The sequence below is a fragment of the Falco punctatus genome (assembly GCF_963210335.1).
Source record: "Falco punctatus genome assembly, chromosome: 9".
In the NCBI taxonomy this organism is placed as follows: Eukaryota; Metazoa; Chordata; class Aves; order Falconiformes; family Falconidae; genus Falco; species Falco punctatus.
In genome coordinates this window covers 2,782,494-3,060,092 of record NC_137589.1, presented here as the reverse complement: position 1 = coordinate 3,060,092, position 277,599 = coordinate 2,782,494, and the positions used below count along the sequence as shown (strand labels likewise).

Here is a 277,599-nt window from a genome sequence, read left to right as displayed (position 1 = left end):
AGGGAATGATTTCGTTAAATAACTGCATGCTGCTACAGTATGGATTCCCAGTGAAACAGGGTCTGGGACTGTATTTTGTACCAACAAGAAGTGAGCAAAGTGCTGAGCACTCCTCCATGTCACCTCCATGCTGTGGGTGGCCCTACTTCTGGCCCTTCAGCCTTCCAGGACACAGAAGGGAATGCTGCGGAAACACAACGGCTGTCTTCCAGGGTGGGAGGTTTTGCGCTGATTTTACAAAACAAAACTTTGGAAAGAAATTTTTGCATTTGGTTTGTCATGTCCCACCTGGGTTGCCCCTTGCACCGAAGGGTTCTTCGCTGTTCTTCTCCCATGATGCTCAGAAAACAGTAAGTCGTTACTCAAATCGTTGCTATTCAAACCTCTTACTTGACATTAAGAAATTACATCTAGATATTCTGCTGAAGTAAATTTTAAATGTCTACATCAGCCCACCTCCTTAGCTGTGAGCCCAGCAGGTCACGTCCCAGGTCAGAGGAGCAGAGGGGGTCAGTGTAGTCTCACCAGAGCATTTTTGTTGCGTTTGTAACACGCTGGGCCCTATTATCCTTATGGGCATTGGTGGGCACATTACGATTCTCAGCAGTTATTAATTTTTATAGGAAGGAGAATGTGTGGAAGAAGGTCAAAGAAGATTAATAAGAGACAAAATGTCTAATAACTACACAATATTAGACAAAAATAGGAGAATGATCACTGCTCATACTGTGCTGCTTGATCTTATTACCCTGCATTAGCAGAATCCATAATTTACAACTTTAATATACTCCCAACCTCTTTGGGCCAAGATATACATTGCCGTTGTTTTTATTAGCTACATAATAGGAAGATGCTTTCTGCAACATAATTACCCTGCATAAGCAAACACCTAATAACTTCGAGGGAAATTTTTATGAGTGACTAAAAGGGACAAATTCAGACAAACTACAACCTTGAGACAATGTGTTTTCACCTTCAGGTTTTCAGTGTCATAGATATTGTTCTCAAGTAGAGGCCACTCTGCCTTGGAACAGATGTTGAAGGGATGGAAGGCTTTAAGTACCAAAGTTCAGATGTTATCCTCTGCAAATTGTATTAACCACAAATTTGTTTTGAAAGCCCGGAAGGATTTTGGAGAGAAAAAAAAAAAAAAAAAAAAAAAGAGATACAGCGCAGCCCCTAAATGCACTAAAATGGGACTCGGAAGACTTTGTGTAATATTCCCAGCTCTGCCTATAAATTCAGAGCATGATTTAAGTACTCACGGAATTTCAGAGAAAACTAAACCTTTACTATACGCTTCCACAGGACAACTTAGAGAATCCCAACATAGGTAGGACTTCATTACCTTACTGGGATTTCTAGGATAATTACATGGAACTAATTACAGCTGTAACTCCTGTTAAACTCTATAAAACTTTCCCTCCAGAGTCACTCCCTCTCTCAGGTGAATGCTTTCAGTCAATCCTCTTTATTTTATGAAGCCAGATTTTCAGCTCGTCTGAGGCTCTCCTTTTCTGTCTCCAGGTGAATGAAACAAAAAACTGCAACAAAATAAAACGTAAACAGGCAGCTTTTGCACTCCCAACCAAATCGTGTGGATAGCTTTCTTGGGGTAAGTATCCAACAGTCGTCTTTGTACCCCCAGTCAGCTGGACTAACATGACCCAAAGATTCTGGGTCACATTTCAGCTGATTTGATACACTTGGATGCTGTTTTGTGGAGGCAGATTATATCCACAATCATAAACCAGCCATTCTGTAGGACATTCTGCAACTTCATATTTTCACCCTTCCCAGCTGTTTCAAATATCTGTAACCTGGTGGTGCTGCTGACTGTTTTTGCAATTCTTAACTGGTGTGAACTCTTAGCATTATAAAATTTAATTAACAAATAGTATCACATTATTTGCTTAAGCAGTGAGCCACTTACAATTCTACTGTTTCTCCTCACTCCTGCACCTTAAGTCTTTTAACTCAGCTCGTCTTAGCACCTTCGTCTAGAAAATGTCAGTGTGCTTCTTTTCAGAGCTAACGTTACAGAAGTAATGGGATGCTAACACATGTCAGGGAGACTTTTGCATGTTGTCCTTGGCTGTTCCACTCCAATCTAGTCTTAATTTCAACCATTTAAGCTCCTACTGCCTTCTTCTTATTTTGCTGGATAGCCTATATCTCACCACTCTGAATATGTGAACTCTTTTTCTCTTGTATACATAGCAAACTTGGATGATATATATTCATTTTAAGGCATTTCTAGCCTAATCCATCCATCTACCTATCGTCTCTTCCACAATGCAGAGCCATAGCACTGGCACTCATCCAGTGAGTGGTGCTGATAGTGGCTGCTGAAGCTTAATATACCTAAACAAGCTTTGTTCTCTGCTGCAAAGTCACCTTGCTGTCCCCTCTCTCTCCCCTTCTTTTTATCTTCTGGGATGCCAACAAATAATTCCTGCTTTTCCATGCTGACCAATATAATTGCATTCTTTCCTTGGTACCTCTGTTTTCTCTTCTGCTGTTCTTAGATTATGTATTTTGAGGGGGTTAGAAGTCACTTGTGTGTGTGGTTAGAGCCCTTCAGCCAGCTGCAAGACAAACACTGCTACTGCCAATAATAACTGTCCTAGAGAACTCCTGTTCCATGTGTTAGATGGGGGGGGGTGTGTGTGTGTAAAGTGGGACAATTTAGGAAAATATGCCAAACTGCAACACATAGACACCCACAACAACCACGTACGTAATTCCATTTGGGCCGCTGTAAATTCTGTAGGTGCTTTGGAACGCGTCGCCCACAGGCACTGATCGACCTTTACCTGTCCGTGCATTTCCAGCACGTATGGTAGGAAGCGTGTGGGAACTGCACCGTTAAATAGACCGAAAACCCTGGGCAGACAGCAGGCAGTCAAAAGCTGGAGAGCCAGGTTACACGTTACCAAACTGCTCTTTTTGTTCCTTTACGCTTCACACAGTTTATTAACTCCTGATTATTGCCTTAAGGTACAGTGGCTTAAGTTATTAGTTAATCTAGGGATATCTGGCAGTTTTCTCTCCTTTTATACAGCCTATACATTTCTTCACATCCTTCCTCCTCTCCCTCAAGCCGTAGCTCAGGTGCTGGATGCACCAGCCACCCCCTCCCCGGCATCGCTGCTGCAGGAGCTGCGCTGGGGGGGTTAGGGCAGGGAGGCAGGGAGCCGCAGCGGGAATGGGTCTGCTGCCTGGCCACCAAGGGCAGCAGCTCTGTCCCTCTTTCCCCTCACAGCCCTATGAGTCTGGGGCTCTTTCTGCCCCAGGCACAGCTCCTTCTCTCCCAGGCAGTGCAGGGTAAGGGGTTAAGCAGCAGCCAGCCTCAGGGCTGCAGCAATCTGCTCAGCACCTGCCGTGGGGTTGGTGTTGGCTCCCTGGCAGCCCAGGGGAAGGGGAGGCGAGTGGGGAAGGGGAGGCGAGCGGTGCTGTAGGCAGGCAGCAGGCATGTGCCGCAGCAAGCCTGGCCCAGGCTGCAGGGCTGGCAGCAGGAGAAGGACGTGGCAGAGGAGCCCAAACCCCAGAGGGCAGGCAGCAGCGGCAGTGCCAACTGGGCTGCGCAGGAAGGCAGAGCTGGAACCGCTGGGCTGGGGGCCAAAGCCGGTGGGCACCTTCACCAGGGGCAGAGGGAGGGAGAAACAACAGGATTTTCTGGTAACTGTGCAAAGCCTCGGCAGGAAAAATCATTCCTTGTTAGCAAAGGCTGGGGGTTGTGTGCGCAGGGGTAACGCTCCGTAGCCTTTGGTGCTGGGTAATGAAGGCTCTGGCTGCTTTGTGCTGGCTGACAAATCAGCCTGGATTTAAGGATAACTAAGGAGGGTCAGCAAAGATTACAAAACAATCATATTATTCAGTTTATGGAAAGAAAAGTACGTGGTAGACGCTAGTCATGTCACTTCATGCTGCTGCCCTGAAATGCATTTAGTAGCAGCTGAAGAGATCAGCACAGGAAAGGTTATGCATAATACGTATAGTTCAATTTCCATGCATTGTTTAACTTACTAAATCTAATTCACTTTTCCACCCACTACTTAATTTAATTTCCGTGCGTATAATGACTGGAATACAGCCTCATCATGCTGGAGGCTAGCAGAAAGACCAGGTAGAGGTCAGGTGAATGTCTGAAAAACAAAACAAATTACAGAGAACACTGATTGCTTTATTACACGTTTTATCATCTTGTTTGTAGAAGGAGTAACTTTTGAAGTGATTGTTGACGATTTCGCATCTTTTCACATTTTTGGAGTGACAGAGCAGGTGTCATGATAGAAGACAACCATAACCCCTGTGTGTCCTTGCCGATTTCAATGTTTAATTAGCGATAAGCAGAGTAATTAAAACTGAGAAAAGAACTGCAGGAAAATCATTTGCACTGAGTCATATCGTGCAAATATTTTCCTTTTGGGGCTTGAGCTAGGCTGAGTTTGGGCTCTGCCAGAAATCTAGTTTGTATGTTTTTGTTATGGTGGTGATGGTTTGGTTTTGTGTGTGTGAGAAAGAAAGCATAAGAGAATCCAGGATGGGCTGGGTTTGGTTCTTTTGGGTGTTTTAGGAGTTGTTTTTTGTTTTGCAAAGTTTGGGGAAGAAATCAATTAAGGCATTTTTAGGTTTTTAGATCTAAAGATGTGCTTTTCCCAGTTCAAAAGGTAGCTGTCAAATTTCTCACCCTGATGTATTCTGACACAACTAGGAAAACCAAAGAATAGGGAATACCACCATGGACCTTTTAACAAAAAATGTAAACTAGTTAATGGTTACTAATATAAAAGTTTGATGTTGGTAATATTCAATAATACATTTGACCAATCCTTGGAGTTAGTGGGTTTGCACCATGGTTTGAATGTCCAGAATATGCACAGTGAGAGATTGTAAAATAAGTATTTGAAGGTTTTGCTTTAGTTCCGTAACTCCCATAAAATGAGAGGGGGGGTTGTTGTTGTTTTTTTTGGCTATGGGTAGTGATTGTATGTATTTGCATAGGTTGTATGTGTGCATAGCAGATTGTCTCTGAGTATCTTGGTGCTTTAAAATGGCATGATAGCATGATGATGAAGGTAACCAAAGACAGGAAGTTTTTTCCCCTTGACTTCATTTTCTGCAGGCACGCAGCACCAGCCACGTCTCCCCTCCCTGGTAGACCTGGTAGATCTGGGGATGCTGCACCAGCCAAAGCTCAGAGGCGCTGGGGGCTGGCCAAGGACCCCGCACGCCTCCCTCATCGGGAGTGTAAAGCAGCCCATAAGCTTTCAGAGCAAATAAACATCATCTCAGGATTGTTCATCGTAGGCCTGCACCGTCTCAGGGGGAATGCATCACCCGAGAGGCTCCCCTCTGTGATACACCATCCCATACATCAGCCCAAGAGCATCATACATTACCCGAGTGAGCTGTAGCTCTCACACTGCATTACACCAATCCATCACCAAAGCAAGCTGTTGCTCTAATGATGTATTAGTGTAATAATCTGAGCGAGGCAGACCAATGATATATTACTCAAAAGATGGCACCATTTATGGAAGCAAGGTTCCAGGAAGATATTCAGTATAATTACAGGCTTCTGGCTGACTTTTACTGGCAAGAAAGTCGGCCAATGTACCCAGCGCGTGATGGGAGCCGTTTCCCTAGCTTGGGTTGGACATGCCAGGACTGAAATAGGGTTTATTTTAGCCTAGCAGTAAATGTTCACTCTTCCTTAGCTGTCGTGGCCAGTTTTTAATTCATCCTGGTCAGTTGGTAGAAAAATCCAGCTATCAGTTCCTGTGGGGACAGTCATTAGTAACTCAGACCAATTCCTTTTTAGGGCTGTGGTTCTATTTCTGCTATTTTCTACATGTAGTTCCTCAGTTTTCTAATTTACATTACAACGATGGTGAATATTACCTGTAACCCATCCTCAGAAACAACCTTCATTTGTTCTGCTTTCGTGCTGGTTGGTGGCACTTTGGTACCCTCCTGGCGCAATGTCATTCGAGTCAGTAAATATGGGCAGAGAGTAATTTTGTTCTCTGCATTTTTCATTGGTTAGAAGTCTTCTCATGATGGGAAGAAAACTGCTTGCCATATATTTCATATTTATAACAAGCACTATACTTGTACAGTTTGCCCTGGTAAATCCCGACTTTCTGAATCTTTACTCGTCTTGACTTTTTATAGCTGCAAATTAACCGTAACTCCTGAGAACAAAACCAAAGCATTCAAATAAAGAAAAAATATAGGTTATAGAAAATTTAGAAATAGAAATTATCAAGTGAACAAGGCTTCTTTTTATCTCTGACTTCTGTGAGTCAGTGAACCACATTTCTGACACAGACATGGGCTTATAGGGGTTCACATACAGCAGTGTGAGGAGAAAAATAGAGCTGGGGCATCACTTCTCTGTTGAAGGGCAACAACATACCTAAAAAGTCTGGGGGTGGGTTTGTTCTTTTGATTCTTAAAGTTTTTTCCAAATAAATGTATGAACTTGTGTTTAACATTATAGCGTCTATAACAATAAATAATACCACTAATGCTTCTAGTCAAGGTCTCAAAGTGACTTTACAGGCAATTAATCCGCTGAGGTTCTAAGTGTTAGTGCCATCCTTTACACAGATGAGATCCAAAGGAAAAAGGGCCTAATTGGCTGATCCAAACCCATTAAAGGAAATGGGACGTGGGATCTGTGACTTTGAGTTGGGTTTCAGTGACTCGTGCAAGATCACGGAGCAAAAGGTGGCCAGCAGAAGGCAGGTCCCCAGCCCACCGCCCTGCGACGCCCCTCTCTGAAGTGCCCAGCCCTTCCCCCAGCCCACCTTTCTGTTGGGCTCTGGCGCAGCACAACAAATTGCTCGTACAAAGATGGGAAGAGCGTAGATTTGTCACTGTGGGGAAGGGCAGGTGGTGTTCTGAAGGAAAAAAATAGCCTTTGGGGAGCTTGGGAGTGAGAACTTGAGCTTTGTGTAACATCAGGAACATATTGCACCTGATGCACAAACATTTTTCTCAGAGGTAATGTCCTTGACTCCTTTTCTGTGAAAAATGCTTTGGTGAACAATTCATCTTGCAGTTTCCTACCAGTTATACTGTATAGAGCAAAACATGATCTAAAATAAATAAATCTGATATGCCACAAAGCACAGATACAGTCTTCCTTTTCAAAGGGAAATCACAGACTTGTTGAGCCATGAATATGATTTCAAGTTGGCTTTTTCCCACTGGATTCTTTGCAGGAATTGCATATTACAATATGCATCAAATCAACGTGCTCTTCCCTCTGGATTGGTCTTTATTATTTTTATTTGTGGTTTTGCACTGCAGTGTATAATAAGATCTCTAGAAAAAAAAGGCTGGAGAGAGAAAAGACTTGGGGTTTTGGCATTATTAGCAAATTCAGAGTTAGGATATACCATAATGAACAGTACAAAGTCTGTCGTTTTGGTCGTTGTGGTTAAGGTGCTGAACCTAGAGCATGCTTTATAATGCCAGTATACGAGAAACACACCAACAGCACAGGAAACTAATGTTGGCTGCAAGGCTTCTCTTTTCTAGACCAATTTTCTGTAAGTATGATACATCTCTGTACTTGTAGAGGAATGAAGCTGGGCTAATTAGCATTGACAATATACAGCTGTGGGGTGGCTGGTGTAGATGAGGTGCCGGTGTGGCTGGTTAAGTTCGGTGGTTGGGAGCCAGTGAAGGGGGAGCAGATGAGGGAGAAGCAAGAGAAGAGAGAACACGCACCCTGGATGAGGTGAGACAAGGAGAAGGCAGCAGAGGGGCTGTATGAAGAGTGTGGTGGTATGAGATGGTAAAAGACCTTGTTGCAGCTTGATAGTTTGGAGAGCGCTGTGACACGTACTGTAAGTGCTTCTAGACTATCAGTTGTATCAGTTGCTTGTTATAATTTTTCTACTTTTGGATTTTCACCCTGTGCATTCCTTAGGTGGTTATAGCTGTTTACAATGTGTAAAACAAGTGCAACATGTTATGCCACAATTCTCCTTTCATTTAGGCTTGGTTCAGCATCAAACACCTTTGCAGAGTAGCAAAGCCAGTTTTGCAGGAAAGCCAATCCCACTTATACTGTATCAAATACAAAGCAGCCACTAGGAGGAAGGTCACGAACATCAATATTGACAATACTCTATCAATGAAATGAGGTTGGATCTTCTTTCAGCTGTTGATTTGTTTTTATAGCAGTTGAAAAATGAAGGGTTAAAGGTGAGTAGTTGAAAGTACACTTTATAGCTGGTTTTTTGTAAGATTTCAGGTGACCAGCAAAATCCTTATGAAATTTGACCCAGTCCGGGCAAAACGGGTTAGTCTGGGCTTGAAACAACTGCCAGAGGTAGTAAATTCAAATGCAATTAATGATACTAATGAAAGTGGACTTCAAAGAACCATAAATAATCAGTAGAAAATGAAACTGTCTCTCCTGTCTTATAGCTCAAGCTGCCCAAGAAGGAAGCCAATGCTCAGCTGTTAACACCTTTTCCTCCAAGAGACCCCAGAAGTGTTCCCAAAGGACAGCTAACAGCCCAAGGAGTGGTGGTAAAGACAGCTCTGCTCCGAGTTTCTCCGTATTGTCCTTCAGCAGATCATGCACACTTCTGGGCAGATCCTGCCCTAGATGGTGAAGGGATCAGCAGGAAAAGATGGAGCACCAAGGATGCTCAAGCCTTGTCTAGTGGGGTAGACAAGGGTAACCATAACCTTTTCCTCCACGTACTCCCTGAGCACCAGCTGCAGGAAGGAGGTTGGTATTGTGTATATAAAATCACCAGGAAGATTTTTTCTTTTATTTTGCTGATATTTGGGTAGAAATCAGAAAGGCGGACAAGCTGGCATCCCTGGCTGAGCAGATGTCCAGCTCTCGGCATTGCCCAGCTCCCAGCTAGCAACCCGCCTCCTTCTTCTACTCTTTGATAGATGGGCTTCTTGGCCAGGGAAACAAATGGGTTTTCTCCTTCGTCCAGCATAGCAAGCTCAGCCAATCTGAAAATAAAGCACAGAGCATGATGCAAACACTCATAAAGACTTTGAAAAGCAAAGCAAGTCCTCAAGGAGACACTCTCTGCAATGTCTTTCCATTAAATGTGCATTTCGCAGTAATGAATAGCCTACTTAATAAGGAATGGAAAAAACCTGCCCTCAATGATCGATAGTAAGTTCCCTTGTGATCTGTTGCAGCATCACGTGATGCTCCTCCAGCACTGCCCCCCTGACACCCCTGCAGCCACCCAGTGTTTGGTGCCACGCCGTGCAGTCCAGGTGAGCAGTGCGAAAGGAGATGCTCCTCGGGAAAGGGAGTAATTAACTTGGTAATCTGTGTAGACCACTTCCTGGCAAAATACCCATAACCATTTCGCTTTACAGTGTTCAAACAAGGCTTTATAGAAGTGTATATATAGACATAGATATGTAGCTATATATCATATATATATATATATGAGCGTACCCTTCTATAAGCATCACAAGCATGATGCTTGCTGTTCTGCGTGGTGTGCAATATTTTCCTTTGGGCAAAGCCACCAAGAGATGGGCACAGTGACACCAGAAGACAGGGTTGGACATTTTGTGAAAAATGGGAGGTGGGGGGTGGGGGTGGGGGGTGTTTTCTAAATGTGGGAAAGAAATCCTTCAGCTTCTCTGTTCTTGCACTCACAAACACATCAAGTGTCCTGTTGCTGCAGCCCCGCAAAACCTACTGCTGAAATCAGTTTTGCATTTAGATGCTAATGTGTGAAAGATTTGTCCTGTTATTTGGGCCACATATTCATAAACAAGCAGCTTCTTTACATATAATTAATGAATTTATTCCCATAAAATTCTTAAAATATTATTTATCTAAATTTTTTCCTCAGTAAAAAGCAGAGGTTACGCTGCCAGAATTCAACAAACCAAAACCAGTTAATATCAACAGGCAAGAACACCAGCAAATCGGAAGGGCCTCTCATACCAGAGCCTTGATGAACTGCAGTAAAATAGGAAATAGAAATACAATATTCAGAACTTTAAAATATTTGTATGTCTTTTTTTATATAACCTTTCCTTTTTACACCACATGTTTTCTAAGTCTGGCAGGTGAGGAAATATGAGAGTTGAAAAATAACATCCTGTTGTGTCTGAAAAAGTTATTTTAGGTCACTTTAGATATTTCTGAAAGGCATAAATTATTTATTTGTTTTTTAGGTCATAGTATTTATGCTGGCTGGAGTTATAGGTGGAAATAGGTAGAACATAGTACCAGTAACATGTCAAAGCAGTCTAGAATGGGTGGTCTGAAAAATATACTGCACAGAAAGAATACCTAACCACAACAGATTTTAATAAAAACCCCAGCTATCTAGGATGGAAGAAAAAGTATTTAACAGGCAAAAGAAGACAAATAATTTAACACATTTTCCACTTCTTTTTCTTAGATAGGTTTGTCTGGCAGGCAGTTCATACACCAGTCACAGGGGAAGGCTGGAGCGTACGGAGAGCTGCCTCCTGGAGCCTTTCTCGTGTTCAAACCACTGGTGAGTGCTTTTGGCTATGTTTGCTCCTTAATGATGCTGCAGGGAATTTGTTTTTCACCACAGTCTCTTCTGAATTTCAGGTCTTGATCACAGGCCATTTTAATGGGAGCAGGGAAATTTTTTTAAAAAAATTACCGAAGTCTGAGTAGTGATGCGGAAGGAAAACTTAACGAAGAAATGTACCATCTTACTATGCTGCGAGGATATCAGTACTACTTTGGGCTTAAGCTTGTCAGGCTAGAATCTTTTACTCAGAAAGGAGAAAACCTGCACTCTTTTATATATAAAAACAACAATTTATATATGCAATACATAAATTTATAAGGGATAGTTTCTATATGCCTTTGGTAAACTCCAGAAATGCTAAACCAAAATATTACTCGTGCCTCTTTCTTTCTTTTTTCCTTAAAAAGGAAAGATTAATCCTTTCTCAGCTTAGAAAAGAAGGAGCTGCCTACTGAGGAATTTAAAAACACTGACGAAGACAGATGTGAGCATGTTATGTGCGGTGTTTGTTGCTACAGGCCATGTCTTTTCCCTACAGCACCCCCCACATGCCCACAGTTTTCTGTAGTTGCAGCTACCGCTTTGTTTTCAAAATTAATTTCACTTCTGCTAGTTTAAGATAAATCTTTGAAGAGTTTTATAGGTATTAAATATGAGCTTAAATGTGAGAAATGCCCTGCAGACAGGTCATGAGCAGTGGGTTGACTTGCTGGGAAAGTTATACGTCCATCCCACTTTGGGGGCTTCACACCGCCTCTGGATTTTGCATCTCCATCCAGGAGCAGCAGAAAAGAAGTGCCTGGTAGCCCAGGAGGTGACAGAAATCTGTGCCCTGCCAGGAGGTACCAGCATCGCAGAACAGGTCTGTGTCTGAACCATGCAGAGCATTCGCAACCGCTCTGCCCCAGAGCTTGTGTCCCCTTGCCCATGGGGTCTCGCGTGGCCAGCGGTGCTGAGCAGCTGCCCAAGGAAGCCAGTGCTGTTTGCTGCTCAGCGCTGGAGTAGTAGGACCCCCGGCACTGGAGAAGCCTGGCAGTGGGCCAGATGATCTGCTTATGACGATTGCTTCAGGCAGGAACTTCAGTCATTCACACGTGTTAAATAACCGAGCTGCTTTGCTGGGCTCTATCATTTGCAGCTGCTGATGCCAAAAACTTCTGTATTTGAGAAGCCTTGGGGGAGAAAGGCTGTGAGAGGCCAGGGGAGAGGCTCATCACCTGGCTCACCTTGACTTCAAGTTAATTGCAGAGCGTGGAGCAGTGCTACAAACCTACCCTCTTATTGGGAAGTATTATAGCAGCTCCCAGCAGCTAAAGAGGCCAACAAGAAAGCTGGAGAGGGGCTTTTAACAAGGACCTGTAGTGACAGGCCAAGGGGGAATGGCCTTAAGCTGGGAGAGGGGAGATGTAGATGAGCTGTGAGGCAGAAATTGTTCCCCGTGAGGGCGGCGAGGCGCTGGCCCAGGCTGCCCAGAGCAGCTGTGGGTGCCCCATCCCTGGCAGTGCTCAAGGCCAGGCTGGATGGGGCTGGGGGCAGCCTGGGCTGGGGGGAGGGGGCCCTGCCCGGGGCACGGGGTGGGACTGGGTGGGCTTCGAGGTCCCTTCCAACATGAACCATTCTGTGATTCTGTGGTACCATCATCCTCATGGCCCCTTGCAGGATCTGCTCATACACCCTCAGCTGACATCCCACATCCTCCCATCAGCTCTTTGCCAGTGGGTTCAGCAAATTGTAGTCCCATTTCCATAAAGTATGAATAGTTAAATACAAATATAACTACACACCTGCATGTCATTACACCAGTGTCTGAAGTGGTCTGGAGATGCTGAGCCTCTTTCCACAGCAGAGACCTCACTTTGCACACCGTAGTGTCTCTTCTCCATCTGGGGTATGCAGGTGCATATGAATTTCAAATCACTTGGAGGGTTGTTTTTTTTAAATGAAAGAGAAAATCTTAGTCTTCATTTTTTTTTTTTTTTTTTAAACTGCAGAAGTTTCTAAAAGAACATTCTGGACTTAAAAACCTTGTCATGAGATAAGAATTGTTCTTACAATTTTTGTTGATAGGTGGGCAGGCAGAAAAGCAACTGATTGTATTAAATATTGAAAGGCAAACTCTGATAAAGGTAGAAAAAATAATGGATGAAATCCAACCAATACATTTTCATGAACAATCAGAAGTGCATATAAATGAAATGATCTAGTCAGGTAATGTGTGTAATTTCAAGTAATCAGGATATGACACCTAAGGAGCTGGATTTGATGCCAGAACCTTTGGTGTATGCAAATTCTGTTATTTTGAGACACAAAAGAGAGAAGAATGCATGTGACATTTCTTGTGCAAAGTCATTCTTACACACATGGTCATGCAAAAGGATTGGCTGATATGTCAGAAGTTAGATATTAAAATAAATTAGAATATAGTGTGTAATTTAAATATGGCAAACTCCAGTGGTTTTGTCTGTCTTATTGGCTGCTTTTGAGGAGACTTTTTTTCAGGATTAAACCATAATTGCTGTGATTATTTGAATTCTAATTTTAGAGTTAATTTAGTTAATTGCCACAGACTAATTGCCTCAAGTTTGATTGACCTGAAAAATGTCCATTTGCTAGGTAATAATTGTCATGCCAAATGAGCGTAGGTGTGTTGAATTCAAAATAATATTTGGATTACTATTCATGATATTTGCTGGATTCCTTTGTTTTGCTCAACTCTGGATACTTCTTAGGTCACTTGCTGTTTGTAATTTCTCACCATGTGTTTATATTTCACTTTCTACCACTTGATTTTTTATTTATTTATTTTAAATGAGGGGAGTTTATTCTAACATCTGGTGTTTTAGGAGGAATCACAGACTGATGTTTTTGGTGCAAACAACCCACATGTCAATCAGCTTTGCCAGAGAAGTATCGAATCCTTTGTTGGAGTGAATTACTGTGTTTAAGCTCCCAACCTTCAGGCTTACTTTAACTATTCTGAGTAGAAGAATAAACAGGGACTTTATTCCCACTTGATGCAGAGAAGTGATTCCCATTGCCATCACCAAAAGCTGTGGGATAACAGCTGGTGCTACAAGGAGGAATCGCATGGCCCCAAATTCCTGACATCCAGGTTGTCAGCGGCAAGCTCTACCACTGGAAACGGGGGGGTCTTCACTGTCACATTTTCAGAAAATGTAAGGGCTCAGCATTGCCTGGTAGTAAAAAATAATCTAAGACCTAATGTATTTTGGGAGTTGCCTTCTCTTCCGCTGTTGTTTTAGAGCGTGGAGTGGTTTTCAAGATACTAATTTTAAGTGGGTTTCAAGATACTAATTTCAAGATACTAATTTTCCAATAAACTTGGAAAAGTCCTGGCACTGGCACAGTCTGTCCTGAGTTCTCAAGCAGTTTGTTTTTCATTGATCCTGATTTCAGAAAGAGTGCTGCTCCTCTTCTGCTTTCTACCCTCTTTGTTTGAAATGGTTGCTGTAACCTGCTGGTCTTGAGATGTCGATTTCTGGCTCTGCCTTTGCACGGTTGTGCCTACTGTGACCTTTTATTTCACCTTGTGCACGGAACAAGGCACCAAAATGCCAATCATCTGCAATGTTAAACAGGCATCATACCCTCTGCAGCTAGAAGACATCCACAGCCTACTACCTACAATTTAAATGCAAAAACAAAAAAAAAAACAAACAAAAAAAATGCAAATGATACCAAGGGACGGTCGGTACACCTTTAGGCAGTATCCTAACGATGACCAAGCATGGGTTTCTGCTTGGACTTCTCCCAGAACAGTTCCCATGTATTGCCACATAGACATACAGGCACGCCACTGCATTTTTAAAAATAAATAAAACATGATAGTTGAAAAACACTTTGCACGAACCACTTCAGGAAGATACAGCAAACCACATATAGCAAGAAATGGGAAAGGAAGCCAGGCCCAAGTGATATCGTCTTGGAAGAGAAATTGAAGCAGTGGTTTGATGCAGTTATAAGGGCGAGGATGAGCAGACTGGACTTGAACAGTTTTTTACCCACCCCACCATCGTGTACACTGACACCTAGGAGCAGGCCAGGCCTGGCAATGCATATGCTGCTGTGTGCATTGCCTTTAGTAGCTGATTAAACGCTGTAATTTGGTGGGAATTCACTATCCAACTTGCAAACATTACTGACAATAGCATAGCATACACTAGAATAGAACAGAATAGAATACAGCACAATAGAACATTTCATTTGGAAGGGATCTACAGTGGTCATCTAGTCCAACTGCCTGACCACTTCATGGTTGACCAAGCTAATGCATATTATTAAGGGCGTTTTCCAAATGCTTCTTAAACATTGGCAGACTTGGGGCACCAGCCACCTTTCCAGGAGGCCTTTTCCAGTGTTTGACCACCCTCTCGGTAAAGTGACGCTTCTTAATGTCCAGTCTGAACCTCTCCTGGCACAACTTTGAACCATTCCCATGCATCCTGTCCCTGGATCCCAGGGAGAAGAGCTCAGCATCCCTTCCCGCGTCCCCTCCTCGGGAAGCGGCAGAGAGCAATGACAGGAAGAAACACTTCTGTCTTTGGTGCTCGCCTGCCAGGGCAGCTCGTTTCTGGGGCTGTAAGGCACGTAGCTGAGGGGTCAGAGCGGCAGCAGCCGGGGGGATGCGGGCAGCCTCCAGCCGCAGCGCGGTGCGGGCAGGGCAGGCAGCAGCGCGGGCGGGTGCCGCTAGGTGGCGCTGCCGCCCCGCAGTTAGCCTGGGCCGCGCGGCTGCCGCTTTCAGCTGAAACCCGTTTTTTGCGAATAACTCGCCCTGTTTGTCATCCCCTGGGAACACGGCGTTGGGTGATGAACCGCTCGGTGATGCCCGGGTGATGGGCGGTGGGCGATGGAGCGCACGATGGTAAGAAAAGAGGCTGGCACGGGTCCTGGCGAGGACCACAGCGTTTTAAACATCTGTCTGGGACCCAACAACACTGCATGGCTGCCCCTTGGTCATGCCATCGCAACACGTTCCTCACGTGTGAGTTCAGGTGGAATAGAAAGTTGTAAAAAGCTCCGCTCTCTAACAAGAAGTATTTCTCCTGCGGGTTAGGATGTCATAAAGGAGTTGTTAGGTTTGGGTGTTTACCAGGGATTGGGGCTTCCTAGTAAAAGGGCTTCTGAGAAGCAAAAAGAAGTCAGCATTACAAATATATTATGCTTAATTTCATGTCCTCAGGCGTCAGCTCAGCTGAGAAGGGGAGAATTTAATGAGCTCTCTGTAGACTTGTAAATTTGTACATTTAGAAAATGCATGAAATAAATTCTCTTGTTTACACGGTAGATGTCTAAAACTTACAGGAAAACTTAGCCAGCCCGCACTGAAGTTTGCCACAAGGCACTAGGCTAGTACAAACACCATCACTCTGCAGGTCTGCTTCAGCCTGATGGATGCAAACACACGTTCCGCCTTTCCCTGGGGTCGCAGCTGTAGCTGGCACACAGGCAGGCAGTGAGCAGACGAGCAGTGCCACGGAAAACAAACCAGCCTTCCTGAGGAACAGCAGCCTCCATGGGCAGCCCCGCCAGTGATACCTGGAGGTCGGTTTGCTGCTGATGTCTCTGGGTAATTAACAAGTGCAAAGAAATAACTTGTCAGTTTAATGTTTGGGGTTGTTTCCTGCACTCATTTCACTGAAATGGAAAGAACATCGTCACTCACACTTCTGAAATTTGAAGACAGATCTGCTAAAAACATGCCTAAAGTAACTGGTATTCAGATTAATACCCTGTCAGTGGTATGAATCAGCTATTTCTAATTTTGCAATGTGCATATAGGAACACTCACTGCACATGTGACATAAGTAAGACAATGCTTTTCAATTCCTTTTTTTCCCACACAGTAAAGATGCAAATGCCTGTGATTCCTGGTGACTGGTTTGCTTTTCTTGAGCATTTTCCAAAAGCTCGGACAAACAAGTGCACCTCGCTGCACAGCCTGAAGTTCAGCGGGTTACTAAACCTTCCCTAGCATGGTATCGTGGCACGGTGAAGGGCCAGGGCAGGGGCTGCTGGCAAAGCCGTGCTGCCACCGTGCTGCCCTGCTGCTGGGTACAGCCTGGGAGCAGCTTCTGGCGCGGCCCCGAGATGGTGGCTAAAGACAAATCCTCAGCATAAGCCTCTGTGCTTGTGTATACATATGTATTTATATACATATATATATGTGTGTGTGTGTGTGCAAAATGGGTCATAACGTTGATGGTCCAGGGCAGAAGCTATCCCACTGCCCGCCTTCCACTAGGCACAAACCCAGCCTCCTCAGTGCTTCTCACATCTCTGCAGCATCTGCTCCGAGGCTCTCCCAGCATACTGCATCAGACCTGCCATGGGAATGCTGATGCCAACCCACAAATAACACAGTTTAGAAAGAAATGGTTGGGCCGTAAGAATGATATTGGAAAGGCAAAGGCCTGGTGATACAGATGTACTTCCACTCCTGCATTCACAGACCCAAAATACAGATCAAGAATTGGAGATTGTTTTGTTTGTGTGAGATGCCACCTGAAGCATTTTCGTTCTCCACCACAGACCAGTGTCCCATTGATATTTGCCTATATATAGCTATAGCTACTCATAAAGCCATGTCTTTTATTTGTATTTCTGAGGAATGGTCTGAAATTTCCAAAGGACAGGCATAGTCTGTAGTACAAGAATATACAGAAAAGCAATTTAAGATCAATTCTCCATCAAATCATGAGGTGTCTTCTCTGAAAAGTGAAAAATTTTAGATTGTTTTCTTCTATGTTAATGCCAATGGAAGAAAACATAACCCAAGACTCTGATTTTACAGGAGAGTAAGAAATGCAGAAGTTTTTATAGGACGTCACACTTAGGTCAAAAAAGTGAAAATCAAGTCATGCCCATGGGTGGGGGTTTTTTTGGGGTGGTTTTTTTTTTTTTTTGCAGCTGCAATATTTCACCAAAGCTGTGTAGGTGCATGGTTTGCCACGGACCAAAGCAGAGTGCGAATTTTAGTTTAACGTCAGTGTCAGCAGTAGCAGAAGCAGCAAATCCTTTCCTTCCCTTGCAGCCCAGCGTGTGGGCAGGGGGCTGAGGAAAGCCCAGCTCCCTCGCTGCTTTATTCCGTGTGGCATGGGGGCAGCAAGGCGCTGAGCACCGGCGGGGCACAGGGCAGCACCATGGCTTTCTGTAAGCGCTGGGAGCGTGTGGTTCGAGTTCAGGAGTTCGGTATTAGGGGTTTATACGTGCATGTAGGATGACACGTGCCTTTAGGAGTTATTTATAAAATACATTCTTATTTCCAAATGATAATTTTTTAATTTTTTTTTTTTTTTTGTAGTTAAGGGAAATGTGGGAGAGCGTATCAATGATGCACTGTCCAGGCATTTAATTGCTGGAAATCAAGGGAAATGTGGGAGAGCGTATCAATGATGCACTGTCCAGGCATTTAATTGCTGGAAATCAAAGCTTGCTGAAGGAAGGGACAGTGGGGCCTGCTGGGCTGCCTTACCACAGCACTATGCATCCCGAGCAGGGCCCCGAGTCAGGGCAAGGATCGCTCGTGTCCATCAACGCTCAGAAATTGTTCGGTGAGGTACCAACCCGGGAGTTCCAGCTTTACCGCTGAAGCTCTGGCATCTCCCTGGCACTGGGATCAGGGCACCCTTAGCCTGCGCACATGCAACAACATCTGGGCACAGCTGGAAACGCCCTCTTTGCCCCAGCCCCCGGGGGCTGGAGGGAGGATTCCGGCACCTTTTCCACTTTTCCCGACCAGCGGGTGGGTTCCCTGCGCCAGGACACGGCTCCCGCGGCCGCTGGGATCCCGCGCTCGGGCTGGGGGCCGAGCAGGAGGTACCGCCGGTGCCTCTCGCCGTCCCGCCGTTCCCGAATTCTCACGGTTTGTCCCGGAGACTTTTCCGGGGCGGGGGAGGGGGGGGGGGGGGGGTAGAGGCGGGGGCGCGGCGGTGCCCCCCGCAGGGCTCGGGGCGGGCTGGCTCCGGGGGGCGCTGCCCGCGGCGGGGCGCGGACACGCGTGGGGCGGGGGCGGCCCGGCCCGGCCGGGGGGTCCCGCCCCGCTCCTCCGCCGGCGGCGGGCGCGGGGCCGCGGGGCCGCGGGCGCTATTTAAGCGGGCGGGCGCGTAGCGGCGCGCTGCCGCCGGGGCTGGCCGCCGGAGCATGCACGCCTTCGGGCCGCCCGCCCAGCCGCCGCCCCACGCCCGGGAGCTGCTGGACGCGGCGGCGTGCCCCGGCATCTACCCGCCGGGCCGGCCCCGGCCGCCGCCCGCCGCCAACCCCTACCTGTGGCTCGGCGGCCCCGCCGCGCCCTGCCTGCCCGCCGCGCCCTGCCCGCCGGGCTCCGCGGGCGCGGAGCGGTGCTGGCCGGCGCTGCCCCCGCCGCAGGAGTGCCCGCGCCCGGCCCGGCCGCCCTACTCGTACTCGGCGCTGATCGCCATGGCCATCCACAGCGCGCCGGGCCGGCGCCGCACGCTCAGCCAGATCTACCAGTACGTGGCCGAGAACTTCCCCTTCTACAGGCGCAGCAAGGCGGGCTGGCAGAACTCCATCCGCCACAACCTCTCCCTCAACGACTGCTTCAAGAAGGTCCCGCGGGGCGAGGACGACCCGGGTAAGGGGCTGGGGGGGGGGGGAGGCGCGGAGGTCCCGCGGGGCGCGGAGGCCAACGCGCGGGCGGTCCCTGTCTCCGCAGGCAAAGGCAGCTACTGGACGCTGGACCCCAACTGCGAGAAGATGTTCGATAACGGCAACTTCAGGCGGCGGAGGAAGCGACGGGCCGAGGCCGGCGCGGCCGAGGGCGCCGGGGGGAGCGGCGGGGGCCCGCGGCCTCCCTGCCCCGCCGCTGCCGCCCCCCTCTACGGTCGCGCCGGGGCCCAGGCGTGAGCGCGGCCCCGGCCCCGCCGGGCTGCACCGGCCTCACCGGAGTGGAGCCCCTTCGCAGCGCCGACGTGTACGTGCTGGTACGGCGCCTGGCGGGACCGAGGGGGGGGCGCGGGGGGCCGGGCGAGGCCGTCGGGGCCACCCGCGGGTGCTGCGCTCCCTCCCCCCTCCGCCGCCGCTTCCCACCGAAACCTCGGAAAGGTCCTACCCGCCAGCCGGGCCGGTGGGCGGCCTGGTCCCCCGCCCCGCGACGGCCCGGCAGAGCGCCCCGCAGCACCCAGCGGGCCCGGGCCGGGTGCGGGGCTCCTGCCCCCCGCGGCCCTGCCGGCTGGGTCGGGGCTGGCGGGGGCCGGGGCCGCAGCCCGCACCCCCCGGAGGTGCCAGGAGCCCGGGATGCAGGGAGGGACAGAGGGATGTCCCCTCACCCCCCAGGACCCGCTCCCAGGGGGTACCGCGCTGGCATGCGGGGCACCCAGCCCCGCCATCCTCTGCAGCGTCTCTAAATAAACCCCCTTCATTTTGTCCAAACACACAAGATCATCTTTGTGTCAGCCTGCAAAGCTGACGATAATTTGTACGAAGAATTTCAGATTTAATCGAGCGTCCAAAATTAAGCCGGATCCCCGCTGAGGAGCTCTTTAATTGCTCACCGCCTTGGCGGTCGCCGGTGGGGAGCTGGTGGCCCGTGGAGCGGGTGTCCCGCTGCAGCCCGGGGTGCTCCATCCAGGCACCTGCCGGCTTCCCGGGGCACCTGCTGCTTCTCCCTTGGTAAGAACTTCGCCGGCTGATCCATGGCAGCCGCACACGTGTGTGGGTTCTACCTGTTTTGTGAAGCTTTGGAAAAGTGCAGCGTGGCACCAGTGGGCTGCAGCCATGGCAGATATGTTCGGGCATTTTATTAAATTCTTTAAATGAGAGGGGTTTGGGCCACCCCTGCTTGCTTAGTAATGCCTGGTGCCCATTCCCTGATTTTTGCTTTCCAGTCGTTTTCTGAAGGTCCGTGAGTTTGAAGAAAATGGAATTGTGAACTATATAATTTGTTGCCTCTCCTTTTGGGCTGTCTCCAGCCAGCTCTTCCTCACTTATGACAAAAATACAGCTTTCTTAAATAAAAACCTGAAAGTGGTGTTTACGAGAAAACAACTCTGAACAGAGTTTTGTGCATTATAATGGAACTATAAAGCAAGGTTGAAAAAAACCCCACATAAAACAAATGAAGAATGTAAAATGTGTCAGAGGTGCAAGTCCCCGATGGAGGGGAAGAATCAGCTGCACAAGCAAAGTTTTCCTGGCCCAAAATGTAATAAATAGCATTATAATGTATCTGTTTTACAAATATACCATTTCAGTAGACCTGGAGTAAAGGAAAGAGCCAAGTGAACTTGTCAGCCAATAACCTGTGTAGGTTTATTTAGACAAATGTCTTTTTTTTATTAATCTCCTATTTCAGAAAAAGCCTCATACAAGAAAAAATCATTTTTTATCTGAGAAAAATCACTGTTCTGAAGTGGCTTTTAAAAATATTTCAGACAGAATCTCTTTGTATTGTTATTTTCCAGGGCTATCGAGCAAGAAGACACTTAAATTGCAACACGTTTCCTTTTTAAAGTGCATAGAAACCTGTTCAAGGTTTCAAGCTCTTGTTTCAGCAGGGCAACTGTTAGCTACAACATTAAAGGGTGCAGGGGAAGTTATTTTTGCAATTAGTTGTGTTTTAAGCTGCTTTTTTTCTAGGTGGCTGAAGGTTGGGGTGAGCAGGGCACGTAGAGAGTGAAGAGGGCGGATAGCCTTGTATTGTTAGCAAAAAAAAAAAAAAAAAAGGGCTTGTTGATTAATTTCTTGGTGAAAATAACTGCATGTTTCAGTTGGCATTCAAATTTTTAAAAGCTGCCTTTGGACTGTTAAATTCATTTGCCCAGGACTGGGCACACACTTTTAAATAGGAAGGATGGAGAAACTCGCCCTGGTGGATCTGGAGGACACTTCCCGAGACACGGTGAAGACCTTGACCTCAGGGCTGGGAAAGAAATTATTTCACTCAACCCACATTTTCTTTTGCTTCAGGATACAAAGTTCTGGATCCAACCATATGGGCTGAGCTCTGTATTTTCACCTTGAGACTGTTTGCCCTGGGGCAGTATGCCATTGTAGGACCCTGAAAATGCAAAAAGGAGAAACTACCCGTGGCTGCAGGTGCTTCAGGCTTTCCCAGCATGGTCTTAGCAGCTCAGCTGGGTCCTGAATTGGGGAAGGCCATGGATAGCTCAGCGAAAGGACCACACTGCATTGCCAGAACTTTTCTTCAGGGACCATTTCAGGTGGTGATTCAATGTGTACTTGGAGGACATCATTTGTATTTCCTTGTGCTTCTGTTGTAATTCTATTTTTGTGTATCGGAAAGGAGCATTTTTTAAAATAAATTGGTCTAATTGGAGCAGAGAAGTTGCAATCCCTCTAAGCAAAAACGCCCTTGATGGAAGAACTGCATCAGGTAATAAGTCTTTGGGCTAACTGGGCAGCTGCAGACTTCAGTGAAAAAGGGGGGTGGGATGCTGGGATGGGATGTGGTCCAGCCTTGCTTGGGCCAGACTCCAATGGAAGCCCAGAAACGGTCTCGTCTAGTCCTTGGAGCGCAAACTCTGGAGACTGGCAACCCACGGCTGCCTTGCTGAGCCATGCCAGCCTCAGCCCTGAGCAGTGTGGGGACACGCCGGGCTGCAGCCTTGCCATTGCGCTGCCCCAAGCTCCACGCTCGTCCCCGCTGGGCATGGCTGCGGGAAGGTGAGACGGGTTGTTCCTGGGGGTTCAGGGTGAGTCACGACGTAGGGAATCAGAGACCACTGAGCAAATGACCTGGCTGCTGCTTTCCAGTCACGTGCTGTCCTTACTGCTGCCAGGAGGGACTGGCTGCAGGGCACCCTGAAGGGGATCCCAGGGCTCCTCGAGCTTCACTGGCTTTCTATAAACTGAACTGATGGAGACTGGTGGCCCCACAGCTGCCTTTCCCAGGCCCCGCTGCTGAATATCGCAGGTCACCTCTGCATGCATCTCCCCGAGTTATTTCTCCTTGCAGCCGCGTTGTGACTGCAGCAGATCTGAGTGTGGCAGAAGATACTTCAAGTGTTTGCATGTAAGCTGAGAGCAGTTTCCCCAAGCTCCTGCCCTAAGCTGTGAGGTAAGGTGGGCTCTTCTCTGGGGGCCCACGGGCAAGGAGCCGACTCAGGAACTTGGACGAGGCTCCTAAGGAACCTGTCCACGTTGGCAATGCAGAAGGGCTGAGGAGCTGAGCTTTTTCACTTGGAAAGTTAACACAGCTGGAGTGTCCCGAGGTGTGTGGTGCCACAGCAGCCTGACACACACCCTGCCGTGACACACAGGCTGATTTCCCACCACACGTTTGTGTGAGCTAAAGCTTCTGACGCCGTTTTCTTATTCTCCCCATCTTCTCAAACTCATTGTATAATCAAAGTGATCCTATGCAATAGCCAAATGACCAGACTTGGTCTGAAAAAAAAAACAACCAAACACCACAGGAGTTCCTCTGGGTCTGGGAAAGAAAATAAGCGCAAATGTGAGCACAGTGGGTCTGGACCTGGTGGTGGGAGCCTGCTTCAGTGTGGAAGGAGGAATGCCAGCCCAGGGAATGGTGAAATGAGAGCAAGGGACTGCTAAATGCAAATAGAGGCCAATGCATGCCCAGTGACCCATCACTGCAGACAAAAAAGCTCAAGGTGCACCTTAGCCGGTAGCCTCAGCTACGTGGTGAGGGTGGTCAAAGTGTGGAATGGCATAAAGTTTGTGCATAAGTGGTGAGAAGTCTAACATGAGTAAGCATACAGGATGCTCTTGCAGTTAGATGCAATTTCTGATATCTCCTGATCTTGGGAATGTCAGAAATCTACCCCTTGCTGAAGTTTAGAGCAACTTGGTGCCCACTGCAGTGTTAATTCTTCAGGGATAGGTGTCACATCAAGGAAACAGCATCTTTTCTCCATTTTCCCCACAACAAACTGGAGGTAGGATGGAAAAGGTTTCACTAGTTGAGGGAGTACCCAGACAGAGCAAGAAATTGTGTTCATGGTTCATTTCAGCCAGGACACACTGGAGAATTGGACTTGGGGTAATACATTATGGAAGAGTTTGGGAAATATGGTACCTCCACTTTCTACACTGTGCTTTTTACACGGGATGTTGTAGTACTGGCAACGAATAACAACAGCCTTGGTTCATTATTCAAGGATAAACCTATGGGAATAAGGAAATAGACTGTTTCTTTATCCACTGAGAGTTCAACAAGATAAAAAAGCCGTGATTCCTTCACCCTAGAGCAATGTGTTTGTCCGTATAAGAAAGAGAAGGGACTGTCATATAATCGTAAATCATCTTTTTGGGTCCAGGCAGTGATGTACTGCTTGCAAGGTTACGCCATGGCTGGTGGGTTAGCAGTTAATGTGCTGAATATTTAATTGTTGGACTGCGGTTTGAGCTCAGCTTCAGGTCTGAAGCCAAGCGAGTTTGGAGGGCTCGCCTCTACTCTTAGCAGACAATAGTTGTCTTCACAAAGAACAACCATGCATCGCTTGCTTATCATCCCTGGCAGTTTTTCCTCACGAAAAGGGTTGGACAAAGCTTGTGGAGTGCATAATGACCTCTGGCTCATAAGGGTGCAGGGGATTTTAGTTGCGTGCAAACAGTGCCTGTGGGGTGTCTGCTGAATTAACTTGGAGGAATGGAAAGGTCTGATGGCGAGTTCCCAAAAACACATGCCGTCTGTCCGTGCGAGTCTCGCTGGCTAAGCAGGGGAAGACAGACAGTAGCTGGAAAGGAGAGATGGAGTTTTCATTTCTTAAGAAATTAGTCTGTGAATTATTTTACTAGGTTTAATTCCGTATGTTTTAGTCCTAGTGATATTTTAATCTAATTGCAAAAGCAATAATTATCGATTTTTAGAGTGATTATTACATTGGAGGAGTCCATAATAAATGCAAACAGGATGTGATAAATCAAACTTCTTTCTATTTTTTATTCAATTTTCCATCAGCTCTGATACTTGCGTGCAGTTCATCCTTGCTAAGCATTATGATTTCCCTCTGCTTTACTCTATTACAGCGTTGCTTCCCAGGGGTTTTATTGGCAGTATAGAGCAGGGATTATCAAATTTTATATAGCTATACTGTATGGGTAAAATCAATACGTAAGCCAAGTTTCCACATTCTAGTCACTGCCTTGGAGTCAATAAGGCAAGGGCTGAAGGGAAAGCAAGGCTTGTGTACTCATTATGTAAAAATAACAAAAGACTCATCCTTTTCAGCTGGTGGTATAGAAATTCACACTGCAGGAGATGGTGCTTCTACTTCTGGTAGCACCAGAGAAAAATTACGTGGGCAAATATATAGTGAAAGCAGGTTAGATGTGAACATCATCTTGTAACCTGTAGCAATTCATCTCTGTCCACTGACTCTGCTTCCCCGGGCTCGTGCTGACTCCGTGTCCTGGGAGGACCCAGGGACCAGACGCTGCTTCTGCTTCTGCACGTACAGATTTGCACACCACCAGCCCCTCTCCCTGCGCTCCCAGGAGACATCCAGTGCAGCAACTGCATCCCAGCCCTGAGCATCTCCCCGATGATGAGCCTGGATTGTACCGCTTTTGCAGGGGGAGTAACGCTCTGCAGGGACAGCAAGAAATGCCTCTTAAACAGTGCAAGGGAACAACCCCCTGCGTGAACGCGGGGTGCTTGTCCCTACTCTGGACACTCAGGGATGGGATTTCGTGTGGGCACCCAAATTTGCCAAGGCCAGCTGTCTGTCCCACCGTTAGGCAGGGGATACTGGAGATGCTGAGTTGCTCTGAATAATACCATGTGCTGACTCAAAAAGAGAGACACTAGTTTTGGAGGGCACCAGTTCCAGTAAGTGCTGCATTAGGTATTGCAAAAGCGGGGGTGGCAGAGGGGAAATGCTGTAATGAAGTAGTGGAAAAACTGAATTATAATAAGAGCGCTGACTGGTATTGGCTTTAGGATCGTATGGCTGTAATAGGGGCTACAGACTCATCCTGCCTGCAGCCGCAGCATTCACAGTGCCCTACTCATACCTACTGAAAAGGATTAATCTGTTCTTTTCACAAGATCAAACTGACTTTTTTTCTTTCAAACTGACAACTTAGCTATGATTTTTTAATATTTTTTTTTTTTAAGGAAAATGCTTCTTTATTACCTGTATAACCAGGCAGAAGAATTTTTTTTTTTTTAATTGTTTTGTGTTAGGGTAATTACTGCTGAGTTTGCTGTAAGATTTCATACTATTTTCTTTGTTAACAGCTTAGTTCATTTATGACGATCAGGGTTTGATAGAACTGATACAATTTATTTTATTTTCATTATGAGCTCAGCTTGCAAGGTGTCGCTGCTCATGCTGAGTCCAAAGACATTTTAGGCTTATGAGTTTTCTATCATTTTGTTAAGATGAACTCATTATTTTTTCTTCAGACTAAGAAAAGCCAATGCACAAAACCATTTCAGCTGCTGGACAGCTGGTCACTAGCATGGCTATCCGATCACTTCACCACAGATGATCAGCATAGACTCTATGCTGTGTTAGTCATGACTTTGTAAAATAAAGTTAGTTGTTTGCTGTTCATGTCTAGATGCTGGTTGGTTTGGTTTTTTTTTTAACTTAAAATGTTTTGTGAAAGATCAGTAACTTTTAACTGATCAGGAATTTTATAAATTGTCTTAAAACTCTACCCTGGAGCTTCTCATTTACATTAAGACCATTTTCTAAGGACTGAATGTAATTAATACCTGTTTAAAGTTCTTTACAGTGCCCAAGTGTGTAGGCGAGCATTCTGCAAAGGGATTTGCTCAGCTGCTATCTTGTAACATGTAAAATAGGAGCAAGAAGAATGGACAGCTCACCTTCACTCACTTTTTCCTTCATAGTTTCTGAAAGAAAAGCACCATCCAAAAAGCAAACAAAAATATACTCAGGAAAGCTGTTTGGGGCAAAAATATCCTTCCTGTAAGTGTCTTTTCTGGCACTGTAATAGCTGTGTTTGGACAAAAATATATGTATCCGTGCTGAGATTCACAGACTATTACCGAGGAGGAGGCTTACTTTCAGGGAGAATTCTCGATAAATTGATTCCTCAGTTCAGCCTGTGTTTGCTTTTTTCTTAGACCCTGTAGGTTTTGGCTTGCACTCAGTTTTTGGACAAAGCCATTTATCATGTCATGTTTGACTTCTGCCTGCTCTCTGCTCAAGTGGCCGGGGCTGCCCAAGGCACCCATTAACTGCACACCTGCCCCAGAGCCGCTCCGGCCGCCGGGAATTACCCCGGGCTGCTGGCTGGGAACCCTTTTGCCCTAATAAGCCTTGGGGCACATCGGTTGGGCTTGCAATGAAGAGGGAAACAGCCTTAAGAAGGAAGAGTTTTAATACTTTAATGGAAGGTTTCAGATTCATATGAGCAATTTTAAACTACAGGCTTGCTTTTTTTCTTTTTTTTTTTCTTTTTTTTTTTTTAATTACATAGCCTGGCCCTCCAGGTTCCCCTTGTAAACTTGCTGGGGCTGATGGCATTCCCTTACATTTCTTTTTCCCACTTTGGTTTCTATAATTAAGCACCTCATGGTTTGTTAAGATACAATACATGAAAAAAAGGGTTTTAAAGCTGTTGATTTATGATGGGAAGCCAGGTAATCAGAGTTTCTTACTACCTGCTACATACAACCTTACAGGAGAGGTTTGGTCCATTTTTTAGAGGAAAAAATTGTTCAGAAAATCATATGTATTAAGAATAGCATGCACTTAATTTAATTCCCACTGAAGCAGTTAGATTTCATTATTTAAAGTCAAGGAGTTGCTTTAAGTGTTTCCCTGACTGAGCTTATATTGTGAGTGGGTGCATTGGACTCATCACAAAAACTGGAACCCATGACAAAAACTCACAGAAGAAAGCTTCAACCCCGCTTCAATGCAAGCAGGTTAACAAGGCATGACCCAAGCAGTGGTCACCTCCATTTCTGCTGGCTTGCTAGAGCGCTCAGCGCTTTCCTTGTGGGTAGTGGCTGTTGCACAATTAATGCTTCCTTTTTTCTTCAGCTCTCAAGTACTAGCCATTGGCAAGACCACAGTAAAGGAGAAGACATTGTCAGGTAATCTCCCCTTCTAAAGAAAAATCTATACAAGCAGAAGTAAAGTCTGCTGACAGTAAAAGGCCAGTATGAGTGTGGGCTCCAGCAAACTGCTTGCCCAGGTCTCCTTAAATTATAACATGATAAAGAAAACTTGCCCTTCATTTGTCAAAATTCATTAATAGAAAGGCACACGCAAGGCAGCAGAAACTCTTTGCCATGAAGGTTAATAGCCTAAACTCTTCTGATTTTAGGTTATTAAACTCTTAATAACCTAAACTCATCTGTTCACCCACAGCTGTGCCTTTGCTCATGGTCCGGCCAAAGCCCTCCATACCTGCACCATGAAGGACATCCCAGGTGAGGGCTGGTGTCAATACTACTATGTCCATTGGCCTTGCAAACAGGTTTGGAGATTTCCTTTCCTTCTGGTCCACAGGCACCATCCAGTTGACCCTGGACCTCAGGTCTCTCTCACACATCAACATCCTCCACATCCCGTCAAGGAACTCGCCGTGTGCCCCTTTCCTCGGAGAGGAGGGCTCCCTCCTGCCCCCCTGCTGCCCTGCACCTCCCCGCACACCGGGCAGGCAGTGTGCTTCCACTTTGCGAGACAAGGTCGTTAACGAAGGTGCTGACAAGGTTGTGCCCTAGACCCAGCCTGAAGCGGTGTTAACGTGTATTCGCCGTGGGAACTGAGTGCTGCGCTGCCCTGCCCTGCCCTGCTAAGCCACCCTGGGAACGCGCCAGTATCACCCCAAACTGTCCGAGTGCCCACTTGCCCATTTGACACCATTTCTTGCCACTGGGTTCTTTTCTTTGGTGACATGGTGCATCCCTCCCCTTCAGCACAGGAGCCGTTGCTCCAGTGAGGAGGCAATACTGAGTTTTCAAGTTCTAAAATGGCAGAATTACCCAGCAGCAAGTGGAAAATGAAGAATTTACCCTGGTACCTTACTGCACCAGTACTGCACCAGGCTAGCGTCTGAAACAGGACAGCTTCCCACACCGTGCAGCTTGCTCCCAGTTTATGACGGCGCGGTGGAGCGCTAATTCTAGTCCTGCCGTGTCAGCAGACTGCAGCCCCTGTCCCTGAGCACAGGGCAAGCACACGCTTAACTTTTCTATATCCTGGCACTAATGTCACCTCGTGGGGACTGCACGTAATACATTAAAGTACTGCTTTGTCTTTAGCTGTGCAAAGGGTTTCTTCGAGACGTCGAGCCCAAGCCATGAGTACAGAGGAAAAGTGGTCAGATTGCCAGGACAGAAAGTGCAATTATTCCAAATAATAGGATATTTTAAACAATCGGATGCAACCTTAATCTTTGCTTTAAACACACAAATCTCTTTTCATAAGGTATGTAACTTTTAATAATTACACATCTTTAAAAACTACATCAGTTGTGGGTTTTATCCATCTAAATTTAAATGGAAAGGTATAAGTGGCTGACGGATGCTAACGTTTCTTTTTAGCTCTCAGAAAAAGAGGTATTAAGGATACAGAAAAAACCGACTTTTTTTCTGTAGCGCTAAGGTATGGCTCATTAACACTGCGAGTCAAGTTTCTGCTTGTACGGTATAAAGCTTTGTTTCATAACGATACATTAGTCACAAATTTTGATACTTTAATACAATATTCCCTTTTTCAACAACTAATTACTACAATTAGCTTCCCGCGTAGTAAATTCCTTCTTCCTCCCATCTCCCAGCCACGAGCCTGTGACAACAAGCATAGAGCTGAAAAAAGACTTTTGTCATTGCCGCTTAGTCCTTGAGAGGGGTCTACAGAGAAACGACACTTAGCTTGTTAATCGGGAGGATTTTTTTAGACACCTGTTACTTAAAATTTGTCTGGGAGCCTCGAGGAGGAAAGCAAAGGCTGAGCAGGCTCTGGGAGAGCCCCTTGTTGTTTGCACGGTCCCTGGCAGTGTGCTGGGCACGAGGGCAAAGCCTCGCTGCTGCAGGGAGGAAAAGCCGGCCCTCGCCCCGCTAAGAGCCGGTGACATGCATCGCCCGGCCGCTGCGCCCGATGGCTCTCTGCAACCCTAACCAGCATCCCTGGCACTGCCCCAGCCCTGCCGCAGGAGGCTGTGGCTCTGGGGGGCGGCGCGGCAGCAGAGGATGGTGCTGCCAGCCTTGGGGGCAATAGCCGTCATTTTCTGGGGGGCAGTGGAGGAGCTGCAGACCCGGACACCTTGGGCCAGACTGGCCAAGTCACTCTACATGCATTTTCAACTGAACTTTTCCCTGCTTTTTCCCATGATGCTTGAGTTTCAGTACTCGTTTGAGATGCAACTCGGCAGATTTTCCGTTCTCTGGGGATAATTCCTGTCTCGCATCTCGATTCCTGCCACATCCTGCTTTGCCCAGTCCTGCAAAGATTTTTAGGCTTATTATGCCTGTCCTACGTGAAGTCACAATAAAGTTATATTCCACTGATGTGTTTGATGAAGGAAGAGGTCCAAAGCCACTTAGGACACAGCAAAGCCAGGATGCGGCCAGGAGCAGGAGCCTCTCAGCTCACTCCAGCCGTGCACGGACAAGGAGAAGAAGCTTCATCCCGGCGTTTGCCTGTAGGATTTCCTCCAAAAACTCTTGGCAGCCCAGGCTTTGTGTTTGAAAGGTCCTTTTTCCCCGATTATGGAGGCAGAATGTGTTTGTTTTGTAGGAGAGGCAGTGCTTTTGGGGTTTAGTCAGATCTTGCCAGGAAGACACAGAAATCGTTAAGCTGATATGTAATTGGGAGTGAGAGGGCGCTTTCTAAAAAATAATGAGTAAGCAAAGTTTAATTGAGGTGAGGAAAAACATAAAAGCTGGAGCTGGTCCTTCAAGTGGTGAGATCAAGTCTCAGCTGCTCTTCCCATGGATGAATTTTTATTTAAGTATAATCTGACTGCATTACAGATAGAAGATGAAACAAAATACTCTGATGAATCCAGTTAGATGGCCAGATCACATCCACTTCATCCCTTCTTCACTCTTCCCTGTGAAGCACTGCAAGAAATTTAAATCAATTAAACCCTTCTGGTTCAGAGTTGTAGTGTTCTTCTGGCACGGCACCTCTTGCCCAGGGACGTGCAGACAGCTACTTCTGGTCACCAGCTCACTAACATCCACCTTAAAACTGGTTCCTTCCTTTCTCACACCCAGTTTCGTTATTTCAGTCCTTCTGATCGTTATAAACATTCCTCCATTTTCTGATGTAAATTCAGTTATAACTATATTGGAACATTTCTTTCTTCTGCTAGGACAAAATTTTCCTTCGGTTAGATAGTTCTCCTCCTCTGGTATTTTGGCTTTCATCAGAATGGAAGTCTTTTCCCCTAAAACAAGCTTGCTGTTCTCCTAGGTGCTGCAGTTGGCATTTTCTGTACAAGTTGATACCCCCCTCCCTTCAGGTTTGGTTACCAAAATAATTGCGCTGTGCTGAATATGAAAACACTGGCTTTGTAAAGTTACATTTCGCCCTTTTTGTGCTTGGTGTTTGGCCCTTCTCCTTCTCGATAACATGGGAACAGCAAATGTCAATAGCTGGCCCCTACGCAGTGCCATGCTGGGGGGGTCCTGGGGTGCCTCCCCCTCCCCTTCAGCGTGATGTGCGCTTTGTGTCCCTTTCAGCCTGAAACATCTTGAAACATTTTCTAATTCTTGTACTCATTTCCCATTTTCTCAATTAATTTTTCATGTTACAACAGAGTGATGAAGCATAGATAGATCTATTGTATTTTTCGAGAAGGAAACAAGTTACCTTAACAAAGATAGATAAATTGTTCTAGTATTATATCCCAGTTTCCATTTATCCTTGCATATTTACTGGAGCACTGGTTATATTCCCATCCACATTGCCCTTCCGACTCACCATCTTCCATGTAATAACTCTTTTGCCTTTAAAATAATACTTGCACAGTCCGGATAATGGAGGAAATGAAAGCAGATAAAACATGGAGCACATTTTGACTATGTCTATAAAGTTAAGTAGTGCCAGCGCACAGCCAGAGACACAGGAAGGGTACTGGTCTATACTGGTGCTTTGGTAGAGCAGTCCCTGGTGCAGAGGCACTGCACAGGGCCCTCCCAGCTGGCAGGATGGAACCCAGACACGGCTGCCAATGGCTTACCTGGGTTGTATTCTATGTGCAGCTAACAATTTGGGCTCATCGTGATGAAACTAATTGGTGTCGTAGCCCAAGTGCCAAAAGCTGCGAGCAGCTGAGTTCATGAGGCATTAGATCATTTCTAACATCGCTCCGTTTCAAACTGGGTGCTTCTCTAGAGATGGCAGAATCTCTTGTGCTGGAAAGAGTAAACTGTACCCACTGTAATTAGTGTTAAAAGCACTTTGGTCCTCATCATCAACATGTCATCTCGACGACAAAGGAGAAACAGATTTGGGATGCTCGACGCTGACCTGCATGGATTCCCCTGCCAGCCAGGGTGGACTTCTGGCTGCTGGGAGAGCAGAGAGGGGTGGATAGGTGGTGGTGGTGCAGCTCCCACCCATCATCAGCGATCCCTGAGTGGGGCAGTCATCTCAGAAGTCTGCTGTATTTCAGATTAAACTGCTGACTGAGACAGAAGTGTGTGTAACTCCAGAAAAACACACAGAGCTGGGGGTGGTGTGGTGTAAAGGCTTAGTAGCAACACCATCACTGAGGAAGTGCAGGTTGTAATCACGGACTGGAGCTTGAAAGGGGCCGTGAACTAAGGACTTCTTGAGGGTTTTGTGGTGGTCCACCTGAGAGGGGCCAAACAGTCTTCAGACCCTAGACAGCAGGCATTTCAAGTTGGTCCGGACTGGAAAGTTGTTTTCCATGCTGGGAATCTACCAAGTATCAGCCACGCGGTGCCCTCGGAGCCCTGGTGATGCCTCTCGGGAGGCTGGAGGGCTCCTCCGAGCAGGAGAGACTTTCCATCAGTATGAGATTTTTCACTCCATATTGAAGTTTGACCCAGACCCTGTAATTCGTGGTTTCCTTTTTTCCAAGCGTAGGAAAAATAATGTGCTTCTCCAGAGTTTCCCACCTATGTCTTGGAAAGTTGAAAATGATTTTGTATTTCCAAATATCCAAAGTGCTGGGGAAGGCTGCAGAGCCTTAACCTCGGCCCCATGCTGGGGTGCCAGGAGCAGCAACCCTGCCTCTCCTCCTGCCCAGGACACCCCACCAGGTACCTGCACTTCTCACAGGCGTGTAACCTTACAGACGGATACTTTTTGAGTCAGAGGTTAGCTAAATGCATCACACATCATTCAGGTTTGACACTTATAATGCTGTATTCTGGAAACAGTTAATAGCCAAGAGTACAATGAGGACTTTTATAAATTCAAAGTGACCCAAATCATTACGATATCTTTTACCAGTAGTCATCAATTTTCAGAGTAAGTTCCAACAGTTTTCTCTTGCTGCCTATAAAATAACCGAACAAAAGGGTTTGCTAAAGGGGTGAGATATTTCATGCTTCTGAAATTTTCTCACACTCTTGAGATCCTGAAAATAATACGCACTCTCCATATTTCTCACTGCAAATGACACCAGAAACTTGTTAATTCACCTCGTAAAGAAATAGAGGTAAAAATTATATTCGCTCCTTCTGCCTTCTGATCAGCAAGATGATGTGATGCAGGAGACTGGAATGCCTCTTGAAATCCTAGATACGTTTCATTGCATTTGTATTTCACTGACACAAGTTGCTCAGATGACTGTCCCTCGCTGCTGTGCCCACAGCAGTGCCAAGCCACTACCACTGAGATTTAGGTCTTCTGTGTCACGTCTCTTAAGGCAAAGCCCTTCTTTCGAGAGACGTGAATGACTATGTCGTGCCCAGAAGATATTTCTGGTAGGTATCAGTGAACTCAAAATTCAGGAACCTAGAAGCAGAGAGTTACATGGGTTTCTTCAAACTTGGAGGCGGGGGGTGGGTGGGGGTGGGGGCAGAGAAAAAAAGAAAGGAAAAAAGAAGGAAAATAGAGCATTGGGAGTAGAGAGGAGGCACGGAAAATAATTCATCTGGCTGTTAAAAAATATAAAGTCAGCCAAAGGCTGATCAGTAGCTGTGGTACAAGGGTGGTCCCATTAGGGGTGTAACATCATTTTGATCTTGATGTATTTTTGTGGAAGAAAAATTATCCAGCAGCAAGGATGGAATTCTTAATGCAATAAGTATTTCATTAAGTCCTCTTAATGAAAGGGATTGGAAAGCAACGAATGAAAAAGCTCTGAAAAAATACAAATATATAATGAGGAGCTGACTCCTTCTGCCCTGGAGATGAAGGCAGGGGACAGCAGAGTCGAGAGGACTGTCGGTGTAAATGAGGCACTAGTGGCTTTGGCTGGCACCTCCAGGGCTTCGGAAAGACACTCTCAAGGTAATACACTGTCAATTAACTTTCCCTTTCCCCAGAGGATGTTAGCGTCCAATTGTTTTTAGACCTAGCTAGAAAATTGGGTTTAATTCTCTTTCCTGAGTTAAGATTTCACATGTGGGAAAGCTGAGGTGAGGGTGAGACCCAGGATTTGTCTCCAGTAATGTCAGCACAAGTAGGTTGTCAGGGAATTTCTGGCAATAGAAATTAAGTTATTAACTTTACCTGTTGTTGGTTTTGAGGGTTTTTTTTGTTTGTTTTGTTTTGTTTTGTTTTTTTAACTGCATGCCTTGCAGTACATATATATAAAATTACTGTGCCTTTAGGAATTGTTTTAATGTGGAGTAAATAATTATTTTGCAAGCGTTTCATACCATGCACGATGCTGCTGTACTCTGCTTGGTGCAAACACAGGGGTGGGATGTGTCTGCCAGAAGAGCTTGTGCATTATGCAGTGATTCAGAACAGAAGTCTAGTGACCCAAAAGACTTGTGTTCATCTTAATGTTATCTTTTTCTTTTCCTCAGCTATAATACTTTGAATTTGTTTTTAACTGATGCTAAAGTCTTGTTTGGGGAACAAACTTTTGGGAATACAACTTTGTGAGAAGAGTGTTCAAGGCTGAGCCTTTGTGGTTACAGGGATTCACAGTTTCACATTTCCTTTTCTGTTGGAAATTTTTTTAAGTATTTAAATGACGTATTTGACATGGATTTTTAAGAAACAGTCCTGCTCTGCCCGTGTTTTGAATAGGGTTCATCTCAACAGCAGAATTATGCTCGTTGTTGAGGTTGAGATGAGATGCTTGGGATTACCTCTGCCCTCTAAACGTCTTGTTCCTGCAGTTTAATATATCTTCCTGATGGGCAGTGCCAGAGAGGCTGAAATCTCAGACTTTCCTGGTGTCTGGCTGAGGATGACAGACTGCTAAAGGACAATTTCTTGTGGCCTTCTGGAGGACAACCATGCTTTTACCTTATTTTCGGAGATCGCTTGCTGGCTTTTGCCTTTCAGAATCATTATTTTCCATCAAGGCAGCAGCTTCTCATTTTAAAACAAATATTGTCCTTGAAAGCATCCCATTGGCACTGATAAAATGATGCTTCATTGAGTTACCTCCATAAGCACATGTCAGCAATTGCTGTGGATAAATTACATACATCAAAGACTTCTAATGACCATACTTGGGAGTAAAATTAGCTTCTTGCCTTTGCACCGTTAATTAAACCCAACACCACCCTTCCACATATGCTGCTTTCTTTAATAGCCTATGCTGTCCGCAAAGGATAAATTACTGCCTGGCTCCTCAGGTTGGATTTTCATACCCTGGGTATAGCGACACAATCTAGTTTGTGTTTACTTGTGCTGGGAGAGATCTGAAGTTGCACTCACCTTAAGTGAACGCTGGAATATTGCATAAATCAGAGCTCAGCACAGCTCACTGTGCCTAGGTTTTGGAAAGCAGGCATCCCCTGCACAAGTTCACTGCTTCTCACAGAACATTATGCACCAGGGCATATTTATTTCTCCAGTCTCAGCACATATAGCTGCCTGTGCAATATTTTACGCTCTCGAAGATATCTCAGGGGTCTTCCACCCCAACGACCCGGTCTGCTTGCCTTTATTTAGGCTCCAGGAGGGGAGGTCTCTTCAGGGAGCCCGTTTTGACAATTTTGGGTTGGACTTGGCACACTACAGTGCAGAAGAGCAGCGGAGGAAGGAGGATCAAGCCCCGTGCCAGCAGCCCGGGCACATTGTGCAGCTGGGCACTGCTGACCCCCAGCTCCCTCCGCCAGAGATCATCTCATGGCAAGAACGTGTAGGGGGATTCAGGTGGGGGAGAGGGGTGAAGAAGTGCCTGTCATCCCTTGTGTAAAGACAGCAGAGTCACAGCCAAGGGGTAAGTTCTATCCATTTCCCTGCAAAGAATCTGTGGGATGAACAATTTGGGCTTGCAATGAGTGTAAAACAAAGAAGTAAAATAGGAGGAAGTGGACTTTACAGATCACAAGTGAAAAATATATACTTTGAAGTAGGAATTTTTATTACAAATATCATACATCACACCTCATTACTTCTTCCTTGCTCAGTAAATGCCTTGTCCTCTACCCTTAAACATGCCAAAGCACTTAACTAGTAAAACTTTTTTTTTTTCTTTTTAATAACTTCATGCTCTTAATAAAATCTTGGCCCTAGACCCTGTGGTTGTAACCTTCCAAACAATGAGATGGGGCCCCGTGTCAGTGTGCTCCAGCTGCTCTCCATCACACCTCGGTCCCCTCCAGCAGCACCTGTGAGCAGAGACAGACACCGGTTGTTCTCAGCTTTGTCTTCCTGATGGCTGGAAGTTTTCTTGGCAGTAAACACTTAGCTACGTCCAGCAAAGCCAACCCCATCCACCAAGCTGCTTCCAAAACTGTATAACCAGAAGGTAATAAGAGCAACTGGTTAGGAAAAAAGAAAAAAAAAAAAGGCGGGGGGGGGGGGGGGCGGGGGGGGAAGCAAGCAAATTCAAAATTAAAAGTAAGTGGGAATTGGCAGGCATCAGCAAGAAGCCAGATTCTGAGCAAATTCAAGTGGAGTGGTACAAAGTATTTATAGAAACAAAAGCCATTCCTGATCCTTTTAGAGCAGGGGCCTGCACAAATTGTTTTGCAACATCCACCCAGGCAAAGATTTATCCTTAAATCAACTGAACTCCAGAGTTACGTATGTGTAACTACATCCACACCTCTTGGACATGTACACAGCATGCCGCGAGTTTAAAGAGGACCGACCAGGTCACCAGTCCCGTTACAGGTAAAGGTTAAAATCTCCTCGGATCTGGTCTAGTACATCTCACTTGTCTTTCTGACACATTTCTTTTATTTTTTAGGTTTCCAGCACTATCAGAATTCTGGAGTAAATGTTCAAAATGAAAAAGTCCTAAAAAGAGGGTGTCTGAGGTCAAACTTCAGCTGAGAAAGTCCTCTCAAAAATCTGCCGGCAGTGAATCCATCCACCCACCGGTGGTGGGGCATGAAGTTTGTGCTTCATGTTTCTTTTTTTGGCAAGAACAACAGTGGCTTGGGTTTGATTTTTTTTATTATTTTATTTGTATTTATTTTTATTTATTAGCTGGTAGAGCCCACAGGATTCACCTAATTATGCACAAGGGTATGCCCTAGCCACAGGGCCAGCTGTGATTCATTCTGCTTTGGTGTCCTTTGCCCTGGTCTAACCAACAGTTACCTGAGCCTGTCACCACCTGCTGGGACACCAGCTCTAATTGCCGTTCCCCCCCTCCCAGATCTGACTTTGTCAATCAAGCAATAAGAGCTGCTAAATAGTCAGATGGTGCCTCCTGCTTCTCCCTCAGCTCCTCACTCGGAGCAATGGCAGCTGTGGCACGTGGCTGGTTTTCTGCTCCTACAGTCCTGGTGGAACAGTCTTGCAAAGAAACCAGCTTATTTTAGAGTGCAGAGCCTTGCTGCAGGAGTCAGAGCTGGAAAAGGGAAGATAAGTATATGCATATTGTATTTAAATTGTCTTTCTTTCCCTGTTTGAAAAGCTTTTCATTAGTGAGTGATGAGCAAAACAACAGTTAAGTGAGTCAATGCACTTTTCTGAATATTCAATGTACAATTCTCGGCACAGAATAAGCAGGGAGTTATGTTTATTTCAACCTTCCAACCAGGACCAAGAATCTAAAATAGTGGCGTCAGAGGTAGGCTTGCTAGCGCACTATTTTATTGTGAATTATTTATTTCTGTTAAACCTTGACTTTGGGTGTCATGTGACTGTGTCTCTCCAAATCATTTTTATATTATGGAAATGTTTGGGTTGTCAGTGAAAGCTGCTATGAGGAATAAGTAAAAGGAAAGTGCTATGAAGTTCTCATTAAAACCTTCCACTGTCTATAAATTAATCCTGTAATTCGTGAAGCCTTTTGGATTAGAAACCCTGTAGAGGCTGGTTTAGAAATGTATTCCTCTGACTGCCCCTTCTCCTTCTGCTTTTCCATCTGGTGTTCTCTTGACCTGTACTCCTGAGGTGAAAACCCACCAAGGCTGCTTGGCTGCTGCAGTGCCCAGCCCTTTTTATGAAGGCTTAACTAAATTATTCTTCCGAGCATAAGAATTTCACTTGCTATGAATATTTCAAAAGGCTTTAAAAGATGTTTGTTGTTTTAACAGCGATTGTAGGATTTTCCAGCTTTATTTCGTAAATAATTTGAAAGCAGGAGTAGGAAGTATTATCAACTTGAAAATGCTCTTCTCGTGCAGTGCTTGAATCTTCTCAAAATCTTAATGAAATTACATGCATTGTTGGGGTTTTATGTGGGTAATTACTCCTGCATTTCTGTTGGCCTTGCTTCAATAGCTGGAAGGGATGTTTTGGACAATGGCGATTTGAACCTGGTTTCTGCTTCACAAAAGGTTTAAAGACATGCACTCTGGATCTGGATCCATCCAAGCTCCGCTAAAGCCAGAAGGTCCCCGATGTGCCCGCAGCCCTGTGCAGTTTCCCCTGCCCCTGGGGGAAGGGTCCAGCGCTCCTGGGCTCTCAATAGCCACCAGCACGTGGGCCCCCCACGTGTTCCTCACTGTGCGTGCCACCAGGGCACGTTGCCTTCTGCCTTCCTGAGCTTCTGCCAACCTGATATTTACTGACAGGTTTTAGCTGTAACCCAGAGCCCGAAGTGAGGTTTTGTGGGCCACTCACAAAAGGTTATTTCTTATGGGGAGCTGGAGAGGAACTGAATAGCTCTCTGCATATAACAGGTGATCTTTGTGTGTAAGACATAAAGATCACAGAGGGTTATGCCTTCACCCCGGTTTCTTCCTGAGCATCCTCATCCTCTCTGGGGTGTAGGTTTTGTCTGAAGAAAGAGCACGTACGTGTGTGGTGCAGCCTCTCCACCTTGCATACCTGGTCTTCTCTTGCAAGGTAATAAATTGGCCTAAAACCAAGTGCAAAGACATCTTGATAAGACTTGAACATGTTTTTGGCAAGACCCAGGGATAAAATGTTAAATATTTAGTGTTCCTCTGTTTCCCTGTGCTTTTTGCTGTATGTGTTATGGTTCTAATGTTGCTTATGAAATGCCTAGAATGCTACGGAGGCTCAGGGCCATAAAAAATTAATTTACTATGTTTTATTTATCATAAAACCTTTTATAATACCGTCTCCAGAAGGATGTTGAAATATATTCTTTTCCACTGGTTAGCTCAGGAGCTCACAGCTGGAGAACTGTGATGGTACACTGCAGGCAGCTGCCTGCCCGTCTGCCTGCGACCTGATTCAGGCTCTGAGTTTGCCCCGCTCTGTAGGGGCAGCCAAATTTGTTTGCTGGGCTTTTAATGAATTCTAATAATACTGCAACTTACCCTGTGAGTAATTCTGCTGGGTGGTTTGCCACTGCCCTAGGAATAAATCAGGATCGTGGTCTTTCTCTGAAAAAGTACTTCTGGGAGGAAAGACCTGAGTATTGTGTGTACGGAATAGTCAAATAACGTATAAAATAGCACCCGCTGGCTGTCAGGGACTAGCTATAAAATGTTGAACTCTAATTTCCACTGGCTGCCAGGGAAGCCCATCTATCACTTAACAGCTTGTGGGGGTGAAGGGATGTGAAGAGATTGCTCTCTGCTTTGCAGGTAGTGCTAAGAGCTGCTTTTGCAACAAGCTGAACATCTTCTAATTCAAGATTTTGTAAGTGGTTTTCACCAAACTTCTTGCCATTGGTCAGTCATGACCGGGCAATACTATCTTTTGCCCAAACAACATGACGGACTGGTATTTCTGTGCTTTTACTGGGGACAGGAGCCTTTTTAGGAGGACCGGAGCAGAAGCTGTTGCTCCTCCCTCCCTGCATGGAAAGGATGCTCCTTTAATTGCATTCCAAAAAACTCCAGCTTGCCTTCAGTCGTAGTGATACTGCTCCAGTTGTCTGTAGGGAGAAGGTTAATTACAAAAAAATAAAAAACCAACTAAAATCCCAACAAAAAAACAAACACACACACCCCCAAAGAAAAAAAAAAAAAAAAAAACAACCCAAAACCAAACCCAACAAAAAAACCCAAACACCACCCACCACTTTGCTTTCCCACTGGTTCATCTCATTCCTGGATTTCTCTTTAAACTTGAGCAAGCTTTTAAAAATTGTTCAGCGAGACAGTCAATAGCACCTCATATTTCAGATTTTAAAAGAAGGTATTTGTGAGTCACCTTAGACTGCATCTGCGTCTCAGTCATTTAAACTGTCAACTGAACAAATGCCAACTTACTGTCACCATGAAAACAATGTGTCAAGGTATACGTTATCACAGATTGTACGGAATAAAAGAAAGCCCTATTAAGAGACTGTGTGCCGCCCATTGCAGAGCCTCTAGCGAGGTCCAGGTTCCCCTAAAAATATCATATAGCTGAATTTTTTTTCGGCAAAATCATGTCATCTTGTCTTACTGCATGGTTCTCTGGAATGATCTAAAGCTTGAAGTCTGTCTTGCCTGATGTATACTGGTATTTGATTAAAAATGTCCTGTGGCACTATTTCCTTATTGATAGTGCGATGTAAACAGTTGTTTGGGTTTTTTCCTCCTTGTCAAAATAAGATGCTGCATTTAAATGTACTTGCGCCAAGGTAATGAAATACTGACACTGATTTCTTATAGCTTAAGACAAAAAAAAGGCTAATAAACAAAAAAGGCTAATAAAAGGGCCCTTCAGGTAACACGTAGCCTTTCTGAAAGACCCTCAAAAAGCAAATCAGGCATAAGAGATATTATTTTAGCACCGTATTTAAATTTTAACAGTCGGACTTTATGGTCTTAAAGTTCTCTTCCAACCTAAAAGGTTCTGTGATTGTTTTTGTTTCACTGTGCTCGAGTGCAGCCCAGCTGCCATGTCCACGCGGCATGTCCGTGGCCAAGTGGCACGGTGCAGCTTTGGCATCTGCTCGTGCCTTCTCTCTCGTGCCACCACTGCTTGCATAGAGTTGTATCTCGCATGCTTTAACTTCTGGACTCTGTAAATCAGTTCTAAGGTTGACAAGTTTTGCCCTGTACCCTCTATTGTGACTGGCTGGTCATAGCAGAAAGCTGGTGGGAGGAACCACAACTGCTGTCTCTGAGGTGCTCCTGCCAGCCCCAAGCAAGAACGGGTTCTACCATTCCATATGCTCTAAAGGCATCACTTGCTGTAAACATGGAGACATAAATTTCTTGTTCGGGTATTTTCCACAGCTGTAAAAGCCATCCAGACACCTGTGTTCCCTCCCTATGTAGCAACTGAAACAGCTTCTGACTCTTTGCTGTCAATAGAATCCATCCAGAGTAACAGTGTGGTGCTGCCATTTCACCTATGGCCCAGGCGTCAAAATGTAGAAACATCACAAACTGCAGGGGAGTTCACAGTGCTGTGCACACCACCAAAATGTTACTTTCCTTTTTCTGCTTCTGAGGTCCTGATTTTCCATGGAAAACAGATCACTGGCTGAGGCTCAGCACCTGAGAGGGAGAATTTGGTTTGTTTTGCTTTACTTCAGCCCAGGTGTGCTGTCAATGTGTGTGTGGGCTCCCAGGGCTCAGCTCGCCCAGCTGAGCATGGATGCCCAGCAGCATTTCACCGTGGTGACCTCCAGTGTGGTCCGGACCCGTGGGTTTCCTTTACATCCTACATCACGTCTGCTATCCCCGGGTGGATGCCCGATACCCAGAGTAAATCAGATGGCATCAGACAGCTACATTTGGTCAACAGAACTGACCTTAATGAAGCTTCAACAGGTAGCACAGTCCTAAAATGAAAACCTGCTTTTCCACAGTGCCGAGCGCTGATTTGGATTTGAAGCTGCCGAACCTCTTCGGCTTACCTGTTGTGGCATGAATTGTTGCAGTTGCTGCTAAGACAAAAAAAACTGGGAAGGAGGTTGGTGGGTTAGCTCTGTGAGCGCCGAAGTCCCCAGACATTTTTGTGTAACCATGAAAAGGACTGGGATGGCTCGGATCCTGAGGGAGGTATGAGATGATAGGGGGGCAGGAGGATTCTGCTGAGAGCCAGAGGTCTGTCTCGGTTGCCATCCAGCGCTGGGCAGGTCTTGCCTGTCCATGGGGTTCTTTGTAGTAGAAAGGAGCGGCGTGCCCACCAGCTGCTGCTCCCAGGGACAACGAGTGGGGAGAGATGGTCTCGGGTACTGACTGCCCCGGAGGCCGTTCCATGCAGCTGGGCATGGAGCTCAGCAAGAGATGGAGGAAAGCCTTCTCCTAAATCCTTTTCTGAACTCTCACACCCATTCCCATGCAATGGAAAACCACCTCTATTCAAGCAAAACATAACTCCTCTATACCTTGTAACTTGTGGGGCATGGAAATAGCAGCAATCGATTGAAACCCTTGAGTAGCTCCAGCAACGCTTCAGTATATCAGTTGTGGTCCTCCTGGACTGAGGTCAACCCGTTGTCCTTCACTGCCTGTGACTAAGATGCTGTTATGAGATGGAATAGCAGAATGGCCTGAAAAGCCTCTGAAGTGCCTCTAATGAGGCACCGAAGAAGGAAAGTGAGGGGAGATCTGGAAAATAATTGGAGATCTGACGACTACTGAGCAAGTGTACCGTGTGCGTGGGTTTCACTCCTCGCTCGCAGCCCCATCTCCATGCTACATCGTTTCTTTGATAGCAGGTGTTCTGAGTGTTTTCTTATCCCATGTCCAGGTTTACACTTGCTGTTTTCGGAAGCCAAACTGGCTGTACAGCCACAAGGACTTCGGTGCTGACCCTGACACGTGGGTACCAACCTCAGCCCAGCTTGGCAAGCAGGCAGCTGCCCCTGCCTTCTCTTGCTCCTACATGTGCACTAGCATGTGATCCCTTGTTGCAGCTCCTTACCTTATTTCTTTTCTGAGACAGGAGTCACTTGATGCTTAAAACTACTGATAACATGGGTAGAGCCAAGGTGAAAGAGCTGGAAAGTGGTCATAAACAGCTGTCATTTATTTACCTCTACTCAGAGACTTACTCTACCTTCTGGTTTTCCAGTTTCCTTAGAAATTAGGAGTTTTGGTACTGATGAGAAAAAAAAAAAAAAAAACAGATTTCTCTGATTGTCTGCCTACTGGAAGTAATGCATTGATACTGAGTTCAGGACCTTACTTCATTCTATCAAAAAATACTACAATGCTCCAAAATAATTTGTTTGATCTTTTAATTCGGCTGCTAAAGTGAGTTTCAGAATAGATGGAGATAATTTCTAGATTGGTAAAGAATCAAATCTGTTTTAGAGGGCTGGAAAGTCCTGTTTGAAACAATTCCCACTTACAGATAGTGATTTAAATGAGATTGTTTTTTTTTCTTTTTCTTTTTTTTTTTATTAATTTCCATTTTGGAAATATTTTTATGGTTACTTCAATAAAGCTTCCACTCCTGGGTAATTCTCTTATAAGTGAATCCAGATTTGTCATGACCCCAGAATTTGTTTTATTTCACAGGTAGAAAGCTGAGAGCAAGTAGCAGTCTGCAGATGTCTGTGGGCTGTGACAGCAGTGTCCTTCCCATGCCCCACCTGAGAGGAGCATGGAAGTAGCTAATCTTGACATAAAATGCTGCACGGAATTAGTTAAAGCCAGAGTGAATGAAAATTTGAAAAGGGGTTTAAATGGCTCAGAGTTTCAAACAAATTAATTGAAATTCACGATACATTCCCATTCTGCTATGAGAGATCTGCCACCTTATATAACTGCAATGAATTTATATGCTGATTTCTTAGAAGTGCTGTGATTTGTCTTGTGCTGTCAGCTATAATAATGTTCTTCATAAAAAGCCCAGTGCTAATCAGGCATGGTTCTGGGCCGGTGTTTCCAGCTCCAGTACTCTCTACTACCCATCCAGAAACGCAGGCAGCCCGGCAGGGACTTCACAGCCTTGGGATGCTAAATCCCACCTTCCCTCCCCAAGACCCAAACGTGCACAAAAGAGAGATGTGAGAAAACACAAACATTGCACACTTAAAGTACAGCTGAAATAAGGGCCAGGAACAATACAAGTGATGTTTTAGCACACTAAATAAAGTTACTGCCTTGCTCCAAAGCATTTCCAGGGTGCGTGAGCCCTGCCTGCCTGGAGAAGATGGCCAGAGCCCTGCTGGAGCAATGCATGTGCCATGCTGTTGGCACAGCTGTACACCTGCATAACTGCAGCCTGCACACATCTGGCAGGCTGCTGTAATGGTCCTGAAATGATTGCCGACACACTGAGCTGCCTCGCCATGCGGGGCACAACATCTGGAACTGGCTCCAGCAATGGAGCACCTGCCTGCAAGGAGGGAGGACCAGACAAACCAAACCCGAGCCTGGCTGGACACGAAGGGCAGGGATGCTGGAGAGTGGGGTAACCCCCCTGGCCTGGCTCCTTGCTCCCAGCACTGATTTCATGCTACAGTGCAGATAGTAACATTCTGGTAAAGAAGTTTGGGGACTTTGTCATTTACTTAACTAAAAGGTTTTTGAGGGACTCTGCTTTCTTCTGTGTGTATAAGTAGACATTTCTTTTGGATGCCAATATGAAGAGAATGGAGTTTGTCTTGGGGAACATGCAGATCCAGCATCTGCAACACCTGAAAGTGTTTATCTGGTGGGAAGGGGCTGAACAGCAACAGCAGATGCGTGTTCCCGCAGAGATGCCACCCCCCCCCCCCCATGTTCCTGCAGAGATGCCCCCTTGCCTCTGGGTATAACCCCATGCCAGGGGCTGTGGCTGGTGTCATCCCCAAAGCCACTTTTCCTCCAAGCGTTGCTCCGTTTTGTTAACACGCTTTGTCACGAGATACCCAAAGTGATCTTTGCTGTATTTCTTAATTGCATCTAATCCAAATCTGCCATTATACTTTGTTATGAAATGTATTCTTTTAAGATTTTAAAAAGATAAGCTGTGAATTGTACCCCATTTTCAGGTAAGAAGCACTTCTTGTCTTTGGTGGGGAGGGGGGAAAGTAGCTGGTCTGGAAGGAACATCTTTGTTCAGCCCCTTACTGCACAGCCATTCAATTACCTGTCATTCCAGGAGAAGAGCAGCCTTTCAGATCTGAAGTCACATAATCGTTGCAAAAATCTGTGGGGAGAAACTAAATACCTTGGGAATAGTTGCTGCTGGCCTCCTGTATGGTTTGAAGTGCTGAGAAGTGTCTGAGAGAGGTGTCAGCGTGAAGATTAAGAGGAAATTTCCCGAGGCAAAATACTTGTGGGTCTTAAAATGTTTTCTTTGCTTTCAGAAAGTACACTTGTCCAAATGTTTCCCACATGGGCTGAAATACTAGTTTCTCCACAGATGGTATAATTTCATACCTGGCACCAGAGGGTAAAACATATCTCAGGAATGGGCAGGAGGAGGGAAGCTAACCTTGGAGTCAGGGGCTCTATAAATCTTGGTGATTTAGCTTAGAAAGTTTTCTGACATCATGCTCCAGTAAGCACTATTTTAAGAACCTTTACTTACTTGTTTTCCTCTTTACCTTGGCTGTTTTGAAGTGCCATTGTAGCTATTCCAGCTTGCAGTGTTATTTCTTTCTCACTATGGTAACATCAAAACGGACGTGCCAATCTCGGAAACATAGAGAACAGGTTATCAGCCAAACTTCTACTACAATGAAACCAATGAAACTCATTTTTATTTCTATTTTTTTTCTGTCACGTGGAGATCATCCGAGGAGAGGCACAACCCCCATCCACAAAGTCAAAGAGAATAAGTCTTAAGATGATGCTATGGATAAATTGTTTTCTCCTTAAGCAAAGTCTATCTTTGCTGCTGTCCCCTCCCTCATGCTGAGGACCTGAAATCCTCCCTGTCCTTGCAGTTCAGTATCTAGAGGTTGTATTGGTGGAGTAATAACTGGAAGAATATCTTTGCCTGATAATTTCTAATGCCATGAGCTGTGGTAGCCCTTCACTTGACCTTTTTTATTGTGGGCCTGACCTATCTCCTGCTTCACAGAAGGAGGACTCAATTTTCCCACCCAACTTGAACATCTACACTCAAAACTTCCAAAGATAATTATTCCTAGCTCTTGAAATGTCATACTTTGATATGCTCTTGTCTTTCTGGGTGCAAACAGGTCATCAGAGCAGCAGTAGGAGCTGCCTGGCTTGGTTTATGGCGCGCTCATCTTACGCTGGCTGCACTGGAACTTCACCACCTCTTCCCCAGCTCTTCCTCCCCAATTTGCAGGCTGGGGTCACTGGGAAAAATCAAAGACTTTGCTAGTTCCCCCCACCGTGGCAATAGCTGTGCCTCTCTCTAGGGCCAGTACGGGCACCTCGGGACGTCTCTGTTGGGCTTTGCTCCTCCTGGTCAGATCCTGACCCAGAACCAGCCATCTCCAGCCTTGGGTAAGCAACATCCTCCATGCTGGACCAGAAAAGTGAAAATTGTCTTTTTCTTCATAGTGGCCTAAAGAATTGCATCTCTTTAATTCCAGTTTCTGCAGATCCATGGTTCTCTTGCAAAGCATTTCAGCGGATTGCTTACCAGGGGAGGAAACAATGCTGTCAACAGCAGGAGGGTCTAAGACCTGCTCCTCTCTGGCCTACAGCACGTGCAAGTTAGAAGCTACCTACTGGTTTGTTGCTCTGTAAAGTCTTTTATGATCTTTTCAGTTTTGTGGCACAAATGTATTGACTTGCTGTCTTGTAGCTAATGAAAAAGCATTTGTTTTGGCCCGCAGTTGCGCTGGGAAGTTCTTACCTGGAAGGACAGTACAACGTACGAGAGGAAGCTTCACATTAGAGGCTGGGAACAAATAGACTTTGCAGCCCTGTCTGCTACCAGTGCAGTAACTCAGTAGCTGGGGTGGCTTAGTTTAAGTTGTGAATCTCACAAAGAAAAGTTGCTTGACACCTGGTTTTACAACTTTAATATTAGCAAGTTGGTTTGCGAATGAATCAATATTGTAAATGGAAGGCTAGTGGCCTATTCCTCCTCCTCCCCGCACTTCCAGTCCTTTTCCTGACTACATAATCCGTTGCCAGGCTGAATTAACACTTTTTTTGGTTTAAGGGTATTAGCAGCCCAGTAATTAGTACCTCGCCGGGGTCACTAGAGGTCAGAGGAACTACCTTATCTCTTTAGAAATCTACTGGTTTTAACACTATTCCTTATGCAGCTGAGCTTGCATGCTCTCTTCATGTGTTGCCTTTTTACAACTGTTTTTTATTTGCTCCCGTTTTCTAATATTAACAGCAATGCTGGAATAATAGAATGGAATATATTAATTTTCCCTGAAATTGCTGTGACTTATTTGGTCTTGTTGAACTGATGATAAGAAGCTCACCCTCTCCTAATGTGCTCGGTCTTTCTTTTCATTGAGATGTTATTAACCAAATGCTAGTGAGTCCTGTTCGAACATCACTTTTTATGGAGAAATGAGATGTTTCATCATTTTCAGTTTCCAAACAGTTCCAACCCGCCCTGCCTCTTGCTTGGCTTGTGATCCTGAGTGCCAGATGAGTGTGTGGCCAGGTTGTTCTTCACTCTTAATCACTCGTGCATAACCTCAGCAGGTTTTTGCTGTGGTAACTTCCACAGCAAGTACTGCATAACTCTGAGTCCTTGAAATAAATACTCAAGAGCTTCAGCATTGGTTTGGTCAAACAAAAAAAACAGACCCACACCCATTTTGTATACAATATGCACTTACTGTTGTTACTTCCGCTCACTACCAACTATTTGTCATTGTACCTCAAATCAATGCAGCTGGAGAGACTTAGCATACAGGGCTATCATTTGCGTGCTTTCTAAAGGGTTTTCAGTGGGGCTATTTCTTTCCATTAAAAAAACATCTAGAAGCATCCTAGTTACAACGACTCTGATGCTAAACTCCAAATGACTGACATTCAGTAACAGCTTTTGGAAGTTTTCCGTTCTCTTTTAATTGAACAAATGGCAAATTTTAATTGGCAGTGCTGGATACCTAACAGTCAAGACAGAAGCACTGATAAAGGCCATACTGTATGTGCCCAAATGAAGACAGAACAATGTAAAATACAAAATTGCTTCAAATAATTATGGTGCAGCCGCAGCCTATGGAGCTGCCTGCCTATGGATGCTACCCAACACTGCAAGTGCACATCAGTGTGCACTTCTCCTCCGAGTACCGAGCAAAATCCCTGCCTGCTATAGGGAACAAAATCGGCAGAGATCTGCCAGTGACTTCTGTACAGCCCTCTGTATCCCTACCACCCTTTTCTTGTAGGAATTAAATGCATCAACATGCAGACCCCTCCTGGGGGTTAACAAAAAGTAAGTCTTGACTCAAGTTCCTCTCCTGCCTGGAGAAAACAGCAAAATAAGGACATAAACTTTCTGCATTGACTTTTATTTATGGACGACAGGCACCATGCATGGTTTACATGCAGTGTAAATCTATGGATTTGAAATGAGCCATTCACGTACTGGATTAAGTCATTTGAATCTGCTTGTCGGGGAAGTGCTTCTGAACTCAGCAGGTCTCTTTAGCAATATGTAGGGGGTTTCAAACCATTTCATTAATGCTTGTGGACATTTGGCTCCAACTCTAAGCAAGGGTACTAAGTATAGAAAATCAAATCAGTGTGTTAACTGCATAAACAAAACAAAGGGCTAAGCCTGAGGCTCAATAATAGATAATTCAAACAAACGACGTGCTTAGTAGTAAATATACATGTGCATGTCCAGGTCGTGATATTTCTACCTGTTTGTAGCTTGAGAGGATTTTTGACCTCTAAAAAGAAGCCATTAGCAGGGCGGAGCTCTGCAGCCTGGACTTCTGGGTTGGTTTTCTAACATGGTTTTGGATCGGGGCTTGAAGTTCGGTTTGCCTGTTTCTACCAGTGACAATTCAAGAGCTTGTGGTAGGACATTGAAACAGTGTGCACTTTAATTATTTACAGCGGAGAAATTAAAGAAAGGCCACAGCCCAATCAAAACTGTAAAGCCTGAATACTTTCAGAAAGAAGTTGAATAATGCAGTTGGCTGGAGAATTGCGGCTCAAAGAACACCCCTTTGCAAGGCAGGAGTGTTCTCTGAGAGCAAGCAGTTATTGCATCCCTTGAATGAGAAGGTCCTAGGGAGAGACAAAATCTTCAATAACATTCTTTGATTTATTTCATATTTTTATGGGTTTTTTTCTCATTCTGATGTAAAACAACTTGAGGCAAGTTGGAGCGTTATGCAAACGGAGGCTGTATCCTGCGACGGTGGAAAAAGCAAGGTTTTTTTTTTCGCATGTAAGCACTGTGCTGGCCTTTGCAACTAGCAGACATGGACAGCAGATGTCAGGTGCAGTCCCTGGGCAGAGGTGTGTGCAGCATGCAGGCTCCCCTTAACCAGAGCTTGCAGCTGCCTGGACAAAATACAACTTGTGTTACTTGCAGAGAAGCTTTTGTTTCCCATCAGACTTGACTTCGTTGTAGGCTTCTTTGTTTTGAGTTAAGGCCAACTGGAGAGTTTTGGGTAGTGTAGCAAGAAAGACTTCTAAAGGAAAATACAGCCTGTGGGTTAATGAAACTTCAAATCCTTGTGACAGCCTCTGGCAGTGCATAGTTAAAATACTTAATCCGGGTTTGCAAGGGATGCTCTGCTGGGCAGTGCTCGCTGCAGTGATCCTCGAGTCTTGACCTTATGGCATTCCTCCATGCTTCTCCTCCCTTTCATAATTTCCTGTGCTCTTTCACCCCTTCCCTAGACCTCAGTGACCTTTGCTATTTCTTTTTTCTTAGTTTCACACTATTGTGTTCATCAGAGGTTCCCGTAGGCACTGGGGAAGAGCTCTCTTGTTTCAGAGTGCTTTTACCTGGATCACATGCCCATTGGTAAATTCTTTATTATATAATTTTCAACACACCGGAGACTGTCTTTAGAAAATTGAGTCACAGCTATTCTGAAGTTTTCAACATACGAGGACACTGACCCAGGTGACACTGCTTCGTTATGCTGCCCTAAAATGAGCCTGCTCTCTGAGAAGCTGCTCTGAAGCAGACTGTGGCTTTTGGGTCAATGCAAGAGCCCGTTTATCCCCTTAAAAGTATGTGGGTGGTTTTTAGAGGCATTCGGTTCCTCTGTGGGTTATGGCCAAGGTGCCTTGGATACTTAGTGAGGTTTTTCAAAGGGTACCGGTGTCCTTCTGAGCACCTTTTAATATTCTGTTGTTTGATATGAACCATTTGGGTTTTGCTCTTCATTTCAGCTGATACCTTAGCTCATAAATTGCGTGTGGTTTTTGTTCGAAACGTTTGTACCATTTACCCATGCACTCAATTTTATAGTAAAGCTGAAGTAGATTTGATCTCTTAACAAGACACCCAGGATGGGAAAGTCAGCTGGAGTTCTCCTTATTTCTCCATGCCTATACAGAGGACCATAAAAGTGGTGTAAAATGCAACAACGGGCTTGTAAAAGCCAACTGTTCAGTTTCTGTGATTCACAAGAGAAACCAGAGCGCTCTTCAGTTCGCTGGAATGTAAAATAAAAGTCAGGTTGTGCAGACCTGGCTTGCGATCTGATCAAATACAGCCCGACCTCGAGGCGTGCAGGGCTCCAAGCACGCCCACCTCCAGGGGAGCACGGACACCCCTGCCGAGCACTGGGCTCCCCCCCGCACCCAGCGGGCTCGGCGTGGGCTCTGAAACAACCCAGCAGCGAAGCCCTGAGGACAGGGGTGAGCATCGCGCGCAACTAGGGATGGTGCCGGCAGGCGTGTTGAGCTCCCAGCTGGAGGTGGGATCGAAGCCTGGCGACGCTTCTGCACCCTGCTTGAAATGAGGCCAAACCAGCAGGGATCAGCTCACCCTTCTCCGGAGGCAAGAAGCTGGCCTCTCTGCTGTGAAGGGGCAGACCCGTGCTGGGTTCAATTGTGCTGCTGGCTGAAGGGATTGACGCTCTCGCTGCTTGCCTGCGATGGAAAGCCACCGCAGCAGCACCAAGCCTGGGAGCGCCACGGGGGCACGTGGCTGGCATGTGGCAAAGGGACCTCCGTGTCATCTCCGCTTCTGGCTGGGAAATCCTCCACGTGTTCTTCCTGGGAGTGCAGCAGCCTCCTTAGAGAAAGGCAGGGCACAAAGCTGTGAGGGAGAAGGGATGCTAAACCGAATTTCCTTCGGATGGAGGACAGGGCTGGATCTCATGAAGACAATCCCAGGTTTCTGGGGAATCTTCAGAACTGCCAGTGGGTGAACATCAGCGCTCGGCATTACCGCGGCTGTACTGGGGAAGGAAAAGCCTTTAGACACTTGATCATCCCCTTAGCTTGCTATGGTTAATGCTCTCCTCCAGCTTTTCTAAGAACCGTGTCAGAATTAAGAATTTCAGAATAGAAGTCCAGGTGTTTAGATATGCAGAGGAGGTAGATATGTGGGAAATCAAATGGAAAACATTGTGTTAGGCAGAATAAATATTTTGCGAGGCTTACAAGCCTTAAGCTTGGGATTGTGGGAAAACCAGAATTAAACCCAAATATTTTTGTTGGAGTTGCATGCTATTTTGTTGTACATCACTTAGTAGTTCATAAGTCTGTTGGAAGTATTTAATACTGCCTATAACTTTATTCATTATATATTTCCCATATCTCAACCTAAACCCACTTTTTTCCCCTTTTTAAAGCAGATCTGTTTTTAATTGATTGAGAAAGTCTTTCCATCAAGTGCTAGGCACTATTAGATACTGGGAGGTTTTTACTGCTTGAAGGAAAAAAGATCACTGCCCCATCCTGACACTGACAAATTGAGTCCTTTTATTTGTTAGACTTTCAACATAAGACTTCCCTGCCATTTCTATGAAGGAATGTACTAGCTTCAATATCTTCCTCTAAAAAGGATTTGGAGGAAGCAGCACCCCTGCAGGCAAATTCCCCTTTGTTGATCAGCAAAGCACCGGCCACTGGGGGAGGAGGAGACCCAGCCACGCTGCCCCTGGACAGAATCAGCCCTTACTGCACCACCTAAGCATGTTTAAATACGTTTGTTGATACGTCCTACATTTATTTATGCATGTCTTAGTTTGGTGTGCTATGAAAACTAACATGTTGAAAATGGGGGGTGTTCAGCCATAATTAAATCAGTTCCACGATACTATCTGATCAGATGGATCGTCTTTGTTTTCAACCTGGGGAGGTAAAACCATCCTCTGGCTTTAAGCTGTTCCACGGATGAGAACAAGAGTGCTCTTGGTCTTAATGAATGCTAACAAGTAGCTACAGCTTTTTGTAGCTGTAGGGCTTTATAGGAGAGGAAAATATCGCAGACTAAATCCTTCAAGATGCTTTGTGACTTTCAGCTGAACATATTTAGTCTTGAAGTTCATCATGGACAACTATCTGATCAGATGGATCGTCTTTGTTTTCAACCTGGGGAGGTAAAACCATCCTCTGGCTTTAAGCTGTTCCACGGATGAGAACAAGAGTGCTCTTGGTCTTAATGAATGCTAACAAGTAGCTACAGCTTTTTGTAGCTGTAGGGCTTTATAGGAGAGGAAAATATCGCAGACTAAATCCTTCAAGATGCTTTGTGACTTTCAGCTGAACATATTTAGTCTTGAAGTTCATCATGGACAACAGTCCTCATACACAAAGTAAGTTTGTCTATACACCAGATGGCTTTGCTTTTCAGAATTACCAGGTAATAGCGTATATGTGAAAGAAGAGGGTTTCTGCATCCTTGCAAGTGCATGGATGGCACTTGCTAGCTTTCTAGAGAAAAATTTGCTCTTTAAATTATTTTGGACACATGTAATAAATCAATATGAATGATGAAATAAAACTCTGGGGTTTATTCTTGCAAGTCCATGCCAGGGAACATTTATTGGAATAAGTGATGACATCTTCTTTTCTCTAAAGAGGGATGAAGAGTATTATCCACAGAAGAGATCAACGCCCTGTTCCTTGACTCTCCTTTGAAAAACTTGTTGAAGAAGAACAGGAGATGCTGCCTTGTCCAACTCTTTTCTTATACCTGACTTCATTTACCTGCTGTACCCCTGATTAAAGGACTTTCATACTCTCTTACATCCTGTAGTTTCCTATCAGCCTTAACTGTTAGGTGTGCTGCTTAGCAATAAGCTGTATAAAAGTGTTTTCAAATAGAGTTTTGTAAAAAAAAAATGTCTGAAATCACCCCAGAACTAACCAGAAGCTACAGATCCTTTTCAGCAAGCTTCTTTTTCTTTGGTTTCAATAATGGAAATTATTTCCAGATTAGAAATAGTCACCCTCTGGCTGCAGCAAAATAATCTGAATGCACACTTGCTTGTAGGATACTTTGACATCTGTCAGCGTATTTCATTCATTATCTCATATTAAACCTAGAGGTGCTATTAAAATCCAATATACTGTGCAACAGGTTTGATCTGCAGGGAACATGGTGATATTTGTAACCAAAGTGACTGCAAGTACCATTTAAAACCAAACTAATGTGTCCATTTAAATATTATTTTGAATGATATACCTTTGTATTGTGTTCTCTCCCGTGCAAAGTTTCATTTCCAGTGAACTGTTGGAAAAATAAACCAACCTTATTTCAAAATGTAGGAACTGTGGTCACTTGAGCATGTCTCAGCTTACAAGGCCAGGGCTGAGTGAAGCAGGGTGAAGGGAGAGATGGTGATAAGTAACCACCAAGATGGTATCAGTGAGAAAAGGCCAGCTCTGTGAAATGAGGGCCCTGCTTATCTTCTCATATTCACAAAAGACAAATGAAGATGGATGAATATGGGTTTGTCAGTTCTTGTCAGGCTCTATAACTATACTGCAGGTAACATGCCATGCCTGGAAAATAGCGATTTATGGGCTGAGAAACCTTCTTTATACATTAGAAACAGCTACTTGAGAGGTGCATGTTGCCCAGCTGCTCTAACTTTACAGGCATCCATAACCAGCAGCAGGTTTATTCTTGTGGATGCTTCAGTGAGTGTGGTTTCGGGGTTTTTTTTTTCCCTTTGCTGGTTGCGGATTTGACCGTAGCGTCAAAGGCAACGTGTAACCTATGGTATATAGAATGACCGCTTTCATTTAGCCTCTCTTGCTGCTGTTTCCTCCCTGCAGACAGACCATTAAATCTGGTAAATACATAGGTTTGTTCTTAAAAGCTCGTTTTTTACTCCCAGCTTGCTGGTAAAAGATCCCCTTGAAATACTGGTGTGAAGGCTGCTGCCCAGCTGGCCCTGGCAAGCGTCACATCCCTTGTGCGTCTCTGCTCCTGCCTGCGCAGGGGACGGGAGCAGCAGTGTCCAAATGACAGAAATATCACTGTCTTCTATTTCACACTGCAAACCCTAAAGCGTTGTCTAACCTATGCTGGAAGGTAGCTGGGTGCAACATGATGAGGGATGGGTGAGAACAGGACCTACAGCTTTCCAGAGTTCAAAGTTCTACTGGCAGAACTCTTCCAGTTCTCCAGAGAAATTGTGGCCTGTAAACCGAGCACCTGAACAGCTCGTTTGGAAATCCAGATGAATTCCTGTGGCTGTAACGTGGTTAAACTGGGGACCGTGGTCTCAAGCAGTCCGAGGCCTGGCAGGCTTGCGCCGCGTGCAGAACAGCGATCACGTCTGCGGTTCTTGAGTCCCCCAGGCCTTGGCCACAGCCTGAACCACGAGCTCTTTGTTGCTGATTTAAACGTAAAAGTAGAGACGTCTCTATCGCATCCCAAAGGGTAGAAATCACACACGTGCAAAATTGGAAGAAAACTAAAGCCCTTGTCTTAATTTCTCCAGTTCAGGGGCGTTTGTGAGGCTCGATTTAGCCACCTACCAGGAAGTGGAGATTTCTTTAAATTGTGACTCGTCTGTGCTTAGAAGAAGATAGGCAGGTTTCAATCTTTCTCATTCCGCACTGAATGACAACCATAATGGGTCATCTTACAATAATTTGATAGTTTGTGGCAACACATTGTCTTTTTTTTTTTTTTTTTTACTTCTGTTACAGTCACATGATGAAGGCCGTGGCATTGCTCGTGTTTCAGTCCTGTCAAAAAACCCCACAGCGTACCCTCTACAAGAAGGAGAGAAAAAATGGCTGATAAATGTTGTTTATGTATTAGTTTCATCATCCTGCATTGGATGCATTAATGTGATTGAGCTGTGGACAAATGAGCACGTTGGGAAATCGGGGAGTAGAGGGCATTTGTTGTTTCTGTTTTTCCTGAGCAGAGGTAAACTGATAGGGATGACTACCCAGTAATAATGCCTGCAGATGTCTCCTGCCCAGATATTCCTGAGCAGAGACAGAATTTTCTATGAGAGCCTGATGACTACATCCGCACTTCACCATATCAACTCTGTCGAGCATGGTTATGCTGTGATCTTCTAAAGAAATAGGTCTTTGTGGGTAGTCCCAATATGCACTTATAATTCAACAGTGATCTAGCTCTGATAATAATGTTATATATATATATATAAAGTATTAGTGAAGATCTTGACTGTGGTTAATTTGCAATGTTTATAATTTGGCTTACAGGTTTTCTGAGGATGGCACTATATATATATTTTAACTGACTATAATTGCTGTCCTTAAGCACTTGCAGTTTTTTATTCAGTACTGCAATAACAGCCTGGTGTGACGTCTATGCAAAGGTGCCTGATTCTCGGTATGGTTACATTAGTTCAATGTAGGTATTCTTGGGTTGGTTTTGATTTTGTTTGCTTCCACCAGAAGATGCAAAAGTGTCTGGAGAACTTGATGCTTGAAGCAAAAATTGCTCTTGGTGCTATCCAATCTGTGTTAACTTATCTTTAAATGAATGTGGGGAAAGCAAGCTGAGATTAGTGAGGATATTTTGATCCCCATCTGTTTCCCCTTACAGGTTAAACATGAAAAGATTCCCATTATTGTCATGCTGATTTGTTCACAACTCGATCCAAAGCCCACTCACCTCAATGAACGTTCCTGTTCTTTCCTATTTCCAATTCCTTTGCGTGAGGGCGTCAGAGCAGCTTCTCCCAACACAGAAAGACACAGCAGCTCACCCACCAGGAAAGGAAGATTTTGGTCACTGCTGTAACGTGCTTCTGTCAGAAAGAATCAAAAGTCATATTAAGGTTTGGGAAGAGGCTTAAAAAGGCAGTTTAAAATGCTGGCAAGTGATTCACTGCTGTGATGGTAGGAGGTTCCCACTGGGACACGTACCTTTAGAGATGTGCACCTACTCCGTGTGTATCCCCTGTGTCTTCCATGTGCTTTGCTAGCTCTGCTATTTGTTCAGTTCCTAGAGTAGCTTTTCTCTTTTTTTGAGAGGTGGGGTTATGGAATCTTTGAAAAGTTCATGTATTGCCTTAGTAACCAAGTTTAAATTGTCTTTTTATTACATTTAATGTATGTGTTGACAGTAAAAAGGAATTTTCTTCTTGATTTGCTCCAGCACAGGTGATTGAAGTCTTTCTAGCACAGGATAATGGTGCGCAGAGACTGACAGAGTTTGCGTGTATTACCCACTTGCATTTATCTTGAATAGGAATTATTATTTATTTATTCAAAAAGAAGAATAAAAATATCCACACTATTGTCTGCATGGATGCTAATTAGAGATATGTATGTGATGGAACATTATTCTTTAGAGTTTTATTAGTCCTGTAAGACAACACCGACTCTATGTGGGTAACTTATTTCTAATGTGCCTTTCTTCAACCTCCTGCTCTGCTGGATTCAACGAGCTTCCCAGTGCAATCAGCTGTCTTCCCAACAACTCCTGAATACTCTGGTCCTGGATTGTACGCTGGTTCTCAATATTTGGCCCTATATTTTACATCCTTTCCTTCAGGCTTGCCATCCTTGCCACAGGCTTACAAAGGTAGGGTCTCAGTGTGGGTGTGGATGTCTGTTTCCAGTCCCAGTTCTCAGCTTGTTCACCTACACTGGTATAAGCTGTGTTGGGTTGCATTGGAGGTCTGGCCAGCCCAGTTGCTTGCCTGCTCTGTTCGTTACTGGTCATGCCAGAGCTCTTTCCTACTCCTGTTCATCTTTGTTGCCTTTCTCTGGACCTTTTCCAGTACTATGTCCTTTTTCTTTTTTTGAGATGGAGCATATCTAACCTGTACAGGCAAGCCATGGATTTATATGTCACAGGATTACATTCTGTCATCTCTGTTCTTTTCCATTATTATTTTTTGATTTGCCCAACATTTAGTTAGCTTTTCTGACAGCTGTTGAGCACTGAGCTGAAAACCCTGAAGCCTCAGCCTGCGTCAGCTCCGTGTACATAATTTCAGATGTGAAATGGGGTCATTTTTTCAGTATGCATCACTTCTTGCTTCAGTATGTGACCATACTGAACCGCGCACACCTCCACGGAACGGGAACAATGACCTCCATCCTCTGCAAGATCCAGCCACTGACTCCTACCATAGGTTCCTGCCTCATATGCGTTATCAGTGCCCATATACGTTACCAGTGCCAGGCCCTCCCTTATGCCACAGCTATGTGGCTGCCTCAAAAGCCGTAGCTGGTGGACTTTGTAAAAAGCTCCTTGGAAATCCAAGAAGACTGCGTGACCTGGACAGCCTGATCTTTGTTAGTCTGAACGCAGATGTAACGAGCTTTGAGGCTTACCCTGCTGCGCTGCAGATGGTGTGCATTGTCTGTCATGCGTGTATATGTCACAGAGATTTAGTGTGCATGGTCAAATGTCTTCCATGGATTGTCTCATGTGACTGCTCCAGACCTCTCCCAAACTCTAGGGCCGGCCCTGTGACACCGCTTCATCTCACAGTGTGATTCGTGGTGCGGTGCAGTGAAACCTTCGGCTAACAGAAGTCCTGGCTCTGCAGGCAGTGTCTAAATGTAAACTCACGGATAGCTAGGTACCATCTTAGGAAACACTTTTGTAGTATAAATCACATAATTCTGTGTTTGCCATGTGATGCTACTGTCCTGTTGCCTCTTCTCTTTGAAGTTGGACTTTTCCCGGCAACAGTGTATTCTACCTGGGGAATTGCTGCCAAAAGCCACTGTTAAAACAGTTTCTGTTGAAGCGTTTGGCAATGGTGCAGTGAAGGAATTCACTAGATTGGCTAATTTTCTTTGTGTGACTGGATATGAACCCACAATATCTTGGCCCTTTACATGAAATGCCTTTTTTTTTTTTTTTCCTTCTCCTTGCCATTAGATCTCTTATATGAAATCCTCAGATTCAGTAGACACCAGAAATACCGTACATACTTAAAGCACAGGCAGATGAAGACAATGTCTAGGCTGAATGCCAAAGTCCTTAGGAAAGTAAACTAGTTTTATTATAATTAGTGATTTTCTTATAATCAGGATATTATCCATCTTTCAGTGGCTTTATTAGCATTGACAGCTTCCTTGGGGCCAAGCACCAGTGTGTTCATCTAGTGCCCTATCCTGCGAAAGTCTGTGTCTTCTCAAATAGTCCCACTTAGCAGATGGGAGCAATGGGGGATGAATCTGATCCTTAATGTGTAAAAACATACATGAAAACAAGCAGTCTAAATAACCCAGAGGTAACTGGGTCACCACTGCAGGATGTCCAGCACAGTGAAGGTCCCTCAGGAGAAGCTGTCACAGCACAGGGTGCTTTGCTGCAGGAGCAATGGTCTGCAGAGAACACTCTAATCCTCAGAGAGCACCTGGGGAACTGCAGGCTTCCCAGAAAGATTTTTTTTTTTTAATATTATTTTCTCTTCAGGGCTTCCCAGGTATTGGGTTGTTTGTGGGGTTTTTTTGTTGTTTGGTTTGTTTGTTTGTTTAATTAAATATTGAAAAATTAAATGTAAGAGAGCTTAAACCACCTCCTTTAAAAATAACAAAACAGTCCTGAAAATATTCCTCCAGTAAATAATGTGGTCTAGGGTAAATTGTTCCTTTCAATATATTATTCAAGACATAATGTATGACATCAGAAGTCTATATATACAGCATGGATAATCATAAGGAAAATCTATCAGACAATCATAGAGCTGGGCAGAAACTTTGGAAACATGGAAAATTGACCTTTTTTTTTTTTTTTTTTTTTTTTAACTTTTTGACCACATGCAAAACCAAAACAAAGAACGGGGACAAGGGGTGGTGATGTTTCCAATTAATAATCTCTTGGTTTGGGGTAGGTTTAGATAATGTTGGAAATTAAATGTCTTTTGATTATTTTTTTTTTTCCTAATCTCTTTCTAAGAAAAGCAGTCATTTCTTCATTGGAAAAGATTGCTTTAGCATTGGAAGGTGCATACCAATGGCAGAGTAATACAACTCCATTGTACATCTATATCTTCCTATACTGATGTTGTTGAATTAAGTTCACTTTTAATTATGTACAGCTTTCTTCTGCACTGCTGACTTTAAGAATTCCTCTTTTTCCTAGAAGCTTAAATCTGAAAGTACTAATATTCATTGTAAAATGTCTATGCTTATTCTGAGGCTTTAGTATGTAGAACTAGATGAAAAATACTTCTTAAAGAGGGCCATTAATCTCCGCAGTCACCCTGTATTTTCCTAGGATTTATTCTTAATCTATTTCTTTCATCATACAAAAATATGGAGTCTGAAAATACTGTTCATTCTGGAGTATTTATTTCCCCTCTATAAAATACAGGTTTCTGTCAAAGCCTATCTGAAGCTGAAAAACCTGCTTTCCTTGCATATGGAGTTGGTGATCAGGTTAAACATACCAGCCTTTGACATGGAAGGAGGACTTGTCTGGATTTGGCTTCTGAGGGAGCATCCTTTTCTTTAAAGTTTTGGGTGAGGAATGGGAGAAAAGCTGCCTTTCCCATGGTCACAGATGTATTCTCTCTTTCCTATATCCAGGAGATAATTAACCATGTTTGCAAAAGAATTTTGAACCATACTGTTTTATTCTTATTTGGGATGATGTTTTTGTTCATACTTTATTGATCAACAAATATAAGTGAACGTTGTCTTGGTAACCTTTGCAAAACACAGTATTTCTACCCTTAACCTGAAGACTGGGACTGTATGAAAATCCCCTTTTCTCTTTGAATCTGTATTTCTAACCATTATCAATCTCAATAGATTTGGTGGGTTTTTAGCATTCACACCGGCCGTTCTGATTAAGTCCTTTGAACATCCTGTAGCCTTGCAAGCTTCTGTTTTTTGGGGGGCTTCTTGTGGTTTCTTTGGCAATTTACCTCTTCTAATATTGGGAACTAGCCAAGAAACCTTTTCCAGTGTCTGTATTAGCAACCCACCACTCTGTGCTGTACCACTTGTGCTGGTTTCCAGGATGCCCACAGAGTTCGGGTGTCCATCAGAGCACCTAAAATTAACGTGCCATTTGGGCGATGCTTTTTCTTGGAGGTTTTTGTTTGGTTGTTTGCTTGTTTTGTGCCTCGGAGGAGGTGAAATATAGTATTGTCTTTGCATGTAGAGTGAAGACAATTCTCTCTCTCCCTCTGTTTTTCACTCTCCCCTTCAAAGGAAAACAGAAAAGGAAAACCCATTGTTTTTTCCTTCCTATGAGCAGCCTGGGAAGGTGGCTGCTGCCCTCTCATGGCTCCCCAGGCAAACAGGCAGCAGCAAAGTGGCTAACAGCGGCTGAGCATCCCCCTTTTTTTTCTAGCAAAATTCTTTTGCAAGGCACAGGAGCAGAACCCAGCTGTCTGAATAGGCTGAGCAGGAAAGGGTAACTCTGAATTATTGCAGAGAATTCTGTTTTGTGGGATTTTATTTCCTCTTTTTTTTTTTTTTTTTTTTTTGGTTCCTTTTCTTCTAAGAGGCTTGACGACCACAGGTAACTGCTGCTCCAGCAGCAGAAGCCCTTTAATGCCTGGAGTTCATTGCCCTGAGATAACTGGGTGCATCGGGATTGCTTATAGAAATACCTGTCAGCACCACCTATATCCTGTTGCCTACAAAGATGAGTTTAAAGTCATCTCTTCAATGTTCAAGCATTTGCTGCTGATTTATTAAAAAAAAACCCCACACTAAACTAAACTAAAAGACAACCAGGCTGTGATCTGTCAACCTAGATGCTCGTGCAACCCTGCACATCTGAGCAGAGCCATTGCCCTTGGTGGTAAGCAGTTTGCCTGGCAGTGTTGAAGCTCCTGCCACTCCGTGCCCACAGCCAGCGCTTCTCTGCCCTTCGGCGGGATGGGGTAAAGCTTTAGCCTTAGCAAAATGTGTGGGGAGAAGAGCTGTAGGTGTTTTCAATCACTGGGCTCAGGTTGGAGCTGCGCCTCTAGGGGGAACGCTGCAGAGAGCAGGAAGGTCTCTCTCACTGCCTCTTTGGACTCTTTTATAAGCAGACTTCTTTTCTTTGAATTAAGTTTTGACAGTGATCTGTTCTCCTTTTGAAAAGGCCTCTGTCCCTATTACCCAGCTAAGGCAATGTGCACATACCTGATCCTTCCTTCTGGCTCTCCTCTGGGAAGGTGCTCCCCCCTTCCCCAGTACTGCTTTGCAGCGATAACACCAGGAGGTACTGCAACACCCTCTCCCAAAGATGCCTTTAAAGAGATCCTCATTGAACTTTGTTGCAATTCTTGTCTAGATTAGTTTGAAAAGGTAGATGAGTAGACAGGAGAGAGATGAGATGATCCCTGAAATGTGCCCATTCTTCAGAGGACTGAACGAGAAGCTCACCTAGGAGCAGTGCTGACAAAAATTATCCCAAAAAGAAGGGAGATGTAAACTGAGGAGAAAAGCTTTGTTTCTGTCCTTGCAATAAATTTTTCCAAGTGGGGATTCCTTTGGGATGGTTAAGCACCAGCGCTCCCTTCCAGGCTAACTTCACACCCCCGAGGCACTGCATGAAGCCCAGCGTGCACCCCGTGCCATGCCCTGTGTGCTCCTCAGGGGGAGGTAGGAAGTCCTTATCTGGTGGAAATGCTGCCAGCAAAACAACTTGATGAAACTCCGTTCCAAGTGTGGGACAGAAGATGCCTGTGGTAAAGCCTCACAAAATCACAAGTGCTCAGGACAACGTTGGGAGTGGGTTTTAAGAGCTCCTCGTGCATGGGGTTGACCTGAGCTCCACATGGGACTTGCCACTGTCTGAGAAGTGGGAAATTCATCGGAGATTTGACTGCTGGGGGCTGTTACTCATACTGGAGCAGCATTAACGTGGGCTTCACCAGCTGTGCTAAAATTGTTGAAATACTTTACCTAAGAACCCCACATTTTAGCTCAGGTGAACAAATGCAGCGGCAGGAACGCAGCCGTGGCGGTGGGGGGCATGGCTGCAGCCTGCACCGCTGTGACAGGCACGCCGAGCTGCCTCCTTTGAAAACTTTTGAAAACTAAGTCACAGCTTTAAAGCAAAGGTCTGAACGGGTGAGAGGTGGAAGGGGAGGGAGGAGCTGCTGATGGGCTCATTTCAAAGGTGCTGGCAGCGTGTGTGCCTTCCCGGCTTCCATCACAGCGCTGCATCTTCCCTACTGTGTGACAAAACAGGTAACGCCATTTCATGCAATCGTAGAATCATTTAGGTTTGAAAAGACCTTTAAGATCATAAAGTCCAACTGTTAACCCAGCACTGCCAAGCCCTCCACTAAACCATGTCCCCAGGCACCGCATCTACAAGTTTTTTAGACACCTCCAGGGCTGGTGACCCCACCAGCTCCCTGGGCAGCCTGTGCCAGGGCTTGCCCACCCTTTTGGTGAAGAAGAACTTTCCCTGGCACCCAACCTAACCCTCCCCTGGCGCAACTCGAGGCCGTTCCCTCTTGTCCTGTGGCTGGTTCCCTGGGAGCAGAGACCGACCCCCCCTGCCCACAGCCCCTGCCAGGGAGCTGAGAGCGATCAGGGCCCCCCGAGCCCCCTTTTCTGCAGGCTGAGCCCCCCCAGCTCCCCCAGCCGCTGCCCACCAGCCCTGTGCCCCAGCCCCCTCCCCAGCCCCCTGCCCGGCTCTGGACACGCTGCGGCCCCTCAGGGTCTGTCTGGGAGTGAGGGGCCCAGAGCTGAGCCCGGCTTCGAGGGGCGGCCTGGCCAGTGCCCAGCGCAGGGGGACGGGCGCTGCCCTGGCCCTGCTGGCCACGCTGCTTCGGCTACCAGCCAGGGTGCTGCTGGCCTTCTCGGCCCCCTGGGCAATGTAGCTTCTACACAGGCAGGAGCGTTAGGCAGGCTTGTGCAGGGAAGGTACTTGAGTAGAAAAATAGAGCTGCTAAGTCAATGAATATTGAAAACCCGGTACAACATGTTATGAGAATAAAATGCTCACGTGTAGCCAGTCTAAACCTCCCCGGTACGTTTTCATGCCACCATTCCTTGAGCAGCCGTATGTTTGAGTAGCAGTCCCAGAGGCTTTACTTAGAGAAGGGACTCAGAGGAAAAGCTGCAGTCGTGCTTTCTGCAGGGTCAATGTGACAACATCAGTTGTCAGGGACGGTGACAGCGTCCCCCACTGCTGTGTTGTCCCATGGTGAACCTGGTTTCCTGCTCTCCTCCCTTCCATCCACTGTCTGAACCTGCTACAGGGCTGCAAGAGTAATATTTATTTTTAATTCTCTGATACTTCTATAGTAATCATTACTGTGTCGGCGATACTGCGCTTGATTTAGAACATCGATTGTTAATTCTGGCAGTTCTCCTACCAGCAGAGATTTTTAAATAGCAGGAGCTGGATGACTCTTTAGCAGAATAGCTCCTGGGGGACAGGGATTGGTTTTATTGACTGAGTCTCTTTGCCTGTGGGTAACAGCAAAGCTGCACTGACTCTTTTTTCTATAATTGTGAAGTTAACTAGCTTCTGCCGTGCTGTCAAGTAGATATGCCTACATCAAGAATTATTGCATTTGCCTGCTGTGAGGTTTGCAATGTGTCTTATTAAATGCTTTCAGCTGCTGCTAAACATTAAGGTAACTGATAATTTACCGGGTATTAAGGATCTTCTGTGTTTTCAAAGAAAAAGCTGCCTCTATTCAGCATTTCTACAGCTGTTGATTAGGTGTAACTTTTATCCAGTGTAAAACTTTTTGAGTGAACCATAAATATAAAATAGAACTTGCATAAATAGGAAGCAGAACTTCAGAGGTGCAGAACTTCTGAGGTGGGAATGTATTGAGTAATGCTCTATGATTATTTAAAAATCCATTAGTTCAATCATGACCACTTTATTAGAAACATCTAAGTGACTTAGCAAGAGTGAAATAAGTCACCTACTTAGTTGGAGCAACTGTTATAAATAGGCCAGCTTGGATTAAGAGTGAGGGGCTGCCTTGGATTTCTCCAAGGGGAGAAAAAGAAGGAAAAGAGATGTTTTAGTCCCATCAGAGTGGGGAGCAGAGGGGAGCTGCTGGCTGCCTTGCTGGATAATCCTCCTCTCATTCTTCTCCAGCTGTCAAACTCCTGGCAGCGTTTCGCAATAGCTGTAGTGAGTCATGGTTTCCCAAGCGTGTTGCATATGGAGCGTGTGGAGCATGCAGGATTTGTCCCGCTCAGCTCTGTGTGTGCAGTGCCAGGGGTGCTGGAAACACTTGGCCGGAGGGCTCAGCCTTTCACCACACTGCATGGCAGGTGCTGCTGCCCAAAGTCACACATGAACACCACGGCCACTGACCATCCTGCTTGCTTGCCCCTGGTGCTGGCTCCACCAGCAGGAGCCAAAATCACTCCTGGCCCTGTTTGGACCAGACCTCATGTTTTCCCACAGCAAGTCCTGCTGAGGTTATTAACAGCGAGCCAGGCAGGCAGCAGAAGCTGTCCATGGAGATACAGGACTTGAGCTCAGTTTTTAGCATTTCCTAGCCACCTTCGGATCTGAGGTGCAAGGCAAAGGAGCACATCGCACACATCCCTGGGGAGCTCAGAGCTGGGACCTTGGATGCTGGGGTGAGGATTCATTTTTCAGCTGGTTTCAGCCTGTATCCTTCCCTTGACCTGAGCAGACACGGCTCCTGGTGAAAAGCAATGCGCTTCAACTGCTGGCAAGTGATGAATGTGTAAAATTACCCCAGGTTTAGATAAGACGGGAGCTTGATTTTTCTTTCAAGAGTGCATCAAGCTGACAGTGCAAGCTTTTTGCCTTTTTACCTAAGGGTAAACTGCCAGAATTTGTCCTCATTAAGAGGATAAGTGTACTGAACACAGCTCCATTCATTTCAAAGGCTGCCTGGTTGGCAAGAGCCAGGCCAATTCCTTTTTGATATCCTAAAACTTAAATGCAAGGTTGGATTATGTTGCACCTTTTTTTTTTTTTTTTTCCCTCTCTTTTTTTTTTCCTCCCCTCCTCTTTTTTTCTTTTCTTCCTCTGATAGAAGTGACTGTAACCCAGATGCACAATCCCTTCTTACTGAGCTTTTGAATCAGCAAACGCATACCTGAACAGTTTGGCTTCTTGTTTGTTCATCCCATGTATTTGTCTCCCAGGGCCAGCCCGGTCCTGGAAGGCTGCTGCGCCGTCTGCTCTCTTCTTGGGAGACAGGTGATTCCAGAGTTCTCATATTTTGTAATTTAACTTGGAGGAGGTGCTTCTAAATCAGGCAAGGTACCTGATTGCAGACCTTTTGGTGGCCTCTCTAGAAAATATAACAATCCCCATGGCAGCCGGTGCTTTGCTACCACTTTACAAGGCTGTTGTGGCATTTTGAGGGAAAGATAGGGAGAAAAGTTTGCGACAGTTTTCTGCCTTCGCTTCCCCTCCTTGCAATGCCCTGCCTGCCTCTCACAGTTGTTCTCACTGTGCTTCCACCGCAGCTTGGCCGAGGCTGCAGGACTTCATCTGGGCAGGGACGCACGGCCACTCCTTGGGGCACCGGGGTCTCGGTGCCATGGGAAGCTGCCACCTTCCTTGGCCCCAGCGTAGCCTGATAATTCTCCATCAGCAACGTGTGCCAAGCTGACACCATTGTGTTAAGCAGAAAGTATGTAACGTAGGACAGAGATCATCATTTTGAGCTTGAGAAGGAAAGTCCTGCCTTTAATTTGAAATAAAACATACAGACTAAGGTTATCAAGATAGCCTCGTTAGCCACCTACAACTTTACTATTAAAATTTGACTTTTTTTAGTCTTGTAATGATTTCAGTCTGTAGTTCACATCAAAGCAGGTGAGCTCTCACTACCTAATGACTTTCTGGTGACACGTGTCTTGGCCACCTCACAGCCATACGTGTCAGCAGGTGAGCGTAAGCTCTCTTCAGGCTTCCGGACCGACTTTTAACACAGCCACGTGGTTCAAACAGGCACACAAAAGTGGGAATGTTTTTTTCTTTCCAGCTCTTGTATGGCAATTAGTACTTCAGAGAGGCAGAAATGTCCAAGCAATGGTAAGCCACTGCTTTTCAAAGCAGGAACTCTTGCTCCTCTGGTATTATTCTATTAAAACAACTTTACTTCTCTGCAAGCGAGTGCCCAATATAAGTGTAATTGTATTGTGTGATGGATGCTGGCTGAGTACAACAGTGACAGATGCATGCTGAAACTGTGTGAAAATTTTTGCAGCCAAAGCAAAACTGGCAAATGTTTGGCTTTCCTCCAGCTTAGCTCGCGGGTGCACGGTATCTGACGATTTAACTGCAATGTTTACAGCACTGAAAAGCAGTTCTAGGCATGGTTCTTGTCAGCAGTGCAGAGCAGAAAGCATCTCTTATTTTGTTGACCTGTGCTGCCCCTCAAGTCTTAGAAACCCTCTTTTATTTTTATTTTTCCCCACTCTGCCCTCGTCATACTTTTAGTCAAATGCTTAAGCAGGATGGAAAAGCCCTCTGCTTTGATCCCTTTGAAAGAGCACAGCTGTATAAAGTATTGGGCACTTTAATCCCAGAACTTTATTTTTGCACATAAATAGTGAGAAGTCACCTCTTGTATCTTCTCATCACCTCTTCAGAAATGCTTTTTTTTCTCCACAAACATTCACTTGCATCACAGGACAGCTATCAAGCATGACTGAAAAACATATTGTAAAGGAAAATGATGTGATAAAAAAAAAATTCTCTCCTAGCTGCAAAGATGAGGAGCAAAGGAGCAGAAGGTTCTGACCACCCTTTTGCATGGTGCCCTTCTCCTGCGGCACGTGCGGTAAGCGTGACTTCACACAATGGCATCTGTCCCAAGGTCACCTTCATCTGCTTGCTTTCCCTTGGGGGGGGCAGGAAGGGAGCTTCCCACTTCTGTGCAGTTCTGCAGTTGTGTGTCTTTGTCTGCATATTAAATACTAATTAAACCAGGCATAGGGAGGGTACTGGCCATAAATCATCGCTAATACAGCCCGCTCTCTGGCTTTTGTGGGGGGCACAATGATGGTCTGGCATAGCGGGTGGGTGGCCACACCTGCTCCAGGTGCGGCTTTGCCATTTGCTGTCAAGAGTAATCAAAGGTCTATAAACAGCCTGAACTAGAATTTTGCTAATGTTTATACAAATTAAAATCTTGCAGATACTGGGCTCCTATGCTGTCTTCTGCTGCCCATGGCCCTTCCTCTTGCTCCTGCTGCCCTGTCTGGCACCCCAGCCATGGATGGAAGCAGGGGCAGTGCTGTTGGGAGGTTTGATGTGAAGGTGACTGACCAAAAGCAATTTTGCCCAAGTGCTCACTTTCCTGCCCATGAACAGGAGCCTGCGAGCCTGCCCACAGTCACCACCAGGGCAGTGCCGCAGGGACCTGGGGGAGAAAACCTCTAAACAGGGAAAGAACAGTAGTAGGAATGGCAGGACAAACCAAAGCATCAATACCTTCATGACCATTTCTCACCATCCCCACCGTTCCTGGTGTTTGCACTATTTCTGCCCTTAAGATCACAAATGACATACGCAACCAAAACAGTGTCTCCAGTCTTCCCATTCTGACCCAGAAGGTGAAGCAGAAGTGCATTCATGCTGTGCCAATGTTGGTGCACCCCTGCAGAGAGCTGAGGCAGCCACCATGGGTCTGTCCTGTGGTCCAGAAATAACCAGAAAGCAGGGATGCAAACCAGCCTCTCCATGCTGCATGGGCAAGAGGGTGACAGTCCTCTTGGAAAGGCAGGCAGAGGTGGTACAGACACCAGGAACCCTCCTAGGAGCATGTTTTCATAGCGATCCCTCTGGGAATTACGGAGCCACAAGGTGCATGAGGTTCATTCCTATGGGACGGCCCTGGGATATCATGCACTTTGGGCCATACCTACCCTGAGGTGCTTAGGCAGTATGTTTATGGAAGCTTATAAGTGTTATACTAATACCCAGCATGAAGATAAAATGAAGACACGATAGGTGATTTTGTTAATTGAACTATATACACAAGTCAACTTCAATGGAAATGATCAGCCAGAATTGGCCACATTAAATAGTCATTTTCCTTTACATCCTTTTTTCGGTGGCATCCTTAGAACAGAATGACGTCTTTTGGTGCATTTTCAATGGGTCTTTCCTGTTCTTTCTTCTTAGAATATCTTGCGTGGTCATAGAAATATATGATGATGATGGAAGCAATGTTCAGAAAAATGATGAGCAGCATGATCCAATATGAATATCCATAAGTGTGTACAGATTTGGTATGCGTCTGCAGAAAAGAAAAACATCCATTGGCCAGTTCTACAGACAGGCCGTTTTCCTCTATGCTCACGGGAAAAAGTATCATGACTGTAAGAATGAAGATTCCTAGAAAACATAAATACAAATGTTAGAGGTTAAAGTGTAGTACTGGTTACGTAGCTACTTGTAAATAGTCAAATTGTTTAGAATAGCTGGACTAAGACAAGGATTAATCTAATATTTTCCATTAGCAAAATGCGAGGGCATTTAAAGAGCTTTTGTCCCGTCCAATAGTATCTGCCAGGTGTTTTGACATTGGCAGCTTTATCTTCTGCTAAAATTAATGGATTCTGACTGTGTGTTCTTAGAGCAGGCCATTTAATATAATTTTTCTCCCTGAATTTAGTGTTGATGAGTATAATATATTTGCCCATTGGTTCATTTGCAGAATGCTTATTTGATATGAGCCCAAATTCCTGGGGTGTGCAGTATCACAACTGGATAAAAACCTGAGCAACATGGTCTGCATTCAGGGCTAGCCCAGCTTTCTTCAAGAGCTTAGACTTAGAAACCTTGTGTCCTTTCCAGCACAAATTATTCAATGACTCTGTGATGAGCCAAAATGAGATGTCTTATTAGATTTGTATCTGTTTCCTATAGCCTGAATGGAAGTGGAGTCTGGTTACTTTGACATTTAGCTAAATAATGCTTTTACATCTCTTCTTTCACAGTGCTAATGGAGGTATAACCTCTAAACACCAGTGAAAGTATTTCTATTCCTTCCCTCTAGGTACACCATCCTACACAGGTCCACGCTGAAACAGGTTCAGGTTTTTCTTTTCAGGACACTGGTAGGAGAATTAGGAACCCTCAAGATAGACTCAAACATCAAATCATGCATGATTTTTCATAAAAACATGCCCATGGCAAACTAGACTTCCAGGTCATAGCACTTACAGGGCTGTAAAAAGTAATCGCGATCATCACTGAACATGAGGGTTGACTTTCTCACTAGTATTTATCTTGGCAAGCCCATGGTCCTTTCATTTCAGGTCAAAGCTTGCAGATTCAGTGGGTGCTGGGCTCAGGAAATGAACAACTTTGTCATGTGATGAGACAACGATCTCCTTGTCTCCGAAGCTGAATAATTGTCTAACCTAGGCTTTTGCTCACTTTTGTTACCATGTTTCAGGGCATCCGCAGCTGTTCTGGCATCTGTCTTTGTGGGGGGATCTTAGCTATGGCTGGAGAAAAGGGGGATGGGTTCACCCCCCCACACCTGTTCTCGCTGTGATTAAGACTACATTCGTCTACAGGATGCCCTTTCCACCAAGGTCCAATTTTGGTAAAGCTTGCAGTGTGTGTCCCCAGGAAAGCAGGATGCTGCTGGGGACACGGCTGAAGGGAGAGCAAGCTGCCGAGGGAGATCTGAAAACCTTTTGAAGGACAAAACGTCTATGCTGAAGTACTCTGTAATCAGATGCCTTTAAAGAAAAATTTCCAAGTACAAACCTATTATTAGAGGCGTGCACAATCCCCTTAAGACAGACAGAGTGTGAGAGCTGCAGTCCTTACCGGAGCAGGACGAGGAGGGTAGGACGGTGCGCTGGGAGCGCACAGCTCAAGCCTGCCAGGTAAACCAGGGGTTACATCTCCAGGGAGCTGCTGGACACAGTTCAGGTCTCTAACGACTCAGCCTCTCTACCATGATTTATTTTTTTTTCTGCTTAGGGAATGTTAAAAATATATTTTGATCTGTGAAAGGGTTTTTTGAGGAGGAAATAAATTTTGCTGTGACTCAGTCCTCCTAACTGCTGCCTCCCCATGCTCATGCTGTTGTGCATGTATTTGATTCAACACATTTTTTGGAGATCAACTAGAGTCTATCGTACAGATTAGACCTTAGAGGCCTAATTTGGTAAGTAGGTAACCTAGCAACAAATATGCTACAAATACCATAAAATAGTAACGTAAAGTCTTAAAGAGGTTACAAATGGCACTGAATCATACCCAGTGCATACTTATCTGTTACAGTTTCATTCTGTATTTGTCAGCTTACCCCCTGCTTCTCAATATGCATCACGCATAAAACGATGCTACACCTTTGGGGGCTTTTTCATTTCCATTTTTGCACCAGTGAATCCAGACTCCCACTAATTGATGGTATTGCTTCAAGTAAATAATATTATTTTACTGGTACTTAAAAGATAGTTTTCAGGTATCCCAGCAGTTAAAAACCAAAACCAACTGCACAGAATATTTTTCCAAGTGTTTCCTTTTACACTTATACATTCCTTAATCTTGGAATTAATGAGAATACATAGTATTCATCTGTATGCTGGTCAGCATGCGACACATTACTCACCGCACAAGGAATTCCAGGTGTAGATTCCAGTGGCTCCCAAAAACGTCTGGTAGGGATTACTGACAGCATTAGTGCAGGTAAATCCAGAACTCAGAAGGGAACTCAGTAAACCGAGAACCAGAATCACAATAATCGCAGTGATCATGCTTTTTGCCTTGGTGTTGCTCAGGTTATCTGCAACTGAAATACAGTGGCTCAGCATCAATAATCAACCTTCCCACCTCAGTCTGGTGGCCTTGGACCACCTCATGACTTACTGACATGGCTGTAATTAAGAGCTAATAACCAGAGATTTGGCTGATCTGTAGAGGTCAGGATGTAGAAGGTACAGTAGGTTTCGACACAGCACACGAACCCAAATCCAAAATGCGGTGACAGTACATTAGGCTGAAATAAGTGCATAAGTAAACTTCTCTTCCTTAATAATTCTGTAAATATTTCCTCTCAACATGGCCAGGCACAAATTTTATGCCTAAATCAGATCAGAAAACGAGGCGTTCCTCTGCCCGTTGTTTCTGAGATGTCTGGTAACTTCCACAGGTGCCTATTTAAAACTTGGCTCCAATTGTAGATGAGTTCCTCTTAATATAGCAGCAACCCCCCTCATCTGGAATAAATTCCACAGAGGGAACAGCTTCCAAAAGTCCAGCAAAGCCATTAGCCTGGCAGGGGCAGGTGCAGGTAGGACTGCCGTAGCGGAGCACAGGCACTCACGCACGGCCAAGGCATGGTTGTGCTGTTCTTCATATCCTGACTAGACCTATCTCCACATCCCACAGAAAAAAAAAAAAATTGGCGGAGGCAGTACTTGCTCCCTTCTTTTAAAAGAAAGGAGCAACTCCTGCTTTGTTTTCACCGGGAGGACGGGGTGCCTGGGGTGCTGTGACTCCCGAGGAGCTGCGCTTCATGCTCCGCGCTGCTGGCCCTGGGCTCGGGGAGGGGACGAACGCGGGCTCCCGAGCTGCCGGCTCGGCTCTCGGGCTCTGCTCCCCAGGTCTCCACTCCTAAGGCCGTGTGACAAGTTGCTGAGCATCCTGGCACCTCTCCTTTTCGCTCCAGCTTACTACGGTTGGTACCCAGATTGTTGCTTGCTGTGCTTTCTGCAGCTATGTGTGCGGCTGGCCATGTAGGCATGGCACATATACTCAACCCCTTCAGGACTGTTGTAAATTTTATTGTTTTTGCCTAAATCCTTCTAGTTATTTGATATCTTGTTTATAATAAAAGACAAACATTTGAATGCAATATACTCCAAGTGTAACTGCAGTATAGCTGTGTTGAAACACAGTATTTTCCTCCTTTCAATTTAAAGATTGAAAAGGCAGCTATAATGTGCCTGTGGGTGCCTTACCCTATAACAAATACAACAAAAATGTTTTCAAGCTCTGTTGAAATGGGTGTTGTGATAGACAGCCATCTGTAGGAAAACTTCCTTTCTGTGCTGCTTTTAATACAGAGCCATTACTGCAAAGTATTCAGTTAGTGCATAAATTGGAGAAACCATAGCAGAAAAAATAGTAAAAAACCTCATAAAAAGAAAATAAATGTAATAAAAACAGCTATTGGAAATAAATGAAAAGGAGAGCTTCTCTCGCATTTTATATAAGATTCCTGGTAGAACTTAATTTCTGTTTGAGGAAATGGCAGGTAAGGATGTGTTACAGAAATCAGTTGTAAATTCTTAAGTAAATCTCCTGGAAGAATAGGAAAGACAGGCATTCTGGAGCCATCACTCCGTTAAGTGGAAGTGAGCACGCTGCCGTTGTACTGTGCACTTGTGCTGAAGCAGCCTGGCTGCTGGGGCATTTCTTATTTCAAGAAATAAGTCTGCAGCTGAATCAGACAGGTTTGTGTAATTTCCCTCTGGCAGCCTCACCTAATTTTATCCCTTGAAACATCTCCATAATTGACTGGCTACACCTATTGCACCCTCTAATTGATCTTGTTTATCTCTGACAGTGATCCACAGTTTAGGGGATGTAATTTTGTAAGACTCTACCTGTTGTAAGCATGCCTGCAACAGCACAAGACTAAAGGTTTTAAATCAAATGCTGCTTTCATGGCAGTATTATTTTTTTCTCAATAAAGCAGCCTGCAAACTGAAGGAATCTATAGTAGCTGATCTATTTGAATGGGATCGATAGTAATCCACAGCTGGATAACCTGTGCATCAGCGTAAAATAACCTAATTCCAGAATGAAAGCAGATGTTTTTGTCTTTGCCAGGTCTCTCCTTAATTTCCTGTATCTTTTTTTTTTTTTTTTTTTTTCATCTTTAGCTCTTGTATGGTTGGATAGAATTTCTCAGACTTTTACTGACCTGCACATGAATGACGTCCAGCTGCCAGCCTGGAGGTCTTCCCTAAGCAGTGCTGAGCTGGCACTCAAGCACTTTTACAAGGTCTACGATTACTTACAACACATGCTGAATTATTCATTACAAAATCCAGTCAAATGAAAAAACTACAGTAGAGTTCAACTTAGCTTTCTACTTTTCAGAAGATTCCATAACACATCTGGAAACTGATGATCAAGGAGTTCCGGCAATTTTCAAGCATTTGTCATGTATTTTAAAAGTTAGAACGTTAATGGATTCCTCTCTGCTATAGCAAATTTCAAAGGCTTCCTTGCGTGCCACTGCCCGTGCTGGCTGCCAGCAGCCCGGTGAACCCTGACGTTACGGGACTCTGGGCATGCCTCTTCCTGCACCTTGCTCATAGTCTTTTACGTGTTTGACTTGGAAACAAGCAAAGCTGTAAACAAAGTTTTGTTGCTTTTTTTTTTTTTTTTAAAAAAAAGCTCTTTTACAAACTATTATGTTCATAGGTGGTTCCCTTCAAAGACAAATCATTAAAAAAGCTAGTGAAGACTCTAAGAACTTAAGTTATTTAGTAACTTTTACATTCTACCAGGTCATACAGCTCATCCCCAGAGCTTCCCAAGTAGCTGTGTTGATTTATTGCTCTATTCAGGTTGCCCTGACTAGGCAGTTCACACACTGTGCACTTGCAGAAACCATATTTCTTTGTTTATCTCTCATCTTTAAACTCAGAAATTTCTTTTAATGTTGGGGTTTCCAAAAGAGTAAGTTACGGGGTTTGTAAAGGCTTTTGATAATCGGCTTTTGTATGGCCATTAATAGAAGCCAACCTGGGCTATTGCTGACAAGTAATTTAGATCATCTTTGATTTACTCTTTCATTATTTCCATTCGCCTTTTCTCACACCCAAACATAATGATACCATTTGAGAAACACACTCAGGGTGTGCGGCAGAGATCCCCAGCCAGGGCACACTTGCTCAACAGCAGTGATTTAAAAGGATGCTTATAACTCTTCTTACTGGTGTCTGAAATATTGGAGTGGAGGAAAGCACAGAACTTCATTTCTCCATAGCACAAGCAATCCATTTACTTAAGTATATCATCGAAGGAAAGACATCTACTATCTTAGAAAGACCTGACTATTTGAATTTAAAACTAGTATGTATGAAATTCTGATGAAGTATTTTTCCTATTTCAAGCATGTACGGAATCATACTTCATATAAAATGTGACAATCATGCTTACTATAGAGCTTAAGATTTAATTTAAAATCAGTTCACTTCACCCTGGATATATGCCCCACTGAACTAGTGAGGGATGTGGGCAAACCCATAGTCAGACTATTCATAAAGCACATTTTTTAGCAGCTGTTGAAAGTAACTAGCAACTCCTGGAGCTCACTTGTTCATCCCTGGATGGCTGGTACGTGAGAATTGAGATAAGATACTGTAAATGGTAAGCACAAAAACCTAAATCAGGTGGGGGTAAACCACTACCTCTACTGCCACCGAAATACATGTAGATCACGCAAAGAACTGAAATCCTTTACTGAAGCAAGAGTTTTGGGAACACTTGTCATTAGTTCTAATTAAGATCTATCTGATGGTAGTGCCCAGGCCCTGGGACTGGGTTGTGTCAGTTGCTGTGCAGACAAAGGCAAGGCACATGCCCCAGATTCCTGCCAGACTGCCTCCTTGCCCTGCAATCAGCGCCCCGTGGGTGGGCTTCTGGTTTCTCACAAATCAGCAAAAGTCTGCCCACATGGCGCAAGGTTTGGGGCTTGAGCCAACTGGCATGGAGAGATAGAACCATATATCAACTCCTTCTATAAATGCATACTTACTCTTCTGAAAATTACTTTGGTTATTCTGATAGGACTGTCAATAAATTGGCTTCAATAACTTGTGATTTTGCATTTGTTATGCAATGATCTCAATATATGCGGTACGTTTTGCTGGGAAAGCTGCTGTCTTCAGGTTTTTCATTACGGTGTGGATATTTTAACTGGTTTGCGTGATAGAGCTTAGCCACCCTGGGAATTTGGGTGCCTGTTTGCACAGATAGAATTTCTGTATTAAATTAAGCCGGGAAAGAGCTAGGAGATGGGAGCTATGTGCAGCCTTAGGTTTGCTGTGCTCTACCCTGATAGCTTCTGCGTGATGGGACATCTTACAACAGCCTATGGAAAAAAAAAGTACATTTCATGTTTCAAAATGTTTTCACCTACTCTTCCAAATTTTCATTACTTTTCTCTTGACCGGCTTTTTTCACTTTCACGTGTATATCAGCATTATTGCTTTGAACTTGGTGAGACAGCAAGATACATAAAATGAGGGCAAATCCTTGATCCTTGCCACAGCTTTCAGGCTTATCTACCTTTGGGCTTTGTAAATGCTTTTCTTCACATTGGTAGAGCTACTTGGGCACAGAGTGAAGTAAATCTTTTGCTGAACTGTGTGAAACTGGTATCGAGTCTGTGGTTTGTACTCAGTACGCATTATTTCTGTTTCTGTTTTGCTTCCCATAGTAGGATTTGTCATGCTTAACTTTCTCCAAGGTTGCTCTCAGTAAAACCCCTTCTGCTTTTTTCCTTGTTTTTTAAGTTTGTATTTTTCCCGTGTAGCATCTCTCCTCCCTTATCTCTCCATTTTCTGTCCTTAATTATTTAACAATTTTTATTCTTTTTCTTCTGTCGTAATTCTACGATTGAGGGTAAATAGCAAGAATTGAAGATGCACAAAAAGTAAGATCTGTTGCAAATCCACCTAAGAGACAGTTTAGTTGTAATCTACTGGATGGTTGCTGAAATGTTATTCTAATAATCTTGTTTCCAAATCTCATCCCAGGGTATTTTTGAAAAGTCGTGATGATAATGAGTCAGCTGAAAACTGTATGTTAGGTGGAGGAATAAAGTCCTTATAAAAAGACAACAAGCTACACTGTAAATCCATACTTCACAGTCTAGCATAAGGAAAAAAGACATAAGCAAGCATAAGTTTTGCAAATACTAATCAAATGGTTAAGTTTGATAATATAATACTTCAAGCTGGAATGAGGTGCTTTCAGAGGAAGAAATAAAAGGAATAATGCGTAGGTCCAGCACACATATAAGCACCGTATCTATCTAAATTATCGTTTTACGTGTTTTGTTCTTTTCCCTTCAGCAGCCTCATAAAGCCTTCTATAAAAATGATGCTAGTTTGATAGTGGGTGGCAAAATGTTTTAAGTCAAATAACTTTAAATCAAATGATGAAGTTAAAAAAAATATCCTAGAAGGTGACTAAGCTTTTTACTCCTTTAATAAAATGGTGAGCATTCCTTTTCTGTTCCTCACTGAAACCTCATGAAAATTAAAATCAATTTTACATAAAGTTCTTATTTTGTATTTTCCCCTCGTTCCAAGGCATAGGCTGAGATCACTGGTAATTAGAAGTTGCTGTTGGCAAGAATGCTGCAGCATTTCTGTGCTTTCTGGGGGTTTTATTTTATACCACTTAAATCCCCAGACTGGTTTATAGTTATTCCTGTTCCCTCTATAAGTATTACAGTCAGGGATGGACAGAAGAATGAGCCGTGGTTCCTACTTCCATCACCTACAGGAGCAAGAAGACTCCATCCATTTCCAGGCATAACACCACTCACCTTGGAAAGTCTTTTCTGAAATCTGGAGTCCCACATCAACGAACTGTTCGCAGGTACCACTAAAAAGTCCGTAGGTGAGGCTTATGGTCACGCTGGAGTTTGTGCCAGAAAAGCGAATCTCGCTACTCATCCAGTGCTGGGTTGCCAGCACAACACAAATCATCACAAAAGAGCAAAGGCAGGTAAAAAAAGCGGATGTAAATGTGGCTGTTTTTCTTCTGGATGGCATTTTGTCAGACAGAGACTTTCCACAGTTTCAGGGTATTTTCTCTTTAGTCCAGCTTTGCATGAGGTTGTTTCCTCCTCCTCGCTACGTGGAATCTGCTCCCCGTGCTAGCAGGTCACCCTGGTAAACAGCAGCGGTAATAAAAATGTAAAACAACTGAACTTTGGTCTGGTGAAAAGGTATTGCCACAGTTACAACCAAACTAGCCTGGCACAGGCCGGTAGGGACCGTCAGCAGATGATTTACGATTGCCTTGCCAGGCCATAGCTCTTCACAGCTCTGGAGACATCTAGACACGGGTTGCCAGCTCGCCTTATGGCGCTCTGGGAGATTTTTTTTACTCCCTGACAAAATTTTCTGGCCTGTTCTTGCTTTTCTTCTCAAAAGGCTGATAACCAGGCTGGAATCTCTCTCATCTATATCTGATGTGTAAAGAATAATGAAATGCTCCTTCTCTGTTCAAATTCCCAGCTTGCTCAACAGCTACCCAACCATCTCTTTTGTGACCTCTTCTGAATTCTTCATGCTCTTTGTGAAAACGCTGGGTTGGTCTTGGGTTGTGGGAGGTGGTGGTAAGGAGGTTCTATCTACTGTCAATAGATTATTTTCTAAGGAAGAGCCATAATTCTTAATGAAACTTCACATATCATCACACAATAACGCCTTCCCTTTTTCTGACCTTTTTTTTTAGAAAATGAGGAAACAAATACCTTGAATAGAGATTTGTTTCAAGGAAGTAGTGGGTATGTAAAGGGAGCAATACTGAAGAAAATCTGTTCTGGACTATAAAGCAAGAGAATATATTATTTTTTTCTGCCCAGATTGACCTAAACAAAGACAAAACCCAGTTACAACATGATATCAAACACAACATACATTGTTTAGTAATCACACTGAAGCCAAATTTTTAGAATTTGAGGTAAACTAGGCAGCAGGGTCCCCATTTTGTTTGTGTGAAATCTAAGATGTAAATTAATAATCTATTGTCAGGATAAAGTAACATTGATTCTATTTGCTTTTATTTCTGTTAATTATAATGTCATTATTCCATGTTACACTGAACCTATGCTTCTGGGTCATCCAGAGGTTTTTTTATTAACATTGAGAAAGCAGCCTGTTTTAACAGTGCTGCTAAATAAACCTGTTGCCGGCTTCTTAAAGCTTGGCTGGTTTGTACTGTAAAGACATTGAGAGATTAGTCTTATGAATTTGAAATGACAAAGAATTACTTGGGAGGAGAAAACACCTGTTCTGTAATGCAGTGTTATTATACTGTGATTCTTCCAGTGTTATGATTTCTTGAATCAAAACTTTAAAGCAACAATCACATTTGAAATCAATGTATTTTATTTCCAGTCTTTTATGCAATGTGGTCTTGTATTATTATTATTTTTTAATTATATGGGACTTTAATGATACTTTTGAAGTCATTGCTTTTAAGAATTTATACATTTTATTCATAAAGAATTTATGCACTTCATACATGTAATTAACATAAGTAATATAGTGGAAATCAGTCAGTATACGATTGAAGCACTGAAAAGCAAAGGTGCTTCAGCTCTTTTAAAGAAGTAAGAAACAAGAGACCTGCCACTCATTTTCTGTCCAGTATTCCAGTTACATTTTAACCACAGCAATACAGGTAAGCTTTATTAGACTGATCCAGCTCTACAGGTTTATTAATCCAGCAGTTCTATTCCCCATTTAGTTGCACAGAAAGAACATAGTCCAAGTATTTACAGCCCAAGGATATTTTTTAATAAACTTTGGTAAAAATCTGCCTGTCATCAGCCCTGTGCTGTCAGCTGTGCCACATGTACCCTGCAAAATACATTTAAAAATATATATATTTCACACTTGATACTTGTCTTGGTATTAATTTTGAGGGAATAAATTTTCAGCTGCTGCTAAGTGGTCCTCCTTTGGTAGGCTTGAGAGAACCAAATTTAAATGAACTGAGGATCCACACTTTTATAAACGCCAAGTAACAGAGACTCAGAGCTGCAGCAGATAGCCTGTAGTTCCTTTCTAAGCAATCTTATTCAATTATATACCGTTTTCAGTGACTCAGCTCAAATTTTTGTGGCTGCAATCATTGAAACTCTCTCAAGGCCAGGGGAATTGCCCTGTAAATGAGACTGTAATTTGCCGTTTTCTTCCCTGTCACCTTGAAGTTATTCTGTTCTCTGCTGATGGTACAATTCCTTGTGTGTTTTTTTCTTACAGCTACCTAAAAAAGCATGATATAACTTGTAATGAAAACTGTAGTTTGGCATGACACACCTCATCACCTGAGAGGAAAAAAAAAAACCCAAACAAAAAATTGGTTTCCTTCGACTCAGAAAATATTTCCCCATCAGCAGCTTACTGACTCTGTTCTGCTAATAGACTCAGCCCTGCACAAGTCAAACAGAAAAATCAGAGTAATTCATTATGACTCAGATGGACAGCAAAGCAAGTTGGAATTCTTTGCTACATAAAATTATGTATCACGATGTATTTTTAAAGGTCGAGTTATGTGAGTATTTCTCTTCTGTTTATGTACAAGTTAGTTTGCTTTAAGTAGTTAGATATGTAAAATTATAAAATGAAAGCTTTTAATTGCAAACATTTCATATACATGTATTTTTCTTTCATGTGGAAAAAAAAAAGATCATATAGGGTTTATTGCTTTGTCCATAGCTCCAGACAGATGCCTTCGCCCAAGGGCTGCCATTGCCCAAGGGCTGCCATTGCCCAAGGGGTGCCATCGCCCAAAGGGATGCCTTCACCCAAGGGGTGCCATTGCCCAAGGAGTGCCATCGCCCAAGGGATGCCATCGCCCAAGGGGTGCCATCTCGCAGCCGCAGCAGGCAGGGTCCGGGGGCTTGCTCCCAGCTGGCTCACCGGTATGTGTGCTCAACTGCACTCAGCAGCAACTGGGAAAGTTCAAGGTGAAGCCACTGCAAATTATCTTCTGTTCTGCTGCCACTGCAATGTTTAGTAACAGCTACTGGTCTTTTTAAAAAATCCATATTTAGTTAAAATCTTTCATTTAAAAAACAACTGACAGGTGCCCAGGTGATTTAGCAGTGTGGTTGGCAGGCAGCTGCGCTGGTATTTGTGATTTTCCTTGGACACTGCCTTTGTGGTACACAGTTGTATTTCACACGAGGCTTTCACAACCTTTTTATTTTTTATTTTACATTTTTCATGGCTAATTGCGTAGGAGCTCAGCATCAAGATCCTCGAGCTCCACTTCATCCCAAATGGAGTTGATAAGGCAGACTTATGCATAGCATTGCAGGATCGGGCCACACATTACCAGTGTTGCCTTGACCTCTTCTAAGATGGATAAAACGTAATTGAAACAAATTATTATAAATGTACTGTAGAATACTAAGAATGGGATTGATTTTTTTTTCCCCTCTGGTATCTTGGCCGCCAGCATTCTGAGAGGTGACAGAAAGAGGCATTTGTTTATGCCTTTTGGATTGGGTGGGGGAAGTCAGATAAAGCATCATGAATTTCATTGTAGCTGGAGATGAAAAATTTGAAGCTCAACTGAACGGCAAAATTATTGCAAGAACTTTTTGGAAAACTGAGAGGGAATGTGATCACAATTTTTGTGTATCCATACCCAGTGCTGCTGTGGGGTGGAATTGTACTATTCCATTGTCTGCTTTCATTCTTCTCTTGCTCTGACCTTTCTTACAGCACTATTGAAAGAAAAACCAAACATGTTTTAAGTGTTGTTTGGATTTCTTCCCAGAAAATGACTAAATCTTCTCAGCTGAGAACTCCATCACTAGATAGTTATTGATTTCTGAGCTCTGAGGCTGGAGTGTATTGGTTGGTATCGGAGTGACAGCCACCAGCCCCTCCCGAGCAGCATCCCATCAGCAGGAACAGTGACTGCTGGTTTCCATCTAAAAGAAAAAAAAGCAGAAGATGCCAGTGCCACCACACTGGTATCAATGCAAACGCGATGAGCAAACCCCTGTTTTAAAATGATTGCCTGCTGCAAGAGCATCCCTCAGTTCTACCATCTGAGTAAGCCAGCTGGTGTCTGTTCTGGTATCGTGAGGCACAACCTGTGCTACTCTAGAATATATTTACAGTACAACTGTGTTTTCTACGCAGTCATCATGGCCAAATATGCCTGGTCTTGGTAGCAGAGGAAAAGCCACGTTCAGCATCTCCTCTGCTTGCTATGAGTGCCCCTTGCCCCAATGGGAACACCACTGGCCTTGCGTAGTGGCTGCAGGGGCAGCTCCCTGGAACTGCCTTTTCTCGAAGATTTTGAGGTTCTGAAATTAGCCAGCATTGGTATTTTTTATTCTTTTTTTATTATTATTTTTTATTCTTGGTAAGAAATTAATCCTTCCAATGGAACGTTTATCTTCTAAAACTTCTCAGGCCACACATGCCAAGGCAGGTGAAGGAGAGCTCACAGCTCACGGAATGTCTGACTTCTCGCTCATCCTGCTTCTCTCCATTTCCAAGCTGTAAAATACTTGTGTGTGGGGGAGCTGAACAGAACAGCATAGGCCATTCTGGTAAAAATAAGTAGTTTTAAAATAAACTTTTGAAATTAGAGAAGTTTACCATTTTTCTTTAAACCCGAATGCCAGTGACTGCAGTTACCAAAACAGCTGAGCACCACTGAAGCCTCTAAGATGTCCAAGGGTATCTTTTCTCCATACCCCAAAATATGACTTGCAAAACTTTAAAGGAATGTGTTTAGGTGCTAAAAAGCTGCTGCCATTCATGGCTTGAATAGTGCAAGTTGAGCGGTCAAGTACAGTTTGTTGAAGAGTGTGTGTGGGGGAAAAGCCTTCTGGCACTGTGAGAAGCAGAAAATACAGCTTTTGCAGTATTTTCAATTTAATAAAACTGGCTTTGAAGCTGCTTGAAAGTTTGTAATGTTTAGAACAAACCCTGGAGGTGGAGGTGGAGAGAAGAGCTGGCAAGGCAGGCTTTCATTTATTGCAGTTTCTGTAACAAGTATAAAGATATGTAGTCTTGAATACTTAAATATATTCCTAGATACTCATAATTTTTGATCCCAAATGTAAAAATCTAAGAGAAATACCTCTTTGAAGTCATTAAGTTAGCTACTGCTACGATGCTATGTACTCTCATGCTTTTGCCCAATTATCTGTACTTTAAAGAGCTTGTCTATATTTTTAAGCTGAGATATATTTGTAGTTACAGAAATCACGCACCTGTATCTGTTATTTGCTGCACTGCCTCTGATTTTCTAATTTCTTAAGTACGTTTGTGATTTGTGTTCCAGTGAACCAGTAAAAAGACAGACCCACCACGCTGCTACCAAGGGCATAGGGGCCATTTGTCAGTCAATGTGGAAGCCTTGTAAATATTTGGGGAGCTTTTGTCTAAGGGAAGTGGTAGGTTATACTTGGTATTGTATGCTTTAAAATACATTTTCAGTGTTCTAATGTTGCCTATCCTTTCATATATATCTTGAGCTTGAAGCAGAGAAGACACTTTTTGTAGCAGAGCGTAGCCAAGCGACTGTAACTGTTCATGAGGAAGTTTCCACCACTTCTACTGGAACAGTGTTACTTCCCCAGTGCGAAACAAGGGATGCAGGTGTCAGGTCCTGCCAGAAGCTGTCGGCGGTCCTGCAGCATCTCCAGCAAACTGGAAGCAAGGGTGAAATGGTTGCCAAAGAGCTGACATTTCTGAGAATGTATTTGATTTGTGATGGAAAGAGAAGGAAAGACAGATGACCAGTGGACTGTGAGACGGACAAAGAAAAGCCACTGTTGGAGCTCTACTGGGCTAAACACGCAGACATCTACCCATTATTATTTTTGCTACAGCATTTCAGTCTTCCAATTTCTTACATTTATTTTCTGATGAAGCAAGTAAGCTCTGTTAATGTGACTTAATTGCTTCAAATCCCATAGCAGCTTCAGTTTTCCACCCCCTCCCCTTTCTTACCAGCATAAATTCTATTCAGACCTTGTCTGGAAAACACTGAAAATGGGTTTAAAACCGCTTCATTCTTCAGCTCCCCAGCTCCTAGTCTCTGTGGAGTACTATTCTAGTTTTCTGAATAAAGCACTATATCAGAGAACATCATACCACGTTGTTTTTCTCTAGCCAACAACTGAAGATAAAATCAGCCTTGGGCTTCCTCGCTCCTGTTGGCGCCAGCTCATTGCTGTATCCTGAAACACACCAGCGGCATAAACCCGGGCTTAGAAGTATCCTGGACACGACTGCAAGGAAGCAGGGCTAGGAGCACTGACATGCATTAGCAAGGCTAAATGTTCGTCATCCTGTATCAATAGTTGTATTTAGGACTCGAGTATAGCATGCTGGGGCAGGAAAGACTGCCTGAAGCTTCTTTCACAACTATACTTTGGCATTGTACAATTTATTTAGATATTCCCTTTACCTACAGAAAATCTTGTTCTCCCAGATAACTTTATTAATAGCTACAATGTGCATTTTCTTTGGTTATTGTACAACTTGGCTTCACATTTCTTTCTTGTGACTAACTAATTTTGGAAACACGGTATACTAGTACTCTTAATTTCTGCACTCATAGAAAAAGTGGTAGTTTTATCTGACATGTATAATAATGCCATTTTTTTTTATTGCTTGGATATAAGCAGTCATTTAAATTAATACACAATTTCTTGCAAATGGTTACTAGCAAGAAAACTGCTGACTTGCAGTCATTTGATCTACAAACATGTTCATTAAAACCAAACGCCTTCCTGGTACCATGCCCATTTGCACTGCCATATCTGCTGAAAAATTTTAGCAGTCTACGAAAGTGCTGTTTCCTAGTCAACACGATGCCAAAGGGATGTAATTAGGCTCTGATTAAGTTTTCCGCAGAAGACACAAATATTCACAGATGTTCTAATATTTTGTTTCAATGGTCTTTTCATACAATCCCTAATTGTCTGACGTCCTTGGGTGCACTTAACACGGTGTGCGCGGCCATGGGTCTGACAGTAACATATGGTGGGATCCCTCCTGGAGGGGAGATGTCATCTGCAGGGAGACTTTCCTTGCTTGGCGAGAGGTGCCATCCTGGGGCTGGAGACAAAAGATAGGAAGACGTGCCTTCAGACTCCCTGATTCTTGCCTTTCTTTCGGTAATCCCCTCGTCCCTGTCCTACTTTCCAGCCTGACAGTTTCTGTTCTGGGTTTCACTGGCCTGATTCACCGGCCCCGCGGCCTGGGCTGCCGCGGCGGCTTCCCCGGAGGGGCAGGCGAGGCCCCAGCGCCCGCACCTTGCCGGTGGGTTGAGCAGCCAGGGGCAGGGTCCCGGGGGACAGGGTCCCGGGGGGCCGGCTGGTCCCGACAGGAGGCCTGGCAGATCGCTCCCGGCTGCGCCAGGCCGGTGATCCGGGGACGGGAGGCCGCCAGCCTCCGCTTGCTGCCCCGGGCGGGTGGGCACCCGGCGCCCGGCCCTCACGCCCGGCCCCAGCGCTGCCTCGGCCGAGCGAGGGAAGGGGCAGGCGCTGCCGCCACGCACGGGTAGCAGCGCGGCTGGCTCGCGGGCTTTGGCGGGGTCGCCGCCACCGCCGGGGCAGGCAGCGCAGCCCAAGTCCCGTTTGAAACTTCGGTGTGAAGCGCCCGCCGGCCGACCGGCACGCTCCCGGCCCGAGGGGCCCCGCCGGCGGCAGGGCCCGGGGGACCGACCCCGCCTCAGCCGCGGTTGGGCGCGGGGGTCCCCTCCGGAGCCTGGCCCCGGCCCCGCTGCCGATGCGGGCGTTGTCCGCCAGGCGGCTCCGCGCCCGCCGCCGCGGCGCCCGGAGGAGGAGGCGGCGGCGGCGGCGGAGGGAAATTTCCTGCCTGGCTGCCGCCGCCTCTGCCCGCCGCCTCGGGCCGCAGCGCGCCTGGGCGTCCCGCGGCCGCCGCCGCTGCGCGGGGGCGCCGAGGGGCCCGCCGAGCCGGGGAGGGGAGCGGAGCGGAGCCGCGGAGGTGAGCGGAGCCGGGTCCCGGCGCGGCGGAGGGCGGGAGGACGGGAGCCGCCGGCCGCGGGGCAGCGGGCAGGGGCGGCGGGCGGGGGCCGCCGCGGACGTCGGCAGGTGCCGGCGGCGGGGGACGGGGCGGGCAGGTGCGGCGGCAGCCCGGTGCCCGGCGGCGGGGGGCGGCCAGGCCGTCCCTGGGTGCGCGCCAGGAAGCGGCCGGGGCTTGCGTGCGCCTTGCCGCGGGGCTTCGGGCCGGCCCTGGCCGCCCGCGCTGCCGCCCGGCGCTGCGCTCGCCCTACGGGGGTGTCGCTGAGGCGGGAGGCGACGCGGCTGTCCTTTCCTCCGTGGGGTGCCCGTCCTCGGGGATTACCGCCGTGCTGGGGAGGCCGGAGGGATGGGCGCGCTCCCGAGGGAGCCGAGAGGCCGGTGCGCACCCCGGGGTTGAGGCGCGGGGGCCGGGGGCCGCCGTGCCGAGGGGCTGTGACGCCGGCCGGCGTGTCGGGGCGATGCGGGACGCAGAGGCGCTGGCGGGGGCTGGGGCCGGCCCCGCGCTGCCCCGCTGACAGGCACCCCGGGTAACTCGCCCCACGCCGGCCGGGGAGCGGCGTGTCTGGGCTGCCCGGCGCCCCCCCAGCCCCCAGGATGGGGCGGCAGGTGAACCTGAGCGTTACGAAGCCATTTAACTGCCGCCCGCACAGCCGCGCCGCGGCCCTTCGGCTCCCCTGCCGTGAGCGGGGCTGTGGGCGCACGCAGCGCTCGGGTGCGGGACCCGCCGGCTGAGGGGCTGGCGGGGCCCGGGACGAACTGTTTTCCTCTCCCCTGGGCAAGGCCAGCGTTGTTAAACCCTGCGTGTGCCCGCTGTGCTCGTTAATGGTTGGCGGTCACGCCGCTGGCAGCGCGGCGCCCCGCGGAGCCGCTGTGGGTGCTGCTGCCCGGGCAGCCCCGTCTCGGGGGGCCGCGCTCCCGGCTCCCCCGGCCCCCGCCGGGCGAAGCGCCTGGTAATTGGAGGTAGGTGTAAATCCTGCAGCTGGTGAAAAACTTTGTATTTGCTTGTACAGGCTGGTGGGGAGAAAGCAAATAAGGCTTTCACAGAAAAAAAAAATAATCCAATTTATTACCTCCAAAAATAAAGGTCTTGTGGTTTTTCCCCTCCCTGCTTATGGTTGAGTTTAAAATCCTGGGAAAAATAATGGCAAACCTCACAGAGATACTGTCAAAACACCTTTTAATTGTTTCCCATCATTAGAGGTTTTTTTTCACTTTAATCGTGAGTTGTAGAAAGGGTTAATGGATATCTGCTGTGAGATAAAGCAGTGTTTTTTAATTAGAAAAGGGTGTCTCAATATTTTTATTTTTTTTTTTTACTTTTGTGTGAGGTTCCTCTCCTTCTGGCTTATTTCCATAGAGTGAGGTGCTTTGCTGTGTGTTCAGCTTCTAAATCACCACCTGTGTCTGATCTGTGTGGGGTAGAGCCTGCGGAGTCAGGACATGACATTGCTTATTGAGCTTTTTTCCTAAGATGTTGTAAGCTCTATGAGAAGACCTGGAAAGTAGGAATAAAGAGGCAGAGAATTGAAAATTATATCTTATGCGCAGGGTAATCTTGGTTTCTGTGCATGTTGTGGGTTAGGGCTTATTTAAAAAAAAAAAAACAAAAAAACATTTGATGAAAATTAATGACATTCAGCTGGAAACTCAGTGTCATTTAAAAGAGATTTCTACATGGATATAATGTACTCTCCTTGTCCAGGAGGCTCAGGAAGTTCCCAGTTAGCTGTGCTGGGCAGCAGATGAAACCATTTAAGTCATGATGTGGGGAGATGCAGGTGGTCTGGTGGCACCCGCCCTACCTTGTTCTTGCCTGAGGTGGAAGTTGGGCCTTGAGGAGAAGAGTCCCTAAGGCAGGTGACGATCTCTAATTGCTGTTGATGGCACTGGGGGGGCTTGTGGGGCAGCCTGCTTCTGCCTTGTGCTTGGGGGTGGCGCTTGAGGGAAGTGTGGGGGTAAGGGTGGAGGTGGGACAAGCAGAGACCATCTGGCTGAGGTCTCCAAGAGCAGCAGGACTGTGCTGGTGTGGATGCAGACATCGTGGGGCTGGGGGGCCTCTCCATTAGGGGCAGTGAAGGCACTTAAGCTAAAAACGTTTTTCTCCAGTGACCAAATCAGTTGTTTTAGAAATGTTGAGAAGAACGGAAAGAAAATTATGTGAGAAACAAGATGGTGTGAGTGTAGTGTTTGATTCTTTTAATTTGCTCAGTCTTTGCTCACAAATAAAATAATTACATAGGAGCTGTGTTACACCAGCCATCATTGCTGTGCTTTGCCTAACATACTCTGTATTCCTTAAATACATTTAATATATTCTTCCAAGTAAAAGATAAAAATGGAACTTCTAGTTTAAAAGCTTCCTATGCCCCTAACACCTTTAATGAAAGCAGACATCTTATATACCTCAAATCAGTGTGATGATGCTGGTTGGACTACAGTAATTTAACCTCAGCCTGCGAGGTGCAGGTGCGAAGCTGGAAATTTTAGCCCATTTTGCTCCTAGTGCACTTTTGTATCTTGCTGTGCCTCCTCTTTTCCACTTCATATGTTTATCTGTCGTCTTGCTCAATCGAGGTTTTTTATCTGTAGGAGTTAAGGGTTGACCTCTGTCAGGAGAGCTGTCTTGAATACCTGTTTTCCTTGGTCTTATTTTTATGGAATCACAGAATCGTTTAGGTTGGAAAAGACCTTTAAGATCAAGTCCAGCTGTTAACACAGCACTGCCAAGTCCACCACTAAACCATGCCTCTAAGCACCACATCTACTTGTTTTTTAAACACTTCCAGGGATGGTGATTCCACCATGGTTTTTTTCCCTCACCCTTCACTGCATTCTCAGCTCCTGGGCCATATGGCCCTGGGTGATGTCAGAATTGCACCATGTGGACTGAAATTATGGGAAGCTAGAAGATGGTGGTTCGAGGTCAGTGTAAGACCTTCCTCTTCTGCACAGGTTTTCAAGAAGCTGAAGTGGAGCACAGAGCTGTGGTGCACGTGTTGCACAGGTTAAGTGGGCTCATGCATATTCCCAGCTGGAAGGTGACAGCGGTGGCTTATGGGGATTTGAAGTTTGTGTTTTCTTGCTGGTTTTCAGGATGGAGTGCTTCATTGTGGCAAAAGTTGCACTTGTTAAAGTTGTTTGTTGATGGCAAAACACCTGCCTTGCACTGTGCCCAACATCTGCCTTTTCATTCTTCTGTCAGACAGGTTGTGCTGTAAGTTGGTTTTTTGGAGCTGTTCGTTTTTTGGGCCAAAGCTGCTGAGCTGGGTTATTAACTGAACTAGTTTTAGAGCATGTTATAGGAATACTTTGACCAGTGTACTTGGTGACCTTTTTCTCTTTTGTTTAAGAGGTTATATGAAGAAAAATGGGTGGACAGGGCCTGACAAACTGCAAAGTGAAAAAGAGCTGTAGGGAGTCAGTGGCGCAATCCTGCCTTGTCACGGATGCCCTTGGTGTTTTCTGAGAAGTCAGCTACACGTGTTATTGGTAAAGTGTTTATGTATAATTTTTTCATGTTTGATGATGTCATGTAAACCTGTTCAAGATTTCAGAGCAAGTCAGTCATACCGTAGTGAAGAACAAAAAAGAGCTGAGGCAAGTGCCCAGCGCTACATAGAATGAAAAACAGGAAGATAAAAAGGAATACTGAACGTCTGCACTACTGATGTGAGCAGAGTCCACCCTGCTTGCTGAAGGAGTGGGAGGTTCTGCAGGAGAAATTGTTCAATATATAGGGAATCTGAGGATTGCATTTTTACCTCAATTGCACAATATTGTTGCTTTGCATATGTGATACTGTGTTTCAGTCTCTATTTCCAAAATACTCTTCAGCACAGATTTCTGACAGGGCTCAACACCAGGTGGAGGTCCTGTGTCTGAAGGTAGTATCGGAGCACTTGAAGGCCGTAAGCAATGAATGAAGAGGCTTTAGTGGAGAAAAACTTGCTTTTACATAGAAACATTAAGGTGAGTGACTCTATATCTGGAAGTACCCTGAAAATTTCTCAGCAAAAGCAGTTGGCAAGAAAACACATGCTTTTGCTGTTTGATCGGTGTCAGGGGGGTCAGTAGGGAGGGACTGGCTGAGCAGTGGTGGCAGATCTCTGTGTGGAGCAGAGATGGGGGCAAGCTGGGATCTTATTCCTGCCCAGAGGAGGAGGAAGGTGGCTGTGACCTGTGCTCCACCAGACAAACCCGCAAGCCTGCAGTCAAACCTCTTGTCTTGGGAGAGTGATGATGTCGGTTTAATTGTTATGTAAAACATAGCCATCAGGGGCAAGGTGAAGAGATTGCTGGGTAGACAGTTACATGTCGGTTTCCTGAAAGGTGTGAGGGGCTCTTGGGAGCTGTGTCAGGGTTAGCCAGAGTAGTGCATTCAAAGCAGATGGAGAGCTGCCTGAGAAATTGCTGCTTGTTTAAAATGGAAGGCCTGTTATTGGAACCACCACGTTTGAGTTTAGGGATAACCATCTGGTCTACCTGATCGTGGAATGTAAGCAGTGTGCTGTATTTCAAGGAAATACTTGTGGTTTTTTTAAATTAACGTATAAATAAGAACAGTGCAACGTGGTCTCAGTGAATAATGTACTCGCACTGCAACTTGGTTACTTGCTCCACATCCAGTGCGTGCTGGGATGCTGCGGCTTTCCAGTGCCACATCCCTGTGCCCTGGAAGCAGCAGCGAAGGAGCCAGGCCCGAGGGCTGCGGTTGTGATGCCTGCGGCGAGCATTCTTGATAGGCATTTCATTATTGATTTCTTGATACAGTAGTAGTGACAGCAGAATCCCTCTGTAACCTAAAATATAATTTGATGCCCTGTAATCGAAAGTATTGTAAATTGCATTGATACATTATTAAAGAGTTCTGAATTATCTTATTCTTCGTGGAGCAGCATTTATGGGTCCCCGTATGTGATGCTCGTTTTATGAGTTGAGAACTGTCTTAAGGAATGATTCAGGTGTCACTTTAACTGATTTGTGATGTGGTGCAGCAGAATTCAGGCTGAACGGAAAGTGGCTGTAGTCACCAGGCTGCTCTGTGGAGGCTTTCTGCAACCTTTTTAACTGTGATTGTATCTTTTTATTTATTTATTCCCCTCCCCCCCCCCCCCCCCCCCTTGCCTGTGCCCTTCTGTAGAAGGTTCCATCCAGCTGTAGGCTTTGTCCTGTCTGATAACAATATATGTTGTGTAATTCCAAGTGCTGTAAGGGTTAATATTTAAAACAAAAGGGAAAAAAAAAAAAAGGTGCCTGTATTTGTTCCAGAGATTTTGCTGAAATGTAGATGTCTTTTAAATATATGTGTACAACAGGCCAGAAGACGTGTAAGCCAGAGCATGAATGAGCTACTGATAAGACAGAGATTAGGAGAAGCTCAGCACCAGCGATTTGTTGAAGTATTTGTACAGGATTTATTTTTGCATTGTTCACAACATGGAACATATTTTTAAGGCCTGTACACAGTGTTGCGCTTTTTAATTCAGTTGATTTACTGCAGGTATAATAATTCATAAATGGTATCCTATTGCCTGCCAGAATCCTCTTGTATGATGCCTCTGGGAAGTGGGAGGATAGATGGGAGATTTTTTTGCTGATGGGAGAGGGTGATGCCGTTGAACTGTATCTTGATTGCAGTGTGCTCAGATTTTTCTTCCTAAGTAAGCCAGCCAGCTGATTATCTCCAGCGAAACAGCTCCCTGAAGAAGTGTAGCATTAAAGGCTGCTGTTTGCTGTCCTCCTGGCCCTGGCAGTGAGCGAGGGGACAAGTGGCCTCGCTGACAGGCTGTCCTGGCCCTCTTCCCACTTGGTGCTGTGGCTGTCAGGCACGGGGGGGAACTGCCTCTGCTGAGCCCTATCCGCTGCTGGCCACGTACATCCCCTGTCCAACAGCAGTGCCCTAAAACCACCCTTTTTACTTTGACTCCTGGCTGGTGACTCACTGTTGAAGTGGCAAAGCAAAAACCTGGTCGCAGAGATTGAGGTTTGCCCATGCAGCAGTGATGTAACTGTGTTCAAAGGTGTTTCCTGGCTGAGGGAAGAAATAAAACTGGAAAAAAAAATAATTGTTGGGGTAGTTGGTTGCTTGCAGTGATGGCTTATTGTCACTGGAAAACGTGGCACAACTCAGTTGTGGGTTTTTCTGATCCTTTTATCCCCGCTGTAAAAAGTTCTCAGTCCTAGAAACTTAGGCTATCAGAGATACATTTATTTTTTTTCTTCTAACGTGAAGTAATAATTTTCGGTAAAAGTGAGAGATCTGAGCAGGTAAAACTAAAAAACAAAACTGTAAATCAGGTAGAGGTAAGATGAGATACAGACTGAAAACGTTACATGAGTGATGGAAGTGACAGGGTTTGGGTTATTGCTGTTGAGAAGAGGCAGCTGTTCCCTGCGGGAGAGTCAGGGTGCCTCTGCAGCTGGAAGGAGCTATGCCAGTCGCCTTGCTGTCCTCTGAGGATAACACACAAACAAAGATACGGCAACGTCCAGAATCACCGGGAAGAATGCAGTCTCAAAAAGGCTTTAGGTTACTAGTACTACAAATTTTTAAGAAAAAGCAAATAAGCAAATAGCAGATTTACAAGGGAAGCAAGTCAAATGAGTGTTACACATCACTTCAAAAAGATCAGGGCAAAATAATTAGATAAGCTGGAGGATAAACTTTTCTACCACAGCAAGGGAGTTTGGTGAACTAGGAGGTCTCCTCCCACTTCTAGGTTTTACTGCTCTGGAGGCACAATTCAGAATGAAATACACAGCTCCATATGGATGACAAGATACTGCTCTAAGACCAGTCGGTTTCAGATTTCCTGATGGTTGGGTGTTTCTTTGATTGTGGATCTTGTCCTTTCTTCCTCTTCAGTAAAATCAATCTCTCTTTCATCTGAAATAACTTTTAAAGAAAGCTTAGCTGCAATGGAGTGCTGCTGTGGCGATGGTGCCCCTTGCGAGGGACTGAAGACTGGCAGAGTGACCTTGGTTATCAGCCAGCATAACCACACTGAGATGAACTGTGGGACCATGATGCTTCTAAACATCGCTTTCCTGTGGATGTGGTGTAATGTGGATTGTAAAGAGGACAGAATAATTTGGTTGTTTATATCGAGCTAGTACTTCCCTGGCCACCCAAAGGGCATGGTTCCTCACGGTCTGCTGGTGCTCTGTCTATGCGTTCCCAAGGGTAGGACTGCACTCTGTGAGGTCCATGCTATCTCTTCTTTTATCATGGCATTTTCTCCCATAATTTGTTACCTCCCTTGGTTCTTTTGATGGATGTTTTTATCGCAAACAAAAGATAACTCTTTGGTGTGTGAGAGAAGGCCTGTGTAATCATGACTTGAAGCCAACGACGACAATTTGCGGTTAAAGACTCTCTTGTGTTGGGTATATTCGATGAGGGATCTGTAAATATTTCCTTACCAACAGTTCTAATTCTGTAGCTTCAGAGCAGTTTTCACTACTGCATGGGATGCATTTCAGTGTGTTTCTTAGAGGGGGCAATTCACTTCGCGACCAACCTTTCTGTCTTCTAATTTATTTGTAGCATAATGTGGCAATTTGTAAACATATCTGTGTGTAAAATCTGCAGAGAATGCACCAGAACTTACCAGGATACTTTCTTGTCTCGCTTGCCCGAGCAGTGCTAGGTCTGCGCTTGCTCCTAGTGTGCATCAGTTGCGACTTCCAGTGCTGCAAGACTCTGGGTTAGAAGAGTGTGAACCTTTCAGAACATACTTAAAATTATTTTTTTCCTAACAGGTTTTATTGCTAAGCATGCTGATTTCTTTACTTGTAGCTGTTTCTCAGCTTAATTCCAAACTAAGTGCAAATCAAAAAATAAACAAGTAAACAAACCCAGTCTTGTCCAATACAAATATATTAACCTTTCCTTCACCTTGCTTACTGTTTCTTTTAGTAAATTCCATGCTTATTTTCTTTTGCCCTTTAATCTTGTTACCTTTGCTGTTTGTCCTTTGATGTTTATTTTTCTTTGTATTCCTAGGGTTAGTTTCTGCTGTGATACGCTGTATGTTGTTTGAGCTACAGTGCTGTGCTTTGTCAGAAGTAGTAGGCTACTCATTTCAACAAGCAATGAGTAACACGTGTATCCCATGTTCGGTGGGTTTAGATGTCTCAGGTACTTTCTAGTTTTTTTAACTTCGGTTTGGGTTTCATGAGCATATTCAATCATACTGCACAATGAAACTTAAAGCATTTAATTAAGCAAAAATGTTAATTTATCTGCTGCCTGTTTTCTACTAATCTGGTACAAATGGGCGGTTTGCAAATTGCTACTGAGAACAAGATTGTGGTGAAATAGCTTTCATATTGCAGAAGAAAAGCCTTTGTATAACCAAGTTAAAATGATATATGCTTTTCCTTTTAAATATAGGGATGAATTTAAATGGGTACACATTATTATTTTGTTTGCAGTTGTCAAAAGCTCATTCATTTGAAGTCAAACTACCTAGCTTGCTGCTTCAAATTGCTTTTAAATTACACATGTGCTGATCAGTCTTGAAAAGCCAAATTAAAAACTCAGCTGAGGGCACGTTTTAAGGCCACAGATACAACACTTAATTCTAATCTGTTTTTCACAGGCTCACCTCCCACCTCCAGTACCTTTCTGGTTCCTGGCAGAACTGGGGGGAGAGGAAGTTTCAGTGACTTAAATATTTCTAGGAAGGCGGGGAGGACAGGAAAAGGTGGAAACGTTTACATAATGACCTATTTGCATTCCTTAGTTTAAACTCTTAGAAACAAACTTAAGAACATGTGATGTTGAGATAATTGGTACTATCACAATTTGTGATTTATTTTATTTTTTTCCCCCGAGGGGACTTGCTCCCATTCCACTGTAAGTCATTCTCGGTTTCACCTGAGGACACCATGGCTTGATCTGGGTTACACAGTGATCTGCAGGAGAGCTCTTGGCAGTCAGGTTCTTCACTTTTTTTTTTTTTTTTTTAAATATTTTTGACTAGTAAGCTGCAGAAGTTATTTAGAGGTTATGTGTACATGTAATTTGCTTGAGTTGTAATTTGTACTGAAAAAGTTTGAGAATTCCTGTACTCAGTCAAATGGTTTACCCTTGAAATGACCTCATTCACCAGGATCTTCAGAGGAAGGAACTTGAATAATTTTCTTGAAAAATCACTGAACCCTCAAAACTCTCTGTAAACAGTGCTTTACAATTTCTAAAGGCCCTTGGTTAGTTTATTCTCTAAAATGCAAGCTTAATGCCTTGCAAAAAAGATTACTTATTTTGTCTAGCGTAGCTCTGTGTGCAGTTAACATCTTCAGGTTCAGTTCTGCCAGTCTGCTGCTGCCCCACTAGCCGGTCTGCGTGCTGCTTTTTCCTCTAGTAATGTATTCAAATGTAATACATTTTAACAGGTTAATTGTGCACAATGTATTTTAGAATATTATTTTTTTTCTGGTACTCAGTCCTTTCTCATCTACCAGGCTCTTTCACATCAATTTTAGCAGCTGTAATGTCTACGCTCCTGATGTTGGTTTTGCTTTAAAAAAGTGGCAAGAAAAGATCCTGCAGTGACTGAGCCTCCATGACATCTTCTGCATCTTGGAGGGAAAACCGGTGTGGAAGTACGGCTGGCAAAGCTGGAAGCAGCTTGCCCTGTACTGTTCCCGGATAACATACCGACTTCTTTGGGGCATTGTGCTTTCTAACTGATATTTGACTGCAGCTGATATTTTCATAGCTGTCAGACTGTGGGAAATAGAGGTACCTTCTGCTCCTCGTTGGGGATTGTATAAAAGGGGACTGAAACACAGGGACCGTCAGAAGGAAGAGAGCACGGAGCCTGGGAATCGCTGCTGGTTTATCTCCAGCCTGCCCCTGCAATCCCTGCAGCACTAATATTGTAAGTAATGAATACTGTGCAGGATGCTTTGGTGCTGAAGACTTTCTTTAAGGACAGTTTTGCGCTGTGTACTTCTATTGAAATTGCATCTAAAGATGGACAGGCCATCCCAGAGCGTTTGTCCCCAGGGCACCAAGAGCTGGGCTGCGGCCGCCTGCCCCGCGGGACGTGGACGCTGCCATCGCTGGGAGCTGTAATCGGAACCAGCTCGGAGCGTGGGAAAGGAAGGAACTATCCTGCCGGACGGCAGTTTGCAGAAATATGCCCAGCTGTCAAGGGGCCGGGGAGGGGGGAGCGCTGTTTTGTCCATTTTCCACCTAGAAATGCGATCACAGCTGTGCACACCGGTTTTAAGAGGTGTTACATGCCTTTTTTTTTTTTTTTTTTTTCCCCTTCATACCTGAACTTATATATATTTCAGACTCTTAAATTTAATGGCTTTTACTAAACGTAGTCTCCTTCAGAACATCTGGGCTCTCCTGTTCTCATACAACTGAGAGTAAACTGTGCTGTTGTCCTGTGCTGTTACGCAGCCCCATCTCTATCCAACAGTGCTTTGAGCAGCTTTTACCATCTTAAATGATGATGTCATTATGCAAAGACATGTTGAAAAGTTGGTGGATTTCTGGTCATTTAACAATATTGTTCAATGTGTGGTAAAATTTTTCACGGTGCTGATGCATGGCTGTCCTGCAGGAGCTCTGCCAGTGCTCCGTCCCGCTGCTCCCAACCCTTGTTGCATCCAAGTGATTAATATCCTCTTCACTGATTGAATGCGCTGGGTTTGATTTTTTTATTAAGCTGCTTGCAAAATGTGTTTCTGAAACTGTTGGTGACTCAGATGCATGACAGTTACTTCCCCAAAGCACATGCCCTTTGCCTGGAAGTGAGTAGCAGTGTTCTTGCCCTCGTTTCTGGGCTTTCACCTGCAGCACCAAGCCCTGTAATAACCGTTGCATGACTGATAACGGAAACGTTGTCTTTGTAGCAAACAGAAAGTGAGGGCCTGACGTGGTTGAAGTGGTTTTCAAGTCTCTGAGCTGTGTTACAGAAAATTGCATATCCTCATGTATTGCTTTTTGGAAGTGTGTTTCGTTATGGCCAAGAAAGAGAGGCTGAAGATTCAAGGCCAGTGGGGCAGCAGATTGGTGGGATGTGTTAATAGATATCTGTTAGTAAAATTTGTGGTAGGATCACTTTGAAGACATTTATTTTATAAAAGTACATTTATGGAAAATGTTTATATTGTATTTACTTTATTAAAGAGAACAACCAACCAACCAAACCAAACCTAAAAGGCTTGTCCTGCAAAGGATGGTGTGCTCTTTTGATGGTACTTTAAAATGCTTAGGCTCATATGCTCCCTTATTAATTAGATGGACAAATTGAAGTTTGGTGGAGAATAGGTGCTGTATCACAGTCGCTTGCACGTGAGGCATCAGAGTTAAAATTGGAGCTGGCGTATGCTGCCTTCCTCCCTAGCTGGATTATTCTCATAACAAGGAGAATGAAATATGCTCTGCAGCCCCTCAGAGAAATAGTCCTCTTACAAGTGTGTAGGTGTGAACTTGTATTATTTTTCTGTGTTTTGGACATATTTATGTATATAAGAAATGTGTGTTCACACTGACTGTATCTTAACACTACTGCTTTTGCCATAAGAAGAATGAAAACTTGACGGTCAGGTAAATTTTCAAATTCTTGGATGTGTTTATGAGGCATGCTACTCCTTAATAGACTTACAAGCCTCAAATGTCCTGTTTAATAGTGTGCTTTTCCCAGGTTAATTTAATGTAGTCATGTGTTTTCAAAGGCAAATTATTTGTGAACATCACGTAATTAAAGCTTCTAGGAACCTAGATGCATTGCTATTTTAATATTGCTGGAAATTTGAAATTGTGCATTTCCCAGTTTATAAGCTTGGGGATGTGCGCTCCCCAGCACTGTACCCCTAAACCAGCAGCCTGGTTTACCTAACGACTCTGTCTTTAGTCATTAGAGAGAATCTTCTGCAGGGATAATTCAGATAACCTGCCCTGTGCTGAGAGCTCTTCTGGTCTCAAGACACTTGTCCCTTCGTTGAGGGAAGGGAGCATGGGGAGATCAACTGGTCAGGTCCTAGTGTTGGGTAATGGACCTTTCCTGTGTCTGCTTGTGTCTGTCCGTATACAGAGATTGATTCATACTGCTAAAAGACACTTACCAGAGCCAACAGAACAAGACAAAATAGACTGAAGTATTTTTGATGCATTATTTCTAGTATATGAATAACTATGATCAGGTGATAAAACATTGGTAGACAAAGGACGTGGGCAGTTTGAATGGGAATAAAGCACGGTGTGATTTTTAGGTTTGATTTGAAGTGAAACTCCAGCCTTTTGATGTTTACTTCCCAGGGGTGGAAGTGGCTTGTGTCAGGAAACGGAGCTCTTTGGGGAAGGGCAAGGCGAAGAGAACTGGTAAGTGTGAATTCAAGTGAGAGCTTGAATGGTGGTAGTGGTGAGTAGTGGTGATGCCCGGGTCGGGCGAGGTTATGAAAACCCAGAAAAGGGCAGGGTTTGAAAGGCTGAACTGGGCTTGCAGGTTCTGTCTCTGGTCATCGCCTTCTCAGTGTAGCCAGGTACAGGGCAGAAGTTGCAGCTGGTGTGAGTGATGTGCTTCCCTGTTTCTGCTTTGAATGAGAACCTGAATCCAAAGAACATCTTGCAAATATATCTTTATGTGCATTGAAGTCTTTGTTGTAAAAATGATTTTTATAGCAAGATCTCCTCTTATTTTTCAATAAATTGAATCCAGCTGTGCTGTAGCTTTCACTTAGGGAATCAGGAAATGTGCTTACCTTTAATTTTATAGAATCATGGAGTTGTTCAGGTTGAGAAAGACCTTTAAGATCATAGAGTACGACTGCTGCATGAGATTGCACCCATCCATTTCGAGGCATTCCATGACTTTGATGGTAGTTATTGAGAGTTGCTTCAGGATGCAAGAATGAAATGAAAAAGCTGAAATTTTAAAGAAAATACTGTATTTCTTTTGATAAATTTTCACGGGAGGTGATACGGGCACATCTGTTGATGTCTAGTGGGCTGCTGCTCAATCCTGACTTGAGGAACCACAAATACCCATTGTGTTGGGCAACATGACTGGCTCCGGAGCTCGCTCGTCCTCCAGCGCGAACACTGCAGCTATTCATGCCGTCTGCTTCAAGGGGCTGACAGCAATCTTTATCTCTGCATGGAAACTAGAATTTTCTTCAGGGACAAAAACAACAAAGCTTGAGGGGGGAAAATGACAGTGTTCAGCACCAATTTATTTCACCCCATCAAGGGCAAGGCAGGAGTGTAGGGAAGTGCCCCCTTCCCTGAGCCAAAGGTGATACAAACTTTTTATTTTCTGGGGCTTGTGGTTGTGTTTTATATATGTCCATCTTTCTCACAAATGAGGTATTTCTATTTTTTTAAATCTCATTCGGTCAGAAGGGCATAATGCTTTTCTTAAAGATTCCTCATCGTATCGGGTTTTTTAGTATTATTCCATTTTTTTAAGACTATAGTATTCATTGTGTATCAATCAATTGTATCTATGAAATATAAATGCAGTTTCAAATTATTGTTGCGATCTCAGTTAGAAGGAAAGAGGAACTTTTTTGGCTCGTTTCAGCATCCAAAAATCAATAGTTAGAGCGATAAGGCCTATGAATGTCAGAAGTACTGCATTGGTGGAGTTGGTGGCATGTCGGAATCTGCCACTTAGGGGGTTGCAGCAGTTAAGCCGTAGCTAATACATTTTCAAAAGTACGAAAGAGATTCTGTTAATTTTCAGGGCCAAAAAGAAACAAAACTCAGAAACCGCAGAGGCATTTGTGTAATTTCTAACTCTGTGTTTAAGAACTCCCATGGGAACCTCTTCAAACCAACAGGTGTTTTCTAGCTTTTTAGGTCTCTGTTAGTTTCTAGGTTTTTAGGTTTCCTTGGAAACATATAAACAATTGCATCACATGGCTGCACTTTGATCAGAATCTTTAAATACTGAGACTCGTTTAATTGCAACACAGGCTGTTTGGTAATACGAGTTTGTGAAATAGTGTGTCGTTACGATAGCTTTGTACCTAAGTTGTGGTATATATACAAATTCAAGCTGTACCAGGATAGTAAGTGTGGCAATTGGTAATTGTAGTAAAATTAATTTTGGGTTTGCTGGGACAGCAGTGTCGGGGTGTTTCTTTGGTTTGTTGTTTGGTTTGGGTGTCATCATCCCCCTCCCTCCTCAAGTTTATTTTAATTATGACCAAAGTTAAATAATTGAGCAAGGATGGTATTTATGGCAGCAGTTCCCTGGTGTTGCTGGGCCTTAAAATAGGCGGTTTCCAAATCCCTATAGCCCATGTTGCTTCTGGATTGTTTGAAGCTGTTAATTTTCTTTTTATTTTTTCCCAAGGCATGCAAGCAGGTATCGGATACATTTACACCGTTGTGTCTTTTGTAGGAAGAATGGGCAAAGAAGCCATTGCCTGTTTATAAAGTTTCTGGAATGCTAGAATCATTTGGGCGCTTTGTTTCCAAGCAAACAAAGTCAGGACAATGGGGAAAGGATATTGTGATTGGGCCTCTGGGACTCTACTACTGCATTTTATTTTGAAATAGCCTTTAATATTTCTGATCTGATATCCTGAGCAATATAAGAAAATTCCAAGTGGACGGCTAGCTTTCCTTATTTTGAAAATGTCTCTGCTTCCCCCCATTATTATTACTTTTTTTTTTCCAAACTTAAGATGCAGGTTATTTTCTTAATGCCAGAACAGCTTATCTTCTGGTGGTGCACCAGTGTATCTGAAAAGATCAGCAAAAATTAACTCTCGGCACAAATCATACCAGCTAACGTAGTTCAGTGTCCTGCCTGAAGGTAAAGCAGAAAATAAAACAGTGAAATAAATTATGGAAATAAATAACATTGCAAGAGGGAGCGTTGTGTATGAGGGTTAGATGATGGATGTTGTCTGAGACTGTCTTAAGTGTGTGTCCATGAGCTTTTGGGCAGATAGGATCAAGTCTTTAAAAATTCAGATCTTCCACGTGTGTCTGAATGAACGAGGAACCTTTATAGTGTTGGATCCTAGAGGGGACTAAAATTATGACATGGCCTTGTGGTCTGGAGATCTGAATCCAAACTGCTTCTCCTTCCACCCTTGAATAATATGAGCAGGCATTATTCTGTAGATGTCTGTTAAAACTTTATTATAAAATATTGGTTCATGTTAACTGAATGCCCTGGGGCAGGCAGGGATCCCTCACTTCCAGCCTGAAGGAAAGCACCTGAATGGCACTTCAGCACAACAGTCCAGTTTGATGCTGTCTGGGTTGAATTTAGCAGATTTGGAGCATTTTCTGGGGTTATTTTTACAAGGGAAGGAACAACTTTCTTGCTGGCGATGCTTAGCAGTTGTTACTGTGTGTGGGCTGGCTGTGTCTGGGTGATATTATGCTTCATTGTGGTTCATCTCTTGGGGGATACCTTCTCTCCATTTATGTCTTCCACAACATGTTTACTGTTAGGATTTAAAAAAAAAAATCTGCCAGTTTTCATTTTCCTTTTGCAATGTTTTTTCATAACAAATGAAACAAATTTATTGCATATTCCTGCTGAGTTAACCCCAGTTGCTGGTAGCCCATGAGGACCAGCCAGGAGCCAACTTAGTCTGTGCAGATGCTATTTCAGCGACAATTCTGCTCCCCTTGAAATGAAAAGTGTACTGATAATGTGAAATAATGCATGGTATTGTGAACATGCAGAGTGTATTATTGCACGGTATTAAGGCAGTAACACGGATAGCTGGGCTAATGTTGTGGCATTCTGTGCTGTTTCCTTTTGAGGCTTAGGCTATGTCATTTTGAGAGTGCCTCTGATGCCAGCCTGGTGGGGGATGGTTTGTGCAGGAGCTTTCTTAAATTTTTGATGGAGGCATAAAGTCGTCATCCCAGGTAACAAAAAGATATTTCTGTTTTTCATGCCTGTTAGAGCGACGAGGATAGTTGTCAGATAGGAAATGACCATTAAAACCAGAGGTAAGTGTTGCTGTAAAAATTCTTTTTCATGATCATGTATAGAATTTTCCATGTGTCTGAAGAAGTTTTATTGGCAAATGTAGGTTTTGGAGGAAAGTTGCTACTCCTTAAGAGTAAGTGCAGGAGGAATGAAGAGAGAAAAATCCTTCCTTAAAAGCACAGATGTATTTGCTGCTATCAGTAAAAGTAATTCAGATGTTTTGCATATTGTCTCAAAAAGTTCAAAAAAGAATTTGTAATAGAGGGGATTATGACAACTTGGTAGTAATCCTCACCTTCCAGCATTCATGCCGTAGAATCGTTTAGGTTGGGAAAGACCTGCACATCATTTCTGAAGACTCTGGGTTGGGCTGTGGAAGAGCCACTCTTTGGGTTCCCTGCCAGCTGTGGTTTAGCTGGTGAGCAGCTGTTGAACTGGTTGTAGCTTGGCGGTCACAGCTTCCTGGGGGCCCTGCATTTTAGGTTGAAGGATGAGAACAGAGAGATTTAAAACTAGATGCCTTCAGTTTCTGTCCCCCTGAAACAGATCTCCCTGGGAGCTGTGGATGCAGTAGGAGCACTTTACACCTCCCAGGGAGATGTAGCAGAGGAATATGCATGACCTGAGAGATTGCATGTTGGTTTTCCGCCACATCCCTGGAGTACGGACAGTCATTCTTGGTGTGGCCTTAGTCTCTTGAGCGATTTATCTAATTATTGCTGGTTTGTGGACCTGCCTGCCAGGTCTCGTCACCACCTCTGTTCCTCCTGTTGCTTTAGCCTTGGGACAAGTGGGAGAGAAGAGCTTGTGGGTAGCAGAGGCCTTTCTGAGCTGGTTGACTTCTAGCTCTGTGCTGTTTATAGTGGAATTCACCAGTGTAGGCCCGTCCAGCCACCGGTGTTGGAGGGAAAGGTTCACCTGAAAGACTGTCTCTGTTATTTGAGCCTTTTGAAGGCAACCAAGACACGGCGGGTGTTTTCTTCATGGAAAATCTGACAGACTGTGCCAAAAGCTGGGCATAACTCTCCACTGTTTAAGGCGTGCAAGAGACTGGGGCAGCAGAAGAGCCAACAGACAGTCAAGTTTGCCTTTTGACTTTAAAACCCTGTCGTAGCGGACTTCACTCTGAAAAAAAACCTGTGTGTAATCTATACACTGAAAGTTACGGGAGTCTGGGGGTGGCAGGTGTCACTGGCCATCATCCTCAGCCCTGAGCAGCTCCTGGAGATCTCGGAAAACGTGTCGGTGTTCGTTATGTGTTTCAGCTTGGAGTTGTGAGAGTTCATATGAAATGCCTTATTTTTGAAAGGAGATTGTTTTGCATCTGGATTTCTGGTTGTTTATCCAGCCTTCAGACATGAACATCTGATATGCTCCTGGAGCCAGTAGTAATAGTGACTTGAGAAAGAATAAAGTTCACAATCTCTTCAGCTAATCATATGGAAGAATAGCTGAAATAAGCAAAAACTGATGCGAGTTTGAGTTTTCATCTTCCATGTTAGGCAAATGGTTCTGAGTTTCCACAGGAAGGTCTTAGGATAAATGTCCAAGCAAAAAGGTCAAGTTCCTGTACAACATATCCAGTATGTTCAAATGAAGGAGACTTTGTATAAATGCAAACATTAAATGCTCCCTGAGGGCTATAGCTTTTATTTATCTCCTCAGTGTTACAGAAAACAAATTTGCAACCAATTTCTGCTCTGTAAAGCATCCCTGCGAGTCTCTGGCAGATGCCATCCTCCTTCCTGTGCATTTGCAGGTCTCTGAGGAAGAGCCCTCTCCAGTCGGCTCAGTATGTAAAGCTGGAAGTTTCTTTTGCAGCTAAGGCAGAGAAACTCCTTATTTGCATCACATTTGTTCTTAAACAGAAAGGACAAAAAGGCTATAGGTTAATTTGGCATCAGAGCACGTTTATAATGAAAATCGGGAATTGTAAGGGGGGAAAGTCATGTCTCCCGTACGGCAGCGTTAGATGACAAAATAGTTACTTGAATCTTACTGATGGATCGGGGAGTGGTTATGGCTAAGGCAAGGCTGTGCTAGAATGGAGGCAATACTTAAATATTTGCTGTTATTGAGGTATCTTATTGTGAGAATCCCATTGTGGTAAAACTTAATGCCTCAGAAACAGGAGATTGTATGTGCTTACCTGGAAGTTACCTTTCTTTCAAGCTGATAAAATTCTGAGAGAGTAAATACAGAAATGGCCATCCACTGACTTGTGTCATCTCATTTGGAACAGGTTTTTTAGGCACTCTAGTTGATGGAAAAAAAAATCCTTTAAATAATACTTAATGCAGTGTATCATTTTTTGTGAAGTAGAGTTGCATTACATGGGCTGTGGAATTGGAGAAATAACTTGTTAACTCTTTTCCCAGTGATCTGACTGCATAGATCCTGCTCCCAGGCCACAGGCAAGCATCCAGTGCAGCAGATCTGACCTGGCAGCACCAGTCTCTGGGATGGGAAGGGGGTTAATGACCCTGCTTGCAGTGTGCTGGAAAAAACGATTCTGAAGTCTATGCAAATGCCTTGCTCTTTACTTGAGCGCTAGGCAGAGGTGACTGCAAGACCTGCCAGCAGAGCCTGCGTTTCCCTGGCTCCCCAGAGGAGCTGCTTCGCTCATCCCAGTTGGTCTTTCTGGTCTGTTTATCTTCACTTTTGCCCACAGGGAGCCATTATGTGGAGGAGATTTTTGGACAGGAAAAGTTACCAACTAAACAGAGAAGACAAAGGCTGAAATAAATGAACTAACAGTGTTCTCGTTTTGTCGATTTGAATGAAGGCTGTTGTGGTTATGTGAATGTCTTCTTCCAGCAAAAATTTGTTAATAGGTTTCTGCCTGTCCTCAGTTACTTATTCATGCCCCTGAGCCGCCACTTACTGAAGATGTATAATGTTGTTATTTGCAGGCTGGAAATCAGACCAGGGAACTGTTTCCTTTTGGAGGGCTCTTGCTTTTGTATTTTAAAAAATTATTTATTTCTTTTAACCTGGATAGTTTCTTGGGCTGGCTTACAGCAAACAGTTGTGCCAGTGGCAGCGTGGTGTGGAGCGGCTGAGGTGGTCCTCAGCTATGGATCGAGGGGAGAAAAGAAGGAAGGAGTGAAGAGCCTCTGATCTTAGATGTTGTTTTTATTGCTGCTTGTATTCATGCACATGCTGCACTCTTGTTTTTCTGATGCTGTGAGCTGTGCTTCCTTTCAGTGCAATGTTGAAAAGAAGATCCCTTATGGCTATACAGTGTTTTAGATGGCTACATCACAACTGATGGTCATAGAATCATTTAGGTTGGAAAAGACCTTTAAGATCATTGAGTCTGCCTGTTAACCCAGCACTGCCAAGCCCACCGCTGACCCGTGTCCCTGACTCAGCTTACATGTCTTTTTAAATACCCCCCGGGATGGTCACTCTACCGCTTCCCTCGGGAGCCTGTTCCAAAGCTTGACAACCCTTTTGGTAAAGAATTTTTTCTGAAGACAAAAGGAAAGAAATTAAACAGGAAGAAAAATAACCTAGTTATTATGAACTCAATATGAAACTGCTCTGAGGAGCACTGTGTTTCTGTGAAAGCGTAGATGGCTGCGAAGGAGCTGCCCTTTCCTCGGGAAGTAGCAGGAGGTGCTGTAGCCGGTGCTGCCCTTAGGGCAGAGGGAATTGGCATTGCCCAGTAACCCAGGATTCTGACTTCAGTTTGCTGCTTCCCCTGGGTATCCCGTGGCACAGGAGTGTGCTCTCGAACAGGAGCTTGTCATGTTTGTGCTTCATGTGACACTTCTGACTGTCCTAGAAGGAAACTGCCTTGGTCTCAGTAATACTTTCAGATGAGCGTGTTATCAAACCCCAACGTTATTTCCGGATGTTACAAAATAAAGTTGCTTTCAAGACACACATTGCCACATATTGATGCAGACATTAGTCATCAAGTTTTTCTCCTGTTAATTTGTGAAATAACTAAAACTCTTCAATAACAAATATATCTTGGCTATTTAAAAAAGAAAGGAGTCTCCTATGTCCTCTGTGTGTATCTCCTATTATCTTCAGAACAATTTCTCCTCCAACACAGAAGGTGAATCCAGAGCTTCTAAAGGAGAACCCTAAAATGTTTGCTGCAAACATACATCCCTTGTTAACTAGTATTTACATAAAACATGCTGACACCACTTGGGGGAGATTGAGTAGGATGCTTTCTCAGCTGTTGAAATTTGCACATGAGATGGAAGATGTTTTGATTAAAAAAAGGTTAGCTGAATATTTTTTCCATTTATTCCCATGTGTCAAAATCAAAGCAGCGTTTCTCCAGGCGTTTTGCCCATTTTCTTTTTTTGTTCCTCTTGTTCAGTTGTTTGGATTTTTTCCCTCTAGGTTAGGATTTGTTTTGTTGGTTTTTTTTTCTCATGGAGGAATTGAATTGCTTAATGAGATAAATACATGTAAAAATGCCTTTTCAACAGAATATTACTCAGTTTAGATTTCTGATAATTTTAAGTAGTATTTGTAAATTCATTCTTTTATTTATTGGTATAGGCAATGGTGAACTAGGGACAGCCAATGGGAGACCTGTGAGACTTCATCAGTAATGTCCTCCTGCTGTAAGAGCAGTAATGAAAAAATTACAGTAATATTATCTATTTTACTTCCACACATTTTTCTAACTTTACAAGTTTTCTTGTAAGAAGTCATTTTTGTGATAGCATTTTAGTGTGTGGTTGCTTAGTTTATTTTTGAGCTGTATTTCAAAAGCCTCCTGTCAAGGAGGAGAACTCCAACTTTCTTAATCAGTGTTGAAATGACTTCTTAAAAGCATAAAACAGAATCTTATCTTTTTTCCCTGCAGTGAGAAAAAGCATTCCCATTCTCATTTCTTTGTTTTTATTTGCTTCGTATGGATGCTAGTGCTTCTGGCCACTCTGAAACTAGACCAAAATCTTTTTTTAGGAACTAGAGCAGAATTTTCATAATAAACCTGATCCCGTGCAGATTCGGAGCCTCCTTTGGGGGGAAATGGGGGAAGGAAGCTGGAATTAGGGAGGGTTATAAGCAATGTAACTTCAAGGATCCGTATTCTAAAAAGTCTCCACGGATTTGCTACTTCTGCCTGGATTAGAAGACCCCTTAATTTGATTTTAATTAAAGTGATTTTCATTTATTCAGTGCCTTCTTTCAGAGGTCCCAAGGCACCTTAAAAACTTGTGATTATATATGTGAAATGCAAAATGCATATTCATGTGATGCTGAGGTTTCACATTGAAGTTAAAGCTGAAAACCAGTTTTACCCTCCTTTTTTCTATTAGTATTTTTAAAACCTCAGTTCCCCATTACAATGCAACTTTTAAAGTACTGTAGTTGTACATGTGTGATCTCAATGAGATTGCAGTCCAAAGTGTAAAAATTGACCTTCCATAAATATCTTAATAATGGATTTAAATAGCCAAGGCTTTGTTTTTGAAACCTCATTAAGCTGGAGAAAAAACGTCATGTAAATACCTTTATTTTTTCAAAAAAGGAAATGTACCTATTACAGAAAATTCTGAAACAAAATGCTATGAAAATGACAAATTAAAATGGAAACTGTTACATAGCTCATAAGTAGTTAGGTTATGCTAATTTTCTTTTAAACACCTGTCCTTGATACAATATAAATACTCAGAAATTAAGAAAAAGATTTCCTAGGGACGTTTGTACTGTACTACATTTTACTTGTGTACTCCGCAATAGCTACTAAAAAATAGAAGAATAGGGTGGTCAGCTGGGAAATAACCAGAAAGAAAAATAAAAACCACCAAAGTAATTTAAAATATGGGTATTTGCTGTGGAATTAAATCTGATGATCAGCATGTAAACCTGAAAGAAGTCCAAGGAGTAGTATGGGTAATGCAGTCTCAGAGATGAATTTGATGCCCCGGCTAAAGTGATGGTGATGGAGCCAGTGCTGGGGGAGAGGAGCAGCAGAGAGGGGGAGGCTGGCAGGAGCAAAGACGCACAAATGCTGAATTTTTCCAAAGCCTGGAAAAGTTCTTTTAGTTTTGGAACAAGTGCAAGCGGTAGTGGCAGAGATGCTAAAATTTCTTTTCATGCTCATTGGTTTAGACAGCTCTGAACTAATGCTGGGACATTTTGTAAGGACCCACAATCTGCTGGAGGCAGAAGTTCTCTGAGTGCTTTTGCACAATGTAGGCAGTTGTACAAATTCAGTAACTGTACCATGAGTTTTTAATGCACGATAATTAAAATAGAAAACCAGAACAGAATCCTTAAAAACAACTTAGACATATTTATTTTATAATAAAATCATGTCTTGAAAAAAATGGGTCTTCTACTGTAGAAAACCTGAAACTTTTGCTTGTTTATAGAGAGCCAGAAATCTCACTGTTCAAGTTAGGGTAAGCAAAATGCCATTTTTGACATTACACTGTTTTTTGAGGATATTACACCAGAATTGCAAGCAGCATATTTTCTTATAATACCATTTTTGTTTTCTAAATGAATGCGGCAGTGTTCATTTCTATGGAGGGGTTATTCACAAGGAGTTCACAGAACTTGCTCAGGATCTGGGAGGAGGGTAGATGGCTGTACTCAGCAGTTTGACAGAGGATGGGATTTTTTTAAGGGTTTTGAGGGTTAACTTTTGAAAGGTTGAGGTCTTAGTGTGGATATCTAATGTACAATTAAAAAAAAAATGATGTAATTGTTTACAGCAGCTACAATTCTGTAGCCAGTTGACAGACATCTGCCAAAGCTGTCCAGGTAGGGTAGAGATGGTGCTGGTGGAGGCTGCAGCTGAGTAGCAAGAACAGTGATCCCGCTGCATGGATGGCTTTGATTTGCAGGATTTCCCTCTGTAACACTGGAATGATTCCATTTCAGGTTTACGAATTTCTTTTGTTAGTTTTTCTTCCACCAAAATTTCCCAGACCTGTTCCCATTCTCATGCTCTCTGCAGTCAAACCTGTAAAGTCTCAGTCTTATTTTCTGGTACAACCGGTCAGTAAAGGTGGGTGAAGACATGAAGGCTGGCATTTGCTGACGCGTTAGTGAAACACGTTGTAAGGTAAAGTGTCTCGTAAGGGCAGGTATAAGCCTTCTTCTGCCTGCTGTGTCCTCTTCTGTCCTCTGTGGTTTATGGTGGTAGCAGATTTCTGGTGGTTGAGTCTTTAGACCTGAAGTGGCTTGCTTCCAATGAAAAGTTGCTTGCAAACTTTGACCTGAGAATCCATGGATTTCTGTTTTCTGGAAACATGTTTAGGCAGTAGGAAGACTGTATTTTAAAGTACAAATGACAGTTGCAAAGTAAAGCTGGAAACTTTCTCCCCCCACACACACACACCTTGTTTTTAGTTGACTCCTACCTTGATTAACAAGTCTGAATTAGAAAGGTGGTTGTAACTGTCTTATGAAACCACTGTGTCGTGTTGCTCTGTAAATGGATTATAATGCAGGACTGGTTTGGGATTGTGTTCATCTGAGACCAAGGAACATGCTGCTGCAGGGTGATTTCTTGTGAAATTGTGGGCTGTTAAGATGATGGACTTAGCGGGAGCAATCCACATACAGCTTTATTAAGGTCTAGTTTATGCATTTGTGGTGAAAACCATAGCAGTTGTCTATTTTAAATGACTTTGTAAGCCATCTGTATTGCATCTACTGTGCTTCATTGTTCATTTAGGCACAGATGTTAGAAAAAAATGACTGAATGGAGTTATGTAAAACTCCAGTGTGAATTGTTATTCTCTTTGAAATGAGGATGGTGTCCTCTTGTTTTGGCTCTGGGGAGGTTAGATGAAATGAGCTTCCTAGAGGAACATCAAATACCACAATTTGCAGCTGACTCTGACCCCAAATGCTTTGTGAGAGCTCGCTGTTCTCCATCCCTTTAGTAGTGCTACCACCGTGTGGCATCATCATGAATTATGATCCCCAGGAAAATGGCATTTACATTGTGTGTCACTGCCCATGGGAGGACATTGACATCAAATAAAGTGCCATCGGGTTGGAAATCCAGTTGAAGATCTGTATCCTGCTGTCCTGATGAGCTGCTTCAGGGCAAAAGGGTGTAGAGAAGTGCCTGGAAGTTATACAGACGTCATGAACAGCCGTGCAGGCTTCCCACAAAGCAGTGTTGACTGTAGTTTAGGCAGTGCCATTGTATTTTGCAGATGAGGGGAAGGTATGCGGAGGGGAGATTCCCGAGATAACCCATGTAACAGCTGAGGGGTTTGGCTAGTGTCTGCTCTGGAGAAACTTCACACCTCTGCTACAATCAGGAGCTCATCTGGGAGTTTAAAGCTGGATATGCAGTGAATGCTTCAAAGCTGCTGTCATCTCACCCGTGCATGAAAGCAAGCTCCTTAACGAGCACAGGGTAAAAGTAGTTCTGATAGTTACTGTTCTAAAATATATTTAGGAAATACTCCTGACTTTGCTTGACAGTCCCTGGAAAACTTTATCTAAGGTCCAGCTTTCCACAGAAGATTGAACGAGGTGGTCTCCCGAGCTTCTTGCCAACTTCAGCTTTCCTATGATCAATTTTAAAATCACTTGGCATGTTTCTTTCAGGACTTGCAGCCTTCTCAGTAGATGCAATTAAATTAATTTCGGGTGGAAAACAGTGCTTAAAAGAAGCCTTTGGAGGGCACATGCAAACTGATTTCAGGTATATTATTTATTTATTTTTGTTTTGGTGGGGGAGGGGCTGGGGGGGCAGACCCCTTTTAATGTATACATTAATGCAGGGTGAGTAACCAGCATATTAGAATTAAATGCAGTTGCACACCCATCAGTGAGTATCCCACTTGAGTTGCTTGTATTTCTGCTGCATTGAGGTGTAGTGACATTTGCAAGTTCGTCTCTCTTGAGTGCTTGTGGCAAATGGTCAAAGCATTGGTAATTGAAGTCTGCTGAAATAACTGCAGGTCTTGAAGCATTTTATATTAATCAAGAAGCAATTTTTTTTTTGCTTTTTTTTATGATGCGGTACAAGAGTGGGATGTTAGTGTAGTCCTGATCTTGTATTCTGTATACTTCTAAAACATCGTAACAAACATCCTTTGTACATCAAAAGGATAGAAGGCATGCAAAGCATGACCTCCGAACAGTGGGTTTTTCCTGTTTACATTGGCCAGGACCCTTTAAAAAAAGAAAAATTATTTTGTCATGAAGAAGACTACCAAATAAGTTCACGTCTGTGGAAGCTTGTGTAAGGTGGATAGTGAAACTTAGCATGTTCTGCGTGTTCTTGGCCTTCCAGGAGATTATTAAGGACTTTTTGCGGTATCGTCATCTTAGCAATGTAGACGCATAGAATCAAAATGAAATGACTGCTACCGTGCTCTAGCAGGGAGCAAGATGAAGTCAGATTTGCCCAGCAGCTGTTTCTCATTTAATCTGAACAAACACAAGAGCAAAGGTCTTTATCCATCACTTTCCAGCGGGTGCTGTTCAGCCGTGCGACGTCTCTGGCAGTGACCTGGATGATGGGTTGAGGTGTCAGCTCAGCAGGCTGGCAGGTGGCTTCACTTTGGGAGGAGCAGATGCTGTGCTGGAGGGCAGGGATGCTGTGCAGAGGGGCATCAGAAAGCCTCCTGCTGTTGGCCAAAGCCAAATGCAAGGGCACGAGGACATGAAGTACGAACTCGGAGAAGAGGGCTTGCAGGGTGGGGGCTGAACTGTAGGCTTCAGCTGCCTGGAGGAAGGTAATGGAGAAGACTGAGCCAAGGTCCACCCCAAGCGCAGAGCGCAAGGGCAGGAGGCAGTGGGCACAAGCAACCAGTTATATGGGGGGAAATTGCAACTGGTTATATGGGGAGAAGAAAATTCCCCATGGGGGTGGGGCAGGAGGCCGGGGGGCTGCAGCATCCCCTCTTTGGAGCCCCACCAGCATAAGCACATATCCCAGCAGCCTGGAGCTCGGCTCTACTCTCAGCAGGAGGTTGGGCAGGGTGACCACAAAGGTCCTTCTCAACCTAAATTTTTCTGTCTCGTTCAGCATTGCTGCCCACCTAAACTCCTTGCCAGGCTGTGTGCTGTTAAGTGACTTGCTGTTGTTAATTGTGAATTTAGGAAAAAAACATAAAAAAATTAATCCTCTGAATGACTTATGAAAGGGAATTCACATTTGTGTGCAATTCCAGCTGCACTTGGGTATATACAGCGTTATTCCAAAATGCTGGAGGTCCTGATGCTTTTTAACATCCAATCTGGTTAATTTGTTCATTATTATTAATGATTACTAGTTTAAGAAAACCTGTTTAGGGTCCATATTGACAGAATAGCATTGCTTATCCCAACAGGTGTTTGTGCTGTTCTGTGGGACTGCATCGCTCTAAACCATCCTCTGGTTATAGTCGTTCATTGAATTGTATTTTACATTAATTTTCATGAAGTAGGTGTACTGTTATGCTTGTGATTTTTGCCATGCTGTTAGCTGGTGTAATACTGGAAATCAAAAACAATTCTATTGATTCAGAGGAGAGTAAAATTTTACATTTATGAAACACTTAAATTATCAATGCTACTACAGACTATAGGGCAAAGTGAGAGCTCAGCTTAAATGTGGAAGGGTTGCTTTCCTGTAGGGTAAACCTGATCAGTATATTCGACTTAGTGAAGCAGAAGCATCATTACAGTCCGTAGTTTATGGTTTTGAAGAAACTAAGAAGTGAACCTGTGTTTCGGTGATCAAAGGTAACATGTTTCAATAGTGGTCTCTCGCCACCATGCATCCTCTGGAAAGAGAATATATACCTGGCCATTCCACTGTGGTAGTATTTATATCAAAAATAAGGCCGTTCCTAGTCCATTAAACCGGGATGTGTAACACCAGAAGCGGTTTGTAAAGGAAATTTTATCTATGTACCTTTGTGTGGTATACATGTGTGAAAGCTACCGCAAAGTTCTACCGTGTTTTGAATTTTCAGTGTTGGAAAAATAAGTCAATTTTGGTCAAGTTGGAACATTTTATAATACATCTACTTTTGTGTTTTTAGTGATGTATTTTGCATATGAGGATGAGCATGCACTATTTAAGTCAGAGTGGTAGAAGTCTTGGGTCTGTGATTATTTCCTTCAGATATTTTTGTTGAAGCAGGGAAGGGTTCCTTTCCACAGAACAGAAGAAGGAACCTCTGCAGGTATCAAGTATCAACAGAAAATGTGTTTAGATTTAGATCATTATAGAAGGATAAGGTTGGGAAGCTGCACGGAAAGATAAGCAGATAAGTTTTGAATTTAATTCTGCTGGGGGAACCATGCTGGTTTACAAAGGCTGCTGCTGAAGGAATCACTAGAAGAGCTCCTGTGGCTTCTTTTGGGCAATATTGAGAAAAGTGCTTAATTCTCGATGCTGGGAGGTGGAGGGACACAGTTAGTGGGCTACAGCTGTCGCTTTTGGTAAAGGCAGCTGGTGCCTGTGGGTAACAGGACATGGCTTACCTGAGCACAAAACTGCATTTCGCTCAGAAATTACTCCCTGGTCTAGACACTGGCAGCAGCCCTGCCTGGGGACCTCCCTGCTGCCGTGGGTGCTGGTGCAGGTAACTTTGCAGGCTGGTTGGGTTTCTGGCAGCACCGTGAGCCATCGGTGCCCCTGGGTGCAGGGGGATGGGTAGAAAGCTGGGGATCTTTTCAGAGCTAGCAAGATCTTTTAAAGATCTCCTTGGCTACTGAGATTACAGATGACCAGCTGCATGTAGAGTCAGCATTTCCCTCTATTTTACCAGTGTGCATCGCTCGTGATTGAGCGGTGTGGTATCTTTCCCTAAAATCTGATCAGGACATGTAAACCAAACTGAATGACTAAAGACCTGCAGGTCCTTTCACCTCCCTGTTTATCCTTTTTCCAGATTACTGAAAAATGGCATTTATTTTGTTTATGTTGTCCAGGTGCCAGTGCAGCTCTTCGTGAAACACCATTGTGAAAATCAGCATGTAGTTAGAGCAGAAAGACTAAAGGGCAGAACGAGTGATTCACCTGCTAGCCAGTCTTCACCTGTGTCCCGTGGTTAAAATGCAATGAAGTCAAGAACTTCAGTTTTATATTTTCCAAAAATGATCTTTTGGATGTGCCCTCCATCACAACATTCTTCTTGGTGATCACTGTTTGTGAAATGAGGAAAAAACCCAGTGGCTTGCTGTTCCACCTAACTTCAGTGGGTTTTGTCATTACTCATGAAGCAAATATTTTGCTTTATTACTGAAGAATTAAATTGTACATTGCTTAGAAAATATTTCCTGCAGGTTCATCTTTCACTGGCTCAAAGGCACTTTGAAGAAGGCATTGTCTTATCACAGTAAGGCATCTTGGAAAGTCATTCAGTGAGCAAATTGCCAGATAATTGCATCGATCTGCTGTTGAGGAAAAATGCTGAAAATGAACTGTTCTTAATCATGATATCAAGGCATTGGTTCTGTTCTCTTAATTAGCATGCTGTGAAATAGGATTCTCTTTTTTTTTTTTTTTTTTTAAGGAAGCAACTTAAGGTGATCTGATTGGCTTTTTATTTTTAGTTACTGCCTTTAGTGGGTTCTGTGAAAGAATCAAAGCTGTGTGCCTCTGTGTGTGAGAGGAAGAACAAAGTCTCCAGGATGTTGATGAATGAAAGTACTAAAGGTTTTTCCATAAGAGAAATGTTGAGGTATATCTCAGGTTTTTGTGTAGCTTTGCTGAAAGTTTTTTTTTCTCTTTGCTTCGACACTGTTGTTCTCCTAAGCGCTGCCCCCTGGCACAGACAGCATGCGCTTTGCTGCTGGACCTCCTGTTAGCAGGAACGCATCTGTGTTAGTGTTCTGTTGTACATTTGCATCTTCTTTCGCTGACCTGGGCAGAGAAGGTGATGTCTGAGTGGGCAGAAGATGCAGAAAGACAAGGAGTTTGGCTCTTCTAGTGCAGTTTTAAAGCTTTTTTGGTGGTTTTGGTGACGGCTGGAAAGCTTCTATTCAGACATGAGGGCGTTCATGTCATACGACGTTTATGACTTAATTTGCTCTTCTCTCACAAATACACTTTCCTGCATAGGCTTTACTTGACCTGTGGACAGCAGGTCTCTTGGAAGTCAGTGTGTTTTGATTTTTTTATATTGTTGGGGTTTGCTCTTGTTTTGAAGTGCTTTTTTGCTGAGTGGTATTAACTTAATATTGACCTAAGTTTAGCTACCATCATTTTTGTTGATTATTAGACTTGGTGTTCTACTTTCCAGCAACTTTTTTTTCTTTTTCTTTTTTTACATATCTTTATGTAGCTTTGTTCCGTGATCGGGCGAAAAATCTAAGACTGAAGTAGGTGCAAAACTGGTTGAAGCTTGGAAATGAGTTAACATCCCATTATTTTGTCTCATTTGTTTTTCAGTAACATGGCTATGGTTCTTTGGTGGCCTTTTAGGAAAGGTATGCAGTACACTTGAGTATGAAGAGAGAAAAACTGAGGATACAATTTCTTTTAAGAACTGCTCTGGTGCTATTTCTGATAAGGCTAAGATAAGTTTTATGAGACAGCTAACTTGCACAAATTGTACATTAATGACTTCAGCTGGAAAAGCAAATCCTAAGCACAAAATATGCATGCCGCAGGGCAGGCTTTTGTAGCTAATGCCTGATGTGATGGGAAAGGAATGGGTATGTTTCAGACACAGGCTGCAGAGCTGCTTGTAAATGTAGCTTGGTTCCATTTCACCCCGTCACTGCAGTATGCCAGATACAGGATATATATATACTGGGATTTTATGCTGTTGAAAAGTGTGTGAGCTGGGGAGAAGCCCTTGGCACCCCAGCAGTGCCTGCTGCAGTTGAGGTCTCTGGGATAATCCTTACCACGCTGCAGGAGTGAGCAGTTCTGCCAGGCATATACTGCACTCGGAGAGCTATAAGAGCAAATTATCCTCATTTCTTCTCTTGATGGAAAGAGGTTGACTTGAATCTAGCAAAATCAGAGCTACCCGTTATTGGTTTTGCAACTGCCAGAAAGATTTCTCGCCAGAAAATTGGTTCAGGTCCTCAATCTAATGAGGCTTCAAGTTATTTATGAGTCTTTCTGAGGCTTCATTAACTCAGGTTTATCTGCTGCCTTTCTGATTTTTCGACAATTAGTAATTGGTAATCTTGACTAAGAAAAAGACCTCACTGTTTTTATGTGAAATGCACAGTCCTACAGAGCGCATGAGTGAACTCTTACCTCTCCTCTTCCTACCCCCTACTCAAGATGAGTGTGAGTTGCACTGGCAGTTGGTGTGGCTTCCCAGAAAGTGATTTCTTTGCTTTTGGAACATATAATAGGCTCTAAATTAGCTTTGCCATCTCACAGAGTGCAACTCTTGGTTCTTTCAAATTCCTGTGAAAAAGACAGTCCTCCAGAGCCTGCTGAACTCCAAAAACAGAATATGGTAAAAATTACCCTGACTGGGAGATAAAAACCTGGTTACTTTTTCCAAAGGTACTGCTAGCCTGGGTTTGTGCTTCTTTTTCAAGCACAAAATTTCTATTTTGTTTTCCTTCTTGTGAGATGTTTCCCCATACACATGAAAAAATGAAATAGCTGAGGATGGGATTTTGAATTTAATCTCATGCATAATAGGTTTCAGGAGCCCACTTTTGAGAGCAGGGGCACCTGAGTGATGTGAGTAGTGCATCAAAGGCAGCTGTTAACCAGGTTTAAAGAAGTTGAGACCCAGTTTCCCAAGCTGGGTTTTCCCATGCCAGGGCATGGAGTATGCTAACGGTGCACTTGTAGGAAAGAGGGGGAAAATGCAGAAAAAAAATATTCCTGTAACTTCCCCTTCCCTCCTTCCTCAGTATTTGTAAGCAGGGTGTGATGAGTCTGAGAACTGTATATTAAATATTTTGTTCACCTTTTCCACAAACAGATTTTCTCTTATTATTCCCTGGGATAGAAATATATGGCCAGGTTCTCAGTAGCTGCTCTGTTGGGGGGGGGGGGAAAGTGACTTCACTCTGTTGAAGCTTCAGCCACTCATGGATCAGCCTGAGCGTTTACTTTTCCAGTCACAGGAGGAAAATGTTGATGTTATAACATGGTCAGAGTCTCTCAGGTTATTCCATTGAATCTGTGGGATGAGCACTTATCACATGCTACAGCTGCAAGCAAAATATTCAGCAGTCAGGGTTTCCATCACCAGGGTGGGACTATACAAACAGACTTAATTTATGCTATAAAAAAGCTCACCGTTTTTATTTTGGCTGATATATTCTGAAAGACAAGTTTGGCAGACAGCAGCGTTCAACTGATCCGAAAAAATGGATCCCATGGGCCAGTGGCGTTTGTTCTTGGGCATCTCTGCATCAGTTGGAAAGCAGGTAAATAACAGGAAAATAAAAATGATGTTTGTATAATGCAGTTTAATGAAGTGTAGCTGTATTTCTAGGTGTGTGTCATCTTTGGGAGCACAGAGGGGACATACAGGGGATGTTGTGTGTCTCCTATGTTGTCATGCAGGGGTAGATCTGCCAGGGACACGGCTGGAGGGGCAGGGGGGCAGCAAGGGACTGGCAGGGATGGGAGACAGGACTGGAGTAGGGGAAACATGTCTAATGTGCAGGTCTTGCTTGAAATGTAATTCAACTAGTGGATAGACATTGAAGACTGAAAACGATTTTAAATTACTTTTAGTAGGTTGTCCATTGATTGATCTGAAATAATCTCTCCAGGAGTATTAAATAAAAAATAAAATTTTAGGGGGAGGACAGCAAAATATCAATTACTTGGGTGAAAAGAGAAATAGAAATATGGAAGAATGGAAATAGAATGTGAAGGGTGTCCTTCGTTAGTCTCTTGGGCCTATATATATTTTATTTTTTTTCCTTACCCTAAAATACACATGTGTGCGTCTTGTCTCTATGAAGCTGGTACAATGGCTTGGGCTTAAATGAATGGGTGTGTATTTGTGGTTTGAGTGATTGTGGGTCCAGAACGTACACAGGATAGAAACCAAGATAATGTTCCCTGGACCAGGAAACACAGACAACTAGGAGGGTGTTTTAAGTGTTCGCTGCTTTGAAAGATTCCTTGTTTTGGAGAAATTAATCTGTTACTTAACGGTAACTGATTACTCAAAATATAAGCAGAAAATGCAAAACAAACAAAAGAAGTAAAAATCATAGTACCTGTGAATCTGTAAATTACACTGGTGATTTCAGTGATGCTATTTTAAACCTGTTTCATCAGAAAGGGTTATTAAAAGGAAGTAGGGTGTACTGGTTTAGTTTCATATCCTCTAGGGCTAAAAGCATCATATAAGTAATTTTAGGGTCTTTCTGTGTCTGACAGAAACTAAAATTAAGTGTTTATGTTTCTGTAGCCTAAGGCAATCTGAGCTCATCTGAAAGGTTTATAGTTGTCTTATTAGGAAGTTACTGTTTAATTAGCTATATCATACTGGCAGCATATTTTTAGTACATCAGAAGAAGTAATAGGAATATACTGTGATGCATAATAATCTTGTCTTCATACTTGTAAAACTGCAGTTCTGGTAAAAATGTCACATTCTTTTCCATATGAAAATAAAATTCATCTTCTGAAATGGCCCTCAAGGCATACGGTATCTATGTGCAGGTGCTCCCTTGTTCTGCAGGTAAGTGGCAGTATGGGTGTGTGTGTGTGAATTTTGGAATAACAAATGTTTTGTGTAATATTCCCTGGTAAAAGCCTGAAAGCAGCCATGCACTGTGCAAGCATCAAAGTATGTATGTACACACTGTGTCTGGGACCTCAGGACCCCTCAGTGTCCCCGTAATCCCTGGGTGGGGGACGGAGCCATTCCTGGGAACCTCGTGATGCCTTGGCTTATGCCTCTGCTGCAGTGTGAAATGTGCTTTTCACCTGTCCTTGCATTCTCCCCGCAAACACACCCCTGCTTGTGTTTTATCCTCAATGTATAATGTGAAACAAGTGACCTAAACATCATGTAAGTGAATAACGCGATGCCAGGCTTGTCTGAAGTGCAGGGGAGTGTGTGTTTGTGCATCCTCCATGTGAGTCTGGGCTACCAGCAGGTTTCCCGTAAGCAGAAACAGATGGCTCGGGCAGCTGCAGAGCTCTTGCCAGCTTCCTTTTTTTCAGAGGATGCCGTAAAAAACACTGGGGGAGAAAAGAAGTCCCTTTTTTGGGAGGGGGGGTGGGGGTGGGTATCTGCCTTTTCAGAAAACAGCTGGTTTTATAACAGGAGGAATTTTCCTACCCCGTTACTTCAGCGGATGCTGCTGGTGCTTGGCACTGAAGGGGAGCAAGGGCAGGACATGAGCCTGCCAGACAGTGCCGGGCTGGGGGCTGTGCTCTTGCTGTTGTCTGCTGTTGTGGTTGTGAAAACAAAGCTCGCAGATATGGAATGAAGTGTCCTGTATAGACGCTGGATTTTGTTCTTTTAAGTCAGCCTACTTCTTTACTTCCAAAAATAGAAATATATTTCTCTTTGATCTTAGGTCCAGGATACAGTCTCAGTCCAAAAAGTTATTCTCATGGTAACACAACCACATTTGACTGAGGGGTATTTTCCACCAAAAAAATATTTTTGGATGGAATAGGCCAGCATTGCTAAACACAATGGTCAAATCTACAACTTTTGTTATGCATTTCACTCTGAGGAGCTTCCAAATGGGACTGTCCTTTGTATTTTCTGCACATGGTGTCTTTGAGACAGCTGTCAAGGGCTGGTGGGAAAACACTCGGTCTTTTTTTATCCCAGTCCTCAAAGGAAAACATTCCTTTATGCAAAAATCCAACTTGCAGAATAAGGAAGAGAAATCCTTGCAAAATTATGTTTGGGAGCTATAACTAAATCTGCTGAAATACCCTGAGCAGCACTCAAAATTTACTTGTGCTAAATATTTCCTAAGAGTATACTTCTATTTTATTGTGTTATTATTGTACTATTAATCATACTTCTATTCCTTAGTAAATATGTTCAAGAGTAACAATTCTTTTTAATACCATGTCTTGAAAAGAATTGATAAGGATATGAATGCTGACTGGCTGTGGATGTTAAGTGCTTTGCCAGGGATTTGAGATACATGTACATTTTATCAACAGTAATGCCATCAGGAATTCCAGTGATGATTTTAAAACACATGAAATAATAAAATATCAATTTATTCTGGAGAAAGTATGACAGTAAATGCATACTGTTGTTGACACCAGATGTCATTGGAAAGCAAATATTCTTTAGGTTGTTTATTTGTCAGCAACAGAAATGATGACAGCAACCTATAGGAAAATCAATAGCTGGATTTTCCATCAGTCACTGCCTCTTGCCAAACTGCTATTCCTGAATGATACTGCTTCAGATTAGCATATGTTTGCATGCTTCTTTGTTAATTAATGTTGTTGATATTTGAGGGGGAAAAAAAGGGGGGGATTGCGTATTAGTAGCGGATGGGACAAACAGCAACTACGAGAGTGAGGTCTGCTGCGCTGCTGACGGCTGCGTTGGGAGCATCAGTGTTTCCTGCCCCAGCACGATGCAGGCACGGGTATCCAGGCAGGGTTGCCTTCCTCAGTGTCATCGTCACTTGTGCTTTGGGGAGGAAGCCTCATCGCCTCTTGATTTATTTCTCATTGTATTTTCCCAGTTACGGTATATCTGCCAGTTCCTCTTCCTTCCCCCTGAGTGATGCTTTCAACCTTTTATTGCTTGAAATTTCCTGCTTGAAATTATCTGCTAATTAATCACTATGTTGCCATTTTTTGATTGAAGCCCAGCTCCTACCAAACTCTTTGTCTCCTTCCAAAACGAAAAAAAAAAGGAAGAAAAAAATTGAGACGTACTTAAGAGGACTTTATTCATGAATGAGCAATGGCAGACTGTAGTCTTTTGGCTCCATCTGCTAATGCTGCCGTGGGGAGTTCTTGTACAGGCTGTAATTTCTCTTCCAACTCAAGCTGCAAACTGACTTTATACATCTGATGCAACGTACTGTTCATACCTGGTGAGGTCCCAGAGGAGCCACCAGTCTTTCTGCTGGTACCAGAGTTGGCCAGTTTTCTATACTGGATTTTACCTTCAGTGGGTCTTCCTGATTTTCCTTAAATACATGCAGTTACAGCTGTATCTCAGAAATTGGCTGGCATCCATCTGCTCCCGTCCTCCTCCTCTTAGTCTTGTTTACCTGTAGTTGGAAGTGCATTTTTCTCTCTTCTTTCACCCACTTACTCCCTTCAAACCTCGTTTGAAACTAGTAAGACAGTTATTTACTGCGCTAAGGGTCAGGCAAAAAGAGAAACTATAGCAAAAGGAAGGAAGAAGTGTCGTTAATTGCAGAAAACAAGTACTTCTTGAAGTTAATTGAGGTCTGAAAGAACCTATGCTGGACACATTAACATCAGTGAAACTGAATATGCTATTTGCTAATTGCAGTGAGGGTAAGCAGCTCTCTAGATCCAGACTACTTCAGATATTTTTAGTTGTTCCTTTAGTCATCAGCTTCCACTTCTCTCTGTTCCAGGCACCGGTGGGAAAATGCAGCAGCCCTTTTCTCCAGAAGGGTCACGCTGTGCTGAGAAGACGGGATTTTTTTCACTTCTTTTTTGCATAGAGGGCAAACGCAGGGTTTTGAGCTCTTTGAATTATTCTGGCTAATACTTACTCCCATCACAAAACTGTAATGTTTCTCAACTTTTCGAGGATTACTAGGCAAGTGTTAAGCAGGTCTGAGTTTGAGTTGAAATAACGAACCGTTGCTCATGATAAGCAGCTGAACATGTTCTCTAATTAATTATGTTCTGTCTGAACTGCAACACTGGGCAGAACATGAAGCAGCAGACCTGGAAATGTGTCTCCATCTTCCAGCAGTCTGCTGGGTTTTGTACTGAATTGGGTAGCTAGCAAAAGTCCGAGCAATTTCCAGGGAACGATGGAATTGCTTTGAAATGACTTTTAACACTTGCCCTCACCCAGCCAAGCTTTTCATCCGAGAACGGCCTGCTTTATGGGTCTCCCAAGTGGTTCTGCGTTCTTGTGTATCTCTTAAATGCGCTAAACCAAATGCAGTTGGATTATGGTGAAGAAGTATACCGTGAAAATGTATATAAAGGTTGTAAAACTCTTAGTTAACTGTTTTGTTTCCAGAAAGATGTTCTGCTAATTCTTGAGGAGGCTTGTTAACTGGAGGCAGGGATGTGGTGCTTTCCTGGAGATGAGGATGTTGATGTGAGCGTAGAGGGGAGTATCCAGGGGTTGCTGAGAGCACCCACAGATGTGAGGGATGGTTGGGTTGAACTTCTTCCTTTCCCTCTGTTGGTGGCCTAGGCTATGCTCACATGATCACGTTGGCAGCGGTAAAAGCTATGGTGGTGGTGGTCTGAGCAAATTGCTACAGTGAACTCTGCTCATGAGAAGAGTTTGATTCTAAAAGCAGTTGTATGCTACAGCTTTTTGTAACTCCTTAAATCTACAGGTTAAGGTGATGAAGAGGAAATTCAGTATTTTAGCAGAAAGTCTTGGGAGTTTGGACTTTGATGGGGTCAACGTATCAGGGCTGGAGCTCTTCCTAGCTGAAGACTATGGCTCATCCACAGTACAACGATCTTTTCTGTTTTTAAAGAACTTGGCTGTTTTTCTCCATGTAAAATTTCTCAAAATAGTTTGAGGTTACTATACTGGTTAATAAAGCCACACTGACTGTAATAGAAATGATTGGGAGCAACCATCAGTCAGAGCTGAATTTGAACTGGGAGGGAGCAAAAAAGTGGCAGCAACAGGAACTCCCTGTTTCCCGTGTCGAGCTGCAGCAGTCACTGCGTTTGGTCAACTGCAGTCCAAGATCTGAGCAAACTTTACAGCTGGCAGGCACAGTTGGGATGAAAAGGGGAATGTCACGCACAGAACGATGTGTGTGGTGTGTTGAAATGGTGTAAACAAGGTCTGGAGGAAGCAGACCCTTCGTTTTCATTTGCTTTTAGTCTATGGGGTCAGAAAAGACCTTGATATTATAAATTGGGGAATAATTATTTTTCAGGTGGTTATTCACGACGATAATCTTCTACAATATTTGTGTCCTTCAGAAAAGCAACTGTATTATGGATGTGGTGTTCTTTGATGTGGACACCGACTAACTCAATCTGTGCACAACTGAAATACAAAATAAAAAAAAGAAAATACAGTTATTACAAGATAACCAGGCTTCACTGTCTGGATTGGCAGTACTTGAACATATGTTTGCTGTCAGCTTGGCTTGCAGATGAAAACCTTAACGTTTCGAACACGGTGGCTCTTTGGGCTCTGTGTGTTAAGGGGGGGTGTAGCAGCCCCAAGAGCCTTGTCTGCGGGCAGGCTCGGCAGTGGCGTTCTTGTTTCAGTGCTGACGATTCCTTTTCCTTTAACTGCTTTAGTGTTTTCCCAGTAACATTTGTTATACCCCATGATTATCAGTGTATACTTACTTAGTAAGTTTATATATTATCATTTAATTATTTCTATTACTACTGTGTTACCAGGTTTGCTAGGCAGGCTGTTTAGTTGTCATTCTAAGGTGCAGAAGTCACTTTGCTCAGCAAGGTAAGGGGGGATTTATGCCGTAGCCCAGCTGGGCATCTGCTCACCATGCTGACGGTGCTGGATGTGCAGGATAACCTACATACACAGTTCTAACCAGCTTCAGCTGAATTGCTTTGACCTCCTTTTTCTTTAACCGTGAGCAGCAAAAGGAAAGGAGGCAGCTTTTTTTTTGTTAATTTTTATTTTCGGTCTGTTAAGCCCCCTCACGTTTATATTTGAAGGGCATTACGTGAAACAGCCTGGTTTGTTGTTATGTGGCAGATTGGTACAAGGGACATGTTGCTGCGAGGTGGTGTACATGCAAACCAGTTCATTAAGAATATATAATCAGGTTTAAAATCATTAGATATTCTCCCGATGACTCCACTGGTGGTGTGTGATTTCTCATGATTGTGAAAGGAAGAGAACAAAATGAAAATCACATCTTGTTGGGGGCTTTTTGTTTTGTGGGGTTATATTTGAACTTGTAAATCTCTAAGTATGTCTTGGCACACGATTATTTTAAGTTTGGCATCAGGAATTGTTGGAGAAGCTAGCACTGACTCTGACTTTCCTTAATTTAATAAAATATTTTCTATTGCAAAAGGTATGACTCTAGGATGTAAACTAGTTTGCACTTTATTTTAATTTTGGAGTTTAATAGTCTAAAAGAGGAATGATTTGTAAATATTGGAAATATTTAATTAAAAATTTGTAAATATTTGGATGTGTATATGTATGTATATACAGACCACAGATCTCAACACAGTTGTGCTTGCAGGATGAGAAGAGGCCATTGCAGCCTCATTATTTGTTGTCCCCCATAGATCCATCTTCTGCCCGGCACTAGCTCCTTCAGGAAATGACAGACCTTGTGCTCGGGGACGGGGGGCTGTTGCAGAAGGGGTGCAGCCCTCTCCTCTGTAGAAGCAAGCCTCTGTCGGGATGCTGTGGAGGTTTGCCCCAGTGGTAATGTGTAACCTGCAGTTCCTGCTCTCACCAGATACTCCCTTTGAAGAGTGGATAAACCTGTCAGTAAATCAGACCGTGGTCTGCTCATCTCTTTTTCATGGGGGATAGATAGAGCATGTTTTGAGAGTGCCAGCCTCTGCTTTAGTCTTCCAGAAGCAAAGACAAGTATAGCAGCCAGCTCTGTGGCAGGTGAACTAGACAATCGTGGTAGGTCCCTTCCAGCTGAGGTATTTTGTTCTGTTTCCCCAGAGTAAAACACTGTGGGTGATGGGACTTTGCACCTTTGCCTGAATTTATGAGTTGCAGCCTGTTGTCCTATGTGGGACCTTAGTAATGGCATGGTCCAAAGTCTTACCTTTTCTGAAAGAAGAAAACGTGCTGCTCAGGGTGTGTCGGAAGCAAGCCTGGGTGGAGGTTAATGTGATGTGACTAGTATGAATAAATGCATCTCTTGTTCTGATTCAGCAGTAACTTGGCTGGAATAAATGGAGAATGTTCTCAAGTCAATATTTTAGTACGTCCAAGTTGTGCACAACAACAGGAGCGATGCAGATGTTGACTTGTTGGTAGGAAACTAGAGGGTAAGAATCTCTTTAGCAGTTTGGGGAAGTTTTCCCACTTGGAGTCTGCAGGAAGCTGCTGGAGAGACCCCTCCAGTTAGCCCAGCTGCAGGGTCAGAGGTTCCTGCTGGGCGGCACTTCCCCTGCCACTTCATGTGTTGGCTCCTGGCAGCACCCCTAACACCAGCTGGCTGTAGCTCTGTCATCCTGCCCCCACCGCCCCAGCAGAAGGCAGTGGGTCGCTTTGACGTGGAGTGGACAGGCCTGTGTGAGGGAGCTTCAGCCTGCAGCCAAAGGGCTCCTCTCCCCAGCTTGTACCGTGACCAGGTGGGAAGCTACAGAAAGCCATAGAAGCTATACTGCAACATCACCATGGCAACCAGCGAAAATAAGAGACCCTTCTGGAAAAAAAACCAAACCAAAACAAAAAAAGATTTCAAATTTTATTGCATCCAAGAATTAATCAGTGTCTGATTGCAGCGCTAGCACATCCATGTTTCAAAGTTTCTTGTCAACAAAACCAAATGGTGATGGATATTTATCTAACGCTCAGGGGAGAGTACTTGCAAGCCTGTCCCATTGCTTCAAGAAAAAGAAATGGGATTAAGCCAAACAATCTAGAAGAAATACTGCATTGATTACATTTATAAAGCTACCAAGTGCAAGATTAAAAATAAAAAAAAATCTGTTACTATCATCAATTGGATGAGTGTAGCCCCCATGAAAAAATCAGAACACCTTCATTCTGTAAGTGAATGTTAAAGTCTAGGTTTTGGGGTTTATTTTAAGACATTTGAAGAAGTAGCCATGTATCCAGTCATTTTCTGAATGCAAGAACCCTGTTTTTAACATAGGAATCCTTTACCAGTCCTCAAGATACCAGTTTGCTCTAGTTCTTTATGCATAAGTCTCTGAAATTGTTGGGGTTTGGGGTTTTGGGGGGTTTCTTTGGGTTTTGATATTTTTTTAATCAGGAAGTTACTAAATTATTTAAACTGTTTCACAAAACTCAGAACCATGTAAATAAAAATGGGGAGTTTGATAATTACAAGAGCAGTGTGCTGTTGAGTCAGAGCTTATTTTGCATAGAATTACCATTTCATGTCCTCTTTAGCTAAGAAACTGAACTGTGTAGGAAAATACCATATGATATTACATATGGCATTTTAATAACACTTATTTTACATAGCTTCTGCTTAGCCTAACCAATAAATGTGAAATGTAAAATTTCAAGATGTCTTACCATTTCCAATGGAAAGTCAAGTTCACTTGGCAAGCTAGACTGTGCTGCTTTATTTTTTTTTTTAAATTATTTTATTTTATTTTTTTTCTTTGAGCAGAGGAGTGAGTCTTGTGCCTGTGGGGGACTGTTGCCCTGTGGTTATTTGTCCATCAGCTCACCTTCAGCCAGGGTGCCGTGCCGTGCATGCCAGCAGCGGGGCTGTGCTGGGTGACCTCCTTCCTTCTCTTCCTCCTCTAATCGCAGTTAGTGACAGCTTCTTCTGAAACATGAGTTCAGGTGAAGATTAGGGATCCTTTCATGTTATTTCTGGCTCCTGCATTTTAACTGTTGATCTGTGTTGGTGAGAGAGGGGAGAAAGACGCAGAGTAGATGAGAGCCTGCAGCCAGCAAATGGAGAAGGCATAGGAGACTGGAGTGAGATCTGAAGACACTACTCTGCTTGGATTTCTGTGTGTCTGTTATAAATGAAGGCTGTAGGTGTTTTAACAGGTAAGAGTTGATTTTTGTTCTAGCTCATGACGTTGGTGTGGGGAAATACATGAATCTCCCAATACTTCTATGCACTGGTCTGAATGGTTGGAGTCTTGGGTTTATCTTCTGGCTTTACACAAGGTACTTGTATGTTTTAGTTTAAAAGCCTACATCCATACATTTGTAGGTACTTAAAGGCACTCAGAGTTGCCTGGTGAAACTTGCCAAAGTATTGAGGTACCAGACTTCAGATCTAAGATACAGGATATTTACCCTTCCACAAGTACCTTTATACCAAATTTGAAGACTTGATGTGGTGTCTCACACCTATGATATTTAGAAGTAAATATGAACTGTTTTTAAATTATAGCTATGGATACTGTGAATTTATTTATGCTTTTGTCTAGAAACATTAGACCTTGAGGGAACTTGCTGAAATATTTTTAGCCTTCTGCATAATTTGGGAAGTACTACTTCTACTGTAGTGTATAAAATGAGTTTCCAAGATGTACTGTGAATTCAAGAAGATAACGAGCAATCATTACTCAGAAAAACATACTCACTTTTTTTTCATAAGTGTAATCTTAGCATTAGGTTATTTTCAAGAAAAATATTTTGGTCTGTTAAATCTGCCTTTCCTAAGGTGGAGAAGTTGAAGCTGGTGATAAAGACCTGACCTCTACCCCTTTATTCCCATTATTAACATTTGAAGCCTGTGATGGTTTTCCTCTGTTTGTTTATGCATGGGGAAAAAAAATGACAGTGGGATTGATCAGCTCCATATGCCGTTTCCTTCCCGAGAAAGTAGAATGATTGGGTTTTTTTCTGAATGTGTAGATAGGACAAGTATTGGATATATATCATGTTGATTATTCAAACCTGTTATTTTTAAAAAACCATCGTAGCCACTGTGATATAAGAACCAGGGATTAAGTTGTCTTCATTGCAAAGTAAACAGTCACTTAAAATACTGACAATTAAAGAATATTTAAAAACACAGATTTGAGAGTTCTCAAGTTTCATAAAACAGTGATTAGACTGAATGATACATAATTTGTACTCATGCTTAGCTGCAGAGATACAGCCTTGGATATTACTTGGGCAAGTAATACCCAAGTAAACAAAACCTTTTCATTTTTTTTAATCAAAAGTCATTACGGTTGAACCCTGCCCAGCATTCCCATTTGTAGTCCAATACAGTTCTGTGTCATTCAGAGATGGAGAAAAATCTCTGGCCATGCTTCTAAAAAAAAAAAAAAAACCAACACAAAAAACCAACACACCCACCCACCCCCCACCCCCAAAACAACATTATTTAATGATTACTGTAATCTTAGGTTGTACTGCATTTGAACAAGCAAGTCTTCAAGGACACTTTACAAGTACGGTAGTGGTAGATGTTAGGCTTTGGTCGAGCGTTTGAAGTTATATTTTATTCAAAGAACTGTTCCCAAGTTAACATCAAAATGGAACAATTTCTGGTGATCTTGAACATTTCTGAGATTGCTCTGTGAATTTGCAGTTGAGTCCTCAGAATTATTCTAGATAACCACATTACTGATGAGACTATATAAAATACATGTCTAAAACAGCCCCAAAGAAGACTTAAAGGTAATTCTAATGCTTTTGGCTTAAATTTGAACAGCTTTGCTGGGTTTGCATGAAGAATTTCAATAAATATGTATTGGCTCTATTAGCTTAAGTGGTTAGAAGAACACAGTGATGGGAATGGATCATAATCCTTTGGTTAACAAGAATGGAATAGGGAAGTATTATAGGCTTACTGCAGCCGTTGTCAGGAGTATATGCTATTAGGCTGCTTTCCACAATGTGATATAGTCTTTCCCCTAAGTTGATGTATGTGTTGCATATCGGGAAACCCTATTTTTTGGGTATATCTAAGTGCATTCCAGCAGATGCATTCAAAAGTTCTGCACAGCTGCCGTTTTCCTGAAGTTATTCACAATTAAAATAATGTAATTAAGTAACTTAAATATGGTCATAATGAAAATAATTTTTGTACCCTATGTTTACTCTCCAGTTGTGACTTTAGCGTGGGCTGCAGAGCTATTCTGCAGTGCAAATGAGTAGTAATAATGAGTAGTAATGTCTTTCCTGTTCAGACTACCTGCAGATAGCCACATACATTTGCCTTCCTTGAAAAGCAACATGCTGCCTGTATCAAAATTTTTTGTCCTCATTTAAAACGTAATCTTTTACCTTTTCCTCAGCCTTATTTGGTGCCTTGCTTTTCTCATACATATGATGTGGCCTTACTACTGAATCAAAATTGTCGTACTTCCAGATAAACAATGTATTTCATGTTGATTAAAAGGAATTAAAGATTATAGGTGTATAAAATAAAAATCCTGAAAATGTCTTAGAAATGAGCATTCGTGCATCACGAAAGTATTATTTGACAGTTATTTATATATAAAGACTCATTGTCTTCCAGGTAGTTTTCATGTTGATGAATACATGAGCCATAAAGCTGTACTTTCAGATCCATGTATGCATTTCAGAAATGGCATGTGAGTGTTCTCCTTTTCCAGGGGTCATCGCAAAGCTGAGTCAAGCACATTGCAGTTTAAAACACTGATGCATTAGATTGTGCAGCTGTTAGTTAAGGGTCTGCGATTTCTTCTGGGATTAATTTTGTTTGCGTATTTGAAATACTAATCCTTGCCTTTTGAGGCAATATCTTGGAATTGTTGAAGTGATAAATTTTGCTTAGAGTCATCTATTTAGCTGGCTCGAGTGCCGAGAGAGCTAAACTGAAGATTTGTCATTTATCACTCTAGTTACTGTTGAAAAAAAATTTAGAACCAAGTGCCGTAGATACACTTTTAGGAGAAGGATCTAAGCTTCGCTTTAGCAGGTCATTATGTGTATTCTACTGTTCAGTTTTCTGAGCCAACAGGATATAAATATCTGGGAAGGAAAACAGAAGGTCAAGTGTAAACCTCTCGCATCAAAGGATGTCATCCAGCATCTTTCAATCTTCATTCTGCTCATCTCTGATGAGAGAAACATACTTTTTTTTTCTTTCTTAATGCAAACACAAAAAAAGAGTCTCTGAATTTACTGGGGCTAGGAATAGTAAATGGTGGGAGTTAGGAAATGTGTAGATTGAGGAGTGTCAGGGATGCAGGGGTGGTACAGCCCAGGGGTGAGAGCAGTGACTGACACCGAATCCTTATGCCAGGTTTTCCTGGGAAAGGTTTTCAAGCTATACTCTGATACAGCTGTGCATGTTTAAATGTTGGGGTGTTTTGCTGCCGGTAATACTTCCAAGGAAGCTCAAAATGTTATGGCAGACGCATAATTATAACTGCAGTGGAAAAAGCTTATTTTCTAAATATAGTGATGATATTTCATTGTATAATTCTCTCCTCGTCTTTGGGGCAAGAAAAGCTCACTCCCTTGCTCAAATTTCCAAGTTGGTGAATATGACTACTGAGTGTGTAGGCAGCAGTGGAAGTAATTTGTAGACATGGAGGCTATACATGAATTTTATGAGCTGTTCTGCTACCCTACTAAAATGCTGTGTGATTCTGAGGCTGGATGATGGAGCAGGACACACCCTTGCCCAGTTTGCCAACAGCACCCAACTGGGAGAGGGGCTGGTAGACCTGATAGCGATGTTGCCACCCAGAGGGATGTGGACCAGCAGGAACATGGTGAACCTCCATGGAGACACACCAAGTCCTGCCCCTGGGAGGAGCTTGTGCTGCAGGGAAGCAGCTGGAGGGATGCCACCACATATTTAAATCTACTTTAGGATCTAATTTTTGAAAGCTGTCCTTTGGTTGACCAACATTTATGCATACTTGGCCTTAGCCCCGTGTTGTGTGTTAGCGTTTTAAACCTGTTTTTTTAAACAGGAGCTCTTGCAAAAAGGCAGACTGTTTAAAGTTTGGCCATGTGTATGCAAATATTCATTGTGGCTTAATGATTTTGCTCATTTTGAATAAAGCAGGTTGTCATTTTTCAGTGATATTTAAACCCGGCAAGCAGAACATTTGTGCAGCATGCTGCTTTGTGTTTGAGTTGGAGGTAAAACCTGTGGTCAGTGCTAATAAGCTGCAGGGTCTGCTGTTGTGCAGGGCGAACCTTCTATGCCCCCCAGCCAACTCCTTTTCTTTTCTTGACATCTCTTGGGATTGCGTGGTCCAGCGGTGCTGTAGGATGGCAGTCACACAAAGGTGAATGTAAATGTTGAAATGTCTGTAGGTGCTATAGGTTGGCTTTGCTGTCAATGCTCATGATTGCTCTTCCTGGCTTTCTTGTTGATAGATTCATGTGTTTCAGAGAGTTTGCACCCTTTGGCACAATTTTGTCCTTTATGGAAGCATAACATGATAGGCTGAAACACTGGATAGTCCAAAGTGAGAGATAACATAGCAATCAACGTTTGGGAAGCAGGTCTAGAAGAGATGAAGTGTGCTCTTTGCTGGATGTTCAGACAATATAAGCCTCGTGAAGGTTGTGCAGTTATCTTGCATATTCATGAGAAGATAGTCTGCCCTTGCTAAAGGAATGTACCGTGGGACTGCTACAGCTGTGAGGTCTCTGGCACTTAATCAGATCTCACAAACACAGAATTCATAGCACAAATGTGTTGCCTTAAGCAGTAGTGAGTAACGTGGATTATTTTTCTTAAGGTTTTCAAGAACCATCTTCATACAGAAGCTGTAGTATTATTAGTTCACAATAAACATCACAGTTGACCGGGAAACCTATTTCTGTATTGAAGGTTGCTATTTATATTTAGGTGGCTTTGAAGAAAGAAAAATCCTGATGTAATTATTTAGCAAAGTCATCAGAACAAAATAAATAATGTGCCCTTGGTTGCCCGGTCTAATGATACATTTTCTCAAAAGATGCAGCAGCTCCACTGCAGACAGATTCCTGTATTTTGGGTAAGTAGCACAGGTTTAGGAGAAGGCAGGGAATCATTGACCTAAATACGTATTTATCTGAGAACTATTCCATTACAGGGAGGTTTTTAAATAAAAGCGATCTCAGTCTTAGTCCTCTAAGTCAGTAGGGGTTTGAGCATCTTTAAGTTTACAGGATCCAATAAATTTGCATGGACTTTTCTTGCGTTATTCTGTTTGTTACACAGTTTCTTTAATAATCTTGCAGTTTATCATTGGTTTGGATGTTTGTGTATCAGTAATATGATCTTAGCATGAAGGTATAGGACAGATCTAAAGTGCGCCGTGTCAGACTGAACTACCTACTTTTCATTATTTTTTTTTTTTTTTTTTTTGAATGGCTATTTCAGAGGAGATGATTTTCTGGCTGTAACAATTCAAATTTCTGTAAGGCTCAGAAGCAGCAGGTACAGAAACATGTTTTTCTTTAGCCATGAGATGCTGTCTGTAATTTTGTATGCTATGAACAGTGATACTTTTGTGAGGTTTTTTTTCCTCCTGACATTCTCACATTTGTAAGGGGCATCCTTAAGGCACCAAAGAGGCTGCAAATGTACCTTCTCGTGTGTATTTTATCTTTCTTCCACTTCAACTCACTCACTGCTGCCTGCCAGCCGCTCGCTCTGGTAGGAGCTCCCCTACCTTTCCCAGGGGTCGCTGCTGGCTTCTGGTTTGGAGAAGCAGTGGTCATCAGAGAGGCAGGGGGGCTGGAAGGCAAGGGGCAGAGCAACGATGGATGCCTTTGCAAAGGCCTTGTTTCTCCTGCAAAATTACAATACAGAAAGAAATAAGAATATCAGCTGGGGATTGTGTCATTGCCTACTCCTCCCCTGAGCATGAAGAACCATTCCTCATACAGGGCGTGGCTGTAGGATGCTGTTAATAAAATATCTGTAAGAAAATAAAATTAAATAATAATGTCAGCAAATTGTACTGCCTGTGAAGAATTTTCCAGTTATCAGGGATGAAGAGAGAGAGAGATACCTTGGAGAGAGGGTAACTTTTTTTTTTTTCCCTTTAAGAGCAAACTGAGTGGAAAGGAGCAGAGGTCTGTGTAAGGCAGAAACTTTGACCTGCCACAAGGCATCCTGTCATCCTGCAGGTGTATGGAGAAGAGGTATATACTTGGGGATGGAAGTTTTGTCATGTCACTTCAAGGATTAAAAATAATGCATCTGTCAGCCCTTATTTAAGGAAAACTTTCTGTTGACTTGCATAAGAAATGATGGATGTGGGCTGTACTCTGTCGTGCAGACACCAAGAGCTGCTCACAGATACCAAGAGTCATAACCCTAATTTTTGAAAATATAATAATTATAGCACACTATTTGTGTTTTTCTACTCAGCTGTGTTTCTGATTAATTACTAAGTGGTTAAGTTCTTGCAGATCAGAGCTTAAGGCTGTTGTCATTGTCAGCTGAAATGCTTGGATGATGATACTGGTTTTCCAGTGGCGGGGGGGGGGTGGGGGGTGGGGTGGGGCGGAGGGGAGGAAGAGTTTAGTAATGTTCCAGTAATTAAATTTTTATTTTGATTCGGAAGAAAAAAGTAGAAGTCATCCAACATTAGACAGAAGAAGTTAGGGAAGAAGAATTCTCTGTATGCTTCCTGATGCATAAAGGCTTCAGCCTAAAGTTTTCTGCCTGATGTGCACAGCTGTGGAGTAATTTAATTATAGAAAGGGAAATGGACTTAGAATTCTGAGTCTGTCCGTATATTTGAGTTAGTTGCAAGTGTAAATAATTTTTCCAATTAACTGATTTCCAGTCTTCAGTTAAGGTAGGTGCTCCTACTGGGCAGGGACATTATTACAGGCTGACTTTTTGCATCTGGGAGAGTCCATGATTTCTAGGAAATTTGAGATGAAAAGCTCAAAAAATTGTTGCTGTGGCCGACCTATATGTGCTCTGTAACGGCAGGGGGTTAGCATCATTTGAGAGCGTGTGTTATACTGGAGATACTGCAGGTGCTTTTTAAACAAGATTGGAGGCAGCTGCTGCTTGAGTAGCAGTGCTGGTGCTGTGCTGGTGCCATGCTGGTGCCAGCTCTGGCACACAGGGCAGGGGGCACCAGCCCACCCTGCAGAGCAGTGGCTCTAGTGGAAGAATTGAGGGCAGATTCTGTTGTCTTTCCTACATTTAAATTACTGTTAAATCAGTGAGAGAAGTAACAGACCTGTGGATTTGAAATGGAAGTAGGGAAAATTATTATCCTTTATGCATACAAAAAAACTTCTGGTTAGATTTCTTGGACTAGGGATGTTAGGAAAGGGCACTGTGCATGTGGAAAAAGGGGAGTGGGTGCTTTGCTGCTGCTCCTTAGGGGCTTTGTGCCTCTGCCAATGCAACGGGATGCTCTGGAGGGAAGTGGCATGAGCATTAAACTCCAATAATGGTTTTCTTTGTAAGAATTCCTTGCTTATGGTTACCCCTATGTATGGCCTCATAGACCAGAAACACAGGATATTTTCGGTGGTTATTTTCCCAAAAAATACATTTTTAAAAGGCGGTTAAAGTGCTGTAAGTCAATACGTATTGATCCGTTACATCTTGCGTATCTTCCTTGTGAACAGTAGCACAAAAGCATTGGTCTATACCAGCTTTTTTTGTATTATTAGGAAAATAAGTTTGGGTTAGTATTTAGTCTTTTGATAGCACCTGAAATATGCTTAGAGCTTCAGTGTAAAATGTGGTTCTGGTTGTGTTTCATTGCCTTGATGTTATGATCCTGCTTTTATTTACAGCTAGCAGAATAATGAAAATGCCATCACAGTCTCAAGGTAAATTATTCTTTTCCCCAACCTAGTCTTTGAACAGGATTCCTTTATGTCTGCCAAGAGTGGATGTGCAACACCAGTCTCCTCGGCAGGGTACTCAGACATGGAAGTTAAAGAATTTTGTTCAGTGTACCCCTGTCAGATAGCTCAACAAGCTATTGCTGCAGCAGCTCCTTGGATTCATAAAAAGAACTGGATGTCTGTCTTATATTTGATACCAAGATAAGTACAACAATGTAGTGATTTTTTTAAATAGAAAAAAGGCAATCTTGTAGCGTTTTAGTAGCTTCTGACCAATATTATGACAACTATTACTCAGCCAAAGCAGCCATGTGCTTGGTGGTGAATGAAACAAAACAAAACAAAAAAATAATGGAAACTTTCAGTTCTGTTTTGAGCTATTTCCTGTATCAGAATAACAAAAATGCATACAATTGAAAGGATTGTTTCTGAGAAAACAGATGTTTTGCAAGGCTGGAGGCATAGAGGGTGCAGCTGGAGAGCGGCTGGGTAGGCGGATCAGCGGCAGGCTGAGGAGGATTGCAGGGGCTGCTTGGGGGGGGAAGAGTCAAGACAGGAGAAATGGAGAGGACTAAAAAAACCAACAAACCCACACTGAAAGAACACTGTTACTTGTTCTTGTTTTCCAAATCTCCTTTTGATACTTTTTAACATGTTTCTCAGACTGTTTCACTTTTGCCATGTATATTGGTCATTTTACTGTTCTTATTTATTGTATTTCTGTGTAGATTTGGTTTGTGTGCAGTTCCAAAGCGTAGCCCAAACACCAATAACAAGGGAGATGGTTACCTGCCTTGTTGTTTGGGGCAGTGGTGTTTATCGGGTTTTTTTAACTTTGTTCTGTGTTTCCCCGCCCTGTTCTTTTCCCCAGTTTCTTATCGTTTGATCAGAGCATCTTCAAGCTGAAGGTCAGTCAGGTTTCTCACAGGAGGCGCACAGTCACTAGGACAGGGAACAGAGTGGCCTTGTATGAGAGATGCTTTTGCTTTTTCCTTCACTACAGAGACACCCAAGTAGGCTGCGGTGGTAATCATGGACAAGAGCCCGTACTTCCAGCTGTAATTTGAAGGAGCGACAAATCATCTTTTGTAGCTTATCAGGAGCCTGGATTTGCAATATGAATGTCATTGCCTCGAGGAACTAACATGAATCCATCAATTTGTAGGGCTGTAAAAGTGAGATGATGATGAATGGGAGGTGGTTTAGGTACATGGCAAGGACGTCTCCAGTGGTGTAGCTGTCGATAGTTCATGGAGCTCTATGTCTGTTATCAGCGCAGCCATCAGAGATCATAATCTTCCTTGGAAGATTTTGTCCCAGCTCTTTGTATCTTTGATTTCAGAATCATTTATCTGAAATGGTGTTCAGCTGTGATATGTTTTGAAGGGGATGCGTAGCATCATTATATAGTGTATACAGACTTACAGCTCAGTTTTAAAGCTTAACTGTGCAAGTAGTGGCATGAAGAAAAACTTGTGCAAAGCTCTTATCCTTTTTTTTTTTTAAGCTTAATGTAATATTTTTTTTTCTTTTAAGTTTCCACTCTGTATCACGCAGCTGATAGTAAAGAGTGCCTGTATCCTTTAGTAACCAGTAAGTACAGGGGAAAAGATCTGTAACAGTGGAGGATGTTTCTAGACCCAAAGACTTGCTTATTATTTTCTTAGTTTTTCACCTCCTCCCAGCTACCTATTTCTTGGTTCCATTGCAAGGAGACTTGGCTAATAGGGTAAAAAGCTATGCTTCCCTATGTCTGTTAGTTAATTCAAGAATATTTTAAAGCCAATTAGATAACACAGCAAAACTTGTGGCATGTTTAATTCCGGGGCACTGGGAATATGTTGTAAACTATGGGAAAAGGGTGAGTGATTTGTTTGTTTGAATACAGCCCAGGTTGGTCACCTGCTAAGCTGGGCTTGTAAATCCAACTCATACCAAACGAGATACTCCATTGAGTGAAGACTTCTCTTCAAAGCTAATGCAACTTATACAACAGAGCAGGGAGGAGGAAAACAGGCTGGGGAGTACGTGTGTGTACTGTGAGTGAAATGCCGTTGTGTGAGAAGAGCAGAGTTTCGACACACGAAGGTTTTGAGATCCCAGGGACTGCAAAACAAGTGCTGTTTCCTTCCCTCCTGGGCGAAGCTGCATGAGGAATCTCTGTACATGTATACTTGAGGTGGGGGTGTGGGGTCTGTCCTTTCCTAGTGACAATTATATACCTGTAAAAGTTATGCTGTAATCCTGGGTCAGCTAGAGAAAAGGGAAGATATTTTTTTTTCCCTAGTAATAAAGGCATTGGATGACTATTTCAGGCATTGCAACAAAATTTCCAAGTTCTCATTCCTTTTTCTTATGTTAATTCTATATAAAAAACACCAACAACTTTTAAAATCCGTTTTGTAGGAAGATTGCTGCCAGTGTGCAGTGCTTAAACTATAGTTTTTAGATTACCTGTACAGAGCTGAAAAACCTCACCCCTTTTGTTGCAATTTGGTATCATTTTATAGAATCCTAGAATGGTTTGGACTGAAAGGGACCTCAAAGCCCACCCAGTCCCACCCCCCTGCCCTGTGCAGGGCCCCCTCCCCCCAGCCCAGGCTGCTCCCAGCCCCATCCAGCCTGGCCTTGAGCACTGCCAGGGATGGGGCACCCACAGCTGCTCTGGGCAGCCTGGGCCAGCGCCTCGCCGCCCTCACGGGGAACAATTTCTTCCCTAATAGCTGATGTAAACCTGCCCTCCAAGGGTAGATGCTCCAAGGACTTACTTCAGCCCACTGCTGTTTTATTGGGTTTTCTCAAGTTTTCTCAGTCCAGTGCTGATCTGAGCTGAAATAATGGAAAATTCACTGAATTCCTGCAGTGATGGTTTCAGTGGCAAATTGCCCTCACAATCTAGCACCGGTATTTTGCTGTCAGAGACAGTATTACGGGGTGAGGTAGGAGTTCTTGCTGCTTTTGACCTCCCCCAACTGCTGCAGAGCACAGGGCGTTAGAGAGCTTATGACTAACATAGTTTTTATATCTGGTGGCTTTCTCAGCCTGGATCAGCGTTTTCCTCTTGGGTTTAATTTTTGTTGTTGTTGTTCCTCTTTTATGATACTAATTCTTCAATTTCAGACTTGAGCAAAGAAAAATCTTCTCCACCCTGCCAAGGAACCTTAATCCTCTGTTATGTGTGACAAGTTGCAGGTAGCTTATTCAGGAGGGATTTGATTTTCTCGGTGCAGGAGAAGGGCATGTGTTAACACATTTGTGGAGATGCTGAAGCTGTGCCCAGGGCAGTGACCTGCCCTCCTGCAGTGGCTCTTTGGGGTGTGGGGGGAACGCAGGCACTCGGCATCCCAGGGATGCTGGCCACGGTTTCTGTAGACAGGCTTGAGTGCCCGCATCCCTGGGACTCGACGCAGGCTCTGATTGCTCCCTTCAAAAAACATGCTGTAGGCTTGGATTTTACATCTCTAATAACTCAGAGGCTGGCGAGTTTTATTTTAATAGTAAATGCAGCTTCTATTTATTTCTTCAGATTCTAGGTTGTAAAGAACTTTACTCTTTCTAGAAATTTGCATTGGTAATTAATTTTTTTTTTGAGATAAATGGCTTATTAGCAGGCCTAGAACTTAATAATGAATGAGAAAATCAGATTCATTTCATGTCCCAAAGCCTTATTTCGAATTAAAGCTGCTGCTGGTGATACCATAAATTTATTTATATAAAGTAAATATATCTGCTAACTTTAGTGAATGTCACAGGAGAAGAGAAATACTGACCACTGGTGACAGATGCTACCGTATATGTGTAACGCAGGCCCTGCTGTTGCTTTAGTTCTTAGTGCAGGGGAGCTGGAAGAGCTGCTGTCTGTTCCCAAGACAGCAATGACTTGCAAATAAATAATTGAAGTATCAGGCTTTTGATGAATGCTCAGCAAGCAACTAATACAAAAACAGATGTTACCCTTGAATCTCCGTGCATGTTCCCGCACACTGTTACTACGATACGACACCAGTCGCAAAACAGATGTTACATGAAATTATCTGGGGTGCAAGTTCAACATCTGGCATAACTTGCTTCATTAGTTTGGTAATTGTTTCTTACAACATATTTAATTTACTGCATTGTCTGGCTGGTCTATGGGAAGTGCTTCTGGTTGGAAGGGGCAGGTTTTCACAAGTAGCACGTGGCCATCTATTTAATCAACCTTTGGTTTGGTTGCTCTTTTGCTGTGTCTCCTGCCAGTCTGAGGAGACTGTTTGATTGCATGAAGGATAAATATTCTGGGGTAACTTGTAGTAGTTAAAGTTTTAATGCTTCTTTGTAAGAAAATTGGATACGTGTATATATAGAGACCGACCCACACACGTTTCCTAAGTGGAAGCTGCAGAGGGAGAAAGGCTACAAAGATTTGTGTCTGATGTGAGCTTCAAGGTGTGCTGTTTTGAGGCTGGTGCTTTCTGTGAGCCCCTGGGATGTACAAAGTGAGCATGATCCTCTGCTCGCCTCTCGCGATGAGTGGTTTAGTTTAAACATCAAGTCCTGTTGCTTTAGCTCTAACAATAGTTCGCCAAGTCACATTGATTGCGTTGCTGTCTTGTGTTTTGGGAAATTCTGGGTCATGCTTTGCTCAGACCAGAGGGCTGTTCTCCTGGGACAGTTTGTGTTCTTGGCCACGGGGAGTGCCTGTGGCTCGGTGGCAGTTGCTCTTGCCTGACTGGCAGCTCAGGGTGCGGGTGGTGCATCCTCGCTGCAGGCACAAGGGTCCACGTTGGCCAGGTCAGAGATATGGATCTAGGTCACTACAGGAGTTGAGAGGAGGGTTGGACGTGGTTGTAAAAAATACTCTGCCCTTAAAGAAAGGGGAGAGCTTGGGGTGGTGAGGACCTTGTGAAATAATGTCTGTTAAGACATTATTTTGGCTTGAAGAGCAGGTACCTGTCTGTAGGACATCAGCAAGGTGCAGAGCTGCGTGAGCTCTCCCAAGGAGGCTGCAAAGAAACAGTCCTTGTAAGCAAAGAGATGTGGAAACCTGCCTGCAGAGAGTGTCAGCAGCAGGCACGGCCAAGCCATGTCAGATACCATCCCCGGTGTGAGATGCCCTGCCCTGTATTTACTGCTGCTGCTCTGCAGTCCCTCACCTGTGTCTGCTCTGCAGTACATAGGCACCTCGGTTTCTCTGGCTCAGCTGTAGGTTGGGCTGTGTTTGTGGATTTGATCATGAAACTGGTTCAGAGTTAAGAAGAAAACAAGCTTCTCCCCCTCATTTTAACCTGATGGGTTGGCAGTATGATGTAGGGTTGTGTTGGAGTAAGTAGGAACAAGTGGGGCGGTAGGGAGACAAGAGGTATAAGGATGTGTAAAGCTCTGAGCTGTCAAAGCCTTTGTATTTTAGAGCAGCAGCCAGCCAGAGGCTGATACAGCCCCTCTAGCATTGCCTGCAAGCCATGCCTGTGTGTGCTGGAAAGAGGGTTTCATGGAATCATAGAATGGTTGGGTTGGAAGGGACCTTTCAAGGCCATCTAGGTCACCCCCTGCTGCAATGAGCAGGGACACCTTCAACTGGAGCAGGTTGCTTAGAGCCCTGTCTAACCTGGCCTCGAATATTTCCAGGGATGGGGCATCTCCTGCCTCGCTGGGCGCCCTGTACCAGTGTGTCATCACACTCAGCATAAAAAGTTTCTTCCTTTTGGTCTTGGCAGCTCTGTGCCCCAGTGAAAGGGCTGGAGGAGGGAGTTTGCCATGTGCAGAGGTGATGAGGGTCCTTATAAGCCTTGAAACACATTGGTACCGTTACTGTTTCTCCAGTTACACAATTGCTGAAAATTTGTATCGCTGTACGTGGGAAGCAGCTGAAGGCTTAAGTCCAGTAATTTATGTTACTCAGAGTACACAGTGGACATGTTATCTGCAGAGCGGGGGAATCCTGTGGAGGACACCGAGCAGGGAGGAGAGCAGGATGAGGGGGTTCCCTGGAGCAGCTGGTCTGAGCAGCTCGGGAGTGATCTCAAGCAGTCAGTCAGGGGAAGGAGCCGTCCTGAGCGCTCTCGAACCGTGCCAGCTTTGTGGTGGGGCTGGAACTCCTGACCTGTCTCACCAGTAAGCTGACCTCCCACGCCAGCCAAGGAGAACCTTTACTATTAACTTTTATCATTGATGGTGACCGTTTCAATCTTCAGCTTCGAAAAAATACTACTATCTTTAAATTTTGCCAAGTGATGAAGTTTGCCCTGAAAAATACGCCCAAGGCTTGGCTGCATACTTTTTCACAGATAACAACTGGTGTACCAGATCAGCTCTGGAGTGCCTCTGGCACTGCCTCCTGCCTGGAGGGGCTGTGGGCTTCCCAGTGGGATGCAGAGCACTCTGCCACCAAGCTCCAAGGGCCTGGTGCGGAGGGAGCTCGGGTCACGGTGGAGGTAAATAAGCAGAAGAAGGATCAGGAGTGAGCTAGCACGCTATCGTGTGTTATGGCCAAGGCCAGTGCCAGCATTGAAAGCAGTGTCTGAGTTCCCCATCTCTGGGCGCACCATGAAATCCGCATTTTGACTTGGGAGCCTGAGTGTTGCTTTAGCTGCAGGGACGCTGTCTGGGTTTGAATTTCTGTGGTGCAAAGCCGGGCTAGGCTTCGGATAGACCCGTAAGGTTCCCAAGCCCTGCTAGGCTGAACGGCTTTGAGCTGTAACGCTGTTACCTTCCTTTCTGTATTACATTTTCTTGATGTGTTACGAATGAATTCTCAAACATCCAGGTGTCGTGTTCTCCTTTTTCTGCTTTGGCTGAATATGCAGACAGGACACACACTTGTGCTTTTGTTTTTTCCCTTCCTCCCCTTCTCTCCTCCAAGACGAAATGCTTTGCTGCTGAAACAGAAGCATTGAATCTGGCCGTTATGCTGTATATAATTCTTCTGTATGTATTTTCCATCATGTATAATTAGCTTTCGTTTTTCAAGAAGCAATTTTAAATATTCATATAGATCTATTATAAGGGAGCATCTGTATGATGATAGGTTTTCTGCAACTGAAGAATAAAAGGACCACTGGGACAGAACAAAAGGCAACTTCTCAAGGTAATTGTAAGATTTTATTGCTGTTTCACTCCGCTGCTTGAGGGTTTCTCCTGCGAATCAATCGCAGGCTGCCTAATTTATGTATGAGTCCTGGTTGAAAGGCATTGCAGATTGATTTGCTGACAATGCACGGGGAAAGGTGACCCTAATTTGTGACTTCACTCTCCAGCACAGGTCTGTTGGGAGAGTGGGGTGCTGGAAACTTACAAAAACGTAAATGCAAATTTTTGTGTTTGCTTGAAAGGTTCTCTCTATGTATTTGGTAAAACATAATTAATTTGGGATATGAGTAGCAATTGTTTAGTATTCTAGAAGATATTAATGAGCTTGTAAAACAAGTTGAGGTGTTTTTCCTGAAATGTTGGCTCCTATAAGATTTTATAGAGAAGTCCTGGAACTTTTTTGTTGGCCAACCTTGAATTGTTCAATTAGTGCCCTGAAAATACTCTGATAAGTAGTATTTCATATAGTAGAAAAGAGCCTTATCAGACTATTTATTTCTTCATGTTTCTGTGTTAATGAACTCTCTCCTTTGGTGAGCTTGCAGGAAAAATAGTAAATAATTCAAAATGGAGCCTTGCTGAGGAGATCTTTATTTATCTAAAATGAGGCCAAGAAGGATAACAATGAATATTTATGCAGCAGGAGATGTATTTGGATATGAAATAGGGATGCAAAATGGCTGTGGCATAGACCTAATGGTAGACAACATGTACTTTTAAAGTAATCCAATGTTAGTTTTTTCTTTCATTTTTACCATAATTTCTGTGCTTCAATTTCAGCTTAGTCTTTCAGGCTTGATCCTCCGCTTGGGTGTTGGCAGCTCTTAATGCTGGGGCTGCTGTGAACACCCCCGGGGACTGTGGCCACGGTGGGGTGGGCTGCGGCATGGCTGTGCGGTTGTGGCACTGGTGGGCAGGAGTCCCAGCTGCCCTGCAGGGTGGGCCACCACCAGCCCAGGGGTCACAACTGCTTCCTTTGTGTGCTGCTGGGGGCCGCCGTGCCATGGGGACGGTGACAGTGGCCGCAGCATGGGCTTTCTGCTGACTCAGCACCGGCATCCTGCCTGCGCTCCCCGTGCCACCGCTGTCCCTCTCATTAACGGTGTTACTGAGCTCGTCCTCGCAACAGATTTGCCAAGGGCTTTTCACTTTAAAGTTGTCACTTATTATCTGGATGTAATTCCGTCTATGCTGAGTATCTGTTCCTAAACTTTAAAGCCTCTTCCAGGATTTAGCCTCTGATCTAGAATTTCTAGTGATTCAGCGGAGGAAAGGGATTGATGGGTCGAGCTGAGGTTAGCAGAGAGAGCCCAGGCAATTTATAAACCTCCTCCGCCAAAAATAAGATGAGACCTTTTCTCCCACACTGTCTTTGAACAGGTCGTCCCCTCTGTCTGCTCCAAAAGCTGGGGTTACTCGAATGTTCATCAAAGCGCCGATATAACGGCCCCCGGTGCCGGGGAGCGGGGGCCAGGGGAGGGCTGGCTTCTCGCTGGTTATCAGCTTTTCCATATGTAAATTGCATGAGTGGCTTGTGCCGCCATGAATGCGATATGCAGCCTTCTTTTAACTATTCCATAAACTCAGCAGTAGTTACAGCAGGCACCACTCGCTTTCCATAAGTTGTTTGGCTAATGACTGAGAGCAAGGCGTAGTTCTTAATTTTCACGCACCCAGCCCTGCATTGCAGAAACCGCTGCTGCAACTGGGTACATTAGCAAAAAGGAAATGGTGAAGGTGGTCGTAAAAAAAGGGAATTAAGTCCAAGCTGAGCTGCACGGTATAAGTGAGAAAACGGCAATAAACTGAAAATATTTTGCTCTTCCTGTAAAGATGTCACATGGTGGAGATTCATGTTAGAGGATTATCTGACAAGCCTGCGGAAATATTGCAATTGAAATAATACAGACAACTAATTCAGCTCTTCCTTTAGCTCAGGAAATATCCTTTAGCTCAAGAAATACTAATACGGCAGCTTTTGTGCGTTGCGTGGAAGCAGTTGGTTGGGAATCATGCCAGCATGTGAAGTCACCCAGCAGCCGCTGGCGGGTGAGGCTGAGCACCGGTGGTAGGTGGGCTGAGGTGGTCGGGGTGGTGACGCCAGGACGTACAGGTGGAGTGATGGTGGCCTCGAGCTCCAGGACTTGCTGTTCTGGGTTCCAGTTTCTGCCTCTTCTGCTCTGACTGAAGCTGTTGCCTAGTGAAGCTGGGGCTGAGACCTGGCATTTCAGGTCAAGGTTGTGACTGCAGCAAGGAGCGATCTGCCCTGGGCTGCTGCTGGGGGCAGGACTGGGCATTGCAGTTGAGACATGAAGGAAAGCATCTCTCCCTGGGACCAAAACAAGAAGAACGAACTTCTTGTGAATTTTCTGGTTTTTGAAAAGACTTCTGTTTTTGCGGAGTTGATGTCATTCTGCTTTACAGCTGTGCCTTCACAAGATGACTGAGTGATTTGGCTTAAGCGTCACTGAAAGAAATGGTCTTTCAGGGTCTGCATATTTGAATGCTAAAGGTAGGTGAAAGAACATAAGAGCGGTGGTTAGCTCTCCTCCCTGGCAGAGGACGCTCAGCACATCAGGCTCCTGCCTGGCATGGGGCGAGCAGGGAACAGGCAACCAAAGCCACCAGGCAGGTGGCACCGGTGCAGGGGTGGGAACTCAGGCTGCAGCAAGGGAGGGACAAGTTAAAACTGAGGCCAAGTTAGGTATTTTCAAACTAGATGGCCTGTGTGAGTCTCATCTGTGAACAGGCCGGAGCGATATCTGGGTTTGTGTTCGGGAGCCTCGGGGGCCAGGAGCTGTTGTGTGAGCAGGCAGAGGGCATCACGTGGGTCCGCTTTGGGAAGGAGACAGGGAGGACCTGGAGGTTTCACAGTTTAACTCCATTTCCAGAAAATTCCATTTCCAGTTTGAAACAACTAAATATCAGTACTGGAAACTGTTGGGAAGATCTGTAGGGCGTGACATGTCCTGTCACATCAGGCTTCTTCCCGTGACAGTGTAGCGTGCCTTATGGATTTGAGCAGGACCTGTAGATGTTGTAGTGGGGCTTTGCCTCTGTCTCAGAAAGGTGATGCTTTCTCAGAAGCATGTTAGGAAGTTATGGATGTGATGAAACAGATGCTTTCAGAGCAGCTGGGAATTGGAAAAACTCAACCCTGAAGAGTGCAGGTGTGTGGCCTTCACAGCCGCCTGGGTGGTGGTACGCATTGTGTCTATTAATGGCTCGGCTTGCATGGGAAGTGTTGTGTTAATGGCACTGAAAGTAATCTTGGCTAATTAGACAGCGTGGAGAGGACAGCAGGCAGGTGCAGAGCAGTTGCAGAGGCTGAAGGAGGAGTCGTAAGCTGCACCGTGCGAGTTGGTAGCTCTCATCCGTAGGAGAACCTGGGGAGGGACCTGTCTGATCCTTCCCGTGTCACGGTGCGTAAAATGTATGAACCTACAAGAGAGGCACTGGTGGGGCTCTGCACCTGGGGCTGGTGACCCCCTACCCGGAGCACCGGGGCTTTGGGAGGGGTCTGGGGCTAACAGAGTCCAGGAAGCAGTAATGAGAATTACCGGGATTTACAAGGGATCTGTTTGGAGAGGCGAGAAGAATTGCTGCTGTGAATGAGTTTACCGAGGAGATGGTTAGAAGGGGATGCCTGTCTTCAAGCGTAGGCAGCGCAAATGGGAATAGTTTGTAATCTGTGTTTCTGGGTGGGGGGAGAGGGAGCAGTGGGCTGAATCTACGAGAGGAAAATAAATTCAACAGTAAAAATAAAAAGAAAATGTGAAGGACCGGGATACAGAACTGAGGGATGCTGAAGAAGGGGCGATCTGAAGGCACGCTTCGGACTCCACATGTCAGGAGTGGGCTGGGCGTAGGTGGTCCAGCCTGGGAAGCCGGGGGGAATGGCCCCCGTGACTTGTCAGGGACCTTTTGCAGAGGTGGCCCATCGTGCTCCGCCGTATTACGGAGCACTTTGCAGCGATATCCGTTGTATTTAGAATGAATCCTCTCGCACTTGTGTAAATGCCTAAATAAAGCATGACTCATTTAATTACACTGAAATTATGTGACTTTACACTTCACTTTAGGAGTTGTTTTAACTTCCTTCTTAATGATTAATGTCTCTGTTCATGACAACAGGTATGAATCTTTTAAAAATATATTAGTAGGGTGTTTTCTTTAATTCACATAGTTATCTATGTTGAGGTTTTCTTGTGGCTTTTTTTTTTTTTAATGGCAGGAACTACAGGAAATGTGTTTAAATTTTCGGGAATATTTAAGCACTTTAAATCAGGTGAGAAAATTGTGAAATAGCGTCCTTGGTGCATTGACTTTGGAACTATAGATCCTGGTTACAGCAGTCTGGGCTTGAAAGACAGGCATCTGTCATGGTACTCGTCGCATCTGAAAATAATGCTGCATCTACAAGTAGTGTTAGTCATTGCATCATCAGGTGGGGGACTATTTTATAAGTTATAATTTGCTTGCTGGTTTCATCCTGATTAATTGTGTTTCATTTGTTCTGGTTAGTGTGGACTGGCTTACCCTTTGCTTAGTTTAAATCAGTATTGGTCTTGGTGCGAGCCAGTGGAGGTGGGTTATGGCTACTTCAGAAATGCACTGGCTGAGGCTGCTGTTCCCTGCAAGTCTGGCCAGACATCTGCAAAAACTGGCAAAAGAGTTCTTTAAAAAGTGTTTGAGAGTGAATTTATGTCTGTGAGAGAGAGGATGTATTAATCATTTTAACCTTTTTTACTACAGCATGGAAATACCGTTTTGAATTTGAAAATAATTTTCATCTCTCGCTTTTTCTCTGAAGTTGTAGTTCCTTCTCTTTTTTGTGTGCTCTTCTCCTAATTTTGAATTTTTGTGATGTGAAAGCTGACTATTCCAAGTCTGACCTGTGTAGTTTTAGATACGATGTCTGAACATCTTCAGAGCCTTTGTATGGCTTCATTGAGAGCCACTCAGCACGGCATGAAAAATAAAAAAGAAATCTCTTTTTTTTAAAAAAAAAAAAACATTTCTGGAAGTATGGGGCTGTAGGTAAGCCATACATATAATACATCAGTGGGAAACGTGTACCTTCCAAAATTCAGGCTGCAGTCAAAGTTTGTTATGACCCTGTTTTTTAACATGTCTAAATCAACCCTGGTTTTAATGCAATTTGTCACGCAGCCCATCTTCATAACTGTTTTGAATCTAATCCTGGCGAGCAATAGTGTGAAAGAACCCAAGCAAGTAAAGGAACGGATCATCATCATACTCAACGCTGCTGCCTCCTCATCTTGGATGCATTTGTAGAATCAGATTGATTGAAAAATTCCTCACTATTTTAATGTGGTAAATGTCACTCTGTAATGGTGGCACATCAACCCCACTGTCAACAATGTCATTTAATCCTTTTCAGAGCAGACCTGCTAATGCAGTGCTTAATCTGCCGGTGACAACCAGTGATTTATTTTCACTGGAGATCCCAGCGTTGCTAATTGAAATGGATTTGAACTAGTGTTAGCCATGGTAGACTGGGTTTTGGGACTTGCTTATGATACTGAGAAAGACAGATAGGACCAGCTATACCAGGTTAGTAAAATTTAAAAATTAGCATTACAGAAGTGGTAATTTATGTCTGTATTCATGTATGTATCTTTAAACGTACCTTTTTTGAACAGATAACGTATTTTCTCTCTAAATCCTTGTTAAGCTGCGTGCAGTCCATGAATGCCTGTGCCATGCAGATTGCCAGTGTGCTTACCTGAGAAACCGGCTTCTGGCGCGTCAGCAGTCGTCACTTCTCGACTGTCTGCTATAAATTTTTATCACATGCATACTCTGCCGTATATGATGACCTCTTATGTGAAAGCGAAAGCAAATGTAATAATTGGCCTACTTAAATTAGAGACAAAATGACTAAGCAAGTGAGACAGTCTATCAAGCTTGATTACTCTAAATTGAAATTAATTTTATTCAGTTAATTGCTACTTTGCCTCTCTCTCTTATGTGTAAGTGATTATTCTAATTTGTATTTTTTAATTGAATTATTTCCATCTCCTTTAAATGATCTTTATTGCAGGTATTTGTCTAGAATACGTGAAGAATTGCTATTCTCAGATATAATTTTGTGAGCAGTTAAATTTAACATGATTTTAAAATTAGATATCTATCCCTTAAGTTCTCTTGCTATTCCCGAAGTGGTCAGAAGCAAAGCTTGTCTGTATGTGTACAACAAAACTCAGCAGGGAGTGTGCTGTAGACAATTCCATAAAATACATTTCTATGATAAAATTAAACTTTTAATTGCGGGTTGTTTTCTAACTTGCCTCTGAGGAATGGCTGTGCAGCAGACCGTGTGGCTGAATTTCAAGGGATGTTTCCCGGGCAGGGAGGTCCCAGCCTGAGTTTCTTGCTGCTTGTGTGAACGCACTGAATGCATGCGCAAACATCTCAGCAAATGTCTAAAGTCTTTTTTTTTTTTTTTTCTTTTTTTTTTCCCCCTGGATTTTAGGACATTCTAGGTCTTTGAGGCAGAATTACAGGGATTCAAAACAAGAAAAGGGAAAGATAGCAGATATATTATTTTTTTTTTCTAAAGCTCCTAAATTTTAAAGCAGGATAAATCATGGGACTTTTACCAAACTTCTGGAAATTTGGTTTGGGTCTTAATGTCTAACTCCCGGTAACAAATGGCTACTGAATGGTTGCCCTGAACAGGAGAGATGCTGGCCAGCTGTTCCCAGCAGATGCCCCGTGGAGTGGTGGGGCACCAGGTGGGACACGCTCAGCCGCTGAGCAGAGTGTGAGAGCCCGGGGTCCCGCTGCTCCGCGGGCTTCGATGCCGACTGCCCATGGTGGGGGCAGCAGGGGGGAGCCTGGCCATTCCGTCAGCCGGGACCACCGGGACTCGGCGCTAACCTCTGCCTTTATTCCATTTTCTTGAAGCCAGGTGTCTTGAATTCATCTTTACCACTTACGTTCTGTTCCTTTGGAACAGAAAGGAGCACGTTAATTCTAGTTATTTTGTAAAAACTTAAATTCAAATAAAAAAATAATTTTCTTTGAAATGCTGCAGTAATGTTTTCATACCTGCCTTATGACTTAACGGTGCAATAAAGTCCTAACCGAAAACGAAGGCATGCAAGAGCTAGTCCAGTTGAGCTGTAACTGGGAGCTGCCTGGCGTGCCGCGGTGGCACAGCAGAGGTGCAGCGGGGATGCCAGAGCTTCGGGAAGGAGAAAGCAGCCGCAGTCAGCCTGGCTGGAGATGAGAGCTGCTCCCGGTCCCGGCGATGCCGCAGTGCCGGCTTCCCAGCTCCAGGTAGGGAGGGAACCCTCCAGCCGGCTGGAGAAAACAGACACTGGGGCTTAGGACTGAAGACCTACTGCGTTTGTGGGTGAAAAGCAGGAAGAGCAAAAGGAGAAAAAGCAGGGCAAGGAGAGAGGGTGGCTTTCCCCCCCTTCCCTTTTCAGAGTGAGTTTGTTATTTTTTTCTTTTTAAGCTATCCGTTTTTTGGGTTGACACTTGCTGTTAGTGTGGCAAACATCCCAGGTGCCAACACATTTGTCAGCCTGCCGTGACAGTGTTTTCATGTCTCTCATTTTTAATTATATTATTTGAATTGATGGTGCTTATGCTTTGGAATATGACATTTTTAGCACTAAAAATCTGGGGCACGACCTGAGCTGCTTGATATTAAAGCCTGGGGGGAAAAACCAAAACACAACCATCTTCTGTGTTAGATGAGATGTCTCATGGGTTTATTCCTGATTTAGGAGGATGCAGGGAGTGGCCACCCCTTTAACCCGCTCTGAAGTAGTTGGTACATCAGACTCCTTGAAAAAAGTCACACAGCTGTAGCAGTGCCATAAAGCATGACTGGGGGGGGGGGAAGAAAAATTAAAAAAAAAAAAAAAAAGAAAAGAAAAAAGATTAGTGTATTTTCTAAAAAGCCAGGTTTTATTCTTGAGCTGTCCAGTCAGAGGAGGATTCAGTTCTGTGGCCAAAATAGAAATTAAGCATGTGTAGTAATATGGTAATCCCTGAAAATAATGCTGTTTTCTCACGTTTTGGGGAGCTGGGATCCCCCGTGGCACCCCCTTGAGCTGTGCAAGGAGCGGGGCAGGGATCCCCATGCTGGGAAGAGCTGTACAGGGGCTTCGCGTGGTGCCCTGATTTCTGAGCTCATCTTTACTGGATTGCATTTAGGTATCTGTTGCTCTGCCTCCTTGGCAGGATTTCAGTTAGCTGCGTGATTTTACAGTAATGTGGTGGTTTTCTGGGTGTTTGTTGGGTCTTTTTTTTGTTGGTGTTAAGTTCTCTGCTGGACACGGAAGCATTTCTCTGTAACGGTGAAGACTGTAAAACTGTGATTATAACAGGAATCTCTGGCAACATTTTAAAGCTTCAGATAATCAGAACTAGCTAAGAATCCTTCACTACAAAAAATATTAGTCCATGGAGTTAAAGCTTAAGCGCCTGAGCCGCTTACCCATGCATATCCAGGAAATAAAGGCTGGAGGTAGTAGAATATAAGTAGATAAAAATGCCTTGTATCCTCATACGGTTACAAAAGCAGTTCCTATTTCTTTTTTCAGGCAGGGCAGCTGATACCTTACAGCCACGTTGTGATAAGGGCAGTGAATGTCTCTGCCTGGATCTTTTCCTTTCCGATTTTATCAATGTGGGGCTTGATTTGCAGTATACAGTTGTCGGTTCTTGTTCAGGAGTGCTTTTTGGGAGAGCAGAGAGCTCTCTCTGGAGGGTTGTTTTGGTGTGTGGTGTGGTTTTTTTTGTGGGTTTGTTTTTTGTTTTTTTTTTAACAGGCTGTATCATGATATACCTTCTTGAGGATGGAAAAAGCTGCTGTATCTATGCCGGTGTTGGGGGTGGTGGTGGTACAAAAGATTTTATCACTGCGGTCCCATATGAGAAGTACATAAATATACATATGCAGTAAAGCTTTAGTGTTTTTATGTTATTACAACTTGCTCACCTCCCTGTGCACCTCAGTCAGAAGAGGAGTACCTACTACTTGGCTGTATGCAGTGCTTGGCTGCGTGAAGCGCAGCCTCTTGCGTTTGCCTCCATGCTGCAGCACCTAAATTTAGTTTAAGTTTTAACCCTTCTTTCTTTGGCAAGCAGAAATGCAAAGTGCTTTGGACAAAAATGAGATCTTAGAATTTGCATCACCTTTGTAGACGTGTTTATTTCTGATAAATTGTGGGGCATCAAATCTGAGGTTATACTTCATCCCATTCGAAAGGACAGATACAAGAGTCTGGCATGGTATTTGTATCTGTAAAACCCTCCTAACAGTAATTTTGGGAGAAACCTTGATGTTCCTTACACCTTCCAGTGTCTTGGAAGCCTGCCAGCAACTTCAGGTTTCTTTGTTTTTGTGGGGGGGTTTTTTGGTTGGGTTTTTTTTTGTTTGTTTGTTTTTGTTTTTTTAAAGAAAACAAAGAGCTGGATGTATTTTCAAAGGGAGCCAGCCGGCTCTGTGCTGCAGTGTGGAACCCGTCACAAATCAGCTGCCGTAACCGCTGGCACTGGTGACCGGAGGGCAGTGGATGTAGCCAGCCTGTGCTGAGGGTGTAAGGCAGCACAGTCCAAGCACAGCATTCAGCGCCTCGGTCCTGCCCACGCCAGCCGTTTCCCTATCGATTCCACTTTTATTCTGGCTTTATTCCAGATTTCCAAATCCTCCTCCTTCCTTTCCCCTCCCTACAGTTTACATAAACTGCTGGTGCGTATTTTCAGTTTCCAGCATATATTATAAATTGTTACATTCTGGAAGGTTGTATATAATGCTACAGAAAGTGTAGGCAATGTAAATACAGTTTGTAGCAAGCTCTTACACTTAATGTAATCCCAAGAATGGCTAGTTCATGGTTAACCTGGCTGTTGACTGAGTGTGTTAGTCTAAGACATCTAGTCTGCTTGAATTATAAACAGTAATGAAAAAAACCCCAGAAACTGAATGAGTAAATCTGTCAGTAGGAAGCTGGGCTGGGACACACACACACACACATTTTAAAAAAATAAAGTTTGATGCTAATAATACATTTTATTATTCTCCACTCATGTTAGAGAAGATATTCAGCTAGGTCCTTTGAGCTTCAACACTAAGAAGAGGAGCAAGAATAAAAAAATGTTAAGTGTGTGCTCCTGTGTGGAGGAAAAAAAAAGTTTCTATTTTTTTCTCAAAAAATGTTTTGCCTTTTTCCTTTCATGTTTTTTTTTATTTTTCCTTACCCCTGTATTCACATAACACTTGGAAGAATTTGAAACAGCAAACTGAAACAACAGCAAAAAAAAAAAAAAAAAAGAAAAATAGGGGCAATGGATAGAAAACATCCTGCAATCCCTGCTGTAAGGGGTTACCCCGGTAATCTGCCTGTGCTCTGGAGCGCTTTCAGCAGGCAGAAGGGCTTCAGGAGCAGTGGAAAAGGAAACAAATAACGAACTGTAATATCAGAGGAGGTTACTGGGTGCCCTTCCTCGGAGGGTCTGTGTGCTCCCCGAGCAGCGCAGAGTCCGGAGCCCCCTGCTGACATCCCTTCGAAGCCGGAGAGAATTCATTTTTTGGTCTGTTTCTTTTTTTTTTTTTTTTTTTTTTTTTTCTAATAAAGAATACCAGGTGTGTGCTGAGTTTGAATTTAGTCCTAGGTGTAGCGCAGAGGCTGGGAGTAAGGTTCACTTCCGAGTAACTCACAGAAAGTAATGAAAAGGTGGTGTGAAAGTTGTTGTTATGTAAGTTTTTTATACATTCAAGCTTATCTAGAGATTATTTCTGGAGGATTATCCCATTTTACATTGAAAGGAAGGATTTTCTAATGGTTATTCTTATGACTTCCAAGTTCCTGGATATTTTTGCCTGTTGTCAGACGGTACTCTATAATATCCTGTGGAAATTGTAATAATACGTATGTTATACTGAAACATCAGGGAGCTTTGTTGTGCGGTATTGTACTGGTTACAGTTTTAGCCGTGGCTGTAGAGCCACCATCTGGATGTGTTCTGCCATTTGCAAAATACAGAAAGTTAAGTTTGTGTGTTATGCCAAAGAAAATACATTTAAATCACACAAGAGTGGCTAATGGCTGCGATGGCAGCCTCTTATAAATAATACATTCATTAGGGACTGGATGAATGTACAGTAAATTAATAACAACATACATTTTTTCCACATGAACCTCGGTTTATAGGAGCTAGAGTATTTCTAGACCAGCTCATTTATCTACCACTATTAATTTCCTTATAGTCTTCAAAGCAGCAGCAGCACATCCTCATCGCACGTTTTCTCTGACCTTCTCTACACTGGAAATTATTTTCTGTCTCGTCTCACGAAACCTGAAAGACTCTGTGTTTGGTAATGCTTTGGTGAAATGCTTTATAGCTCACAGTCGCAGCTGTGGCACACGTTCTCCAGAAGAACGTGTCTATGAAGCATCATATATATGTCTATAGGAAATCAAGGTGGCATAAGGAAACTCAGAAAAGCTCTTGTTGCAGGTACTTTAAACTTTATGGTTCTTAACCGGTCGGCTTGGTGCTACAAGCTTTTCCTCTTTGTTTTGGTCTCCAGGCATCTGTGATGCCAGTATAGGGCGTCAGTTACACAAAAGGGGGAGTATTGGTCCAGCAGAGGAATGTCACCCAGAGCCTTCGGGCAGGGCCTGGCCACGCTGGGCGTCGGGGCAGTGTCCCCTCCCTGCAGCCCACGCTGCTCCACGTTACAGAAGGCCTAACACATGCAATTCTGGCAGGAACCGCTAAAAATAGGTGATCTTTGCATTTACTCTGAAGACTTGCATTTATTCTTAAGATTGCAGCTGCTGGTACTTCAGTTTTCTTCTTACCTATGGAAATGACTTCCAGGCTCCTTGCTTCCGTGCCCTCAGCTGCTGTGTTCTGCTGGTGTAGGGTAGCTTTTCTGGCCTGATTTCTGTTGTCTTTGAACGATGGCTGAGTGTTATCTTCCCGTTCTTGGATTTAAAACTTTTTCAATGAATTCGTAGTGTGCAGAACTGCTATTTTGCTTTTCCTTCTGCATCAAAACCAAAGGTTAAGTGATGAGGCAATGGGAGAGGATAAAACAAGTTTTATACTTGTAAGTATAGCACTGTATACTTACATATATATACTCATAACATTGTATACAAGTACAAAGTAAACATTGCTTTTTATTTTAGCTTTGTTATGACGTGAGGAAAAAATGCAATAGTAACCTGACCTGAAAAATTTATCTTTTGCTTTCATTTTCTTTTAGGTCCAGGATGGAACATTCCTGCTCGCTCCCGCTGCTCTGTGCTAGCTTTCTGTTTGTGCAAGCTTTACCACCCAATGGAACTGAATTGCCAAAACCAACAATAACAACAAGTAAGGACATCACTTAATTTGCAGGGATGGGAGTGGGTGTGGAAAAAAGGGACTTTCGTGAGGTCCCCCTGGTGCTATATGGGTATGTTTCCGTGACTTTGACCCCACTGATGTGCTTGTAATCTTGCCAGATGACCTCTGTATTTGATCTCCATGTGGCTGGTGCTCTACACTTTACTTCCAGTTTCCCACGTACGGGAAATCACAGGATAGCGTTGGGAAAGGTGGAGAAGCTCAGAATGTCTCCTCCTGCCTGGGCTGCAAGCTCTCCGTGCCCCAGGAGCTGTCAGTGTGGATCTCTTAACATAATGGGACCTGGACACGGATAATATGAAAAAAAAAATATTATCTGTTAGATAACAGGATGAACATACTTAAACAACATGAGGAACGATGGCCTTTATATGCTTGCTGTTTTCTAACAATACAAGCCGTCTAAGGCAAGACTTGAGGGGAAGGATAATAGTGCAGGTGTTCTGCATAAGATTAGGTCAGGTGAAAAATAAAAAAGCCTTTTTCAAAGACCTGAGAGCAATCTTCTACCCACTGGTCCACCGCAGCATCTTTTATTCATCCTCATTTCTATTTTCAGAATTTCTTCCGCTTGCTTCAAGTCCTCCTACAACTACATCCTAACACCTTACAGTCCTGGAGAGGGGCTTGTTCAAGTCAAATAAGGGTTTGCTGGGGGTTTTTTAATTAAGATACTGACTCTGCTATTATGTCCTGTAATGGGATGGTGTATTTTACTTGCACCTTGTCCTTCGTAAACCTGGGCAGCTATCCTTCAGACCCCCCGTGCTGGTGAGCAGCGTTTGCCAGGCAGTGGTCCGCTGTGTGAGTGCTGGCAGTGCGTGACACTGTGCTCGCCTCAGAGGGGGATTTCCAAAGGGATAGCTGCTCTGTGGACTTGATTGAAGGGAAATAAAGCTGATGATGTTCCATATAATCAGTGTGGTGCAATCTTGATAAGCTTTCAGGTGACTGCTGTTGACACCCAGTCTTTACAGGAGGGTGTTCTTGTGGGTGAGTCGGTTGGTTGATTTGTTCTTAATCTGCCTGTGAGCTTTACACCTGTATGGAAGGAGAGCCGAGTGAGAATGATGTGCCAGGCGTAGCTGATGGCCATTTTGAATGTTCTGGTCCTTAGTTGTAGTAAGTTAGCTGTAAGGGATTTGCTTTCACCGAGATGTGTGGCTGGAGCACAGTGGAGGGGCGCTGATCCCGGCTGTGCCTGGGCAGCAGCAGACCTCCGCCAGGGAAGCGGAGGGTTAGGGGGGGAGCAAGGGGCTCTGCCGTTAGTAGTGACAGTCTTAGTGCTGTTTTGCTTAGGGGTTTCCACATAAATAAATCGCTGGTATAAATAAAAATTTAGCTAAGTGTAAAATTACTAATAAATGCCTCTGCGAAATATTGTTGAGTAGTTGTCAGTGCCCTGCTTCTTCTCTGACACCTGGAGCAGTAGAAGAACAAGTTACTAATATTGGTCTGAATATGTGAGAATATAGGAATTGGGAAAGGGAAGTAACCTATCATTTGTATCACTTCCCAGAATTTTAATAAAATTAGTCAAAAGGGAGTTTCTCCACAGATGCAGTTTATCGTCAAGGCTTAATTCAAAATCATATTGAATTTAAGTATGAAAATACGGATAAGAATTATCTTATCATCTGTGTTTTAATTAAAATTTTATTTCAGTGATATGATTAGATTCAGAAATTATTAGTACGACTTAATTGTTTTTTCCTAAATATCAAAGCCTTAATTGTTTTGCAGTGAGAAGCGAAGAAGAATTTTGTCTGGTAGATAAGTACACGCACATGTATATTGCTGTTCCAAGATAACAGGATTGTGTTATTCATTTGGTAGCCATTGAACTAATACGAAAGAAATATTTTAATTTTTTTTGATTGAAGTGTCAAGAAAACTCTGTTTAAAAGAGTATGGAAAGAACTGAAGGATACTAAAAAGAAATAGAGCTTTCCTTTTGCATGCTAATTTGATGAATGATCCAAAAAGATAAGATGCTTCTGATTCTGAAAGGAATAGCTGTAATTTGTTGCGTGTTATCATTTTAGCTGACTTAATTCAACAAATGTTTTAAAATTTAAAATGCTGCTTTTATCCTTATTTGAAACCTGGATACCTGGGGTGTGTGGCTCAATTTTTCAGTACTAATGCCGTTTTACTTCCTATAAGAGTACCGTGAAATCGCTACCATGAAAATTTGCTTTCATAAAATCAGAATATTCTGAGTTTATTGCACTGCTGTTTACTGGAGAAATTGGACAGCCATTTACTCAAAGTATTCAACTGTATTAAATAAATATAAACCAGTATTTATTTATTTGGATTTTCATAAAGAAATGTATATTTCAAGTAGATAAAACTTTATGCTGTCAAGTATGTGTGACAGACTATTTGTACATGATACTGTCAGTGTAGTTCCTGGTTACTCAAATATTAATTATTTCTTCGGTATTAATCATAGTCAGGCTTCTTTTACTGCCTCTTGTATTTTTACTTGTTACATAGTTTAAATGTGAAAGCAGCCTGGGAGTCATAGTAATAAAGCTTTTAAGTCCTTTTCAAATGTTTAATTTCCTTTAGTGTTTACTCCATGAATATTTCATGGGTTTCGTACCTATATTTACAATTTCTTTCTGGTAACAATGTATTAACATGCAGGGGTAATGAATTTATAACTGAAGCAATGTATAGAAAGAATGAAACCTTGCTGTACGATAGCCAGGGCGCAACCCAGAGGGGGGGCTTTCACGCTAGACTCGTGGTGGTGCTTTCCTGGAGAAAATGAGGCGTCCGCAGAAAAATGAGTTTTGAAGCAGGAATCTGGCTCATTTTACTTCGTATTTAAAGGCCAAAGGGATGCTTTGTTGGCAGAGAGTCAATTTCAGGAATTAGTTTGAAAAGCAGAACTTCAGAAATCAGTGGGTTTGGGCTGGGGGTTGGCCTGGATGAAGGTTCCTTCCAACCCCAGCTGCTCCGCGGTTCCTGGCTGCGGTGGCAGGCAGGGCTGCGCTCTGCGGCAGGCGGCTCCAGGGTGGCAAATGCAGGCACGGGTCTTGCATTTGCTGCCGCTTGCCTTCTGCTGTGCGGATACTGCTGGCTGTGGATACTGGTTTGTCTTCCCTACCTGTCTTTTCCCCTTGTCTTTATTATTTTTTTTAATTGGGTTTGTTTTTCATACATATCAAACCTATCTCCTGGTTATCAGCTGCATATCTGCTTGTTCTCCGCAGTCGAAGCACAGTGCGGAACAGCAATTCTCTGCAGGGCTGGGGTTTTCTTTTCCAAGAACTGCATGAGGGCGCTTGGTCTGCACGATGGCCACCCATGCCAACCAGGATTTCTGTTGCCCAGTCATCACAGCACAAGTTCAGCCAGACCTCAAGGAGACGGGGTGGATAGATGAAAACTGAGAAAGGAGGAGAGTTCTCCTTTTATAATCAGAGAATCATGGGCTGCTTTGGGCTGGAAGGGACCTCAAGGCCCACCCAGTCCCACCCCCCTGCCCTGTGCAGGGCCCCCTCCCCCCAGCCCAGGCTGCTCCCAGCCCCATCCAGCCTGGCCTTGAACATGGCCAGGGATGGAACACCCACAACTTCTGAGTAAACTTTTCAGTTTATGAAAGTTTATAGGTTTTCAGCATATAGAAAGCACATACTGATATGCAAGAGGCTTAATTATAATAAATCAGTCACTGCTAAATCTGAACAGAAGGTTCAGCGAAATGAAGGTAATCACCAGAAGTTTTTAAAGCAATAAAATCTAATGTAAAAGCTCTGCTCCTCACCCAATCCAGACGTTTAAAATATGCCTCTGTGCACAAAAAGTACTAAGGACCACCCGAAATACGTCACTTGAGTGTGTATTCACCTCTGCATGAGTCTGAAGGGTGACATGAGGACAGCCTGTGCCAGACGCGCGTCTGTGCTGAGTAGCATCCCCGTGCCCCAGCAAGGTGGTCCACGAAAGGGTTTCTGTCTCGGGGCTGTGCGTGCTTTGGTGAGCTCTGCTGCTCTGTGCAGTTGTTCTCGGTGAATTTTGAGAGTTACCTGCTCTGTGGGGCATGGGAGGAGCATTGAAAGACTACAATAAAAACCAAAGATGCTTTGTTGCGCTTTGACACGTGAACCGGTGAAGGAGCAATATGGAAGATACTCAGCACTCTCATGCATGATAGATTATCCAGTCTGAAGTATCCCCTAAATCAGCGTGGGAGGTCTTGCAGGGCCACCAGGCAAGCTGGCTGCAGAAGCTGATGCAAGCTGGACCGAGCTCTTCAGCAGCGACATGTCTAAGAGCTCCTGTATCCCGCATGTTGGGGATGCGTTTACTTTGGTAGATGTTATATGCAAGTACCAACGTTGTGGTAAACTGGGAAGCATCGGGTTTTGTGCCTGCAGGTGACAAAACACCTCTATTATAATTTGACCAGAATTTTATTAATAATCCTGTATTTTATAATGTGGCACTATTTAAGATTGTGTGCAGTGGGTTTGCCATGGGACAGATGTCTGTGTCAAGATGTTGTGACAGACACTCTTCGTGTGAAATAAATGTCAGAGGAGGTCAGGGTCCGTTGCAGGGTTGGATGTCTGAAACAACAGTTTTGACCCAAAACAGAGGTGCAAAAAGCCCCAAAGCCCCTGTGGTGGGAGGTTGAGCACTGTTCAAAGGACGTTTATGTGTCTGTTGAAGGCACAGCAGAGATGAAGCACGCACCCGGAAAGAAAACCGCTTCACATCTAACCCAAGTAATGGGTGAGAGCAGTTGAGTTTTAGTTTTGGAGAGGTAGAGGATTAACTTATCTGTTCTTTGAAAAGAAGTTCAGACTTGTGAATAATTAAAGCCTGTTGTTGTGGGATTTCTCCTGTGCTCAGATAAACGATATCTGTTCTGGTTTTTATCAGTCACCAAGATAATTTCCGGCACCTGAATTGCTGTCTAGGGCAAACCATGCACCTTGCCTTGTCAGCTTGTTTTTGTGAAGGGAGGAAAAAAGTGGTTTAATCACATTTTTATTTATGGGCTATTTTACTGTTCGGGTCCTACTTGCAAAGGAACCCATCCAGGGATGAAGAAATTCAGTGTTTGGGAGAGTGTGGAGGGAGGATTGCGAGGCAGTTACTGATGTGCCTGCACTGCTGGTAGTTCCCTTTTTTTCTTGTGGGTGGTTCTGGTTTTGACACATAGGGAAAATGGGAACATCATAACCCTGAAGGAAATCGTGATACGTTTCCAGGAAGAGCCATTCAGATGGCTGGGCCGGCAGCACCGGGAATGGAGCTGGGAAGAACCTGTGAGTCAGCCTTGGTGGGTGTCAGGGGAAGCACGAGGGGTTGCCACCATCCTCCTGGTGATAATCCTCTTGTCAACATGAAAGTCACTATTTCATTGTATGTCTTTAAAAAAACACCCGCAGGATGATCTTTTTTGTGTGGCCACGAACAGAAAGCCCTGTGCTTTTGGGCGGCAGCTCTCTTCGTGCTGGAGCAGAGGAAAATTTTCCCTGGTGGTGGCTGCAGTAGAGATCTGCTGTAGAGGGCATCTGCCTCTTCTGTGTGCCTTTCCTCAGATGTTTCGGTTGCCAATTTTTGAAGCCACACCGATTGAAAAAAAAAAAATTAGGTCTGTCCTTTAGGCTCCCATCAAGATCCCACTTAATAAATAGAAAAGTTGTGTTGGCCAAAGATCTTGCAGCCTCTGAGGCTACAATGGCCTAAGCCTGGTTGTAACTTTCTCACAATTTTTGGGCTGCATTTAAAAAAATTATTGATGCAGATAATGAAGAAAAGATATGCAATAACTGTAACATTTTAAAACCACACCGTGCCTTACACACAGGCTCTGCAGAGATGAAGCCATTGATATGCCACTGCAAGGCTTTGAAAATAGACGTGCCCCTGTACAAGCAAGAAGGGACTCTGTGGGTTTTGACCTAAATTCCTTGTGAAATGGTAGGAGGAGAGGTGAGATCCTGATGCAGAGAATTGCATCAGTCATTGCAGGGGTGCTGTGTCCTTAACGAAAGAAATATAGACAGTAGTCTGACAGGAGGTTGAACTTCCCTTCTTGGTTGGATTGAGGCGTTCTGTGTTTGTCTGGAAACCAGTTTTCCAAAGACACCACAAAAATGTGGGTGAAGTACATCAGTTCTTCTGAAAGGAAGAGACGGGTGATTTTTGAAGGAAATTTTAAATCCCTCGTGACTCAAACTTGTTTTTCCCCCTTTGTGTCACAGGTCTTGACACAGCCAATGATGAGAACTAACGCAAACCCCCTAAATCCTGGAGGATGCAGAGATACCGATTCTGAAATTTCTAAGCTTCTGAAGTGGCTCATTTTTGCCTGTGAGGGGCAAAAGTAGATTTTTATTTTTTTCTCTTTGTTTCTTTGTCAGACTTTGGTTTCTACACTGAGCACAGGATTGTTAAGCACCACACCAACATTGCTAAGCTGTTCTGGTGCTGCACGTTCACCCAGACACTCCTTCCAACAGAGATTCTTCTGAAAACCTGTCAAGTGGTGGTTTCCGATTGCAGCTTCATCATGCCTGTCACTTTTACATACCACTTAAATGTCAAGTTTCACACATTTTATGGCCTTCCCTTTCTTTGTACTATTATGTTGACTTGAGATCCCTTCTTTCCTTGTATGCCCCTGGTGCACCTGTGCCTCTGAAGGAAGATTTTCTGTGCCCTAATACCCTGCTTGAGCATCCAGACAGTTTCCAGCTGCTCACAAGATACAAATCAACACTCAAATGGTTTCGCAGCAATCAGTTTTGGACAGTCAATTTATGCATAGAGCTCTTTTCTGTAATATTGCAGGCATTATATACTCCTATATATTTACTGGACTGTTATGCTTTCATGATATTTTATGTCGAGGCTTGTGGCAAGATCTCTTCAAAAAGCCTTTGCTGCAAGTAAACACAGAGTTTAGGGAGGTGAGAATGCAAGAGGTGTTAGCAGAGTCACTGCTGTAGTTCTCGGAAACTGCTGTAGGAATGGTGAAGAACTCATTAAAAGTGTTTAAATCTATTTAAAAAAAAAAACAAAACAAAAAAAAGAAAAACCACACCACCAGCAACAAAAATTGTCTTAATTTCGGAATTGTGTACGTTGGTAAGATTTATGAACAGTGCAGATGAAGGAGGCTGAGGAAGGCTGGTGTAACGATGGAGAAACTGGGGGTCCAGACCCCCAGGGAACCATCCAGGCAGATGCCCTAAGCATGGGCTCCTGCCATGGGGGCTCCTGCCATGGGGGCTCCTGCCATGGGGGCTCCTGCCATGGGGGCTCCCTTGGCTGTAACTGGGGGAAGATCAATCTCTTCCCTGTGCTGTGGCGCCAGGTGTGGAGGCCTCATCCTTCCCACTCCGCAAGGTCTCCACCACTGCTGTTACACTGACTTGGAGTTACTCGTCCAGTTGGAAAGAAAAACAGGTAGCAGGGTTTTGTTTTGCTTGCTGAAGGGTGAGGCTGAGAGTGTTGCTTTCTTAAATGAAACATGGTGGGTTTTTAATGATTTTAATGTGCTATATATTGAACTGTTTGGTGGAATTGATACAGGAACATAATGAAACAAACGTAAAGTTTCACATACATAAACCCACTATTAACAGAAGAATGAGACTTGCAATTTATGCTAGATATAACAAAGAAGTATTTTTTAATCTCCATTGTGATTTGTTAAGGCTTCTCTTTCCTACTTTTTCTTATATATAATATATTCTATAGCATCTTATAAATAATGTAACATATATATATAAGACAACATGTAATATAAGCCATAGAAGACACTGCAATTTGCGCAGTCCCCTCCTGGCTTCCCCCTCCATCATGCTCGGCGCGTGCTTTGCAGGGTGGTGCAGCCAGCAGCAGTGTTTGTGCCTGCTCAGTGAGATGTGTGTGGAACACACTGTACCTCTGGGGTCACCAAATCCGTGCCGAGGGCAGAGGGGGCCATTCCTGGGTCATGCCCGCTAGCTGAGAAACAGCGGATGCGCATAAGGGTGCTGTGGCAGACCTTTGGAATGTGCTTCGAATTGAGCGTACTACCTTGTACCCACTAAACCTGCTCTAACTGCAAGTAAATTCGTTGCTGAATCAGTCATTCCAAAAAGCATCCTTGATACGCTCAGTAGCCGCTAACATGGTTCTGCTTTTGAAGGGGGCAGGGGGAAAGAAAAAGAAAACAACTGAACTTCCAGTTTCAGCTTTGCATGTATTTAGTAATTTGTGATGCTTTTAGTAAGTACGAGGAGATTATTGTGGAGAACCACAGAGGTTTGATACACCAAGCAGAGTTTCTATAGCAGATTAGACAATCCGTGTCTGTAATGTTTCATGTTTGTTGTGTTCAATCCACGTAGACTCTACAGAGGAGAACAATTTACACAAGGACCTACTGACTTCGATGCTGATTCTGCTCCTGGTCTTCATCATTTTCATTCTGTTGGCTGGCTATTTTTTCAGGTAGGTCTGTGTGGAGCTCTGTATGCAGAACTAGCTCAGTTTTGTTTCGATATGATCTAACAAGGAAATGAAATGTGTACTTATGGTGAGGCGGGAGACTCCGTCACAGCGTAGTGGAGGGTGCTGTGGCGGTGGTGGCTCTCTTCACTGTGAAGATGAACAGAAAGAGTTTCTCCAGAATTACATGGTTAGTAAAGACTGATTTGGGAACATGGTTGTTACCTTTCAACATAGTTCCTCAGATTCATGTGCTGTGTGTATTTCAGGTTCAGAAGGCATAGGAAAGCTGTTGTGAACTCTGGGGACAAAAAGATGCCAAATGGGATCTTAGAAGAGCAAGGTATGGGCAGATTTGCTTTCCTTCTCAGTCTGAATTTTGTTTTTGAGTTTTGTTTGTGTATGTACACACTTGTTTGCTGATGAGGAATTCAGTTACTGTTATGTTTGCTTTTTGTTTATAATATAAGTGATAGGATTGCTGTTAAAGAGAAAATAGTGTAAAAAAAGAACAACCAGACGTCCATATTTAAGTATGTATATATATATAATCTTAACTTTCAGTTGTTAGTTTTAAATAATTTTCAATTCAAGATGTGATACAGAAAATGCTTCTTTGTAAATGTTTATCATGCTCTTTGTATATGTTTTATTAGGATGCCAGCTGAGATCCAGGTGTCTAGCACTGTGATGTTTGTATTTAGAGAAAGAATTGTAGTATTTCTTCTTAAAAGGGGGAAAAGAGATTCTTAACTCTGTGAAATTACTGGCTGGTTCCTGAACATAAAGAGAATAAAGTAAGGGGATAAGATAGAGCAGTAATGTAAGCCGGTGGCACTAAAATAAAACACACGCAGGAGTTAAAATGTGTTGCCCTGGCTTTCTCAGCATGCTGGGTTTATTTCTGTTAGCGGGGAACCCTTCAGGTGGGCTACTCTGTGGGGCGCGGTTCCAACCTAGCAAATGTGGAGGGGCTCTTTGTTTCTTGCTTACAAATTATTTTAGCCATAACAAAGAGAAACACTTAATGATAAAAAGAAGGATGTGTGTGCTTTGTGCCAGTTCCACATTGCCACGTGTGAACTGAAGAGGGGGTTAACAAACACGGTGGCAGTCGTTAGAGAAAGTCAAACCTCTAAATATACCCCTCAGCTTCCTCTTGGGTCAGTGCTTGTGCACAGGAGCCCCGCGGCTTGGCGATCCCTGCCACGGGTAGTGCCCTCGGGAGATGGAGGGTAGTGCAGCAAGCAGTGAGTTTTGCTTTGCCAGTGCAGCTGCTGGAAGTAGCCCCATCGTTACTGGCGTGCAGGGAGGCGGTCCGCCTTTCTCTTTGCCTCTGCTTGTAAGTAAAACTTGTCTTCACCAAACAGGGGGTTTAATCCCTCCGCTTCTTCCAGCCGCCCATGGGGATACACGTTTCGGTTTCCAGGTGGCCAGTCATGCTGGGGAAGGCAGCAGGTGAAGGGGTCCTGGGGCTTTATTTCCCAATGCGAGTCGAGGTCCCGGTGGCTGGAAGCGCCCGCAGCAATCCCCGTCCCAAACCGTGCTGCTGCAGAGCCATGGCAGGCTGGGCTGGGCTGGGGCAGCTGAGAGCAACAGCTCATCGTGGTGCAGGGTTTCTGTGGACTGTCAAGTTAAAGATATTTTTTTATTATTGCCCCTTCACAAGTGAAATAATCTGGCAGCATCCCTTTGGTGGTGGGCGGGAAGAGCTGTCCCTGCAGCCCCAGCCCTGTGGCAGAGCAGCTCTGGGCTGGTCCGCTCTTTGTCAGCAGAAGGAACCTACTTTTCTACATAAAACTTGGCCACGTTTTAATCTGGTGTCGATACAGAAATCATTCATTTTACCAGTGGTTGTTCTTTAAGCAACTACTTAGCCTGTGGTTTGGGGGTTTTATTTCATTCAAATCAGCTTTATCACTGATGGAAGTCTTGTGTGAGAAGTATGTTTTGGCATCTTCCAGCACAAAAATTAATTTATAGTTGGTAATAGCTTGTTACCTGTTGCTCTGGACATGCCTGTAACACGTACTTTCCTTGTCCTGACAGAACAGCAACGGGTCATGCTGCTCAGTAGGTCTCCCTCGGGCCCAAAGAAGTATTTCCCTATTCCAGTAGAAAATCTTGAAGAGGAAATACGGATGCGATCAGCAGACGAAGGGAAGCTCTTCAGGGAGGAGTTTAATGTAAGCGCTCATGCTGGAGCGGATGGCTGCGTGGCGAGAAGTGGGGGGGGGGGCAAACCAAAACACCGCAAGTATGAACAGTTTTTGTAAGAGTGGTGCATGATGCTGGTGTCTCAGAGCCTGAGCACTCGTGTGAGTGTGCTGGTGCTGTCCATCCGCGCTTTGTCACGCTTGGTAAGCCTTGATCCGGACAAAATCTGCACCGTGAATGACTGCTATGATACGGGGATGCCAAACTGGTAATATATAAGCTGTGCGACACTTGCTAACATTTAAAGAAGCTCTTTAGTTTTGCCTGAAAGCTGGAGGAGAGGAAAACTGAATGTAAATCTCCTTAGCACTGATTTTCTTGAAGGTGGTGGTGGGTTTTTTTGGGAGTCTTGAGTGTTTCACCTCTACAGGAAGAAGCTCTTAAGGAGAAGACACAGCGTGACCTTTAATATTGCCCTAGTGAGGTTTGACTTTTTTTTTTTTTTCCCATAATTTGACCTTTTGCTCTTTATTATCATCCCTTTGCTTCCCTATTTGCAGCGCCCTGTGCCCCAGCACGTACGTTTCTTTGAAGTATCTCAACTTTAAAAGTTTTTCTTTAAAGTGTTGCCTTGGTCAGAAAGCAGATCTTCTTTTCTGCCCATAACCGAAGCTTCCATCGCATGTGGTCATACTCATGAGTCTTCACTGGGATCTGTGACGAGCTGCTGCAGGGCCAGTTTCTATGGAGAAGTGTGGCGCAATGAGTCTGCTCTCACACGTCTGCGTTTGGGGGCCTTTTCCATACTTTTAATTATTTCTTTTCACTTCACAGCAGAAGCAAGTTGCACAGAGCAGTAGCTTAAATGTCAAATATGGAGTTGTTAAAGCCTAGGCACGCATTGATTACGCAGTCTGTTAAGTTACCTTCTTAATTGGTATCATATTTATATCTGCAATTTGTTTGATGATATATTTAAAACACATAATTTCCTTGCCCTTATCAGAGAGGGAGCATTGTGGAGATATTTATCAAAGTCAACAAAATGAATGTGAAAACTAATTTGACAAGATGTGCACTTGTGAATTTTGACTCTCCTGATTAATTTGTTCTCCAGTTAGGAGCGAAAACAAGCCATCTATTTTTATTTTTAAAACCTGCTTTGCTTGGATCATTTTCTGTACCGTGCTGTGAGCATGTGAGTTTCTGTCTGCACATAAGCGCTGAGTCTGAAAACTGGGGTCCAGTTCCCATAAACAAGCAGTCTGAGCAGAGATGGGGGGTGGCAGTACGTGAAGTCTGCTTGATCCTTTATGTGGGTTTTTGTTGGTTGGGCTTTTTTGTTCCCACTGTATCTCCTGTGGCTGCTTGAGTGGACATGTGACTGGTTTGCTCAAGCCTGAGGTGGAAAGGGTGAAAGGCAGTTAGAAATCCTCATGATTGATACTGGAGCATAAAGCAGGAAAGCGGACAAACAGAAGCCTGTCACTGCAGCGCTGGAAGGAAAGGGGCTGAGAAATCCAGAACCTTCAGCACAGGCATCTCTGTGGTGACCTCTCCTCCAAAGCATCCCCAGCATGTGTAAGCCCTGAACTCGGCTCCATCCTCCCACCAGCTGAGGTTAGAGCCGCATCTGCCCCTCGAAGCAGTAGCTGCCAAGTCCTGCGGGTTTTGGAAGGGTCCAAAGCTGTCCCCTTTGTAGAAGCTGTTGGGCGGGAGGTGCTGAGCTGCGGTGGACCCTGACTGCAGCCCTGGGCTGGGGATGCTGGGCTGATGGGGATGGACCAGGGGGTCTCTGCCCGCTGTGGTGTTTGCTTCACGCAGCTGGATCTAACATGTCAGAGGGCCAGGCATCCCTGGGAACACAGATCCAGGGGCTCCGCTGTGAATCTGAAACAGATTGAGGCCGAAAATGGTGTGTGGGGTGAGGCAGCACTGGCCAGGCACGTGCACCAGCCAGAGAAGTTTGGTCCCATGGGGTTTTTTTCTGGTGAAAAGTAAAACAAAGCAAGTGCTGATAGGTGATGACACACAGTCAGTGGAAAGGATTTTTGAGGACAGTTCTCTTAGATTTATGTACCTAGTGGTGTTCTTCAATACTTGTGTTTTTATCCTTAAAGCCTAAATTACTCTTAAGAAGTATGTTGCACTTATTGTATTTATACGCTGAGGATAGCAGAGGCTCCCTCTGCTCTCAGTTGCTTCATTTTTTATGATTTGATGCCTTTGTGAACATAGGGCACTAGGAAGAGTGTGTTCTTTCTTCACAGGAAAAAAAAAAAAAAAGAGGGAAAAAAATTGAAAACCACGTATTCCTACCTGTATAGGCCCTTACATGTATTTATCATCCACAATACAAGATGAGCTGGATGTTGGAAGTTTGTGATGGGTAGCTTATTGCCTTGATTTTCAGATTAATGTCTGAAAACCTTCCTGTATGAATTTGCTTTGGAAGTTTTAATTTTGACTTGATTAAGATGTCCCTGTGGCTCATTCAGTTTAAAAAAAGGAGAAAAATTGCTGATGCTGGCGTAGATCGAGCCCCTCCGGAGCTTCAGAGGGATTTTAGGATTCCTGCAAAGCGGGAGCAGATGAGATGGCAGATTCCTGTGAAGCGGTGGCAGCAGATGACCCGACGCCGCCAAGACTCATTATCTCCTCGTGATTCGTGGTGTGATGGAGAGGACATGATGAAGCGTGTCCTCGATGAATCACATCCTGCGCTCGGAGGATGGGTGGGAGCAGTGGAACAGGCTGTGGCCTTGCACTGGGGCGCAGGTCCCGCTCGGGGCCACGCAGTGTGACACGGGGAGGTACCTAGGGAGGGTCGGGGCCTTGCAGCAGTAAGGAGCGGGGAACGGGGAGGTGGTGTGCCAGAGATCATTACTTTTCATGAGTTTTTGAAATGAAGATGCTGAACTTCTGTTGCTCTTTATTGGGAATTTGTTGCCTGACTTTTGAAGTTCAAAGAAATCATGTTTTGAAGTGCTAATTATTTCTTTTAATGTAAAACGGAAATTAAGCTTCTGTGTTTTATAAATTGTATTTTAATTAGGAAAACCATGGGGTTCATTCAAATAAGGAATTAAGCAGGTTGCTAAAAGCAGCTTTGGTTTTCAACCCTTTTTTTAAGCTTCACTTTCTGTTCTTTTACTTACTTTGACAAGTTTAAGCGATATTAAAAAAAAGAATAAGCAAAAAACCCCAAACAACCAAACCCACAAGCGCACATTGCTGTTTCCTCTGTGGTGGTGGAGAAGTCTTCCCCAAACTGCCGCTTTTATCCTGTATCACCCTGACAACACAGACTGTTGCTTTTGAGGGGGAAACCCAAGTGCTGCTCTCCGCCAGGCGAGCAGGGATAGCTGCTTTAAGCTGTACAGTCACTTTACCCTTTTTTTTTTCCTTTCCCCTACGTGATTCAGACTGGGCAGTGGGAGGTAGAAGAAGGGTGGGAGAAGGTGGCTGCGCGTTCCCAAACTGCTGGGATTTTACCTTGGTGGGATCCAACGTGCCAACACGGGGCTTTTTAGGAGTTCAATGCAAGAAACGTAAACAAGAACCGAGTTTCATTACACCATTTGCAGTGAGGGGGCAGGTGAAAGCACAGGGCAGGAGCCTCGTGCCATGTCTCTGATGAACGGTGCCTTTTCTGACTCTCCCCTTGCCCTGGGCTCCGCTGCAGCCTGGGCTCGGCGGCTTGGCCCCGGTGGTGGCATCTCAGCAGCTTCTGCTGTGGTGGTGGAGGGGCTCCACCTTGGGCACCTCCTTGTTTTCATCTTCACCCTCTTCCTCTCCGTTTCTTCCTTTCAGTTGATTGCTCTGCAAGGCTGGGTTTTTTTTTTTAAGCCTGACTAAATTTATCCGCAGTCTTAGATCTTGCTGATTACTTGCAGAATTTGACTTGTGCTCATACAGCGACTTTCAACAGGAAAGAATTGCCATTTATTTTTTTCTTCTTCCCTTTCTGCCAGAGTTGAGCCCTCACCTGTGGGTCTCAGCAAGATGTTTGGTATTTAATGTTCTTAGCAGACAGCTATTAACAATCAAACCCTATTTATATTATTTAACCAACTGTTATTGCTAAAAGTGGCTGTTGGAGCCAAGCTTGACGGAGCGGCGCATCCATGCGACTGGGTCACGGCGCGCTGAATCACCACGGCAGATGGCAGCTTAAAGCAGCAGCTCAGAGTGTAACAATTTTCTAAATAACTGAGATCTCTGGTGGAAAAATTACTTATTTTTCCAAAACTGCTGAACTCATTTTCTGTAGTGAAATCTGGCAGGACGTAGTTTCCTGTTACAGAGTAATGAAAGTTATTGGGAAAAAAAAAAAAGAGTAAAATATGTTTAATTCTGTTAGGTCCAAGGCAACATGTATAAATGCAGATTTTCTCTAAGTCATGTACAGTCAAGAGTCAGGGGGTTTCTAACATATTGACTTCTCTATCCTTTTTTTTTTTTTTTCCCCCAGTCGTTAACACCTGGATATGTGCAGGGAACATTTGAAATGGCAAATAAGGAAGAAAACAGGGAGAAAAACAGATACCCTAACATCCTGCCATGTAAGACATTACCTTTTCTTTTCAATCAGACAGTTAACTCTGGTACTGAGCAGGCTTGTAGCAGTGTTCATTTGCTGAAAATACTCAAGTAATAAAATTACTTTGGTCCAAAAGTTCTTTATACGTTGTATGTATGAAACCTGTCTGGTTTATGGCATATCTCTAGTATTGATCTTCTCCTGGTAGGTTTTCATGCAGTGCTTTTCAGGTGCAGCGCTATGAAGCCTTAGTTCTTGTGGGGTAGAGAATTACACTGTCAAGTGGATATTTTAGGATCTCAGGTTAGTTTGGGGCAAGAAAATATGGAGAAGTTTGGGCTTCCATAGTGTAGAGCTACAGTCCTGGTGGCCTCCAGGTGTTGGGAGCAAAGCAAGACGTTTGTGGAGAAAGTTTCTTGGTGAGAACTAGGGACAATATGGGAGAGAGCTGTTTTGGGAAGTGTGTGCTTAGCTTGGCCTCCTGCTTCCTTTTGCAGATTGATTAACATGCAAATGTGTTTGCAATATGTTTTCTTCTAGATGATCATTCCAGAGTGATTTTGACCCAAATCGATGGAGTCCCACCTTCAGACTACATTAATGCATCATATATAGATGTAAGTTGTCAGTTGTCCGCTGTTGGCCAAACTGCAAACTTTGTCTGTGAGTTAAATAAGTATTTTTCTGCTAGCATATGTTGACATTTCATCTTTTAACTGCTATGATATTTATTTCCATAGGGTTATAAAGAGAAGAATAAATTTATAGCAGCACAAGGTAATTTATTTTCATTTCTTCAGTCTGTACATCTTTTGGCTGAACATATTTAATTTTAGACCTGGTTTAAAGGTTATTTTCAGCTGCATATGGTGGCCAAATGTGAGGTGTGATTTAGAGGCTACAGTTGAAATGAAATTAAACTGAGCATGAGGTATAACCCACTGCCTTTAGAGCTGCAGGTGCTGCTCGGAGTGCAGAGGCTCGCCTTCCTCCCCCCACCCTCGCCTTGTTCTCTTGCAAATTGATGTCTACTGATAATACATTCTCTCTGAACAATCCTGATACAGAAATTAGCGTTTTCACATCAATTCTTGTGCTGTATTGAGTCACAAATTTGGGGAGCTTTGTCACCACAGTCCCAGGCACAAAGCAATAGCTGCCCCTGCCCTTCAAAAACACTCCTGCCCTGCCCAGCATGACAAGGAGCTCTCAGGCAGTGGTTCATTGTGGTCACAGGTAATGCTGGACCTTGGTGTCGGGGAGAGCTACAACGTAGAAATCCTAAATGATGCTTCTGCCTCAGTCCACTTAAAGGAGTTTAATAATATTTCAAGAGAGGCGATATCTGCAAGAAATGTAGATTTGAGCACATATGGCTGTGTAAAAAAGTGGTTTGGGATTTTGTTTTGGGGTTTTTTTGTGTTGTTTGGTTTTTTGGTTTTATTTTTGTTTTGTTTGTTTGGTTGTTTTGTTTTTAAAGAAACCTGTGTTATAATCAAAACCTGAGCACTCTGTAGTAAACAGAGGTCTGCATGGGCACCCAGTGCCAGGGGCTGTTTGTTGACACTGTGATTCGCTGGTCTCCATCACCCCTCTTGAGCAGAGCTGTGTTCTGCCTGCAGGACCAAAGCAAGAAACAGTTAATGATTTCTGGAGGATGATATGGGAGCAGAAGTCGGCTGTTATCGTCATGTTAACCAACCTGAAAGAAAGAAAAGAGGTAAAGAGCTTTCAGTTTGCTTTGGGATGTCTCGAGGAGAGCGTGCTCCAAAAGCAGTCCTGACCGCTGTGTCTGGTCAGTCACGTTTTTGACCACTTCCTTCTCCAGTCCCTGTTAGCACATCTGAGTTTCTACTCATAAACGTAGAGGTTTCACTTCCAAAATACAAATTTCTGTAAGCCGATCTTGAGTGAAAAAATTCTGATAGCTGATTTTGTCCTCCATAGCCAAAGGCAAATTCTTGTGCCTGTGTTTTTATCACACTCTTAAGGCTGTGCTTATGGGTGGGTTTGGTTACAAATGAAGATAAAAACTGTATTCATTTCTCTGAGTATTAGGTTTCAAAATTCTTTCTGGCACATGCACAAAACAATTAGAAAACCAAAGCTGCTGCTTTGTGAGAGTGATGTTGTTCCTTCCTGCCCCCCCATTCCTCCTCATGTGTCTCACTCCTCCCATCGTGCGAGACTTTCTACACGTACTGGCTGCATGCTGAGATGCACATTACAAACGCGAAACATTTAGCTTCATTCCTGCTTTGCAGACTTGAGAAGCCAAGTTAAAACATTAAGGAAATGTACCATCAGAAACATAAAAGATACTTTTAAATTATTTTCTTTTCCCCTGGGGGACAGTTTGTCACACTAGGCATTGCTACATTCTTGTTTGAAATATGTATAAAGTCCTCACAGATTTATGCCTGAGAAAAAAACCAACCTGTGTTTCCGTGGTGATTGTGGGAGCAAGGAGAGGGAGTGCTGGCGAGCTGGGCTTGTCTTACCCTCCAAGGGCAACCTCTCCTGCGAATGGGGAAGTACGGGGATAAGCAGCAGTAGCTGGCCTTGGGAAGGAGATGAGGGTGCACTCGTGAGACACGATGTGCCGTATCGCTGTGTGACAGCTGGCCTTCGTACCTGTTTTGTGCCTTTTTTACAATAACGAAAAAGTAATTCAGGCACTGTCAGCTCACCGCGGTTGGGAGGGTGGGCATTCCTTGTCTTCCTGTTCGCGGTGGTGCTTCTGCTTTATTCTGCTGCAGTTATACTATTGCTTGGTGAAGCTCAAACAGCAAAGGCCGTCCATAAGAAGAGCCCATTCCCAATATGAGAGGCCAGAACGGCTACATCTGGATGTTGCTGATGACTCCAAATGAGAACTGCCTCGCACTTCTCACTGACTACACTTAAACGTAGAGTCAAGGCGTCACGGCTCCCACAATTAGGCACCACCTAACAAAAACACCAAAGCAAACCAAAAGCTGTTTAGGTCTGGCTAGGTTAAAAAACAACTTCAAAGCTGTTCTCACCCTCCCTGCATAAATTTAAGCATCGATAGTGCTAACAAAGTGTCAAAGCTGTATTGTGCCAGATGAGAAACTCTGCATGCTCTTATACGTTAACATACACTGTTTTCAAATAACATTGTTATTTGATGGGTGACCAACAATGAAAGCAGGCTCGTTTTATAAAACTCACCGTACCTTTGTACAGGAAAAATGTTATCAGTATTGGCCGGACCAAGGGTGCTGGACTTACGGAAATATCCGCGTGTCCGTGGAGGATTGCATAGTTCTGGTGGACTACACCATCCGCAAGTTCTGCGTTCAGTCAGTAAGTAACAATAATGCTCTAGCTGGGTCTTCATTTCAGTTTTTAAAGCAAATTGTTACAACGTCGAATATTTGCATAAAAAAGTCAGGAAATTAGTTAAACGTATTTGCAAATGGAGAAAGGTGCAGCAGCTCGCCTACGCAGAGGCAAGCTCTGCGGGTCAGCAGGCATAGCATCAGCGGCGGTGTAAGGGATTGCTAGAGGTTCTGCTCAGTTTCTTCTTGCCTGTAGCCCAGGGCCACAGAACGTCATGCCCTGTGACTGTCAGTGAGGGAGCACAGGAGCAGTGTCTTGACCTTTTTTGGGACAAGTTGTTTTGATAAATAAATGAGTGGATTCGGATATGTTTGGGTATTTGGAGTAATCTGTGGATATTAGTCGGCCAACGTCAGCTAGTATTACAGCTTGATTTCTGTTTGATAAATAAATGAGTGGATATGGATGTGTTTGGGCATCTGGTTGGCCAATGTCAGCCAGTGTTACAGCTTGATTTCTGGTGTGTCCTTGGTCGCTGGCATGAGTTAAAGCTTTAGATCACAAGGGAGCTGGTGGGGATGACTTTGCTCTTGTCTACAGTGTGTAGCCTTGTATGGGAGCAAACTGCTGGAGATCTCACCCTCTGAATGAAGGGCTGCTCTGTTGGTAATTTAGATTGGTCATCTAATTTAGATTGAAGACAATATGGGCTGGTGAGAGGTGATGAACCACGTCTAGCTGCGTAGAACTACACAGACAGCTTGGAAGCCTTCAAAATAGGGGTGGATTCATTCCGCATTAATTACAAGTATTGAACCGTAAAGCGAACTCTGCAGATTCAGCATGGAGATCGCTTTGGTGCGACTAGTCATCACTGACAAAAATGCTCAGAGAAACTGCTCAGGAAGCAGAATGGGAAAGAAGGAACGGTGCAGAGACATACGTGCTGGATGAGCCAAAGGGCTGGAAACTTTATGAATGGACCTGGCTGCCTTTCCCTTGTTGATCTCGGCAGAATGCATTTCTCAGGCTTGGTTTATCCCTTGATGGAGGCAAGGCATCTTACAAAACCAGTTGGCTTTCTCCAGGCCTTGACCCTGGCTAACAGGCTGGAAGCTTGGGAGACAGACAGGCTTTCTAACCTGAGAGATAGGCTGTGTGTAGTGCATGCAGGTGAAACGATGCTGAACTCTGCTGTTGTTGCTTCGGTAACATCTTCTCGTTTACTCTTGAAGAGTAGGTCCGATCATGAACCTGTCGGTCGTTGTCCGTTAGAGGCACAGCCCTTCTTTCAATTTTCATACGTGATACGGCAAGAGCTGGCATTTGGCTTCTCATAGCAACGCAGGTCCTGAACGTTTAGACTGGCTGTTCTGAGTTTCACCTGAGGCTGCTAAAAGAAGCGTTGTGAGGATTTTATAAATGAAATAGGCCAGGTTGGATGGGTCTTTGATCAACCTGGTCTAGTGGAAGGTGTCCCTGCTTGTGGCAGGGGGTTGGAACTAGGTGGTCTTTAAGGTCCCTTCCAGCCCAGGCCATTCTATGATTCTGTTATAAAAAGGACTTAAAATTTGATCCATTATTAACATAAATTGCGAGTCTTACTCTTTGCAATCCTATCCTGGGATTATTCCAGTTTTCACTGCAAAGATGCATTTTAAGAATGCATGGTAGCTTTGCTCAGTGCTTGTATTTTACATATACTGTAAATTTCCAATTCTTGTGTTAGGCTCCAAATGTTCCAGGAATTAAAGGCAGAAATAACCCAGCAGTTTATTTAGAAATCTTTGAATGAAAAATGAAATGTCAAACTCTGAGTCTGTGTGTTCCCTGCAGCTTCATGACGGCTGTAAAGCTCCGAGGCTTGTTACACAGCTTCACTTTACCAGCTGGCCTGATTTTGGGGTGCCTTTCACACCTATTGGGATGCTGAAATTCCTGAAGAAAGTCAAAACATTGAATCCTGCCCATGCTGGACCAATTGTGGTTCACTGTAGGTATGTATGTGCTCGTCAAGCCATTCTCTTAGCTTGGCCTGGAGTTACGTGTATAATATTAAAGCTAAATTTTAATCTTCTGTTCATAGGCTACAAAGTTTGTGTGTATATATATTTACTTACTTATTTGTAATTATCTATGTAAAGGGCAATAATATGCTGAGCCTTTTGAGAGCCCAGGGTAAAAGTGATTTCAAAAGATCTGTCTTTGCTGTCACTTTAATACTTGAAACAGAAGTTGTTGGTTTGGGTTATTCTTTTTTTATCTGAGTGATGTCCAGTGTTTGGTATAAATACGTTCTTTGTCAGAAAAACAGACTCGTAATACAAATATGTGACCTTTGCCACTAAATGCTCCTCTGAGAATTCATCCCCCACTTCTCCCACAATAAAATTGCGGTTTGCTATGTAAATTATCCATTAAGTGCCTAGAAAGTTTTGAATAAAGACTTGCATTTAAGAGACTGAAATGCTGCAGTTTCAAAAATGTGCTACATACCAATACAGAACATATTCCCACTCATTCAGTCACACACACATGAACGTCCTTCTATTAAAGGCTTGTGCTAAACTGTTTGAGATCTTATGTTAATGAAACCACAAACAAACTCCAAATCAGTTTTCAGAGAATAATTGCAGTCTCTATAGCAACTGTAAGCTCACAACTGAGTGAGAAGTGTCTTTTCAGGAGCAATTATCGTAGCGAGGTTAGAATAAAAATAAAAGAATAGCAGCTTTGTCTTTCTGGATCTTGTTTTTAAGGAAATGGTTGTAGATTGCTGTACATGTTTCTTTTTCTCTTGCTTCTGTCAGATGTCTAGAAACACTCTCCGAGAGTCCTTGAAGTGTTCACTGTCAAAAAAAGAGCGTGTTTGTCCCAACCAAGCTAGCCTTTTTGTTTCTTCATTTCCATCCAGATCTTGCCTTGCTAGGATTCATCTTCTCTCCCAGGTGGCATATATAAGAGACTTAAAGAAAAGCATTAAATTAAAGAAGAAGATTTTAGTAGTCTCACATAGTCTTACCTTTGAGAAACCCACAATATTTTTATAGCCTTTTGTCATGATGTTCGGTGGAGACTCATACTGGGCTTCAGCTTTATTTTGCACTACCAAGAGATGCTGTACTTAGTTTAATGAGCAAAAGTAGAGACAAAATAAAGGAAAACAGAAAATATCTTAATAAAAATCTGCAGAGGTTTAAATATCATGGTCCAAAGGGACACAGTGACACTGTTATGTGTCAGTGCTAGGGGCTAGTGCCGTACTTCAGCCTGCATTAGAAATCAAGAACGAGAGAGGTGACACTTAATTTCCACTACGGTTCAGGATATGACACTATTGAATTGTTGAAAAAAGGAAAGGGAAACTCATTGATAGTGAGTAACCATCCATTTTTAGTGAGCTTTTATGAGAGTATCACCCAGTCATTCTGACAAAAACTGCTCGATCGGAATCTTTTGGAAGTTGATGAAACACTAATTTAGTATTTGGAAGTAAAGAAGAGCAGATAAAAGGGCAGGGGGTGGGGAGCAGGATTTTCTGCCAATTCTTTTTTTTTCCAGAAGTTTTCAGAAATCTAATTTTTCAGTGAGCAGATTGCTACATTGAGGAATAGCTGAGTAAGGGATACTTTTGAGTAGGTTAAAGATGGATAAAGTCAGGGAACTTCCAAGGCAAATGTCAAGGCTGGTGAAATTACCAGCTGTAGCAGGAACATGCAAGGATTGAAGTAGGTGCTGATCGGAAGCCAGGTAACCTTGGGGCAGGGGCATGGGGCAGCAACAAGGATGTGCAAAAGGGATCAGATCTGTAATGGGAAGGGAACTGACGAAGCTGAGCGTGGGTTGCAGTGGGTAAAAGCTCACAGGACTGAGCTATGAAGGACAAGTGTGAACTGGCGATAAGCGACCCATGCTCAGAGGTGGTTTCCAGGGCACGCAGGAAGAGGAAAATCTCTGGAAGCAGCAAGTCAAGACAGGGGGACTCGAGGTGGACTCATCTGTGGTGGCAGAGGTCAAACGAGACCGAAAGGAAGCGAGAGTTTGATTTGAATGCAAAGGAATTTGGAGGCAGAAGGTTATAGTGGGCTTGTTCACCGTGAAGAAGTTCCGTGAAATTTTGGTGGAGGTCCGTGGTACTCCATGGTTCCGCTAGTCTCCATCGTCCCTCTGGACTGGTGGAACAGGAGGGCTTCGGGGCTTTGGTTTCACGTGGCATTTGCTGTTGGAAGTATGTGCACGTGGGTATGAACTAAGTCATATTAGGCAGGCAAATTTTCTTTTTTCTGGTGTTATTTAAAAACCTAACGTTTCCTTGCTGGAAGTTGATCTGTATCTTTGAGCGTGCTAGGACATAGGGCGTTTTTGTCGTGTTTCAGAAGGTGTTTGTGGATATGACAGCGGTTGCTGTACAAAGTAAGCTAAGAGCAGGTTAGAGGAGAGCGGTGAATGCCTAGCACAGGATGCCATGCCCTTTTCCTCTGACAGGAAGGGCTGAACGTGCTGGAGTAATGTCATTTGTAATGGTCGTGCTCCCTCTCGTGGTGCTCAAGGATGTTAAAAAAAATAATAATTTGGGATAGCCGTGCTGGGAAGCGTAGAACTTGTAGCAAGACCAAGTAACTAGTATCTAAGCAGCATGCAACAGCAACCAAGCAGAAAAGAATGAAAAGGTAAGAAAAAATATTTAAAATTTCATCTCGGACTGAATTATTCTAGCTGGTCAGGCAGCATTTTTTTCCAAAGTTCTTTTCTAATAGAATTCTGAAGTTGTAATTTCCAAGCTGTTAAGAGGTGACTTTTTATGCTAAAGACTTACACACCTTGGGTTTTTTACTGTCATTAAAATAAATCAAATTTTATTTTTCACAGTGATATTTCCATCTAGTATAAACAGTGTAAGCTCTCCCTGTGTCATTGCTGTAGCAATTCCTGCAGACTTGGTAATTCCAGAGAGGTTTTTGTTTGGTTTTGTTTCCTTTTCAAGCGCTGGCGTGGGTCGCACAGGCACATTTATCGTTATAGATGCCATCATAGACATGATGCACACGGAGCAGAAAGTTGATGTTTTTGAGTTTGTTTCAAGAATCCGTAATCAGCGTCCGCAGATGGTTCAGACTGATGTAAGTGGACCTTAATCAGTTGAAATTACAACTTTCAGAGGTCAAAAGAAGAATATGCTTCCGTATTTCCCCTCTGATGTGTATTCCCAGTATGTCCTGTCCTGTTGCATAGCTAGATAATTGGAAAATGAACAAAGCCTGGTAGGAGGGTGGGGCTGGGGAAGAAGATAAAGGCGTGTTAGGGCTGTGAAGACCACCATAAGGCATGTTATCTTTAAGTATCACGTCCAGGTTTCCCCATGCATGTAAAAGGAATTTTAGAGAATGTGACCGATGTGACAGGAAAACTCTGGTTTAGCTTAAAGTATATTTTGATAATTAGTAGCTTGTAGACCAGATTAGGTGGATGAAAGTGCCAGAATTGGCAGTTTCACTTCCTTGTTTTGCAGTATGCTTATTTGCCTCTGTGTTCATTCCAGATGCAATACTCCTTCATTTATCAAGCCTTACTTGAATACTACCTCTACGGTGACACGGAACTAGATGTGTCATCCTTAGAAAAACATCTACAAACATCACAGAATGCAGCGCCAAACCTTGTCAAAATAGGGCTAGAAGAAGAGTTTAAAGTAAGTATGCAAGTCTTTTGCCATAGGATATCTAAGTGTGGAAACATTTAAGCCAGAAAGACACCTCAAAAGCAGGAAAAGTGTAACCTTCGAAGAAAAGGTCCATCAAAATGGAGCAACTTCTTTTATTTTGTGATTGCTGTGAATGGGTCATGTGGAGTCAGTGAGTGGAGCCTTGCTTAACATCCTGTTCTGCAAATGCTCGTTCAAAGCTGCGTTGGTGTATGGACCTTTTCCTATATGCTTTTTGTTTGTTTATAAAAGAAAAATGGAACTATTCTTTCAGTCTTGCACTAGATGCCAGATCAGATAATGCTGGAAGAGGGAGCTGGATTATGTGCACCTAATTTGCATCTCAGCAGGACCGTTAACTTTGTGATGACTGAGGGCAGAGAGAGTTGCAGGGAATGTACACATCTCGTGCTGGGTATCCAGACCTGTGAGGAAAGAAAAAAGAAAAGCATTTCTGTTTAGTGGAGAAACCTCAAATGCAGAAAGCAACCACACTGGCAGTTTGCAATCTTGTTTAAAATAGACTTTATTGTCCTGAGGAAATAGCTAGAACTTTTTTATGACTTTTGCTATGCTAAAGTATTTATTCTATATACAGGTCTAAAGCCTTAAATGACATATAGGAGTTACCCAGAATGCTCTCTTTCCTTTAAAAGATTAATTTAATCAGAGATTGGGAACTGGGAAAAGAAAATGCTACATCACCAGACTTATTTTTGATCAACAAGTCTAAAAATCAAAACTATTGAGCTGCCTGAGGGGAGGAAGCAAGCAAAAACATCAAGTATTCTGCTTTTTCCAGAATTCCTAAGTTTGTTTTGGCTGCCCACTGTGCCAGCAAGGCTGCATTAAAGTGCGAAGAACAACGTTTAGTTCTGCCTTGTATTCTGAAAAGCACTTAGTTGGCCCAGGAGCAATGAGCCCACCCACACCAGAAAAAGAGTAGAGCAATGTTGTAACTGGTATGGGAGTCTCTGACGTAAAATCTATTGAACGCAGTATTACAGAGTAGCTGAAAAGTAATTTCTCAGAGGCTAGGGGTTTATTTTCTAGAATGTATTGCCAGTACTAGAGATTTTACTGGAATTGAGATATGCTCCTGCAGCTCAGTACCTGGCAAATACAGGCCTGAAAATCTGCTTGCCGTTTGAAAATTAAATTAATTTTCATTGAAGTTGAATGTGTATTAAATAGTTTCTGAAATGCAGCTGTCTAACCGTAATTATTTTCTGGTAAGTCCCACCCCAGCAGAAGCAGCCTATTGTTGTTTTGTTATCGTGCCCAAACTCACGGGTGAGTAATCTCTGCTATAAAAAAATTGTTGAGGCAAAAGAGCAGCGTTTGTCTTCCGTGTCCTGGGAATGCTGTCAGCACAAACTGAATAAATAATAAAGGATATTGGTCCCTTCACTCGCAAAATCTTGGAAGTGTGTAGAGCCAAGCTGCAGGACTTGGTGGCCGGCAGTCCATGATGAAGTCGTGCAACCTGGTTGTGCCAGGAACAGGGTGATGTACGGCAGGGAGAGCACAGCCCGGTGGAGAGAGATGCAGGAAGGAAGGAGCGGAGTGTTAATACTCTGAACAGGGTTGCAATAATAGTAATATGAATGAAATTAATATGACTATGAATTCAGTCAATGTTTTGACTGTAAAGGAAGTGAAGGCTGTACAAGAGAATTTTTTTCTAGTACTTGGAAACAACGTGGAAATGCAAAGCCAGTTACTGAGTGCCCGGCTGGCTGGAGTGCCTGTTGGCAAAGCTCCTGGTTGGGGCTGCTGCTGCTGGAGGGAAATGGCAGGCGGTGTGCTGGTCAGTCTGCCTCTGCTGGTGTAAAGGCTGCAAAGAACAAAATGAAATAATTCGCTAAAATGGTCGGCAGACCTTTTCATTAAAAGGTATTTTCAAAAGTGGCTACTTTGTTGAAACTAAATATCTAAATGCCAGATTTAAGAAACTGAGACCTGGTCAAAGGGAATGGGCACTCTGTGCTTCTGAAACAATGCTCACATAGTCCAAAAGTGTCTTAGAAAAAACTCCAAACAACACACAGACCCAAGATGTTAAAATCTGTTATCATTGCACAACCTTTAAACTCGATTGCTATGCCTTGGGAGTACGTTCAGATTCTTAAATATTTATCAGTACGCAAAAATTACATGACTGTTTCTCTTAATTCATTCTTATGGACAGGACAATGAAGTGGCTTTTGTGAGAAGTCAGTCTGGTTTTGACCGTGTTAATAAAGACCCTTGGGAACCCCCTCTGAGTACAGGACGTGGTGGGCGAGAGCCACTTCTGTTCCAATGAACCCTTATCCTCATTTGTGTGTTTTATTACAGAAATTAACAAATGTTCGAATAATGAAAGAAAACATGCGAACTGGCAATCTTCCAGCCAATATGAAGAAAGCTAGAGTCATCCAGATTATCCCATGTAAGAGATCAACTTGTAAAATGTAGAAACAAGTGCTATAAATACCTGGTTTTCCTAAGGTTGTGGTGAGTACGTGCTGGGTCTGTAAGTTGACAACGGTACAGCTGGTATCAGAATCCAGCTGTTGGGAGAACTCCAGAGTAGATGTCCTGCCTGAAGTTGGAAGCTGGAATTCTGCAAATAATTTCTGCATATGTTTTACGTTTTAACTTCTCTGCCTGTAAAATACAAATGCTTTCAAAGCCTGCTGTACTGTCCAGAGAGGTAGGTTTTGGGTTTCCTTCATTTTTAGCTAGAACACATGGTTTTGGGTGTTCCATTAGCCGTCCCCTTGGTTTTGTTGTCCTCTCTGCAGGCACATCTGCTGTGAAGTTTAGAGAACTTCCTGACACGAACAGCACTATCCTCTCCTTCTGAAGTGTCATATCCTTACAAAAGTGTCTGCAAACAATTTAATGAGTTGGGTTTTACTTGTATCAGTGTAAAATCTACTGTGATCAGGTGTTTTTCAGGACTGAATTAAATAATTCAGCCGTTTCACCTTTTAAACCGATGTGTTTTCTGTGTGATTCCTCGCATAGCCTGGAGCAGCACTGTAATGTCTGCACCTGCAAAACAGAGACTCAGACCTTGGTGGCCATAGCCTGTGTGAATGGAAAAAACAAGAGCACAAAAACTAGCATCCTCCTCCACACACTTACTGAATCCTGGATAAGGTCTTTGAGACACACTTTGACGTTAAATGATTTTGTTGGGTTGGTTCTTTCACAAATTTAACAGTCAAGCAGTCAACATACAGTTAGTAAAAGTAAGACTATACTTTTTCTTTTCCCCAGATGATTTTAATAGAGTGATTCTGTCGATGAAAAGAGGGCAAGAGTATACAGACTACATCAATGCTTCCTTCATAGATGTACGTATAAAAATATTTTCATGTATTTAAACTGCAAGTCAGGTATTTTGCTGTTGCTGAGAAGTGTTTTTAAAGAAACAAAATCAACTTGGCTTATGAAGAACATTAGCTTTTTTGTTTGGGTTTGACTTACGAGAGTTTCCAAATACATTTCTTATTTGGTGTTTTCAATTTCAGTTTAACCGGTTGTGTAATTTAAGCATTTTTGTGGTTATTAGATTTATAAACTAAGGCTTTGATTAAATTCTAGCAATCAGGCAGTGAAACAAATTAGCTGTACAACTGACATCCAGCAGCCGCATTATGTGCAATCAGGTTAACAGTTGTAAATATGTGCTTTTCCGAGGAAAGGAAAAAGAAAAGTCCACGTTTAGCTCAGGGAAAGGCTATCACAGTGTTTGGGAGCCAGGGTTTACCTGGGCAGACCTGCCCTAATCCCTGACTTTCTTCCTGGCTTCCTGTTGGAACCTGGGCAACACCTTCCGCTGTGTCTTGTTATTTAAATATGAGAATTAATTATATCCTTAAGCAGTGAAACCCCATTAGTGATTGAGGATTGTGGATACTACAGCTGTGAAGATCGCATCAGTATGTAGGTAGAAGTGTAGCCCAAAAATTGAGTTCAGTGTTAATTCTGTGCTACAGCTAATAGCTGCAGTTTGTTATAATCTTGTTGCGAAATCTTTTCAGTTACTGCAGAATTCCATCCCTTCAACCGTGACTGTAAAAATCATAAAATACAACTCGGGATTGTGAATTTGGTTTGGGTTTTTTTTCCCCTGCATTTCTGGCAACGAGCAAGAACCGGGTGGGCTCAGTGTCACCAGATTTGCAGTAACTGTCATGTTGTCGAGCAGCGTGGCTCCTGGGAAGCATCGGTTGTAGTGGTCATCTTCTCTCTGAGCATCAGCTCCGTCCCTCTTCACTGGTACCCGTGTGTCACGACACAAGCGTCTTTCTCCGCAGGGCTATCGCCAGAAGGATTACTTCATTGCCACCCAGGGACCGCTTCCACACACGGTGGAGGATTTCTGGCGGATGGTGTGGGAGTGGAAGTGCCACACCATCGTTATGCTCACAGAAGTTCAGGAGAGGGAGCAGGTATGCGTCCTGCAGCTGCCAGCTCCAGAGCAAAGCAGTTGCTGTGAACAGCTGTAAAATACGAGCATTGATATTAGATGAACTATTTGTTGCCTACAAATTCTAGCGATACGAGATTTTTTTTTTTTTTTTTTTTTTTTTTTTTTGCCTCTCCTAAAATTCCTAAAATGGGCAAATGCTTCACTATTTGGTGTGGGCCAATGTTGCTGCTTTTGCTTGAATTGTCAGAAAACCCACCAAAGCTTCAGAAAACTATGATTTGTGAAAGGTCCCAGTTCACATTAAACACACACAATTTATGGGGGGGCCTGACATGGAACAGCAGTTTGGGATTTGGGAACAGCTGGACAAAGTTTTTGTGAGAAATTCTCTCCTGGCTCTGCCAGCACAAGCTCCAGTGGCTTATTCCGAATCTCTCCTAATACATCATTAGTTAATGGGGTCCTGTGTACCTCTGTGTGCTGCAGGTTGAAGATTCAGGGTTCAGCGCTGCAACAGGGTGTTTTACTGCTGTGAAATGTTTTTCACTGTTGGTTTTGGGAGGCTTTTTTAACAACATCGCATTGCTTCCTGGAGTCGCCTTTTTTATTCTAATCTGTTTTAAAGCTGTACTTTCCATATGATTCCTAAATCCTTTTCATTTTAATGGTCTACATTTCAGAAATATTTTATTACTGTATTCTTGGTTATTAGCCTTTTCATTACAAACTGTTCAGAACACATTATGTTGTACATCACCTCCTATATCAGAGATTCATGACAACGTAGATAACTGGAAAAAAATTCAAGGAACATCTACAATTCTCTCTCAATTTTCCAGGAAAAATGCTGCCAGTACTGGCCATCAGAGGGCTCTGTAACTCACGGAGGAATAACCGTAGAAATAAAGAATGACAGTCTGATAGATGCCATAAGTATAAGGGACTTCGTAGTTACGTACAATCAGGTAATGGGTTTTTTTTGCACTTGAAGGTATTTACCAATAGGATTATGTAACTCCAATTCTGGGATTTCTGTCTAAAAATATATGTGGTTAATCAACATCCGACACTGTACCAGTCCAGAGGAAGCTTGTATGAAACATTTTTGCTTAAGAGAAAGATTACTTGCATTTGAGAATGTCATTCATGTAGCTACTTAATGCACCACATACAATTTAAGTACATGTAAAGCAAAAGGACTTTAAAGTACTCTTATTTCCTTACGAAGGAGGGCGGTGGATTAGGCGTGGGTACACACTGTCCTTTGTTAAAGCACAGAGTCCTTGTCAATACGTGTCACATTGGGAAGTATTTTTGGAAAGTATTTAAAACTCAAGTAACAGCATTTTAGATAATATCCCAGCAGCAATGTGTTTGCACTACAGTCCTGCATTGTTAGAAATGTCTTCTGCTGCAGATGTAAGAAATTTGGGGAACTTTAGTATTGTGCCTGAGTTCAGCTAGAGTACGTCAGTGACACTTGAAGTAATATTATGTTGAAAGTTCTCCTGAAGAGTTGGGAGGAAGAGGGACTGACCAAGCCTTTTTCTTCATAATGGTGACATCTTCCAGGATTCCAGTACAAAAAAGTCCTGATACTTCCCACCAAATTCATACATCAGATGTCCCATGTGGTGGACATCTTGAAAGCACCTAGCATCAGCAGAGACGTCATGTTTTCAGCTGGCTGTGACCTGCAAGATTTGATGATATATAGTAAAATTGCCAGACTATTAACGTTGCATCCATACGACGTTATAATGCCATCATGGGAAGTAGTAAACAAAAATTTCAGGGTAGTTAAAAGAGCCTTTGTGCATCCAAACCTGTCTAGAGCTAACTACATAAGCATGGTATATTAATACCTATTTGAACTTTTAGCATTTTTTTAAATCAGCAAGCATAAAGGCAAAGCAAATAATTGTTAAGTTTCCAAGTAGCAGGTAGTGTACAACGAAGAGTGCATTTCATGAACTGGGTTGTTTCAGTGCCACTTCGGATTTGGCCTGTGCATGATGAAAGCTCTCAAACATTGGTACTCAGGATGAATAAACTTTAAGTGTCTCCTTAGTACTACCCAGATGAAACAGCTGTGCAAATCAAAAGGAAAATTATAGGGGTAAATTATCAGCTTAGTAGATGGGGAATTTAGAAACAGAACTATCAGGTTTGCATCACCAATATATTACGGAGCAGGTTGCAAATAGCCCCCTCTACGATAGCAGTGCAATATTTATGCTACAAATGTTTCAGGTAAGTATGTTTTCCATTTTGGAGTAACAACTGGATAAATCTGGTGTTCTCCTGTGCGCAGGGTAACCAGGAGAAGCAAAGCAGGCTCGTTCGGCAGTTCCATTTTCACGGGTGGCCAGAAATCGGGATTCCTGCAGAAGGAAAAGGGATGATTGACCTGATTGCGGCTGTCCAAAAGCAGCAGCAGCAAACAGGCAATCACCCGATTACTGTGCACTGCAGGTAAGAGTTGCCTCTTCCCACTGTTAGCTAAGGAGCTGGCTTGCTTTTTATCCAGGCTGGTTGTTTTTACAGCAGTTTTTCTTCATGAGGGAGTAAACGGTGTCCTTTTAAAAAAATAGTAATTAAGAAATGCAAGAAAAAGATAGGAAAAAAAATAGTATTACATAAAGGAATTCTTACTCGTCTTTTGCTAAATTAGCAAAATGGATACTTCAATGGCTGTGCGTAAATCAATGCATTACTAACTTGGAGTGTTGCACTCTTGCACCCGAGTTTTGCTAAATGCTCTGATTAGGAAAGTAAAGCTGTAGGTTTATTATAGGGATGTGCAATACACCCCACCAATACAGTGCTTGAATGTTTGATCAAAATCAAAATGATGTTGCTTTTTACAAGCTATCAGGAAAATAAAATATATCCCTAATCTAAACTGAAGGCAAAACATAGTCCTGTTGAAAGCATGGAGAAAACAGTATTTACATTGATGATAAGAGGTAGCTTGTATGACTTGATACATGTCAAGAGTATGACTTGATACGTGATAGCTAGAAAATATTCTCCTGTGCGAGGTTTACACTTTGTGGTTTTTTGGTTGGTTTTGGTTCTTTTTTCTGAATTTTAAATTTTTATTGCAGCATCTTTTTTTGTCTCCTTTATCTTTTTTTCATCTCCTTTTTTTTTTTTTTTAAAGGTGTACATTGGGCTTTTCCTCTGTTTTTTCAAATTATATTTTTCAGAGGGTAGGATTTTTAATCAGTCTTTTGAATTTGTCTTTTTCTGTACTACATCTACTGGTTTAAAAAAAAAAATTAAAAGCAGTAGTAAAACTAGTATTCTGCCTTTTCTTAATTCAGAAATCATATGTTGCTTTTAAAATATTTTCAATGTGATAACTGAATAAAGCTTTTTCTGTTTTGTGGTCAGTATGAAATCCAGCTCACAGTACACAGGGATGGGGTCAGTAGGGTTTCAGAGCCCCCAGAAGAGAAGTTCCTATGCTTTGTTTTGTTATTTTTTTTAAGAAGGTATTAACTGAAGCAGTGACTCTTTGACATGAACCCGTTTTCTGCCATGAGCTGCTTGGAGCTGCTCTGGGAGATGCACTGACTGACTCCAGCTGCTCTTACCCAGCGTGAGGGTTCTCCAAGGCCACATCCCTCCGTACCATGTTCGTGTAAGACCTCGTGCAGTAGAGTCTCTCTTGCGGCTGAAGCTTGCAGGCTCAACCACAACATAAAAAGCAATCATTGTTTTGTCTCTGATTGCCTGGAAAATAGATTATTTAATTCATTCTAATTAGTGGCCTTCTAAATCTTTTCCACTTGGGCATGTTGTACAAGATAAACAGGTTTTGCTGGACCATTGGTCATCTTCCACCAATATGTGAAGTTCCTGGCATATTTATACCTAAAAACATCTGTTACATGAATTGTGATATTTTCTCTACGTGTCTGTGATCCCACTACTGAGAAACGCCTGGCACCTACTCTGTGATAGAAGCCCCTTATGACTACTCACGGATAAGCTTCTCCATTTTGTCAGTGAGCTAGACCATACCATGCTGCTTCTGGATTTTGCCTGCATTTCTGAGAATACCCATTGGATTTTGAATGAGTTATTGATTGTTTTTTCTTCAGAAAAAAACCCCAACCAACCCTGTATTGATTTATGTGACACCCAAATCATTCTTGTAGCATTATCTATAGGGAAGTAGGCTCACTGACCATTTGGAAGTATTTTGGTAGAAGAACCTGTCTGCTTGTTACTAGAGTTAGGAATAGGCATATCACAGCTGCTCTCCACAGTGTACACCAACTTTTAGTTTGCTCGGATCTGAGCTTCAGAGGCGCTGTCTGTCTGGTTTGTGTTTGGCTGTCTGCAGCGTCACCTGAGTCTTCATGCACTGTTGAAGGGAATTGATCCTGGGAGCTTGAGCCAGGACTTGGAGTTGTTGCTGGTTTGGGAGATGATCTTGTACCGACCCCTATCCATTGCTAAAACTTTCTCCTCCTTGCTTTGGAAGTGTTTTGCTTTCTGCTGTTTTCATATTTACCCTAGGGGCCTGCAGGTTCCCCCACCCCATGGTGGCTGCACTCGACGGTGATGATGACATTTTGTTTTCAATTCTGCCAATCAACAGATTTTAACAGCTCCTTCTTTTGAAACGCTAGGGAGTTCACATTCTGAATGATACTTAAAAGTCAGTAAAATATCAAGGAATTCTAGCTAGTAAAATAAGAGATAAAAACTCACCTGTTTGATGTGCACAGATCAGATACTTAAGAACTATCCAGAGTATATTTTGCTTCTACTTTTTCAAGCTTTTAGTCCTGTAGCCTCTCTGAAGCCTTTGCTTAATCATTTGGCATGCATTTTTCCTAGATTTTTTTTTTAAATCTACTGCAATCATTTTAAAATGGATTAAACAAGAAAATAAAACCCAAACCACACAATGTATTCTAGGGTTTTTAATGCTGAGAATTCTCTCCTGACCCTACTTGGACAGCCTGTACATCACAGCTTTCGAGTTACTTGAACTTCTCCGTGAAATCATACTTGAGTCTTCAAATATAAATGAATGTAACTTTATGAATAAGTAAACACATTTTAATTCTAAGACTGTGTTTACATGAACTTGTGAAAAGTTCTGTTCATTTTTTCCAGCTATGAACAGTTGAAGGAGCTGCTAAAAAAGATAAATCTTAAGTAGAACCAAGACAGAACCCTAAACAGTTTGGAATGGTTTTGCTAGCCGAGTTGCCAACAGGATTGAAAGCCATTCTCTTCCCGTGAGTGTCTGCAGCTGTCTGCTGTTTAGTTCACGGCTGCCTACACTGTTTCTCTCTTCCCCATCTCCTCCTTTCAGCGCTCTAATGAACGATGCGAGGCTGCTGTGTTGTTTAGACATCCCTTCCTTCTGTCTCTTGCCCAGTCTTTGCTCATTCTGCTTGTCCCTTGCTTTTGGACTTTCTGTCTCAAGAAATGAAGTTTGAGTCAAATTTAGAAGTTACCTTTCTTTTTTTTTTTTTTTTGTTTCAAGGGAATTGCAGAAAGAGAAGCAAGTATGCAAAAAGGTGCACTGCATTCCTGTGAGACAATACATATTTTCTCCCACATTTCAAATGCAGTTTAGTTTTCTGTACACCCATACTAAAAATTCTTAAATTCATTTTAAAAGCCCAACATGTTTTTTTTTTAAAAAAAAAAAAAAGCCGGGCTGTATGGGCTTTAAGGATTTGCTAAAAGCATGTTTTTGGAAGAAAAGGAGAGTGACCCCTAGCAGAAGGAGTATTAAAAATGGAGTGCAAAGCAATGCATAGCCACCTCTTCTAGGCATAAATGAATAAGCAGCACGTGTGATGACGTGTGTTTACTTTATGTTCCTGTCCTTATCTTTGGATAGTTGTAGACCTATTCTGAAATGCATCACTTACTGGTTACACAGATGGCTACTGGCGATTAGCTAATTACAAATAAATCTGAACCCTTTTAGATTTTGTATTTGTTCTTAATCTGATACAAGTAATTGTCTAAAGGGAATAACACATCTAATACATTATACCTGATCATTTTTCTTCCAAGACTTTTAATGTATCCAGCTGAGGATACACACATTTGCACTTAATCTTTTCATAAGGCTTATGCTTATCAGATTTTTTTGGTATTTGATAGAAATAAGGTAGAAGCAATGACATGTGATTACACTCCACCCATTTATGGTTAAAACACATGAAAATTTTAAATGTAATAAATGTTGTGTTGATCCTTATTCAGGAATCCAGTGAACCTTCTATTCCATCTTACCACTGATTGTCGCTTTCCCAATCCCATCCTGGTTTTAGTAACTATTCCCTCTCAAAGCTGTTGGCCTTCCAGTGCACAGCCACTGTTTTGTTGGTGTCAAATCATCCCTAATTAGTGTGATTAGGAGAGAGAAAGAAATCTTTTTAATGCTATTTTCCTCTAGAGTTAGGCATAATACATCAGGTAATGATTACTGAATTATATTTGGGTGCCACAGAATTGTGATCTGAAAGATATATAAGGATATAAAAGGACAAAAATACCCTCGGTCAAACATACTGAAACAGAAGAAACTGCAGTTACTGTGGTGTACATGAGGTTGCTTATTGTAGTCAAGACAGAGGCAGAACAGGTGATTTTTAGTTTCTTTTATGTACTATAGCCGCATATGTAACCTTGCTTTAGTTTGTCCTTGTATTAATACATCTGTTTAAGAAATGGCTTAAATCCTAACATTCATTAAAATAATAAGAGTTGGATAGGACACTTTCCATCAAATTGCTTTGGAGTAAGAATAATAAAGATAATAATGCTTTCATGTCTGTCTGCCATGCAGAAGTATAAATTGCAACCTAACAGAAAAATGTGGGTTTGATCACACAGTGCTTCCTTGCATTATAACCAAGTTTTTCACCTGAAAGTCTAAAGGTCATGTTCTCCCCCATCAAGAATAAAACCATAAACAGAGCATGGGAGCCCTGAAAATTGTCTTTGTTGAAGATGAATGCGGATTTCAGTAAGCAGCTTTGCCAGCTCACTGTTTGAGTCTCAGACTTTGACTAAGGGTGTCCGTGTGCTGCCACAGCCAGCTCGGGATCTCCCACCTTCGTACAGAAGCTGTCAGTAACGAGCCTTTATGGGTTCCGGCCTGGCTCAGAGTTAATTTCCATTAATTCTCTCTCCCTCTTAGCATAGCTGTGGTGACAAAATAAGCACACAAAAAAAATGAGTAGAAGTTGGCTAATAGTAATGTTTAGCTCTTCTACATCACTTTTTTTTTTTTTTTTTTTTTTTACATTTTTATATTACTGTATGTCAAGTAAATGTGTTTATGTTGCAGTGCTGGCGCTGGAAGAACAGGTACATTCATAGCACTCAGCAATATTCTGGAACGAGTGAAGGCTGAAGGGCTCTTAGATGTATTTCAAGCTGTGAAGAGCTTAAGACTGCAAAGGCCACATATGGTGCAAACACTGGTATGATATTTAGCAATCCAGATCTTTGTCAAAGGATGTATGTTTGTAAATATTCTTGTGGGAGGAGAACAAAGGATTTTCTTGCAGGTTGATATAAATAATGTATGATGGCTGTGTATGTACAAGGTATTATCAGAAATCTGTATTTTTACAGATTTTTTTTTTATAGCATTTCTAAAAATGTAATTTGGCTCAACATTCTGTGTCTTGCAGCAGCTGGAGACAGTCAAACCAAAATCTTTTGAGTGTTGCAGGTGACAAAACATATGAAGTAAATGCCTTTTAACCCTATGTATCAGTTGTTCCTCCTTACCTTTAAAATGTGTGAGCTTACATTGGCTTGAGGTTGGTCACTTAAAGGGAGAAGTATCTTTGACTTCTTCACAGTAATCTACAAGTACTATGTGAAGTTGTGTCCAGACACTTTTCCCTATTGAATAAACATCTAAAAGTTGGGAGGGGGGGGTTTAGGCTTATATTTTTGGAAAATATATAAAAATGCCGGTATTTTGTATTTTGATAGCAGCTTTCAATCAGTAATTTGAAACTGCTTTAGAAACAATAATCTCAAAACACCTTTTTCAGGTAGATGTGTTCTCCATATTACAGGTAGGAAGAAAGGGGCTAAAGAAGTAGAATTGGATTATCTGTAGTCATGCTGAGACAGGGATGAAATATTTCTTTTGGGGTTCTGGCTCCGTGATTTAATAATGTTAGTCGAGGGTGCAATTGCCCCAGACATTCCCAGCTGAGCCTGCAGAAAGGTTTCTGCTAAACTCTGCTTTCCAGCATGAGTGAATTCAGATGCCAGTTCTGTTTATTATCAGTGCTGTTCCAGGTTTTGTAATCCAGCAAATCATGTTGAAGGCATATCAGTATGCCAGGAAGATCAGGATGCATCCCGTCTTTAGGATGCAGAGGACTGGCCCGGCAGGCTAACATATAGGCAGTGGCTAAATAGACAGCCTTTGCAAGGGGAACTCTGTTTCAGAAAAATAAACGTAGGGCTTTTTTAATGATCTATGCATTTCATGTTAATTTGTCAGAAGTTATATTGTCGCTTGGTTTCTGCTGTAAAGCTCAGAAGATGAAGCCCAAAGTTGAAGAGCCAGGCTTCCTGGGGAATGCACAGGAGGAGTGACCCGCTTTAGTGTGAGCCGGGCAGCAGCCAGGCACAGTGAGCTGCTTCATTTAAATGAGAAGACAGGTCTAATAATTGGTTCAGTTTAAGAACTATCACCTAGAAAGATTAAAGAAATCATTTTAACTGAAAAGCAGCAGTCCGCCTGTATCGGACAAAAGAGCGAGGTACCATTGCTTTTTTTTTAAAAAAAAAATAAATACGTAAGTAGAAATCAGAACAGAACGGTCCTCAGCTACTGGTCCAAGTAACGGTCCAAGGTAGAACATGTTACGTTTATCACTAGGATTTGCATAAGTATGATATTTTTTTCCAGTGTTAATTGTATGATGCAACCAAAGCACTTTTTTTTTTTATTATTGTTTTTCAGGAACAGTATGAATTCTGCTACAGAGTGGTACAAGATTTCATTGACATATTTTCTGATTATGCTAATTTCAAATGAAAATTCCTGCCTTATTTTTTAATTTGTCTGTATAAATAGTTGTATATTCTGTTAATTTATTCCGTGTCATTTTGATTGACTGTACTGTAAATATGACCTTGTGTTTGCTCTAAAAGTTGTATTTGCTGTATAAAGTTATTTCTTAAATATAAATACCTTCTAAGCAAAGTATAATGTTCATATACAGTATATCACTATAAAATGGTATAGAAATCTTTATTCTAAATAACATTAAATTAATTCTTGAGGGGTTATTTCTTTGAATTTTTCCACTTATAAATACTTGTCGATAACGTTATCTCCCAGTTCTTGAACCTTTACACAGGTGATTTACATTTCATACTAAAAAAGTGAATTGTGGTACATATGTTTAAACATGTTTTGACCATAAACCTTTCTTTGTGATTAAAATGGATGTTTATTTGGGGACGCATTCTGATAACCTGCTTATGCTAGTAATTTGTTTCACAAAGGGTCTCATTGGAGGCAAACAGACTGTTCTAGTGAAGTGCTATTAATGATAAAGGTATCAGAATATGGCCTTTCATCTGTAATACTGTACAGTCCAACTGAAAAAATAGAACTGCTCTTAAAGTCTGTTTTTAAGAACCTCCAGGTTGATGGCAGTTCTATTTTGAGTCTTACTGTCAATAAGATTATCATCAGTAAAAATAGAGATTTAAATTTTTTATTTAATAGAACTTTCAAAGTCCATTTATTTTGTTTTCCTAAATATTACACCAGCTTAGATCAATTTAGAAAGACAATAATGTGAGTTTACCACTATTTTGAGAATATTTTGCATATCAGAAGAGTATATTTTGCAGCACCTGAACTTGTCTACTTGAAGAGGCTTTATAGCCATTGTCAGAAATGGATTTAAAGCTTCTCTACATAAAACTGCATAATTTCCCACTTCTTTAAGGAAAATCAAGAGATGAACTCTTATTCTTTGATTTGACTTAATAGAATAATTAACAGTGGTTGCTAAAATCGTGAAAAAACATTTTACTAACAGTGTAATGCTAGCAACTTCAAGCATTGTAGCAAAAAGCTCCTCTACATTCTTACCCTCACATATATATTATCAAAAAAGGAATACTTCCTTTATCTAGAAGGGGTATATGATCGTGTATATAGATATATTTTTAATGAAAGTACTACTGATAATATAATTGGTGAAATAAAGTTTAAAAGTCTTATCGTAGCCCTGCCCACGGTATGCTTGTGGGTTGTAGGTTAGAAATTCCAAAAATCACAGGGCATCCGAATGTTGAATAATTAAAAAGTATATGTTTTTACTCTTTAAAATGCATATATGAATTAATGAGCACAAAATATGCTAATATGTACTTTACATAACTAATATGCAATAGTTCTGTCTTGTCCAGTTGGTTGGTTTTTTTGCAATGCAAACATAGAAGCCTTATTTAAAATAAGCAGCTTACATCGATCATTTCACTATTGTTCTTGCACTTTTTTATCGCATGACCATTTTTCATTTCTGATAACAAATAGCATTACACTTTGTAACAATGCAAGGAAATAGGAAGGTGTTCACACCTCTCATTTTGTACTGGATGGAAAAGGTGTGGTTCAGAAATTTCTAAGCACGCTGTTCTGAACACTGCCATTTACTGCTTCTTGTCTTCCCGTCAATGCATTTCTGTATTTATTTGTACAGTAAATTATGCACTTAAAAAAGATTGTTTAAAGACTAAACCTTTGTTGTGAGTTGCTATGAGAAGATGCACTCAAGCCAAGAAAGTGTTGAGTAACAAAACTGAATGCTAAGTAAGTTTACATTACTACTGCATGCCGAAATTTTACCTAATTTTAAAAAGCCATCAAATAAATTCAGTATGGAAACCAATACAGTGGGGTTTTCAGTATGATCATTGGTAGCACAGGGAGACTCAGAGAGGTTAAATGATGATAGAAAGTAATGCAAAGGAATTTCCACCGTTTTCCAAAGAAGTGTATTTTCTGGTCGCATTAGATTCCAATGTCAGGATCTTTCCGAACATTTAGTTTAAATTTGAAAAATAATTTGTCTGTTTGGGTCCTTTAATAAAAGTTTGGATTAAGAGTTGCTGCATCAAGCAAACTTCATGACGCAGCAGCAATGTGGCGCGCTGTTAGCGGGGACCTGTGCCTCCCCACCCCTGCAGGGGTTTACTGCAGCGGGGCACAGGCAGCTCTGTCCTTACAGCAAGTAGTAGGATGGAGTTAAGCTGAAACATCAAATACTCAGTGGGTACTCAGATTTGAGTTGCTAACTCTATTAAGATATCTAGGAGGAAACAAATACCTAGAATATATTTCAGAAGTCACAAATGTAGCTACTCAATGACTTTGTTTAATTTGAAAAGCTTGCTTTCCAGTTCTTGTCTTTAGTCAATAGACTGCTTATCACAGCAGCCTAGTAACTGGGGAGCTGTATTTCGATATAATATATATGACCTTTCTTTTAAATTTTCCTCTGTTGCATGGAATTACTTTAAAATGCCAAATAGTTGATTAGAAATTGTACATTCTGATCTGTTTGTGGTTTTGGTCACTATGTGACTTGACTGTCTGTTTTCATGTGTTAAGATAGGTTCCAGTTCACCTAAGCATTTGAGCGTTCGCTTTATGACATCTCTATTCCACAAAACATTTAAGTACCATAGGTTCTTTGTTCCTGAAGCAATCCCTTAAGTGCTTTGCTGAATTGGGCCTTAACGAAGAATGCATACTGTAATTACCAGTGTTTTTTAGGGTATTTTTACGTATCAGTTTTTTAAACTTTTAAAATGAGCCTGATCACCCGTGTATTTTGAAATGTTTTCCTTTCCCTAGTACCATTTTTAATGTAAAGTTATGGAAACTTTTCTGTATAACCACATTGTATTTAATTTGTCAAATCTTTATAATATATGTATGTATTATACAGTTTCAGCTATTATTATTTTCTTTTATTACATTTATAATTTGATCTTGCTGTGTTTTTAATGCCAGTGAATGTTGCTGAATTATTTGTATATGCAAATTGCAAGATCTAATACATTCTGATGCAAGAACAAAGCTTCGTTTTTATTCTCAAACTGTATTACTTTCTTTAAATCTTTTAATTTCATTCCTCTACTGTGTGTTCATTTAAATTAAGTATTCTAAAAGAGTTGAAATCCATTATCTAGATAAATAATTTTTCGGTACTTATCTGCAGCTATTTGGAAGGAATATTCAGACTGATGTCAGAACTGAAGCATTGTGCATATAAAGTGCATATAAACTCATGATAGCAGTTGGAAGGCCAGGTCTTCCCAAACTGTGTTAATAAGTAAGACCTGACCATATAGAGCTTTGACATGACTAGCCCCATCGCAGCCTTCCCTTTTGAGTGTAAATGTGACGATTCAAGGCCTGCCCCTGCAATATCTGCGTGACTGTCGTTCCTCTGGGAACTTGGTGCAGCACCAAGCGTGGTGGCTCTTTGGTTGAGCCCTTCTAGCCCGTCCTCCCAGCGAGGCGGCAGAGCTGCGGGAAGCTGCGAGTTTTGCTCCCTTCGAGAGAGGTGAGGAGGAGCGGGGGGCACCAGCGTCATTTTGCATTGCAGGCTGCTCCATGGGATGGGAGTTGTGCCCATGGCAGGGGGTTGGAACTAGGATGACCTTAAAGGTCCCTTCCAACTCTGGCCACTCTGTGGTTCTGTGTAGGAGCAGGTTTCGGTCTGTGGGGGAGATGGGATTTCACCTTAACGGGGAGGTTAGTGATGGGGGGAGCTCACTCGCAGCACACAGAATCTTTCAGTTCTTTTATCTGTAAGTTTTAATAATATTGTGGTACACTACTGTGGTATCATACCACGATAAAAATAGTAGCTTAACGTTCAACTATACGTCACCCATCGTTAACTGAAACCCACTCTATTTAACAGCAGTTTCTTCGTTAATTTCAACAGGCTTGATATCAGACTTCATGCCAAAAATAATCAAGATGGCCTGCTGTTGTAACAAGTGCTAGGGTAGATTTATGTGAACTGGGAGTAACTACACTAAAAGGTTACAAACCTGATGTCAAGCTACTATCACTGAGATTTGAAAAGATTGAATGTCATTTGCCAAGTTATCGTTCAATGAAGCAATATTTCTGTTTTGCCTCTTTAGGCCCGTTTCATCGGGTACACCAGACACCTAACGTTTGGGAAGTACTCTCAAATTAATGACAATTTTCTGATTATTTTTTCCAAGCATGTTTGGAAGAACTTTTAGATTATGCATCGTTCTTGTGTGCTGTTCCAACATTTAAGTCCTTGCGTTTGGTAATCGTGCTGCTTTCAACACAAACTGAACCATCCAGGAATAACTGGAACAACATGTTTGCCAGTAGTAACTTCAGTATTGCTCTCTAAATAGTAAGCGCATGCAACCTGAAGAGATGTCTTTGCTTCATCGGAAAGATGGATTTACTGATCAATAATTTGCCTGCAGAGTTTTAAATACAGGGATACATGACACTGAAATGTTGAGCCTTTAGGAAATTAGCGTTCAGGGAAATATTACTGTTTCTTACTGTGACACTAAATAGTACCAAGTTAAAATATTTTTCATTACATGCAAAAGCTACTAATAAGCTGTTGGAGCATTTTGTGTGATTGGATTGTATACTTCTTAGCAGGTATCAAGATGCACAGCTTGTGAGCCCACTGAAAGTTAACTGTGTGTGAGACCAGACAGATGCCTTTGTGTCGTTTCAGAAAATAGAAGCATCTGAAGTATTAATCATGTATTAATTAATCATTGGTTAATTTAAACTATTATTGACAATCATAATTATTGATTACTACAGATCTGCATGATTTCTAGTGTTATAAGGTCTGTTTAGCAGTAGTCGCCACTTTTAGATTATTCAAGCTAAACTATGAGACGGAGTGACTTTCTTCCTGTGTTCACCTTAGTGCACTTCTGTAGGTCTGTTTCTGTATTAAAGATCTACAGTGAAAAGCATCTTTGTTAACATACAGCCAGGTATGGTGGTTTGTTTAACAAGAAATCCAAAGTTGTAGAAAGGACTTGGGATAGCTTTGTCCTCACCTCCTTAGAGCAGCTAAAATATGGCTGTTTAGATACTGTATTGATGACAAAGTTCTCATATTTGCCTCTGATATTTCATAAAAGAGATTTCAGTGAGGTGACAGCGTAAGATCCAATGTGTGGAAGTTTTTCTCACAACAGATGCCCTCTGTTCTCTACTATGTCCCACTTTAATGACGAATCTGTGACAGCAGGTGGATCGTAAGACTTCACTAGAATACAAAAATAACAAAACTATACAGAAGGTATGAAGCCTGTATCTTTTGTGATCTTGTTTATATATACAGTTCTATTTAATTACATGTCAGAACTAAATGTTATCATTGTGCACTTCTCCAGAGTTTAATTTTTCTTGGCTCACCTGATGAGAATGTGCACGGGTTTTTTTACAAGGACATACTATAAAGACCTTGTGCTGCTTTATCAAGTTTTTATGCATTTTACACCTTGTGATGCTGAAGATTATGTTTTTAGAAACTCAGCTTTTAGAAAAAACACACTTTCATTGTGAACTGTTCATGAAATACATTTATTTTTATAGGTTATTTAAACAATATAAACTAAGCAATATCAGAGACATGTTTGTTCTGTATAGGGCATATATGTCAAGTCTAAGCTATGCTTTCCTTAATACAGAAATTGTTCAATGCGTCTGAGAATTTTTCAGGCAATTGAACTTCACTGTGGATGTTCTCCATCTTAGGTATTAAAGGATTATGTTGTAATTTAGATAGTTCCATAAGAGCTTTCTTATAATGACTTTTATACGTTTTCTGTGCTACTTCGCACAGAGTAGGAGAATTAATAAATTATTAATCAAATTGAGACTTTGCCAGGGAAGTTCTTTTCACAAATAATCATATTTTTTTTTCACCTGTTCCCATTGCATTAAAAATTGTTCCAGCATTTTCCTGAATGTCACACTCCCAAGTATTTTTAAACATTGAACAAAAGATCTGTCATGACTTCATGGCAGTTGGGTAGACACAAAGAAAGCAAAACTGTACCAGTCTGGAAGAGCCTGAGAAAGAATTATTTAGCACACTTGCAGCTGTATCAGATTATGAAGCTCAGTTTGTGCTCGTGGTGGCAGCGATACCAGCAGGCACGGGGCAGCAGAACAGTTCGAGTTTAGCACAACAGGCAGCAAGTGAGCAGCCAGGGGTGTGTGTCTGTCCTGCTCATGGTCTCTGTGAGATCTGAAGACTAGGTTCTGCCTCCTTGGGGGCACCAGTATTGTTTTAGTCTCTGTGAAGACTTTTTAGTAGCGCCTGTAGTGACGGGCCAAGGGGGAATGGCCTTAAGCTGGGAGAGGGGAGATGTAGATGAGCTGTGAGGCAGAAATTGTTCCCCGTGAGGGCGGCGAGGCGCTGGCCCAGGCTGCCCAGAGCAGCTGTGGGTGCCCCATCCCTGGCAGTGCTCAAGGCCAGGCTGGATGGGGCTGGGGGCAGCCTGGGCTGGGGGGAGGGGGCCCTGCACAGGGCACGGGGGTGGAATGAGACGATTGTTAAGGTCCCTTCCAACCCAAACCATCCTATGATTCTATGATTATTTTTTTCTTTCATGTTATTTTGCCTCAGAATTATATACTAGCATTTTCTAGTTGAGATTTTTATGGTAACCATGTGGTTGCCTATGGATCAAGTACAAGCTGTTTCCAAGGAGGCAGCGTGTGGAATAGCTTTCCTTCCCGCATGGAGTACAGCATGCTTAAGTAGATGTTGATGTAATTTGCTGAATACAGTGGAATCTCGCCCCGGTCATAATAAAAAGGTGTACAAATCGCCAACTCTTACCCAAATAGCAGATATGCAAAAGGACTGAAAGGGCAGTGCAAAATCCATTTTATGGTTGCCTTTAGGATTACAAGCAATCTGTTGAAGTTAATGGCAAAACTTCCTGGAGTTTTGTTCCCATATTAGGGGGTGTTCACTGTTTTAGTATCCAGAGTTGTCAATAATACATTTTTGGTAAGCAGTACGCTTAGATATTACATGAGCAGTTCTGTAACTTTGTAATTTGCAAGTCTGTTGTAATAGACACAAAGACATGCCCGGTCCCAGGTATGAACTATAAAGTATTAATTTACATTTAAAAAATTATATATTTCACCATGACATTGTGTAGTTTGCTTTCCAGTCATCTTTCGTGGCTTTGAAGGCTTTATGTGAAAACAGCCTATTAGAAAGCTACTTTTCAAGATGAACTTTGATTTTGGAAACACAGAAATTTTTGTTTAAAAATATTAGGGCTTCACATCATATATGGAAGTTTGATCTTTTGCAGTTTCCTTCTCTTAGTTTGTCATGCTGGTTCTTTCAACATTTGAAAGAAAAATCTATTATTTCAAAGTGTTTATTAAATGTGAATAGAAGCCATTTTGGAAAACATATCCCATTTGTTCATAAACTCATGGAGATTCCTCACACATGAAATAATCCATCAAAATTAGCTTCTGTGTATGAATAGAAGCATTAAGAAAATCTTAGGTGCAATAATGTGTCATTGTAATAAACCATTGTTTTAAGAGAAGTCTATTGCAAAACAATAAATGTTCAGATTAATCACACAATAGCTTGCTGATCTCTAGACTTTGCTTTACGCTGTGTGAGTAGCCTGAAGTAGATATATTTTTTCAGTGCCCAACAAAAAATCTGTAAATTAAATCAAATTCAGAACTCATCTGTGATGACAGTGCAACTGAATTCATGCTAATCATGGCTACATTAACACTTTTTTTGTTGTAATTAGCCATGTAATCAATACTTACCAGGTATAATTCCATCTGAACTTTTTTAGTTTTGGCAATTCTAGAAGCAAGGCTTATCACTGTTTTGTTTGTGCCTCTTTTCCATTTCCCTGCTTCTGTCGTGTGCATCTGCTGGGCAAATAGCAGCTGCAGTGAGAGCACGCTACTGTATTCAAAGGTAACTGTGTCCTAAAAACGGGGGCTGGGTAGTGGTGATGGCCTTTCACTAATATTGAAGTTTCTGCCTGAATTTACTGCCTTATTTACTTAACACCTATATACATTACAAAAGCATTAATCCAGTAAAAAAACAACAACCACCCCCCTACCCCCCCCAAACAAAAACTGTAACTTGTGCTTTCTTAGACTTCCAGTTAAAAAACTGCAGTAGTACAAATCTGTGAGAAATGAGCTTCATTCATTCAAGCGCTTCCAGATCAACCTGTTCAGAAATTAGAACAAATGGCCTTGTATAAGAGTCTTCATATGAGGAATTAAGATGCTGATTTTTGTAATTAATTCTCTTTGTTGTTGTTCTTCTGCTCTTGGCTCAAGACTTCAGCCCCAGTATGCTTTAGTGATCAGGAGCCTTTCTGGGCCACCTTCTTGCACTAATAAGCCTGGTCATTAAGTCCTGAGAAAGATCACAGATCCATAAGGGTGGCTCTTAGTGAAATAGTGGTTTTCCTAATTACCTTTTGATTGGTTGAATAAGCTAAAAATCTCTAAAAAACTGGCAAGGAGATGCAAGCACTGATTTAAAATAAACTACTTTTCAACACATTTTTGAAAGTTGACAGTTTTACTTCAACTTATGTAGATGTAATTGTCAGCTTATACTACTAGTAAATTAAATACAGATAAAAACTGACCTAACAGAAAATGTAACCTTTGAGAAAATGTTGGGTTTTTTTGTTTTTTTGTTTCCACCTATAGATCTACTCTTGCAAATAATTGTATATATGCTATTCAAGAACGCACTGCTGCTCTTGAAAAGAGATTTAAAGATTTAAAGGCATGCTTAAAACTTTTATTATAATTTGTGTTGTCCTGGAAGTGTTGCTGTGTTTGCAGAGACATATATCACAAAGGGTGTGGCAGGATTCTGTGCGGTAAGTGCACTAATAAACCACTGTATATCACGCCAGAATATACAATTATTGGCATACTGCAGATTTATTATTTTTTTTTAAATCACCAAAGCCCTTGTCAACATGACAATGCCATATAACGATAGCAGCAAAATTGCTTTTTTGCTCTCCAGCTCAGTTTGATCAGATGTGGGCTATGGGAGACTGTAATCGATTAGGCTTTCAAAGAGTTTTACTGGTATAAACTGTTTTAGAAGCATTGTTCAGGAAAACTGCACTTGTAAAGACCCCCAGGAAGGATCTAACTTTACTAATCTGTTTATTGGCAGTGATATCCAGTGGTGAGAATTCTAATTTTGTCTGAATGTTTTACATCTAAATACTAAAGATTTTCTAGTAGCATCAAGCTATCATGACAAGCTGAAGGTATAATAATAAGGTCATGACTTAATATGCTGAACTAAATTAAAACCCCATCAAAGCTCATAAAATAGACTTCAGAGTAATTTAACTCAAAGGAAAAAAAATTAAAAAGCTGCTTACATCTTAGCTGTATCGCATCTAAAGTACCCTAAAGTCATCATACCACATAAAATAATAGTATTTGAGGCAAACTAGATAATTACATAAAATAGTAGTAATATCAAAAGGTGTTTGGCTTTGTGAAATATCTCAATAGCAGAATTTTATCGCCTGAAGCACAAAATACTGGATGACCTTGTAAAAGGCCTGTCTCCCTTTGTGTCTCTTTCCCCCATGCATGCATAGACCTTTAACTTGGAATTAAGGTCACCAGATTCCGTAACTCAGTGATGCATATTTATTATAGAAATGAAAAATGAGGCATCACTCGACAACCTGTCTATTTTCCCTTGGAGATCCCCCAGCTATCTGGGGCTGGGGTGGGAATGGGGAACTGTAGAAGTGTGACGTTGGGTAGAAAGAAATGAATTGAGCGAGTCTGTCTTTGCTGAAATTAGTTATGATAAATATCAGGTTTGCTTCATGAAGGAGTCTGGTAATGGAGATGTTTTGGTTTTATATGACTTTGATATTATGGTGTGTATCAAAAATACTGTGGAAGTTGGAACCTACACTGCTCCTTCTGGATGTCAGGATGTTTTTCCAGTGGTCATCTTAAAAGATAAAAACTGGGTTCAAATGTTAGTTTCCAGTTTATGTTTGGTGGCTAGCAAATAGAACGGAAAAAATACCAGAAATTCAAACTTCATGTATGTTATGCAGGGTATATTTTGAATGAAATCTGTGAGAGGAAACTGGTCCCCCCCCCCGCCCCCCCCCCCAATTATTCAGAATTCCTGGAAGTAATTTGGTTTTGTGCCTCTTTTAAATTCCTTTTCTATTTACATCTCTGACAACAGAGGTTCATTTGGCTTAGATTTTTGTGGAACCACAGCCTGAAAATGGGGTTTCAGATGGTCTGAGGAGACATGCCAACAGTCTTGCTCCCTGACCCACCTCAGTACTGGCTGAGTATTGTCACCAGAACCTTCACACGCTGTGTGGCAGATCTCTGTCCACTCAGGTTTTGAGCACTTTCCTATACTTTTTCACAGAGATGAAAACGGCACCTTCCAGTCTCTTTTCTAGAAGTCTAAAAGCTTTTGTGACTCCCTTGGATATCAAAAAGAATGCAAAACCCACACAAGTAGCTTGCTTTTAAAATGTAATATTGTGCATCGCGTAGAAGATGGTATTCCAGAGAATAAAATTAGTTGGTTGGGGCCTGTATTTTGTAATTCCAGACCACTGCTGCAAATATTCAAATCAGAGGAAGAATGGAATATAATGATGGAAGTTCCATAGTCTCAGCATAATCTGAATTTTTCTGCACAGATTTTTAAAAGCATTTTTTAAAGATATCTTGTGTATTCTGGAGAGGGCTATGGTTAGAAAGCCTTTCTAGTCTGAAAAATGTTTATGTTCTGAAGTCATATTCACAGAACTCCACTCCTTGGCTATTTTCAGATAAAGGCTTCTTCTCATTTTTGGTACCTGGAGATTATCAAATTGATTAGAGATTAATTTTTAAGCTTATACAAACATAACAGCAATATCAAAAAACATAAGCTTCATCAAGGGTAAGGATGGACACGATTCTGGATTTGTCTAGGAAAAGCTTGTTCTACCTTATGTGACTGAACTAAAACTTGCCCATTTTTGGGGGGTTGGGTTTTTTTCTGTCGACAACCACAGGGCAGCAGTGTTCATCTTGATTCTTAACTTGTGATACAGGTTTTCATAGCTCTTAGGAATGGACTGCTATCAGGGAGTGGTGATGGGAACCACTTTTTGTAGATAAATGAAGGTAATTAAATGGCTGATTGAAATGGATTTTTATTTTTTACTGCTGTTTTCTCCCTCCCATCCTTGCTCTCCACCCCAGCTCCTTTAAAGGTGGAGAGCACCTAAATTAAAACCTAATTTGTATAGTTAACACTATTTGAATTACGGAAAGCCCAGGGCAGAAAGAAGATACAGATCCTTAAATTAGTTTAGCAAGCCTAAGTTAAGCGATATAAACTGATTCTGGACGTTCCCGTGGGGTTTAAACAACACCAGCAGCTAAAAGGTGCGTAGCCGGGACCCGGCGGAGCCCCCTGCGAACTCCTTTCCCTCAGCGTGGCGCTGCCCGGCGGGGCCGGGGGCCGAGGGGCGCGCTGCCCGGCGGGGCCGGGGGCTGAGGGGAGCGCTGCCCGCCACCCTGAAGCGGGGAACGGCTGCAGGGCGGGGCCACACCCCTGCGTCTCCGTTTGAAAACAAACAGCACGGCGCCCCCCATTGGCTCCGCCGTTCGCTCACGTGACCGCCCTTCTTCCAATCGAGGGCTGCCGCGCGCTTTTTCGAAAATTGTTTCATGAGATCGGTTTGGCACTTTTTCTCCTTCCGCCAAGGCGGCATCAGGTAAGGCTAAAAGAGTCCGGCCGGCGAGGTGCGCCTGTCCTAGCTAGTCGGGCTGGGGGTGTGTGTGTCCCCTCAGCCATGGCGGCTGCTAGCAGGTGAGGCCGGCGGCGGTTCTGGGGCCGCCTGCACGGCTCCCGTTCTGTGCTTGTGCGCGGCGCAGGGATACACCGGCGGGCGGCGGCGGCGCGAGGGTCCGGAGGGCGGGAAGTTCAGTTGGCTCCGCGCGCTGACAGGAGGGGCCGCGCGGGTGGGGGGCAGCGTCGCCGCCGCCACACCGGCCCCTCGGCGGGCCGCGCACCGCTGCTGCAGGTAGGGGGCGGCCGGGCCGGGGCGGGGCTGCGGGGGGCCCCGGGCGGGCGCGACTTGGGGGGAAGGAAGGGTGAACTCGGGGGTGAGGCGGCGGCGGGGTTCGGGGGGGATCGGGCCGGCCGGCCGCGGCGCTGGGGCTCGGGGCGCTGCCCGCGGTGGCCGCCTGCTTCCCGTCCTGCCGGCGGGAGCTGCGACGCGGCGGCCCCGGCCGCGCCGGTGGCTGTGGCCGCCCCGCTTGCAGAGGCGGCCACACGGAGCGTGGGCTCGTAACGGTGGCGTGAACTTCGCTTTCTGCAGCTCGTGTGGCGTCTTTCCGTGGTAGGAGTTGGTGGAAGATGTGAATAGTGCTGCGGGTACGGAAAACCTGAAGACTGACGTTTCTTGTAACATACCGGTAAAGGCTTTTTAGGCGTAATGTCAAATTGGCCCTGAGGTGTGTTTTCTTGGGGCTTCTTTTTTTTTTTTTTTTTTTCCCAACAATTATTTTCTCGTATGAAACCGAGCAAAAAATCTCAGAAGGATGACACTTCACCGCATTAGTTCTCCTGGTTTAGCTTGCTACTTTCAAATATATGATGCTTGCTAGTCCATTTTATATATGCTTTTTTGAGGATTGCTCGTACTTCGTGCTACAGTCATACATGAAAAGAATTGGGTACCTTGTTGTGCAAACGCTGCTGGTTTGCGTTTGGTTTTTGTTTTGCAAGTTACTGTTCTTTCAGCTTTCTTTGTACATGTGCACCGAGGTGCACCTGCCATCCTCTCAGCTGTATCAGCAGCCTGTCACAAAAGCCTAGAAACGCTGAACTTGCCTCCTTTTGAGCTGCCCTCCTGCGAATGCACCTTCTCAGTAATGTCACTATTTCTTCCTTTTTCATGAGGATACAACTATAATTAGTCGGTCCTTGCTTTAAAATCTAGTCAAAGAATTTCCACATATGTAAGAGAATGCATAATATTTAGATTTAGATGAGGAGGGGTGACTTTACATGGAAATAGTTTTAAGTTGTTTATGGGATGAAATATTGTGTTGCCCCTGAATCTTTGCAAAGGCTCTGATGGGTAACAAATACCTATTGCACACATAAAAGTAGTATAAGCAAATTTACGCGAACAAGTGATGATTGCCTTTGCGACCCTGTGTAAGCATTAATTTCTTCACTTACGTAGTGTCTTCATCATCCCATTTATGCTCACCATAAGTAGTTTCCAGTTTTTTATACAGACAACCACATGTTAATGGCACCAAGGTTCTGCTGTAAGTTGGAAAATGTCTCTTGAACAGAAGTAAGAAAAAAAAATTATTATATTGATTTACTTTCATAAACATGTAAAATGTTGTTTGGATTTGGTTGAGTTATTTTTTTTGTTCTTTTACAGGCAGGATTCCTTATATTTGAAGATGCCACTCTTTGGGAATATTATTGTAATTAAACGGAACGGGACTGATGGAATTAGTTTTCCACTCACTGCGAGTTCTTGTTTATTTGGAAGGTGGGGATTAGTTGAGTACTTGCATAATCAAGATAAAAATATTGATATTTTCCCTGTAATTTTCTTTTAATACTTACTTGCAAAAATAAATGTTTATTTATTTGTGAATGATGTACAGGGAAGGGAAGCCCATATTGGACTGGGGTTAATTGTAAGACTAGAAAGCTGAACTTAGTTTTTGTTGTTGCTTTTTGTCTTTTCCTTGCCAGAAGTACCTTTGGTTTGTGGTTGGTTTTTTTGTTTGTTTGTTTAATGTTTCTGGCCAAAGCAAATCTGGGGAAGGGATTAAAAGTAATACACAGTTGATGAGCAAGTGATGATATTCTTCTATTTGGAGACAGTTTCCAGATAATTGGCTCGAGAAGAGAAGAAAGGTACATTGCTTATATTTGACTATCTTCATTATATCAGTGCTCATCTCAATTTTAAGTTCTCCAGAAACTCAGTTTGAATATGTGAAACAATATCTAGAATTAATATTAAAAAATAATTGGCACTTATACCAAATAGTTAGAACTTGAACCTTCTCCTCCAGTCTAGTCTTGAAACTCGCTTTGACTTACACAATTGAGTAATAGCGGTTTTTGAGCTTGATCCAGCTATTTTACATTAAAGGATAAATTCAATGTCCCTGAACAGTGTATGTAAAGACGTGACTAGATGATCCTAACATAAATTGGCTTCAAATAAAATGTTTTTAGTTCTCTTAAACTAGATCTGTTCAGCACTTTAGTGACTGATAGGTAACTCCTCTAACTGTAATTATTCATTCCGGAACCCGATTCCATAGTGAAAGTCTATGGGAAGCAATCCAGTGCCAATAATACTGTACTTTGGCTTCAGCAGAGCTGCCCAGGTGTTACTTAATGGTACAAATATGAATTTCTGCCACCTGCATCAGTGAGGTGTCAGGTACTTCAGTGAACAGTACCTCTGGTATGATAGCTGGTGTGTTTGACGCCTAAGACCTATCTCATGTCAAAAAGATTAGAGATTAGCTTAAAAGAAAGAATAAAAGAAAAAGCGTACACTTTGAAACACAACTTTCACTTACTGATAACTTCTAAGAAGGTAGAAATAGCTGTCCAGGTGAGACCAAAAGTCCATCTGCATGACACTCTTGTCTCTGAGAGCGATCACTAATGAATGCTTAAAAGCGTGTGCTGGCATTTTCTAAAAATACCCACAAGTCTTTGGCGACTTGCAAGCCAGGAAGCGAGTAATCTCAAGCCACCAGACATCTGTCATAGATGCGTCTCTTTTTGCTTGTTGCAAACCGCTTTTTTCAGAGTGTGGGTATTTCACATATTTTTTGTGTTAGGGATTCTCTGATGTTGTAGAAGTGTAAGCTTCTGCTATTTTTTGCTGCAGCTGAAAGACTTAGCTAGTTCATTTTCTTCATGTTACCAGATTTAAGGAAGTGTCATGCTGCTGTACAGTTATTAGCTGAAAAGTTGGGAAATCGCCTAACTCCACAGTAGGCAAATTTTTCTGGTTTTTGTTTGTCTTGTAACTCAAACTGTATTTTCACCCACAGGAGAACAGAATGTGATATTCGCATCCAGTTACCTCAGGTCTCAAAAGAACATTGTAAAATTGAAGTAAATGAAAACAAGGAGGTAAAGACACACATATCACATATTTTAATGATATGTACCTTGTATCATTGCATCTTTTCAGGCTACTGAAATATTTGTTTTATTTTTAGGCAATATTGACTAATTTAAGTACAGTAAATCCTACGCAGCTGAATGGTGGTTGTTTTCAGCAGCCTGTACCTCTGAAACATGGAGATGTGTTAACTATTATTGATCGTTCTTTCAGGTAAGTACCAATGACAAACTGCTGATGTCTCAATCCTAGAATGTGTTCTGTGGGCAAACAATGTGGAGAGCTTTGTGGACACAGGCCTTCATTGCTGGATAAAGATACAGAAAGTGGCTGTAGATAAATGGGAAAAATTAAAACGTCCAATTACCATCTTCAGAAACAGAAGTTAATCTTGTTTACTTTGTATTTTGTACTTTGTGTTAGTCTTACAAATCTTCAGGAGGCAGGATTGCTTAAAGATTTTGTTTTTTAATCACTTTTATATTACATTAGGCTAAAGCAATAAAGATAGTGCTGTCTGGAGAGATCATTTTTATCTTGTTACAAGGTTAGTCAGTTTTAGGGCAAAATTTAGAAATATTTTGGTGTAGTTAAAGCCTTTAAAATTTATATGTGTGTATTGTTGGGAGTGGGTAACTATTGCTGGGTTGTTTATCTTAATAATGGGATTTTAGTCATGAGCTGTTTGACAAAAAATGGTTGTCTTTTGAAATATTTCTTCCAGATTTGAATATCCTCTGCAGTCAACACCAAGAAAGGGGCGTTCTAGGTCTCCAAAAGATGAAACACTGCAGGTAATTCTGTGGCTGTAGGCTTATGTGTTACAAGTATATAGGTATTAGCAGTGATACTGTATTCTAATTCCTTGTTTTCTTATTAGGAATAATTTTTCAGCCATTGACTGCCCTTCTGTTTGAAAATACAAATGAACTCCTTCAGATAAATACCTTCTTTTATTAAAAACAAAAATTAATAATTTATTACTTATCAGTTTCTGGTAATAGGTCCTTGATAATCTATGATGTTACTAATAAAGGTAAGCTATTAAATATTAATCCTTAGCGTCCTCGAAGAGAGGATGGAAACAGGAAATGCCGAGTGTGAGTGCTGGAAATCCTTGTACTTCAAATGAGGAAGTTTGCCTTGGAGAATAGCATTCTTTTTTTTTTTCTTTTTTAAATAATCTATTGTTGTTCTATGTGCTAGTACACTAACACTGGAATTTATAAATATAAAACTAAGCCTATCTTTTAATAATTTATTGTCATTAGTTGCTTCTTTTGTTCTTGGTAAAGTTTTCTCCCTTCAAGAGCATAGTGTTAGTTTCAGAGTACTGTAGCTGTTGATACATTTTTTTTTAATGTCATAATTCTCTTATTTAAATTAAAGTCTTCCACTAGGTCTGGTAAGGAAGTAAAATTCAAGTGTGCTTGTATGTGTTCTTATGCTACAGCTGCTTTTAGAGCTTAATGATGTTAATGATAAAACAAGACTTAAACTCTTGCTATATAGGGCTTCAAGTGTGTGTCAGTCAATGTTCTTATAGTTTGAAATATTCTAGGATTTCATCTGAATACTTCTAAGACTTCAGTAAACAATGCATGTATTTTTATAAATCTAGTGTTTTTCAATGTATAGTTGAAAGCTAAGCTTTAATTATTTGTTGCTCTGCTGTAATATTGTACAAATTTACAGGTTCTTCATGTTCAGCAGGTGGCAGAAATGGAGTTACTACACCAACAGACTCCAGGATCTAAAAGTCTTCATGTGTCAGGTTGGTACCTGTTTTATGGGGGCTTTGTTTTCTTCTTCCCCCTTCACTGTGTTTATTCATAGTGTAAGAGGAAAAACAAGGTCGAAAAGAGCAAAAGAAGTGCATTTTAAGACTTGTCAATCTGAGTACTATACACCTTGCTGTGTCAGCGTACTATCTCATCATACTTAAACGTTGTGATTTACCAAAACGAAGTACTGCTGAGAGAAATCAGTTTAATTGCATCCTGTCAAAGGCGCAGTAGCAGCCTGGAATTGGCAAAATCCATATATCTTGCTTCGTGATTTGTGCAAATTCAGTTTATGAAGTTTATAGGCAAGAAAAGAGTTCAGTACACCAGCTTTGCAAATGCAATGCAAATGTCAGTTGAAACTGATATGTGAAATAAATGCCTATTAGATTTAATTCTAAGTGTCATTAAACAAGGATAATGTGGTACATTCACCTTTGTGATTAAAATTTACTTGTAGTTCTCTGCTGACCCAGAATACAGCTAGACCCCTTTTGAGCAAATACTGCATTATCTTATGTATTCTTTCCTAATAAATTGAAATGGGTATAATTTTGGAAACATATAGAAAGGGTTTATTTTGCTGATTAAAATAATCATTTACAATAGCTGTTTCATGTAGACCCAGTAAAATCTTCTAGAGGTACTAAATCTGGGTAGTTATAGATCATAGGCTGGTTAAATGCCCCAAATTCACCTTCCCATCCTTCTTGTCTTAAGTAACACTAATATCCATGGGAAGATACAAGGTTGGTTAGATGGAGGCTATTTGTCTAAAACCAGGTTTGATTTTTGTGACAAAGGTTAGTTCCGGTGCAAAAAACCCCACACTGTTTCAAAGCATTCCATTTCAACAGGTTGCTGTGAGTGCATCTGTATTGACAGGATTTGGGTAATAGGTTCCCCAACACTGTGCTACGATACAACAGCCTTTGCTTTTTGTTGTTCTGTGAATTTTAAGGGAACAACTTGTCAGCTCAGTAAAAAAACTATCCATGTGCTTGTCTGCAGTTGGGTAAAAAGTGTTCACAAAAAGATCTAATTTCCTGTTCTTTCCCATGTCTCTTTTTCTCCCCACTCGCTCCTTTTCCTGGAAGATAATTGTCAAGCTTTTCTTTGTATGTCAGAGTCTCTGCCTTCATCTTTGCTTGGATTAGTTCCCTTCACAATTAAGAAAAATCAACGTGTGTCACCATTTGTTCCATCAGGTATTCATGCTGACGTACTGTCGAGAAATAGACCTTGTAGATGTATAGGTATACATAAGGCCTCAGCCCGTGGCTGAAAAAGGCACCTGTTCTCAGATGTACTCTTGTCAGCTTGCCTATACCCCTTGCTCTTGGAAAACACAAAGTGAAGCTTGCTGCCTCAAACTTCCTTGGATGCAGTTTACAGATGGCGCACGTGCAGTCACTTGCTATGTCTCATCTGGGAAGCGACAGCTGTCCTTTATTGCCTAGCTTTATGCTAAAGAAGCATTGCCAAATGTTCAAACAATGTAGCACACCCATGTAAATGCAGGACAAAAACTGGATTGGATTGTGGGAAGCTAATCTATATGGTTCAGTTCTGTGCTCATAGATCTGTATTGTGGCATCCCTGAAAGTTGTGTATGAGCTATTGATTCCAAAGAAAAAAGCATGAAATGCCAAGTGCCTTACCTGAATGAATATGGGATAAATTCCAGATTACAAGGTAAAATTATGTTAAACATACTAATGCTTCTACTTTGAGAGAAATTGTTATTGTCAACAGAGCTTTATTTACAGTACTGTATCCTGGAGCCTGGTCTACTGCCTTGGGAGAGGAAAGGAATGGATTTTTATCTGTGTTTATGGAACTTAGATTTGTAATTCTACAATTTTTAAGTAACTTTGCATCTGTATTACTTTGTTTTGCTTTGCTTGCTTTGTAGATGATGCTGAGTTTGAAGAAAAAAATGCCAATGAAATTAAACAAAGTACAGAGGAAAATACTTCCAAAGCTTTACCCATCAAACTGCAAACACCCAAATCTTCATGCAGAATACATCAAATCATTACAAAGAAAAATGAAAAGTCTCCCTTCACTAAACTCTATGAGAAACTGAAATATGAGATTCAGGTGAAAAATTTCCTGTACAATGGAAATGCATCTCAAGAAGCTGCAAAAGAAGATGGTAAGAGTGTTCCGCTAGAACCAAGTGCTCAAATTTTATCATCCAGCTGTGTTCATGATCTGGGAAACCTGACTGAAGAAAAAGGAATAGGCAGAAGTGAAAAGATTGAAGAATGCAAAATAAAGCAAAAAGTTAACCGTTTAATGTTTAATGAGATCTCAGCTGCTGGATGCGCTACCAATAAGAGTTTTACCAGAAGTCCTCAAACTTCTGTTTCAGAGGAGATATCAAGAGATACTGGTAAAAGTCACTTGCAGGGTCATAAGGAACTAAGTCCAGCAGAGAAACCTAACGGTACTGAAGTTACGAGCAAACCCAGTAAGGAAAATGATGGAAATGCAGCATTTCCACTGGAGCTATGCTCTGTAGAATGCTTGGATCATACAGATACAATTAAAACACACAGCTCTGCAATAGCATTAGATGAACAAGCACAAACAGCTAACATGACTAATGTTTCTGAAGTAGATAAATATCTTCTGTCTACACCAACACCCAGAAGGAAGAGTTCCCAGTCTCATTTCATATCGCCTACCAGAGAAACTAGTGGAATGAATCCTGTAAATAATGGTACTCCAACAACTCGACGACGTGTGTCATCGAAACATAAGTCTCTTTCAGAAATTTCAGCTGAAACTGAAAGAGAAGATTCAGTGAGCCGAAATGATAGCCTCAAACAACTGCCTTTGGCGGAAGATAAGTGCTTAAAACAAAGACAAAATAGTAAACAACATACACCAGGAAAACCTGTAGAAGAAGTAGTGCTGAAAGAAATTTGTGATCAGGCAAACTCTGTTAACTCAAAAGAGGGGCATTCTGAAACTCCTGCCTCTCTTTCTAAATCCAGGAGTCCCAGAAGAAATAACAGACAAAATGACAAATTATCAAACAAAAGTGTCCATTCGGAGACACTAGCTTCCGAAGAGTTAATGTCAGAGCTGACATCTCCTGCTAGTCAGAAACCTGACTCTGGAAGAAGAAGGAGTAGGTGGAGGACCTCTGTACTGCTAACTGAAAAAGTACTGGAGGCAGATGCCGTTCGAGAACATCATAAGACTGCAGACGGAAAAGACAAGGCAACTGAAGAAGAGCTGGTCACGAAGGAGTATCACCAGAAACAAGATTTGGAAGATGCCAGTGTTATAAGACCTCGTAGATTGCCATCAATGAGAAGGTCTTCTGGAAGTGTTACTGTACTGAAAGACAATGAGGCTGTCTCAGAAGTGAATATTTCTGGCCTGTTGCCTGGAGAAGAATCAGGTAAATATGTTCAATCCCCTGCCTTGGTTTTGTGTGTGAGAAATTCTCGTAGCATTTTCATGAGAATTTTCTACTTGCATAAAATGTAGAAGGCATCACTGACATCAGCTCGAAAATATGTATCATGTATTTGACCATAATATTGTCATATTTGACCATAAAAATACACGATGATGTGTATATATGTTTTCTCAATTGGATCTATTTTTTCTTTAAGTTACTTTCTGATATGTTTCCAACTTTAAAATGTACAAGTAAGCACTGTTTTCTATGTGGGTTAAAATGTTGATCTGGATTCTTATATAGAAATATTTTCAATTGTTATTTTTAGGCAAGACAAAAAGGGTATCTCGGAAGAGGAAAAGTGGTGACTTGTTACTTCAGCCTTTAGGAAACAGAAAGAGAGTGTCTTTTGGTGGTCAGCTAAGTCCAGAACTTTTTGATAAAAGTTTGCCTGCCAACTCGCCACTTAAGAAAGGTGCAACTCCTGCCAGACTGAGTTTACCGATGGGAAACTCGCCACGAGCTGTTCTGAAGAAGGCTCAGGGACTGAAGTGCTTTGCAGCCCAGGTAAACTTTAAGACTAATCAACTTGCTAGGACAATTAATGTGAACAGAATTTATATTTTCTAAGACTTCTAAAAAAATAATTACAAATTAGAAGCAAACCTTGTTGGATGTATGTTGGGAAGTGGAAATTTTAAGTACGAATAAAAAGGGTGTTAGAAATCTGCAAATTTTAATCAGCCTTTTTTTTTTTTAACTTCTCCATTGTAAAAAAGGGTTCAGGTTACCTCCTACCTATATCTGCCTGTCTATACAGGAGGTGTGTTTTTATTCACATCACACACTATTGCTCATTCTCATGCATATGCAGGAGTATATTTCTGTATGTTTGTGCTTAGCAGCAGCGTCTACAAGCTCCAGTTTACCATAAATAACAGAAAACAGAACAGTAGGTTTTGGCAGACTGCAAGCTACTGCCACGTGGGTTGACTAGAAGCTTGAAAACATTTGCTGTTGATTTAAACCAGTTAAAATCTGCGTAGTTTACTTGATGCGAACAAAAATTTATTCGAGAGTAGAATGATAAATTCAGTTAACTTATTCAATTGAATTTGCATGTATCTTTTGAGACTGTTTTGAAATTTAAAACTTGTAACAAGTTTATTTTCAGAGAATAAAATTTAAGGCCTTTTCAAATGACCTGATGATATTTCACACTACTGTTCACTTACCAGAGATGTAAACCAGCATTTGTTGTTTGGCTATGTACTGTAACATTTTATCTTTATGTATTTTTTTTCTACTAGGAACTGTCTGAACATTGGCAGAAAGAAAAAATGTCACCAAAAAATTTGCCAGCCCAAAAGTCCCCAGCTGCCTCATCCCCTGCCTCAGGGAAGGCAACATCTAGATTTACTTCAGGCTCTCCAGAACCTTACACAAAAGGACGTTTCTCTGTTTCTCACATCACAGCACTGTTACCAATTGCAGAAGAGAAGGATGCTGTTGCAGAAGACATGAATACAAAGGAGAAAACTGGTGCCTGGGTGAAAACATCTAAGTCTTCTGACGTTAACCAAGATGATAAAACCTTTTTAACAGCTACACCTGAGAAATTAACAAGTGCACAATTTGCTTCGAAGATCACTCCCATGAAGAGCAGAAGCGGAGCTCTAGCAGTTATCAATGCAAAAAGAAGAAGCGGTGCCTCTACTGCCAATTTATTAGGTGTATTTTAGCAGTTAATTTTTAATATTAATTTCAATGCTTTTAAATATTGTCACAAAACTGAAATAAGCTTATTTTGTTATTCAGAGGCTAACAAATGATTGGCATGTCTTCTGACAGTTGTTGGAAACAACTGGAAATTGCAGTGCTACATTCTTTCGTATTCATAAAGCAAATTACTAAAGCATATAAACCCATATATAGAACACAAATTTTAATGTTCAGAATTTGAAAAATGGTAGAATTAAGGTTCTGTGTGCAAGGTTAGTTGCAACAGTGATCCTTCAACTCCTTCCAAGTGCAAGTAGTATTGAACTAAATCAGATTATATCAGTTATATCCACTTTCATTTCAAACAGTGCAGTTTATAGCAATCTAGCTTCAGTTTGTTTTCCTTGTGCCTTTTTTATACAGAGTTCATAACCATTGTCCATGGACTGGTCTGCACTTAACTGCTGACAATGGTATATAACAGATATAGTTAAACAGGATGATAACTGGGTGTTAATTTGAATATTTTGAAGTTGAATATATGAATTTGAATGTTGAGCACTGGTTTGAAACAGTTGCATTGGAAACATTATAATAGGGGAGCTCTGGTTCTTAAAACTTTTCTTTGAAGACTCTTACAAATGAAGTGTCTTTGTCATCAGTTTTCATAAGTTAAATAAATGTAACTCTTTGAAAGTCAAATTTAAAGCTTCCCATCAACACCACCATTGACCCAGGAATTTTTATTGCACTCTTTTTTTTTTTTTTTTATTGGAATTTTAAAATTTTGGCCATCGTACAACATACAATGTCCCAATGATGATCTAATCATCATTATTATTACATGATGAGATAAAATCACAGACCTTTATGATACTTCCTGGTTAATACAGCTGAAAGTGGTATTAGTCTTCTAGGGAAGTGTGTGTGTGGGGTTCAGTGGCTTTGGTTGTTCTATTCATTTTAATAGAAGCAGTGTGCTTCACAAATATTAATGACATACCATTTTTCACCATCTCTCTGTAATGTATAAATGTTTTTTTAATATTGGTGCATGATTTTCTTCTGCAATATGAAAAGAACATCATGATTCTTAAAAATTTTGGATGTCTACTGTGTTTCCAATACTTTATCAGATAATCTGCTGCCTTGGCATTTTTCTACATATCCTGAACACCCTAGCAATGACAGCTTTAGGAAGTTGTTTTTATTTACAGACTTTCCCCAACTTGCACAGCAGTTCTGACAAGAGAATAATATCTTTTTCCTCAGGAATGGCATATTCCCCTTTTTAATCTCTACTAAAAATAATAATTTCTTTTATATGATTGCTGTCTTCTCATAGCCGATTTCTGAAGTAAACAAGGCTGATGTCCTAGCAACTTACAGCTTTGTTTATTACACAGCTGTAACTAAATCCCTGGTTTCTGTGCTGTGTATGGAGTGATGTTGTGATAGAGGTAACTTTGGGAATTTTCAGAGTATGTCATAAGCAGTTACATAAAAAGAATTATGGAAAGTCTGTGTTGATTTAAGTGCTGAGAGCAGTATAAATAAATAGTTTACTGACTGAAATTTCTTGGGAAGGAGGTGAAAGAAAAGCTGGATATGTTTCACTTAGCAGCCATTCCTCTAATGTTAAATCTTGGGTCCCACCAAGTTTAAGAAAGAATGAGACTGAAAGGCTTCATGGTGAGTTTCTATTAGGAAAAATTGTTTCTTTACAAAAAGCGTGAGAGTGCAGTTGGGTCAGCATTCAGGTCTAGGATCTAACACCTATTTGACACTGTATGAAGCTTTTTGTTGTTTTGATGTGAAAAGCCATACTGGGTACTTGAATTCTTGTGAAACTTCAGCTGAAATTGGGTCTTCCTACAGAAGGCATTTCACAAAGCGTTTCAGTAAAGGTATTGTCAGATGATACAACAACCACTTACCTATGCCTGCAAATCCATTAGAATCTTAAAGAAATAGCTGTAAACTTCCATTTATACAGCCGAGAATTGAAATGGTTATTTCTCTTTTGCTTTCTAGTTGCAAAATCTTGGGCAGAAGTGGTAAAACTAGGTGTCGTAAGACCACAGTCAAAGACTCGTAAAAAAAGTGTCCGTAAAGGAAGACCCCTGAAGAAGAAAACCCAGTCACCAAAGGTAGTATTTCTCTTTTTTCACATTTCTTTGGGATTTTTGCATAACCACAAAATAGCTTGTGTTTTGCTACAGAAGCTGGAAGCTTTCGAATTTCTAGCATCATGTTAAATGGGTGTTGACGTGTTTGTTACAATTTTTAAGGAAAGTAGATTTTATGTAAAAAGAATCTTTGTTTACTAACCTTTTTTTCCCTTTTTTTTTTTTTTTTCTGTTGATTTTTTTTATTCTTTCCCTTCTACAGACTCCAGAAAGAAAAATAAAAGATCATTTTAGTACAGGTCATGCAGAGTCACCTGCTACAATAGTTGTAGGTAGAGCTTATTGTACCACAGTCAGAGCAGCTGGACAGGTCCCTAAAGTTGTAAAAAATCCTATCTTGAAGCCAAACATGAATATGGACGAAAGCTTCACAGGTAAGTTTAAGTCTGTTGCCTACTCTGCCAACTATGTGATTCCTTATCAAAGCATATGCTCATTTCTCTGAATGTAATTTACAGGAATGACTGAAATGTTTCAAACTCCAGAAAATAAGAGTGGGAAAATGTTACCTTTGGCCACTGTTCAGAAGACTGATTTTACACCAACATGTACTGCAGTGGATACTTCTGAACTGCACACTCCTGAAGAATCTGGTATGTTTGTTATTTGAAAAGAAAGGGAATGTTTAGATAAATTTAGGGGTAGCAGTGTGGTGGTGTGTCTACTGCTTGAGACAGTGAGTAGTTTCAGCCTAGGCAGGCAGACTTGATGTATTGCGATGAAGCATCTGGCAACCTATAAAAGAAATAATTTATTTTTATCATGTATTAAAAGACGGTTTTGTAGTTTCAGTTAATTTTTGAGTAGGTGTTATTTGTTGTATTTGGTGTGAAACTAAAATGTCAAAATACTGTTTCAGGCAAATCTTGTGCTGAAGCATGCGTTTTCTTAATCAGTTCTCTGGGTACATATAAATCCAGTGACAAGGGTTTCATGGTAGGGAGATCTTATTATGTAAACTTGCAGAAAAAAGTCTACTTACAATTTTTTTTTTAAAGTGTCAGGTTAGAAAGATTTATATGAAGATGCATCTTTTGCTAATAACCTTGCATGCCAGTCATTGTGTCCCTGTATAAATCAGAATTCTTTAAATTAAAACTGTTTTCTTGAGAATTTAGCAAAAATAAGCATCTACTGAAACACCAACAAAGATCAAGAGTAAATCCTTCAATATTTAAAATAATAATGGTTGAAATATATTTTGGTTTATTTCGGATGTGGTAGAAGATAAGCTTAGGGATAACGAACCTTGTTGCAACTTCAGAAGAGAGTTCAGTAAAAAGTCTTTTATTTGAAAGGGGCTAGCAGAGTGATCTTTGCCTATGTGAAGATGTCCATTATCAGCTGCTATTTATACTGTTATTTAGAGCTTTCCTTAAATTAGTGGGCCAGCCCTTAATCTTAGATTCTATACACGTCAATCCTTTTGTACATCGTGGATGCTTTAAGTCATAATTTAGGGAATATGGGTTGAAAAAAACAGTGTACTTCCTAATTCTGCTCGTCCAGGAATTTGGAAGGACTTGAATATCTTATGGTTAGTTAGGACTTGACACGATAGGGACTACAAAGACAAGCCATTGTTAGATCCTACAAGCCTTGATTAAAAACACACCAGCAAACATGCCTACTTTAGTTTTAAGATGATGGTTTATGCTGTTAAAATCAACAGAGAGATTGTTTTAAGACTGAGATTATAACTGCAGTTAAGGATAAGGGACTCCTACAGTAAGCCTGTTCCTCCAGGCTGCAGTACTCCTACTTGTTACTGGCCTGCTGGTAGAGACTCATTAACTGCAAGTCTCTGAACCTGATCGTCCAACCAGTTCTTTACTCTCAACCAGTTAGCCGTTCATCTAGCCTGTGATGTTCTTGTTTGGGTACCAAAATACTGTGGAGACAGTGTTGAAAACCTTGTTAAAGTTGCATTACATAAGAGATTTGTGGATGAAAAGAGAGCAGTGCCTATTCTTTTTATCATAGAAAGTAAGTGGATTGGTCAGGTATGATTTTTCCTCTGGTAAATTGGTGCTGACTGTTCCCAATCACCCTGTTCTTCCTGTGCCCAGAAGTGTGTTTCAAGGACCTGCTCCACTATTTTTCCTGGGACCAAAGTGAGGGTAGACTTTCAATATTAAAATCTTAGTTTTTAGTATATTATTCCAGAAATAGCATTCTGGCATTATAGATTTAATCTAAATTGTGTTTCAGGAAGAAAATACAAATTCCTCTAAATGCTTCCGTGACTTCTTCTGACCAGGCTTTCTTTCATAACCTTTCTTTTGTTTCAGTACTTTTTTACTAGCCAAAGGAATGATAGCTGCTTCTATTGAGCAACAGCACAATTATGCTTGTTCTAATGCTCATGCTTACTGCAGTAGGAAATACCACAAGAAAATGCATAGTTGGCACTAAACAGCCAAGGATAAGCACTTTGCTTTTTTCAAAGCTTTCCTTTTGATTATCCTTTTCTGCTATCCCAAGCAAGCAGGATACAAAAGAATCCAAGAAGTACAAAAGTCAGTGCCTCTATAAGGACCATAATGAGTATTTGTGAAAAGTGTTGTTCCAAGTAGAAGCTACATGCAAACTGTGAGTGTAGGTGGCCAATATTATTGCAGGACCTGTCTCCGTTATTTTTTCAGCGTTCTTGGGAGTCTGGAGAGGTCACAGTCAACTGGAAGCTGGCAAATGTCCCAATTTTCAAGATGGATAGGAAGGAAGACCTTGGTAATTATAGGTCTGCCAGTCTCACTTCAGTGCCTGGTAAAATTGTGGACATGGTTATTCTGGGAGTTCTCAAAAAACACTTGAGAGACAATGCAGTCATTGATTATAGCCAGCATAGATTCATGAGAGTAAACTCCCACTTAAGCCAAATTAATTTCCTTTTATGACAAGGTCACCCATCTAGTTGACCAAGGGAAGCCAAGAGATGTGATGGTTTGGGATTTTAGTAAAGCTTTTGATACTGCCTGTCACAGTATCCTGAATGAAACATCCAGCACACAGCTAAACAAGCCCATAATATGCTGGGTGAGTAATTGGCTGATGGGTCGAGCTCAAAGAGTTGAAGTACATGGGGTTACATCAGGCTGGCAGCCAGTCACCAGTGGTCGTCCCCCAGGGCTCAATTTTAGGGCTGGTGCTCTTTAATGTGTTTATAAATGAACTGGACACAAGAACTGAGTGTACATTAAGTTTGTTGATGATACTAAACTAGGAGGAGCCGTGGACTTCCTTTGGGGTAGACAGACCTTACAGTGAGATCTCAACAGACGAGAGAGCTGAGCAATCACCAAATGTATGAAATTTAACGAGCAAATGCCAGATTCTCTACCTGGGATGGGCTAATCCTGGTTATACATACAAATGGGGGACAACAGGCTGGAAAGTAGCCCCTTGGAAAGAGATCTGGAGGTTTGTGTTGATGGCAAGAGTCAACAGTGTGCTCTGTCAGCCAAAAGGGCCAACCGTGTCCTGGGATGCATCAAGGGAGGTTGTCCTACTCCGCACCACACTGGTGTGGCCCCACCTTGACTTCTGTGTGTAGTTTTGGGCGCCTCAGTATACAAAAGACATTGAACCATTGAGAATGTGTCCAGAGAAGAGCAACCAAGATGGTGAAAGGCCTTGAGGGCAAGACTTACAAGGAGGAGCTGAGGTGGATTGGGTTGTTCAGCTTGGAGAAGAGGAGTCTGAGGGGTGCCCTGGTTGCAGCCTACAACTTCCTTGAGTTGGGGGCAACAGAGGGGAAGGTGTTGATCTCTTCTCTCTGGTGATCAGCGATAGGACATGAGGAAATGGAATATGGGTGTGTTGGGGGAAGTTCAGGTTGGACATTATTAAAAGGCTCTTTCCTGAGAGGGTGGTTGGTCACTGAAACAGGCCCTCCAGGGAAGTGGCCACGCACCAAGTCTATCAGAGTTCAAGGAGCATCTGGATGACAGTTTTAGTATATGGTTTATTTTTAGGTGGTCCTGTGAGGAGCAGGCAGTTGGACTCAATGATCTTTACATGGGTCCCTTCTAACTTGAGATATTTCATGATACAAATTTTACAAATATATCTTGTATTTTTTTCTTCCTTGGTGTTGGAACGATCAAACATACTTTAATGTGAAAGTTTCTGATTTATGTCTGGTATTGCTTCAAAACAATGGAAATTGCAATAAAAACCTGACACCACTAGAAATCTTAAGGACAACAGAAACCAGGGGTTTTATATCAAATTAAATAAGAAAAAATGATCAAAATTTTTATAGTCAGTTTTTAAAATGTATGCTGTGCTTTGTAGAAGCTAATTACCAACTCAATTGCTGATGTACAAATTTGGTTTGTAGAAGGCTCTGACTGTTTGAATTAGTTATACAGCAATTAGAATTCTTGGATTTTTTGCTTAATTCTTTTTTCAAATTATGTAAATCTACTACTTTTTTTCAGGAGAGATGATGGTGTCACCGTTAAATAGTTCAGATGGTTCAGAACAGAAACAAGATAGTCCAGGCATTTCTAGCTTTCTGAGAGGAGAGTCTCTAAAGTCCATGTTTGATGCAATATCTACAAAAACTGAAAAAAGAAAATCTATGCTGGAAGAAAGTGTTAGTGTGGATAATTTGTCAATAATTCCAGAAAAAGAAGCATCTCGGGTGAAATCAGGAGGTAAAAGGAGGACCTCAAAGCAGAAGCTGAAGCCAATTGAGGCCATGTCAGACATCAAGCAGCTTTTAAGGACCCCAGAGCAAAGTTCTGAACCCGTAGAGGCTTTGTCAGGCATCAGGCAGCTCATGGAGACCCCAAAGCGGAAGTTGGAGCCTGTAGAGGCTTTGTCAGGCATCAAGCAGCTCATGAGGACCCCGAAGCGGAAGTCGGAGCCCGTAGAGGCTTTGTCAGGCATCAAGCAGCTCATGAGGACCCCGAAGCAGAAGTCGGAGCCCGTAGAGGCTTTGTCAGGCATCAAGCAGCTCATGAGGACCCCGAAGCAGAAGTCGGAGCCCGTAGAGGCTTTGTCAGGCATCAAGCAGCTCATGAGGACCCCGAAGCAGAAGTCGGAGCCCGTAGAGGCTTTGTCAGGCATCAAGCAGCTCATGAGGACCCCGAAGCAGAAGTCGGAGCCTGTAGAGGCTTTGTCAGGAATCAAGCAGCTCATGAGGACCCCGAAGCAGAAGTCGGAGCCCGTAGAGGCTTTGTCAGGCATCAAGCAGCTCATGAGGACCCCGAAGCAGAAGTCGGAGCCCGTAGAGGCTTTGTCAGGCATCAAGCAGCTCATGAGGACCCCGAAGCAGAAGTCGGAGCCCGTAGAGGCTTTGTCAGGCATCAAGCAGCTCATGAGGACCCCGAAGCAAGAGCTGGAGACTGTTACAGATAAAATTACTGAAGAAAGGTTGCTGAAGGCACCAGTACAAGAAAGGGGTGCAGTAAAAGATGTGGCAGGTGTTACTTTAATCAAGAAAAGTCCAAAGGTGAAATATCAACCAGTAGAAGACATGATTGGGGTCAGCCGTATTTTCAAGACACCAAAGGAAAAAGTTGAACCTGTAGAAGATATGTTTGGTATTAGCAGATTATTGAAGACTCCAAGAGAGAAGCATCAACCAGTTGCTGATTTTGTGGGTCTCCAAAGGCTTATGGCAGAACCCAGGGGAAGATGTTCTGATTCTGAATTGGACTATGTTGGAGTTACAGAAATGTTTGATATACCAGAGGAAATTAAGGTAAAATACTTTATTTAGCTTTTGGAAGGAATGTATTTAGACTTTAAAGCCTGTGGTTGAAATGGATTCTTTGGCCTCCTAGTATGACATCTTGTATGTTACAGCACTTCAAGTATGTCATGCCCATAACCTCCAGAGGAAGAGATACTTTCTAGAAAAGCACCTCATGTTGAACCTGTAAACCTGTAAAGATGGCAATTTTTTTTTTTTTTTCTTGGTAGCTTTGTCCCAGTGAATACTTCCCACTAGAAGACCTAAGTTATTACAAATTTGAATCTTGGCACTTTAGGTTTTTCTGGTCATTTGTTCCTGTTATGTTTAAAGCACCCTTTAAGGTGCTTACAGACTACAATCAGATTCTTTCTCAGCCTTCCTTTTCATAAGCAAGACTTTTTATTTTTTTGTACAGCTGCTTCCTACTCTACAGATTAAATTTTAACCTCTCTTTTTCTTTGCACATCCAAAACTGTTGAGCTTTTGACAAAACGTGTTTCCATATGGTTAGTTGATTGCTCTCTATGCCCCTAAGTCTTTCCTTCATTGCTTCCTGAATGGATGCCTATTTTATAGAGATAGCTCTATCACTGTACATTTGCCTGTGTTAACGGTTTTGGTTTTTTTTAAGGAATCCTGTCTAAGTAGTTACTGAGGTTGCTCTGGGTTGCCTTTCTGACCTTATAATTCACAGTTCCATCACACTTGCAATTGTGAATTTTATTAATATTTACCCTTATGTTCATTCCCACATCCATAAGTAAAATGCCGAATATCACTGGGCTTAGTACTTGTCAGTGCAGAACTAGGATAAAACACTACAAAACACTCAAATAATTCAGCTTCAATACCCCAAATTCCTTTTGAGCACTCATTTAGACACTTTTCAGCCAATGTAATTAATACTTTTTTAACTGTGCAGTGTTTGTTATCTCACTTTAAAAACTGCTACAGCAGCTTAAATGGCAAGTATCAAGTTTGGTATATTTGTGTGCTAATTTCAAATACATGGGTGCAGTTATAAAACTAAGTTAATTTCATTTTTAGAGAACAGTATTTGACAATTTTTTTTTCAAATATTACTATGTATTTTTGTATTGGTTGGTTCCATTATTTCTTGTCCTGTCCTGTCAGACGTGTATTTATTGATTATTGTTTATTGTTTATTCCCTTAGACCAAGTCAGTAAGTGTTACGGATTCTAAGCAAGAAGATACTGCACCTCTTTGTACTAATTCCAGTCATAAATACGGTAAGTATAAATACTCTTAACTAGAGGAACTACAAATATATAAGGTAATATATGGCATTATGAAGTTTTCACATGTTCAAAAAATTCTGAAATATACAGTTCGAAGCATGCATAGCCCATGGAATTTGTGCAGTCATCTCTAATGAACACCAGCTGCTGGGATTCTATTGGTGTATAGAAGTAACAGTAACAGTGTAGTAGTTTGTTGGTGCAGCAATATGGGCATCTCCAAACATACCAGTGTAAAAAAACCCACCATGCTGATGTTAACATCTCAGCTTAAAACTAACTTGCTTTGCAAAGTCTTTCAAGAACATAGCTTAAACCTGCCTACCAAATAAACCAAACATCTTTGGTCAGAAACCTGGCCCTTAATCTAGGACTTGGTTAAAGTCTTAATTTATTTATTTTTAAATTAAGAATATTAAGTGTGATTTATTTGAGAAAGATGATTGTTAGGAAAATCAAAACTCATAGATATTACTTTGATCAGACATAGTAATATTTAACTTCTGTTTGTGCTCTTTTCCATGTAAAAACTTTGAATGGGGGGGAAAAAAAACCCAGATGTTTTAGACAATGAAAGAAATATTCCACAAGGTAAAGATTCTCGACAGAAGGAATCAACTTGTGAAGACCAGACCACCCAGATACTAACAAGGGGCAGATCAAGGAAGACAACACAGCCTACTTCAGCAAAGCAGTGTGAAAAGGATTCGAATTTAAAAGAACTGCAAAGTTTGGGGAAAAAGAATACCCAAGAAGAGATGGGAGAGATCAGTAATTCGACTTCAGGAGCAAAAAATGAAGGAAGAAGAACAAGAACAAACAGTCTAATACAAGAAGAAATTGTTTCAAAGCACCCTCTTCAGGAAAAAGTTGTGGTTGTTCAATTTGTGGAATCACATGGAGCTACTCAAGGACCAGGAAAAGGTAAAAAGGAAAACCCGAAGGAGATAAGACATCCAAGTGAGAATCTTGAATCTTGTAGCAAAGATTCTTCAGTGCTACAAAAAGAACCTGATAATATGAAACAGGCATTGCAGGAGTGTAGTATCAATGACGTATTATCAACTGAAGATGATCCAGCCATAAAGACAGCAGATGTATCCAGGAACATTCAAAATGAAAGTTGTCAACTGCAAACAGGTTTAATAAAAGGTGAAAACAAATCTAGTGAAGGTGGTGTAGAAGACAGTGAAGGAATGTTTCTGTTGCCTGGGAAGAGGTCTAAAAGAGTAAAAGAAAAAGAAAACACAGAACCAGTGGTTCTACCTAAAAGAGGAAGAGCTAAAAATAGTGAAGTTAAACAAGCTTTTTCGGAGGACCTTCATGAGACAGCAAGGAAGCTTCGTAGTGATCTATCAGTGAAGATGATAAAAACAGATGAACAGGCTTTTGACAAAGATACTGAGACTGCTACAGCAGAAGAATCTGAAAATGGAAGTAAACATGAAATAAAGATAACAGGGAAAAGGGTAAAGTCTTTACGCAGTGCTAGAAAACACTCAGTTGAAGTAAAAGCAGATGTTTGTGGGATGGCACTTGAAAATATACAAAATATTCAGAAAAACGAGGAAACTGAAACTGATACTGAGATACAATCACATGTCAAAAATAAGATTAAAGTATCTCAGGGAGACGAAACAGATAATGCTCAGGAAAGCACAACAGAGGCATCTCAAAGATTAAAGGCAGAGTCACCTGGAGAGATAAACAAAATGCCAGTTACTGCTCTCAACTTGGAAGCAAACAGAAGTGCAGTACAGGGAACAAATAGAACTAGAAACAGGAGAGGCAAAAAAGACTCTTTGGAGAAAAAGGCTGATGAATTTGCCAAAGATGTAAACAACCTAGAAATAATGACTCCCATCTTGAAGTCAGAAATGGAAATGGACAAATCTCTCAAAGACTCTTTGGGCTTTGTTTGTGGCAAGAATACATGCCAAGTCATGAAGGATCAGAACAGCCCAGCTGCCACATCAGTACCTGCTGCAAACAGTGACAGTCTTGCTCTTAGCCCTGAAAAGCGGACAAGAAATGAACACAGAATACTTGAAGCAAAGCAAACTGAAATCCTGCAAGAGAATCAAGCACAAAAAAATGGAATGGCATGTAGAAGAGGTAGAAGTAGAAAAGTAAATTTTGAACTTGAAGTCAGTTCCAGAGCAGTTGGAGGAAAAAAGAGTTTGCCTGGGAATGACAAAGGAAAGACTTACAAAGGTGGTCAACATGAGACTTCAGAATGTCCTTCTTCACAAGTAAGGAGGAGCAGAAGAAAGCAAGTTGATTCCGTTCCACAAATAACTTGTTCTGGCTTTGTGGAAAAACAAACATTAATTGCAGATCATAGTAAAGTTGAGGCTTTTGTAAAGGAGCAAGATTCAGCTTTGGAAGCTACTCCCTCTTCAATGGAAGATAATCCACTGAGACGAGGGAAAAGACGAGAGGTTGCTGCAGCATCACAGACATCTAGATCTCTTTCTATCAGAAAAAGACATGGGTTGCTAGAAGGTGATGATAAAAAGATGACTGTGAGAGAAGATCAAAATCCAGCTTTGGGAAATAAAACTTCACAGACAAAAGCAAATGCATCAGCAAGGGGCAAAAGGAAAACAATTGATCCAGCAACAGAGGAAAAACGTTCATCTCTCCGGAGAAAACGTGGCTTGTCAGAAACAGAGAGTAAAGAGGAGGGTGCTAATGAAGCACAAAATATGTCTTTGGAAACAGTGTCCTGTGCAAAAGAGAAGCCATTAGGAAGGGGCAGAAGGAAAGAAACTGCTCTGACATCACATACAACTAATTACATTTCTCTTCGAGGAAAACGTGGTTTGCCAACAGATAATGGTAGAGTAGAAGTTTCTAAAGAAGGTGTTCCATTAGAAAATTTAAGTTCATCTGTAAAAGAAAATCGACTGAGAACAGGCAGAAGGAATGAAATTGCTCTCTTGTTAGAAGCCTCAAATTGTACTGTTCAGGGGAAACAGGACTTATCAAAAGAAAGTGGTAGAAATAATAATTACAGGAAAGCAAAAAATCTGGTTTTGGGAAGTTCTGCTTCCCAAGAAAAAAATGATCTGTCAAAAAGGAACTCAAGGCAAGCAACTACTTCGCTGGCTGTTAGTTCCATCTCACTTCGAGGTTTGCCAGAAGATGGTAAGAATGAAACTCCTGAAGAACAAGAGAATGTACTTTTGGAAGGAGCTCCATGTGCAAGAGTAAATCCATCAAGAGCAGACAAAAAGAAAACAATTTCTTCCAAATCTGAAGAAACTAGTTCTGCTTTTCTCAGGGAAAAACCTGGCTTGCTGGAAGGTAGAGGTCAAAGGAAAATTCTTGAAGATGAAAATACATCTCTAGAAAATAATTCATCCCAGGGAAAAACAAGGCAATTGAGGAATAGAAGGGAAAAGGTAGAATTCAAATCAGAGGCAGCTACTTCTGCTTCTGTCTGTAAAGAGGGTGACTTGCCAGAAAACAGTAACACTTTGGAAACTCAAAATGTGTGTTTGACATCCACTGGTTCCGAAAAAAATAATCAGTCTGGAAAAGGAAAAGAGGTTAACCCTATACAACAGGCAACTTCCACCTCTCGCAGAAGAAAGTGTCAGTTGCCAGAAGATGACTTAGCATCCAAAAAACTAAAATCAGGTGAGGCAAAAATTTGCTTTTTATTTTCTAAGTATAGCTAAGTTATGTATAGATACAACAATAATGTGTACAAAATTCTAATATTACTGTGGGCTGCCATGCTTTTAATGTAGATGGAGTAGGTCTTCAGTGTGGCAAGAATACTTTAAGTAAATAAGGTTTATGTTATCTTATATAAACAAGATATTTTTTTCCCTAAGTAGAAGGGACTGGTTTTATGGGATATGACACATACTCGTCCTCTGGGGTATTCAAATGTCTTCATAATCTTCTATAATACATTTTTTTTCCTCAATCAATACCAATAAATCATAGTTCAGAGTAAATATAGCAGCTAGCTTACATGCAGAAGGTGGTAATGACAGGACATGATAATCACGTGTTCGTAGCACCCGTTGTTCATCTTGTATTCTCCTAAATACAGTCCAAGGTCTTGTTTTCCAGATCTCCAGGTTTTGGAGAACCTTTACTTAGTTATCAGCTGTTTTTTGAAGTTGATGTTAGAAGACCCTGAAGCTGTATTTGAGCTAAAAAAGACAGCAAAAGTTGCATGCGTCCCCCACTTCTTCCTTTATTTTGCTTTCCCCAAGCCAATAGAACTCTTGCTGCAGACATCTAGAATATTCCCTGGAATTTTCAGCTTGATATGATGTAACTTAAAAACTACCATTATGCACTTAGAAAGTATTATCAAATAAATGTATGTGAATGGAAATAACAATGATTCTTTAGAGCTACATATTGAGGGATTTCCTGCCAGATTGTGTTAAAAACCTTATTATGATTTGACACATGCCTTTCGTTTAATTTCTCTTTGGCTCTTTCTCTTTTCTATAGCTTGTGCTTATCCTCATACAAGATGCATGTCTCTTTGCCATATATCTATCTTGGTTTATTAAGTTGTCTTGTTTTCCTTTGCACACTTGCTAGTTCCTGCTTCCTGATACAGTTATATTTACTTGCAAATGATTGATCTCTTCTGATGCTTTACTACCTGCCTGGATAGTTTCTCTTCCAGGCAGGTTGTCTTTCCCTGGATCTTAGAGTCTGTTTATATGTCTGATGGTTGGGTTGATGCTTACCTCTTAGAGCAGCTTAACTTTTCTGTGCTATCTAGATGCTTACATAGGTGTCTAGTCATTTCTTTACAGGTAAAAGCCTGACTTTCCAGCTTTATCTGGACCATAAAACAGTTACTATATATTAATTTTTGCAGGATTTTTCTTTGGTGTTGCATATGTTTTAGTTTTACATATCAGTAGAAGGAATTTTAGCTAAAATGGTAGCTAATTGGTTTTTCTGCTCTCATTAATGTTAACCTACTTTCAGAAATAGCTGTAAGTCCTTAGGGATCTATCTTAAAGGATATTGGATGTGCAGAAGTATGGGGTTTGTATCTTGTTTGTTGAATTCATAGAAATAAGTTTTGGAATGTAGTCGTTAAGGACATTTCCTTTAAAAATGTAACTGAAGATTGAATTTGGTTTAAAATGTTTGATTTGTGACACAAATTTACAGTTAATTTTTTTTTGTGTACAAATAGAGAATGATGAAGATAGACCGCTACAAACAGGAAAAAGGAACAAAACTAAAGAAGATGTAAGGGTGACTCAGGCTGCTGGAGGCACGGACAGGAAGACAAGATCAAGTGCAAGAACAAGAAAATAGTCTTAACAGTCACAGACTGTTTTTAAATTTTTAAATCAATTCAGTAATTGAAATTCCAGGTTTTTTTGATGTGAACTGATTTGCATTCAGATTTTAAGCTCAGATTTTGTAAAATAAAGAATTATAGTATTATAAAAGTATATTTCGTAACATGTTTACAGATACAGCATAGGTATCTGTTTTAATAGATCTGTCTTATGTGTAGCAGTTCCTAAACTGTGGGGTGCTTGTGCAAAGCTGCAAACAAATCTATTTATCCCCCTTTCTCTTTTAGTCAGTACAGCAGTCAGGAAGCCATATTAATTTACTGTCAGTTTAGTCAAGCTATTTTCTGCTTAAATTTTCTGGTGCTTAAGCCTTATTTTTCATTACAGTTCTGTAAATATTATCTTGAAGTATAGATATATTAGCAGAACTATTATATTGACATTTAGATTATTATTTTTTTAAAAAAATAAGTTCATTGTACTGAAAAGTGCAGATTTGTAAGTCATTAAATTTGTAAACTGTCTGGGACTTGTGTGTTTTGTGTTCTTAAGAACAGTTAAGAATGTGTAATTACTACAGTGTATTTCAGAGATTCATTCTTTCTAGCCATGTGGCACACTTTTGAAAGTGTTTCATGGCTCTTGCGCAGCACAGGCGCTTCCCTTATAAATATGGCCGGACTGTGCAGCACTTCGTGTGTAAGTGTCAATAAGAGAGACAGGAGTAGTGTGTGAAGTTGTGATGTTGCCCCTTTCACAGAGTTGCAATTAACGTGGAGTAGCTAGTGTGGTTTGGAGACGGTTTTGAGATCAGTGCATGGATAATAGCAGTGTGCATCTGTCTGTAAGACCGGTGGCTTCCTGTTACTGTATTAAATGCAGAAAGGGAGAAGATTAATCTCTGGCATCTAACTTCTGTGCACTCTTAAGGCCAGATTTAAAAGTCTACATTTTTATGTAGTCTGAGGGGGCTACATGTTTCTACAGAAGGGCAGTTGAATGCTATGTTCAGATGTTCTTGTCAGCAATTTTAGGGAATGATCGTGAAAGGTCCTTTCTTCAGGTGAGTTCATGCTTCTAAAGTCTGTTATTTTTCTTCAGAATTCAAAACTGATTAAGTAAGGAATGCATTGGATGCTGTCCAGATGTTCAGTGCTCAGATCTAATATGATATTAAGATTTATTTTTTAATTTAGGTGGGGTTGGGTTTTTTAATATGTGGAATGTGCCATGTCCATATCCATATTTTTTTTAATGCTTTGGACATTTAATCCTGTTATGCACTTATTTTTTTCTATACTTCAATTCTAGTGTGTAGGTTTTAAGTGTAAGATACTGTAGATCCAGTCATTTTCAAATTAGGTCTATTGCTTCCTGCATTGTTTGCTCTACCATAGTTACATGCTTTCCACTGAGCAGCACCAGGATGGTCTGTTCCTCTTGAAATAGTAGCAACTCCACAAGCCGTTTTTGTGATTAGAGGCAGCACTTGGTGATGGTTATTGCTTTAGGATTGAGGAGTCTTGGTTTTATTTCAGCCTTCCAGATGCAAGGAACATGTATACCCAAAATGTTTAATTGGTCTATGGCACAGGATTTGCGATCGTCCCAACTTTCCAGTCATTAAGCCTCACACGTTTTATCACAGCAACAACTGAAGTAGTAGGTCTGGTGTTAAGAGTTTTTCAGAACCATACCTGTTTTATTGGATCTCTACTCATAAGTCTCAGCATGCTAAGCAACTTCTCCAGTTTCCTCTTGCCCTACAAAAGTGGGGTCTTTTTCTCCTCATGCTTGGTTCATGGCTCTAAGTCTGTCTAACCGCTAAACACTCCAAAACACTCCCCTTCACGAAGCTATTTCTTTATCGGCCTCTACTGGCTGCTTGCTAGAAGTATCCCCTGTTGTTTTCAGAGAAGCCCAGACTAACCATTGACTGACAGAAGGGAAACAGGACAAAGTAACTCTGCATTTGTAACTCCTTGAAGTTACTGTACAGGGGATCGCTTTGCCACCACCATGGTGCACATTAGGATATTAAAAAAAGCCTGCAACGCCTAAGTGTTGCAGACACTGCGGTAGGTTTAAATCTCTGAGCTGTGCTATTGCTTGAAAGCTATGCTAAAAGGAAGATTTTTATTGTTAGCATTGATGTTCCTATCCTTTCTTACCCAGTTTTTCCTAGCATCTGAGATTCTAATCGAAAAGAGGGTCACTGTTGTCTACTAGCTGAAATTTTTGCAGAAGATGGCTACATCTCAGCAGAGAACAAAGGGAAGAATTAGTGATGTGCAGTAATAAATGGCAACATGCAGAGAAATTGAAATGCTGAAGGTAAATGGATTCTGTGTGATGCTTATGTATTTGCCATTGTATTAATCTGTCCATCTGTTCAAGAGGATATTTCTATCTGGAGTATTCTCATTTTCGTTGGCATTCATCTCCTCAATAAATCATTTATGCATTTGTTGTATCCTGTTCACTGATGCATCTGAACAAAGGTTTCTTCTCAGAACTTGGTGTTTCTGCTCAACTGCAGCTCAGCTTTCACATTTATGTATCACCAAGCCATAAGGAGGTTTTCCTGCTGCATATCCTGGTTGCATATATACAGCAAGCTTCCTTATTTTGGCTTGGTAGCCTTCGCTATGAAATGTGGATATAAAAAGGAAACGCAGTAATGCTTTAACTTCTTCAGGCTTTTGATGTAAATACCCTTCTTCCAGGTGAGCTCTACAGGCTTGCTGGGTTTTGAGCCCACATCTGTAAATTTTCTTCTCTGTTCCCATGGTTATGTAAGAGAAGCAAGTGTCTAAGTGCCGTACCTCCCTTATCTTGTCAGTCTTAATATCATTCTGTAGTTACTCAAGGCATTAATTTCTGGCCTAATGATAAAGTCTTAAGGTAGAGGCCAGGGCTGTTTTTCCAGAACAACAGAAAACAGCGCTGAAAGCTATTGCTCTGTGAGAAAACACCCCGTTTTTAGTTGCATAACATACAACTGTTTCCTAAATTTAATGGGTCACACCATCATCTCTAATTTAGATAGTAAGCATTCAGCGGCAGAGTTTCCTCCCTACCACAGGAGAACTAAGCCTTGTGCAGGTACATAGAAGTATGCTGGTGGAGGAAGAGTACTGGGGAAGTTTCTACTATGGTCAAGAAGTAGTTGCATCATTTTTTGTTTCACGTAAACTCTGAATATCAAGGTAGCTATTGCACATTCAGTGTAAAAAACTAGCTGTGGTTAGAGAGTGATGCCTGAGCAGCTCTGGTACGGTGGGTTAAAGCACAGAGAGTACCTGAGTGCTTTGCAATTTACTTTTGCCTGTTTTTGAACTCGGCTGCAAGTAAGATATAAGGGCGTGTTGGCCTTTTTGTGAAGAATTGTGCATAGCGGATAGATGTCGGTGAGATGAGCAGACCAGTGTATTCACAGAGTAGCCTGATAGGTTTTGCAGAAATAAATCATACCTGCATATGGAGATACATCCAATGCGCAGGGAGATAAAGGCCAGAAACTTGCTGTTGCAGTAGATACTTTACAGCAATGTCAGAATATGTTCAGACTCAACTGCATTTTGATTTAAGCCTGCATTGGTACTCAACTTTTCAGAGAGGTTGATGAGGAATGGCTATAATGCTCTTGATTAGCTACAGCTACTAGATGCAATGTTTCCCTTCAGAGGCAACTTGTAATCAGCTCCCCATTACTGGGGTAACAGAAGTTGGGGATATTTTAGGTAATGGAATAGTTTGTACATTGAGGCCTGCTTAGTCATAGCTGGCTTTTGCAGATCCATTCGGAGGACCACATCTGGTGCGTTGTAGGTGTTGCTCAGAGCCGAGCTGGCGCTCTGCATTCCTTCTCCAGTCTGCAGGCTTCCAATCAGCAGTTTTAAGTCCAACGATACTTATCTGATCAGTTCAGTTGCAGTCAGCACATGTCTGCTGATGAGTTTAGGGCTAACAAACCGTGCTAGAATCCAGCCTGTCACTGTGCACGTGCTTATCAGCGCAGTGATGCGGTGTTCAAGCATGCTATGTGTGCAGCTAATTGGGTTTATTAGTTTGAACTCCAATCTGCAAGAAAGTAACTGCTCTATGTTTGTTTTCTGTTGAGCAGTGATACCCAGTCTAAGTAAATGGACATTAAATACATAAGTAATCACTAAAAAATAGTCTATAATTTAACAGCTGGCTGTGTCTGCTAAGACAGTAGAGAAGGCAATGTCTCTCTTAACAAAATGGGTCCTAATGGCCTATTTAGACAGTCCAAGAAATTCCCTCCGAAGGTGATAGCTGGTTTTCTCCTGCTACTCTAATAACTAACCTAGTCCTAATTAATAGTAATAGAAAGAGCCATACTCTTTTGAGGCTTCTCTGTTTCTGAACAGATTTAAGACAATATCTGTTACTGTCTCATGTCACAAAACCAGTGATTCTACATGTTACAGTAAAAGCTTTAAAGATTTTAAACAAGTGTTTTGTGGGTCTGATTTGACTAGTAAACTGAAAAATATTTTGGTTTTTGAATAGGATTTGAAGATCAGCAGTCTATACACTTCATTCTCAGAAGGGACAGAGAAGTGATTTGGAGTAAATCGTATCTATATATTTATTTAATACAGCGGAAAGTAAAAAAAAAAAATAATTACCTGAACAATATAAACAATGGAAGAAATTGAATATGTTTTAGTTTCTGTTTGTTTGTTTGTTTTTTTAAACTCTGTTCCCCAGTCATGGCATCCCTAAAATTTTAGCTGTAGAATCTCAGAGGAAAGCAAAGTCCTACCATCTCACCTAAAATGAAAAAGATCTCCTCCGCTTAAGCGCATACACAAACTACATAGCATGGTTGGAAAATACAGGTACACAGTAAGGTATATTTTTCTGATACTAATGAGGGGCTTTTTTGGTTGGGTATTTTTTATTTTCTTTCATTCAGTAACTGTTTGATATGGGTTTTTTTGTGTTTGGTCCTAGTCTGAAATCTAAAAGGAGCCAGATCAAATTGAATTCTCCTCAATGGCTGATGTTTCTCCCCTTGTAGCCAAAACTGTCTTTCAGGAATTGTTTTATTTTCTTATTCCTACTTTCACAGGCTACCTCACTGTTACAGGGATTTGGTCTAAAGACTAATAAGGAATACTAATCACAGTCTTATCTAAGGTGGACGGCACAGTCTCTCCTTAAGGAGTGAACCCCCACTACTTTTCAGAAAAGAGGAGAGATCTCAAAAGTTAGATCATGGTGTAAGACTAACTTCTTACTTGTTTGTAGTGCTAGGAACACATGTATCCTTATGAAGATCTGTGGAGCTCCAGATCTGTTTCATGAAGACATGAATAAGGTAGGATGGGAAATCCCTAAAGTAAAAAATACTAATCTGTATAAGCCTCTTAGTAAGTGATGTTGTTACATCAGTTGTGGAAATGTTCTCAGCAAACCAGGAAAACTAATCAGAGAATAAAATAACTGGCTGATGTGTTCTATTGCACAAATCTATGTGTGATTGTGAGAGCATATACACGCACAGACTACTGCTTTGCTTGCTATTCAGAACATTTCCAAAGCAGATTTATGTAGTGCTTTTTTTGTAGAAATTCATGTTGATTCAAGTTCTATGGAATTGTATTATATTGGCAACTACATTTCCACTTGAATAATTTGAAATTGCAAGTCTACCTCAAACACAGCTCCAAAGTTTTGGTGATGAACTTCCCAGGAAGAACTGAGGCAAAGCTTTTAACTGAGGGGTTAGCTGAAGAACCAAGTGTTCTCTTTCCTCTAGAAAATCTTCAAATTACCTTATCTCTCTGTATTCTATAGTGACACTTCATTGTTGGTAGTTAAAAAAAAGAAACATGGTAGAAGTAGTTCATTGCTAATTTTTCTGCATCATCGATCTTTTTGATTTTCTTATGAAATAAAGAAAAGAATGGGACATGAAATAAAGTCAGGAAGCAGTGAATGTATGTGCTTAGCAACAAGCTTTCAAAGGCAGTCACTTTTCTGGCCATTTCTGGCCATTTCTTTTGTTTCTCTGAAGACTGCTGTCAGTGTAAGTTGAAGCTACTTCACTGCAAAGATGTGTATTTTTGAAGTTGAGTGATTAAGAAAAAGGGAGTTTAAGATTGGTGATTACCTCCCGTCATTCTTCAGTGTCCGCTGCCAGAATTCTAAATGATCAAAGCAACCATTGTCACTTTCCTACATACTCAGTATCTATCTTATTAATGTTCTTTTTAATGGAAATAGTGAGCTATTGTGGCGTGACTGGTATTTAAATATGTTGGATTTCATCCTTATGTGCAGTGCACTTCATTGGTTCTACAGATGGTTCGAACGGCCTTTTTGAATGGAGGATGTGTGACTGCTGCAGTATGATCCATCCATCCATCCCAAGCCTACTGTCAACCTCAGCTCCCTTAAAGCCTTTCTATTTTCTATGCATATGCAAGGTATGATTATCAAAGTTATGTATTTAATATAAATATTTTTTTCAGTGTAGAAAGAAGTTCAGTTTCTTACTTGCTGATATATAGATAACATTTTCTTCATAGTACTTTAATTATTTATATTTAGTTAAGTAATAGGCCAGTTATTAGCAGGAGGAAAGGTTGCTTTCTGACCAAATTCTGCCTGGAAGCATGCAGCGACCAGCAGAATTTCTCAAGTCAGATAGAGGCATTGCACTTCTCCCAGAGGTTTGTGTCAGAACCTGCTACCTACATTGTGGGTTGAGTTTATGAATCTTCTAAATCCTTGGAGAATTGCTTGGAGTTGATTTGTATGTGACCTTAGGGAGAAAATAGTTAAATAAGGTTTTACATTCCCATGTCAAGATCTCCTTCAATGAAAGCAATACTCAAAATTAAATACAAATTTACATAGATTTTATCTGTGGATTAGATTCTAAGGTATGAGCTAGTTAAATATTTTAGCTGGTTTCTAGCTGAATGAAATGCAGCTGAATTTAAGTTCACATTTCAGAGCAGAGTTACAGTGCAAGTAATAGTAACTATTGTTTTCTGTTACTTCAGTTTATCTGTTTCTAAACCCACTGTGTAATTAATACCTGATAAACATTTAAAATCTGTGTGACAGTGAACTCATTTACTACTTTTACTGTAATATTTATTGGGGGTTAAGCATCAGTAAAGAAGAACTGGTATTCTGTTCCTAACTGAATGGTAATCCATGGACCAAGACTACTATACTCATCTCCTGGCTGCTAGCACTCCAGTACAACATGCAAGGATACTAAGAGATAACACAGCATTGCTTTACAAATGTTTGCAGGACGGTTTGAGAGCTAGCAAAAAATAAATAAATAAATAAAAAGAAAGTGTTAGTTTTGAAGAACCACCTTGTAATGACAAATATTAGCTGTAGCATCGTAGTAATTCAGGTGGACAGAAAGAAAATGCCCTCATCTCATAAGCCTCAGTTCATAACAAGGGACAATACAAAAGTTAGAATTATTTTCTGTAAGAAAGCACACAAAAATTATCTTGCAATTTGTTCTTGAGTACAGATATGTGTCTTAAGTTAGTTTTTCCTCAAACACTTTACAGTCAAATATGATTGTGTGGTTATTGTCCCATGCCATATGTCATTTGTTGTCTCTTGAATTTACAACTATACTCACTTCCTTTCAGGAAACCTTTGATATTTCCAAAATATATACTCTGTAGGTTATAAATGCTACTAGCAGCCAGATATTCTTGCTTATTCAGGAAACTGAATGCATTGTTTAAAAAAAAAAAACACCTGTAGAGCTGCAAAACAGCTGACAAAAGTATTCCCAAAATTACTGTTTCACTCTTTTAAATTTGTTTATGGTAGGGCTTTTGCATTTTCTGAAAGATCTGCTTTTGATCATCCTGAGACACCATTAAATCAGCTGGGCAGACACAGAAATCAGGTAAAGCACTTGTGACTTTTTCTTTTCTGTGAAACTGGGAATCAGAAAATGAACCCAAATACGTGGTGGAGTCCTTAAAGAATGCAAATTGTGATTGCTTTACTATGCCAAAATGTCTTCTAAAAAGTGAGCTGTGATTCTAAGTCTTATGAGAAGTAGATATTCCAGGGAAAAACAAGGGTCCCTGTGCAGAAGTTTGGGACACAGAATTGAATTAAAGTAAAAGTTAAACTATTTTTAAAAAGTTCAAAGACGTTGTAATGTTCATACTTGATATAAATTATAAAATATTGGGGGGGGAGATATTTATGACTCTATCAACTACTTCAATTTATTTACCTTTGGGATGTGAGTTTATAGTGTCATTTTCTATCCCAAAATATGAGCTATAAGGGATTACAGCAAAGATGCAACTAAATTTTTAGTGTACTGTTGGAAGAACACGGTTTGTATTTCATTTAAAGAAACATTTGTATAATTATTAAGGGGCATAATTTGAAAATTAAACATGGATAAACAGCTGACCTCTAGTATCAGAAGATTTTTTGCGGTTCTTAAGATCAGGAGGGAGCAAAGTCTCAGGTGTTGCCGTAATGTATTTGTCTGCAGTAAAGTGTTGCTGTCCTGGATAGTGGAATGTGGATTGCTTCTCCACCTAACTAGGATGTTCTGATTGTGTATTTTGAAAGAATATAATTCATGTTCTGTGTATGCCTCCCTGCTTTTAATGCCTTGGTCCTAGAAAGCTTGTGTTTGAGAATGGTAAAAAAATATTAGTTTTCATATTTTTTTTATAATGACTTTGGGTTTCAGGGATGCATAAAAATGTGTTTAGTTAGCCATGGCTATGTTTGCGTTTACATGTTTCTATGTATTTATATCTAGATTTTTGTATCTACAAGTCTATTTAAAAGATTATTATACATCAGAAAAGACTAGAGAATAGATAGTAAATAATCATGGTGAACATCCATGGTCAGGTAACAAAGAACCCCAAAACCATAACTGCTAGCCTTTTCATCATCAGTGTGCTTTCTTTAGACCAAAGAGAGGGGAAAACAAGAACAGTGTAAGAAACTAAGTGGTGCCAAACAGTACACAGGATTTCTTTTTTTTTCCTTTTTTTTTCTAGTTTAATATATTTGAATATTACTTTATGAAAGACTAAACCAAATGGTTTTTTTATGTCTAAAAGATACAATAATATACCAGAAATACCAGCAATTATATTAATATTAGATCAACATTTTTTTTTTCAGGAATGGGATAATATTTAAAAGCTGTTATTTTGTATTAATTTTAAATAAAATGTTACATGGATATAGTAAGATAGTGAATATACAGACAGAATATTTCTTGTCTTTTGTGTTTAGGAGTGTGGTCACACCTTATGAAATCTGGTCACAAAACCTTCTAAGGCGGGGCTTTTAGTCAACTCAGTATTCCAATTGGTTAAGTGATCTTGAACCAGCAGAAATATGTATTTTAAACCTTGTTTTCAATAAAGAAAGGTGACCTTTGATGGTATTTAGAAACATAGAATTATTTAGGTTGGAAAAGACCTTTAGGATCACGGAGTCCAACCATAAACTTAACACTGCTAAGTCCACCACTAAATCATGTCCCTAAGCGCCACACCTACACATCTTGGAAATACCTCCAGGGTATTTATTATTTAAGCAGGAGACATTATTTCACTAGGAGTGTTAGTATGAACATCCTTTTGATGGCATTTTAGCGTCTGTACTATTGATTGTCACTGGTCTACATCAATTCACTGTGGAATCCTGTATATACTCTAATCTTCACGCTTGTTAAAAATATATGGGCTTTCTACTTCCATTATATAAACAAGGTTGAAAAAGCAACTTGGTTGTCTTGGAGGGTTTAAAAACCTCAAAAAAATTCCTGACAACGAAACTGGATTTTAATATTTCAAACTTGCAAAGTTATCAATGCCACAGTTCTGTCTGTTCTTGACACTCTTTCATATCCAATATCCTTTCAGAGTACTGTAAGTTCTTGGCTTGAAAGAGTTTTTTGACAGCAAGATCAGCTGTTTAATTTCATGAGGTGTGGAAAGAAAACTTGTATTGGTTTGAATTTTCCACCTTTTAATTTGTATCTTTCCATGGCATTCCTCTCCTGACTTGACACTAAGGTGCAATGCTATTTTGAGAGAACAGTATGATTGTAGTTGTTAACCTTGAAGCCGAGTTGTAAACATTATCAGGTTTGATAATTTCCCAAAGGCTGAGATCTGATGGAGGCAATTCTCAAAGATTAAAAGATATCAGGTAATTGATGATCTTTGAGGATGTTGTCTCCATAGATTCCCACTTCATCTTCCTTTCCTGTTTCTTTAAAATATAATTTATGACTGGTACTCAGAGGAGGTCACAAAAAAAAAAAAAAAACAACACCGGAGACAGGTGGGACTTGCACCCTTTTAAAAATTGCATGTGAGGTTACATGCAACTCCAAAAGTCATAATTAGTGAATATTATCAGGCTTGTAACTAGAGATACATGCACTTCAAAGGCTTACGTTTGTGGGGGCAAGAAACTTGAGAAACATCTCATGAAGTAACCTTTCCTTTGATAGTACTAAAAAAGGTAACGAAAATCCAACTAGAATTTTTACTGTCAGGTGTATTGGGTCATCTGCTAGCTTTTTATGTTACTCAAGACAGATGTTACTAGTACTGTTTTATGGTTCACACGAGTAACTATGCCTAGCAGGTGTATTAGTACCTGTCTATCTGTGACTAGCACCATCAGCATTACTTTTCCTCGCTAAGTTGTCTGTATGATAAACAGCAGTAGGTATTAATACCAAAAATTGGAAAACATCAGTGTACTGGAAAACCCAAGAAAAAGTAGGGATCTGATCTTTAGTATTATAAATTTACCTTTTTTCAAATGAGTTTAAGCAAGTTCTCCGTATTAATGTAGTACAGGTGGGTTTTTTTTTTCAAGAAGGACTTGTTATGTTCCATTAGAATGCAGGGTAGTGCATAGTTAAAGTTCAGCCTTGTAGTCCAAGACTAATGTTTGGTAGCCATAGCTTCTACAGTGTAGAAGGCAGAAGTGGTAATGAATAAAACCCTCTGCAATCTTTCACCACAAACTATCAGTTTTAACAAGATGTGCATACAAACCGTTTCAATATATAACTAGTTCTAATAGCAGAATTTTCAACCTGTTGCAAATGCAACCATAAGTTATTACAAAACACAATTCTTTACGTGTTTTTCATGCGTAAGCATACAGGTTAGGGCAACCTCATTAGAGCTGGAACACCGTTTGCACCACCACGCGTTTTACCAGCTGGGGAAAGAACCCAGTAAAAACTGTGAGGGAGCTGTGGAAAGCCGTGCACTTGCTGGGCTGGGCTGGTTGTCACTCTTGTACGTGGTGTCCTCTCTACTGGCCACTTGGGAAAAGGTGGGCAGATCCTCATGTCAAAACTGGTCTATGTTATGTGATACTTAAAGGCAGGCCTGTATTGTTTCAAGAGTCACACCCCGCATATTTTACACTTAGAAAAAAATAAATTGTACTATTTAGGAGCATAGAAAGTAAATTGAAAATTATATTTCCTGCTAGATGCCTTATGAACTTGGAGAACTATAGTCAGAGTTTAGAATTAAGTGTAAGCGTCCCAAATAAACACAGGGAGGGAAAAAACGTACTTCAGTATCCAGTGACATCTGATTTTGAGCATCATAATGCAGGATCACATTGTCCAGATCACTCTAGATTATATGGAAATATTTTAGCCAAAGCCAGAAGAAACTTAAGTACTTTGAGACAAATATTCCCGTGTCTTTATATATTAAGAAAGAAGCACTGGCAACAAACCAGCATTTTTAACACTACTTTTAATGCTTCTCTTAGAATCACATGAATAAAATTGCTACATTTTAAAACTTATAGTATGATGCTAAGATCAAGTAATCAAAATTAAAATCTTGGCAAAAAAATATACCTCATGGCTTGTTTTACCTCCTTAAGATGTATGGATATTTAAAGCAAAACCTATGTGAAAGAAGTCTCATAAGTGTTCATTTAGAAATAAAAACCCCTATTTTGACTTCAGGACAGCAGTTTAAAACATGCTGCAGATACAAATCCTTCAACACAAATGTCTAAGCATTAGGAGGTGTCTGGGCTCACTGAACTGCAATAGTTCGAAAAAGAAGTGGAATCAAGTTTGAATGCTTGAACAGACACGGTATTTTGTTGGATTGTTATTTTAGTGTACACACACTTTTTTTTTTTTTGCACTGCAAGAGAAACTTCTTAATAAAGGTGCAACAAAGAAACTTCTTCATTAAACAAAAAATTTGTACATGATTTCCAGTAATAAACTGGGTTTTGCCATTGATAGTAGGAGATAAAAGGACTGCACAGATTTGCAGCTGTCTGAAAAGTATTTCTAAATATAAGTGTATTTCTAATAAAACAATTTAATTTTAATATCTAGCCTTGTATTTCATATTATTAGTAGTATTTCCTTCAGTGAGGGGATCACATTTTCTAGGAAAAGACATAGGTGGAATGAAAATTGAGATGTTGTGCAATTAAGAGCCTTTTCCAGGCTGCTCTGTAAGTACGGAAGCATATAAGGAAACCTAAATAACTACTGTATGGCATAGAAACGAGCTCGTGATCTCCTCTTCTGCTAGTTTTGGAGGGCGTTGCAGCTACATCTTAAATATACTTAGTTTTGCAACTCTAGAAGTATTTTAAAATGTTTATGAATACCAGGAAAAGACTCAGGTTTCATTGCCCTTAAGAAGGTCATATTTTCTAAAATCAACTAATTAGAGCTGTAAATTATATTTAAAGGCTGGGCTCTTCTTAACCACCTATGAGCATTTACCATATATATCTCTGAAGCAAAGCATGCTGTCATAAATCCTTGCTTTTCTTTGACCACAAGCTAACCAAAACTGTGTTGCATGAACTTTGTAATTAATATTTTGCACGTGTTCATAAAGCTCTGAATGACCTATTTTTAAATAATGGAAAATGAGAAAACCCTCTAGGAGGGTCAGCCAGATCATTTTGTCAGAAATCATACATAAGACAAGGGCCAAAGTGATTTTAATTGAACCCATTGAGAGCATGTTTTCAGTCAAAGCCTGCAACTAAGTTTACAACTAAAACCGAGACTTCCATCTGCCTAATCTGGTAGCTGGACCAGCTGAAAAACCATCAACTTCTATCTGTTGACATTCAAGTCTTTCAATTTACCAAGATGGAATTAAATAATAATATATATATATGTGTGTGTGTGTGTGTGTGTGTACGTATGCTGTGGTGTCTTTTAAAGTATGTGCATTACTTTGTAACCCTCCTCTTACAACGTGTGTGACTACTATCAGCAAAGTCAAGACCACCAATTAGCACCAGCTAATTTTTCTCCTTTTCCAGTGTGTGCTTCCTTTGTTATACTATGCATTGTTCATTAGTTGGTATACCCAATGCCAATTAGGGAATGAGGCAGGCAGAAAGACTAATTTGATCATCCAGAGACTTGCTTCCCTAGATCCCTGTGCAGTCAGCAGAGACATGGCAGTTCCTCCAGGGCACTTAAGCTTGGGTTTCTGCTCTCATTCACCCTCTAGAGAAGCCTACTTCTTTCCATTAACTAAAGGGAAAGACTAGCATCCCCAGGCAAACGATGGCCCTTCTCAACCACGCTCCCATTTTAATAAAGGAAGCCACAGACTGAGTTTGACTTTTGAGTTTCAGGGCAAAGGCTGCTCATCTGCCGCGGTGAGAAGAGGCCCGTTCATGTCATCCAACGGAACACGGACACCACTGTCCCACTCCATCTTTCCCAGCTTGTTTTTGTCTGTAGGTGTACTGTGATGGTCCGTGGGATCGGGATTGTTCATAGACTCAGCAGTTCCCTCTTGGCAAGCTGCTGTGTTTTCTCAGGATGCCACTGACCTCACCGGCACAACATCAGGGAGGACCAGGAGAATGATGAACATTTCGCGTGGGTTAAAATAGATAAGTAATGTTGGATGGGGCACCTATTTCATAGAATCATTAAAGTTGGAAAAGACCTTTAAGATCATCAGGTCCACCTGTAAAACCTATTTCACAGATCTATTCATTGCTATAATTATAAATGCAGGTTTTTGTAGTCTCACTTAAATTGACTGTAAAGAAAAAAAAACCTTTGCGTTGCACACTGTTGTTCCCCTTTTAATGCCGACTTTTAATCCTCCTGCGCTGTTAGGTTATCAGAGCAGACCTTGGCTGTCTCTGTAAGAGACATGACATACCGCATTGTAAAATGAGGGGCATCCCCCCGAAAGGTTTGGGAGAGCCCACACAGACCGTGCCCCTTCCTCCTTAGCATTTGACCAGTAATACAGCTGTAAAGAGAGACAGCTAGTAAGTGGATTTAATACCTTTTCATATTTAAAATTGCCTTGTCATTTGAGTAATGAGTTCTCTGTGCTTTATGATGGAAAATATTACAACTGAGTTTTATTTTAGGTGGGGTAGCCGACTAATTTGCTAAACCACTTTGGCAGCCCAGGTGTGTTGCTAACTGAACCAAAATTATTAACCTTAATACAATTTTTAAACAATTATTAAGCTAATCGGATGCAAATTAAACAAAATGAACCTATAAATATATGTGTTTTTCAAATTAGTAATTGGATTTTTTGATGATCTTTGGCTTGACATTGATAAGCTGCTTCTCATAACAGTCTAATTAGGCAATATGTAAACTTTGGCATTCGGTTCTGTCCTAGTGGCTTTTTCAAATGATGTTTGTAAAATTTGCAATTTCATATTACAGATTAAAAATTAAAAACTGCAGGAGGCTAACATTAAAATGAGAATTCATTTCATGGAAAGCCCTGTAGACAAAATTCACCCTAATAGAATTGTGCATAAGGGGCTGCAAATCATGATCTATAGTTACACAGGGGAAGGCTTGTCAAAACCAGTATTGTTGGCCTGTAGTTCTATTCACAGTATTAAACCCATCAGTGAAGTCACTTTGGGGAAAATGCGAACATTATCAAAGAACAGTAAATTAGCAAGAAATTAAAGCATATACCCTTGCATTTCCAAAACAAAAGATCCCTTCATTAAAAACCTTTCATCAGTGGTTTAATATTCATAGCAGTAATTTGCATAACTAAATCAGTTTTCACTGATGAGAGACGACCAAAGTTTTTTCACTAATTTCTTTTTTGAATGAGCTCTCTAGTTTTTTGATTAAAATTTCACACCAGTAGTTGAGCAGAATTGAATACATGACTTAACCGTATTTGTGAGAATCATCTTTTAAAACGCCAGGTTAAATGTTGCTACTGCCTGAAAAAGAAATCGCTCAGACAGCTTTGTTTACCTTCACAGCATATATCCCTCCTGTGCCTCCAGTCCTGGAGTCCATGATAAATTCCAGACCAAAAAGATAGGGGTTGGCAGGGTTTTATTAGCTTTTTCTTGTGCTCATGCCTGTACCTACGTACAGAACAAAAAGATGACACCAGTGATCTAGTAATAATGAAAAGTCATTAGTGTACATGTTAAGAACTTGCCAATATCTCTCTAAAAGTAACACCCTTTTTCCAGGTCCATTTTTTTTTTACATGTCTTAAAAAGACCAGTTCCCTTGTGAAAAGCAGGAAGGAAAGAGGAAATAAGTTTGCCTTGGGGAATGAAGACAGGAAAGTCTTTTTCACTGTGCAAAGTACATGTATATTATGCTGGCTCAAGACCACATAATAGCCCTTTCTAGAAATCTTTTTAAACAGCATGTTTGAGAAATCATGAGAGTTAATTCTGTCTAAGTCACTGAGAGATGCAGTGGGTAACCGGTCACGCGATATTTATGTGTAGGTTCTCAGGGCAGGGATTTGTTAAACTGAAATAATTTAATTCATTTGAATCCTGACATGGCCTCAGTCACACAACTGCATTGAAAACAGGACCCTTACAGATGCAGTTTTAGTGTTTTCCATCACAGAACCTGATCTCAAATAAATCAGTTTCAAACAAATAAATGTCCATGTTCAAAAAAGATAGATTGATCAGAAGTTACTAGTTTTTATCTTTTTTTTTTAATTGGCTGACACGGAAACTTAAAACACAAAAAGATGAGAGAGTGAAAATGAAGATGTCTGCTCATATGCAGAGAAGCAGAAAACTGTAATAGCAGTTAATGAAGTCTTCATTTGTCCTCCAAGTTTTTTGTCATCTTACTATTAGAACTGGGTAGTACTACTTTAAAATGCTTAATGTTTAGCAGTGCATCCTGCGTGCGCTCAGTTGTTCAAAGGGATGATCTCCCCAGCTGTTTCTGCTTTAAACAGTAACTATATTTCTTGTAATTACAGTATTTCAGTTCAGTTTTGTACGTATATTCTTACGTTTGTTACTAATGAAGCACACAGCAGGTCTCATTACAGGTGTTTCTCCGCTGCTGTGGCACTCAACGATCACCACTAGGAAGAAGTTATCAACCCTGGAAAGTTTTTTTATGCTGTTTCTCTGCATCGTACACGGTGGGGAATGTGCTGGCTGTCAGTCTAGGCCAAATCTCGTATTTGCTCTGCTTCTTTTTGTTTGTTTGCGTGCCATACCTGGCAGAGCCCTTATTACCAGGTAGGAGCGGTGATTTTTGGCAGTCCTGGCTAGCTGGGGGACACCGAGGGTTGCGTGGGCAGTGCTGCTTCTGGCTGCAGGTTGCAAAGGCGTGACAGGGGAAGCGCAGCTTTCTGTGCAATGGAGCCGTGCTCAGAGGCTACAGAATGCTGCCAAGGTAGAAACGCAGAAGTTTTTCATGTTCACTTCTTTGTGATGGCAATGTCATTGGAGGTCTCCCCAGAGGGTTGAGTGCTGAGAGAAAGCCATTCAGGATTTTCTACCATTCATATGGAACCTGGTCAAATATTTCTGACTAGATGCTTTTCTTATTAAAAAAAAAAAAATAAAGTCACAACCATATGAGGTCTTTATATCACTGGAATAAGTATGAATGAAACCCATTGGTAAATAGACATTCTGGACTTTATAACCTGGTGCTTTTCTACATTTCGTGTAATGAAAACTGTTTCTATTTAGTTAAAAGTGTTGTGCACAGGTCTAAAACCAAAGTGGGAACCTGCCTCAGGAACTGGGACTGTATGGACAAGAGGCATTCATTTTTTCAGGGTTGCCTTTGACTTTTTGAAAGCCAACAAATACTATTGATGCAGATACTGACAGACTTTTCCAACTTTATATTCCCTTTTCAAAGAAAGGCTTAGTCAGTTCCTTGACAGATGACTTTTTAGATTTATTTCAAGGGTCATGAGATTCACTCTGGTATTTAAGTTTAGTGGTGTGAATTGACTATGGAACATTTTGCCAATGTACCCTTATTGCTACCTTTCTGCAGTTTTCTCCCTATGCACCAAGGTGGCAACCCATCATGCAATCCACCTAGTACCATGTGTCATGTTACTGTTAAAAATTACATTTCTGGAACCAACCTTTCCGGCCCTGTTTAATAATGCAGCATTAAGCTTTGTCATCCGTATTTCCTGAACTGTTTCTCTAATTTCTTTCTAATCCAACGTGCATATTTTGTATCATCAAAAGGTCTGCAAGCAGACTGCTCAAGTCATACAAACAGGATCTGAAAGGACGTGAAAATAAGCGCCTTTGATTAGTTTTCATGCCACTCTGGTAACTTTGTAAACAATTTGAGATTTTTTTTCTCCTTGGAAGTAAATTTACGATTAGTAAAAAAACACCAGGGTGGTACTCTGAAGGGCAAAGGGAGAAGGACCTTATCTCCGTAATAGCAAAGGTGGATGTTTCAAGATAAACAACGGTTGTTTTTTGTTTAATCAAATCTACTTGTATGAATACTGAAATATCCCCTTTGTTTTTTCAAAAGGCATGACAGTAATGAACATAAAGGTGCTTTACATCCTAGTAATTATGTATTGTCATTAAAAGTTCCTCAAAGAAGAAGTGAGTGAATCCCTCTAAAATAAAGACATTATAATATATTGGCAAAGCAACAAGGAAATCTCTCCTGGCCTTTGGCTCACCCAACACCTAGAACATGTAAAATCAATTCACGAAATATGTTGTCCAACAAGATAACCTGGGTATGTCTGTGATAGCAACACTTTGTTACTCTGTTAAAGACGGGGCTTGATTCTTGTTCTTGATGCTCCAAGAATTTCAGCTAGAGATATTAAGGTTATATTTTTAATATGTTTCATGAAGATTTAGTGAGGAAGTTTCTGTGGGAGTAAATCCACTGCATTGGCACCGCCATGGGCTGAATGCTTCCCAGCGTGCCCTGATGCCAGGGAGCACGTTTGCACGTAAACCAGATCGCCTTCCAATCCAAGCTCAAGAATTGTTTCTTCAGCCTTGCCTATACAAATTCTTTACAGCCTGTATATGAGAATAGTAGAGTAAACTTGAACTAAACAGCCCACCAAAATCCAAATGATAAAGTCTCCATTTAGAAAAACAACATAATTTCCATCAACATGTTCTGTTGATGGAAAAAAGCAGAACAAAAAAAAAGGACAAAGAGATTTACTATTTTGCTTAATTATGCTACTATCATAAACTTGGATAATATCACGATGACTGTAGTTTAAGAATCTATATAATAATGATAGACTGAAATGTTAATTTTGTTGTTCAGCTATTATTGACTTACTACAGACTAAAATACAGATTTTGCTAAAAATTGATTTAAGGCCTCCACCAGTTACTATCTTTCAGAGTAATTATTTATAAAACTATATAATACCTGTTTTAAAATAGAAGCAGAGACTTTTAGGGAGGTAAGTTTACGATGTGTAAGTGATTGGGTAAAAGAAACTTTGTTCTAAATATCATTCTTTATCTATTTTGCAGTACTGATGGCAGTGTTATTGTAGTATCTAAGTAAGTATTGTGTGTATGACTAGCCAAAATGCTCCATACAAAACTTTTTTGTGGTTTGAATTTTTTTTTAATATAATATCATCTGGATTTCAAAAGAAATCCTAGTGGTAGCCCCTGACCCAAATGTACATCAAGTGCTGTTCCCCTATGGCCCTGGCCTATTTATTGCTTTCCTAACTACTTGAGTTCAAATAGGAGCTCAGAACAAAATTGAAAATGAGCTTGGGGTCTTTTTCTAGTCCCAATTTGTTCACTTCCAAAACCACTACCCAATTTAGCACAATTGGCAGCGTCTGCTCAGGAGAGGGCAAAGGCTGGAATAACAGGGATGCAGAAGGGCAGGACTGAAGTGTACTGGCAAAACAGCATGGAAGAGCTTTCCCAGCACTATGACACCTGATGTAATTTCTCAGCTGTATGAGCGTGACAATTAGCATTCAAAACTGAAGATGGCAAAAAAGAAGGTTTTTTTAAGATGCATATTTAAGTGTGCAATATACTCTGGCACAAAGCAACTAAATTATTGCTTATGACTAAATATCAATGGATTTCTGTTTATCAAGAGTGCTACTGTATTGTAGTGGTGGAAAACAGATTATAAGCAAGAAGTACTGCATGTTATCAGAAGAAATGTTTCTGTTTTCATTTGTCCCTAATGTAGGAGGAAGTACCTGTCACGTACATAATCGATAGGTGCTTTACTGTGCAGAGAAAAGGTTTGCGCTTGAGGCAGCAAGGTGCTGGGCACCTTCATTGCCCACTGAAGTCACGAAGAGTTGAGTGCCCAGCACCTTGCAAAGTTGGTTTGTAGATTAACTGGTTGTCCCCACTTGAAACATATGTTTATTTTTGTACAGAAGCATGACTTGCTTTGAATGGTTTATGTGAATGCCTTTCCAGAGTGACAAGAAATCATGTTAAGACAGGTAAGTAAATATTTGTCTATGAAGAAGGCTGAAAATGTAAATAAGAAGTAAAAAACCCCAGATCTCATTCTTATCCTAGTGGAAAGTCTTGAAAAGAAAATATAGCATTAGATTACTTAAACTGCTGCTTTTAGATTAATCTCTTTAGTAACCTTTGTTCACCAGAACTCATCTTTCTCCTGCTTCAGGTTATTTTCTGACATCAGCAGTTGCTAAATATCCTCTGCAGGTAATAATCTGATTATTAGCAGTTTAATTGTAAATACCTGACTATTAGCACTTTAATTGCTTTTGGATATGCAATAGACATACATGAAAACTGTCCTGCTATAAATTTGTAGTAAAATCAACTAAATAAAACCAAAAAACAAGGTAAGAGAAGTAGTAAAATCAAAGACTTAAAAATCTCAAGCTTCTTGGTTTGCTTGAGGTAGGTATCGACGGAGTGGCAAAAGATGATATACACAGACATTACTCTGCAACTGTTTCTTTAGATTATGTTACTGTTCTCCTGATGGTTTTTTCCCTTAGCTTCACATGTATTTGATGTCAAGAGACACCCATCACCCAGTGAAGCAGATGCTTGGTCTAGGAAGAAATAGAATCAAACCTTTAATAGTTTTGCTTTTGAAATGTTGAGGTGATCTTATTTCATCTGTGCTTTTAAAGTACACTTTTTAAAAATACATGTACTTGAATCCGTGATTTATATAGATAATGTGAAACACCTTCCTCCTACAATTAATTTATGCCTACAGCTGCCTCAACTAGAAGTGTTAACTCTTTGTCAGGTAAAAAATATATCTCTTCTGCCTACAGATACGTATCTGTTTTTTAAAAACACTGTAATAGGAGAAAAGACTTCTTTCCAAGGGTTCGGTGTGAACTGTATGGTTACAATTTTGCTAGTGTAAGAGAATTAACAACAATTTGGCTTTAGAAAAGATGAAGCAGTTAAATGTGAATGGGGTATTTGTTATAGTACTTGTAATAGTCTTACAAAATTGTAGGATATGATTTTTCTTAGACAGTCTCACCTTTCTTTTTTGGCCAGCAAGCCCTTAGCTGTTACAGGCATTTTCACATTAATAATACCACAATAGATTAAAACAGTGAAGCACTTATAGCTCCTTTTCATTCTTCTGAAGTCCTTGTCTCATTGGGATCAGCCTGCAAACAATATGTACTTTTTTTTTTCCCCCCTTGCCCTGTCATTTCTTTCTGGTAAACTTGCATTTTGTAAGATATTTTTGTTCTTAATCCAGTTCTTTTAGCGTGGTGGGACGAGGACTGCCAGCTGTACTGGTCAAGTGCATTCATGCCAGCACAACTCTAATCCTCATGTGTAACTTTGCCCTGCACGAGGCGTTGGTATCCTTTTTCAAACTGTTCCTCATCTTCAGAAATCCACTCAGGAAGTGTCTGCATCTGGAAACAGGATTTCTGACCATTTTGTTGAATATTTCATATGACCACCAATTGATACTTTGAGCCTTATTAGTTCCATTTATAACATATTAGGTAAAGCTTTTCTGTTCCAAAGTTGCATCAATTTATGCAGTAAATTGTCTTGAATTTTGATAAAATTGGAAGAGACAGAAAAGTCAAGTCAAGTTTTTGTGGTGAACCATAGCTAAAAAAAATACCTATATGTAAACCCAGAATTAAAACCAGATTTTTGTAGTTTACAGAATTCAAAATAGATATATACCTTATTTTGGAACCCCATGTTAGTTGACAACAAATATTGCTTTTCATAAGAAAAGCATCATCTTGTAATAAGGATGGCTAAATTTCACTATTTGGCAGGAATTTTTCTCCCCCAAGCTTTAAAGGGCTGTTTCTCACCTTGTTGGAAATCGAAAGAGGCTGATTAGGTCACCAGGCAGCACGATGCGGTGGGGTAGGTTCACCCTGGGGTAACACTGTCAGCATCAGTGAAACAAAAGTGACCCAAGCCTGCAACAAAGAGAGTTATGGTTCAAAATTAACAAGCAGCTGAGCATGTAATGTTCAACCCAAATACCTTCCCTTTTTTATATTAAGATCTAGATAGATATACTCCTCATGATCAAAACTCGGGCTTTATTATTTAGATTTTTTTTCTTTCAGAAAAGTGAAAATTCACAACATTCCTAAACGGTGAGCCAGGAACAGACCTCGACTCTAAATACTCAGTGTTTGGCTTCTCGTGACTCCTCTCTTCACAAATTCTCAATTTACCTTCAACTAAGGGCTGCTTTTCCCCCTTTTCCTTAATACCACCATCACCTATTGGATTATCTTACATACTCCCTCAGGTTCGGATTAAGGGTTTGGGTTTTTTTGGAAAACCCTCCAAGCAATTGCTTCCCCAGAGGTTTGGTGGAACCCATACCAGAAGTGTCATACAGCTAAGGCCAGGTATCTTGCTTCACGGGTCTTTGAAAGCCAAGAGCTGGTAGGACTTTCAAAGCTACTGAAGAGGACAGTTGTTCTCCAGGGCTCCTATTGCTCTGGTGCAAGGCTGGGCTGGGCTGGCTACTGTCAGGATCTCGGTAAGTAACCAGGTAAGACACATTGGCATCCCTTGCTCATCTTCTCCAGGTGACCAGGCATTACACTTTCCACCCAGCCCTTTCATCATTGAGCTGTTCTGATGGTTGTACGACCACCCATCAACTGTTTGGAACCATCATGTGTCTCAAGGGCCATCCTGTCTCGGGGTTACCTTCAGTGATTCTGTTCAGCATAAAGCACCTGGACGGGGAAGCACATTGACTATGGTTCTTTTCTTTCTCCTTCTATAGTGTGGGAAGGGTTGACAAGATTTCCCTCTGCTCAGAAGAAAATGAAAGAAAGCAGCAGGGATGCCTGAGCCTGGTTATTTCTTCTTCATATACTTGTCTACACATGCTTCCCTTGCCTCATTTTCTTTAATTATTATTATTTTTTAATGCTGCATGCACAGGAGTTTAGATTTCTGCAACACAAATTCCTGCCTATGCCACCTTTTAAAGATTCTGCTGCTGCTTAATCAATTTTTTTATTCCTATTTCAGAAAACATCCCCAGCACTGACAAGAGTCTAAAATATATACCTAAGTCTTCAAAGTGCAGCCTTGAGTCTGGGAGCGTCCTTATTGTAAGTACCTTCAAAGGCCGGGGGTACCAATAGAGCTTAGCATCACATCCACATTAGCAGAGGTCCTGGACTGAATGTCACCATACCAGAGCCATTCAAAGCACCACTCTGAGCATGGTTCTAATTTCATAGAGGCTGTACGGCACAGATCCTGCACCTCAGTGAAGACACATCCTCCCACAGCAATAGTCTAGTCTTTCAACCTCCACAGAGTGCAGAGGACTCTCTTCCTTCTTGCATTTTTCTGCTATGTTGAATGAATTGGGATTTGAACAATCTCTTTAAATTAACGAAATATTTGGACAGCATCCCAAAAGGAAAGGGAGCTCAATGCAGACTCAAAGAGAGGTGCTGAGAGTGAAAAGTGGTTTTTTTTAATAAGTATCAGCCTTACTAGAGTATTACCAACCAATTTCCAAAGAAGTTGGAGAGAGGATTTGGCTGGACTAATTTTCAAGACTTCAAATTTACTTAATCTATTTGCTTTTGAGAATCTTTTGACTTTTGAGGAACAGAGGATATTTTGAAGTGTCATGACCAAGTAGGAGACAGTCAGATCAATGCAGAGACTTCTGGAACACTGATTTCTAACTGCCTTGTGCAAGACCTGAATGCAAGTAGGTAGGTCATTCTATGTGATATTCACTTGCTGAGAACACCTCACAATAATTCTTCTAAAAACCATAGACATCTAATCCTGATGCAATCTGTACGTCTTCAGACAGGCTGATAATCCAGACTGGTGAAGTTCCAGCTGAGACAGAAGATTAACATCCAAAACCAGGGTTGACCAGTGTACCTCAGGTCCTGGATTATAAAGTGGTCAAACTACATCATCTGCAGCTCCATCAGGAGCAGAAATTTATGCAGCTACCTATAGGTAGGCCAGCTGGGGTTCTACCAGAGTTCTTATCTTTCTTAATAAAATGTCCTTGAAATAAAATAATGAATGTTTTCTGCCAGCTATGGCTGTCCTAACACGTATCTTGTTTGGAAGTTGGGAACTTCTGTTTAAGTTTGTTAACTACTGTCATCTTGCAACAGAAAGTTTGCTCTAAGTACTCCCAGGGGCCAGAAGAATTACACTGCCACGATCTCCCTGTAGGATCGCAGGCGGTAGGTGCTTTCACTTATACACTTACAGCAATGAGTAGGAAAGGAAGGAGCAAGGTTGCCACTTTGATGTTTGCATGTGATTTGTCTGTGGACTTGATACATTCATTTTTCCATCAAACCTCAAGTGCTGTCCTTTCTCCAAAAAACAGCCCATAGTAAGTCTTTTCTGTAGAATGGTTGCTCAGTCCTTCTGTCCTGGAAATGCTGCACAAGCAGAAACTTTTGTTCATCACTTTTCAGTACAAATGCCAACAGTTCTTCTCCAGGGAGAAAGCAAATCCAGGCTTGCTGCCAAATGCTTTTACCTTGTCTTAGGCCCTGGCATTGTTTTATGTCTTCTTTCCAGTTCTTATAATCTCCAGGACCATTGGGAGGCTCATGCAGGTCTCAGGCCACATCATTTTGATAACCCAGCTTGGGACAAGCAGTACTAATTCTAAAAGTGACAAATCTCTTGGACAATCGACTCATCATCCTTTCATTCTTTTCCAAACTCCCATGACAGCACTACAGACAGATGTTACACCCCGAACCCCACTCCTAGATGCTCAGCTTGAATCTTTGCCACAGACCATTCGGGAGAGAGAAAAAAGTCAGCCAAGGCGTAGGATATCCGTACGGCAGGGCTCCCTTCCTTAGCTTTACTTAAGCGGGGAAGAAATTCATCATGTGGCTCAGCTTATCCACTTTCTAAAGGGGTATCGGTAATTCGTAGCTGTTTAAAATCTCTATAACCATCTTGTCTTTTTCTGAGCATAGCCAAGCTGTATCTAATATCTTTATGATGTATATATATCTATTTATCATATAAATTTCTGTCTATCAGTAAATCGTGTCTTTCACCCAGAGGTTAAACACTCACACGTTTACACTACAGATTTTCACGTTTCAAGTGTTATTCCTATGTAATTTTTGTAATCGTTGTGGTATGCGTAAAGCGTGCTGATGTCTTACTTCTTTTTATACGTGACAGAGTTACAAATCCCTGCCTTGTGCCCTTCTTCCTATGTGATGATCAGCAAAAGAGAAAACACTGAAAATTAGTAGATGATAATGTCTTTTATCTCCTCGGCCTTCTCTATGATTATTTTGATTGCATACGGTGTTTCCCTACCTGTAACTGAAGTGGACCAAAGGTTTCCTGCATGCATCTTTAGCTTTTCTGAGTAATATTGCTGACATTCAGGTATGTGCTTTATTCAAGGGGTATGTGATTGGCTCAGATGAATACATCAGGTTGCTTATTCCTAGAAGGTTCTCCATTCAGGAACAGTTTTGGGAGAAAGCTGAGAGCTTCATTGTGAAGCCAGGTACCCTCAGAGCCCAGTCCCAGGTGTGGGTCATCCAGGTCAAAGCCGACCATAAGTTCTTCAGGGGAGATTTTTTTGTGTTTCTGTGGGGAGGTACCAGGTGCCCTGTCTACTTCTACTACTAAGACTTCAGAGAAAGAGAAAACCCAGAGCTGCAGTTGAATGGGGCTGCTCATACAGTTTCTCCTATCTATCCTTTATCCCTGCTAAATGGAATTTCTGCTAGTAGGTTTTCATTTTGGTAACAGGGGATTGAGCGGTAGCTGCAGTGGCTCCTCCCTACCCTTGCTTTTAGCAGTCAATAAAGGTTGAAGACTATCAACTGCAGTCACAGTGGGTATGGGTATTCATAAAGAGTCTGATCTCTTTGTGTTCCTGGGGCAAAGGCTCACTCAGAAGAAAAGTAAATTCTGTGAACAGCATGACGGCTCTGGGGAAGTGGGGAGGAAGAGGTGTTTTTGTCAGGGTTGGCAAATAACCACATCCTTCGCTTTGATTGCAGAGGTCTCTTAACTCCATTGCTCTTCCTTGAGGACTTGTGCAGAGGGTGGAATCACTGGAAAAAGCAGTCATATGCTCAGGGGCCAGAGAGTAAGTAGATGTGGTTGCTGCCTTGGAAAGCCGATGTGAAGATGAGGTCAGGTCACTGATGTTCTCTGTCTCAACACCAGTCATTCTCTTTCCATTACTTCTTGTTTGCCAATATTTGCGTATGTTTGACCTTTTAAAGTACAAAGGCATAAAGCATTGGTTTAGGGAAATGTGAAAACCACCCCACTTTCCCTATGCTATTTATATTTTAAGTAGATATGCAAGGATTAAATGAAGTAATGATGACATATACAGTATTCCCAGGCTACAGTCTATGTAGAGGACAGGTGTCATGTAAAATGACTTTATTCTGCACAGCTGCAGTGGGGCCGCGGTGCCGGTCGGGGCCGCGGGGGCTGCGGGCGCTTCCCCCCGGCCCCAGCAGCCCCGGCAGCCGCTCCCAGCCGGGCCCGCCGCTGGCCACGGCCCAGCCCAGCGGCCGCGGGGGCAGCGCCGCGGGGGGCGCGTTTCACAGGGGGGCACAACCCGCCCGGGGACCCCGGCGGTGGGGAGCGGGGCAGGGACGGGGCCGCGGGCACCCGGGGCCGGGCCGGGCCGGGCCGGGGGGGCTCCCCCCCCCCCGCGGGGCAGGGCAGCCCCCGGCCGGGCAGGCGGCGCCCCTCGGCCCACGGAGCCCGCGGGGGAGCGGCTCCCCCCCGGGGCAGGGGGTGCCGGCGGGGGCCGTGCCCCGCGGGCAGCCCGCGCCGGAGCGGCTCCCGGCAGGGCCTGTGGCGCCGCGGGGAGCGGAGCCCGGGCCGGGCCGGGCCGCAGTGTGAGGAGCCGCCCGGAGGGGCCGGCGCGGCAGCGGCAGCGGCGCCGAGCGGAGCGCGGCCCCTGCCCGCCCGGGGGGAGCCCGGGGGGGAGCCCGGGCCGGGCCGGGCCGGCGGGCGGGGCGGGGGGAGGCGCGGCCCGGGCCGGGTTCTCTCTCCCGGCCCCGCCGGGCTGTGAGCGGCACCGGCCGGAGCCCGTTTCCCCGGCGGAGCCGGCGCTGCCCGTGCCCCCGGCCCCTGTGAGCGCTGCTTCCGGCCCCGGAGCCTCCCGCCGTGTCCCCGCTGCCCGGCCCGGCTGAGGCGGGCGGCGATGGGCAGGGGTCTCCGCCGGGCGCCACGCACCCCCGGCCCGGCCCGGCACAGCGCAACAATGACGTTGGGTATTGTTGGAACATGTCAGCCTGTGCTACAGACTACGCATCCTTTGCTATTCAAAAAACTTTTAAAAGTCACAGTTTTGAAAATTGGCTTCTGTGCATAGGGAGCTACTATATTCTATCAAGAAGGCAATGAGTTTAAGACAGTTAAACAAGAGTCGAGTGGCTCTTCAGGTTAAGCCTGCCCAAAACACGCGTTGACACAATAGACAGTAGCTGCTCCAGTCTGGTCCGTCACTGCAGTGCGCTATAAATTCATTGTGAGCACATCCTGAGTACACATCCCCAGAGAGCTGCACTTGTTCAAAAGCAGCAGCAAAAATGAAGTGTGGTACTTTCTGTGGCCAGAACTTAATTTTCGATCACTTTTGGTTTATCTGCAAGCTATGTTTCTGTAAACATTCAAACTTACTTGTTGTCTGTGAGTGTCTGCACCAAACGTAAGTTTTTCAAACCTGTTTGAAATGTTTTGTGCTCCAAAGGGCATGTCAGGAAAACAACAGTGCTTTCACATTGGCCTAAATGAGAATTAGACCAGATGACTTAAAAGTCTTTGCAGCTATTGTCTCATAAAATGACTCGTCAACCAGGAGTCAGTCGAAGGTTTTACCTTCACAGCTAGGTACCATTGTGAGAATGTAGAGACCTTCCTGCATCTAAGCAGATCATGTAGTGGTGGCTTTTGGAGAAGGTCACTAATACAGAAACACATGGCATTGAGAATAATGCCCAAAGTGCTCCCCAGAAACAAAAAAAAATAAAAGGAGATAAAACCGAGGTCAAGGTTGAGATCATTTACAGGACAGACTCACCATCGGCTGTCCTCTCCGCAGTGTAAGCAAAACATCTCCCTCTGGAAAGTTTCTCCCCTCCTTGTGTTTTGTCAGCTTGCTCTTCTTCCTGCCCTCTGACACTTGGGCATTGTCATTTAATGCTTTGTGTTCGTTCTGTGATTCCTTGCTCTCTGGGTCTTGAATCTTCGCGCTGTATCTAGCGAGCACTAACCTACACAATGCTGTTACATAGCACTCCAGTGTTTGGACATGGTGGGAAATAAAGCACCGTCTGGAGGCAAAAAGATTCTACAGCAAGAAAAGACAGCTGGAGGGAAGTAGCTAGATCTGTCTGAAAAGATCTCTCCAAGCTGCTGTGCATGCAAATCTGCTAAGGTCTTGGACTGATGTCTTAAAAAACAAAAATACAAAAACAATGTTGACACAATTGTCAGTGAATAAGTTCATTTTACATGGATTATTTTTTGTGCAAGTATGCGTGCATGGGAACTCGAGAACAATATAGCATGCTTGCTCGGATTGTTACAGTAGGTGGAACACAATTTTTGTTAGGAACGGAGAGGAGAACATTGATGTTGGTATAGTGTTGTGTACTAAAGTGTTGCCACACAAGCGTGTGTTTTAGTGGTGTTGAAAATGCATGGAACTAACTTGGCATCTGGTCTAGGTCAATGTGATTGTGCTGTTCCACTTGCAGTATTGGGGAGGTGTTAATTTATATCAGATGGTGTATGAACTTGAGTCTGTGAAATGTTTTGCAGCTGTATTACACCAATGTATTAACTGTTAGTACTTGTGGCCTGAGTGTTATACAGTGTATTGATATTTCAAGAAAAACTACATAGTTCAACTTCACCGGGTATTTTCCATTAATCCTGAGCAATCCCATTAAAAAATGGTAGCAGATCCTGATGAATGCTTTTTAGTGTTGTCAGAATAGTTTGTGATCTTGTGCTTGTGAGTGTGAAGTGATACTTCAGGATTATGTTCAAAGAGTGAAAATTGGCGTATAGGTTTATATTAAAGCTGAACAAATATGCCCAGTTTCCTGCCGTAATACTCAGGCACTGTTATCAACCTTTGCTCTAGTTTCATTATTACAATGACGCTGTTTAGGCAGTGGGTATAGTCAGGTATAGGTTGACCTAGGGTATGGTCGCCTCTTCTCAAGCGAGGCCTCCATGCACCTCACCCCAAAAGCTTACCCTGGGACCACTAGTATGTTCACAATAGCTCAGACTTTCAGAGCCAGAAAAGAAGGCGGTCTGAGATCTGGGCTTCCATTTGCTTTTGTGGAGGTTCCTGTCTTTACGTAGCAGTTGTCCTCCATGGGGTGCCGTGCATTGTCTCTAACGCAATGGCAGAAATGTGCCAGCAAATGGAAAAATCAGGACAGAGAGCTGGAATTTTATACATAACTAGGAGTTAATTTCTTTGTGATTAGTGGATAAAATGACACGTATTTCCAGGGGCCAACCCACAGTAAGAATTGGTGCTTTAGGTCAAGATGAGTTTACTCAAAGCAATATGAAGTCAATGGATTGACTTCCAGCAGGCTTTGTGCAAGACCTATAAAATCCCAGTGCGTTCCACAGCAGAAAGACTGAATAAGGACATTTCTTTCGTGGGGAGCTTGTAATATAGACTAGTGTTTGTAGCTGCCTTCTAATTACATCTTTATGTGCAGTCAAGCTCATAACTTTGCTCGTGTGTGTATGTTATATGTATACAATTTAAAGTAGAATTCTTACAGCATTAGGAACAATGTCTGTTTTGTTGAACATACACTGTTAAACATCATGTGGTTTTCAGCCACTTGTGAATCTTGTGGCTTTCCACTGAAGGAAAACCTTCACTGGAATAAAAAAAAACAACAAAAACAACAACAAAAAAACAAAACACAGAAAAAACAACCAACAAACCAACCAACCAAACAAACAAAAAACCAACCACCTTGTTGATTTGTTAGTGACATGGCTTGTAAAGAGTCCTCCAGAAAGTCAGTTTGACTCTCAATCTGACTTATGAGTTTTGCTGTATTAACTGAAACCTTGCTTATCAAGAGGTAAAGGATTTTGTTAAACCTCTGTAAAAACATGGGTGCCCAGAAAAGTTGGAAAATAGTGTTGACTTATTCCATTATGCCAGGTGATAATCACATGTGATCTGATTCATTGCTGCATACAGCAGCAATGTGCAAGGGCTGGTGCCTGCATGGCCGAGTGGTTTGTTCTGAGCTTAGAATACAAAAGCTCGGTCTTGTTTCAGACTCTCCCAGGTGAAAAGAGCGTTGAACAATCTTACAGATTGATAATGCCAGAATAAGACCTATAGATAAGTTTTGCTATCTCAAAATACAGCACAGTCTGTGATAAAGCTATGCAGAAAACAGCAAAAGCAGAGCAGCTTTGGGATATCTTAAAGGGTTTTTCCAACCTAAACAATTCTGTGATTCTATGAATGAAAGTGGTAGCTGGCTTCTAACGTAAGAAATATCTACAGTGAAGATGTCATCGCTGTTCTTCTGCATGGCTGTGAGATCAGGACAATTACAGGCATCAAACTGTGGATTTGTTTCCATATGTAGTCTTTTCATGCCCTTGTATAAAATGAGATTCTGCTAATACATCCTGATAAATAAGAGAAGATCCAGAACAGCAACGTGTCAGAGCACTGCCTACAAGTCACCATCAAAACTGCGTTTGTCCAGCTCCAGCTCTGTTGTTCTAAACATCTGGTTCATGTGTCAGGAGACCCTCAGCAGCTGTTCACTACAGCTAGTTAAAGTACACGGAATGACCCGGAACAGCTGAAATGCTACCAAGGCAAGCGCAGTGTTCAGCGGTGCTCGTGTGGCATCACTTCTGTAGCACGGCGGAGTAAGGCACAACTCTTCAATGGGGCAAAGCGTGTGCCCCAGGGCCAGGCTGGCCTGTTCGAAAACCCATCACCGCAAACAGTCAACATCAAAAGTGTTTGAGTAAAACAGCTGCAAGAAATACAGAAAGCTATGTTGACGTCATGTGTGGCTGTTGACCTGTGACCAGAAAAGACTTGTTTCTCATCAAAGAACCCACTAAAAGCAAGTATTTTGGGTTTGGTGGGTTGTTTTGTTTTTCATCATTCCCCACTTCAAATGTCACACAGTTGTGATACTATAAACAGATGTTTTGGGGTAAATTCAGAACTGTCCACCTAGTGTTGGCATTTTTTAAGCTACCCCAGTGAAAATAAGGGATTCTACACAAGTGTGTCTAGGAAGTACAATTTATGAATTTATTTTCTACGTAAATGATGATGAATCATTATGCATGTATTATTTAAGAAAGGATTTGTGAGGTCAAGAGAGACTATATCTGGCAGATCCAATTAAAAAAAAATAAAAAGAAGGGAAGATCTGGGGTGGTTCTAGAAGAACCTTTCCTCTGCAGTTCCTAACCACAGACTGGCTATTTTTTAAAAACTGTAAACACAGTTAAACGTTTTGCATAGCATTTTGTTTTTGTTTCTAATTAAAGAGAAAACTGAAAATTAACAGTGAAGCTTCTAGAGCTGTTCAGTTTGATATTGCTGAAGCTTCAGTTCTGTGACCAACCTCTCCTGAGTACCCAAGAAATCTCTTAATCTTTATTTGGCAATGTGTATTTAAAGGTTGGATAATTTCTGCTTATTTAATACCTGGTTAACTCCTTGGTGCTAGCTAAACACATTTCCATTAAGTAAAATTTGTGGTTGTGCTGCTCTGATTAACTAACAGTCATTCTCTTTCAGTGTCATTTAAGCTCCATATATTTCCTAGGGAATGTCTCCTTAGTATAAAATTCAGTACAGCAGGGTTTACTGCAATAAGATTTTAGCAAAGTTTAGCACAAGAATGTTTTCTTTTTTTTTTTTTTTTTTTACTTACCATTAACAAACAAATCTGGACACGAATAATTCTGGGAGCGGAGAGCAGCCGCCCACTGATATGCAGGAGGCTGCACAGCAACTGGCAATAAAGGTGCTTAACACAAAGAGTTCTGCAAATCCTTTCTACAAAACACACCACGTGCTTCTGAATGCCTACAGAGCGGGAAAGGCTTTGGTCCGTACGGTGTTCGCCGAAAACTGCACCGAGTTCCCTGTAGGTAGTCTGGCCTGCCTAGCTGGAGAGAAGGGCTGATCTTGCCCTGCAAAAGATTCTGGTGAAATGGTGGTGGCAGTATTTCCCACTTCTTCCTTTGGTTGTTATTGGAAAGGACAAAATATTTGTCTATTTTAGCATCAGCAACAATTGCAATGAATTTCTGAATAACCAGTGCTCACAGCTGTGACCTAAATCAAAATCCTAGCTGAAAATCCAATACTGCAAATGAGCTTTCTGACAAAAATGGTGAGAATTGGAGTTGTCAGCCTTGAAAGGTCATTTCTTTCAAACTTCATTTGTTCCTCAGAGCCATTAATATCCAGGAAATGGTCAAAAATACTCTGCCATTGAACTGCCTGTGAACATTTCTGGGTTGTGGGACTAAAGCAAACTTTTTTGTAAGCATGTGCAGAGAGCAAAGCAGGTTCTGTTGACTCCTGCAGGAGCAAACTGTTTGCCTCTGGGCGGAGAGCAAACACGGAACATTTCAGCCCCACAGGAATTTGAGAAAATTAAGAGCAAGTGGGTTAGATGGGCTATAATCACCGTTGTGGTTCAGCCTGAGCTGCCGTCTTTGCTGTCAGTGTTGCTGCAATCTGTGCACAGTATCAGATATTCCTGCTAAAGTGTAAGGACTCTAGTATGCTTTATCTTTGGAAACAAAACTGGGCATGACGCCAGCAATAAAATGGAGATAAAACCACAATAGCTGCTTTCCACCTGATGTTGGGTTTGGTGCTGAATCTCACCGCTATGCGACAGGTGGGGATGGGGATCTCGAGGCATGCGGGGACAGGGGTGGGCATTGCTCTCTGCCCCTGTTGGCTTGTATGACAAATGTGTCAATGATGTGGAAAACATGTTATTTATTATTTAAAGCTGCAGCAAGCTGTGCGGTGGAGGTTCAAACTCTTCTGAATGAGTCTCTCTAGGCTTGCAGAGTCACTGCCATTTGCCTTTTAGGCTTGGGTGAAATGCAAATTTGAGAGGTGCCAGTATTTGTGTGTGTGATTCACAGTGGGACTGGGATGAGAGAGACAGAACCGGTGTCTGTTCTCTGTGAAAACAACAACCAAAAAAGTAATCTGGTATTTTTCCCAAGCTCTCACAATGCTCACATTAAAACAAGTGATACTTAGCCCATTTCTAGACAGAATTATGAATCACAGTCTTCTGGGAATGCTGGCTTGTACACCTATGAAATTGGAATTTGTGCAGACTTGAAAATAAGCTTGCTTGTAATACTTTCCTTGTTTTCTTTTTCCTAAAGTCTAAAGAGAAAGGTCTTGCCTGCATGTAAAAATTGCAGTGTTATAAATAATTTGTTCTTTCCCTTTTGAGACTGACTGTAAAAATGGAAATGTTTGCTTTCAACCTAGTTTGTTTTCTGTTGACTTAATTTGATAGCTGTCCAGATAAAAATATTAGCTAATATATTTTGACATGTTTACTTAGAATGTGTGTGACATCAGCTAGCTGTTACTATCTTAGGAAATGTCAGAGTGATGTCATGCAGTCACTTTATTTTAAATGAATTAAAGATGAAATATGACTCCTCTGTAGGTTGTTACACAAAGTGTAGTGTCCATGAAACTATACAGCCAAATTCATTTTGTATGAGCTTGTAAGTATTTCAAGTTTTGTTGCAATAGCAGAAATACAGATCTGGTATCTAATAGATGGGAGAAATAAAGTACAGCTCAGAACAGGATCACCTTCAAGATATTTATCATTGCAAGCTTTGTAATTTTAATTTATATTTGCTGTCCAACCTGTTTTTCTACAATCTTGACATTCACAAATGCAGTTATCGACTGCTTCTATGACTGATTCATGGAAGAGTATAAATTACCAAATTAATGTGTCTGCATGTTTTCTGCAATTAAGCTAACAGTAGTGGAATGTGCATAAGTGACCTCAGTGCCTTAAAACCTGACATAAATATGAAATCATGAATATGATCTCACTCTTTATAGATATGCCCAGTTCATATTGGGAGTATGCTTAGCATTTCTTCATTTGTCCAGCTCTTAATTGCCAAGTAATGAAGTTATTACTTAGTTGAAATAACAGTGATGTTCATTGGTTCAGACAGCTCAGAGGGGTATCTAGATACAAACAACACCAACCAAAAATTCATGCCGAAATGATCATGTTTGTATGTGATCCCCTGTGTATGGAATCACAAATCTGAAAACTCACAAATCAGCTTCAAAGAGTCAAAAATGACCCTACGGGAAGCAGTAAGGCAAGAGCTGTGATTGCTGGCTTTACTACGTGCTGCTTGCCTGCCTTTGGCCACCTTACGTGGCCCTATCCCTACTGTATCCTAGACTCAGGGCTGCAAGCCTCACACTTATTTGGGTGTAACAGTCCTAATTTCATGGGCTTCAAAGAAATCATTGACAGTTTTCTCCAGATCATTTTTGTCGTTATCGTTGGGTTTTGTTCGTATTTCAGCTGTTATCCCTTTCAGCTACAGCAAACAATTAGTAAAAATAATTACCAAGTAAGGAGTTCCTCATCTAAAAATCAGATTTTACTGTGGTTGTTTTTTCACTGTCTCTGGCCGTCATCCTTCATGCGCTTTGGTTGAATTAGGAGTCAGTGCGTAAGAACATTACTGGTCTTGGGTGTCCATTCAGTTCAAGCAGAAGGGACATCCACCAGTTAAACTCAAGGCTGGAGTTACTGAGCCCTTGGTCAGGACACAGCTCTGCAGGTGGGGGTCCAAGCCCACCTGTGGGTCAGCCCAGGAGCTCCACAAACTCCTCGTCTGTGCCGCTGTGCTCTACAGAACCGATGATCTCGGAAGGGGCCTTTCTCTTTGCCATTAGCAATTAAATTCTGCCTCTGTAGGCCTGCTTAGTGCTGGCTCGATGCTTGTTTGCCTGCATAGCTGCAAATATTAATCGCTTCGAGACAGGTCAAGCAACACCAAATGGAAAAGCCTCAGCAGGCCAAGATACTTCTACCTGCTTATAGCAGCTTACAGAGTAAGTCTGTAAATGACTGATCCCCCCCCACCAAGTTCATTGACTTTCCTATCACACCCTGCAAGTCCGCTTTAAAAAGTACACAGTAGCAGCAGCCGTGTGATATGCATCTCCAAATATTTATGGTGATACGCTTTTAAATTTATAGTGGCTGCCATCACTTACTTAATGGAGACTTACACGTGCAGATAGAAACAGTGACCACATGGACACGCTTCTGTAACCAACAGGAAGGCTGGCAAAGAAGACAAGCCCCCATTTTTTTCATCTTCATGAAGAGTTGGTAAGAGAAAACTTATGGCAGATGCAGTAGGATACTGACAGTCATGGTATGAAAAACAGTTTCTCACTAGGATGGGAGAAGAGTTATCTTCAATTTATTTTGTTATCCAAGGTTAATTAGGGAACAAAGTACTTGAGCTTCACTTGAAATAACTGCATAAGACTGGAGGGTTCTTTACAACTTTAAACTCCAAGTAAGTGTTCACTTTTTTTAAAAAAAAAAAATGTTTATTTGTACATATTTTCCTGTCACTGGACTGAATCCAAAAGCTGGTGCTCTCTGTGCATTGCTCAAAGTGTTTTTTTCAGTAGTGACCAAGTGAGAAAAACCAAAGAAATGTCTACACGGCTTTGCAAAGGTCTCCCAGCCTTTCTGCTCGAAGAAAGAAGACCTCATAAACTGAGTCTCATGCTGCAGAGCGGTGGGAACACATAGTTTGAGGAGGACAGACTACCGAGGTTGCTTGCTTGGCTCTGCTCGGGATGGGGAAAAGCAGCCATCTGAGCTCCAGGAGTACGGTGATGGTACCAAGGGATGCTGGTGGCTTGGTCCTGGCCCAGGAGGTACCTCAGAAGAGGGACTGTGATTACTTCCTTTGCTCCTTATTTACCCCTTCTGCTGGGTCCTCTTCAAACAAGTATTGTACGAAATTCTTGCTTTGAATTCACCAGCTGTGTAGCTCAAACCCAGGTCTCACTAGTCACACGAAGGCAGGAGGAGCTCTTGGCACGTGTGGGCACACCAGCCAGGGCCTGAGGAGCAGAGCCCCGGCCAGCTCCCAGTGTGGACACCTGCCAGCCAGGGCACACTGCTTACCCTGCAGCCCAGCCTTTATGCTCAGTTATTGATTAGCAAAACAAGCTCATTACAAAACTGAAGAATTTAATTTTGATTAGTTTTGTCTTCCCCTAAGGAAAATTCACACTAGTCTTTTTTTTTTTTTTTTTCTTTTTTTTTCCCCTGAAAAACAGTATTTTAGCTCTCATGTTCTTTATTTTACTAGTGACCATCTGGTACTTTGTAGATACTTTACTGGTGCTGGATATTGATTTTTGTAATGATTCTGGTGCAACCTGTCTCTAATTATTTGAGGTTTTTTTTCTCTATTTAAAGTAGATTAGATGCTGGTTTTTCATTTGGCTCTGGTTGCTTGCTTTTTTGTCCACAATGAAAATAGAACATGCCTAAATGTAAATAACTGGGTGGGGTTTTTTAATTTTTTTAAAAAGAAAATCCAACAATGTATGTAATGTTCTTGTAGAAAGAGTAAGACGTGCCATGTTTTTACGTGTTGCGCTAAGCAGGCATCTGATATGCTTTAGCAAGAATTGTGGCTTTCTGTAGATTTCTCATCTCACCTGATGAGTAACGATGTGGTGGCCTCGGCAGTGTGGGACCGGCCCCCACCAGAGGCATGCATCTGCAGGGCATGGTTTGTTTCTGTGCCTCAAGGCTCTGCCATGTGTACAGCTGTTGAGGAGAAGGCTGCAGCCCCAAAGAGGTGGCTGGGTACCCCTTGGAGCATCTCTCCAGACTCACTTGGAACCAGACAGTAGCAAAGGACCGCAAACACGGGGGGCAAGGTAGAAGCCATCTCAGTTCTTGATGGCTTTTGAAAACATGGCCCAGAAGCCTGATGTTAACTTCCAGATGTGACTTTTTCTATTGCTTTGGGCCCATCTATCCTCCTACCTAGCTGTAGTACCTGGCTGTCCTTTGCTGTGCAGCCCCATCCCGTGCTTGTGGCTGCTGCTCTGACTCCTGCCTGCAGCTGGGCTCCTGCGAGGACGTGGCTGCTGGTCCCTGGTACAGCCACAGACTTCCCCAGCTTGCCCACAGGCACGTGTGAGCTGCTGCAGCTCTGCCCAGGGCTGCAGTCACCTCGGCAGGTGTGGGACAACCCCCCCCACGCACCTGCATACCGCACTCGTGGAGAAGTGATCCCAAGAACTTCTTGGAAAACACTTGTTTTTGTGGAAACATCCTACCGCATTCTGTTAAAATATTTATAGTGCGCAGTTCTGTTTTATCATTCCTACATCAATATTGAAGTTTAATGTCAATATTAGTATGAAGTGTCTGTAAGGGTTTAGAAAACAAGAATCAGAAAGATCAAATATTTTATTTATGCGCAGTAAATTTTTAAAGTCTCCCTTGTGTTTTGATCGAAAATGCATATTACTGAACAGTTTAGTTCCAAAAGTCTTTTTCTAATGTAAGATTTATCAGGTACCTGTGATGGTCTGGGTGAAATATGGGAAATGTCAACGTTACCCTCACCTGTACCCTGGGCGGTGCTGTTTAAAGGTATCTGCTGTTCTGGGGTTCCCCTGTTAATTACAAACTCTGTGCAGTGAGTGTTGCTCGTCTGAGGCAATGCACAGTTTATAAATGATATAAATGTTTCCTGGTCTTTTAAAACTATTCCCCAGCAAGATCCCAGGGCTCCTGCCTGCTGCTGCCACCCTGGGAGCTAGTATCGTGGCTCCGGGTTTTCAGTTTTTTGCAGGGAATCTCATTTGCTTACAAACGTGGAGCAAAACCCTGTAAAGAATAATTAGGGGTCAGATAGTCGCAGATGTGATGTCGCAGAGATAGTCAGATGACTTGCAGATGTGGTTGCAGAGGTTGCTGTGAAACAAACTCCAGGAAAAAGACTAGGCACAGCAGGTTTTGGCTGCAGAGATATTTAATTGCAGCACATTTCTAGAGTACTCACGGATGCAGTAGAGCTCTGTAATGTTTTCAGACAGACTTCAGCTACCTGGAAAACTATTATAGTTGTAATAATACACATATAAGGAACTGATATTTTTTAAAAAGTTAATAATGGGCAATTAATAGTTCCTAGGGTTTTATTTGTAAGGCAGCATTTTCCCTCTTTTTCCTTGGAAATGAAATGTTCTAAGTAGAAATAATACTATAAAAATAAAAAACCTCACTCCCTTTAGAGATGAATTTATCCGTTCTTAGTAATCTTTTTCAATTTACTGGCAAATAAACATATGTGCCTTTAAATTGCTAATTAATATCAAATAGCATTCCCTTCACCTCCAGATGAAGGTTTTAACATGACCTGAGAAGGTTTGCTATCTTTGGTGGTTATCTTTCCTACGAATAATCTCTTTAAAGCATTGCAACCATTAAAGTTAAATCCTGGTACATTGCACATTATTATATTTTTAAAAAATTTCAGAGCATTTGGAATTCATTGTATCCATTTCTTCTTGAAAATGTAGTTTATGATAATATTTTATTACTGAAGATAGAATGACAGATTCTTGCAGTTAGTCCCTGTTCACATCCCTGCTTCCATATTTAATTGCATGCCTTCAGAAACTGAGCCAAATTCCTGCACAACTTTGGCGTGTTTTGCTAATGTCTTCCTTGTGGATCTGACAGTGATGCTGTCATAGCAGCGTTTCTTCCTGAAAATCTGCTTTATGTAGAATACCTTCAATTATTATCATGGTTTAATACATATGCATACACATATACATATGCATGTACGTGGATAGATGCATATGTATTTATATTTTTGTGCCTGTGTGTATACAAATTTAACTCTTCAAACATATATAAACCTCTTTTGCTCTTCTAGGATATTGCTCAGTCTGCCTGATTGTTGCCAGCTATGAAGTTTTCCTAAATCACCCATATCTGGCTGAGGACCCGGTTCTTAATTTAAAGCAAAAGGATAAGTCTCTTCATCGCAGGAAAAAAAACCCAACAAACCCAACCCAAACCAAAAAGGCTCAGATTCCATCTACAAAGTGAAAAGCAAGAAGGTGAGTGCCAAGCGCCCACATCCCTGGATGGTGCTGCCGTGGCTGGCTGTGTGCGGCAGCAGGGGGCTGGGGCTGGCCCCCTGAGCCCCACCGCTGAGTTTTGAAGACCTGGGAGTTCTCTGTGCAGTTGTCCAGAAGACCCTGTTGTTTCAATGCAGACCCTTCCAGAAGCGCCCCTCTCTCTGGGTGGCTTCATGGGGGTTGGTGGTTAGCCAGCTGGGCTGCCCAGGTGGGATGAGGGCTTAAACAGCAGCTCCTATCTTTGTCCAGGGATGCTGCCATTGTCTTTTCTTTATGGGACCAAACGTACTGTTATCCGTAAATAAATAAGCTAACAGACTAATTCTGGGCAGACCAACAAGTATTTCTGATTCTTACTATCCCACACGACAGCAGTGGGCTTTTCAGTCACATATGCCCTTCCCCTGTGTTCCCACCACTTTTACTTTTTATCATAAGTAGCTTTAACTAGTGGAAGCAACTCGGTATAGTTTTCACAGATTTAATAGAAAAGGCTTTAAAGATTGACTTGAATGCCACTCTTTTTATTTTTTTTTAACTTAGCAATGATTTTTTTTGGCATGGAAAGCATCATTACTACTTTATTCCTTTGCTCAAACAGCTCCAAAGCACACGTATAAGCATTAAACGTACTGCTTGTGCCCTTCTCTGCCAAGGTTGTTTATTGGCATATAGAGAAACAGTTTGTGATTAATCAAACTGTTCATTATAGCTGTTTATTTTACACGGGAGCACCACATAGGTGGTTATTTGAGATGGTGGTGACATTGCATGATCAGGATCCCTGTCCAAGGGCTGGAGTATAATTATAGAACTGCGATCATTTGCATATTGCCAGGATGCTGCCAGTAAATATTAATGGATTACTTTTTATTCATTGAGCTTGTGTTTTTGAAAGATGCCTAAAAACAAAAAGATCATATCTGTATGTTGTTTTTTAATTTATTTTCACCTTTTTGTCTCCTTTGGAGACCCCCAGTGTATCAGCACTTTGTTTACCACAAATTAAACCTTAGCTGATTGTTTACCAGACTGAAGACCCTTGTGCATTACTCCAGCACTTTCCCTTTTTTTAATAATCACAACCTGGGATTCATTTGCAAGAGGCCCTAATCTGCATGAGAATTATACAATTAACTTTTGATTAACCGTCTAGTTCTTTTCGAAACCGCAGTGTATAGGATACTCTGCATTTAAATAATTTTCCTTAAATTGGGAGCAGGCCTTTCATTAAACCGGTGAGTTTGACTAAACAACAACATTTGGAGATAATCAGGGTCAAAACAATAGGCAAGGCTGCAAGGCTAGAATGTCATCTTTAAATATAACAGCTGAGATAAAGGTACCCAGATTGCGCCTTATCGAAACACAAAAAATCAAAGCTCTCTCTTGTCTGTGGCAAAATACCAGGCCCTAGTGTTTAGGGCGACCATTGTTTGGGCCTATAAGTGTTGCAGGATTTGCATTCAGAGAGCCGGGTCTAACACACATTACATCACGTAGGGTACTTATCTTGGAGTCTGACAATAATTATCAGGAAGAATATACTCAGAATGACTTTTTTGTGATTTTTATGCATCCCCAACACAAGGAAGGGGAGATAACAGCATTATGAAAAAGGGGAGAGTCTCCAAAGGCTCTCCCTGGAGCTGCGTTCTTCGATTAAATTTGCTATGCCACTCTGGTGTGCTGAACAAGTGGAAAGAAAGACTATGAGGCTTTTATAGAGGGTAATAATAGTCCTGAACACAGCCCTTACCAAAAGATAAGATCCATTGTCAAAACAAACAAAAGAAGCAGTATTAAACACCACTTGAAGAATATATATGAGCAAAGTTTTAAATCTGTGGCTTCTTTCATACCTTGAACCTGGCTCTGTCGCGTGGCCATGTTCTAACCAGGCACCCCTGCTGGCGCGGAGGCTCTCCCCGTGCCCTTCCCCGTGGTCCTGCACCGTGGCTGTCTGATGGCGTCCGCCCGTGGCTCCGGGAAAGACAGGGAAGAGACTTAGACCATCGCAGCCCAGGTTTGGTGCCTGCTCTTTTTCGACCTGGCTGCTGCTGACGATCCAGCGTTTTGTTCCTATAAAGCCTTTGCTGAAGGGCGCTGTAATAACTTGATTGCTCGTTTTTGACGAGATGACTGTGTCCTGCATCAAAGCTCAGCTCCAGCTCACCACAAGGCAGCTGAGGGTGATGTACACCTGGGCACTAATGGCTCCATCCAGCAAAGCTTGGATGGCAACGCCGTAATTCCCAAGGACGCCCTTTGGCACTGGGTCAGTTTCTCCCTGGCCTCAGCCGTTCCCAACCTGCTGCTGGCTTTGATTTTGATGGAAATGTCGAGTGTCTATTTCTCTCTAATAGACATAGATTTGACCTGAAAATTAGGCAATCCAGGTGCACTCTTCCCCAAAAATGCAAGGGTGATGGTTGCCATAGCTGTGCAAAGGGAACATACGTCAGGTTACAAAACTGCATTGGGAAAAGTTACGGCCACAAGGTACAAATCATAACTCTCTATTTTATTTTCCCCCTGCAGTTATGATTACTGGATTAGAAATTGGCATTTGGCAGCAAGCATGACATACAGAGAAACAAATGTATAGATAAATGATATGCTAATTAAAGCAGCACTGAATTTGCCTACAAAGTCTGGCTACCACCAGACATTTAAGAGACACAAAACTGCTTAAAATAACAGATACATTCTGCATGTTACTTGTAGTTAAATTTAAAAGCTACTTCTGCATTTCGATCTTTGAGTTGCCTGAGTTATTTCACCCTTCCGTCACAACCCTGTCTGTATTGCCTTGCTGTCCACCTGGCTTCTGCTCACCAGCCTCCCGTGCAGCCTAGGAGAGAGTGCAGAGAGGAGCCGCTTGCTCCTACATCTGCTCTCAAACTTCCCTCCACTGATGTGGGAGGCTGCCAAACTGTGATCAGGCTGTCTGTGATACAGTTGGTGCTGGCAAACCCATCGGAAAACAGAATCAAAGGATTCCCCCCCGTAACAGGTCTCCCTGACTAATGTGTGTGGGGAGCCACGGATGCTTTGCTGAATGCCTGTGGCTGTTAGCACAGCAGCAAAACTGATGCTGTGCCCTTAAGAAAAGTGCTTCTCATGTGTTTTTTTTCCATGGCACAGTGTATGAAGCATCAAAAATATGATTTGAGAAATGTAAACAAAATGCGAAAGAGAAAGGGAGAAGTTTTCAGGGGCCTCAGTGCAAAAGGCTAGGAGGGATGCTTTTGGAACCTGTAACCCTGTGGTTGAATGGAACTGAACGCCCCACCCCAGAGGTACAGTCTGTTGTAAGTGAAAATTCTCCTACAATATTGGTGAAGAAAATCAATAATTACCCAAAGTCAAAGGATATGCTAAGATAGTATGTGGTCAGAACAGGTTCCAAGGATCAAGAACTTTTGATACCACTGAAGAAGACATTTATTCTGGGAGACCAGAAGGTATTGAAGTTGGATTATCTAAGGATGACCCCAAGCCACCAGGGAAGCTTGGAAAAATTATTAGAGACAACCCCAGCTAAGAGGAACACCCCCAAAGGTGGTTCTGAAAAGAACAGCTGAGATTTGCACTTGCCTTTATCCCTTTATCTGCTCAACAATCAACACCAGTACACTCATCTCAGAAAGCAGTATGTCCCATTCAGAAGTGGGACTGATGGAGGAATTTTGTCAGCATCATGCTACATGCATGTGAGAACTTTCCCTGAAACTGTGTCTTTCACGTAGGTCATCCCACGTACTGTTAGAATACGTGTGTGTACATATAGATAAATAATACAGTTTTAGGAACAGCAGAGGTGGTAAGTGCAAACTCTGTTAAATATACTGCATCTGCTGAAGCAGAGCGGGCTGAACAGCTTTCAGCTCAGCTGCTGCACCTGCTTTTCCTTCTGCTGCCTTCTTGCTCACGGTGCTGCTTTCCAGCCCCAGCTCCTGCACGGCTCTGCCTCCCAACCTCGGACCCGCTCCAAAAGCCTCTCCAAGCTAAGTCCTGGAGACCTGCTAGCAGGAGAGAGGCTGAATCACCCTTACCTGGGGACTAATAAACTTGTTTTGGGGAGTGATCAGTGAGGAGGGGCTGGAGAGGAGGAGGGGGGAGTGAGGGGATGTGGTTGGAGTCCAGGGAAATGAATGATTCATTTAGTACCTTGGAAAATTCAGAAGTTCAATCCTGACAAAGCTTTGGTGATTCATATAAGTATCTTTATAAAGGTGTGACCCTTTCAAATCTTTGTCTCAGCCTTTACTTCCCCCCCTCTTTTCTCTTTACTTCTTTTCCTAAGCTTTCAAGGGATTTCTTTCTTCTCCTAAATTGAATCCAGGTCCTCGCTTCTGTTCGCTTCCTCCTTGTTTTACCCTTCCCCCCCCCCCCCCCCCAGCAGACTGCATACCTTTGTGTTACTGCATTGTCAAGTCACTTGTGGTATTCCGTTCTTTATAATGTGCTATATGCCAATGGTGGAGCATGTCTCATAATGCACACACAACGCCAAGCATTCAGGAATTGAGGTGAGTCCCCCAGATCACGTCATTTGGATAAAAAATAAGATCGTAAAAATGTCATTGGCGTCCCTGTATTTAGCTTCTGGGTATTAACCTTATGGGTACTTAAAGGTCGGGGCGTGGGGGGGGAGGGGCGTGGGGTGTGTGTGCGGAAATGGAAAAGGAAAGGAATCTGAGATGTACAAAAGCCGAGCTTTGTGAGTAATGGTAAGCATCATCATGGGGCTTGTGATTAAATATGTATATAACGTTTGAATGGAGCAAGAGAAGATACTTTATTTCCTAAGTAAATCAAAGTGCTTCGATATGGAATAAGCTGCAAGCATGTATTTATATGCTGCTCTCAGCTGCTCTTGCAGAGCATCACACCCACTCCCGGGCATACCAGTAACCAGCAGCAGCCCTAATGCAACCAAATATCAGGGTTTCTTCAGCGCACAAAGTAGATGTCTGATTTTAAGCTTCAGCTATTAAGAGCCTGATAGCACTGCCAGATGCTAACAAAGTAAGACAGAGTAAGCCCCTGCCATGGGACCGGTGGTCCTGCTGTGACCGGCATGCTTCTCTGCCCATCCCTCTGCCAGGGATGAACGTTTGGGGGAAGCTGAGGCCACGGAGGGAGGGTGATGGCTGCTTGTCCCCCACTCCTGCCCTGCAGGGAGGGGATGCAGGCAATGGTGGCATCCACCCATCCTCGGTGGGTTTGTGCTGCCTGTGCTGGCAGGGAGAGGAGCCAGGGATGTGAAGGTAAGACATGGGGCTGCTGCGGGCGAGGCCGAGTCAAGGGTGAAACCATTGCTTTTAACACAGGTTTCACCAAAAATAGGTGTAAAGTAAGTTGCTTCTAAAAGGCTGCAAGACAGATCTTTTACGGACAAAACCCAGTATTGCCTCAGGGCAGGTAGTTCTCTCTTCTTTGATTTTAGGTTCTGGTTTTTTGATGATTGACCTAATACTAGCTCTCAAGCTGTTTACTTAGCTGCTTCTTACAAGTTCTATGAGTGATGCCGCAGCTTCTCTGTATACATATTTGGATTTATAGAAAGATGACAAACAGGCATTCTGCAGTCTTGATGATGGCCGTTGCTTCAGCCCAAACCCAAGAGTAGAGGGGCTGAACCTGTGAGGACCACATCTTGCCTCTGACAGCCTGGCACAGCCTCTGCTGCAGGCTGACCATAGCTAGTGCACCAGGTGTGACTTGAATTCTTTTTGTTTCTGCATTGTTATTATTTTTTAATAAGAATAATTGTTGCTTTTACAGAAACACTCAATACTCGCTTGTGGAGATGATGAGGTGATCTTACCAGGACTGTTGAAAAGACATATGTGTGCAATGCTAAAAGCAATACGCGCTTAGAGAAGTCCAACGGACTATTATGGACATTAGCTGGAGTAAGTTACGTATTAAAGTTGCTTTATTTTATTATTTACACCTCCCTGAACTGACCCACCTGGAACCATTTTGATGCCTTTTCCTTTTTGCCCAGGTGCCCTAGCACCTGTTAGAGAAGCCCAAACTTCCAATATTGATAAAAGTTCTATGCCGAGACATATCTCAATTTCAGGATGAAATTCATGCTTGGGGCACGAGAGTGCAGAAATAGCCGTGAGGACAGGTTATTCATCTTGGACATAGGAAATTTCACCTGCATGCTGCATCATCTGAGCCTGGCAGATCACAGGGAGCAACTCAAGTCCCTGCTGTCAAATGAACATTTGGGTTATGCTGTCTATTTTGTAATAAATGTGACACGCCTTGCTTTCTTTTGCACTGGCAACATTGCTGGAATCCCAAGTCAATCTTTGATTGGAAAAGATTGTTCAGCTCTATTGTCAGTTTTCCTTTGTGCTATCTAGGAGGACCTACTTTCTTTTTATGCAAGCACCCAGGATCACCCAGAGTTTCAAGGTGCATTTACATTGAATTAAACGAGCCAGCTCAGGCTGTATAAAACTTTGTTATCTGATCTATGTTAATTACCTTTGCAGGACTGAAGCGATCTCTGCCAAGCTGCCGTTAATGATTACATGCTTGTCATGAACTTTGAACACTCTTTTCTGAACCAAAGTACAACTCAGCCAGGACAACTTTAGTTGATGTTCTTCAAACAGCTGCAAGACCTGGCAGACAGCAGAGTGTATGCTTTTCCCATTTCAAGACAATGCCTTAGTTTGTTCCAGAACTTAAATTAAAAACAAACAAACAAAAAAGTTAGAAAACAACATCTTGTACAGAAAAAAGATGCTACACTTATTTTCTGACAGAGTGGAGAGGCCTTTGGGGGATCTTGAAAGCATCTACAGCCAGGAGGCATGTATGAGGTGCAGCAGGACGACAGCCTTGCAGCAGGAGGAGAGGCTTGTAGCTTCTCCACATGACAGAGTCTGGCAGTCTAAGTCAGTAATTATTATCTTTAAGAAACTGTTGTAGCAAGTGTGAAGGAAAACATAAAACCTTGGAGAAATTAGAATAACTATAATTTTAAAAAAATAATGTTTGAATGAGAGTTTTCACAAGAATTTCTGCTCTTTATCCTGCACTAATACCCAGGAACACAGCTGTTGTGTATGGGAGGATGGCGGCAGGACTTCAGAAGTTAGCATCCTTCCTGCGAGTCCTTCCACCATTTTCCTTCTGTGGAAAGAGCTACGTTTTTGTCTCTACCTCATATTTCCTCTCCTGCACTTCGCTGATTTATTAGTTTTTCTTTTCCTTCTCTCTGTCTGACAACACCACATGGGCATGGATCCGGGAAAAACATGCCAACTGCTGAGATCCTGCGGTGCGTGAACAGATGCTCTGTCGATCGACACGGCACTGAGCTGTCCGGCGAGGTCCGTACTGGAGCTGTACTGATGCTGTTCCCTGCAAACCGGTGTTACCAGGCAGGTCACGGTTAACAGTATTTGTAATTATTTGATATAGTGGAAGCACATATATGACCTTGAGCAGGTTTCGTATGTGAGTCCAGTTGCAACCGAGTCCCAGTTGCTATAGGGTGTATAGATTTATAGCAGTTTCTTTCTCGTCCATAATACAGCATGGAACTTAATTCCTCTGTAACACCTTACTGGGGTTGGGAAAGCATTAGATATACATCTGGGTATTGTGAATGCATTGCCTTTCCTAAAGTCCAAACCTAACATATAAATTTCCATGTTTCATCCTATAAACCATCCATTAGCATCCTTTCCTAATTAGGGACTATTTTTAAGCCTTTTTTACTAATACCTGACATTTTTTTCAAGAGAATTTACATAAAATCTGTAGCAGTTTCTAGGTTTCATTTCCAGATTTTAGATTCAGCACGTTCAGGTATAAGGCTATGCATCTGCATTAAGATAACACTTTCTAGTGATGAAAATCAAAGTTCACGGATACATTTACAAATAATAGCACAGATACTCATTATCTTCATCTCTCTGTCATTCTGGTTACCATTAATTGGCTAAAATGTTAAAGGTAGGATGTCATCACCAATGACCGCTTCATTTACAGTTCTGAATGACAGGAAAGATAAGAGCATTGACAAGGCCGACAGTGAATTCGGGAAGGAGGGTGTCTTAAGAGGAAAGGTCAGGAGTCCAATTTTGGTCACTTTAAATTAGAATTTGCATAGAGACATTCAGGAATAGGTGTCAACAGAGAGAGTAAAAGGCAAGGCTGAATGGAAGGAGGCAAATTGTGGCTGAAGAGGTAGATCTGAGAGTCATTTGTGTAAAAATGGACATTAAACTGTCTATGTGGATAAGCTGCTCAGCCATCGACCTCACTGTTGGGAGAAGGATGTTGTGCAGAAGAAGAGGGCAAAAGAGGAACAGGGTAACTGAAGGGGAAGAGTAAGAGAGGCAGAAATTTCCAGAAAGGTTAATGAGTCCTGGAGTTTAGTCAATGAATAGGTAGAGGCTGCTGAAATAGGGTTGAAACAAAGATGAAAATTGTTGACAGAGTTTGAAAACTGGCCTTCGTTTCCCAGAGAAGGGAGATCTTCTCAGTGGTGTACTGCAGGGTTGTCCTGTCTTGAGCCATTCTGGGCTATATGTCAAGTTAACTAACAGCCAAATGTATTGTGCAGTTTTAGAATGTGGGAATAAAAGCTTCAAACTGTTGCTCTGGTGGATTAGAAAATCTCCAGAGATCCCTTCCAACCTCAGTCATTGCAGGACTCCTAGAGATACCAGTAATATGAGTATATGGTAAGGGTATTTGAAATACCCAGCAGCTTCTTAGCTACACTCATACAGATCTTTGAGTGGTGGGTTTTGGGTTTTTTTTGTTTGCTTTGTTTTTGGTTTTGGTTTTTGTTTGTTTGTTTGTTTGTTTGTTTTTGTTTGTTTGTTTGTTTTTGTTTTGGTTTGGTTTGGTTTTTTTGTTTATTTTTTAAGCAAAGCTATCTTTCAGTGCAGGAAAAGGTTATTTCTGTATTATATAATACCAAAGCAGGTTCAGGAAAGGTGCTTTTTGTACTGTCAAAAGATAATTTGTGTTGCTCATCACAGCACAAAGGTGAGGGGTGAGGAATTATTATTGTCCTAATGGTACAGGTAGGGAAATGGGATGCAGCCAGTGAGAAGCTCAAGGTTACATCGAATGTCTGTGACAGAGCTGGAAACAAAATCCAGGCTCTTTACTCCAATCAATACATAATAACATCAATGACCACCTCGCTTACCTCTTTCTCCCTTGCACATTACCTCAGTGAGGAGCTTGCTACACTGTTAAAAAGCCTGTGAGATTAATCAGTACCGCTGAAAACGTAACAGGAGTTGCAACAGTTCCATTTTTTGCAATTACAGTTCAATTCTTTCTAAAATTTAAGGTGATGAGTGATGCTGATGGCATTAAGAAGATGGCCTGTGAGGCAGTAAGGTGTGATTGAGTCATATTGTATGCTCTCTCACCTTTAAACTATCTTGCCTGACCCTAAGAAAGTCAGCAGAGAACAGGTGATGTATTTCTGATTGCTGCCTTTTAGTTTTGCAGAATAACTCCTAAAGCCAATTTGGCACTGTTACAGGAACATCACTTACGGTGGAGATGCTGCCAGCACGAAAAAACAATAGCAGATATGATAATAAATGATTTTAAAGGATGTTTTGCACTGCTTCCAATCTAAAGAAAAACAAATGAGTTGACAGATTTGCTGCTGAGCAAAAGTTATCAGTCAGTAGTCGAATTCACAGTGCTTGTTTCTTTTTGCAATGCATTTTACATCAAGTCTCATTTTTGACTTCCCAAGTCAGAAAAGCCTCATTTTCTCGCTGGTGCTGAGTGAAAACTCCGCAGTTACATGCTAGCAATGTTAGAGTACGGCTTCTCATGAATTATCACATTATTTTTGTTATCAGTTCAAGGAAATGGACACTTGATTCATCTTCTCGCATATATTGATTCAATCCTCCTTTTAATTTAGCACTGCAGAAGGCTATTAGCCTCCATTCACATTTACAATAAGATAATATAACCTGATAGCTGTTCTCCCAATCCATTATGGAAGAGGGAAAAATAGGTTTGTTTCTGTATGTAAGGATCTATTGACTTATTCTCCTCAGCCACATTTATAGCAGTTGCTGTCCTCAGTACTGTATGTCTTAATAGTGTTTCACCTAGGTGGAGTATTGATGAAAGGTCCATCTGAAGAGCAGAGATAAAGGCATGGGTAACGCCTTTCAGTCTAAAAAGGAATCCAGCTTTTCCCCTTGAACTTCTATTAACTGTATTAAGGATTGTGCAAAACAAATACCATTTCTATCATCACAATCGATCATTCTTTTATAATTCTCAGACTGCAAATTTGAGTAAGTTTTCTCCTGGCAGCATCCCTCACTGCATCATCATCCCCCAAGGCCCTCCTAGACCGGCCTTCAGCCACATCACCCACATCCCAGCTCCAGCACAGCTCACTGCCTGCACAGCAGATACTTGATCAGACCATCTGCACTGACTTGTGGACTTGAGAACTGCTCATTTATTGCATGCATTACTGTAAGCCTGTCTTGTCTCACCCCAACACCCTCTGGTTGCCTTAAGCAGCTCCGTGGCCTCATGCTTCCTCCACGCTCCCGCTTCATTCCTGACCTATTTCCTCACAGTACTCACACCAAGATCTTCAAAGAAGAAATTCCTAGGCACATACTCAAGAACCCTTTTGTTTCATTCAGAGAACAGTGTTTTTTGTTGTTCTTGTTGTTGTTGTTGGTGTTTTTTTTAATTCTTAGTTTGGAGTGGTCTTTTGAAGAATAGACACTGTACCCTGCTGCTATGACTGCAAGCCATGATGGGGTAGAGAGGTCATTTAATTGCTATTTAAAAGTAGGAGGTGGGAAGAGAGAGGAACACCTCAGAAATTTTGCTAGAAAAGTATAAAATCCAAATGTATTCCACCACGCTCCATGCAGAAGCGTTGGCTGCCCCTCCATTTCAGCCTGTGTGGAGGCCCTGCGGGGTGGTCAGCGGTAAGGGTGTCTGCAAGAGAAAAGCCTGTGCATGGGGCTGGATGCATTTCACTTCTGCATTTTCACCCATTCCTCCATCTGACGAGGAGCCTGGACATGCTGCTGCAGCTCTGTTGGCCCTTTTATGCTCACTTACCAAAAGTACGCAACAGCGAGTAACAAATGTTACATCCACCTATACCTTCCTATGCCTACCCATAAACCAATAATTAATTTGCAAAGTGGAAGATGAGATATACACAGTGGAAATGTTTTTTAAAACTATTGCCCCAGACCTGCCTTTACTGTAATAGAGTGGCAGTGATCCATTTCCTATTCATTTTTGTTTATATTTCTCATATAGAAAAAAAAAAAAAAATTATAGCAGAGATTAACAAGATTTTTTATGTTTCTAGGGGAAAAAAAAAAAATCTTGCTTTGTGTAATAATACATCTTTTCTTCAAAAAAATATGATCAATATAATGTGTTAAAAAGTCATGATTCTAATTGTTGTTGCCACAGAAAAGGTACGACTGAATTAAATTAATACATAGGAGACTTGTTTCATTC

At 42.3% G+C, this 277,599-nt stretch overlaps 4 protein-coding genes and 1 long non-coding RNA gene across 19 annotated transcripts; 3 read left to right on the top strand and 2 right to left on the bottom strand.

The window, feature by feature from the left end:
- Nucleotides 1–18,435: 18,435 nt before the first annotated feature.
- On the top strand, nt 18,436–21,846 carry FOXI2 (forkhead box I2). Of its 2 annotated transcripts, XR_013930291.1 has the most exons (3): nt 18,436–19,143; nt 19,225–19,482; nt 21,477–21,846. XR_013930291.1 is itself a non-coding variant. In XM_080400870.1 (2 exons), the coding sequence occupies exons 1-2, from the start codon at nt 18,693–18,695 to the stop codon at nt 19,413–19,415; spliced, it is 642 nt and encodes a 213-aa protein (XP_080256996.1). In that variant the 5' UTR covers nt 18,437–18,692; the 3' UTR covers nt 19,416–21,846. The 2 variants fall into 2 exon arrangements, 1 of the variants encoding a protein (XP_080256996.1); XM_080400870.1 differs by having other exon boundaries at nt 18,437–19,143; nt 19,225–21,846.
- Nucleotides 21,847–52,228: 30,382 nt separating this feature from the next.
- CLRN3 (clarin 3) lies at nt 52,229–84,058 on the bottom strand. The gene is made up of 3 exons (XM_080400871.1): nt 76,593–84,058; nt 70,629–70,808; nt 52,229–68,389 (listed from the first exon to the last, which is right to left on the bottom strand). Exons 1-3 carry the CDS (start codon nt 76,819–76,821, stop codon nt 68,115–68,117), a joined length of 684 nt encoding a protein of 227 aa, XP_080256997.1. The 5' UTR covers nt 76,822–84,058; the 3' UTR covers nt 52,229–68,114.
- A 578-nt stretch (nt 84,059–84,636) lies between these two features.
- Nucleotides 84,637–193,396, top strand: PTPRE (protein tyrosine phosphatase receptor type E). 8 transcript variants are annotated; one of them, XM_080401524.1, is made up of 20 exons: nt 84,637–84,771; nt 152,522–152,631; nt 161,034–161,136; nt 161,403–161,476; nt 163,183–163,319; nt 167,765–167,855; nt 168,374–168,450; nt 168,574–168,610; nt 169,456–169,553; nt 171,044–171,163; nt 172,976–173,136; nt 176,124–176,259; nt 176,679–176,828; nt 179,181–179,274; nt 180,111–180,187; nt 181,154–181,288; nt 182,109–182,234; nt 183,584–183,744; nt 188,609–188,744; nt 190,256–193,396. In XM_080401524.1, the coding sequence occupies exons 2-20, from the start codon at nt 152,529–152,531 to the stop codon at nt 190,328–190,330; spliced, it is 2,091 nt and encodes a 696-aa protein (XP_080257650.1). In that variant the 5' UTR covers nt 84,637–84,771; nt 152,522–152,528; the 3' UTR covers nt 190,331–193,396. The 8 variants fall into 8 exon arrangements, with proteins under 8 accessions (XP_080257650.1, XP_080257648.1, XP_080257649.1 ...); XM_080401522.1 differs by lacking the exon at nt 84,637–84,771 and adding an exon at nt 112,145–112,269; XM_080401523.1 differs by lacking the exon at nt 84,637–84,771 and adding an exon at nt 112,857–113,370.
- An 8,756-nt stretch (nt 193,397–202,152) lies between these two features.
- MKI67 (marker of proliferation Ki-67) lies at nt 202,153–227,496 on the top strand. 7 transcript variants are annotated; one of them, XM_080401516.1, is made up of 17 exons: nt 202,153–202,170; nt 202,777–202,873; nt 203,860–203,973; nt 205,511–205,592; nt 205,682–205,797; nt 206,309–206,378; nt 207,280–207,358; nt 209,284–210,786; nt 211,118–211,356; nt 212,100–212,520; nt 214,546–214,661; nt 214,903–215,074; nt 215,159–215,293; nt 219,143–220,413; nt 221,583–221,658; nt 222,226–225,312; nt 226,856–227,496. In XM_080401516.1, exons 3-17 carry the CDS (start codon nt 203,882–203,884, stop codon nt 226,978–226,980), a joined length of 7,584 nt encoding a protein of 2,527 aa, XP_080257642.1. In that variant the 5' UTR covers nt 202,153–202,170; nt 202,777–202,873; nt 203,860–203,881; the 3' UTR covers nt 226,981–227,496. The 7 variants fall into 7 exon arrangements, with proteins under 7 accessions (XP_080257642.1, XP_080257641.1, XP_080257643.1 ...); XM_080401515.1 differs by having other exon boundaries at nt 202,777–202,912; XM_080401517.1 differs by lacking the exon at nt 202,153–202,170 and adding an exon at nt 202,355–202,479 and having other exon boundaries at nt 202,777–202,832.
- Nucleotides 227,052–274,896, bottom strand: LOC308069357. Its single transcript, XR_013930350.1, has 2 exons — nt 230,973–274,896; nt 227,052–230,737 (listed from the first exon to the last, which is right to left on the bottom strand). It is a non-coding gene; the product is annotated as an uncharacterized lncRNA (long non-coding RNA).
- Between the last annotated feature and the right edge of the window lie 2,703 nt (nt 274,897–277,599).

What these genes read in the sequence shown, in the direction of transcription:
- PTPRE (XM_080401522.1), top strand. Translation starts at nt 112,160, where the DNA reads ATGGCTTACCTGAGCACAAAACTGCATTTCGCTCAGAAATTACTCCCT. An exon ending in TGGGATCTTAGAAGAGCAAG is followed by an intron (nt 161,477 to 163,182) that starts GTATGGGCAGAT and finishes TTGTCCTGACAG; the next exon opens with AACAGCAACGGGTCATGCTG. An exon ending in TTAATGCATCATATATAGAT is followed by an intron (nt 168,451 to 168,573) that starts GTAAGTTGTCAG and finishes TTATTTCCATAG; the next exon opens with GGTTATAAAGAGAAGAATAA.
- FOXI2 (XM_080400870.1), top strand. Translation starts at nt 18,693, where the DNA reads ATGCACGCCTTCGGGCCGCCCGCCCAGCCGCCGCCCCACGCCCGGGAG. An exon ending in GCGGGGCGAGGACGACCCGG is followed by an intron (nt 19,144 to 19,224) that starts GTAAGGGGCTGG and finishes CTGTCTCCGCAG; the next exon opens with GCAAAGGCAGCTACTGGACG.
- MKI67 (XM_080401516.1), top strand. Translation starts at nt 203,882, where the DNA reads ATGCCACTCTTTGGGAATATTATTGTAATTAAACGGAACGGGACTGAT. An exon ending in AAGTAAATGAAAACAAGGAG is followed by an intron (nt 205,593 to 205,681) that starts GTAAAGACACAC and finishes TTTTATTTTTAG; the next exon opens with GCAATATTGACTAATTTAAG. An exon ending in TATGGACGAAAGCTTCACAG is followed by an intron (nt 215,075 to 215,158) that starts GTAAGTTTAAGT and finishes TGTAATTTACAG; the next exon opens with GAATGACTGAAATGTTTCAA.
- CLRN3 (XM_080400871.1), bottom strand. Translation starts at nt 76,821, where the DNA reads ATGCCATCCAGAAGAAAAACAGCCACATTTACATCCGCTTTTTTTACC. An exon ending in TTCAGAAAAGACTTTCCAAG is followed by an intron (nt 70,809 to 76,592) that starts GTGAGTGGTGTT and finishes ACTGTATTTCAG; the next exon opens with TTGCAGATAACCTGAGCAAC. An exon ending in CACCTGGAATTCCTTGTGCG is followed by an intron (nt 68,390 to 70,628) that starts GTGAGTAATGTG and finishes TATGTTTTCTAG; the next exon opens with GAATCTTCATTCTTACAGTC.